Below are 288,358 nucleotides of genomic sequence, written 5' to 3'. Positions count from 1 at the left end.
ACCTTGGAGTTATGAAGAGAATGACATTAGTCTCTATGTGTGTAACAATTTTTCTTTATCGTTCTGTCAAATATCTACCCCATACTTACAGCTCTTTGCTTCCGGTTACTTTTTTCTCAATTTTTCCAGTTATTTTTCCTCACAGTCTATACCCAGGGTTAAATCATTAAGCACAGCGAGACTCAATGGCTAAAGAAAAGTAATATACAGTCACATAGGCAGACACAGAACAATTGAACATGGCATGACATAGGTTAGGGGTGTAGTTTACTGAGGTTGGAGAAACCCAATGACAATGACATGCACAGTTGCAGAACAGTCCGGTTTCTTCAGACCTACAAGAAATCCTCAGCAAAAGTTTGCAAAATAAATTATTTTGGTCCCTTCTGGCCATTCTGCCAGGTTTCGACAACAGATTTAGTGTCTCTCCACCCAAAATGCTAGCAACTTTAACCTGTTAACTAGGCCCTGGTCTATCTGAAGTGAGCAGCCCTCCTGTGCCTGAGAAGTCCTCAATTAAAATGATGACAGGATCATGGTACAACTATCCACTTGCCATTTTCTTCTCCGCAACAGGTCGCAATAAATCACAACTTCAGTGTTTCTAACCTGGGCTCAGCCAAACCGATTTGTAATCATTTGTTAATTAAGCATCCTTTATATAATTCAATCTCCCCTCACTTGCAGCCTGATTTTGTGCACTCCACTGATCTCTTCTCAATAGCTCTAGACACTCCAAATACCCATGAAGATATCAAAGATTATAGAGATAAGGAAGGGAAATTGTATTAAGAGATGGATCAGTTCATTCTTCTCCTCAATCAAACTAGCTGAAAGTCTGGTCATGGAAGTCAGTAAGTTCCTGATGCGCATTAACTACGCCAAAGCGCATTTTCTCTCACCTTGCATTGTTTACAAAGATGTCTCCTTACGTTGCAGACAGTTGAGAATAATAAGCCAAATCCGATTTTAATGGCTGCATCAAACAGGTAACTGCACATTTCCCTGTGTGTTCAATGAGTCTTGCAAAACTTCAGCTTACTTTTAATGGGGGAAAAAAATCACATAATCGTTGCAGTTCATCCTGACCTAAGTGAATACACTCATTGCAGGATGAGAAACCACTCATCAATCAGTGTCTGAAAAGAAAAGACAGCACATTCAGATAATAAAGAACAATCAAGGAGAACACAGCTGCAGATATCTTGCCCCAGAACCTTCAGGATCCACATACAGTAGCTGGAGGTGAGATGTATAATCCGAGGTACAGGTTGGTACTGTCCAAGTCCCAATGCCAACACTGAGGGAATGACACAGGATTTTAAACCTCCAACAGATAATTCCCCTTACCCCAGAGGATGCACAATATTGTATACTCCCAGCATGCTAAATGGAACAGATTTTATTTAGTAACACAAAATTGGACATTCGCGAGGCACTATGGTCCATCAGCTGCAGCAGAAGTGTGTAGCCTCATAACCAAGCATGTCTCCCCCATATCACTATCATCAAGTACTGGGATGTACCCGGCTTCGATTAAGAGTGCAGGATGGCATGCCCGGAGCCATATCGGTCACATTTAAAACTGAGGTATAACCTGGTGAACTGCAAAGCTAATGTGGAAGTAGTGTGTGATAGATAGACCTAAGTGATCCCACAACCATCTTATCAGGTCTCAGCTCTGCAGTCCTGCCACACACTGTTTCACAAGATGGTGGACAATTAAATAACTAACAAGAGTTTGAGACTTCACAAATCTCCACATCCTCCTTAATGGGGAAGACTGGTACATCAGTGCAAAGGAAGCATTTGTCACTAGTTGCTGTTCCATCCTCTTTTTATCCTGCTGTATTCTCTGGCAATCCTCCTCACTATCTACAGTTCCCCCAATCTTTATGTTGTCTTCAAACTTACTGATCAGAACTCCTATGTTCTTCTCTAAATCATTTAGATACATATTACAAACAAGAAGGGTCCTAACACTGATCCCTGCAGAACACCACTAGTCACAGACCTGCAGTCAGGAAAACACCCTTCCACAATCACTCTCTGTCTTCTATGATCAAGCCAGTTTTGTATCTATCTTACCAGCTCACCATGGATCCTATGTCATTTCCCTTTTGTGTATCAGCCTGCCATGAGAGACCTTGTAAATAGGCCTTGCGAAAGTCCACATGGACAACATTTACCACTGCACAATTATCAATCATCTTTGTCATTTCCTCTTAAACAAAGTATAACTTTGGCTATTCTCCAGTACTCTGGGACCTCTCCTGTAACTAAACAGGATATAAAGATTTCATACAAGGCCCCAGCAATTTCCTCCCATGCCTTCCTCAGCATTCTGGGATAGATCCCATCAGGTCCTGGGGACCCCACATCCACCATGTCCTTCTCCTTTGTGAACACTACTGAAAAGTACTCATAAAGGACCTCACCCACTTTCTCTGGCTCCATGCATAAATTCCCTTCATTGTCCTTGAATGAGCCTAGCCTTACCGTAGCTACCCATTTGCTCCTTACACGTGTATAAAAAAAAGTTGGGATTTCCCTTAATCCTGTTGCACCAAAGACACATCATGTTCCCTTTTAGACCTCCTAATTCCTTTTTTAAAATTTCTTCCTGCTGTCTTTACATTCTTTAAAGGTTCTGACTGTCTTCAGTTTCCTAACTCTTATGCATGCCTCATCTTTCATTTTTGACTAAACTTTCTCAATTTCTCTTGTGCCAAGGTTCCTGAATGTTGCCATCCTTATCCTTCATTTTCACAGGGCCGTGCTGATCCTGAACTCTAATCAACTGGCCTGTAAAAGATACGCACATGCCAGATGTGGATTTACCCTCAAACAACTCGCCCACTGTCTGCATTCCCCAGTTCCTGCCCAATATTGTGGTAGTTAGCCTGGTCTCAATTTAGTACTTTTACCTGAGGGCTACTTTTATCCATATCCACAACTTAAAAACCTACAGAATTTTGGTCCTTGTTCTCAAAATGCTCCCCTGCTGAAAGGTCGATCACCTGGCTAGGGTCATTTCCGAATCCCAGGTCTAGAATGTCTCCTTCCCAGTTGGATTACTTACTTCAAAAAATTCCTCCCCCCATCCAAGCTCCTGGTAATAATTGAGTCCCGGTTAATTTAGGGAAAGTTAAAATCATCCACCTCAAAAAAGCTTGGTGTTTTTGCACTTTTCCATAATCTTTCCACATACCCGTTCCTCTATCACCCACTGGCTGTAGTTAAATGCCATCAAAGCGACAGCACCCTTCCTGTTCCTGAGCTGTATCCACATAGCTTCACTAGGTGAACACTCCAAAGTGTCCTCCCTCAGCAGAGCTGTGATATTCTCCTTAATCAGTAATGCAATTCCCACACCTTTTTTATATCCCTCTCTATTCACCTGAAGCATCTAAATCCCAGAACATTAAGCTGCCAGTCTCGTTCCTCACTCTACCAAGTCTTTCTAATAGCTGCAACCGCATAGTTTTATGTATTAATCCAAACTTTAAGTGTATCTACCTCACCTGTCACACTCCTCGCATTAAAACAAAAGCACCTCAGATTGCCAGTCCTGCTGTGCTCAGTACCCTCTCCCTGTCTGTTCTTCCTCTTAGCATTACTGGGCGTAGTCTCTGACTCCTCCTCAGTCATTTCACTTCCTGATCTATTGCTCTCGTTACCATCCGCTTCCACACTAGTTTAAACCTTCCCGAGTGGCACTAGTAAATCTCCTTGCCAGGAATACTGGTGCCCCTCCTATTTGGGTGTAACCCGTCCTTCTTGTACAGGTCCCACCTGCCCCAGAACATAGCCCAATGATCAATGTACCTGAAGCCCTCCCTCCTACACCAGCTCTTTAGCCACATATTTAACTGAACTATATTTCTATTCCTAGTCTCACTGGCATGTGGCAAAGGAAATAATCCTAAGATTACAACTCTAGAGGTCCTACTTTTCAATTTCCTACTTAACTCCCTGAACCCCCTTTACAGGACCTCACCTGTCTTTCTGCCAATGTTGTTGTTACCAATATAGGCCAGAACCTTTGACTGCTCACCCTCTCCCTTCAGAAGATCCTGTGCTCACTCGGAGACATCCTTCAACCTAGCACCAGGGAGGTATAACACCATCCTCGGGTCTCACTTGTGGCCACAGAAACACCTATTCGTGCCCCTGACTATGGACAACTCTATCACTACTGCTCACCTATGCTTTGACCTTCTCTGTTATAAAACAGTGCCAGTTGTGCAACAGACTCCACAGCAGACTCCTGAACGGCCTGCCCACGCTTACTCATCTTCCTGGTTGTCACCCAACTCTTCCCCAACAGTGAAGTTCTTACTAGTGGTGTGACCAGCTCATTAAACATGCTATTCGTGACTTTCTTAGCCTCATTCATGCTCCATAGTGAATTCATCCACATCTCCAACCACTCCATATGGCAAATCAGGAGCTGCAGCTGAACATTCTTCCTGCATTCACGGTCTCCATGGAAAGTGGAAGCGTCCCTGATTTCCCACATACTGCAGGAGGAGCATTCCGCAGGGCCAAGTTGTCCTGCCGTTTTGAACCATGTTGACTAAATCGATCTTACCAAATACAAACAATAATCCAGATATAAGATCCTTAGACAGCACCTTCCAAACCCATGACCACTTCTAGCTAGAAGGACAAGAGCAGCAGATGTATGGGAACAGCACCACATCCAAGTTCCCCTCCAAGTCACTTACCATCCTGACTTGGAAATATATCGCCGATCCTTCACTGCTGCTGCGTCAAAATCCTAGAGTTTCCTCCCTAATAGCATTGTGGGTCAACTCACAGCAGGAGGACTGCAGCGGTTCAAGAAGGCAGCTCACCACCACCTTCTCAAGGGCAACTAGGGATGGACAATAAATGTTGGCCAGCCAATGAAGCCCACATCCCACAAATGAATGAAAAAAAAATTTACACAACCTCACCTGCTCTACACCAAACTCAGGTCTCTCCCGCCCACTCTACAGACTATAGCTACAAACGTAAGTACTGGTACTTTATCCCTCTCCAGGCACTCATTCTGCAAACAAGGGTCCTGGGCAACCCAACTCAGCCTGTTACCAGCACACCAGTCTACTCTCCATCATCAGCAAGGTGATGGAAGGAGTTGCTGCCGGGGGCTACTGTGACACTTCATCAGCAATAACTTGCTCACTGACCACATTACAAAACTCTCAGATGCAACTCCAGTATTCATTCATCAGCACTCATGACATTTGGATAGAAACCTCCAGAATCATGGGCTGCTTTGTGAAAAGATGCAAAAGTCTCATTTGAGATAACAAAGTGTGGAGCTGGATGAACACAGCAGGCCAAGCAGCATCTTGGGAGCACAAAAGCTGACGTTTCTGATGAAAGGTCAAGGCTCGAAATGTCAGCTTTTGTGCTCCTAAGATGCTGCTTGGCCTGCTGTGTTCATCCAGCTCCACACTTTGTTATCAAGAGGTCTCATTTGTGTGATTTTTCAGAAGGGGAGCTGGCAAGCAGAATGGTTGAGCTGGTAATTGCATCCACCCCCATCCCACCATGGAGGATTTTCAGATAGGTGTGCTAATTAAACTGAAGTCTTGTAGTGTCGAAGAGCAACCAAGAAACAGACCTCCATATGACCTGGCTGCTGCAGTTGACAAAGCTAACAGGTCCTAACAAACTCAACAGCTGACACAAGAACACAAACTTTGTGAGACACGTGGGAGGGGTGATCTTTCCCGTGGACCAAGGAAATCCCAAGTTTTCGATAAATTTTGCAAGGTGATGCGGCAAGAAAATATGTCATTAGCAGAGGGAATGCACTACTGCAATAACAGATACGGTTACAAGTGGCTGTTAGTGACTCAAACAGACCGTTCGTAGCCAATCATAACCAAGGTGCTGTACTGCCTTGTCAATACTTCTCACGCTCCCTCCTGGTTCCTCATCCAGGGACAGGGTGGGGATTCATGTGGGAACTGAGGCAACAAGGGCTGGTCCCTCACATAGTCTATTTTCCCTTTCAGGGCTTGTTTCAGCAGCAAGTGCAGATGTATACTTCATAGATGTCATTTTGATGTATCACCGATAAAACTGTACACATTACGAGTTGCTCATGTTTTTTCAGGTATCTCACTCACTGCAGATCCTTAGTGAACCTCTGCTCTTTTGCTTTCCTGCTAAACTCTGGGGTTTTTAATCTTCCTAATGTTTTCAGGAATTAATCTCTGGGACACCATGCAAATAATTTGGCAGTCATCCGACAGGCAGTAAAAATTGTTAGTTTCCCACTTGAAAAATGTCCAATTGTCAGCGTCATTATAAAAATTTCTGTCACTTCTGACTGGCAGCAGCTTCCTCTTAGCATGCTCTTTGTGCCACCTAGAGGTGGTATTTGTACCAGTCCTTAATGAAGTCATGAATGGTGCTGAACATTATGCAATCATCGGTGAATATCCTCAATTCTGACCTTACAACAGAGGGAAGGTGGTCGATGAATCAGCTGAAGCTTGTTGGGCCAAGGGTAAAGGATGATAATAAGCCATTGCTGATAACCCACAGTCTCATCACCTATATGAATGCCTGACCATGTGGCTAGAGAAGCAACTTTGTGTTTGTAACAAGTTGGTGCTTGAAATTTGACCAGTTTAACAGGGCACCATGATATAGCAAAATGGTCAAGTGATGTAGAAAATTATCAGCATAGTTGTGTATTAAAACAAAGACCTTGGAGTGCAAGTTCATGATTCCTTGAAAGTGGGATATACAGGGTAGTGAAGAAGGCATTTGGTAGGCTTGCCTTTATTGGTCAGTGCATTGAGTAAAGGAGTTTTGAGGTCATGTTGCGGCTGTACAAGAGGTTGGAATACTGTGTTCAATTCTGATCTGATAGGAAAAAAGTTTTGCAACTTGAAAGGGATCACAGAAGATTTATAAGGATATTGTCAGGGTTGGAGAGTTTGAGCTATAGGGAGAAGCTGAAATAGACTGGGGCTATTTTCCCTGGATCATCAGAGGCTGAGGGTTGACCTTATTGAGATTTTTATATGAGGGGCATGGATAGGATGAATGGTCAAAAGTCTTTTCCCAGCGTAGGGGAGTCTAAAACTAAAGGGCATAGGTTTAAGGTGAGAGGAGAAAGATTAAAAAGGAACCTGAGGGGCAACATGAGGGTGGTGCATGTAAGGAATGAACTTCCAGAGGAAGAGATGGAGGTTGGCACAATCACAATATTTAAAAGGCATCTGGATGAGTATATGAATAGGAAGAGTTTAGAGGGATATGGGCCAAATGCAGGTGAATGGGACAAGATTAATTTAGGATAGCTGGTTGGCATGAGCAAGTTGGACTGAAGTGTCTGTTTCATGCTGTACGTCTCTACGGCTCTATAACTCTAACTGCAGGTTGCAATGTACCCAGCACTCTTTGTCCCTGGTATTTGTACCTGTTATAGCGACAAGCTGAAAAACTAGCTTGTCACATGTATATTTACTTATCCTGGCATCCAATGTGCTGCCCTCCAACAATATGACACAGCTGGGCGCAGGTTAGGGCTTCTGATATGCCTGTCACCCTCACACATGCTGCCCTGGCTGAACTCTCAAGCTGCGTGACTTCCTCCAAATTGAGCTACATGTTGCCGTACAGGAAATCCAGCAAAATTATGCCACTGTGAATGCCCAGTCATTTTCAGTGGTTCACACGAATAACAGCTTTATGGGCAGCCAGAAGCCTTTTAAGAGCCTGTGATGTGGGAAATCCTGCTGGTGTCTTTGGCAAGTTCTAAATACATCATGTGTTACAAGTTTTGTCAACCTGTGCAGCTGGGTTAGCCTTACACGATGGGGCGAGACTCACAGACGTATGGAATGTCCCAACAATGCCAGCTCTACTGGTAGTGCATAAAGACCTCAGCAGCAGCCAATTTGTACTTCTAGAATCACTTTTCAGGAACCAATTTTTATTAGTTTCTTGCAGTAAATTTGTTTCTGAAGATTTCTTAAGTATAGTGTTTAAATATTGATGTCTGAGAAGTGTTTAAAATGGCATGTCTGGAGATCAGCAGAAATTTAATTAGATTTGTAGATCTCGACAGGAAACAGGGGCTTGGGTCTAGTTTGTTCAGTTACTATCAATAGGAACCACATTGCTACTAGTGAGCCAAGTCAGACTGCTCATAGCTGTCACACGGGTGGCCCAGTCTTGGCTGGTACTGTAAACCAAGCTAATGTGTTATACAGGCATGCATCATGTACTGGCTACAATTGTCCCCTCCCGTCCCTCTCAATGATGAGACAAGTCGGCCACTCTTAATTATTCCAATCTCCAAAAGCCCAGGGATCGCAGGTCACAATCAGCTGACCACTCTGGGCATTAAAAGGTAAGATATTTTGAATTCCAGTGTTATTACACAGGATACACAGAGAAGATGTGAATTTTGCCAGTCTTTCTATTGAAATTTGCAGTAATCCTGGCACACATTGCAGAAACCATAGCTTAGATTTTCCATTGGAATTACACACTGGAATACCTTTCTGTCAGTTTTCCAGTCTCTCCTACTACCTCTGGCATCTTTCACTAGAAATGATGACAGGCATGTAAATCTTCAGATATGTGTCTTACAATGAGATGATGGGATTTTGGCTATTAACGTACTTCTGGCTTTATGTGGTTGCAAGGAACGCCAATGCTGGGAAGATGTGTTGAAAAACGAAGGAGCCAGTAAGATAATCTTAATTTATTCACAATACTTTTTAAATCTGCACTCTGCCATTTCCTGTTCATTAAATCAGATGGAAGGATAACCAGGTGTAGGCCAGTGTTTTGTCAACCCATACTCCCTGTGAGTGCGACTTCAAAATAGGAATTTCCAGAAAATGAAATCAAGCCTCAATTCCCTTCGAATCCAGAGTTTATGTCTTTATGTTCTGCTTGAAATGGGTTAGTACAAGTCAGATCAAACTGTTACACTCATAAATTGCACATTGGACAATAGATGTGAATGTCTTCACTCTCTCTGATTATGTTCGACTATAGACTGTTTCTCCAGATTTCTTATTATTTAGAAAAGAGTATCAAAGCAAAATAACATTTTATTAAACAGATTGTAATCTAATTTGATGGTTTAAATAAGAGAATGCCAGAATTCAGATTTGTTAAAATTCTTATCTACACAGCCTCCAAGGTTAATTTAAATTCAATAGTTGTTTGTGGAAATTCTACACTGAGATTGAGTTATTAAAAGATCAGGCATCATTGTTGAAGTTAGAGATCTGCCTGAGGGCAGGTCCTCTGTTGATTTCTCCACACCTCGTGGTTTTGTGCTTTCCTCTTCGGTTTCCCTTTTAGGATTTTAATGAGCATTATGACTAGGGGAATATGAATCAGGATATCAATGCACTATCAACCCTGAGGTGTGAGACTGGATGCAGTGCTGCAAGAGGATGTGCTGAATGTGCCTTGAGCCCATTCACATCCTGAAATCCACTGATTCCAGCATCTTGGCCACACATTGCCACATTTTATTTTGGACCCTCTCAATCCCTCAAGGTCCGCTGCACTGATGCCTCACAGCACCAGGGACCTGGGTTCAATTCCACCCTTGGGCGACTGTCTGTGTGGAGTGTGCACATTCTCCCCATGTCTGCACGAGTTTCCTCCGGGTGCTCCAGTTTCCTCCCACAGTCCAAAGATGTGCAGGCTAGGAGGATTGGTGATGCTAAATTGTCCTATAGTGTCCAGGAATGTGCAGGCTAGATGGGTTAGCCATGGGTAAGGCAGGGTTACAGGGACAGGGAAGGGGAGTGGGTCTAGGTGGGAATGCTCTTTGGAGGGTCAGTGTGGACCTGATGGGCTGAATGGCCTGGTTTCACACTGTAGAGATTCTATGAAACCCCTTTTTTCTCACACAGAGTGCATACAGACAATCGCAGATCTGAGGGTTCACATCTGTACCTGTGCTGATCAGTGCAGGCAAACATACTGCCTATGCCCTTATTGCAGAAGAATATAGACAACTGGAGAGCGGGTGGCATACCCAAACTCTGGATCGTTATGCCAGCCTGGCAGGAGAGCACAGGGAATAGGACTAGGATTGGGTGTCCACAGTCATCCAGTGAATAAACCTACAAGCAGCTTCTCTCATCTGCATTTCAAGCCAAAACCTTTGGTAAGGGTTGCCTTGGGACATTAACACATCTTTATGCTTCTCTTTCTGCAGCCTCTGGTACACAGTCACAGTGCCATCGAGAATGGGGGTAAGATTCCATCCTCCTACCCTCCATCTCCAAGCCCACTTGGAGGAGTAGTGTCATGGCAATCTACACCCAACACTTCCCAGCACAGACTCCAACCTCAGGGTTGTTCTGTCACTACAGTGGGCTCAGGATCCCGTTCTGGCATGTGCAGCATTGGCACGGGCCCACAGGAGGAAGACAGGCCTGGGGGCTAAGACGCTTGGAGAATTGCTGAAGAACAGGCTCGTGCCGATGTTGAAACTCCTGGCCCAGTCATTCATGAGCTGTTGCACTTGAAGAGACAAGCAGAGGTGCCAGATACCCTGGGTAGACTACAGTGGAGTCAACCAATGCTCTGACATGTAAACATCTGGCTAACTCTCTGGATGGTTGCCATGGAGATCCAGATCCAGCAGAACAGTCATTACCTGCTGGGTGTGTTTGGGATTGGCGGGAGGGAGACCTTCATTCCATTGCTAGAACTTTGAATGATTTCATTTCCAAGCAAGGGATATCTGGAGCTCCTGTTCCTGCCTCATTCCCTCGAAGGTTAAGGAAGGTGCCATTCAACACCAGCAGGGAAGAGGAGCTACAGAACAAGGGAGTCTCCACACAGGACACTCCAGAGGTGCCCTGCCACACCAACTCCCCTCTGCCAGTGGCCCAGATACCTCCAAAAGCTCCATCCAAGGACGTTTGCTCCTGAACTTGTGCAGTAGACCTGGATCAGGCTGGTATTTTCTAAGCCCAGCGTGAAATAACTCCACAGAAGCCAGTATCTCGTCACTAAGTCCCCTTTTATTTATGCACAGAGAGTCTTTGACACTGATCCAGCTCCCTCTGAGCCAGGTCTCAGAGAGAACAGAGCCTCTGACACTCCTGTTTAAATTTGTCAGCCAGGGCTCCCTGATTGAACCAGATTAACAGCCCAAGTCTGCGCACTCATATTCTATCAGGTCCACCTGACTGACATGGTTACAAACACTGCACAGGGTCATCAGCTGTTAGCAACCAAAGTCTTTGTAACAAGCCACCTCTCCACAAAGCACTGAGACACAGTGGTAGGTAACAAAAACTAAAACAATATTGAATGAATTTTGAGTGTGGTTTGTAAAGTATTTACATGTAAATTAATGCATCACAAGTTTGCAAAATCCTTGGGTCTGCTGCAATCTTGATATACCTCCAACAGTTTTGCATTCCTTTTCAGAATACTTCTGGAGTATCATAATATTATTAAAAACAATATAGTGATAGAATATTTATTAATACCTTGATGCTCAGCCTGGACATGTTTCAGGTGCAGGTTTGTAAAGAATGTTGCAGTTTCGGTGCACAGTTCCCAGCTAGGAGGAGCAAATCCTTTGGGAAGTGGGAAGGTCAAGGCTACCTGGATGTGTTGGGTTAGACATTCAGGGCATGCAGCTGCTCTATATGTCAGCCAGTAGAGGGTCTCCTGCAAACAAATGCTGTGTAGCTTACAATCATTTCCTTCAGGGCAGTATGGTTATTAATCCTGTGTGTTTTCTGCCAGACTGTTAATCTTCTTGTCATGCTCGAACATAACCCCTCTTTACGTTGAGCTGCTACTTTGTGCAATAAACTTTTAGGTGGAACCTTGTCAAATGCGCCTGGAAACCTATGTCGGTATGTCCATCATACCTCTCGTGAGGAGACAGGTGAGGAGGTCTCTCCTTCTGTCCTGCAGCTACGTTCTCACCCTGTCATTGACTGAGGGCCAAGAAAACAATTACTAATCTGAAGACCCTGCCTGACATCATCTACCTGGGAGCCATTCCAGAGCAATCCAGGCAGTGGAAGCGTATTTTCAAGGTTGGGAGATGACCCACAAGTTTCAAGTTGACGTTCGAAAGAAACTGGTATGGAGGAGGTCTAATACTAGTTGTATTCTGCAGACCAACAGACTCAGATCTTCCTTCCAGCCCTGGTGGCTTCTCTCAAATTGCAGAGGCATCCTCTGCTCTGGGCTTCAATCATCTGCAGATCACTGCACATGCCTTCCCTGTCAAACGCTCAACAACAATTGCCTGGTACCCCTCTTCATGAGCTTCATGCAGGTCCACAACCACAGCCCTGAGACTCATGTCCCTGACTCTGCTGTAGGTGCTTTTTTTCTTCTTCTCCCTTCCCTCTTCATCATCTTAGTTTTGTTAAAGTTAATATAGCTGCTGGCTTCAATGGTTCCAACGTCTGGCATGGAGTTACTGATCTGTGAATAAGTAACAGGAATGAGGTGTACAGTTTGCGTTTTGTGTGTTACCTTAGTCAACAGCAGCTTCGGGCCCTTATCTAGGGGGTGCTGATGTGGGTGTACACGGTGGGTGATGCAAACCTCATACATCAGTAGATTTAGTATCATCACTAAATTGTTTGCTCTTATATCCTCAGGCCTGTCGGTGATCCAAAGTGAATGATCACACACTCATTCCTCACTACCAGCTTACCTCCACCTTCAGCACAGCTGGTGAACTTATCTGCCAAGCTTGTGTAAGATTCATGAATGAATAGAAATGGGTGGTGAGAATTTGATTGCTGCTCTTAGACCTTAAACGCCTTTAATGCAGTTATTGTTTAGCTTCAATTCAAAGGTCTTCAGAAGTTACTTGAGCAATAGTTTCTGGCAATTTCAGTTTCGCTGTCTTGTTTTCGTTGTGCACTGACTGTTTAAACATATGAACAATTCCCAGCAATGCACGTTCTTCAAACCCTCATCTAGACAATGGGTTGCTGCAAGATGGTGATGTTAAGCTTTAGCTTTGACTCTTTCAGCCACAAACTCCCCCTTTTGTATATAATTTTCCACCCATAACTTCCCATAGCCTTCTCCTTTCATCTCCCATTCCCTCTGTCCTTAAATTCCAAATCCCACCTCCACTCTGACATTGGCCCTTTGTTCATTTCTTTGATACAACTGTGCCACTCCCAATGAGCTCCCCATTCCTATTCTCATAATTACACCCTTATTCATTTCAGCTCCTCCTTCTCCCTCCCGATACCCAACTTACTTGTGCTCCCCATTCTTAATATCCAGCTCCCACCCTTTGTTGTCCCTTTGCCCCTCGAACTGTTACTCTCCCCTGCATTGCAGCTTGCACCCTCTGTTCCCCAGGTTCTCTTTGAGGACCCCGACAATCACACCCATTACTTTTCTTTTCACCCAGTTCAGTTCCCTGTCCTCCTTTTGTGTCCATTTCTTTTTCTATTAGTTTAGTTTAAAGCCCCAGTTAAGTTGGTCTCCCTTGCTTGGTCCAGGCACACGAGCAAAAACCAACCCATGTGGCTACCTCTGCAGAGCAGACTAGCAGCCTTATTGAGCTGGTGAACATTCCAAACACTGTGTGTTTAAGGACAGTCTGGTGGACTGCGTGTGGATGAGACTCCCGGTGAACTGCTGTACACAGGGAGGCTTCGGCCCTAACACTAAAAGCACTTGTGTAAAGAAACAGCTTTGATCCTGAGGGAGCCAGGTATCCTCCAGAGACTGGGTGGGGCAGTGCATCTACTCGACGCATATCCCATTTGTAGCTCACAAAGTGCAAAACTGTGGCTGCCACCAACTCTAGTCGGGAAGACTGACTTGTCTGAAAACTTTTGAAAAACCAATGAACAGAAGTTTAACCTGCCGTGGGGAAATTGACACTTGATCTCCAGCCCAATTACTATTTCCTGTGCAGCTTTCCAAAAGCTGTAGACAGGCTAGCAAGATTCCACCCCAACGTACTGTGTATGCCAACATGGAAATACAGCTCTATTCCACGACACTGACAAGATCAGCTTTCAGCGGTGACTCACAGGCTAACCCTGCTGCAGAACAGAATCAGATATCCCTCAGGACAGCATAGCTGCTTCACTTTGGTCCCTTCCAACCAGGTACACATAAGATAGTAGATGATACCGTACGGACCCTAGACGTCAAGCTTGATTTTCTGGCAGATTTAACCCAGGAGAGAAAACTGAGTAAGGACCGTAGTGTCAGACTGAGTGTAGCACAGCATTCCATGAATATCTATTGTTGATTCATACAATGGGCCTCATTTAAAACCAAGTCTATCAAACACAGCTGCATAAACTCATTAATGTTTCCATACTTGGAAGGTGGAAGGAAATTGTTGTCGATTATTAGAGTGGAAGTGGCTGTTGAGAATGAGTAACACTTGCTGTCCTGTTCTTGGCCTTCAGAACTCTCTTCTTGCCCAGTCTTGTGTAATTTGCTAACTGGATCTCATAAGAGCAGCTGCCATTCTTTTCCCCTAGATTTTCTATTTGCTGCACTCCTGGGCCCAGTAATTATTTTCTTTGAACACTGGCAGTGTGATGGTATACGAACATTATCACACATACACGTGGTAAGTCTGCATGTAAGTGAGAGGAAAATCCAAATGCTGCTTCCTATTTCTGTTTTCATAGACTTTTCTACAACTGCAAGAATGTTTTTCAAAGCTAGCATGGAGATGAAAACGCATACTCACCAAATTCTATATTGTCGATTTCTATTTATTGCATCTGTTTTTCTCTACCTCTAGAGCACACACTCGGGGGTGTTCGATCAAAACTGTACCCTCACTTCAGCCAGGATCAGTGTTTTCGATTTGCTAATTAAGTGTGGACTGAACTGTTCCCCCTCAACACACCATCTGCACCTTCAGGAGTAAGGGGTGAGGGGTGGCACAGCTTGTGGCTACCAAGCTCATGCCCAAGAGCCCACCACACGATGGTGAATCTCTGCAGATAGAAATCAATTACTCCCCTCTACAGTGTGTGTATTTGTGTGTGACTTATTTAAACATTGATATTTTCACAGTACAAACCAGTTGTGCACCATTTAATAAGTTTTGTTTACAAAAAAATCAATTAAACATTTATTATAAAAGGAAGCATATAATTGGCCACACCAGGAACCACATAATCAATTAGTTTACATTTTGACTGTGGTGGAGTGGGACTAGAGAGAGACAGAGAAAGAAGGGATAACGAACTCAGAAGCTGTCACAATACTATCCATTTAGAACAATTTTTATTCACGTTTCTAGCTTTCTTTAAATTATACTGCATCGTACAGGTACTTTATAAAACTTTCTTAGGGTATCTCAAAGCACTTTACAATTAATTAGGTGCTTTTAAAAGTGCAGTCGCAGCTGCAATGTGGGCAAGTGGCAAGAAATTCTTGACCCACTCTCCGTGTTAACTCCAGTAAACATCTCTAATTGGAGTTGGCCAACAGCAGTCTGGATAATATACTAGCCAATACTGCCATCTAGAGGGATGCTGTAGTTTGCTTCACTGATCATTCCATTTAACAAACGGAAACAATGCTCCAATCCACTAGTACAACAGGAGCCCCATCTGCCTGCAACCAATACCATAGCCTCTGCCACAAAGAGGAATTGACAAAATGCCATGATTAGGTACAGGCATGGACTGTACGAGGGAGAAACTACTCCCTGGAACTTACATCAAAGTGTGAGTGGGAATGCCAATGCCAATGCCAATAATTGAAATTCCAACATTGCAACATGGGGCTGATCTCAAATGCCTGCCTTTTCCCATGGGTTTGGCAAACCCAGATGAGATTACCAACTTCAGACATTATCCGCTACAATGACGTTCGGTCCACCCTATTAAATCCACACGCCTAATCTTTTAATAAAAGATGAGCAGAGGCCTGTACTGCTTTGTGCTCCAAGGTATGGCTTGCAGGAGGTGAAGGGGATGTACTTAATTCTCTATGTGTGGAGTCTGAGCACCGCCCCTGCCCCCACCACCCCCCCAGCCTCTCCTGTGGGTCAGTTTAAACACAGTCTCTGTCAAAGTGGGAAACTACCAGGAAAGGTTATCCATCACCTACTCTGCAGCCTGGAGGCACTAGTAAGTGCATGCTTTCGATGAAGGGTCTAGGCCCGAAATGTCAGCTTTTGTGCTCCTAAGATGCTGCTTGGCCTGCTGTGTTCATCCAGCCCCACACCTTGTTATCTCTGCTGAAAGGATTGCAGTGTTTCAAAAAGCAATGTATCCGCTATTATACTGGAAGATATGAATCCACACAATCTATTGAGCATGCTTTCAAAAGACTGGAGGTTTATTTGTGTAAATGTATGATGAATTGGGATAGGTTCCTCATAAAATATGGAGGACCTGATGTAGACCATTCAGTCCAGAGTCTGTTCCACAGTTCAATGAGATCATGGCTGAACTAATAATCCCCCTCTTCAATTTCCTGCCTTTTCCCTACATCCTTACATTTCCTTATTAAGTGCAGTTCTGAACAGAGGGCAGAAATCATTTGAAGGGGTGCAACTTCATTTCTGCTCAGCCACTTACTGGCTACAAAGACAAAGACATTCACAGAGAGACACAGAGACACAGACAAACAGCGAGAGAGAGGGAGGGAGAGACACAGACAGACAGAGAGAAGAGGTTGCGTTTTTAAAGTTGCAAATGTAAAACAAAGGAAGTGATTCAGAGGAAAGAGCAGAATCCAAACAGTAATAATAGCAAGGGAATGTTAGATCACAGAATATCAGCAGCAACTGTCCAACCATGTGATAAGATAAACACAAACCCACAAACCACTGACTTCCATATTAAATGTTTCATATTTATTGAGCTATATAAACAAACATTTTATTACAGGCATTTATGTCCAGTAATTAGAAACAAATTTCTCATTGAAATATTTAATTCAAGTATAGAATCTTCTGATGAAGTCTATTAAGAAAAATATTACCTTTTCCCCAAACCATCATTTGAAAATTTTTTTTATAAAGTTTTGAAAATAACTAAATGTCATGACTAAGAATATTATTAAAAGTTTGGTGTAAGATTGTAAACCTGTCCTGAATATTTGATAATAAAGAGCTTTCCATCATTTGCATGATTACCATGGCAATCAGTCAGATGGTCAGCACAGGCCAATCATACCACAGCACAATAAGGAACCACAATATGGTCTGTTCACTTTCTCAATCCTGCTATCAGGCTCCACATCTTCGTGGACACTGACTGAGCATCCTACTCCAATGGGGCACACCTTTTTCTATCTTTCCACTCAAACCCTCATTCATTCATGCTCAAGATATCATGAAGGAAGTTTTGTAAGGTTGTGTATTTGACTGCAGATAGTACACTGAATTTACAGCACACACAGAGGCCTTTTGGCCCAACTGGTCTATTCTGGCTTTCGTGGAGTGCACGAGCCTTCCCAGAGTGCATGAGCCTTCCCCCTGTTTTTTTCCTCCCTCTTGTGGTTATTAACGTTTCTTTAAATACTTCTACACTACTCACCTCACACACTCTGTAAAATGTTTCACATTCTAACTATAAGATTCTTCGAACAAGCGGTTTTATCATTTCTTTCTGCCTCTGGTTGGTCTGCGCTGGCCACGTGACCAGTACCACATGGTCAGCATGGTCAATTCAAATGAACACAGGCCACTCACCCAGTAAAGACCCAGCCTGAATTTCCTCTCCATTGACTGAAGTGAAAAGTCCAACTGATTGGTGGCCCACCAGTCTCCCACCATCACTGTGATCAAAACTTCAGTTTGTTCATCATTCACTGAGGAGAATGTTCAAATAAAATCAGAAGTTCAATAATTTTATTGAAAAGGAGAGAGTTACCAAATCCTCAAATTAAATTTATATATTTTTTTGGGAACGTGCACTTAAAACAGAAAGCAAGCCAGCAAGGCGAGGAGAGATGTTTAGCAAGGACAGGTTTGTAGCAACATTGTAATAAAGCTATTTACCCCTGGAGGAGAGACTAGAAAGTGCAACAATGTTGTGTAGCAAAAGACAGCTAATTTGTAGGAATGAACTCACGAAAGAGAGAGAAAACTTGAAGGGGGAAGAGAGGAAACAATACATCTTATAACACCATTAAGCAGATTTAGCAGCAGTGGTAGTGACAAAAGCTTAAAATCATAGGTCAAACAACACTACTGTGAGAACAATTCATTTCTAAATACAAAATGCCTTTATAAAAGTCTTTCTTCAACATTGGTAACTGAATCTGAGGAAGGGTCACTCAACCTGAAACATTAACTCTGATTTCTTTCTGCAGATGCTGCCAGATCTGCCGAGCTTTTCTAACAATTTCTATTTTTGTAGGTGACTGAATATTGACTGTGGAAGACATTCTGACTCCCAGAATTCAGCAGTGGATTTACATGCAGACCAAATCACCACAGCTGTTAAAATTCTGATGGAGAGGGGAGTGAATTTTAGTTTGTTTATGTATTCTTTGTTAAAGCTATTGCCCAATAATTATAGTTAATGTATCATAATGGAACTTTGTCCATTTATCCACAGAAACCACCAAATGACATCCACATCCTTGTGTATAGCTTTTACCAGTGCTGTTGCTCAAACTGGAAAGGCTTTCTGTTGTCTCAATTAAAGAAAGTAACAAAATAAGAGGCATGCACCTATCTCTCACATTTAATTAACTTTATGATGGCAATTAATAGGATATGTTGATATACAGCACAGTAAGCATCAGTGCATCATTTTTCCAGGATTACCCCAGCATCCATTGCACTGTGTATTTTACATAAACCCTTACCTTACATACAATGTAATGGCTTTATTGAAAATTAATTAGATGGTTTAAAAAAACAACTTGCACTTAAATAGTATGTATAACAGAGGTCTCAAGGCTCTTTATAGAAGTGTTAGCATACAAAATCTGATACCCAGACATAGGGAGATATTAGGGCAGTGATCCAAAAACCTATCTCCTTCTCAATTTTTAGGTTTGACTTAACACTAATGTCAAGAGGGAAAGATGTTAAAGAGAAGAATTCCACAGTTTAGGGCTAGAAAGTGAACGGCAAGGTGAAGAAGTGGTAAGAATGGATGTGCACAAAAGCTGAGAATTGGGAGACAGCACAACGTTTGAAGCCAGAAACAGCTTTGCAATTGTGGTTTGATAGAGGAGTAGAAAAGGCAGTCAGGAAAGCAGGAAATCGAAGCAACAGAAACAATTTTTTTTTAAAATAAGTCGTCAGTCAACCGCAGTGAGAGAGAGTAGTGGTATAAAAGTGACAGGGAACAGAATGACAAACAATATAGAAAGATCTAAGGATTAAAAAGGGAGTGACAAGGAAGGGTCACCAGACCTGAAACATTAACTTTTTTCTACCCTCACAGATGCTGCCAGACCTGCTCAGCTTTTTCAGCAATTTCTGTTTTTGTTCCAATTTACAGCATTCATAGTCCTTTTGGTTTTTAAAAAGGGGGTGGTTTGGTGAGCTGCAAAACTGACTTGAAGAAAATTCTTGAGAGATTCACAATTTGTGTTTCTAAAAGAAAACGGTGTGGAAAATCAAAGTTTTGATTTGTGACACTTTAAACAATTCAAGTCAAAAGACACAAACAAAATCCACCTGTACACTAATCATTCATATTTAGCCCTTATACTGTGTCAATGCTCTTTTGTACAACTGTACATTTGACAGTACAACTATAAACCTTAATACACAACTCCTAGATCTTTGCTCGTCAAATTTATCCTGCATCTCTCACTCTCAAATGAGCCTGCTTATCTTGTTTTGTCTATAAATTAATAAGCTTACAGGAGACTGGGCCAAAACCTGGAAATTACTGGAAGCAATATTATGCAACAATAAAGCAAACTCACATCAAATTCTTCTTACCACCATTTTAAAATCGAAGAATTAACTGTTTATTTTGAAAGATTAACATGTTCATTGATAAACAGTGAAGAAGGGAATTTGGTATAACATATTAAACATCAGAACAGCAATGTCAGTTCCAAATCTCTCCTGGCTTTGAATTGTGGGAGTGGGTGGAAGAAAGCAAAATAATTGCACAATATTTCTAAGGATTTTTGCTCTTATATTGTTACAATTCACACAAAACAAACCGCTCTGCTTCATGTTCTACGAAATGAGGCTGATTAACATAAGAAATAAATAAATACTAAGTTGTGGGTTAATTATAAATATAATTTAACATTAAAATTTGACCCTCCACATGCATATTGGTATTCGCTACTAAAGAGAGGGAGTGTTGCAGGGACTGGCCAAAAGTAGCAAAATACCTTTTGAAAATTCATCAGTGCTTTTCCATGCATCCCAGTGATCTAACTACCTATTTCTCAAGAGTATAGCAGACAGTGCAATGATATTTGGTGTTCCGCGTAGAGAAAATCAGAACTTAACTGTGTCCAGCAGTTTACTGTTTGGAATGTCTTACAAAAGGCTAGCAACTTTAATAATTGGTTTTATAAATCAACACATTTGTACATGTTGATGGATAACAGTTGCACATGTGCAGAATGGCTGTACTGTGAGAGCCAAGTCAATTTGGTTACTTTACAGCTGTAATGATTTTTCACCCAGCTCTGAAGTTTTATTCATTTTTAAGGATCACTTCTTTCAAACATTTTGCAAGTTAAATAATTCTTTACTCATTACAGAACAGCATACATCTGTTGTTCAAGAGCCACATCAGAATACTAAGAGAAATAACAAATTTATAGAACATCTTTCAGGCACTCAAAGATTGTTACAACCAACGATATACTTTTGAATTGAAGTCTTTGGCATCGGCCAAATTGCAGTCAGTTCTCAGAGGCAACGTTGAAATAAAATAACTGGATAATCTGGCACTTTCACAGCTAAATGTGACACCAGGAGAACTTGCCTGCTATCTTGTCAGTAGTGCTGAGAGATCATTTACAGCCGTATCGGAGGGTAGGCACAGCCTCATTTTATCCCCTCAGGTGATAACCGGGGACCTCCAACATGCAGCACACTGTGCTGTACTGTAAAAAGCTAGCTGAGGGTATATAAGCGCGTCTTTAGACTGGTGTTCCATCTGAGGCTCCGAAGTGGCAGTACAGTCACTACAGAGCCATGAGCAACGGCCACACAAAAGGTCAAAGGCAGCTTAAATGAACTCTGAAAGGGTATGGACAACCATTTTCCAAAGTTACAAAATAGTGTGGGGGAAAAATAATTGCTACCATTGTTGCTGAGACATTCTTGTCAAAATTGCTCATCAATTATAAGTATAAAATATTACAAAAAAATGGATTTTAAAAAAAATATTTTTAAAGACCCAAAATTTGTTTTCATTACATCGTCATCCTGAGAAAATCTTAAGTTAAGGATATGACTATAACAGAGTATTCAGGAAGGAGTTCACCAGGCAGCTTTGTCTTTTTGTTTTGAGTAATTTGTTTAAGCATTCTAGCAGTGACTACATTTATGTTTTCAGTGACGCGCCTGAGCAGATCCTCTACTCCACATCAACACAGATTAGGCCACAGTTAATTTGCACTGTTTGTGATCTTCCTGGTGTGTGCGGTGTTGTACCATTTTTGGAAAGCCACGCCAGAGGTGCCAAGAGTCACACAAAGTGCTCCTCCTAAACTCCACCAGCTCGGGGTGTAATTGAGGAATAAGTACTGAAATATGAAGGCTAGCATCACTTCTGTAGTCTTCATCAGGGCCACCGACGCGGCCTTCTCAATCTGCAAGGCTTTGGTGAGGAAGATCTGCCCTCCTAGTCCGCAGATACCGATCAAGAGCAAGAACACTCGATCTGTCCCACAGAAGGGCAGGCTCCATTCCTGAAGGGCTGACACCATGATCACGGACAGAATTAATCCGACCACAGAGTAGTACCAGATCGAGAGCAGATAGCTGACGGATTTGCCCATTTTGCGGATGACTGTCAAGGTCAGGGCGGCACAGATCGCGCTCCCGAAAGCAGCGGCAGTCCCCTTCATGCGGTTCTTGTAGTCGCTTTCCGATCCCGAAACCCGGGAGCCGAAAAGGAACGGGGGCCGGGCGATAAGGACCACCCCGGTTAAAGTGAAAACAGTGAAGATTGGATCCCAAAAAGTGCAGCGCTCCTTCAAAAAAATGCACGCAAAAACGCTGACAAAGACCGGGTTACTGAACATGATGACGGTGGCATCAGCCAAAGGCATCTGCTGAATTGCATAGAAGAGCAACATCATTGCCACAGCACCTAGAATCCCTCGTGTGCACAGCAAAACCCTCAGGCCCTTTGGTCCCAGCAAGTCTATTCTGCAAAACAAAGCGACAACAGTGAAAATTTCATACAAGCATTTCTCTCGCCTTTTTTTCTTACATAGAACACTGCAACGCAGGACAGGCCCTTCGGCCCTCGATGTTGTGCCGACCTGTGAAGCGAAAATGAAGCCCATTATCATCCATATGCTTATCCAGTGACCATTTAAACGCCCTTAAAGGTGCTAAGTCTACTACTGTTGCAGGCAGGGCATTCCACGCCCTTACTACTCTCTGAGTAAAGAACCTACCTCTGACATCTGTCCTATATTTATCACCCCCCAGTTTCTTGATAAATCACATGCCAGGTATTCCTTGACTTAGTCCTACTTAGAGGTCTGAATTTTTTTTAAAGATTAGATTAGATTAGATTCCGTACAGTGTGAAACAGGCCCTTTGGCCCAACAAGTCCAAATCTTTGGACTGTTCCCATACATTTTCAAATGGCGTCTTAAAGAGTAAATTCTTTCTCCAAGTCTTGAGCGTCCCATCCTGTGTTGAGTCTACTGGATGTGAAATGCTCCCAAGAATTGGCTTAATTCCCAAAGAGGGATCTGCTCCCATGTGGTGCAGCAGAGTACTGTTGGAATAAAAGCAGTCTACACTGCAGAGAGGTCTGAACTGGCAGGGAGGATCTGAATGCTGGAGGGCACCAACCTCCCACCTAATTGGGGCTGGAAAATGAGAGAAATTCATAACCATACTCCTCAGTGCTCATGGCTGGGAAATAGGCTTCTACCATATCTCAGCTCTTTCAGCCAGCTGCAACATGGGCCGAGGGAAGGGTAAATACAGAGGGCGAAAGTACAGTGGCAGGCTGGGGTGTGCCAGCATGGCAATGCTGCACATACTTCCTGTGCAGCCCAGGGCATCACTTGACGTAAAGCTGGAGGGGTGCAGCAGCAGCAAATAATTAATAAAACTGACTGAATGTGACCATTTAATACAAGGGGAATTGAATGCAAAACTAGGGAGGTGGTGGGGGCATTGGTGAGACCATATCTGGAGTACCATTAACAGTATTGGTCTCTTTATTTCAAGAGAGAAGTAAATACATTGGATGCTTCAGAATTCAGAACAGCTTGCAGACTAATAGCTGGAAAGCATGGGCTATTTTATGAAGAAAGACTGGACATGCTCAGCTTGAGTCTACTGGAGTGTAGAAAAGTAATTTGATTGAAACTGGAGGTCCAGAGGGCTCTTGACATGGTGGATGTGGGAGAGAATGGTTCCTTATGTAGGAGAATGTACAACTAGGGGTCACAATCTCAAAATAACAAGTCACCCAATTAAAACAGAGATGGGGCAAAACCCTTTTTCCACAGAAGGTTGCAAAGTCTTCTGGGCCTTTCCTGAAACAGCCGATGGAAGCAGACTTTAAATATTTTTAAAAGGTGGAGATGGATAGCTCCTGATAGGCAAGTGGGTAAAATAACAAGGCAGTCTAAAGTGCCAAATCTCACACTTCTGCTCACTGTTCATATAGTCCAATATTAACGCTGTAGAGTGAGCATGTTTGTTTCCTGATGTATTGCTGTATAAATAGCGATTTTTCACTCAGGTGTCTCTGCATGGTGACTATAGTTTTACATATTTAACTGACCCCAATTTGAATGCAAGATATGTTCAACTGCACAGAGCTAACAACTAGCCCTTCTCAGGAGAAGGTCAGCTGAATGAGGCGTACAGAGCACCAGATTTGCACCTAGGTTTCAAGGAGCCGCTGCTTTAGCAACACTTGTGTAACCAGCAAAAAAAAAAATCCTTTACAATTAAACTGTGACAAACCAAAAAAAAAAAGTGTCAGCAAGTGCAACTATAAATATTCAAGGAGGCAAGTGGCTGCAGTGACTCAGTCATTGGGACTGAGAGCTTAACGGGAAGGAACCGCTAGGGGGCTATGACTACAATACAATAGCAGTCACCCTGCAGTTTGAGGGGGAGATGCTGGAGTCAGATGGAAACTGTATAACAATTACATAAGAGGTGATTACAATGACATGAGAGGTGGGGGAGCTGGTCAGAGTTGATTGGTAGGGGAGCCTACCAGGGAAGATGGTAGAGCAGCAATGGAAAGACTTTCTGGGGATAATTTGGAAGGCACAGCAGAAATTCATCTCAAGGAAGAAGAAACGTATCAAAAGTGAGGATGAAGCAACCATGGCTGACAAGGGGAGTCAGGGGCACTTTAAAAGCAAAAGTAAAAGCATAAAATGTAGTGAAGATTCATTGTCATAGAGATGTACAGCATGGAAACAGGCCCTTCATTCAAACTTGTCCATGCCAACCATATATCCTGAATAAATCTAGTCCTATTTGCCAGCAATTGACCAATATCCCTCTAAATTCTTCCTATTCATATACCCCTCCAGATGCCTTTTAAATGTGGTGATTGTACCAGCCTCTGCTTCCTCTGAAAACTTATTCCAAAAATGGCCAAACAAATGTCCTGTACAGCCGTAACACAACCTCCCAACTCCTATACTCAATGTATTGGCCAATAAAGGCAAGCGTACCAAACACCTTTTCCACTATCCTATCTACCTGCGATTTCACTCTCAAGGAACTATGAACCTGCACTCCAAAGTCTCTTTGTTCAGCAACACTCCCCAGGCCCTTACCATTAAGTGTATAAGTCCTGCCCTGGTTTGCCTTTCCAAAATGCAGCACCTCACATTTATCTAAATTAAACTCCATTTGCTGCCCCTCAGCCTATTGGCTCATCTGATCGAGATCCCATTGTACTCTGAGGTAACCTTTTTCGCTGTCCACTACACCTCCAATTTTGGTGCTATCTGCAAACTTACTAACTGTACCTCGTATGTTCACATCCAAATCATTTAGATAAATGACAAAAAGCAGTGAACCCAGCATTAATCCTTGTGGCACACTGCTGGTCACAGGCCTCCAGTCTGAAAAGCAACCCTCCCTCACCATGCTCAGTCTTCTACCTTTGAGCAAGTTCTGTATCCAAATGGCTATTTCTCCCTCTACTCCCGGTGATCTACCCTTAGTTGGAAGGCAGAGAATCAGGAGGCTTTTAAAAACTGGCTCAGGAAAACTTAAAAGCAATGGGGGTAGAGACGAAATATGAGGCAAGCTAGCTTGTAATCTAAAAGAAGATTGCAAGAAATTTTTTTAAAGATACAAAGACAGAGGCAACTGTGGACCTTGGACCACGGACCACAGTTTAAAAAAAATGAGTAAAATGAAGAGTCGTGGGGAACAAAGGAATGGCAGAGGAACTGAATAGGTACTTGGCATCAGCTTACACAATGGAAGAAACCAGAAGTACACCAGAACTTCAAGAGAGTCACGGGGCAGGGGGCAGTGTAGTGGCTGTCACTATGGAGAAGTTGCTGGGGAAGCTGAAAGATCTGAAGGTGGATAATTCACCCAGGCCAGATGGGCTACACCCCAGAGCTCTGAAGGAGATACTGAGGAGATTGTAGGGACATTGGTGTGTGATCTTTCAGGAATCACTGGAGTCAGGGAGAGTCCCAGAGGGATTGGAAAATGGCGAATGCAACACCACTACTTAAAAAGGCAGGAAGGAAGAAGGCAGGAAACTACAGGCTTGTTAGCCTGACCTCGGTCATTGGTCAGGTTTTACAGTCTCTTATTAAGGATGAGATTGGGGAGTATTTAGAAGTGCGAGGTAAGACAGTGCTGAGTCAGCACAGCTTTCTCAAGAAGAGGTCATGCCTGACAAATTTGTTGAAATTCTTTGGAGGAGGTAATGAGCAATTTAAACAAAGGAGAGCCGACGGACGTGATCTATTTGAATTTCCAGAAGGCTTTTGGCAAGCTGCCACCAAGGAGGCTGCTAAATAAGAGCCCACGCTGCTAGGGACAAGGTGGTCGCATGGATAGAGGATTGGCTAACTGGCAGAAGGCAGAGAGTGGCGACATGGGGGTATTTTTCAGAATGGCAGCTGATGACTAGTGAAACTCTGCAGGGGTCAGTGTTGGGACCATGACTTTCACATGACATATTAACAACCTGGATGAAGGAACTGAGGGTATTGTTGTGAAGTTTGCAAATGATAAAAAAAGGTAGGTAGCGGGTCAGGTAGTGTTGAGGATGCAGGGAGGCAGCAGAAGTACTTGAACATACTAGGAGAGAGTGGGAAAAGAAGTGGCATGTGGAATACACGTTAGAGAAAATGTGAGGTTATATACTCCGGTAGAAAGAATAGAGATGCAGACTATTTTGTAAACAGGGAAAGGCTTCAGAAATCTGAAGCACAAAAGGACGTGGGAGTCCTAGTTCAAGATTCTATTAAGGTTAACATGCAGGTTCAGTTGGCAGTTAGGAAGGCAAATGCAAAGTTAATGAGCATTTCAAGAGACCGAGAATACAACAGCAAAGATGTATTGCTGAAGCTGTATAAGGCTGTGGTCAGACCACGTTTCAAATACTAAGAGTAGTTTTGAGCCCCATATCTACGGAAAATAGAGTCTTAGAGGGGACCCAGAGGAGGTTTACAAGAAAATCCCAGGAAGGAAACGGTCATTAAATGAAAACCATTTGAGGTCTCTGGGTCTGTACTTGATGGAGTTTAAAGGATGAGGTTGCGGGGTGGTGGGGACGATCTCGTTGAAACTTAAAGAATACTGAGAGGCCTGGATAGAGTGAATGTGGAGAAGATGTTTCCACTAATGGGACAGATTAGGATCCAAGGGCACAGCCTCAGAGTGAAGGGATGACCCTTCAGAACTGAGATGAGGATTTTGGCAGCTAAAAGGGGATTAAGCTGTGGAAATCTTTGCCATAGAAGACTGTGGAGGCCAAAATCATTGAATGTATTTATGATAGATAGGTTCTTGATGTATAAGGGGATCAAGGGTTCCAGGAGAATGGAGTGAAGAAACACATCAGCCATGATCGAATGGTGGAGTAGGCTTGATGGCCTGCAATTATGGCAGAGGCAGAAACAGTCAAGATATTTATGCAGTATCTAGGCAGAGCTTTGACATCGTAAGTATACAACGCTATGTGCCAAGTGCTGGAAAATGGGATTGGAACAGTTAAGCACATACTCCATGGCCTTTTGCTTTGCTTTGACTTCTATCTTTCCTACTATCCCATCCTCCAAATACTCCCCAGGGGCTAACTGTGATTTACTTTTAAAATTTAAAATTTAGTATTTGCATTGGCATCTTACAATCCAATCTCCCTCTAAAACAGGGAAATTAAACGTAGGTTGGGGACTATTTCAATGCATCCCACAATTCAACTCACAGTAATGAGCCTAAGCTTCTGTTGCTCGATATTTTTAGTCTCCATTCTATCCTTTCAGCCTCCTACACTGTTTTATTAAACTTAATGGAAGCATGAAGAGCAGCATTTTATCTCTCAATGATGCATTTTACTGCTGTCTAGACTCAACATTGAGTTCAACAACGCAGATCATAACCAATGCTCCAGTTTCTCTAGACAGCTACTGCTGCTTCGGATTCTGCCGTGCATTAAATTGCTCACGCCTTTCAACCTACCCCAAACTTCCACCTTCCCCCTTCCCCCCACCCAGTGTTTAATTTGCTTTAAACCTATTAACCAGTTTCCCATTATGAGGAAAGGTTTAAAGACCAGAAAATGTTACCTCCTGTTCTCTCCCTGAAGAGCTGCCTAATGAATATTTCCAGCATTTGATAAATTTCTACATCTTAACGGCTTTGATTATCACTTGCTGGAAGGACATAAAAAGATGCAATGAGTTATTTGAGCTGGTCTGCAATCTTCATCACAACTTGTTATGACGTTCAAAAGTTAAGATTGAAGTCAGAAATCTACTGAACAAGTGAGAATCTGGCCTTTTCAGATGAAAATCTGTGTTGGGGGTACTATAAATTCTCTAAATATTGAGAGCTGGAAGGGATAAGCTGTTAGGTTTTGTATATCAAAATACTCCAATTTAAATATGTTGAAAATTAAAATAATCTTCTGATGCTCATCTTTAAGCTGATCCATTTATCGTTATTTTTCCCAAGTAAAGAAAAAAGAAGCACCCAAGAATATTACTTTTACTGTTATCTTCCAGTTTGAATGCTATGGTTGAGGAAATATTTCAGGATAGTTTGCTTTAAATATGGACGTTGTTGTTTCATTCCATAACTTCAACAGTAAACATAATATCCTGTTAGTTCAAACAAACATGGACAGAATTATCCCAGACCTTGGATGCCTAGTAACTCAATACGATAATCCTGCAATGTGTCTGTATTTGGTCCAGGAGTTTGATTACATTATTTCAGACAACATATTATCCCCACAAGCAGCAATCTGCCCTGTTCAATGGCTCAGAACCACAGGTTAATGTACAGTTACCTATTAATGAATCAGGAGAGCTGTGGGTTGTATACAAGATGAAATACTTTTCTCATTTGTAACCTTAACCATGTCATTTAAAGAAACATTACACAAACATGCCAACAGTTAACTACAACAATAATTTATGCTAATAGATTCCATCGCAGCACTAAGCTAATCAAATTGTTTGAATTGGATAGCTGAACGTGTGCAATGTGGGTAAAGTATGATTAAAAATAAGGATAACTCTAGCAGCTTGGTAATTTATGGAATCAGGAAGATTGATGCTTGAGCGATCACTGTTTTATATATTGGACTCTACAAATGAAATACAGAATCGCAGAATCTCTACAATGTAAAAAAAGGCCATTCAGCTCATCAAGTCCGCACTGGCCCTCAGTACATCATCCTACCCCAACCTGGACCCCAACTGTATCCCATAACCTTGCATTTCCCATGCCTAATCCACCTAACCCACACATCCCTGGACGTGACGGGACAATTTAGCATGGCCAAGCCATCTAACTTGTACGTCTTTGGACTGTGGGAAGAAACCAGAGCACCTGGGGGAGACCCATGCAGATACAGAGGAGAATGTGCAAACTCCACACAGACAGTTGGTTACCCAAGGCTGGAATCGAACCAGGATCCCTGGTGCTGTGAGGCAGCTGTGCCACCCACTCATACACTCTTAATTTTACTTTTAACACGTTACTTCATTATCATGGTAACTCTGAACACAATACGTTCAAGCCCCAGGATGTTCATTTTGGACTTACTCATTATATATAATGGCAGGCCATGTGAACAGCCACTGAAATAAACATCGAATGCCACTAATTTCCAGAGCATGAATGCCGTCAACCTTCTTCACCAAGAATGAAGTGACCGAAAAGAACAAACACGATAACAGGGTATAGCATAACCCAAGTCCCACACATTTGGGCTTCTTCTCGGTTGCTGAAAAAGAAAAAGATAATTAATTTACCAAAATGTTTTAATAATAAATATAGTATCCACAATATAGAGTGGATCAGTGAACTATTAGCACAAGAACTAAGTTAGCCCATGTCATTGTTCGAGTACCACACGTGTCTTCTCACACTCTAGTTTATCCAGCCGCATTATTTATAGACGCACTGTAAAGAGTAGTTTGACACCTCAGTCATTGAGAGATGGGTTCCAGTCCAGGTATGCACCACCTCATATCTATTTCGTGATTAATTCCAATTCTTTTGCCCAGACCTCACCAAACCAGGAAAGAATAAATCTTTGAGTGTAGGCAGGCACACTCACATTTTGTAAGATTTAAAATACTTTTAAAAATTTAAACTTTTTTTTAAAAAAGAGAAATCCTCATGGGTACACCCATCCATCCCTGAACCTCAGTCTGTGTTCTGGCTTCTCATTGATTTCACAAAAGTCCCTAAGACCAGCCACTGACACTAAAACCACACTCTAAACTCATATTTGACTTCATCTTGACTTAACAAAATTTTTGATTACATTTTTCTCCATGTAAAAAAAAAAGTACATGTAAAATATTTCTTTGGAACAAAAGAGGCCAAGGCTCTAAAGGGTCTTGGTAAAGTACAGGCTTGGAGGGCTGAATGACTTGTTCCTGTACTGTACTGCTCTTTTTTCTTCTTCGACGGGAAGACCCTATACCCCTTGACCAAGAGACTGATAGTCAGAAGATGTGGTTCAGGAAGGAGACTTAAGAGGATAAATCAATAGAAGCTTTACTCCGAGGGTACTGGGAATTTAGAATTCACTGCCTCAAAAGCTGGTAGAGACAAGAACACACATCATATTTAAAGTGGACTTGGTTACAGACTTGAAGTGTCAATACATCCCTAGCTACAAACTGGAAAATGGAATTCAGCTGGTAGCTCTGCACTGGGTAGTGTGGATACAATGGATCAAAATGGCATCCTTTCATGCTATAAATTTCAACAGGACCTCTACAGAGTTAAGTGCAGAGGAATGTACACAAAATGTAAACTGATTATGCTAGATATTTGTACCTCACTAGTTCACCATCAACCGAATTCTATTGTAGACAATTCTGGACTCCACACTCCTGGATAGATACAAAGACCATGGAGAGGGCACAAAGCAGGTTTACCAGACCAGGATGAGGGACTTCAGAAGTTGGAAAAGTGACAAACTTTCTCTGATCCCAGGAAAGCCATTAAGACATTGGCTAATAAAGTTTAAGAAAATGAGGGATTTTAATAGAACACAAAATAAAAATCTATTCCCTCTGGGTCAAAAACAGATTCAAAAGTCATGAGAAAAGAAAATCTAAAAGCGAAGACAAGAATGTTTTTACTCAGTTACGAGCTGTAAAGTTGTATTTGGAAAAGAAGATTAAATTACATAATTACATTGTAGGAACATGCAGCCACTGTTCTGTGCTGCATGTTCCTATAATGCTACCTACCAATGTGCGTTACTACATTATTAATAAAGCCTACTGTGGTAAAACATATAAAAATGATGGAAAAAGATGCCATTCGGGCCATCCAATCCATGACGATTGAATGAACTAGCAGCCCGATCTAATCCCACTGAGCAACGCCTGGCCCACAGTGTCGCTGGTTACTCTGCTTCGGGTACAGATAGACATTCCTTTGAAATGAGTTGAGAGTTTCCACCCCAGTTAGCAAATTGGGCAGCAAATTCCAGATAAGCATTGCCCTCTGGGTGAAAATGTTTCCCCTCATGCCCTGTAATGAAACTGAGAGCTTGTGTTTTTTAATATTATTGATTGTGATTTGGGTTTTTGGAGTTCTAAATTAAATGTATGGGTTTGTCTGTGTTTGGAGTTAATTAGCTTTTAACAATTACGACATCCATAATTCCAGGCAATAGAAAGTTATCCAGAGTTCCTAGGGAATTACCAAGGGGCTTACGGAAAACATCTTCAACTGACTCTTATTTTCAGACCATGCTGGGAAGTTGTCTGAGAAAGCAGCACTCAATACTTCTCAGCACTTCAGAACTTTTGTGGAGTCTACGTGCACAACAGCAGCATACAAAAAGGAGTTTCAAGTCATGAAAGTATCTTGGAATAATAAGTTAGATTTGTCCAAGACCAGGGAGTGTTGAGCTAAGTTGGTTCAAAAGAGAAGTTAAGGTTTTGAAGTTATGTTAAAAAAAGGAATTGAAACTATGTCGAAGATAATCAACATCCACTACACTACCCTCAATCCTCTTTAACACTTCCTCAAAAATTCTATGAAGTCAGTAATGCACAACCTTCCATAACACATACCTGCTGACAGTCCCTTATTAATCCTCACTGCCAAGATCAGGCTAATTAATACACCATTTCCAAATCACAGCGCAATGTTTGTAGACCTACTTGCTTTCTGGGAGGATTGGAAATAATCCTCAAGGCATCACTATTTCCTCCTCGACTTCCTACAATTGCCTAGGATACAATTTTCTTTTATTCATTTGCGAGACGTGGGGTCATTGGTTGTGTCAGCATTTCTTGCCTGCAAGAAGTTGCCTTCTTGAACCGCTGCAATCCATCTGCTGTGTGTTGACCCACAAGGCCCTTAGGGAGGGAACGTCAGAAAGCTGATCAAGTGACAGTGAAGGAACAGGGATATATTTCCAAGTCAGGGTGCAGCAGGGGAACTTGCAGGTTATGCTCCCATATATCTGCTGCCCTTGTCCTTCTAGGAAGCAATGGCCCTGGGTTTGGAAGGTGCTAAGAATCTTTGGTGAATTTCTGCTGTGCACCTTGTAGAAAGTACACACGGCTGTAACTGAATGTGGGTGGTGGAGGGAATGGATGCTTAATGTGGTGTCAATTAAGTGGCTGCTCAGTCCTGGATGGTGTCATTCTTCAGTGTTTTTGGTAATTCGTAACCCCCAGCATATTGATAGTGGGAGATTCAGTGATGGTAACACCATTGAATGCCAATGAGCTGTGACCTGATTGTGTCTTATGATACATGGTCATTGCCTGGCATTGATGTGCTGCAAAATATGTTACTTGCCACTTGTCAGCCAAAACATGGCCATTCTCCAGATCTTGTTGCATTTGAGCATGGACTGCTTCAGAGCTTGGCTAGAGGAGCAGCAAGTTCTGGAGCACAAATCTTCAGTACTATGGCCGGAACGTTGTCAGGGCCGACAGCTTTTGCACTATCCAGTGCGTTGAACTGTTTGAGTGAATCGAATTGGCTGAAGACTGGTTTCTGTAACGCTAGGGGCCACTGGAGGAGATCAAGATGGATCATCCACTTGGCACTTCTGACTGAAGATTGTTGTGAATGCTTCTATCTTTTGTATTGATGTGCTGGGCTCTTCCATCATTGGGGTTTGAGATATTTGTGGAGCCTCCCCCTCCAGTGATTTGTTTAAATTGTCCAACGCTATTTATGACTGGACGTGGCAGGATGGCAGAGCTTAAATCTGATCTATTGGTTGGTGAGATTGCTTAGCCCTGTCTATCACTTGGTATTAATGCCATTTGGCCTACAAGTAATCCCATGTACTAACTTCACCAGGGTGGTACCTCATTTTCAGGTATGCCTGATGCTGCTTCTGCCATGCCCTCCCACGCTCTCCATTGAACCTGGGTTTGATGGTAATAGTTGAGTGTGGGATATGCTGGACCATGAAGTTACAAATTGTGCTGGAGTACGGTTCTGCTGCTGATGATCCACAGCACATGGATGAACAGTCTAGAGTTACTAGATCTACGCAAAGTCTGTCCCATTTAGCACAGTGACAGTGCTACACAACACAAGGAAGGCTGTTCTCAACACGAAGGCAGGACTTTGTGTGGTGGTCACTCTTACTGATATGGTCACGGATGATGCATCTGCAGCTGGCAGATTGGTAAGGATGAGGTACAGTATATTTTTCCCTTTTGATGATTCCCTCACCACATGCCACCTCCCACCAGTCTAGCAGCTATGTTCTTCAGGACTCAACCAACTCAGTTGTGCTGCTGCCAAGCCATTCTTGGGAGTGGATATTGAAATCCCCCACCCAGAGTACATTTTGTGCCCTTGCCACCTCCAAGTGTTGTTCAACATTGAGGAGTACTGATTCATCAGGTGAGGGAGGACAGTATGAGGTAATTAGCAGGAAGTTTCCTTGCCCTTGTTTAACCTGAAGCCATGAGACTTCATGGGGTCTGGGGTCAATGTTGAGGACTCCCAGAGCAACACCTCCCAACTTTATACCAGTGTGCCACCACCTCTGCTGGGTCTGTCCTGTAGGTAGGACAGGACATATCCAGGGATGGAGATGTCAGCGATATTTTCTGTAAAAGGTATGATTCCATGAGAATGACTATGTGAGGCTATTGCTTCACCAGTCTGAGGCACAGCTCTCCCAGTTCTGGCACTGGGCCCCAAATGTTAGTGAGGAGGACTTTGCAGGGGCGATAATGCGTTTTCTCTCATTGTCATTTCCGGTACCTAGTGATCCATCTGTTTTTTTTAAGCTGAGACTTCATAGCAATTGATAAAACTGAGTGGCTTGTAGGCCATTTTAGAGGGTAATTGAGTCAAACACTTTCCTGCTCCTCTGATGCTGCTTGGCCTGCTGCATTCATCCAGCTTCACACCGTGTTATCTCAGATTCTCCAGTATCGGCAGTTCCTACTATCTCTCCTTTATTGATCTGAAATGAAGCCAGTTAATCAAAGACTCAATGCTAACTGACTTCCTGTGATCTGTTTTGCCATGCACAGAGTGCAGAGTTAGAAATGGTTAAGCTCACATGTATTTGGCATTCCAATCTTGGGTGTCCTTGGCAGAAAAAGTCTGGTTGAAGACATCAAAAGGAAATTCTGGGTGCTCTCTGGATCAGTGAAATGGCAAGTGTTGATCCAAAGTGGAGTTAGTGGAAGCTGAAGCCTGACAAAAGGGAAGGATCAGTGTGACCATCAGTGCTGTGATATACAAGAGATGAGGACACTACCCAGGGTAGTACATCTGATGATGAGGAGAGCTAGCTGGTGTCTGTGGCACTATCTTGGCTGTCTCCAAGATACTTTGGTGACAAAGTCTGGTTTGGAAATAGCATCTCAAAGAGCCCACAATAACAATACAGCTTCCATAATCTATTGGTTTCTGGGACACATTAGCCAAATGATGTAATCAAAACCAATTTGTGTACAGGCCTCTCCTAGCAGGTACAAATTGCTTGGTCGAGCAAATTTGCCGATGACAATGTCACCGTGTTAGATGAAAACAAAAACATACTTGGCACCCGTGCACTGAAAAATCAAAGAAAGGCTTGTTTATTGGAGAAACTAATTTCCTTTGACCTGGTGTTCGCTGGTGCAGCAAGCTCCTGATCTGTTGCTGCAGATTAAGACATATTTATCCCCACAATCACATGTTATTTTACCAATGACATGTACCCCAGTAAGGCAAAACTAGCCACTGGCTTCAGAAATTCAGAGGCGCCACTTGCACTCCATTTGGGCATGTAATAGAATTTAAGACGGGCAGTTTACCACAGACTGAATGAAGGCCAACTTTATAGGAATACCTCCCACTTCTCTCAAATGATGCCAAGTTGAAAGCTGAACACTTCCTGAACAACACGGGACAGATTCAAGTCACTAATAACTGACTCAACAGGGGATAGCTCGGAGCTCCCTTACCATCCAGTACCCCTATTCTCCCAGCACGCACGTGTGCACACTCCTATTTCAATAGGTGAGCAGAAACTAACTTTTGAAGTAGGGATACAAAATAAAAGATTGTAATTCCGTCACATTTCTTTCCATTGTTGTTCAAGTGATCAATCTGATCTGTAGTGAAGGTGTCTTCATTAGTTTGAGAGAAAAGGAGTAAAGGTGTACTTTTATTAGCACAGCAAGGTTCAAAGGTTAAAAACCTTCTGGTTTTCAAGCTGTGTTGTTCTACATAAAATGGGTCCAGGTCCGTCAGCCTGATAGCATCATTATTTGACGGTGGGACATGGGTACAAAATCCTTTCCTTCCTCGAGAAACTTCTTCAGCATCAACAATGTTCAAGTAAAGCATAGTACAGATAGTATTAATCAGAATCTCTCCCCAAATGTACTATTTTATACAGTCAGTTAATCAGCTATGTACGTTGGTCAACCCAAATTACATCACAACGGTCAATTTGGCTTGGAATCGAAGTTGAATTCCAGGGTAAACTGTGGCATCCAGTAGCAGAGGTTAGCATTTTGCTTTCCTTCGGAGGGTCCTCAAGCATCTCCTTTTGGGGGTAAGATTCTGAAAATTACCCACAATTTTCTGAATTTAATTCATGTACTCAGTCAATTATAAACTCAGCCAAAACAGACAGCCGAACGAATATATTGTTCAATTAACCAAAAGCCCTAACGTGGACTGGAACATATAACAAACTGTCAATGAGATCAGAATCTTTTGGATACTTTCCACAGAAAGTCAGACTATTGTATAGGTTTGAGCCCTGAACCAGAATGTGCATGCTTCTTCTATTAAAACAAAAAAAAAAATCAGCTAATGATGAGACTAGGTAATTTATCTAGATCCCTTTAAATCCTGTCAAGTTCACTCACCTTAAACTATTCAAATGATTAGTTTCAACAGAAAAATATGATAATGCACAATGTGGAGCTAGGCTAATGGTAGCAAGGTCAGATAGTGGTTAAATGTTGGAGTGCATTGGAGGGTAAGGACAGTGAAGGTGAGGGCGCCACAGAGCACAGAAGTTACAGTGGAATGGCCTGTACTAGAACGTCGGCCAGAGATCATTACATTTGATAAGGTTTTTGAACTTAATGCTTTGGGCAAAGGGTAGATGTGAGAATGTGATCACCTGAATTCTCTCTGGTACAGTTAACAGGGAGTAATACTATTTAAATATTATATAAGTTGCTTACATGTCAAGCCAATCTGTCATGTTTCTCCCACTACTATCTGCAGCACTACTGTCAGTCCAGTCTATTCACTTACTGTTAATTCACGCTGTTGTCTCCAGACACAATCCAAATTTGGGAGGAAAGCATCTCAGACTGCATTTCTGGATGTGCAGTCAGTCATATAGCACAGGAACTCATGTGGGCCAAACAGGTTTCCTAAACCGAACCAGTCCAATTTGCCTGTGTTTGGCCCATATCCCGCTGAATCTTTCCTATCCATGGACTAATGCACATTTCAACATTGTAATTGTACCTGCCTTGACCACTTCCTCTGGCAGCTCATTCCATATGCACCACCCTCTGTATGAAAAAGTTGCCTTTCAAATCTTTCCCCTGTCACCTTAAACCTATGCCCTCTAGCTTTGGACTCCACTACTCTTGAGGGGGAAGAAAAAGACCTTGGCTATTCACCCTATCCATTTCCCTCATGATTTTATAAACCCCTACAAAAGATCACCCATCAGTCTCAAAAGCTCGGGGGTGGGGGTGGATGAAAACCAGTTTCCAATCCATCCTTACAACTCAATCCCTCCAGTCTCAGTAACATCGTTGTAAATCTTTGTTGCGCCCTTTCCTATAGCAGGGCAGCCAGAATGACCACATTTGGAGTACTGTGTACCGTACCGATTTCTAATTAATGGCTAATCCCATTTTCCTGCTTTCTCCCTGCAGCCCTGAAAACTCTCTTCAGGTTATCCAAGTCTCTCTTTCTTTGAAAGCGAAGATTGAACGTGCCTCCATCATGCACTCAGCAGTACCATCCTGACTGTAATTGCTCACAGTGTAAATAAGTGCTTCCTCGTGATGCATTTAGCCCTTTTGCCTAACGCCTATTAGAACTTCGCCCTTTCACATTACACCATTCAGTTTTGCTCCTGTTTGTGGGAAGCAGATTCAAGCTGATGGAGCCAATAATGTCTTGAAAGACAATGCTCCTTAAGTAAATCCACATTTGAGAGGGAGGGAGCGAACAACTGATCGGCTCCTTGAATTTTACTACCATATTTAAGAACTATTAAGACTAAGCCATTTCATGTGAACTTGACATCAGACTGGAGTTTTTTTGTCTAAAAATCAAACCTGTTCAGAGATGTTATTACACACTACTGGAGCAGATGGGACATGAAGCTCAGCATCCTAGGGGTAGGGACATTACCACTGCATTACAAAAAGGCAGACTTGAGTCCTGGGCATACAAGAGAACAGGTTCCTTTCCCCAAAGAGAAACTGCAATGAACCCGCTGCACTTTTGAGCCGCTAGTTACTAGTCATTTCGGTTTTTTCCCTCCCCCACTAAGCTGAACCACCATCTGTGTGGGATTCGATTTACTGTTGTATCTTGCCATGTTGAATGTAAGTTACAGTGAAAATAGGAGCAGAAATAGGCCATGTGGCCCTTCAAGCCTGCCCCACCATTCAGTATGATCATGGCTGATCATCCAACTCTCCCACCTGTTTCCTGTTTTCTCTATACCCTTTCATTGCTTTAGCCCCAAGAACTACAGTATACAGTAATTGCTTCTTCACAAAGTCCACAACTTCTGGATGTTTATTCAGTACTGCAGTCAATTGGCTGCTGAGCCTGTATAATGCTGCTCAAAACACAAGCTTCTTATTACATAACTTTGGCCGAACCCATGAAACTCTGACAGTATGTGACTGTGGCACAATGTGACATGTAACAAGAAAATTACAAAGCGGTAAGGTTGAAAATCATTGGACGCATTTGATTCCTCTTACAGGCTTCGACTTGAACCCACATTTCCTCATCCTTAAAAGGAGTATTAAGTTTGAGCTTAAATTTGCCCACATAGTAGGAATTTTGGAGACTGATTTTCTATTTGATTTACAGTAGGCTTCCACTGAATAGGTAGTGGGTCTGAGTGTTCAACTTTGCAGCAAACTACCAAGCACTGATATTGCTGTTCTCAGTAAGGGCAAAGGGGTGTGTGCCTATGAACAACAGTCACTAAAACAGCAGTCTAAATGATGGATCTATTGGGAGTTGTGGAAATCCATCAAGCTAGGCTGAAGTTAACTCTTCATGAATGCTTTCCAAATTTAGAATAGATACACTATTATAACCATAATCATTTAAATTTCAAAAGTTGTACTGAGAATCATGGGTCTAGGTCATACAGATCCATCTTTGGAGACAGAAATTAAAGAGAGCTCAAACATTGGTCTGCAATTTGCAGGCTGTTTCCACCGCCATTTAGAATAGTACATCATGCTCTACATTTTGCTTCTAAGTATCGGAAAATCCTGTCCTCAGTTTCTCAGTTAGTAAGGAAGGAAAATGAATACCAAGGCACTTTATAAAATTTAATAATTGTACCTGTGACAACGATATCACTGCACCTGTCATTCCCAACTTTGAGAATCAAAAGGCCTAGCAAACTGAAACCAATGTCATTTGGCCGACTATGTATATTCATTCTTCTTTGAAAAACAAAATCCCACAGGACCACCATTTTCACAGCTAGTGAAATCCTGCCCATTATGTTTGTGCTGGTTCTCAACAAGCAAATGCGCCTAGTGCCAGACTTCTATCCCTGCTTCCTTCATGGAGAGGTTAAAAATTGAATGTTGCATCTATCATACTCAGCCTAGATTTTAAAGTTTCTCTTCTCCTGTTACTTCTTTTATCAAGTACCTTCAATCCGTGCCTTCCCCTTCTAAATTCTTCTGCTCAGAGGAACAGTATATCCCCATCTATGGGGATAGTAAAAACTGCTGATGCTAGAGTTAGAGGTAACGGTGTGGAGCAGGAAGAACACAACAGGCCAGGCAGCAGAGGTGCAGGAAAGTTGACGCTTCAGGTGAGGACCCTTCTTCAGAAACGTCCCGACCCAAAACATCAGTTTTCCTGCTCCTCTGGTGCTGCCTGGTTCACTGTGTTTCTCCTGCTCCACACTATGTTATCTCCCTATCTATTCTGTCTAGATGCCTTGTGACTTGGAGCACCTCCGTCAAGTCTCCTGTCAACTTTCTCTTTTTTAGAAAAACACCCTTGCTAAATAAAAAGCAAAATTTCTGAAACAATCCATCAAATCCCACCTGAAAAAGTTGAGAAAATTCCAGATACCTTTAGTGTGAAGTACCGTTTTCTGATATTACCCCTCAATGGCCTGGCTCTACCTTAAAGATAAATCACCTTTCTCCTGGACACCTGCAGAAGGAAGCTCCAGAAGTTTGAACCAGTGAGTGATAGTGAAGCAAGGGTGAGATGTACGTGGCCTGGAGAGGATCACCATAGGTGATGTTCCTGTGCATCGGCTGTGTTTGACCCTCAAAGTGATAGAGATTGAGAGCTGGAGAATGCTGTTGGAGGATCCGTCATTATTTGCTACAAGCATCACGCATTTCCCCAAGTGGGTACCATCCACATCAGGGCTGGAGGGAAAGGAGTGTTGAATGTCATGGATGGGCCACCAATCAAATCCTCTCCTTTGTCCTGGATGTAGTCCAACTCCTCATGTACGTGTAGGAGCTGTACCCCTGCAAACAAGTGGGTCGTATTCCATCACAGCCCTGATCTGTGTCTTGTTGGTGCTGCAGAGACTCTGGGCAGTCAACAGGTAAGAGTTATTCAATGCAGAATTTCCAACTTCTGACTTGTTCTTATGGACGCATTATTTGTGCGACTCACTGCTAATTCCAACATCCTGCTGTGCAAGGTTAAAGAAAAGGACAAGTTATACCGAGAGTGTGACAACATCAGTGACTCAGCAGCACTTTGGCTCAGAGTCAGGAGGATGTGAGGTTTAAGTTCAGATCAGCAGACTGCCTCAGTATCCAAGTTGCTGCAAACTGAACTGCACTCTGAAACATTCAGCAAAAGGTCCCACTCTGACACTGTACTGGAGAAGTGAAGGTCATTGATGCCACTACCGCTGGTGGGGCCTAAGACATAAGCCCAAGGAAGCACTGCAGCAAATGTCTAGCTTTTAAACAGTTCCTTTATTAACTTAGGTTTCTCTCGGTTTTCAGATGGAGGTAATGACAAAACCAACTTGTATTAAAAGCATATATGTTGTAAACTGTTTCAGGGGGGCTTTAGAGAACACAAAACATGCAAGCGAGAGAGGGGAAATTTCTCTACTCAGTTGGAATGCACTGCCTGGGAGAATGGTGGAGGCAAATTCCTGACAAGGGTTCAAAAGAGAGAGCTGCATAAATATTTGAAAGTGAAGTTAAAGGCCATGGAAATGGAGCTGATGAGCAGGACTAGCTGGATATCTCTTTCAGAAGCCAGTACAGACACAATGGGTCAAATGGCCTTCTTCTGTACTGTAAAATTCTATGTTGTATGATTTAATAAAATTTAACACCAATAAGTGGAGATGTTTGGCCAGGTGAAAGAATTCGATTTTGAAGGGCAGTCACACAGCACAGAAACAGACTCTTTGCTCCAACCAGTCCATGCTGAACATAAATCCCAAATCAAACTAGTTTCCCCTGCCTGCTCTTAGCTCATATTTCTCCAAATCTTTCCTCTTCATGTACTTGTTTAAACATCTTTTAAACATTGGAATTGTGCCCACATCCACCAGTCTTAAAGAAGGAAGAAAGTTTAGGGATAGAATTGTGGAACTTAATACCTCAGTAAATGAGGACACAGTAAAATGCAGAAATCTAAGTTTACACTAATATGATGGTTTACGGATTTTCCTTCCCTAAGTGTTGTGGGCCTACCTATGACAGAGTCATAGAATTATACAGCACGGAAACAGACCCTTCAGTCCAATCCCTCCATTCAGATATCCTAAACTGATCCAGTCCCACTTGTCTGCGTATGGGTCCATTTCCCCCTAAAGCCTTCTTATTCATGTATACAGCCGAATGGGTAGGCCATTCCACACAACTACCAGCATGTCCAGGAAATCGCTGTGCCTCAGTCTCTTTTAAATCTTTCCCCTCTTGCCTTAAATCCATGCCCTCTAGTTTTGGGCTCGCTCACCATGGGGAAAAAGAGCTTGGTTATTCATCCTAACCGTGCCTCACATGATTTCATAAACCTCTCTAAGGGTCACCCCTCAGCATCCAACACTTCAGGGGGAAAAAGCTCCAGCCTTTTTTATTCCCATACAGAATCCCCTACAGTGCAGAAACAGGCTAATGGACCTAACAAGTCCACACACACTCACTGAACAGCATCCTACCCAAAGTAACCCCACCAACCCCATTCCTGTAAACCTGCATTTCCCACGGCTAATTCATCTAACCTAAATATTCCTGGACATGACGGGAAATTTAGCATGGCCAATTCCCCTAACCTGCACATCTTTGGACTGTGGGAGGAAATTTAAGAACTTGGAGGAAACCCACGCAGACATGGGGAGAACATACAGATTCCACGCAGACAGTTGCCTGATGCTGGAATCGAAAGCGAGTCTAGCGCTGTGGGGCTGCAGTGCTAACCACTGAGCCACTATGACATCCCAGCCTGTTCAGCCTCTCCCTATAGATCAAAGCCTCCAATCCCAGCAACATGCTTGTAAATACTTCCCCATTCCTTTCAAGTTCCACAACATTTTTCCTTTCACATAGGGACCAGAATTGAATGCAGTGTTTCGAAAGTGGCCTGAGCAACGTCCTGTACAACCACAACATGGCATCCCAATGCCCTGACCCATAAAGGCAAGAATACCAAATGCCTTCTTCAAGAACCTGTCTACCTGCAACTCCACTTTCAAGGAACTGTGCACCTGCACCCTGAGCTCTCTTTGTTCAGCAATACTCCCCAGGGCCCTACCATCAACTGTGCGACTGCTACCCTGGTTTGCCTTTCCAAAATGCAACACCTTACATTAATCTAAATTAAAGTCCATATGCCACCCCTCAGCCCAAGTGGTCAAGGTCCTGTTGTACTCCAAGATAACCTTCTTCTATGTCCGCTACACAACCTATATTGGTGTCATCTGTAAACTTACTAACCATTCCTCCTATATTCACACCCAAATCATTTATATAAATAGATGACAAAAAGCAGTGGACCTAGTTCCGATTCTTGGGGAACCCTACTGGTCACAGGCCTCTGGTCTGAAAACAACCCTTCACATTCACTCCGTCTCCTACTTTCAAGCCTATTTTGTACTGAATTGGCTGGCTCCCCCGATCCCATGTGATCTAAACTCACAAATCAGTCTACGATGCGGAACCTCAAACACCTTGCTGATTTCCCTATAGTCAATATCGACCACTCTGCCTTCAATCTTCTTTGTCACTTATTCCGAAAAAAAATTAATGAGACACAATTTCCTGTGCACAAAGCCATGTTGACTGTCCATAATCAGTCCCTGCCTTTCCAAGTACATGTAAATCCTGTCCTTCAGAATCCCCACCAACAACTTGCTCACCACCAATGTCAGGCTCACCAGTCTACAGTTCTCTAGCTCTTCCTTCCAACTTTATGTAAATAATGGCACCACTTTAAGCAATCTCTAGTCTTCCAGCACCTCACCCATGGCTATCGATGATACAAATATCTCAACAATGGGTCAAGCAATCTCTTCCCTAGCTTCCCATAAAGTTCTGGTGTACACTTGATCAGATCCCAGGGATTAATCTACCTCTTTGCATTTTAAAACATCTAGCACCTCCTCCGTAAATATGGACACATTTCCAGATATCACTACTTCTTTCCCCAAGTTTTCTAGCTTCCACATTCTTCTCTGCAGTAAGTCCTGATACATAGAACATAGAACAATACAGCACAGAACAGGCCCTTCGGCCCTCGATGTTGCGCCGACCTGTGAACTAATCTAAGCCCCTCCCACTACACTATCCCATCATCATCCATATGCTTATCCAAGGACTGTTTAAATGCCCCTAATGTGGCTGAGTTAACTACATAGGCAGGCAGGGCATTCCATGCCCTTACCACTCTGAGTAAAGAACCTGCCTCTGACATCTGTCTTAAATCTATCACCCCTCAATTTGTAGCTATGCTCCCTTGTACAAGCTGAAGTCCTCATCCTTGGAAAAAGACTCTCACTGTCCACCCTGTCTAATCCTCTGATCATCTTGTATGTCTCTATTAAATCCCCTCTTAGCCTGCTTCTCTCCAATGAGAACAGACCCAAATCCCTCAGCCTTTCTTCATAGGGCCTGTGCTCCAGACCAGGCAACATCCTGGTAAATCTCCTCTGCACCTTTTCCAATGTTTCCACATCCTTCCTGCAATGGGGCGACCAGAACTGCACGCAATATTCCAAATGAGGCCACACTAGCGTTTTGTACAGTTGCAGCATGACATCACGGCTCTGGAACTCAATCCCTCTACCAATAAAACCTAAGACACTGTACAAAGTATTTGTTTAGTATCTTCCCCCAGCTCCACACATAGGCAGCCTTGTTCATCTTTAAAGGGGCCGTATTGTCTCCCTAATTATTCTTCTGTCCTTAGCGTACTTGGAGCATCCCTTTATTTCTCCCTAACCCGATTTGTCAAAGCTATTTCATGTTCCCTTATTCTTAGGTATCGAAGATCTCCCTACATATTTGCTTCTCAATTTCCCCACTGGCTACTGAGGGGGTCTATAATACAATCCCAGTTAGGTGACCAAGCTTTTTTTATTTCTCAGTTCCACCCAAATAACTTCACTGGACATCCTCCCAGAAATATCCTCCTTAAGTACAGCTGTAATGTTATCCTTAACAAAAAAAAACACCACTCCCCACCGCCTCCTTTTCTGTTTACCATCTCCTCCACTCCCTATAGTATCTATACCCTGGAACATTAAGCTGCCAGTCCTGTCCCTCCCTGAGCCATGTTTCTACAAAAACAATGATATCTCAGTCCCAGCCTGAGGGTGCTGATACATTGCTCATTTGCATCCTGGGAGTGGGCTTCACAGTCAGCACAGGCATGAAGGATATCATAGAAAAACGTGGTGTTAAGGAATGGGTCAGCCCAAACATTACATTACTGTAACCATAATAAAGAAAAGAGAGGAGACAGAACATTGTGAAAGGAAGGTCGACAGCCAGTGCAAGCCTAAACAACTTCCAGAAAGTTTACAGTTGATATTATAATTGTAAATTACAAAGGAATAAAGGCTTGGCAGGAGAGCTCCAAATTGTAGTCTGTTCCTCTTGCTTGATGTGGGAAGCCAGGCATTTCCAGTGCCCATGAGCTGCATGCGTATACTGTGTCCAGCTGCAGCTCTTGGAAGCCCGAGTTTCGGATTTGGATGGTGTCTGGGGACAATGTGGAACGTTCACAAAGACAGAACGTATCATGTAGAAAGAGGTGGTCACACCACAGACTCAGATTCCCCAGGAAGGAAAGGAATGTGTGACCATCTGGCAGAGCAGGAGGGCTAATCAGATAGTGCAAAAATCTCCTGGTACCAATGACAACAATTTTCTGCTGGTCACACTCCCCTTTGAGAATATTCTGTACCCGCTTGGAGATATCTCTGATCCTTAGTCATTTGTGTGGCTGACAGTGAGACCTATCTGTGCCTCTACCTTGAGAGACCTCTATCACAAAAATCGCCTGGCACCTGATGTACCCCTCATTACATTAGAGCCAGTCTCTGTACCAGAAACTTGGCTGTCAGTGCTACATTCCCCTGAGAGTCCATTCCCCACCTGCCCCTACTACAGTATCCAAAACAGCATAAAAACCGAAAGAACTGCGGATGCTGAAGTCAGGAACGAAAAAAACAGAAGTTGCTGGAAAAGCTCAGCAGGTCTGGCAGCATCTGTGATCAGAGTTAACGTTCTGAGAAGGGACACCAGACCCGAACTGTTAACTCCGAAACCTGCTTGAGATGGGGATAGCGCAGGAGTCTCCTGGGACAGTCTACCCAACCAAACCTGTCTTTCCTAGGAGGTAACCCATCTCACTGACTGTATCTGCAGTTTTTCTACCTCCCTGCAAGTGCCATCCATTACACCCCCAGCTCCTGTACATTCCTAATTGCCTCTAACTGCTGCAATTGGATTTTCATTCACTTATTTCCTGCAGACATAATCATTAGTAACAATGAAATTCTCCCCAATCTCCCAAACTCCATCACTCTACCAAAAGCCACCTCTGCACCTTCAAACAATCTACTGAGCCAGAATATATCAAAAAAACAAATTTGCTCAAAAACTCTGCTTTCGCTCAGTCTTCCAGCTCAAAAACACTGCTCTAGGGTAATCTTTTATATTATAATTTTAATCAAGTGACAGATCTCAGTAAAACATTTTAAAAATGACCACATACTACTCACTATTATTGAATTAAAAATCCTAAATTTTTTTTTGCTATCTTAAAATCAAACACTTAGCTGATCAGGCTCTGAAATCAGTGATCGTTCCCAGCAACTGTGTGTCATTCCCATACTGAGGTCTCCCAGGGTCAGCTGTGAACGTTCATTGCTTAATCCTTTTGATGGATTCTTATTGATCTCTAGATCTCTCCATGTGGTCCCTCTCCCGAAACTTTGTTTCATGCTCTCACTTACTGTATCACTGCTTATGGTCGTTCTTAAAAGTGCTACAAACAAGTGCAAAACTTATAAAAAGTAAATTACTGCTCCAAGGGAGTGAGAAAAATCAGCTCCAACACTAAAAAAAAACCTCAAATAAAAAAAGGGAAATGCAGCACTTAGAGCAAGGATCCTCTCCTGCCCACCATTTTGGTTTTTTTACCCCCGAGTTGCAGCAGTTCAAAAAGGAAGCTCACCGCCACCTTCTCAAGGACAACTAGGAACAGCTAATATAAGCCAGTGACACCCATATCCCACAAGTGAATTAAAGGATAATACAGATTTGAAAACAAGAAAGTGAGAATTTTTAGATGGAGACATTGTTGAATGAGGAGCAGCAACAGCTTTAGTGAATACAGGAATGATGGACGAATAGCATTTTGTACAAGTTAGGTTATAGCAGTAAAATGAACAAAGTCCAGCTAGCTTGTTTCTTTTCAATTAATTCTGAGCACATGCATCATGTAGGAAGCGAGTGAATGCTGACAGATAGCAGCTGCTTGAAATGTGTGCCACATAAGCAAAAAAAAGGTTACAAGAGTCACTGAAATCACTTCACCACTTTGGTGATTAATAAGTCTCCGGGCACTCTCCCAGTATGTTTTACATTAAAGCAAAGACTCAGACTGATCTAAGACTTCTGGCAACCACAGGACATCCCAAAGCTCTGTAGATAAAAGTGGTTTGCTGCCATGTTGCCACCATTGTCAAACAGGAAATGCAGCAGCTAATTAGTGCATAGAAGGATCCCACAAACAGCAATGCAATAATGAACAGATCAAGGAACACTGGACCAGTGTCTGACATTAGGCTTACTTCCAGATCATAGCCTTCTCCCTTGGTTCTAAACCCCACAGCAAAGTGAAATGTTTTTCTTTATTAACTCTGCCTTTTTTTTGTACAATTGTCATACAGCAATACAAAACAGGCCTATCAAACTATATATCCCATTTACCTGCACTTGATCCATAGCATACTATTTCCTAGCATTTTAAGTGCTCATCTAGATGCTTCTTAAATTATTTGATGTACAGGTAACTCTCCTGTAATGCAACTGTTGTGTTCTTTTATGACGTCACACTATAGAAAATCACATTATAGGGAAATCACTATGCCAGTACAGCAGAAAGTTCACATTATCCAAGCAGCATTCACGATTCAATCATGTTACAGTTAATTCACATTACCAAAATATGTGTTATAATGGAACTACTTCTTCCTGACTCTCCCACCCCGTCAGGCAGCATATTCCATATTTCTACCACCTTTTCGCTGACAATGTCTTTTTTACCCCCTCAGATCTCCTCTAAACCACTTACTCTTCACCTTATACTTACACCTTCTAGTCTTAGGCACATTTGCCATGGGGAAAAGATTCTCACAATCTATTCCGGCCTATGCCTCCCAGTGGTTAGCACTGCTGCCTCACAGCACCAGGGACCGGATTTGATTCCACCCTCGGGCGACTGTGTGGCGTTTGCACATTCTCCCTGTGTATTCCTGGGTTATGCCCCCCAACCCCACCAGAGTCCAAAGATGTGAAAATTAGGTGGATTGGCCATGCTAAATTGCCTCAGTGTTCCATAATGTGTAAGTTACGTGGATAAGCCATTGGAAATGCAGGGTAGCTGGAATGGGGTGGGTGTGGCTGGGATGCTCTTCAGAGGGTCAGTGTGGACTCGATGGGCCAAATGGCCTGCTTCTGCACACTGTAGGGATTTCTTAATTCTATAGATTCTATCAGGCTTATAAACATTCCTCTAAACATTTTGTAAGTTTCTATGAGCTCGACTCTCATTCATCTAAACGCCAAAGAATCTGTTTCAGCGGTGATGCCATTTGAGGAGTTAATATTGATCAGGGCACTGGGAATAAATGCCCCGCTTTTCAACTAACCAAAAAAAATCAAGGGTTATTCTGTGCATCCTTGAAGAAGTGTACTTTTGACAATACAGCGCATGCTCGCACTGTAGCGCAACACCAGCCCTTACTATGCATTTAAATCTTTAGAGGGGGAATTGAACTGACAAATTTGAGTCAGACACAAGCACTAAACCACAAGAATCGTAACAATCGCAGCAGAAATTGGCTTTCAGTCCCTTGTATAATCTGACTCTCAGAAAGCAGGAAGTGATGAGTTATGTCACAACATGACTCATGCAAAAGTAAACCGAATGGCTGGCATTGTAACACACACCTCTCACAGCCACAGAATAGCTATCACTGGTACCAGACAAAGTTGAAACGAAAACTCACATGAACAGTCATGACTATCAACACAGATGGATGTGCTCTGTGTTGATGTGTCCACTCCGGTTCAATCTGATTTCCTACCATTCAGAAACATACTCCAGCTTTTGTGAAAATAAAATCTCAAATTCTCTCTTACTGCACAAACCTCACTGACATTAACTGAGGGCTTATCAAACTTTTATGAGCTTTCATTTGAGTTTGGCTTTTCAAAGTATCACTCAAATATTCGAATAAAAAAAAGTTTTATATTTATTGCTGACTGAAGTACAAACTTAATTGGGATCAACAGTCTTGTGGCACTTTGATCTGAATGTTTGAGTGTCACCTTCAGAAAGTAAAGTTGGCAATTTTAAAAGTTGATACACCTGCACATAATCCTAACCTTTTGGCAGTCACAGCTTTATTTACGGCCTATGCCTGAGTGAGACAGAAACAGTTAGTGTTGCAAAGCAAAAAAAAAAGTTCATCAGGAGTGACATCTCCCCAAAGCATGGATTCTCTCTCCACAGGTAATGTCTAATCAGCACAGTAGTTCCTGGAGTTTTGCTCTTAGTTTATAATGCCAGCATCTGCAACATTTTGCTTTTTTATTCAAAGCCTATTCACACTCATTATTCACATCCTATTTTCTTTTCCAGTAGCTTCAATTTATAAGCCTCATCTCACCTAATTCACTGGGAATGCAACAGAATTTATTTGAAGAACCAAGTCCTGTTAAAAACATACTAAAAGTGAATCACAATCTCTGAAAGGAACTAAACATGCCTCAGGCTCTGTAACAACGTATGGGGACCCATTTCTCCAGTACTTAACATTTCCCTGGAGTCATGCATAACCAGATGCGAGAGCACAACACATGGTTGATCCAATGTGTGACAAAAATAAAAATCACTTGTGACCTATTCCTGAACCTTTGCATAGCATTTGTAGCCTCACCAATCTACCCTCGAACACTGTCCCAATGAGCACCTGCATTTCCAATCTCAATAGACATTTCTCTACAGTGAGCAACAATCTTTATCTGCTAATTCAATGTCAAAAAGCTATTTTCTGAAATGTCAGCTTTCCTGCTCCTCTGATGCTGCCTGGCCTACTGTGTTCATTCAGCTCTGCACCTGTTATCTCAGATTCCAGCATCGGCAGTTCCTACTATCTCAAAATCTATTCAAGCTGGGTTTTCAGTCTGATTCTCATTATATTTGATCCAACTGGGTGTAGAACTTATCAAGCTGTGGCACAAGGTCCCTGTTAAAGCCCCACCTCAAAGATGTGATGGCCACAGAACAGTCATAATACCTTCAAGCTGGCTGATAAACTACATTTCAACAATTTTCTTTCTGTTCCCACTTAGATTATATTCCCTACAGTGTGGAAACAGGCCCTTCAGCCCAACAAGTCCGCACTGCCCATTGATGCATCACACCCAAATTCATCCCCCTATAACCCACACACCCCGAACACTATGGGCAATTTAGCATGGCCGATCCACCTAACCAGCACGTCTTTGGACTGTGGGAGGAAACTGGAGCACCCGGAGAAAACCCACACAGACATGGGGATAATGTGCAAACTCCACACAGACAGGTGCCCGAGGCTGGAACTGAACTCTGGTCCCTGGCGCTGATCTCCTGTTCATCTCACTCTCTCCCCCTCTCATGATGCCATCCCCCTAATACTGTTAGTAGAAAAACCTTTTCAAACTAGTGCTCCTGAGGCAATCAATACCCAGAGAGTCCCTGAAAGTCAGGCTTCTGTTCATTTAAGATAATAAAAATGTGAGGCTGGATGAACACAGCAGGCCAAGCAGCATCTCAGGAGCACAAAAGCTGACATTTCGGGCCTAGACCCTTCATCAGAGACGGGGATGGGGGGAGGGAACTGGAATAAATAGGGAGAGAGGGGGAGGCGGACCGAAGATGGAGAGTAAAGAAGATAGGTGGAGAGAGTGTAGGTGGGGAGGTAGGGAGGGGATAGGTCAGTCCAGGGAAGATGGACAGGTCAAGGAGGTGGGATGAGGTTAGTAGGTAGCTGGGGGTGCGGCTTGGGGTGGGAGGAAGGGATGGGTGAGAGGAAGAACCGGTTAGGGAGGCAGAGACAGGTTGGACTGGTTTTGGGATGCAGTGGGTGGGGGGGAAGAGCTGGGCTGGTTGTGTGGGGCAGTGGGGGGAGGGGATGAACTGGGCTGGTTTAGGGATGCAGTAGGGGAAGGGGAGATTGTGAAACTGGTGAAGTCCACATTGATACCATTTGGCTGCAGGGTTCCCAGGCGGAATATGAGTTGCTGTTCCTGCAACCTTCGGGTGGCATCATTGTGGCAGTGCAGGAGGCCCATGATGGACATGTCATCAAGAGAATGGGAGGGGGAGTGGAAATGGTTTGCGACTGGGAGGTGCAGTTGTTTGTTGCGAACTGAGCGGAGGTGTTCTGCAAAGCGGTCCCCAAGCCTCCGCTTGGTTTCCCCAATGTAGAGGAAGCCGCACCGGGTACAGTGGATGCAGTATACCACATTGGCAGATGTGCAGGTGAACCTCTGCTTAATGTGGAATGTCATCTTGGGGCCTGGGATGGGGGTGAGGGAGGAGGTGTGGGGACAAGTGTAGCATTTCCTGCGGTTGCAGGGGAAGGTGCCGGGTGTGGTGGGGTTGGAGGGCAGTGTGGAGCCCACCTCTGCCTCCCTAACCGGTTCTTCCTCTCACCCATCCCTTCCTCCCACCCCAAGCCGCACCCCCAGCTACCTACTAACCTCATCCCACCTCCTTGACCTGTTCGTCTTCCCTGGACTGACCTATCCCCTCCCTACCTCCCCACCTACACTCTCTCCACCTATCTTCTTTACTCTCCATCTTCGGTCCGCCTCCCCCTCTCTCCCTATTTATTCCAGTTCCCTCCCCCCATCCCCGTCTCTGAAGAAGGGTCTAGGCCCGAAATGTCAGCTTTTGTGCTCCTGAGGTGCTGCTTGGCCTGCTGTGTTCATCCAGCCTCACATTTTATTATCTTGGAATCTCCAGCATCTGCAGTTCCCATTATCTCCTCACATTTTATTATCTTGGATTCTCCAGCATCTGCAGTTCCCATTATCTCTTCTGTTCATTTGATTTTTTTTCTAGAGACAGGGAATCATTGACAAAGGGATTGTCCTGAGAAATGAGAAGTGACACCATATTACACCACTGAGTTATTGCACAACATATACTCTGCCAACAGGGAAGAAAGTGTTAGTGAATGTTGAACAAAAGCACATGCAATACGTACATGACTACAGAGCTTTAATTAAAGGCTCAGCAACATAAGTCTTTGAAACTTGCTTCACAGTTAGACAGGGTGGTTAAGAGCCAGTTTAGCAAGGTTGCCTTCATTGGTTGGGCAGGAATCAGGATGTCATGTTGAGGTTGTAAAAGATGCTGGGGAGGCCTCGTCTGCTGGGGAGGCCGAGTACTGCTACCTTTCCATTCCAAACCAGCCCTTTGCTAACCATTATCTTATTACAAATGGCATTGCAGTAATTACCAAGTTTCATCTTCTCTCCCCACCTCCTCCACATCATCACACATTTCAGTTCTGGTTGCCCTGTTGTAGGAAGGATATTATTAAATCAGAGAGGGGTCAGAAAAGATCTACCATAATGTTGCCAGGAATGCAGAGTTTGAGATCTCTGGGAAAAAAAGAGAATGGAAAGACACCAACATTTTTTGCTGCAGCGTACAAGGTTGAGAGGTGACCTTGTGGAGGTTTATAAAATCCTGAGGGGCATAGATCAGGTGAATGACAAGGGTCTTTTTCATAGGGGTGGGGCACAAGAGTTCAAAACAGGGGCGGGGGGTTCTTATTTTCAGGGAGAGAGGAGAAGGACGTGAGCGGCATTTTTTAAAAATTTTAAACAGAGCGATTTATGTGTGGAATGAACTGTGAGAGAAAGTGGTGGATGCAGGTCCCGTTACAACATTTAAAAGACAATTGGATAAGTACATGAACAGAAAGGGTTTGGAAGGAATCAGTGATAATGGGAACTGCAGATGCTGGAGAATCCAAGATAATAAACTGTGAGGCTGGATGAACACAGCAGGCCCAGCAGCATCTCAGGAGCACAAAAGCTGACGTTTTGGGCCTAGACCCTTCAGAGAGGGGGATGGGGTGAGGGTTCTGGAATAAATACCTCATCCCACCTCCTTGACCTGTCCGTCTTCCCTGGACTGACCTATCCCCTCCCTACCTCCCCACCTATACTCTCCTCTCCACCTATCTTCTTTTCTCTCCATCTTCGGTCCGCCTCCCCCTCTCTCCCTATTTATTCCAGAACCCTCACCCCATCCCCCTCTCTGATGAAGGGTCTAGGCCCGAAACGTCAGCTTTTGTGCTCCTGAGATGCTGCTGGGCCTGCTGTGTTCATCCAGCCTCACATTTTATTATCTAGGGTTTGGAAGGAATCTGGGCCAAGGGCAGGCAGGTGGGGCTAGCTTAGTTTGGGAACATGATCAGTGTGGACCAGTTGGACTGAAGGGCGTGTTTCCATGCTGTATGACTATGACTAGGTCTATGGCGGAGGATGGGGAGCAAGGGCAGGAGTGGGTGCCTTCATAAAAAAAGAGCTTTTTCTGATCCTGACTCTTGCCTTTTGTGTTGCCTTAGCATTTAAAGGGGTTACTGATTCTGTAACATTGGCACTAGATAAATGGATACTGTAACATTAAAAGGACTCCGTGTACCAAAGTGCAACAATTGTCAAGCTATTCTAATTGAAGAAATCTGGAACAAGCTGGAGGTGTTTGGCTGGGGAGGGGAAGTGGGGTGTGGATTCCTCCATTTACCACTGACATTTTTCATTTATTTGAAATCCTTATTTTTGTATTGCAAAATTTCCTTTATGCCTGGTTTCGGTGCCGCCCCAGACTCATTGATTCAGTGACACCGCCCCACCCCGCTCCTTGTCAAAACCATTTGTTCCAGGTTATTTTCATTTCTGTTCACGGCTTTCCTTGCTTCTTTCTAGCAGGTATGGGATGCTTCAAAATCACTCCCTCATCTCTCCACCACTCCACCTTCTTACTCTTCTGTGGTTCAAAATCCCTCTGGATTAAACTCACTGTGTCTCTGAAGAATGCCAGGAGTAATCCACCAAGATGCTGACACTCAGCTCCTTTCAATCTGGAGTCCCATGTGGCCCATCCCTTCCACTGTCTTTTGTAGGTGGCTATTGGCTTTTCCCACCCCAACAATGATACAATAATTCCTCTTCTGCTACCGTTCCATGCTGAACCAGCCCTTTGTTAACCATTATTTTATTATAAACGACACTGCAGTGATTATCCAGTTTCATCCTCTGTCCCCACCTCCTCCACATCATCATACATTTCAGTTTGTTCCACCTCAAACTTTGCCAGCAAAGTCATTTTGTCTACCATCTGCAACTCAATCCCAGTTTAACCCTCTCACCTTTACTTCAGAGAAACAACAGCTTAGCCTCAAAACATTCATAGACCTACTCAGGCCTCTGGCCTCCTCCTGACTTTCCTCACAGAGCCTCAACATCTCCCATAGCCTCACTATTCCCAAAATCTTAATACCAGACAAAATCTTTTCCATCTAACGTCATGCACACATCCACTTGTATTGTTCAATCATATTCATCCCCAGGATGAATGTCTTTCTCCAAAAATATTGACAACCATGTGTTTTTGCAAACTCCCACAAGTCAGGAAAGTTCTGCAGCCAACAATTTTCAGAACCATTCGCTTACCCCCAGCTTTGATGCTCTTGTCTCCAAAAGAACTTTTATTCTTTCAAATCCTGGTCATTCCAACCTGCATGATCCTGTTTGCTCCCTCAAGTGCAAGGATTAGAGTTCAGTGTATCCAGCAGAAAACTGGTTCAACCATCCATCATATCTGGTCTGAATGCACACAGCAACAATCTTCAAGGCTGGCCCTTGCCTGCTGAGATCACTCACCACCCCAGGATTATCTTGGAGATACAAGAGAACCCCTGGCTACTTATCATCGCAACCAGTCTGCTTTGATAATCCTTCTCCCTGCCCACTACTCTCACCTCCAGCATTATCTATGTGCAGATCATAGCATACGAGACAGAGAATTTCTACTCTGGTCCCTCTGCTGCTTCCAACTCACTGTCACCACCACCAGCCCATCCCTCTCAACATGTTCCTTCCATCCATTACTAAGACTTCCTACATCTAGCTCATTGCCTGATTTCATTCCTAATTTCACTGAAACACTCATCCAAATTTTCACCAGCCCCAGATTTGACTGTTCCAAATTATTTCTCACCCTGTCTACACTCTCTGTACAAAGTCCAGCTCACCACAACTCTAATGCCTGTAACCTATTCAGCAGCATGTCCTGGTCGCCAGTCAGGAGGGGGGAATTAACGGCCTAGTGATATGACTGGACTAGCAACCCAGAGATTCCCAGCAGACTGCAGAATTGGTAGAGCCATCTCAAAGACTAGTCAAGACCGACATAATCATAATCATACTCATGGAATCAAACATTACGCACAATGTCTTGGACACCATGACTAACCCTCGTTTCATCCTGTCCCGACAACAGAACAGACTCAGAGTTGAGGCACAGTGTGTGGTGTTGGGAGGGAAATGCTTTAGGAGTCCTCAAAATTTGACTCGAAACCCCATGAATTCTCAAACGTAGACAAGGAACCTCCGCACCCCCCCCGAACTGGGCAGCAGATACAAGAGAACACCACTACCTTCAAGATTTCCACCAAGTCACTCACCAGAATACTGGGTGAAAAATCTTAGAACTCACTCCATTCATGCACTGTGGAAGAATCTACACCAAACCGATTGCAGCAATTCAACAGGCAGCTCACCACTGCCTAGTCAAGGGCAACCAAGGATGGGCAATAAATGCTGGCCAGCCAGCGTTTGCCAGTGAACAAGTAAGCGCAATTGGCATTTATACACAGTACTGTCTTCACTACCTTACTAACATTAACCCATGACTCCAGTGCCTCTGCATTTTTTCTACAGAATCACAGAATCTCTACAGTGTGGAAACAGGCCCTTCGGCCCAACAAGTCCACATAGACCCTCAAAGCATCCCACTCAGAACCATTCCCCTGTAACCAACCTAATCTGCACATGGGCAATTTAGCATGGACTATTTACCTAACCTGCACATCTCTGGACTGCGGGAGGAAACCCACACAGACAGTCGCTCGAGGATGGAATCAAATCCAGGTCCCTGGCGCTGTGAGGCAGCAGTGCTAACCACTCAGCCAACGTGCCTCTCCTTTTGCCTTCAACAAATCCCGCTCTGTCAACTGCTTCAGTCCAACATCGTCAAAGCCCCTAACTAACCAGCTCCTTGGCCTTCTGGTGCATCTCCCCCCTTTCCTTTTTGCCCGATTAGTGGCAGTTATGCTATCTGCCACCTCGGTTTCATGCTTTGGAATTCTAACCAGAATATCAGCCATGACTTGACATTCATGTCTCTGGGTTCCAGGTCTGAGCTTCTCTCAGGTGAATGGAGAAATCTCCCATGCCACTATTTCACAGAACATAGGCCAGTTATCCCAGGTCAATATTCATCCCTTCATTAAACTCACAATAACAGATCATCTGGTCAGAACCACATTGCTGTGCACAGCAACCTCTACCAATAGCTGTCTTTCCTACATCACTACAACGATCACACTTAAATTGTTTGTATTATGCCTTGGGTGCCCTGGGTTCCAAAAAGCTGTATGTATATATTTTAGTCCTTAAGCCTCTCCTACTCCTTTTTAAATCCATCTTGACAGTCAGGTTGCTGGCCATCCCTAAGGTACAGTGGTATTGGCTCTACTTCTGAGCTAGGAGGCTTGGGTTCAAGTCCCACCTGCTCTAGAGTTGTGTCATTACATCTTTAAAAAAGTGTGAATTAGAAAAAGATACAAAAAGGTGAAGTTACTGCTAAGTTCAGTTTTCAGACTCTCTTGTGCTGCAATGGTAGCACTCCTACCTCTGGACCAGGGCGCTTGGTTCAAGCACCAACTGTTGCAGAGGTACATAATAACATCACTGAACAGATTGATGATATCTTAAACGTTTTTAAAAAGTACCCTTTAGCTTGATGCACATTTGCTAAGGATATAAAGTCATAATACATAAACACAAGTTGTTATTGAGGTATACTAGCAAAATGAGTTTCATTTTGTAACAAAATTAGCATTCCTCATTTGATAACCAACAGACTTTCAAACAAACGTGTGGGCAGGTGTCCCCAGGAAGATTTTTTAGAATTTGGAGGGGGAGGGGTGTTTCTCTTTTTCTCAGCATCCTGATAAAGTGCAAAGACAAGCAGGTTGTAGACTGTGGGCAACCGTGTCTTCCCAGTGGACAGTCTCTCGCCCCCCCCCCCAAAAAAAGGGAGTGAAAGCAGGACAGCGGGGCAAAATGTGATTTGTAACTGTCTTCCATGCAGCAATGGACGAGGATATTTTGATGTTGATCTGGACACCGAACCTTCCGGGGCAGTAACCCAATCCCCAGAACGAATGTACATCTGGCCACTGCCAAAACTTACATGACTGGGCAAAAATTTAGGGCTAACCTTGAGAGCGAAAAAAAAGTGTTTATCGCTTAAAAGATAAGACAAGACAAGACTAAAACCTATACAGCATATGGGGGGGGGCAGGGAAAGTGGATTGAAACGTTAGTTTGAAAGTAATAATACCTGGAGTGCCTCCCTCATCAGCTGAATCTCTGACTGTCCCAGAGTGACAGCAAGAAGTAAGAGGGGAGTGCTTTCTGATGGCAGCTCGGCGCCCTGTGCCTGAGGTCCCGTTGCACTCGACATTAGCAGCTTCTCGCCCAGGCTTTTCCACTTCAAGTACATGCGGCTCAGACTCGGCAACGACAGCAGCAACATCCTCCTCCTCGTCTGATTTATAATAAACACTCATTTTAAACAGCACACACCTTCATTGCCAGTCTCTCACTCTCCCTCCTCCACTTCCTAAACTAACCTGAAACAGACCACTCTCTGATAGAGAGTTCCTGTCGACTCACCGCCAAAGTCATGTTCAAGGGGCGGTACTTTTCTTAACTACAGGGTTGGAGGAAGCCAGGCCCCATAAATGGAAATACACAACGCGCCGGAAACCCAAATTAACAAATAGTTTTTATTAAAAGAAAGAACAGACTTTCCGATCCATTCAAGTCACAGCCTGCTCGTATAATTGTTACAGTGCCGGCTGCACCAGGATGTGGGCTATCTCAGTCATATGTTTTATATTATAACTTTATTCACTATTTAGTAGGTCAATTACAGTAATCATACACCACCATAATGTACACCCATATTGTATGACATCTTCACTAATCTAGATAAAGGGCGACTTTTTTTTAAAACCACAAGTTTCAGTGTGTCACCTTTTAGACCCATTTGTTCTTTGGAGGATGTAGTCAGTTGGGTTTTTTTGGAACACCACACTTAAAGTCGAGTGGAAAATATTTTCAGTAGGTGGGGACTTTTTTTCTCTTCCTTCACAAGAAGAGAAGAATAATTGGTTTTCAATTGACTTTTGAGTATGACACAGACATCTGCGGTCAGATGTTTCCTTTAGGGGTAGGAGATCAGAACTGTTTCTACGTCCAAATGTATTTCCAAAGAAATAGTTCAGTTCTATGTTCTATGACTTCCAACAGGAGGAACATCCCTCCCCCTATAAATGACATATGACAGGATCAGATCAAACAGGCCCTCAAAGCCACACAGCCTCCAAATTCATAAAATGGTTCCTGTAGTTATGCAAACACTGGGGTGGGGCAGACCTCACTCCAATATGTTTTTTGACATCAGTGGAATTAAAAGCTGCAAGGAGCCCTGATCCTGTCATAGACATCCTAACCAGGACCTCGCTAGTGGAAGAAACTGGAAGCCAATAGGGTTCCTTTAATTGGCTTTGAAAAGGCTTCTAGTGAGCTTAATCACTTAGCTAGCACCTGTTAAGTTAAATACACTGTAAGGTTTAGTATTCAGATTATTTTTAAAGCCCAGGTTACAGAGGAAAATGGCAAAAAAGGTATTCCGACTGGCTGCTTATTAGGAGGTTGGTTGTGAAAGAATTATCTAAGGGACTCTTGTGGTGCATGGGTAATGTCCCTACCCCTGGACTGAGAGATGTACATTCAAGTCCCAGCTACTCCAGAATAAAAATGGAAAGAACTGCAGTTGCTGGAAATCAGACACCAAAACAGATACTGCGGTAAAATCTCAGCAGGTCTGGCCCAATCTGTGAAGAGAAATCAGAGTTAACACTTCAGGTCCAATGGCCCTTTCTCAGAATTGATGGTGGCCGGGAAAAGTTTTTTTATGCAGATTGGTGGGCCGGGGGGGTGAGTGTGCGCTAAGGAGTTAAACAATAGGTGGTGATAGAGCCCAAAGAGAGAGAGGAACAATTAGACAACAAAGAAGTGGATAACAGGGTAGCCCAGGAGAATAACTAGCTACTATTGGGGCTTTTATTTAATATTTAACTCAGTGCCGCATCTCTTCCAGGTATATCCACCTTGAAGAAATTCTCCTCCTCTCCTTGATGGGATTTCTCTCCCAGTCTTTTTTTCTTGACCAATGTCATTAATCTCATTGTCACTCAAGTTGTCCTGCCATTTCGCTGCCTATTAGATAAGCAATATTAATACTTAACAAAAAGACTCACCAGCACCTAATCACGTCACTTCTCCTGTTGTCACTAAAATACGGGGAAATGAAAAATCTTTTCCTTAATCTTTATTGTCAGAAAGTTTAGAATTCAATTTCACAGCTCCTTAAGCTAACTCCCTTACTTAGAAGGGAGTGAAACATGCTTCAGCAATACGACAATACTCATAGCATCAGAGAGTCATAAGGAATTAAACAATAGGTGGTATTTTCTAGAACCAGTTTCCACAACCACGCCACATTCCTCAATGACTGCCTCCAGTTGAGACTCATCCCACACAAAAACTTTAATAATCACTAACCACAACCAAACTACAGGCTGAAACTGGGAAGAGAGTGTGACAGGATCAGTGTGAAGCAGACTGGGAGGTATGTGAACCAGATCAGGATCACTGAGGAGAAGGCCCAGATGACAATGAATCAGACTGGCATCACTGTAAGGCAGTGAACCCACTCAGGATCACAATGAAGCAGGTTGAGATCAACAAGTAACAGACTGAGATCACAGTGAAGTAGTCCAGAATCACTGTAAAGCAGGTGCGGATCACTGTAGAGTAGATCAGCAAGAATGTGCAGCACATCAGGATCACTGAAAGAGATCAGGATTGCAATGAATCAGGTTGGGGGGGGTCACTGTGCAGCAAGTCAGGAGAATGTTGTAGCAGAATGGAATCACAGTGAAGTACATTGGGATCACTGTGAAGCAGACCAGGACCATTGTGAAGCAGACCAGAAGGAGGGTGAAGCAGGTCAGGATGAGTGTAAAATAAGCTAGACTGATTGCGATAAAGTCCTAAAGGAATGTGAAACAGAGGGATGAATGTGAAGCAGAGCGGGATCAGAGTACAGCAGATACAGCTCATCATGAAGAAGCTCTCTGATGAAGGGTCTAAGCCCGAAACATCAGCTTTTGTGCTCCTGAGATGCTGCTTGGCCTGCTATGTTCATCCAGCTTCACACTTTGTCATCGTGAAGCATACTGGGACCACTGTACACCAGACTGGGAGCACAGCGAAGCAGACTGGGATTACTAAAATAAAAGAGAATAAAGAAAATGAATCTGACATCACAGGGAAGCTGTGAATTAATTGATTCTGAGTTAATTGATTGATATTTTGAGGAATATGGGCCAAACGTAGGCAGATGTGATAGTTTAGTTTGGGAAGCTTGATGGGCATGGACGAGTTAGACCAAAGGGTTCTGTTTCTGTTCTGTATGACTCTCTGATGCTATGAGTATTGTCGTATTGCTGAAGCATGTTTCACTCCCTTCTAAGTAAGGGAGTTAGCTTAAGGAGCTGTGAAATTGAATTCTAAACTTTCTGACAATAAAGATTAAGGAAAAGATTTTTCATTTCCCCATATTTTAGTGACAACAGGAGAAGTGACGTGATTAGGTGCTGGTGAGTCTTTTTGTTAAGTATTAATATTGCTTATCTAATAGGCAGCGAAATGGCAGGACAACTCCAATATCTGGAGTGAATGTCCTGAGCTACGTGGGAACTCCAGAATGCTTCCTGTGTCCTCAGTAACCAACAGTTCAGAAAGTGTCATCGCCTGCAGCAGTTTCACACCCTCGGTTTGAGCTTAAGAAGCAGTTGACATCACAGCAGTGCATGCGTGAGAGTGTAAAGTTTTTGAATAGCACGTTTATTGATGGATCATTCCACACCTTAAGAATCTGCAGGGAGAAAGAGAATGGGTCACCACTAGGTGGTCAGAAAGAAACAGGGAGGTAGTGCAAGAGACCCTTAAGTGCATCTATGCCTCCAACTAACATTCAGTTGTAAATGCCAATGGAAATGACAGATCACCTAGAGAAAGTTGCCAAAAGTAGGTCCATGGCATCACTGGGGGTTATAAGAAGGCTGAAAGTGCAGTAATGATAGAGATTCCATAGTTAGAGAACAGACATGCGTTTCTGCATCTCATGACATGAATCCAGGATGATATGTTCTCTCACTGGAGGCCAGGGTCATCTCTGACTCAAGCATTGGCAGTTCTTACTATGTCCAATGGAGTCAAAGACAACATAAGGCGTAAAACAGTAGTTGCTGGAAAAGCTCAGCCATTCCGGCAGCATCTGTGAAGAAAAAAAATCACAGTTAACATTTCGAGTCGAGTGACCCTTCCTCAGATCCTTCCTTGGGTCACTGGGCCCAAAACATTAACTCTGATATTTTTCTTTGTAGATGCTGCTGAGGTTTTCCAGCAACTTCTGTTTTTGTTCTTGATTTACAGCACCCGCAGTTCTTTTGGTTTTTATTCAGCTTCAGGGCTGTGAGGAGGGGGGTGGGACAGTCAGCAGCAATAATCCACCTTGCTACCAATGACATGAATGGCAAGAGAGATGCAGTCCTGCAACAGAATCTGGCTACATAGGAAATTAGCCAGAAGGACCTAAAATGCTCTAATCTACGGATTAGTCCTGGTATTGTGTGCAAATGCACATAGAAACAAGAAGATAAAGCAGATGAATGAAAATGTGGCTGGAGTGGAGACTAGGACATTAGCATGGAATCTGGGGTAGTTGGAACCTCCACATTTTGGAGCTGAGAGCTGGGCCCAGTGTATAGTTAATGTAGTCATATGCAAAATCGAATCTCAGAGTCTATGAATAATACAGGAAAGGTGTGACTGCACTGGACAATGAAGGACATATTTATAAAGTACCTTTCATGACCACTGGTCACCCAAAGCACTTATGGTGAAGGTACAGAGTAGGTATGAAACTAGTTTTTGAAGATAAATCAATGTTGTGATGTCAGAAATGTAGCAGCCAATTTGTACACAATATGTTTCCACAAATAACAACATGATGATGACTAGATAATCTATTCTTAGGTATTGATTGTGGGTTAAATGTTGACCAGGATACCAGGAATAATTCCTCTTCTCTAGCTAAAAATAGTAATGTGGGATCTTTTACATCCATTTCAGAGAGCAGACAGGGTCTGAATTAGCACCTCACACAAACCGCAACACCTCCAACAGTGCAGCACCCTTCAGTACTGAGTTGTCCAGACATTGTGGCATAAGTCCGGAAGAGAGGCATGAACCATAACCTTCCACTTCAGAATCAAGATTGTTGTTAACTGAAGCATGGCTGGCACAAATGATACTGGAATCTGGAACTCACTGTGTGTTAGCGTGGGAGAAGCAGAAATGGCCATATCATTATGTAGTACTCTGCACATTTTTGGTTGCCCTGCTATAGGAAGAATATTAAAATTGGAGCGGGATCAGTAAAGATTTACCAGGGTGTTGCCGGGAATGAAACGTTTGACTTATAAGGAGAGGCTAGAAAGACTGGAGCATAGATAGTCAAGGGATAGCCTTATAAAATAATAAGGGGCATAGATAAGGTGAAAAACAAGGGACTTTCCCCAAGGGTGGGAGAGTTCAAAAACTGGGGGGCATATTTTTAAGATGAGAGAAGAAAGTTTTAAAAGGGACATGAGGGACAACTTTTTTACACAGAGTGGCTCATGTGTGGGATGAACTGTCAGAGGAAATGGTAGAGATGCAGGTACCACTACAACATCTGAAAGACATTTGGATAGGTACATGAATGAGAAAGATCTGAAGGGATTTGGGCCAAATGCAAACAGGTGGGATTAGTTCAGCTTGGGAACATGGCCAGCTTGGATGTGTTGGATCCATGCTGTATGACTCTATGGTTCCATGACTCTATAAATATTAGAAGTGCGCTAATGATATCAAGTCATACAAAGGTAATAGCCTGGTGGCATTACGGCTAAAGTGTTAATCCAGAGACCCAGGTAATATTCTGGGGACCCAGTTCAAACTGTGCCATGGCTGACGGTGAAATTTCAATTAGGGGCGGCACGGTGGCTCAGTGGTTAGCACTGCTACATCACAGCACCAGGAACCCAGGTTCAATTCCAGCATCTGGTGACTGTCTGTGTGAAGTTTGCACATTCTCCCCGTGTCTGCGTGGGTTTCCTCCGGGTGCTCCAGTTTCCTCCCACAGTCCAAAGATGTGCAGGTTAGGTGGATTGGCCATGCTAAATTGCCTGTAGTGTTCATGGATGAGTAGATTAGGTGGGTTGTAGGGGATGGGTCTGGGTGGGATGTTCTGAGGGTCGGTGTGACTTGTTGGGCCCAAAGGGCCTGTTTCCACACTGCAGGGATTCTATGATCTTCTACGAAAACTTTGCATTAAGTGCTGGAAAATGGGATTATAATATCCAGGTGGATGTTTTTGACCAGTGCAGACTTGATGCACCAAAGGGCCTTTTTCTGGCTTCAGATGTCTATGACTCTATGAAAATGATTGGCAGGGATGTAATGGGGGAGCTTTGGTAAGAAGAGGTTCGATAAGTGCAGTAACAATGGGAAAAAAAACTCTGATTGGGCGGAATAAGAGGTGCATTGCGGGGTGTCCTTATCAAGAGTACAAGAATAGGGGTTTCGTCAGGAAGGGTCAATCAGTGGGAGCAGGGCTAGGGACTTAAGTGCTGGGAAGTGAAGCATGAATATTGTTGTATACCAATGAAAGTTGTAAGATGTGAAAGCAGACGGAGAAAAAAATATTGATGAAAGTGTGGCACAGAAGAGAATGACGAAGAGTTATTTGTTTCCTAGCATTCATCTGAGGAATCTCTGTTATTTAAAGGAAGCAATGCTTAATATTTATCTTAAACATCTCAGTGAACTTCTTTTCAATTTGCTTGACTGGCTGGTTTAGTAAACTTAATTTACATTAACAGCTGTATAAATATGTGCCAATACCAGAAATTTGAACAGGAATTTTTCTGTGAAGATCTTTAGTGAAGATAGGTTGTATGCTGATTTTGCAGGAACCAGTATGCCAATATTTCTTAAATTTTCATTTCATTCATTTATGAGATGTGGGCATGATAGTCTAGGTAAGCATTTATATGATTTGGAAGAGAAGATAGAAGGCATGGTTAGTGAGTTTGCAGACGACACCAAAATTGGTGACATGGTAGACAGCGAAGGAGATATTCTAAGATTACAAAAAGATCTTGATCAAATGGGCCAATGGGCTGAAAAATGACTCATGGAGTTCAAGCTGGATGAATGTGAAGTATTGCATTTTAGTAGAACAAACGGGACTTATACAATTAATGGTAGGGCCTTGGGTGGTGTTGTAGAACAGAGGGACCTAGGGGCTCAGGTACTTAATTCTTTGCAGTTTGCACAACATGTAAGCGGGACGGTTAAAAAGGCATTTAGCACACTTGCCTTCATTGCTCAGATCTTTAAGTATAGGAGTTGAAATGCCACGTTGAGGTTGTACAGGACATCGGTGAGACCTCTTCTGGAGTACTGTGTCCAGTTCTGGTCACCAGTTGTAGGAAGGATATAATTATGCTGGAGAGGGTTCAAGAGAGATTTACCTGTATGTTGCCGGATATGGAAGGTTTGAGTTCTAAAGATAGGCTGGATGGACTGGGAGCTTTTCACTGGATCATAGGAGGTTGAGAGGTGGCCTTATAGAGGCTTATGAAATAATTAAGGAGTATAGATAGGGTTAGTGGTAGGTATCTCTTCCCTAGGATTGGGGATTTCAAGACTAGGGGGCACATTTTTAAAGTGAGAGGAGAGAGATTTAAAAAGATGTGCGGGGCAGCTTTTTAACACAGAGGGTGGTTCACGTATGGAATGAACTTCTTGAGGAAATGGTGGATGCAGGGAAAATTACAATGCATAAAATACATTTGGATAAGTATATGAATAAAAAAGGTTTGGAGGGATACATGCCAGGAGCGGGCAGATGGGAATATTTTGGTTTGGGATTATGTTTGGCAAGGACTGGTTGCACAAAAGATCTGTTTCTGTACTGCATGACTCTATAACTCGATAACGCATCCCTAATTGTCCTTGCTGTTATAAATCTTGTGATAACATATTAATAATTGTGAAAAACCACGTTATACTTCATGTTTTAAACTGGAGAGAGTGAAACTAATGAGCAATAGAAATTGAAGAGAGCAGAGAGATGTTTTATAATCCCAGTGGGACAACTATAATCAAAATAACCAAAGTTGCTAATGAACCCCAAGTGATGAAATTACCAGTTTACTTCACTTTTTATAACTTACTCTAACACATTCAGAACTAATTCAAATCAAAGAAGAATTAACAGACACATGATACCTTGATGGGCAAATTTCACTTTAGCCAATACAACAAAGATACATTGAAATAAAAGCAAAGTGCTGCAGATCTGAAGTAAAAACAGAGTGCTGGAGAAACTCAGCAAATCCGATAGCATCCGCTGAGAGAGAAACAGAGCAACACTTCAAGTCTAGTGTGGCTCTTCTTCAGAACTGGAAAATGATGATGTTGACAAAGAGGGAAGAGGAACGAGTGGAACAGAGAGTGAAGATACCTAAGCAAAAGATAACGGGAGTGCTCATGTCCATAGAGGAAGGGTATAGATAATGGTAAGAGTGAATGGCCTAAAATGGGTAGGTTTTGCTGGAAACAAATGCAAACAAAAAAATGTGGAGGTGTAATGATATAACCAGCTGGCACTTGCCAATTTCCCTCCTCCCTTCTCAATGTGCAAGACCCCAGAAACATCTTCCAAGTGAAGCAGAGATTTACTTGTACTTCTTTCAATCTCGTTTGCTATATTCACTGCTGCTCACAATGCTGCCTCCTCTATTTTAGTGAAACCTAACAAAGACTGGGTGCTTGCTTTGTGGTCCACCTCCCCTCTGTCTCAGAAAGACCCTGACCTTCCAGTTGCTTGCTACTTCAATAAACCAGCTTGCTCTCACGCTAACATTTTCTGCCCAAAGCTGAGGCATCAGCTTTTGTGGTCCTGGGGTGCTGCTTGGCCTGCTGTGTTCATCCAGCCCTACACTTTGTTATCTTGGATTCTCCAGCATCTACAGTTCCCATTATCTCTGCAGCACTTCAGTACTTCAGCAAAGCTCAGCATAAGCTGGAGGAATACCATTTCATTTTCCATTTCCACACTTTACAGCCTTCAGGACTGAATATTGAGCTCAACAGTTTTGGAGCTTTTCCTCCATTTTAATAAACAACAAACCCATTGTTTTGTTTGTATGAGTTTTCTCTCAATAAAACCAACCGATTTTAACCATTTGTGCCTACTGTTAGCGCCTATTTTACATCTAAATTGCTCTTTTACCACTCCCTTTGACTTTAGCTCTGGGAACCCTCCCTAGATGTTCCACTCACTTGTCCTCCTGCTTTGTCAACAGTTTATTTTAAAAAATTATTTTCTGGCCCCATTCAGTTCTAAAGAGAAGTTGTATCAGACTAGAAACAGTAACTGTTTCTCTCTCCATAGAATCTGTCAAGCTTGCTGAGTTTCTCCAATATTTCATGTTTTTACACCAAAAATACAGTTTGCAAATCCAAAACACCCACACCATTTCCCAAAGACATGGGGTATTATGTACTTGGAGAGTTCTACAATATGCTGTTCTCTATTCAAACAGGACAGGTTAAAAATTCTATACGATGAAGCTTTCACTTCCATATTTCACTGCTATAATTTTCATTAGCAAGACACTGTTGTACAAACCTTTCTCCCTGGGGTCACAATATTCATAGAGTTTTAGAGATGTACAGGATGGAAACAGACCCATCAGTCCAACTCATCCATGCCAAGCAGACATTCTAAATTAACCTAGTCCCATTTGCCCACATTTGGCCCACATCCCTCTAAACCTTTCCTGTTTACGTACCTATCCAGATATCTTTTAAATGTTATTATTGTATTAGCCTCCACCACTTCCTCTGGTAGCTCATTCCATACATGCACAACACTCTGCATGAAAAAGTTGCCCCATTTTTTAAATCTTTCTCCTCTTGCCTTAAACCTGTGCTCTCTAGTTTTGGACACCCCTACACAATTCACCCTGTCCATGCACTTCATAATTTTATAAATCTCTGTATGGTCACTCCTCAGCCTCTGACAATCCAGGGAAAATAGCCCTAACCTACTCAGCCTCTCCCTCTCCCTCAAACTCTCCAATTCTGGCAACATCCTTGTAAATATTTTCTGAACCTTTTCATGTTTGACAGCATCTTTCCTATGGACCGGAATTGAACATAGTATTTCTAAGAGAGGCCTAACTAATATCCTGTACAGCTGCATCATTGAAATCCCAACTCCTACACTCAATGCACTGACCAGTAAAGACAGATGTTCCAAACGCCTTCTTCACCACCCTGTCTATCTGCGATTCCACCTTCAAGGAAGTATGAATCTGCTCCTCTAGGTCACTTTGTTTGGCAACACTGCCCAGGGCCCTGCCAATAAGTGTCTAAGTCCGACCGTAGTTTGACTCACCAAAATGCAACACCTCACACTTATCTAAGTTAAACTCCATCTGCCACTCCTCAGCCCATTTGATCAAGGTCCTGTTGTGCTCTGAGATAACCTTCTTCTCTGTCCACTACGCCACCAAATGCAGTGTCTTCTGCAAACCTACTAGCTATTCCTCCTATATTCACATCAAAATCATTTATATAAACGACAAAAAGCAGTGGGCCCTACAGTAATCCTTGTGGCATACCACTGGTCACAGGCTTCCGGTCTGAAAAACAATCATCACCGCCACCCTCTATGTGCTACCTTCAAGCCAATAGTCTGATGGTAGCTTTCCAAAATTCTTTTCAACTGACTATGTAACAACTCAGGGCACAATTTGGTTGGCTTTTGGGTAAATACGAAGGATTTTACCATCTATCCGTTCAGCTTTTCAGATTTTAAACCATATTTACACATTCTGCACTCAGGAATTGTCCATTCTCTTCTGTCGGTCTCTGCTTACTTTACATGTATGTTTCTATGTCTTCACCCTCAAGCTGCTCTGTGACATACAATTCTAGTCTTATCTACCTTCCTCTTGGTACTACTTCCAGGGTAAGGGCCACTAGTGACCACTCAGATCCAAGCCAATAGAATAAAAAAGAAGACACCTTTTATTAACTGTTCAGTCTTACACTTCGTTCCACACATGTTACTCCCCTCCAGCATACTCCTGCAATAAGGTTAAATTAATTAATTAACCCTGAATCTTCTGCTTAACAACTTGCCAAATGAACAGATCCCCCAATTTTCTTTTTGAATACATTTAAGCAATCCCTAAACAAACCTAGTGAAAAGTGAACAATTTTCTTTTCATATTCTGTCTTACTTTTTAGTACAACTTATCAGTAATATAACTTATATATTTTATACATTCTACGCAGTGGGAGGGTCACTCTAGTCACATAAGAATTTCTAAAATCAAAGATAAAGCAGCAAGTAGGATTGCAGGTCAGTGATGGGGCTCATTGTTACCAGAAATTAAAAGCAAAGGACAGAATACTTAAGAATATTATAAAGAATTATAACGTATAGAGAAACTCGATAATAGAACAAGCTTAGAGGCTTCATATCCTAATGCACAAAGCATTCAGAATAAGGTAGATGAACTGATGAAGCAAATTGATTTAAATGAATATGACCTCATAACCATTACAAAACATGGTTACAAGAAGATCAGAACTGGGAACTTAACATTCATGAATATTTGATGTTCCATAGAGCGATATTTCTAGGAGTAGTGTACAGACCCACAAGCAGTGCTATTCCAGGGGAAAGGCTATAAATCAACAAATATTAGGAGCATGTAAAAAGAACAGAGAAATAATTAAGGGTGGCACTAATCTTCATTTTAATTAGGTTAATCAAATTGGAAAGGGTAGCTACAACAACAAATTCATAGGATGCATGAAGGATCGTTTCCCTGAGCAATATGTCATGGCCCCAACCATGGGGCAGGCTATCTTGGACCTGGTAATGAATAATGAGGCAGATTTAATTAATGACCTCAAAATAAAAGCCCACCTAGGAAGCAGTGATCATAGCGTAATAGAATTTAATATTCAGTTCAAGTGTGAGCAACTTGGAGCAAAAACAATGAAATGAGGATAGTTAGCTAAAGTGCACTGGGCGGATAGGTTAGTAGGAATGACGGTAAGCAAGCAGTGACATACATTAAAATGAGGTAAGTCATGACTCTCAGCAAAAAGACATATCCCAGTTAGGAGGAAAGATTCTAAGCAAGGGATAAACTAACCATGGCTAACAAAAGAAATCACAGACAGTATTAAGTTGAAAGAAAAAGCATATAATGTGGCTAAAGGTTGGTGTTAGCTCTGAAAGTTAGGATAAATTCAGAATCCAACAAAGGAGGAGTAAAAAGATAATAAAGAGAGAAAAGAAAACTATGAGGATAAACTGTTGAGGAATAGAAAAGCTGACAAATTGACCTTCTTTAAAGGTATAAAAAGCAAGAGTGAGGTCAAGTGAATGTAGGCCCCTTAGAAAATGAGTCTGGGGAGATGGTTTTGGGGAACCAAGAAATGGCAGAGGAGTTAAACTGATAATCCCATCAATCTTTACATTGGAAGATACTTTGAACATCCCATTAATACTAAAATGGTAGAGGAATTAAATATCTTCACCATCATAGTGTAGTATTATTACACCAACTAATGGGCCTAAAGGTAAATAAGTCCCTGGCCCTGATGGCTTGCATCATCAGATCCCAAAAGAGGTAGCTACAGAGATAGTAGATGCATTGGTTGTAATTTACCAAAAATCAACGGATTCCGGAGAAGTATTAATGGATTGGAAAACTGCTAAAGTTACACCCCTACTTAAAAAGGGAAGGAGGAAAAAGGTGGGTAGTTATAGGTTGATTAGTCTAACATCTATTTTGGAAAAGTATTGGAATTATTTGTTAAGGAAGGAATAGCAGAACATTTAGAAAATTATAATCTAATCAAGCAGAGAGGGCATGGGTTTGTGGAACAGAAATTGAGTCCGATTAATCTATTTCAGTTTTTTGAGGAAGTCTAGACCAGAGTGGATAGTGGGGAACCAGTAGATGTGTTGTATTTGGACTTCCAGAAAATATTTGGCAATGTACCACACAAATCGTTAAGCTGTAAGATGAGTTGGGGATGGTATATTGAGGTGGGCAGAGAAATGGTTAATGGGGAGAAAACAGTGGGGAGGCATAAGGGTTCCTTCTGAGGTTGGCAACCCATGACTAATGGGGTTCCACACTGATCAGTGCTGGGGTCACAACAGTTTACAGAACACGTTAATGACTTTTTTATTACTGATAGGTTAGGAAAGTGAGTAAAACGTTTGCAAATAATGTAGGAAAATGTGAAGATGATCATTTTGGAAGGAGAACAAAATTTGGGAGCAGGTTTCACTTCTGGAACTAGGAGGAACACTAGGAGAGTCTAATAGTCGGTGAAGAGGGAGAAGGCATGGGCAGGACAGGAAGGCTAAATCGTATCTATTTTAATACACAGAGCCTGACTGGTGAGGCAGAAGAACTCAGGGCATTGATCAGTATGTGTGAGCATGATATTGTTGTAAGCGCAAACACGGTTGAAGCAAGGGCAGGACTGGCAGCTCAACATTCCAAGGTGTAGAAGTTTCAGGTGGGGTGGTGGGGGGTGTAAGAGAGTTGGGTGCATTGCATTATTGATAAAGAAAACCATCACTGCAGCAATAAGGGAGGATGTCCTGGAAGGGTTTTCAAATGAGGTCATCTGGATAGAGTTTAGAAATAAAAAATGTGTGATGGCTTAGTTGGGATTATATTACAGGCCTCCCAACAGTCAAAGGGAGCTGGAGGAACAGATGTGTGCACAAATCACAGAGAGTTGTGAGAAGAATATAGTTATAGTTGGAGGGGATTTCACCTTTAGTGACATTAACTGGGATCGCCTTAATGAGAGAGAACTAGATGGGGTGGAATTTTTAAAGTGCATCCGGGCGAGCTTTTTGTGCCAGTACATTGACAGTCCCTTTAGAGATGGGGCAGTGCTGGACCTCATCCCAGGGGAATAAAGGCAGTCAAGTGGCTGACGTGTCTGTGTGTGAACATTCTGGGGATAGTGACCATGATTCTGTAAGTTTCAAAGTCACAATGGAAAAGGACAAAGATAGTGCAAATGTTGTGTCTAAACTGGGGGAAGGCCAATTTCAATATCATTCGACAGGATCTGGTAAACTTAGACTGGGGTCCACTCTCCCTGGTAATCCTCTTACTCCTAATATATGCAAAAAAAAGCCTTGCAGTTTTCCTTAATCCTATCTGTTAGATATTTTTGGCTCCTCTTTGTCCTCCTAGATTTTTTTTTAAGCACCAACCCCAACATTCTCTATAAGCCTGAAGAGCCTCCCCTGCTTTTAATGCTCTGTACCTAGCATATGCCTCCTTCTTTTTCTTTATCAAACTCAATATATCGCTTGACATTCAGGGTTCCCTGGACTTGTTGTCTTCCCATTCACTCTTAAAGGACGACAATGTCTCTGAACTCTCACTATAAAATGTAAAGAGTTCATGGTGGCTCAGTAGTTAGCACTGTTACCTCACAGTGCTAGGGACTAGGGTTCAATTCCACCCTCAGGTAACTGTGTGGAGTTTGCACATTCTCCCTGTGTCTATGTGGGTTTCCTCCCACAGTCTAAAGATGTGCAGGTTAGGTGGATTGTCCAAGCTAAATTTCCCATAGTGTTCAGGGATGTGTAGATCAGGTGAGATATACAGAGATGGGTTTAGGAGGGTGCTCTGAGGGTCACTGCAGACTTGTTTGCCTGAAGGGCCTGTTTCTACACTGCAGGGATTCTATGATCATAATGCTTTTAAAATATTTCCACCTTCCAAATGTTTAATCAGAAAGTGACACAAACAAAGCATTTTATTTCATCTTCTTGTTAATTCACAGCCAGCATGCTTCCCTCTTTGAGAATCTTCAATCATTTCTTAGAGCAAGCATCTTTTTTATGAATCAGTCTGACAACTGGGGGCCTTGTATCCAACCCCCAACTTCCCCATTTCATTTTGGAAATCTCTTTCCTTCCTCACATTCGTTTTAAGTCTGCAAAGTCAATCTTCAACCTATCTTTAAATACACATTGGCAATATACATTGTCCCAAATAGAGCTCTTAACCGTATAATATCCTCTGGGCAAACACTGTTCATAATGCCCTTATTGGAGACTTGCTTTAGACTATGGATAAATATACCCCTGTTTCTAAAGCTTCTACTTGCACAAACATTTCTAAAGCTAAGGTACTTTTAACTACCCTTTTCATTTCCTTGGCTTCCCAGGTCAACTGACATCATTTATTATCCTTTCCAACCATGAATATAATAAGAGATTGTAGGAACTCCCAATGCTGGAGAATCTGAGATAACAAAGTGTAGAGCTGGATGAACACAGCAGGTCAAGCAGCATCAGAGGAGCTGGAAGGCTGACTTTCAGGTCTGGACCCTTCTTCAGAAATGGGCGAGGGGAATGGGGTTCTGAAATAAATAGGGAGAGAGGGGGAGGCGGATGGAAGATGGATAAAAGAGAAAGTAGGTGGAGAGGAGACAGACAGGTCAAAGAGGTGGGGATGGAGCTAGTAAATGTGAGTGTAGGTGGGGAGTTAGGGTGGGGTTAGGTCAGTTCAGGGAGGACGGACAGGTCAAGGAGGCAGGATGAGGCTCATAGGTAGGAGATGGGCTTGGGGCTTGAGGTGGGAGGAGTGGATATGTAGGAGGAAGGATGGACAGACTTGGGAGGCGGCGAAGCTGGGCTGGTTTTGGGATGTGATTGGGGAGGGGAGATTTTGAAGTTTGTGAAGTCCACACTGATACCATTGGCTGCAGGGTTCCCAACTGAAATATGAGGTGCTATTCCTGCAACCTTTGGGTGGCATCGTTATGGCACTGTAGGAGGCCAAGGATGGACATGTCGTCCAAGGAGTGGGAGGGGGAGTTGAAGTGGTTCGTGACTGGGAGGTACAGTTGTTTCTCGCGAACCGAGTGTAGGTGTTCCACAAAGCGGTCCTCATGCCTCTGCTTGGTTTCCCCGATGTAGAGGAGGCCACATCGGCAACAGCGGATACAGTATACCACATTAGTAGTTATGCAGGTGAACATCTGTTTGATGTGGAAGGTCTTCTTGGGATCTGGGATGGGGGTGAGGGGGGAGGTGTAGCGACAGGTGTAGCACTTCCTGCGGTTGCAGGGAAAAGTGCTGGGGGTAGTGGGGCTAGTGAGGAGTATGGAGCAGATGAGGGAGTCACGGAGAGAGTGGTCCCTCTGGAAGGCAGATAAGGGTGGGGAGGGAAAAATATCTTTGGTAGTGGGGTCAGATTGCAGATGGTGGACTTCACAAGACAAAAAATCTCCCCTCCCCCGAATGTATCCCAAAACCATCCCCGCCTCCCTAACCTGTCCTTCCTTCCTCCCACCTATCCACCCCTCCCACCTCAAGCCCTAGCCCCGTCTCCGACCTACCAGCCTCATCCCACCTCCTTGACCTGTCCATCCTCCCTGGACTGGCCTCATGATACCCAAAAAGCACAACCTGCCATTACCTCCACAACAGACCACAACAAGAAGACACAACATGGCCAGGCACACTGGTCACCCAACTGTACATCAGAGACATATCAGAAATGACCACAAGACTACCCCGATCCCTCGGTATCCGGGTAGTCCACAAACTGACAACAACCCTGTGACAGCTACTGACGAATGTAAACGATTCCATACCTACAACCAATAAAACTAACATAATATACAATATACCGTGCAAGGACTTGAAAAACATTACATAGACCAAACTGGAAGAAAACTGGCTATAAGGATTCACGAGCACCAACTAGCCACCAAGAGACATAGCCAATTCTTACTGGTCTCAATACTCACAGACAAAGAAGAACACGGGATGACACATCCATAGTAGCGCGAGCCAAACAAAGATGCCAGGAAATTCCTCAGGGCTTTGTATTCCAACTGGAATTGAATTAGACCCTGTGTACAAACCACTGAGAAACAGAACCGGAAGTGATACAGACCACCCCAGCAAACTGAGGCTTATAAGTAACAAGCGAGGCAGAACACTAATGCTTCACCTGAGATGCACTGATGATGTTACCTAGCGGGGTGACGAAATGTTTGCAACCAAACCCACCGGCTCAGCGAGCCCCTTCTATTTGTACAATATATGCGTTTGCAAAATGCATTGGGCCTATCACTTATTCTGACTTATTCAAACTCTATAAATGTGTAACTAATGTCCATTAAACGTCAAAGAATGCACCTGAACAGTTTGGTTGAAGACTGTAAAAGTGTTTTTCCATCACTATCTGTAGCCTAAACTAGATCTTTCCATTCTGCCTGTCTCTTTTGTCACATACCATGTCGTCTGGATTACAATTTATTTCAGATGACTTTGTACAATGCCATAAGGTTTGTTAAACTTTGTCTGAAACATTAGCCTTTGTGAATGCCTATCTCTCTGCGCGTAAGGCATTCAAGGGCTCAGTACAAAACCGTGGAGCTAATTGTAGTCCCTTTTCAAGAAGGGTTATGATCACGTTACTGAAGAAATTTTTGGATTTCTCCCAAAAAACAGTTGATACTGACTGAGCCTGAAATCATCCACAGTGGGTTTTTCACATGGACTGCCCTGCCAGGGCCAATATTAATGTACAACTTGATTGCTCTGCCAGGATTTTATGAAGCATCTCATCTATTACTACATGATTTCATTTACACACTCCCTTTCTAAAGGGATTTTCTGTTGTGCTCATTGTCATTTCATACTAATCTCTAAATTCATCATTGGCAAGTTCCCTCATCCCTACTACCATCAACATTGGAAGTCAGTCAGTGTCCCGAATCTGGCCTGTATCCTGTTTTCCATTTCTTCCTCCAGTGTTCCGCTTTTCTCTCTAGTAAACATTGAGAAGGGACTATCTCACCTGGATTGTTACTCCCCTCTTTCCTTTCCATGCAAGAAAGATCTCCACATTTCCGACAGCAGATTCCAATAGGGGATCCTTGAGAAATATGGAACCATATTTCCATTCTGACAGATCCCTCATGATGTAGACAGTTGGGGGAAGATGAGTCACACCCTCTTCCTCACAACATAAAAGTTATGGAGTCATAGAGATGCACAGCACAGAAACAGACCATTCTGTCCAACTTGTCCATGCCAACCAGGTATTCTAGATAAATCTTGGCCCATTTGCCAGCATTTGGCCCATTTCCCTCTAAACCCTTCCCATTCATATACCCATCCAGATGCCTGCATTATACCAGCTTCCACCACTTCCTCTGGCAGCTCCTTCCAAGCACCCACCACCCTCAACATGAACATGTTGCCCCTTAGGCCCCTTTTAAACCTTTCCCATCTCAACTTAAACCTATGCCCTCTATGTTTGGACTCCCCCAGCCTAGGAAAAAGACCTTGTGTATTTGCCCTATCTATGCCCCTCATGAGTTTATAAATCTCCACAAGGTCACGTCTCATCCTCCGACGCTACAGTCCCAGCCTATTCAGCCTCTCTCACAAACTCAAGCCCTGCAGTCTTAGCAACATCTTTTAAAATCTTTTCTGAACCTTTTCAAGTTTTACAACATCCTTTCAACAGCCGGGAGACCAGAATTGCACATATTATTCCAAAAGTGGCCTGACCAATGTCCTGTACAGCCACAACATGACCTCCGAACTCCCATACTCAATGCACTGTCCAATAAAAGCAAGCTTACCAAACACCTTCTTCATTATCCTATCTACTTGGGACTCCACTTTCAAGAAACTATGAACTTACACTGCAAGTTCCTTTGTTCAGCAACATTCCCCAGGACCCTATCATTAAATGTGTAAGTCCTGCCTACTTGCTTTTTCAAAATGCAGCACCTCACACTTATCTGAATTTGCTGTCAGGAATTGTCTGTTAGTTGTACGAATCGACCATTGAGATATTTCCACATGCATTCTCGGTATTAAGCATCATTCATAATGAATTGGAACCGAAAACATTTGATAGGCAATCTGAGCAGAGTCACAGCTGTCCCTATGTTCTCCAGCCAACACTTTGAGGAACTAAGGCTTTTTGCAAAGGGTGCAGAAACTGAACATTAACCCTATCGTGCTGTTTGTGGCTTCTCCTTGAGTACAGACATATATTATTCTCTTTGTCACTCAAGTGGTTATCAATTATGGTGGTAGGAAGTGCAACAGCTGACTATATAGACACACAAGAAACAAATTTCTCATCAATGAGGGTGTTATATTTTCAATAATCTTCTGCAAAAATAAACTTTTCTTTTAAGTTGGGAGACTAGCTACTCATACATCTGTATATACTCTCCCTGAGCTGTATTTGACCGGGTTGCGGTATTCGGACAGAACTAAATTCTTTTAAGAAGTTTCAACAAATTTAAGCAGATGGACTTTGTGTGCCAAACAATTTTAATATAGATGAATGTATGGGGAAAGCATTTCAAAACAGACATTTATTCCACATAATGAAAAAATATTCGCTCAGCTTGGAGGAAGAAGATTTGGATGTGATTAACATTCATTGAATGTTTGCATTCCACATAAAGTCCATTCTAATATTGCAATGCCAACTTCACAGTACACAGAGTTAATACTAAAGTTGCCTTAATCTATATTTTAAAGGTCCAGCATCACCGACTGGTGCTTTAACAGCTGCTGTGAACTGGTAAGTACATAAAGTAAGTGGTTAAAGTGCCAGGTAGGTAGAGTTAGGGTGACGGATAAGTGAGGTGCCAAGGTACATGGGGGCAGATAAGTGATAGTGTGTTTCAGGTAGGACATTTTGGCTGGGAGGTATCAGGTTTATGGGGGAGCAGGGAGTCCCAGATGTTGGTGTGGGGTGGGGTCCAGTTGCAGGTCAAGGGTGTGTGTAATAGGTACTGGGGATGGGATAGTTTGCAGGAAAATTGGGTTCAGGGCAGGTGTGGGCTGGGTCTAGCAACAGATTGAGGTTGTTACTGTGTCCAGAGTGGGTGAAGGAGTGGTCAGGAATACAGTGAGGGCAGAAGTGTCGAATGGGCCAGAGGGTTGGTAGGGGAGAGGAGGGATGTCAGGTCTGGAGAAGAAGGGAGTGGGTCTGGTGGCAGAGGATGGGTGTGTCAGTCCCAGACATCGGAGGGAAGCAGTTTTTTTGGTATTGGGTCAAGGTTTGGGGAGTGTTGGGTGTGTGGACAAGATGTAGTTGCGGGTGTGTAAGGTAAGCTGGGGGTCAGTTGAATACTCTGAAGTCATACTAGGCAATTAATAGTCTGACTATTTTTTCTGAATAACTATTCACTTAAACCCAGTGCAACTTTCTGAATTAATGGGATACTTTTCAGGGTTGCAGGGTTGGGGGAATTGTCCAGCAGAATCTTCAATGTTACCATTAAACATGTAAATCATTCATGATTTACTGTGAACCTTGCAAGTGAGCGAAGGTACAAAGGTCACAAACAGCGGAAGGTGCATCTTCACTTTCACATCAAACACCGGCAGCAATTCTCCGCTTTATATACTCCTGTTCTGACATCTGTTTCTCCCGTCTGTGGAGGGCCATCTTAAGTAAGCTGTAGCCAGACAGTTTTGTGCTTCTCTTGTTTTGTATGGCCACAATTTGCCCAGAATGTGTTGCCATCTGTCTCAGGATTGCAGTTGTAGTGATATGTCGAGCTGGCAGAGGCTCAGAGGCTGGCCCGCTTTGGCTGCTTCCTGTAGTTGCTCCCCAGAGCCACAGTGCTCCGAATCCAAGTGGAATCACGGAACTAAGTAGCGGGTAATGTGATGTCCTTTGACACCGAAACAGTACAGGAAAATGTGATATTTCTTTGAAATGTCTGTGGAATCTGTTAGTTTATAAGATGGGGCACTTGTCACGGATCAGAAGGAATAGGCGGGCGAGTAGACATCCTGTACAGCCCATGGTTCTGCTGTGTCATTAAGTACAATCACTGCCGATCTTCATCCTCAACTCCACCCTAATGCCTGACCACACCCATATGCCTTGTTTCCTGAGAGACCAAAATTCTGACCGTCTCAGCCTTACATGCACTCAATGATGGGTCATTCACTTGTCCCTGGGGGTACAGAATTCTAAAGATTCACAACCTTACGAGTGAAAACGCTTTTTCTTTGCTTAGCCTTGAATGTGTGTTATGGACCAGACCACATCAGTAATAGCGCTCACCCCATATGTATTAAGAAGATAGCAAAGCTATCCCACCCTTATTCTCAAAGCAAGTGCCTAGTGTTGTAGTCCAGATGCAATTTGACTAGTCAAACGACCAGTCTTGAAGTAAAACACACTTTATTCATATGCGAGAGTTAAAATAAAATTAAAGAACGAAGAAATTGAAATAACGTAACTCTACTAGAAAACTTAACAGAATAATACTTTTTTAAAAACTACTAAACAGTTAATGTTTCAATATAGTAACATCCCATAAACACATCACTGGCAAAGTCAAATTCAGTAAAATAGATTGTCTTACAAACAATTATCCTGTCCAGGAGGAAAAATATTAAGAGAAAACTCTGAGAGAGAGAGAGAGTAGACGGGAGAGATATACTGCAGCTTCCAAATCCAGCTTCATAACCCCTGCAACTGCTACGACAGATAAACTAAAAGTAAAAATCTTGGTTCTGGGGGAGCTTGACTCCAATCATTCAGGCTGCTTCTATTGTTACAACTTTAAAAAAAACCCAAAGCCTCACATTCTGCCTTAAAATCTCACTTTAAAGAAAAAGGACAAAATGTCAAAGCCATAGTTTGGTCACATGTTTCCCTGTTGCTAATCAGGCAAAGCAATCTTTCCGTGTCTATCCTGCCAAGCTCCGCCAGTAACTTTCATGTTTCAATAAGGTTCTTCTTCATTCCCCCATCTACTCAGCCTTTCATCATAGCGCATTTATTCAGAAACCCCAGCCTAATGTATATTGTACTGTCTTCAATATCATCTTTAAATATGGAGTCCAAACTGTGCAGAGCATTCCAGGTCCCATCAAAGCCTGATACAATTGTTGAAAGGTATCTTCAGTCTTGTACTTTAATTCTCTTGCGATAAAGGCCAATATGCTATTTGCTTTTCTAATTGGTCGCCATAAGTGCATGCCAACATTTTTATACCCCTAATACAAATACACTCAAGTGATCATCCTACAGTTGGTCGGATGGCTGGCTTGTTATGCAGAGTGAAACCAAGAGTGTGGGTTTAATTCCTACACAGGCTGAAGTTACCACAAAGGATTCTCATTTTCAGCCTCTCCCCTCACCTAAGGTATGGTGACCCCAGGTTAAACCACTACCAATCATCTCTCTCTAATGAGGGTGCAGCTCTATTGTCCAGTAGGTCTATGGCAACTTTACCTTTATCTTTACAAGTCTCACATCTTTCTTTAAAAACAAATCTGCTTTTCTAGTCACATCCACCAAAGTAAATAAACTAGTATTTCCCCTCATTATTTTTGATTTGCTTTCTTGTTGCCAACATTCCCTCTAAGTTGCGTGACACTGCAGACAGCCATAGCAGAGTTCTGCACACAGAGACCAGCATCGGGCACACTGATCACTTTCAGTTCTGGAAGATGCTGCAGCACACAGGCTTCAAAGACCCTTGCAACCAATGAGAAAATTAGAGGGAGCACTGTCTGTGCCCATTCATGTAATCTATCCATATCTTTTTGCAGTTTGTCTGTATCCCCCCGACAGCTTACACTCTGTAGTGATTGGAACCAGCTGGATCTTGTTGACTACGAGATCCTTGAGTGGGCTTGTTAACCTGGACCAGTCAGGAAAGTTTTGGTTGACCAATACGAGCAGGAGATTTAGCAACTCCTTAGCTCAAGGGACCCGACTCCAAGCTCGCTAGCCACAGCTTACGTACTATGCACAAGTAAATAAGGGTGACTTGGTGATGGGATACCAGGCTCTTTGCAGTTATTTCACATTCCCACCCAAAGCTGAATCATCAGCACAGTTATTCTCTGAGTCTTCACCGCATTATTAACTCTGAAGGCAAATAACTGGGCCCCACTACTGGTCCTCACACCAAAGGTTTGGAAATTGCTGGACTAGGCAGCAGAGCATTCCAAGAATGAGAGTCTGATTGAAAAATGAAGGGATTAAGCGCCATGTAAGTCTAAGCCTCAGGGATCTGTACAATGGGTTAAACATTCATTGGTGATTAGAAATTGTACTTTTCAATCCAGCAAATGGCAATGGATGTCATTTCCAGCTGTAGTACTTCACTAATTATTTGCAAATATAAAGATACTTCTTTCAACAATGGATTTGCAATTGAAAATTAAACAGTAACGAAAATGTAAATCAAGATGCCCTATAATAATTTCATGCACTTTTTGACTGAGAGCAGTTCTTTACATAAAACAGAAACTGTATCTGTCACAAAATAGCAGCTGGTCAGTGGACAGATTTCATGGCCAAAGCACATTCTTTGATGTTGAATAAAACATTGTGGTACATTAGAACAGAAAGTGATTGTATGTATTGTGACCTGCTGAAGGCAGATAATGGAGATTATTGTATACCACTGATTCCCACCAACCTGTAATTCGATAAACAAAGCTCTCAGCAGCCTGTGTGCGCATAGAACATACTGTCCACTTCAGTAGAAACTAACTTGGAGCGAGTACCTACAACTATTTTTGTACAACATAAACAGAATCTCTCAGACATTCCCAAATATTTTTTCATTATTTAACCTGTATTCCCGAGTGGATTACGAAACCAGATAAGAAAGCTCTTTACACATTCTCCCCGTGTCTGCGTAGGTTTCCTCCAGGTGCTCCAGTTTTCTCCCACAGTCCAGGGATGTGCAGGGTAGGTGGATTAGCCATGAAGAATGCAGGGCTGGAGTAGAGGGGTGGGTAAGGTTGGGATGCTCTTCAGAAGGTCAATGTGGACTCATTGGGCCGAATAGCCTGCTTCCACACTGTAGGGATAGTATAATTCTATGAACTGACTCACTTACACGTGTTCAATATTTCACAGATGGCAATTGTATGTTTGAAAAGGTAAGGTCCCTTTAACTGGTTTAGATTATTTTAAAAACTATTACAACTTCTTTTGGATGGTGCTTTTTGCACAATGAAATATCCCAAGGCACTGAGCAGAAAAATGTTACGTCATGTCAGAAAAGGAGGTATTAAGACCGCATGACCCAACTAAGAAAATTGATTCATTTTAAGAAGTGTTTTAAAGGAGGAAAATGAGGTAAAGAGGCTGAGAGGTTGTAGAACAGAAGCATGGCCAGCAAAGCTGGAGTGATTAAAAGTGGGGATGCCTGAAGTTGGAATAAGAGAAATACAGATATCTCTGAGAATTGTAACGTTGGAGCAGACTACAGAGATAGAGAATGAGAATGTTAAAATGAGCATGTTACTTAATCAGGATCTAATCTAGTTCTTGCAAGCAGGGAGGTGATATATATTTGGAACTTGCTATAAGTTAGGGCATGGACAGCAGAGTTTAGAATGGCCTCAATTTTACAAAAAGTAGAATGTGGGAAACCAGCCAACAGTGCTTCAAAACATTCAAATCTAGAGATAAGAAAAGTAGACATAGAAGGTTCAGAAAGGGTTTATCATGTTAATTCCAAAGATGGAAGGCTTGTTTTACGAGGAGAGATTGAGCAGTTTAGGTGTGTACTCCCTCGGGTTTAGAAGAATTAGAGGAAATCTAATAGAGATATATATGATGCTTAGGGATGTTGACCAAGCAGACAATTAAGTGCATATTTCCTCTTGTGGGGCAATCTAGACCAAGTTATAGTTTGAGGCTGAGGACTGGCAGATTTAAAAAAGAGATTAATGGAGTTACTTCTCTCAAATGTTTGCAAAACAGTAGAATTCACTTCTTCAAGTGTGCTGAACAACAGAATTCCGAACAAATTTAACGAGGAGCTAAACAGATTTTTAATTAGAAATGGGTTGAAGAATGTTGGAGAGTGGGCAGGAAAGTGGAGCTGAAGCTGAGGTGAGATCAATCACAATCGTATTCAGAGCAGAGCAAGCTCAAGGGGCTGAATTGCCCACTCATACTCCTGGTTCTTTTGATCTGATGTGTGAATAAGGGTTTCAGCAGCAAGGTGACCTGAGACAGGGCTGATGTTAGATGATGATACACTGGTAGAAATAAGCAGTCTCAGTAGTGTTGCAAATCAATGGTCAACCACTCATCTCAAGATTGGACATAACACAAACATTGCAAACTGTCTGGTTTTGTCTCATTTTGGACAGAAACAGATAGAAAAAGGAGTTTCCCAACATTTAATTAATGGAAACCTCTGTTCGTCAGCATTATTTGGTGGAAATACAGCCTGATAATTTAGCAACAATGGAGGAATCTAGAGAGATGGTAAAGCAGAACTGGATACCATTGGCGTTCAGGTGAAAATTGACATGGTGTTTTCAGGTGGTATCACGAAGAAGCAGCATGTAGTTGAGAAATAGGAAGGGGTTAAGGATAGATCCTTGGGGGTCATCGAAGGTAGCAATGTGGGAAAAGGAAGAGAAGTCATTGCAAGTGATCCTTTGACTATAATAAGAAGGAATCAGACAAGTACACCAATAGAGGAGCATGGTCTGATCACCCATTTTCAAAGGCTGTAGATAAGCCAAGAAAGACAGGAGGGCAAGTTTATATTTGCCATCGTCACATGGAGAGCAATTTGCAACTTTGATTGGAGCGGGTTCAGTATTTTCGCAGGGGTGGAAGCCTGCTTTCAGGGATTCGAACAAGAGGTTTTGGGAAAGATGGGAATGGATTTGGGAGGCAACAACACATTTGGAAAGGAAAGGGAGATTGAAGAGGAGGCAATAATTTGCAAGTATGGCAGAATCAAGGGTTATTTTTATTTGAGGTGTGGTGTTATGACAACAGATTTGAAGGAAAAAGGAACAAAACCTAAAGAGAGAGAATTGGTAACAATATTGGCCAATATGGGGTCGATTGAGGAAGTTAAGTGATAAGTAGATTAGAAAGAATAGGGTTGTGGAAATAGAGCATGCTTCTCAAGGACAAACTGAACGAGGAGACAAGATGAAAGGACGTACAAGAGAAATTGGAGAATGATATGAGTGTGAGGTTAGGAGGTTAGAGGATATTTTGCCAGATGGGATAGTGGTGGGGAGGGTACAGCAGAGGCTGCTGACTGAATGGTCTGGATCTTGGTGATAAAAACGTCCATGAGCTTCTTACATGTATATTTAGAGATGAGGGTAGACAAGGAGAGAGTAATTTAAGAAAAGAGTTCCCATTAAAAGCAACAACATAAGGGTTTACATTCATGGATGATTTGGAATAATGAGCAATTTTAGGAGTGTTTTTATTAGTCTAACTATATCTGGTAGTAGAAGGTCAAACCAGTTGTGCTCCACATTCTTTTAAGGCCAAATCAGTTGGGCTAAAGGGAGTAGGGTGAGAGCAATACAGGTGCGATCACCAAGGTAAAAGACGGTAATAGTTTTACTAAAGTCTAGGAAATCGAAGATGGATGTAAGGATCTGTTTGGGCACACCAAAAGCTATGGAAAAGTAGTGGCAAATTAGGGACTAAGGGCTAGGTAGTTAGGACTTTGGAAGTGTAAGTGAATTCAGGAGAAGTTTCATCCATAGACAGATCCAAGAGGAGGTAAAGTAAGGAAGGGGGGTTACATGTGAAGAATGATGCATGGCAGTGGATAGAGATGGTCTTACCTGTGATTGATACAATGGGGTTAGCACAAACCATGTATGCTGGTAAGTTTGCACAATGTTCAACACCATTCCTGACTCCTCAGATACTGAAGCAGCCCATGTTCACATGCAACAATATCCAGACTTGGCCTGACAAATGGCAAGTGACATTCATGCCACACAAAAGCCGGGCTATGACCATCACCACTGGGAGAGAATCTAATCACCATCCCTTGACATTCAATGGTGTTACCATCACTGAATACCCTACTATCAACATCCTGGGGATTACCATTGACCAAAAACTCATCCGGACCCACAACATTAACAGAGTGGCTACAAGACCAGGCCAGGAGATAGGAATAATACAGCGAGTAACTCACCTCCTGACTCCTCATAGCCTGTCTGCCATCTACAAGGCACAAGTCAGGAGCGTGATGGAATACACCCGACTTGCCTGGATGAGTGCAGCCCCAACAACACTCAAGAGGCTTAACACCATCCAGGACAAAGCAGCCTGCTTGATTGGCACCACATCCACGAGCACTCAATCCCTCCGCCACCAACGCTCAGTAGTAGCAGCATGTGCTATCTACAAGATGTGTGGTAGAAATTCACCAAAGATCCTCAGACAGCTCCTTCCAAACCCATGACCACTTCTTTCTAGAAAGACAAGGACATCGGACATATGGGAATACCACCACTTCCAAGTTTCCATCCAAGTCACTTACCATCCTGACTTGGAAATATATTGCCGTTCCTTCACTGATGCTGGGTCAAAATCCTGGAATTCGCTCCCTAATAGCATTGTGGGTCAACACGCAGCAGGTGGAGTGCACCTGTTCAAGAAGGCAGCTCACCACCACCTTCTCAAGGGCAAATAGGGATGGGCAAGAAATGCTGTCCAGATACCCACATCTTACAAATGAGTACAGAAATAAAAAGGTCAAGGGGTGGCCATACATATAGTTTGGGAAGTTTGCATAGCGAGAGTAATTCAGGGAGGTTAACAGGACAGTGAACTCAGAGGACAGACAAGAGAATGAGTTGAGATGGAAGATGAAATCACCGAGGACGAGAAACCATTTGGGTGCACTGGTCAGGGGAAGAAAGCAGTGAAAATATATTGATGAGAAACATTTTATCATTTAAATTTATGTTTGCCCCTGAAGGGTGGGTCAGGAATTAAGTACCTAGCTGCCAGAATCATGAGCAATGCTTCTCTAGTGGATACTTCTGGCAGCACAAGATGATCTCAGAATGCAAAAGTAAACTACACTTTTCTGTACTTCAATTTTTAGAGATTTGTTCCCATTTTGATTCATCTACTCATCCCTAATTAAGTCTGGCAGAAAAAGTAAAATATAGTCAGTCAGTGCTAGGGGAAGTAATGTTCTAAATCCTCTCTGTTAACAGTTACACAGTTCACGTAAGAAATTTTAAAGCCTCAGAAATAGAAGAGAAAAGATTTAAGTGAGATCAATTCAATGAATCATGATTTAGAGCCTGCTACCCAATAGCAATAATGGGATAAATTCTCTGGGTCCTGGAAGTGCAGGCATTGGGGCAGTAATGCGGGAAAGGTCTCTGTAATTTTGCAAAGGAAAATTAGAATTGATGCCCACTGTTGTGAAGTCAGGACAAGATTTTCCAAGGGGCATGCTCGGAGGAATGGATGGATCAACTTAACAAATAGGGCGACTGAGTCTTTTAAACTGCCAACAGGGTGTTATTTTGCTGACTATTTTGAACTTAACAGGCCATACACAGAGGCTAGGATCCTTTAGAGCTCTGGAGGAGGCAACAATATAGTACTTCAGTTCTAGCTTCATTCTGTGAGACTGCTTGCCTTACTAGGGGACATTGTATCTCATTGCGAGAACTGGGGCTAAAGTGCAAGGGGGCCCTGACAACCGGCAATTGTGTGGATTTAATGGGGGAGGTGAGTTGAGGTGGGTGAAGGATATATCCTGGTGAGAGGAGCTAGAGACTGCATGCCCACCTGCCATGGGTACTGTGCACACAGGAGCTGGATCTTCTGGTGAGGAGCAGCAGTTCAGAAGCAGAAAGCTGCAGGGGGCCAGACAGTGGTGAGGTGGGTTCATTCAGTGGCATCATTCTACAGTGCACTGGGTTCACAAACAGGTTAATGGCTCTACACAGTACCATATCTCGACACAACTGCTTCCCAAACTTTTTCCAAATGTGACTCAATTTAAAGACTTGAAAAATGAAAGGATCCTGGCCCTCCTCCAATGAGAACTCTGAGTGACAGTGATAGGACTGGGGGATAGTGGTAAAATCTGGGGGAGGGAGCAGATTTAGTAGAGTAGGGGATTGGGTAATAAAAGGCCAGTGAGGTTGTGGGGTTGTGGGGGGTGCAAGTCTGCTACAGGGCAGGGTTTTACAACTGGCATTTATGCCTCAGAGCTTGCAACTCTCAATTTTAGCTCGCAATGCCAGCTGGGGTCCCAACGCCCCACTCTGGGATACTGTGAGATGGATGTAGTTCAGTTGCCACTCAGAGTTCAATGGTACCAAATAGAAACAGTTATCTTCATTGTGCTGTCACCTCTTTAAATATGGTGCCAGCACCTCTGGGATTATCAGCTGATGCTGCGGCCTTCCACCTTACTGCCCACCTCAAATCAAGGACAGATTGCCCCTCCACCCCTGTGCCCCTTCACCTGTCAGTGATTGAGCAGCCAGCTGGCATGAAACTGCTTTTGCTGTCAACCAACTCGGGAGCAGTAGAGAACCTTCTGGACCCGGAAATCGGACTTGGAGCTGAATTTCAATCAATGAGTAAAATGGGAAATGCTGGAAATACACAGCAAATCAAGCAGCTTGTATGGAAAGAATCAAAGCCAATTGCTGGATTTTCGCTGTCAAGTTGGGAAATGTCACAACTCGGCAAGCCATCTTGAAAAACATGCTCTCCCCACGCATGCAAAAGCAGGCTCTGGTCAAACCCATAAGCAGGTGGAAAGTGTATTCGGTGCTGAGGTGAGAAGGTTAAAAGGCCCACATCAGCTCTGTAGGACTTTTTCCCAGACCAGTATTAAAGGCTGTTGGTTCCACTAGCCTGCAGCACTTAATACTCTTCCCCTCACCCCCATCCAAGCATTTAGCTGGTGAACCTACGTTGCATTCCCTCCTTGGCAAGTATCGTTAGATAAGGGGGTCAAAACTGTGTATAATACTCCAGGTGAGGTCTTACCAAGACTCTATACAACTGCAGCAAGACGTCTTTATTCCTGTACTCAAATCCTCATGCAGTGATGGCCAACATATCATTTCTGTTCCTAATTGTTTGCTCTATTGGCTTGCTTGTTTTTAGTGACTCATGATCAAGGACACCCCCGCCCATTTCTCAACGTCTCACCTTTTAAGAAGTATTCTGCCTTTCTGACTCTATCTACCAAAATAAATAGCCTTACACTTATTCACGTTATATACACATTATATTGTATGGGCCATGTTCTAGCCTATTCACTTAGTTCAAGTTTTATAGCATAGCACAAGGTCGTTGGGGTAACATCCATAGGGATAACAGAAGAGTGAGGTTGGTGCTAAAGGATTGGTGCCTGCTATGCACACTCCCTGATTATACTTTGCATTGACTACAATGGTGAGCAAGATCAAATGGAAACATATTAAGGCAGCTGATCCAATATCCCCACCTTGGTCCTGAAAGTTACCGTCATCCAAACCTAGTGAGTTATGGACACTGCTGGTGGGGTTAACTTTAGCCCCTTTAAGAGCTGTCACTGTAAAATGAGAAACATCTGCATTATTTATTTTGGGACAATGTCTTACTCTGGGAATTGCAGTTAATTTTTGAGAGAAATAAGTATTTCACAGTGATCGGGAATTTTGCCTACAGTCCGGGGCATCACATTTCAGGGACGATATGGAATTATTGGAGAGACTGCAGAAGAGGTTTACGAAAATGTTTTGTGGGATGAGAGACATCAGTTATGAATATAGGTTGGAGAAGTTGGGGGCTGTTTTCTCTGGGGATGAGATTCACAAAATCATGCAAGGGATGGACAGAATAGGTAGCAGGAAACAGGACCAAGAGCAATATAAAGCAAATTCCAAATGCAGTGAATGCAATGTGAGAAAAAGCACTTTTACTGAGCAAATAGTTTGAATCTGGAATGCACTGCCTGAAAGTGGACAGAGGCAGGTTCAATCAATATGTTCAAGAGGGCATGAGATAACTATTCAAAAGAAATAATATTCATGGTTATGGGCATCAGCAGAAAAATGGCATTAAATCATAATGCTCTTTGAGGGAAACTCGTACAGACATGATGGGCTGGACAGCCTGCTTCTGTACCATAACAATCCTGTGATGCTGTAATCTGAAATGTTCTCAGATTTTCAGGGGAGACAAGCAAATGGCTAGCTCTTTTGCCAAAAATATGTCCTATATTTGTTCTTTCTTTTATATAAACATGTTATTTTAGAATTTGTATTGCTATTTATATTGAAAATAGTAATGTGAAAGTCAAAAATACAAGACACATCATGTTTTAACAGCTCTCTAAGTCACTATTTTCATATCCATTAAACATAAACCATGCATTTTGTGGATCCTAACTTAATCCTGGAGCTTCCAAATTACTGTGTATGAAATTTGCACAGTCATCACGCTGGATTGTTGCTATCAGAATTTGATATGCTTTATTGATTTTTAATCAGTGTTTCTCCATATCCCTAAGTGTAAAGTCTGTTTTAGGCCAATTCCAATGTTAATTTGGAGAAATATAACATTATCTTTGGATGTCAGGGTCATTCATTATGTCTTTTTGTAGAAGCAGGTACAATGGGAAATGTAGTTATTATTCTAGGCTGAGCAGCATTGAAAATGTATGCCCACCAGAGAAAACTCATTCAACATGCTGATGTTACCTGACATTTTATTCAGATTTGATCTTGATGCTGTTGAACCTTGCAAGAGACTGCATAATTTTCCATTCAAACTATAAGCTGGAATGGAAGTCAGACACTGATACATAACTGAAGTACCAGTTAAGTGTTGCAACGTGAAAAATGAAGTGATCCACATCTTTAGCTGTACAAGGCAATGTTGCTTTTGGTGAAATGAGATTGGGAGTTTATTGATCAGGATGGCACCAGAAGTTTTTAAGTAAAGGAAAAACTGCCTGACAACAATCTTTGGATTGATTAAGCTGCAGATCGTGTAGGGATTGCTCCCTGGTTCTGACGCTGGGCTTATGTGTACCATGTGGTATGGTGGAAAAACTCCAGAGGCAGATGTTTCTCGGAGGCCAAGAAAACTCTGATTTTATTAAACAAACAAGCAAAATTGATATATTTGCAAGGAAAGAATGTGAATATCAAATTGAAACCCGAGAAATACAATGGGTAATAAATACAATGGGTAACTGTTACTGTACTAATAGGGAAAGAGAGAGAGAGTGAGACAGAGAGAGCTACCTGTTCTAATCCACTTCCCTTCCTCAGAGGTGCCCTACACCATTAAACCCCAAACCCTACTTCCATGTCTATGACTAGCCCAGCTGGGTAGAGGTCTCAATGACCTTAGGCCCACCCCTGTTGTGACAACCACAATTACAACCTGCTTTGAAATAGTTGCTTGCCGTAGCTAGGACTCTGCGAAGGGCCACAGGTACAGCTAATAGTCAGTCGGGCGGTGTTGTTGATGCGGTTGATGCGTGGGACCGGCCTGGTGAGGGACCCTGGTTTTTCTCCTCCTCTTGGTGGTTTTGCGAGTGGGTTGTTGCGGATGGCGGAGAATGTTGCTGATGTTGCCCCGGTTGGTGTGTCGCATCTCAAGATGCCTTTAGCCGCCTCCACACGTCGAGTGGAGGCTTGTACTTAGTTTGCAGTAGTTGGTCTCACTGTACTGGTTTAGCGGTGCCCCGTTCACAGTGCAGGATTCTCACTCTCTTTTCTCGCTTCTGTCTCTTCCTTCACTTTTCGTTGCACCTTCCACTTCACTCTCCCTCTTGTGCTGGGCTCGGGGTCTCCAGTTATACCCCACTGCAGGACACCCCTTACCTCCCACCAAATCTGTGAGTTATTGTTCCCCTTTTCAGGATTGAAAAGGTTTCCTGAGCACTGGAGTGAGTGATAATCATTTTTCAATTGGAAAGAATGGTTTTGATGGGTTTGGAATGTCCGGCATTTCCTTTGGATGAGTATCTGTGTAGTTCGCATAGCGGTGTGAAGGTTCCAAGATGAAACAGGTTTTCACGTAACACAATGGCGTGGAATGTTCAGTACCTTTGTGCCTGAGCATTGATTTGGAAATGAATGATTTGATACTTGTGTAGGCTCCAAAGGGTCTGAAATTGTTGAGGTTGTTTATTTCCTGTAGACTGGCTTACATTGTTTTAGCTGAGGCTTTTGGTTTTGCTTAGCGAGCCCCGGTCGCAGACATTTGCCCCTAGGCTTGTATATTCCCCAGTCTGTTCCAGCCAGCCTTTTCCGGGTTCATTTGCAGCCCATGGTTTCTGGAGTCCCACTGACATTAATCCAATATACTATAATTCCCATAACTTCTCCCTTTGGAGGGTTTTAAGTTCAGGGTATGTCCAACAACTGATGGGGATTTTTGGCCCATCTGACATTGCTGCATGAAAACAGAGCAGCCTGAATCATCCAGACCCAGTAAATAGAAAACATCTCTTTCCCTTTTCTCTGTGTGATTGAGGGAAAAAGAACAAGACACTTAAAAGAATTCTAATGCTAAAAAAGACATTGGCCCAGTCAACCAATTATTGAATCAGAAAACCACCATCAGTCTGCTGACAACACAGCATCATTGTTGATGAAATCAAAATAACTAAATTAACCCAGCTTTGTGGTCTGGACATTTGGTCTACAAAATCATTTTCCTGTCTATATTTTCCAACCGTAATATTTGCATCCTTTGACTTATTTGTGAATGAGTGTGTGTATTTGGGCTTGAAAGGGATAGAGTTTAAGTCACATGCTGGTAGATCAGTAACCTTTCCTTTTCCTCTGCCATCTGTTAAAGAATAAGTGTGTTTACAATAAATAATGTTTCTTTCCTGGTAATGGTAAAACTCAATTTAAAGCTCTGTTCCCCTGAATAGCAGTCAGTTGACTGCAATTGATAATTTTTTGTGGTGTTACTATCCCAATTGATGTTACCAATGTTACTACAGGACAAGTCTGATCCCAAGATAAAACCTCACTTGATATCAGTGATAATGGGAACTGCAGATGCTGGAGAATCCAAGATAATGAAATGTGAGGCTGGATGAACGCAGCAGGCCCAGCAGCATCTCAGGAGCACAAAAGCTGACGTTTCGGGCCTAGACCCTTCATCAGAGAGGGGGATGGGGTGAGGGTTCTGGAATAAATAGGGAGAGAGGGGGAGGCAGACCAAAGAGGGAGAGAAAAGAAGATAGGTGGAGAGGAGAGTATAGGTGGGGAGGTAGGGAGGGGATTTGTCAGTCCAGGGAAGACGGACAGGTCAAGGAGGTGGGATGAGGTTAGTAGGTAGGAGATGGAGGTGCGGCTTGGGGTGGGAGGAAGGGATGGGTGAGAGGAAGAACAGGTTAGGGAGGCAGAGACAGGTTGGACTTATAGATCACAATATACAAGGAACCCCCAGTTTCTGTTGGGAAACTACAGATTTCTTACAGAAACTCAGCACATGCAGACCAATTAAACCAGGAATATTCCTCATCACAATGGACACATCAGCACTCTACGCCAGCATTCCCCATGATGACAGCATTGCTGTAAAAGCACAGTACTCAATACCAACAACTGCCAATTTCCAGATACATTCTATAACTCATCTGCTTCATCGTCGACTACAACATCTTCACCTTTGACAACCAGTCCTTCATGCAGACATACGGAACTGCCGAGGAGACCAGACTGGCTCCTCAATATGACAACATTTTCATGCACAAGTTCAAGCAAGACTTATTTGCTGCGTAGGGCCTCCGACTGATGTTATACACCAGATACTTTGACAACATTTTCTTCCTTTGGACACATGGCAAGGAATCAGTGAAATGACTAAATAGCAATATCAATTAACAAGTTTCACCCCACCATCTGATTTACCATGGACTACTCATCAAAATCAGTCTTATTCTTAGACACATGCATCTCCACCAAGGATGGACACCTCAGTAGCTCAGGGATAACCTCATGGTGCTGTACTTCTCTAGCTTCCACTCTAAATATATTAAGAAGCTATCCCAGACTGACAAGCCCTGTGCCCTCATAAGAACAGGATACAGAACTCAAATCATCGATCACAAATTCGACGTGCCAGAGCGAAAAGCCGCAACAACCTCCTCAGAAGACAGACACAGGATAAGAGCGATAGAGTATTTTTTGACGTCCAGTACTTCCACAGAGCAGAGAGACTACGCCATGTTCTTTGCAGCCTTCAACATGTCATTGATGACAATGAGCATCTCACCAAGATCATCCCTACATCCCCACTTCTCAAATAACTGCCAAACCATAGCCATACCATCATTTGCAGCAAACTGCCTAGCCTTCAGGACAACATTGACCACAACACCACACAAGGCTGCCATGGTAACCTCTGCAAGATATGTCCAAACATTGATATGAACACTACCGTCATAAAAGGGAACACCACCCACCGTGTACATAGCAGATACTGATGTGACTCGGCCAATGTTGACCATCTCATACACTGTTGGTAAGGGTGCCCCAAGGTATATTGGTGAGACTATACAGACTACAACAGATGAATGGACACCGTTTGCCAGACAGGAATGTTCCCTCCCAGTCAGGGGACATTTCAGCGGTCAAGGACATTTAGCTTCCGATCTTTGGGTAAGCATAGTCTAAGGCAGTCTTTGAGATTCACAACAACACAGAATGACTGGGCAGAAACTGATAGCCAAGTTCTGTACCCATGAAGGTGTCCTCAACCATGATCCTGGGCTCATGTCATATGCTACATGTGATCCCATTACACTCGTCTGTATATGTAAAATCTTCCCTACTGGCCTGTTTTGACACCATCACCTTGATAAATTGTTATGATCTCTCTACCTTAATTAGTTCGTACACTTTTGGATTACTTAACACTTCAGTTAGAACTTTGGAATGTGACTCTTTTACCCATTATGCTATTCCAGTCATTCGCTTTGGCTCCAGCATCATCTTATTTTTATTTGTTTGTAATTATCTCGCTACCTCATTTAATTGGATTATAGGTCATCCCTTCACTTGTTATCCCGCTGTTGATACTTTACTCACACCAACGAACACTTTTGATAACCTGCAAGAACTTATTATTAGGCACTTGACTCACACCATTTGTAAGATCTTTTGATCTCTGTCCATAAATTCTGTGTCCTGTGTGCTTCTCTTTCACTTCACCAGATGAAGGGGGCTATGCTCCAAAAGCTTGTAATTTCAAATAAACCTGTTAGACTATCACCGGGTGTTATGTGACTTCTGCAATGCAGCTACCACATGGCTCTGGCTGACCAGGTAACTCTCCCACTCTTAGCACCGACATTTCAGAAAGATTTATAGACTGATATTCAAGCTTTTTCATCTCATTATGACTCATTTTCCATGGCCACCAAATCTTGATACGGGACATGAACCTCAAGCTTCTGCCTTGTAGGTAGGCAAAACACCACTGCAAGATCTCCGCTGTTTTCATAATACAATGTACATTTTTAAGATAAGGGGCCAAATGTGAGACAAGAATCTCCTTTTAAGTAGAGGCTTCACATGAATATAGAATGCCTTCCTGAAAAGGTGGTAGAAGCATACTTTGTACAATCCCCACCATTTAAAGCAGATGCATACAAAAAAGCAATATACATTAACTGTTCATGTTGAAGTTAATTTCAAAGTTGTTTCAGACACAACGAGGTATGCACATTTAGCATTCGTGTTAAACTTAAAGAAATCAATTCTTTCCTGTGCCTGGAGGAACCAGGTTCTATTACAAATTAATTGTGTGGTAACATTTTCACATGTCAAGGCTGCTCTTTGTCAAAAGCATTTATCGACTGGCCTCCATCATGTTGTGTACAGTCATGGTTGCAGACGTAATGAATATATTTGGGTGATAAGACCAAGTGATGACTCATTGTTCCTCATTCTCCTGAATGTATATACTGTCTGTATTTTTGCAGGTTGCCTGCTTCTTTATTGTTCATTTATACCAAAAGGAGGCCTATTTGCATGCTCTGTTTTTCAATCCCTTGTCAAACACATCCAAATGGCACAGATATAATGATATTCATGGCCTATTGTGACACAGGAAAGTTTTCAAAAAGTTGTATTACGTTACAACCGAAAGAACTTTAATGTAATTTTGATTAATGTTACTATTATTTATATAAGAATTTACTTTCAGGATCAGAACATCAAAAAACAACACTGATGGACAACAAATCATGGACACTTCCAGAGATAGACCCTATTGGTTGGAATTGTGGCTAAATTCCACCATTAATCAGATAATAACCAATTTGGGTCATGAGGCTTAAACTTGCTTACTTGAGGAGTTTTTATTGCATGTAGCAACCAGAATAAGTTTGAATAATTGTTTCAGTAATTGATTTTCTGTGAAAAGTAGTCAAATTAAAGGGGGCATGTGGTAATTCTAAACACAATATAAAATAATAAAAATATTGTTTGGAAATAAAATAGTTACTTAAAATGAATGGTGGGCAGAGCATATAAAGGAAAATGTTTCATGAGTAGGTGCTGTTTCTCCACAGAATTTATGGCGCCCCAGATAAACAATAAAGAATTCATTTGGTTCTTTGTTTACAGACAAGAATGAGAATAGGAGGGGCTCATTTGCACTAAGAATGCTATTTAAAGTTTTACTTCAAGACAGTTATTCAGGAAGCCACAAAAAGTATTATGTACTGTTCAACTTCAATAGCAATTTGCTATCAAGCTAGAAAACATTCAATAATTTGTGTGAGCCTTGTCAATAGTATCAAAAGGTTTCCTTTGCCACAGAATGAATTTAGCTGAGCCCAACCCTATCCCTAGTGATAATGGACCAGTCAGGATGGTGTATTACAAGGAGGGGGACTCACAGGAGACATTGTTCCCATGCAGCTACATTAGCTACTGGAGGTCATTGATTTTGGAAAGTGCTGTTAAAGGAACTTTCATGATATGGTGCAATGCATATTGTGAATGATGCACACTCCTACCATTCTGGGTAGATGGTGGAGGGGAAGAATAATCATAATATTTTGTGGTGATATGGACACACTGGTACAATCTAAGTGAACCTTACATTCTTATGGGCTTCTGAGGCAACAATGCCAGCAGCTGGGGATACACACCCTACTTCTCCTGTCTTTCCTTTTCCTTGGAATTGTACAAGAAAGAATCAAAAGCTGCACTGTTTGGATAGAGTGGAGTTCATTAAGGGCGGAGAAAGGAGGTAATATAATGGGGGAGGCAGTAGTGCAGTCACGTCCTGGACATATTAATGCTCATAGGTCACAGGTTTAATCTCACCACTGCAGATGGCGGAATTTTACTCAAATTAATAAATCTGGAATTAAATGCTAGGTTAATGGTGACCATGAAACCACTGTTGATTGTCTATAAAAATGAATGAGACCAGAGATGGCATCACAGTAATGTACAGTATAAGGATTGTCTTGGGAATCATCAATATTAGATCTGGACCAACATTCACAGTAACTTTCTTTTCTACTGTGTGGGCCTCTGAGGTGATTGCATGTCAGTGATGTCCTGAACTGGAAGTCAATGCTGTGAGTGGCAACTGACAAGCCAATCACCTTGTCCGAACCCTCGGAGCAGCTGCACAGCTTAAGAGGTAACATGGCTCTGGACCTGAAAAAGTCTCACAGAATTCGGTCAAACATGGGCAAGGAAATCTCCTGCTGATTGCCACATAGTGCCCATATCCATTTAGAACAAGTGGCAAAAGCACACAATGTACTTTGGGTGAGGGAACTTCAATGCCCATTACCAAGGGGGAGGCAGTAGTACAGTAAGTTCCTGTGCATATTCATGTCGATAGGTCAGAGGTTTAACCCCATCAGTAACCATTTACAATACTAGTTCAATTAAAACTACAACCGGCCGAGCAGCTATAGCACCAGGGATGGTGAAGCAACAAAATAGAACTAAGATAATAAAATGTGAGGCTGGATGAACACAGCAGGCCAAGCAGCATCTCAGGAGCACAAAAGCTGACGTTTCGGGCCTAGACCCTTCATCAGAGAGGGGGATGGGGGGAGGGAACTGGAATAAATAGGGAGAGAGGGGGAGGCGGACCGAAGATGGAGAGTAAAGAAGATAGGTGGAGAGAGTGTAGGTGGGGAGGTAGGGAGGGAATAGGTCAGTCCAGGGAAGACGGACAGGTCAAGGAGGTGGGATGAGGTTAGTAGGTAGCGGGGGGTGCGGCTTGGGGTGGGAGGAAGGGATGGGTGAGAGGAAGAACCGGTTAGGGAGGCAGAGACAGGTTGGACTGGTTTTGGGATGCAGTGGGTGGGGGGGAAGAGCTGGGCTGGTTGTGTGGTGCAGTGGGGGGAGGGGACGAACTGGGCTGGTTGAGGGATGCAGTAGGGGAAGGGGAGATTTTGAAACTGGTGAAGTCCACATTGATACCATATGGCTGCAGGGTTCCCAGGCGGAATATGAGTTGCTGTTCCTGCAACCTTCGGGTGGCATCATTGTGGCAGTGCAGGAGGCCCATGATGGACATGTCATCAAGAGAATGGGAGGGGGAGTGGAAATGGTTTGCGACTGGGAGGTGCAGTTGTTTTTTGCGAACTGAGCGGAGGTGTTCTGCAAAGCGGTCCCCAAGCCTCCGCTTGGTTTCCCCAATGTAGAGGAAGCCGCACCGGGTACAGTGGATGCAGTATACCACATTGGTAGATGTGCAGGTGAACCTCTGCTTGATGTGGAATGTCATCTTGGGGCCTGGGATGGGGGTGAGGGAGGAGGTGTGGGGACAAGTGTAGCATTTCCTGCGGTTGCAGGGGAAGGTGCCGGGTGTGGTGGGGTTGGAGGGCAGTGTGGAGCGAACAAGGGAGTCACGGCTTCCTCTACATTGGGGAAACCAAGCGGAGGCTTGGGGACCGCTTTGCAGAACACCTCCGCTCAGTTCGCAAAAAACAACTGCACCTCCCAGTCGCAAACCATTTCCACTCCCCCTCCCATTCTCTTGATGACATGTCCATCGTGGGCCTCCTGCACTGCCACAATGATGCCACCCGAAGGTTGCAGGAACAGCAACTCATATTCCGCCTGGGAACCCTGCAGCCATATGGTATCAATGTGGACTTCACCAGTTTCAAAATCTCCCCTTCCCCTACTGCATCCCTCAACCAGCCCAGTTCGTCCCCTCCCCCCACTGCACCACACAACCAGCCCAGCTCTTCCCCCCCACCCACTGCATCCCAAAACCAGTCCAACCTGTCTCTGCCTCCCTAACCGGTTCTACCCAATCTCTAGCGTGGAGGCTGTTTGGATAAGCAGCAAGTCCAATTTGCTATTTGCTTGCTGTGATTTTGATGCCAAGTTTTCCCATCGACTAACGCAGCTGGCAAGTTTGGTAATATGGGAGTCTGAATATTAGTGGGGCAAGTTGTGGTATTAGCAAGCAGAAATTTTCAACTGGTATCTCACCATTGTCTAGCAAGAATCTTGCCATGCCTCTTGTGAGAAGCCAGAAAGATGGAACGAGATGATCTCAGTGTTGCCATGGGCCTCTTTTTACTCATCACCTAATTCTGTCACACATCTCACCATAGCCCAAACCACTCAGACCCCTATAAACTTGCAGTAAGACTATGTTCCATTCTGAATTTCAGTAAGTACAGAGTTAAACTGCTCAATCTTTCCTCATGTGCAATTCTTTTATCCCATGAATTAGCCTAGTGAATTTTCATTGAACTGCTTAGGGGCGGCACGGTGGCTCAGTGGTTAGCACTGCAGCCTCACAGCACCAGGGACCCGGGTTCGATTCCAGCCTCGGGCGACTGTCTGTGTGGAGTTTGCACGTTCTCCCTGTGTCTGCGTGGGTTTCCTCCCACAATCCAAAGATGTCTGGGCTAGGTGGATCGGCCATGCTAAATTGCCCATTGTGTCCAGGGGTGTGTGGGTTACAGGGGAATGGGTCTGGGTGGGATGCTTCAAGGGGCGGTGTGGCTTTGTTGGGCTGTTGAGCCTGTTTCCACACTGTAGGGAATCTAATCTTGCTTCCTCTCACCCATCCCTTCCTCCCACCCCAAGCCGCACCCCCCGCTACCTACTAACCTCATCCCACCTCCTTGACCTGTCCGTCTTCCCTGGACTGACCTATCCCCTCCCTACCTCCCCACCTACACTCTCTCCACCTATCTTCTTTACTCTCCATCTTCGGTCCGCCTCCCCCTCTCTCCCTATTTATTCCAGTTCCCTCCCCCCATCCCCCTCTCTGATGAAGGGTCTAGGCCCGAAACGTCAGCTTTTGTGCTCCTGAGATGCTGCTTGGCCTGCTGTGTTCATCCAGCCTCACATTTTATTATCTTGGAATCTCCAGCATCTGCAGTTCCCATTATCTCCAAAATAGAACTACTTTATTTGTAGAAGTAGCAAGCAATGGACAGAGCTAAGTAATAGAACAATCAAGGTCTGAATTCTGCTGCAATCAGATGTGAATGGCGGTGATCAATTAAACAATTGACTGCGCAAATACCCCATCCTCAATGATGGTGGAGCCCAGCACATCAGTACAAAAACAAAGCTGAAAAGTGTGTTATCATCCCGAAACACCTAGAGGATGTTCCACATAGGCCTCCTCCCGAGGCCTCAGCATTACAGAAGGCAGTTAGTAACCAATTCAATATGATATCAAGAAACTGCTGGAAGCATAGAATACTGCAAAGGCTACGGATTCTGACCATATTCCAGCACGCTTGAAGACTTGTGTTCCAGGACTAGCTATACTCTCACCAAACTGTTCCTGTACTGCTAGAACACTGATATCCACCCTGCAATGTAGAAAAGTGTCCAAATATGGTGTGCCCACAAAAAATGATACTCCAACATCCAACCTAAACAAGTACTGCCCTGTCAGTTTACTCTCAATGATCAGCAAAGTGTTGGAAGGTGTCATCAACAATGCTATCACACAGCACTTGATCAGTAATAAAATTACCACTGATATTCAGGTTGGATTCTGTCAGATCCACTCAACTCCTGACTTTGGTATGTCATGGTTCAAATATGGACAAAAGAACTGAACTATAGTTGAATTTTAGAGTGACTGCCTTTGACATGGTGACAACATTTGACTGCGCAGCATGAAGGAACTCCAGCAAAATTTAAGGTAATGGGAATCAAGGGAAAACTGCCATTGGTTGGAACAATACCAAGCACATTCAATAAGATGCTTATGGTGATTGTAGGTCAATCATCTCTGTCTCAGGACAACGCAATGGAATTCCTCAGATCCAACTGTACTCAACTGTTTCATCAATGATCTTCTCTCCATCCTAAGGTCAGAGGTGGGAACGTTTGCTGTTGATTTCACAAATTTCAGCATAATTCCCAAGTCTTCAGATGCTGAAGTGTCCCATATTGAAATGCAGCAACGTGTTGACAACAAGCAGACTTCAGTTGATAAATGGTAAGTATCATTTACTACACAGAAATACCTGGCAATGACCATTTCTAACTGGACAGAAGCTAACCATCTCCTCTTGACATTAAATAGCATTACCATCCTTGAATCCCTTATTATTGACATCCTGCAATTTGACCAAAAACTGAACTGATCTAGCCATATATATATTATGGCTACAAGAACAGGTCAGAAGATAGGATTTGCCAGGCCAGTAAGTCAACTCCTTTCTCCACAAAACTTGTCCACCATCTACAATATTCTGGTCAACAATGTGACAAAATACTCTCCAGTTGCCTGGATGAGTGTAGCTTCATCAACACTCTCAAAGTCCTGCACAACTCAGGACAATGCAACCCACTTGAACAAAACTTATCCACCACCTTGAACATTTACTTAACTAATGGCCAATTGTAGCAGCAGTATGTACCAGCTGAAATGCTTTACAGCATCTCATTGAGGCTCCTTCGACAGCACCATCCAAACATGTGACCGCTATCACACAGCTGGACAAGGGCAGCCAATTCATGGGACTCCACCACCTTCAAGATCCCCTCTGAGCCACTCACCATCCTGACGTGGAACTATATTGTCATTCCTTTATTATCATTGGGTCAAAATCCTGCAATTCCTTCCCTAACAGCACTGTCAGTGTACCTGCACTCAATGGACTACAGCAGTTCAAGAAGGCTGCTCATCACTAACTTCGAAAGGGAAATTAAAGATGGGAATAAGTGCTTGTCTAGGAACTAGAAAAGGGAGAGGAGAAGTCACCCTTCAAATTGATGATTTTCACGAGGATTTCACTATCAGGAAGGACCATGATTAAAATAGGTGCTGTTTTAGAGCCGAAAGTCATTTTGGTACCGAATCAATCAAGGGGGAAGAAGTTCAGTTTGTGCAACACAAGATTTAGCTTTAGATGACAACTACAATTCAAAACCATCCCACTGGTTGTTTCTTGATGGAGCACAAGAATCCACTTGTATTTGCAAAGTTTTGCTGAATATGAACTGAAACTTGACCTTCTGCACAAAATAACCTGGAACAGCATATTCCAAGCTAACAATGAACCCATTACTTTGTACTAGATAACATGTAGGAGTTCCACTACGTCTCATGTTGTTCAAAAGTTGGACAATTCAAGTACAAATAATTTTCATAACAGATTTTTAAAAATTGTTCTTTGGATTTGGGTGCCAGGGACAAGATAACATTTACTGCACAATCCAATAATTACCCAGAAAAAAAATACAAAATGTAAAATTTAATGAGCGAATTGGGGGCCTTGCTAGCTGGAGAACTAGTGAGAGCATTTACCTGCACAGCAGCAAACCTTACCCAGAACCAAGGACCATGAAGGTGCAGGTCCTGCCCTCAAAGAACTATGGGTGGCATGGTGGCTCAGTGGTTAGCACTGCAGCCTCACAGCACCAGGGAGCCGGTTCAATTCCAGCCTTGGGTGACTGTCTGTGCGGAGTTTGCACATTCTCCCCATGTCTGCGTGGGTTTCCTCCGGATGCTCCGGTTTCCTCCCACAGTCCAAAGGTGTGCAGGCTAGGTGGATCGGCCATGCTAAATTGCCCAGAGGGTTCAGGGGGATAGGTCTGGGTGGGATGCTCCAAGGGACGGTGTGGACTTGTTGGGCCAAAGGGCCTATTTCCACACTGTAGGGCATCTAACCTAAACTGCAAAACAATTCAATGATGGAAACTCTTCATTACATGACTGAGCCGTGGAGGAGGCTGGTACTGTCCCCACTTGAGGCCCAGGATTGTTAAGGGACTCAAGGCCACAACTGGGTTTTGGAGGGGGTGCCATTGAGCTGGGAGGTGTAAAAGCATCAGCAGCAAGGATAGTTGGCAAGCTCTCTGTGAGGCTGGACTTTGTGATAGCTGAATTCCTTGATTAGGCGCTGAATGCATTTGAGCCAGAAACGCCACTCCACCCCCAAAAGCCTGAAAACAACTTTGATGAAGTTCACTTTTTGGTTTCCGGCAATACCCACCTGCCTACTTCTAGGTGAATACTAAGAACAGCGTAGGAATATAGGAATTGGGAGCCAGAGCAGGGAATTCGGCCCTTCAAGCCCACCTTGCTATTTAACATGACCATGGCTGATCTTTTCCTAGTCTCAATTCCACTGTCTTGACTGCTCCCTATTGCTCTTTATCCTGTTTTTCATCAGAAACTTATCTATTTCTTGAATCTGTTGATTGATTCTGCCTCCACTTCACACTGGGGCACTGAGTACCGCAGATTCACAACCCTCTGAGAAGTAGTTTCTCCTCATTAGTTTTGAAACTATTCCTCTCACTGTATATTTATGACAGCTTGTTCGATAGTGCCTCAAAAGGGGAATCATCCATTCAACGTCCACCTTAACAATTTCCTTTAGCATTTTATAAACCTCAATCAGATCCCCTTCATTCTTCTAAATTCCAGCAAATATAAGCGCAAGCTATTCAATTGCTCCTCATACGACAGCCTTTCATCCCTGGACTCATCCTCTGAACTGCCTACAGTGACACCACATCCTTCCTCAAGTAAGGCAGCCAAAACTGGACACAATATCCCCAAATATGGTCTCAGCAATGCCTATCATAACAATAAGAAGATATGGCCCTTAAGTGTGCATTAAAGGCACATGGATGGGACTGTGCTGAGGAAAGCAGGAATTGTGTGTTTGTACCATCTGTAGGTCATATATATATAAAATCAGGAGAGATCATGCATCAGGGTGAGATGAATGTAAACCTTTCCACCACTGACTTCATTGGGGGAGAAGCAGGAAGGCAGTAAGGTCCTCACATTCTACCCTTACTTACACCTGATTAAACGGTCCCACGACTAGGCCCAGCGCAGAAGGCATTAAGTTCTACCCAAAGAAACCAAACCAACTACAATTGTTTTACAAGAACAGGACGATAATGAATCTGGAAACAGGAAACAGATCTAACAGATAAACTAGTGGGCCCTATAAAGGGAAACATGTGGCATTGACAGGAAAGAGATATGGATGCTGGTATAAACTGAATAGTGTGCCTAAAATCATCCAGCACTGAGCTAGATGAAATTATCGGGCAGTCAGGACTTGAGGTTAAATGTGCTGCTGAAAAATATTACAACAGCCTCAAAATCAGAAGTATAGAAGTTCAATTAAGATTGTTAATATTATAGACTTGAATTTCAAAATTTGATTGCAGCCATCAACATATCTTGGAACCATGTTGCATGATTAACGTAAACACATTCATTCCAATGAAGACAGCACACAAGCTTTGTGCTGTCTGCTCATTGTAAATATTTGGAGCGTGCTGCTAGTGCTAAGCACACCAAGAGCAGGATGTATAAAAACAGAAGTGGCACATGTTCAATCTAGCCCTTTAAAAGAGAGAATGCATTCTGACAACATTAGTTGCTGTAAGTCATTCTAAAAGTCATTCTTGATTTAGATATGACACATTTTGACAGACAGCAGGGTCCAAAATTATCTCACACAGTAATAGTGATTTTGGTGTAGGAGGTAAAGAAGGGAGAGATGCTCCCTATCCACAGGAACTGGGCAGCAGCCCCCAGCAAACTCAGAAAAGGCAGTGACAGTAGATTGCTGTCCAAGTCAATGCCTGCATTGTAGTCCGTTGGAACAGGATATAGTATCAGAAGTTGTTCAATGATCTAACATGAATGATTAAAGCCACTGAATGCATGTTCTACTCCCATCAGCTGCACTTTACCATCAACTCCCCACACTACCCAGTATATTTTCTGACAAAAATCACTAATCAATCAATTAAGTTCCATGAGGATACATATTTCATTATTAGCTTTACCCCACTTTTATGCACTCTATGCTGTTACACACTTTAAATCCAGACCTCACAACCAGGACACATTGCAAGCTAGTCAAGTGTGACCCTCACATCACCCAAATATATTGTATCATACTCTCTATCGAGCAGCACAAGGTGACCCACAAATGTAGGCAGTAGCAAGCACTGGGGCTGGATACATTGAAGATGATGATATACTCCTACCCAATCTTCCTCATCTCTTCTGAAACACAAGTGGCACACGCCACTTGTTTTCCTCCCCTCTCCTCACCACTACCCCACTCATGCTTATAATATTAACAATCTTCCTTGAAGTTCTACATCTCAGCTCCATATCTAACTTTGAGGCTGTTGTACATTTAACTTCAAGTCCTGACTGCCCCATAAGTTTCTTTATCTTAGAGTCACATTATTCAATTGAGACTAGCACCCACTCATTTTCCTGCCAATACCACGTCTCTCTTTATACGGCCCAATAGTTTGTTTGTTGAAATGTCACCTGTCTCTAGCTTCATTATCTTCCTGTCTTTGTGAGCTAACATATTGTTAGTTTGGATTCTTTGTACCTTCCTCGTGCCTTTCTCCTTTCAGATACACATGAACTACCAACTGGCTAGACTGTGATGCTGGAATGAGAATGCGAGAAGACATTCATGATGGTGTACCACCTTCACTTGATCTCATGTTCATATCCAGCCGGTCTGATATTCACACAGTGTCTACTTTAGAGGGTAACTGGGATCTGCAACTGGTGAGTGGGCAATAGCCAGTGCAAGGGGAGAGGTACAGTGGAGGTGCCAGCTTGCCAACCTTGTAAGGTTGCACACAGTGTTGGTTGCCTTCTTTTTTCTCTTCCTCCTCCTCAGTTGTGTATTGTATATTTGGTGACAAGAACAGAACAAGAACAGAGATTGTACACAATGCAGCAGATCACAATGAATCGTGGCACATTCTCTGGAGAGTACAACAGGATTCTTGCAAAATGCTGCAGACAACAGAATCACAGGTTAATTGTTGAGATGTTCTGCTCAATGACATTCCACTTGGCAGTGTGGCATTTACACATGTGCTGCACGATGGATGTCAGTAAATAGCCGTTTTTGCTCACTAGTCAGCCAGGATCCTCATGGTTACTTAATTGTCATTGGTACTGCAGGCTGGTTCCAAATAAAGACATAATGTTTGCTGCCTGTACAGCATGAGTTGACCCATGTACTGTATGTGGTCGCACACCAGCTGCACATTAAAGAAGCAGAGCACTTGCAGTGGTGTAGTTAATGGCATCCTGTAGCATGGAAAAGGTTTTTACCCTGCCTAAGTACAAATCTTGTTTCAACAAGTGGAAGGACAATGTGCTAAAGCATGCCACCAATGTTAATTCTTCCATCCTGCCTTCATTCATTAAGAATTGTAATTTAAGCACAGCCTGATTTTCAGAAACAACCCAGAGAGGCCTGTGCTCCAATCAGGAATTAATGCACACTCCCATTTAATATCCAGAATGTTAAAGTGCTCAAACAGTTAAACCAACTTTGAGTAAAGATAAAAAGTCCCAAGGGCTGCAAAATAATGTCTGCCATGAACATATTTTAATTCTAGCTTGACAGTAATTTGGAAGTATACCATCCTGATAAATCCTCTTCTTTTGTTCATAATAATGCCAAGGTACCTCGCACATGCAACTGAGCAGGCTGATGGCATCTTAGTTTAATGTTTCATCCAAAGAACAATACATCCTCCATTGTAGTATTCCCTCAGTACTGGAGTACAAGTCCTGACTTTGTGCTCAAGCCCTGGGACTTGAACATAGCAGCTATTGTTCAGGGGTAAACGCATTACGAAACAAGCCACAGCAAGTAGATGAAGGATAAATGAATGAAGAATATAGGGTTGAAGCAAAAGAACATAAGAATCAGGAGCAGCAGCAGGCCATCTGGCCCTTCGAGCCCGCTCCGTCATTCAATAAGATCATGACTGGTCTCTTTGTGGCCTCAGTTCCACTTACCCACCCTCTCACCATAATCCTTAATTCCTTTACTGCTCAAAAAATTACCTAGCTTAGCTTTAAAAACAGTCAATGAGGAAGCCTCAACTACTTCACTGGGCAGGGAATTCCACAGATTCACAACCCTTTAGGTAAACAAATTCCTAAATTCAGTCTGAAATCTGCTCCTCCTAACTTTGAGGCTGTGCCCTCTTGTTCTAGTTCCACCCACCAATGGAAACATCCTCCCTGCTTCTGTCTTGTCTACTCATCTTCACAATTTTATATGTTTCTTTAAGATCCCCCTCTTTCTTTTAAATTCCAATGAATATAGTCTCAATCTAGTCAGTCTCTAAAGTACAAGACTGTTTCTAAGAAGATTCATAGAATGGTCGCAATACAAAGCCAGATTTATTTACTTTGAAACTTTTTTATATCTCCTTTATATGCAATAATATATAAAACTTGGGATACCGTCGCCACATGGCTGTCATGCCAGTCTGAAATAAGCTTCCAACAACCCTTCTGATTCTAGGTGGAGCTTGACCCGAGCTGCGGTGAGCAGTGATGGGGGGACATTAATTCTATTTTGTATAATTATTAACTATTCTCTACATTATTGATAATTACTAGTAATTAGTTAATTTATTAATTTAGCATTCAAATAAATTCAAAATCAATCTCCAATTCAACATCTTGCTGTTTGCTGTTGCTGGTTTGGTTTGTTTGGATTTATTTGTATTTAACTAACATTTAGAAGATAGACAACTAAATATATAAATTCCATTTTAACTCTGCAAAAGCAATTCAGCTAGTCCACTCCTTGGTTGTGTCCCTGTAACCCTAAAATTTTTGCCTCTTCAGGTATTTATCCAATTCCCTCTGGGAAGTCATGATTTAATCTGCCTTCACCAGACTATCAAGTGATAAAGGTAATAAAGTATGAAGCTGGATGAAAACAGCAGGCCAAGCAGCATCTCAGGAGCACAAAAGCTGACGTTTCAGGCCTAGACCCTTCATCAGAGAGCCTGATGAAGGGTCTAGGCCCGAAACGTCAGCTTTTGTGCTCCTGAGATGCTGCTTGGCCTGCTGTTTTCATCCAGCTTCACACTTTATTATCTTAGATTCTCCAGCATCTGCAGTTCCCATTATCTCTGATATCAAGTGATAAATTCCTGATCTTGACCACTTGCTACAAGAAAATTATTTTCTTCATATTGCCACAGGTTCCTTCACAGAAACATCATACATTGTGTTTTCAATTCTTTGAGCTTTCTCTAATTAAGGACAGTTAGTAGTCTCATATTATTTCTCTAATCAATCAGGCCAGGCTTATGTCATACATTTTACAGATATCTCAGTGCTACTGAGAAATGGCAATCAGTCTGTAATGACACTGAAGCCTAGTTATAAACATACCCTGAAAGTTTATGAAATGCTTATTCTGGCATGTTGATAGTGAAGATAGACAACTGCACCTCCTCCAAGATAACACTCCATACTGGAGACCCCCAAGGATGCGTTCTCAGCCCCCTACTGTACATCCTGTAGACCCACTACTGTAATGCCAAATTCCAAACGAATGCCATCTACAAGTTTGCTGACAACGCCACCATGGTAGGACAGATATCAAACAACGATGAGTCAGAATACAGAAAGGAGATAGAGGGCTTGGTGTCATGGTGCAATAATAACAATCTCTCTCTCTCAATGATGGCAACACAAAAGAACTGATCATTGATTTCAGAAAGATGACAGAACATATCCCCATCTACATCAATAGTGCAGAGGCTGAGAGCATCAAGTTCCTCTCAGTAACTTCCCATGTAGAAGCAACAGTCAAGAAGGCATACAAGGTGTCTTTTTCCTCAGCCATCTCAGGAAATTTCACATGTCCACAAGGTCCATCACCAACTTCTACAGGTGCACCATTGAAAGCATATTGTCCGGGTGCATAACATACAGGTATGGCAACTGATCTGCCCAGGACCATAAGAAACTACAGAAGGTTGTGCACACAGTCCAGAGCATTATGGAAGCTAACCACCCATCCATGGACTCCATTTACATGGCTCGTTGCCACAGAAAGGCTGCAAACATCAAAAACCCATTGCACCCTGGCAATACTCTCTTATAACCTTCCTTCAGGCAGAGGATACAGAAGCTTGAACTTACACACCAGTAGGTTCAAGGACAGATTCTTCCTTGCCGTTATTAGACTGATGAATGGAGACTCTAATTTCAAATAATGCTGATCTTGCTAATGTTGATCTTAGCTGGCACACGCCTTGTGTGACGTGATTTGTATGCCTTTGTCTAGTCTTTTTTTCATCTTATGATCTGCATGTCCTTGCTTACTATGATCTGCCTGTACTGCTCAAAAATAAAGCTTTTTACTGTACTTGGGTACATGTGACAAAAAATCAAATCAAATCTTATTTGTAATTCAAGCATTTCTGTATAGCTATAAATACAGCAGATGCTGGGAATACTATCTCAGTACAGATAGCTAAGGAATTAGCTCTGAAGGGCAGCAAAGTGGCTCAGTGGTGAGCACTGCTGCCTCACAGTATCAGAGACCTGTGCTTGATTCCAGTCTCAGGTGACTGTCTGTGTGGAGTTTTTCCATATCTGCGTGGGTATCCTCCAGGTGCTTCAGTTTTTGCCCACAGTGCAAAGGTGAATTGGCCTTGCTAAATCGCCAGGGATGTGCAGGCTAGGTGGATTAGCTATGGTCGATGTGGGGTTATGGGGATAGGTTAGGGGGTTGGGTCTGGATGGAATGTGAGATTTAGTGTGGACCCATCAGGCCTGCTTCCACACTGTAGGGATTGCATGATTCTCTGACCTCTTCAAGGAAGGCATATATTCCAACAGAAGCTGGAGACCTGCTTCAAATTTCAAAGGAGAAAAGGCAATGGATTGTAGCAATGCTGAGTTTTTTGTTAGAAAATATCCACCAAACTTAAAATAAAGTCTCATCTTGTGCACTTCCACTGAACATTTCCCATTTGTCCAACATAACTTAAGCAGAAACATTGAAATTCCGTAAAAAACAGTAGAAATTAGACAGGCTTCCAGAACAACTTTAATGAATACTTACTGCTATCAAACAGCACTGTTCTAGTCTTTATTTCAATTTAGAATTAACTTGATATTTTAAGTTTACTTTAAAATAGTCCCTTTTAAAATAGTAAACAACAGAATGTCACATGAAAGTTTTAAACAATAATGTACTGATAATATCAACATTAATTTCTAAATTTGGGTCAAATAACAAATGGGAACAAAGAGAAATGATGAAATGGTCAATTACTCTGGTCTAGGAAATCAAAAATTTATTCAAAGATCGTACCTGTGTGACTTCACTAAATACTATGGCACGAGCAATTAATCCATGTTTCATTTAGTCTTACTAGTGTCAGTAAAACAAAATTATCATGTATTAAGTACCTGATCTGTAGACAATCATAAAATGTGATTCTGCTGCATGGGTCATTTTGTAGACTAATAATAAATTCCTAACATTTGAGATAAGTTGTAGTTGAATGAACTAAGACATCCTCAGGTGATGAGAGCTCAACTAATCGTATATTAGCATAATGACACCAGAAGTTTCTTTATATTTGACATCAGAAGTTTATTAGCTATCCTCAACAAGTTTGCCCTGCCTACGGTTAGATTTTGCATAACAATGCCAACTGAGTAAGTGGAAATTAATTCAATAAGAATCAGTTTTTATCATTGTACATGTTACCTGAATAAGACGATTAGTGGAAAATAACATGAAATATTGGTCTTCTTGTGATATTAATTAAAAACAGCCTTCATTTCAAAATACAGCAATAAAAAAAACATGCATGGACTTCATTAACATATCCAGTAAATGAGAGTGTTCACTGTGGTTTGAAGAAGTATTTTTGTAATATGTAAATACATCAGAGTCAGCATTCTTATGTTGCACTTGTGTCAATTATAATATGCTCATATATTTGTGTATTTCCTTTAAAACTTGAGGCAAACAAAAACTCACGGTTATCAGCCAATACAGCAGTGAATGCCCTCGGAGCCTGGATGATGACTTCATTAAATTTCATAAATTTTCCTTTGGCTGTGTCCCATTGAAAAATCTCAGTAAATGAATAGTCATTTCCCAGAATGGCATATTGCCATTTATTTAATTTAAGAGGCTGCAATACCATGGATCCCCGTGATGGAAATGTCTGCACTTCCACAAACATGGAGACATTCCATTTCATTATTGTGGAGTCACCAAGGAATCTTGTTAAGCAAATATATAAATTGTCTCTGATTTTAAAATGTTTAACTGCATATACATTATCTGTCTCAGGGATATCAATACGCCAAACAAATTCTTTCCTCCCTTTGTTCCATTGATAGATAACAGGTCGTTGGAAAAGACTTAGTAAGATTAAATGTGGCTTGTTAGCTATTTCAAGGTACTCCACATCTATATCTCTGTACCAACGATGCAATGATTGATGAGAGTAAAATCCATTTCCATTCCATTTATATATCGTAGTAGTCCCACCCTTGGAGCTGTCAGCAATAACGAAAAACCATTCTCCTTCTATGTGAAATGATTCAATATCATTTGGCTTTCTGATTTTTGAAGTATCTATATCCTGGATCTTAATAAACTTGTTGGCAGAAATATCCCTTTTGTAAATGTGAGAGCCACCAAAAAGCCGAGCAACAACTACAAACAGCTGATTGTCAATGATCAGTGGTTTACAGAATACTGTAGAAGTGCCTGTGTAAAGAACAAAAAATAAAATCAGAAACAATGCAGGCACAAACAGTAATGATGTTTTCTACTTTAATTCAGAGACATTCATACCAGTAATGTTGTCGAAATTCCTGAAGACCATTTCAACATGATCCCATTCAAGGATGCCACAATTTCCAGCCACAGGTTGGGCAATTGCTACATAAATATCATTCATGTAAGTGAAGCTTTCAATTGACAAGGACTGAAATTTCAAGGTCTGGTAAATGACAAAATCTGTGAAAAAGGAAAAAAAACACATTTATTAAATCTAACTATTCATCAGAATTTAATTACTGACACGTTATTGAAGCTAGGACAGGAAAATTGAACGTTTCTAGATCTCTACTCTTAAATCTGTTCACTGCCTTAAAGTATTACAGATGACTGAAGTTTAACTCTTAAAGGAACAAGTCTTTACATTGCTGCAACCAAGTGGCCCTAAGGGAAGGGACCATGAGGCATTAGGAAAGCACCAGTAGGCAGTAGGGAATGAACTACAAGGGGAAAGAATGAATAGGCACCATCTATAATTTACATCATTACTGTTACAAACTCTAGACTCTAGCTACCAACTCCAGGTCTATTCCTGGCAAACAGCTGAGGCTGAACCCGAACGTTGCAAACTTGCAACCTGAGATAAGCATCCAACCACAATTTCACCATCACTAGGACATCCCATTTGAACACTTGCTTCTTTGTCCGATTCCAACCCTGCTTCAGGTCATGTAGCATTGAAACACTCACACATGCCTTTGTTACTTCCATGTTTGATTGTTCTGGACTGCTGTCTGACATTCTATCATCTGCAATGTTTCAGTCATCTAAAACAGAAGGCCGTGACCCAACTTGTGGCAAGTCCCACCCCTACTGGACATCATTCTTGCTCAACAGTGTTTGATCACACTTAGTTGCAACTATCAGAGTGCCAAAGCATTTGGCCTCTATTTTATCTCATAATGATTTATCAAAATCAATGAATATGAATGGAAATAACATAGCACTTGAACTACATTAACTGAAAACCCTTATTTGCCTTTTAAGTGGCAAGCAGAATTCAACCAAAATCACTGAAAATCAACTGATAAGCAACTAAGCTGAGAGAAAAGCACCAAAGCAAGCTCTCAGGTCAGGAGCGAACAGCTTGTCAAGTACTTTCAGTAAATCTGAGATTTTTTTTAAGTTCAAGCTGTAGTGTCGTGAAACATGTGATTGTTTAACTTATTTTACCTGTTGAACTCCTTAACATTGCACATGGTGAAATACAAGTGGTGGAGGTAATACAGGCCTCCATTTTGTCCTGAGTTGTGTTGCCCTCCTGCTCCAGAATCTCAACTGTCAGGGACTTGTGAAGAGCAGCCAACTAGGTAGCGGCTGTTAGGGAGGGAATTTCAATTTTTTGATTGAGGGACAGTGAATGAATGGTGACATATTTCCATGTCAGGATGGTGAGGGGCTTGAAGGGGAACTTGCAAGTGGTGGCATAACCATATATCTGATGCCCTTGTCCTTCCAGATGGTACAGGTCATTGTTTGGAAGGTGTTGTTGAGCTTTGCAGCCCTGGCAAGTTAGTGAGTTGCTTGCTTTCGTTTTTCATTATGTATTTTAATGAATGCTTATTTCTCCCAATGTTGCCATACTCTACCTACTACTTACATTGTTGATGATTTCTTATATCATCTCCCCATTTCCACTCATTTGGCAAAGTGTCCCTCTATATTTTCCCAGAGGTGGTCATCTGGGAAGGGATGGGACCTATTGCTTAGTCTGTGATCAACTCTTTTTCCAAATTACACGACTTGCTTGCAAATGCACTGATGCACTTAGGAGATCATCAAATACAGAATAAACATTAAAAATTTTCTGGTAAGTTTCACTGATAAACCCGCTGTTGTTAACAATTTAAGAAATGTTCAATTTAAAAATCTCATTCGTTGTTTTAAATTCCTCAGTGGACGCCTCCCTACCTCAGCAACCATCTCTAGTCTTACAACCTTCTGAATATTTGCACTTCTTCCAAATCTGGCCTCTTCAGAATCCCTATTTTGTTTGCTCCAATATGAGTGGCATTACCTTCAGTTGCCAAGATCTGGAATTTCCTCACTAAATCTCTCTGCTTCACTAGTTTTCTTAACTCTTTTAAGATGTTTCTAAAGAAAATGATCTTTTTAACCAAACCTTTCCCCTAACATTTCCTGTGACTCAGCATACAAATTCAGTTGGTGATTCGCATTGTAACTTTTCACTATATTGAAGGCACAACATGAATGAACATTGTTATTCTGAGTACTGTCTACTGAAGAGAACCCAATTGCAGTCCTAAAGGTGAGAATTTTTTTAAAGAAAAGCAATACGTATACAATTGGAACCAAAATAAATCCTGATTTAAAACATAAAATATTTGTTTTAACAATGTTAGACACTGGAGGGAACAGGTGCACACATGTTTGACTGCGGCCAAGCAGCTCTGAATAACAGGCTGACATCCAAATGGGTTATTTACAACTGATGGGCGTGGTTCACCTAACCACCACCACCACCATCATCATAAACAGTCGGTGAGTTTTTAGTCTTAGGTACAGCCCACCTTGAAGGTACTGTGGCAATAAAAGTTATTAGAATACAAGAACACATTCCTTTAGTTACTCTTCCAGAGTAAATGGCTCGAGAATGTCATACCTAGGGTAGAACACAATAGACAAATTTGTAAAATAATGGAAATTAGAATAAGAAGTGAAAACGTCCACCATGAAGCAGCTGTTTTTTCCGAAGCAGGCCAGTCTAAATGGAGGAATAGGTATGCCTGAACCGCAGGGATAACCCCAAAAAAGATAAGGCTACTAGAATATACTACCTCACTCAAACAGATTTTTAATATGAAATTAATTTAAATTAACAAGGTGAATCAAAATGGGAAAATAAAAATAATAAATTGCTTAATAATATATATAAAGTTCCTGCCTTATCTAGGATTGCAGGAGAGAGAAAAACATGAAAATCAGATCGTCAACAAGTACTTTTGTTGATTAATCAAGTCATCATTAATAATTGACATGAAGGCATCAATAACTCAACAGGCTTGCCTCCTGACAGGAGAAAGATCAATGGAAGTCAACAGAAGATATCTGTAGATAGACAGCAGAGGGGAAGCATAATAAAAGTTCACAATCAATTTGTGATCACACAACTTTGTCTGAAATTTGTTAACTTTTGGAGCAGATGGTAAAATCAAAGTTGGAAATTGCAAAACCAGCACATCGATGACGTAACAGTATAATTTTCACTTATTGATTTACCCGCAGTAAGACAGTCAAATTCTTTCAGCGGAAGGTGGCTTATTTTTGTTTCATTATACTTCCTTGGACTTGCACAATAGATCGGATCAACTGTTGCATTGGTATAAATCAACCATCCTACCAACCATTTCAGTTTGCAATCACAGTGGAAAGAGTTGCCTCTAAGATCTCTGTAAAAAAAAATTACATGGTTACAAATCACACAGCTCCAAAAGCGCACAAATTGCAAACACTTATTTTCCTTTAAAACAGTCAAAATGTTCAACTGAAATCCTTACTCAACTAAAGCAAAAGATTCATCAGTCCAGAAGCAACTAAATACTGCCATATAATTTATTTTTATTGGGATGCTGGCATCGCTGGCCAGGGCCAGTATTTATTGCCCATTCATAATTGCCATTTGATCTGAGTGACCTGCTAGGGCTATTTCAGAAAGCAGTTAAGAGCCATGTACTTGCTGTGGGTCTGGAGTCATATATAGGCAGCCGTTGTAAGAATGTTAGTTTTCCATCATGAAAGGACATCAGTAAACTAGATGGATTTTTACAACAATTGACATGGTTGATGTTAGGCGAGGTTTAATTGCTGATTTTTACTGAAATCAAATTTTATCACCTGCCACAGCAGGATGCAAACTAGTTTCTTCAGAACATTAGCCTAGAGTTCTGGATTACTAGCCCAGTGACATTACTACCGGTCTGCCACTGCCTTCGCTAATAATACTTGATCTTTTTTTCTTAAAAAGCTGCTTTATTTTATCAATTAATCAAAGTGTCCCAAAATACACAGTTCAATGCAATCTATTCAGCCCATTGTCTGCTTATTGGGCTCTGTTATGAAAATGGATCCTTACTATCCATTCATCCAGGCCACTTAACTTGATACAGCTCAATTAAATCTCAACTCAGCTTACACTACTTCAAAGAAAACAGACCCAATCTAGCAAATCTTTTATTAATCGCTTTTTAAAAATTGCCAAAACTTTTCACCTTGCATTTATCAACATATTTTGCAGGAAATACCAATACAACAGGAAAACAACATAAATATTGTACAACAGGACAGTGTTGTTCTTTGGCAAGTGGATTCTGATTGACTGAGGCATTACCATGGAAAATACACCAATTAATGATGACTGACAGTTAGCTGCCAGCTTTGATTAAATTTTAAACTAAGCAGGTTGACGCTAATTGGTCATGGTATCACCCGGAGAAATGAACCAGCAAATGTTTTATTTATTTTGTTGTGCTGAAATAGATGCAGTGCATGTATGCATTTTGTCCGTGAAGAAGAGGGTCCTGTGAAGTAATAAATGTGTAACTTCCTGTACATGCATGTGTGCCACAATGCAACCCTGACTGACTCTTGTCAGTGTATCCATCGTTTGTTGGGACTATTTAGCTGTAGAGATTGACATAAAAGCATCAGGTTTCTGGTAATAAATAGAGAGAGTTCGGTCTCATGGCTTACTGTGTTCCCAAACATGTGGGCTGCCCATTCTACCTGAAATATTTGACACCGTTCTATTTTCAACAGCATTTGATCACACTGCTTTGCAAAGATCTGTGTTCCAAAGAAATAATTCAATTATTGGTTGATATTTGTCCTAAACCCCACCTCTTCCTCCGTTACATTGATGACTGTATTGGTGCCGCCGCATGCTCCCACGAGGAGCTTGAACAGTTCATCCACTTCACCAACAACTTCCACCCCAATCTTAATTTCACCTGGACTATCTGTAACACATCCCTCACCTTCCTGGACCTCTCTGTCTCGATCTTGGGCAACCACCTAGAAACCGATATCCATTTCAAGCCCACTGACTCCCACAGCTACCTAGAATACACCTCCTCCCACCCACCTGCAAAAATGCCATCCCCTACTCCCAATTCCTTCGACCGTGTCTCCCGCATTTCCCGCAACTCATCCCTCATACCCCGTCTCCGCAATAATCATCAAAAGAGAAGCCCCTCGTACTCACATACCACCCCACCAACCTCTGGATCCAACGCATCATCCTCTGAAACTTGCGCCATCTGCAATCCGGCCCCACCACCAAAGACATTTTTCCCTCCCCACCTTTGTCCGCTTTCCAGAGGGACCACTCTCTCCGTGATTCCCCTGTCTGCTCCACACTCCCCTCTAGCCCCACCACACTCGGCACTTTTCCCTGCAACCGCAGCAAGTGCTACATTTGCTCCCACACCTCCTCCCTCACCCCAATCCCAGGCCCCAAGAAGACTGTGCACATCAAGCGGATGTTTACCTGCACATCTGCTAATGTGGTATACTGCATCCACTGTACCCATTGTGGCTTCCTCTACATCGGGGAAACCAATCGGAGGCTTGGGGATCGCTTTGCAGAACACCTACGCTCAGTTCGCAATAAACAACTACACCTCCCAGTCGCGAAACATTTCAATTCCCCCTCCCATTCCTTAGACAACATGTCCATCTTGGGCCACCTGCAGTACCACAATGACGCCACCCGAAGGTTCAGGAACAGCAACTCATATTCTGCTTGGGAACCCTGCAGCCCAATGGTATCAATGTGGATTTTACAAGCTTCAAAATCTCCCCTCTCCCTACTGCATCCCAAAACCAGCCCAGCTCATCCCCACCTTCCTAACCTGTTCTTCCTCTCACCTATCCCCTCCTCCCACCTCAAGCTGCACCCCCATTTCCTGCCTACTAACCTCATCCCGCCCCCTTGACCTTTCCGTCCTCCCCGGACTGACCTATCTCCTCCCTACCTCCCCACCTACACTCACCTCTACTGGCTCCATCCCCGCCTCTTTTTAACTTGTCTGTCTCCTCTCCACCTATCTTCTCCTCAATCCATCTTCGATCCACCTCCCCCTCTCTCCCTATTTATTTCAGAACCCTCTTCCCCTCCCCCATTACTGATGAAGGGTCTAGGCCCGAAACGTCAGCTTCTGCTCCTAAGATGTTGCTTTGCCCGCTGTGTTCATCCAGCTCTCCACCTTGTTATCCTGGATTCTCCAGCACCTGCAGTTCCTATTATCTCTGATACAAGCAACATTCATCCCTATCAGGGTGTTGCCATCAAGTTAAAAGACATTCTGTATTTCACACAAATGAATAATGTGGTTTATGACATTCAGTGCCGGTGTGATGCTAAGTATGTAGGATGTAAGTCTCAGAAACTGGTGGATCATATCAAAGAGTATATCTCTTCAATGTTCACAACAAGCTAGGTCCTAACCATTCCCAATGAGTCCATGTTTATAAATCAGTGTCCAATGCTCAATGTAACTCTGTATTTGGACAAAAATTGCTCAGGAATCCTGAGTGTGTAACAACTTATGCAGATATCTGATTTTCCATGATAGTCTGGCTTGCAGTTGGAGCACTTGCATGTACTAGACTATATAAGCCAGAGGGTCTTTTTTTTGCAGACATAAAGAACATACACACAGACTGCATCTATCCTTTGGCTCTTTCCTCAGGCTAATGCCTTGACTAATCAGAATCAATGTTCCTGGGTAAAAAAACATAAACAAAGCTTATCAGTTAATAGTCAATCATCTATAACTGGTACATTCTTCATGACAAAACTTGCCTTCTCTTAACATTCATATTTCTTGTGAATTGTTCTGATGAATGCAAGACAAATGGCTTTGACAAAATGCCTCTTTCTTTAGCATTAATCAAGTTCTGCCCTACCAAATGAGTAATTCTTTATTTATTGCTAAATAAGCTATCTTATTTAGGAAGCTATCTTATTTAGGAAAGAAGTGGAAGCTTTAGAGAGGGTGCAGAGAAGATTTACAAGGGTGCTGCCTGGACTGGAGGGCAGGTCTTATGAGGAAAGGTTGAGGCAGCTAGGGCTTTTCTCAAATTCCCATAAGCAAATTTTGGATCCAACCCGATACCCTTAGATCCCACAAGCATTTAAATTTTTGACCGATCTGCTGGTGGTGGAATGGGGGGGCATTCCTTGTCTATTGTCCTGCTGAAATCCATTCAGATGACATCAAATGTATTGCCTTCATCACCCTGCTTGTTGCCTCTTCAAAAATTCAACCAAGTTAATTGTAGTTAGCAGTGCAAGTCAGGTTAATAGTTAGCAAATAGCCATCAATTAGCCGTAAATTACTAAATCAAAATTTATCATGAATTTGGAAGCTTACTACGTAACTGTAATTTAAGTATGGCCAAAAAGTTGGATAATATGTGGTTTCTGCTAAATCATAGAGTGTAACCACAAGTTTGGAGTAATTGGGTGCTCCGTAAACCAGGTGGAAAGATTAGAACTTGATGATAGTTTAAATTCTGTTGAGGCGGTCAGGGAAAGGAAATGTTACATTTTGTCTTTATTAACTAAAGTCTGTCCAAATTCAAGCATAGGTTGGCAAATTTAGACACTGCTTTGGAGGTGACAACAGCAAACCCTATTGAGAGATGATGTGGAAGTGCCGGTGTTAGAAATCACACAACACCACCTATTGATAGACGAAGAGCAATCGACACTAAGCAGAGGGAAAAATTCAAAAGTCGAGCATGCAGTTACGTAGAGGTAAGTATTTAAATTATTGCTTGATACTTTTAGTAGTTAATTTTTTTTTAAATTTAGCAGTTAGTATTTGCTTTGGTATTTATCAAAACCAAGCACTTCAGTTAATATTTTGAGCCCAAGTTCAAAAGTCTTTGAAGAAAATTTACAAAAGTTATAATATCTTCTCAAATATGAAAGTTGGTAGAGTTGTGGGCAGCGTTGGAGGGCTGTTGTAGGTTGCAACAGGCCGTTGACAGAATGCACAGCTAGGCAAAGAAGTGGTAGATGGAATTCAACCTGGAAAAGTGTGAAGCGATTCATTTTGGAAGGCTGAATTTGAATGCAGAATACAGGGTTAATAGCAGGATTCTTGGCAGTGTTGAAGAACAGAGGGATCCTGGGGTCCATGATCATAGATCCCGCAAAGTTGCTACCCAAGCGGATAGGTTTGTAAAAAAGTGTTAGCTTTCATTGGCAGGGGAATTGGGTTTAAGAGCCGCGAGATTATGCTGCAGCTCTATAAAGCTCTGGTTAGACCACACTTGGAATATTGTGCTCAGTTCTGCACACCTCTGTATAGGAAAGAAGTGGAAGCTTTAGAGAGGGTGCAGAGAAGATTTACAAGGATGCTACCTGGACAGGAGGGCAGGTCTTATGAGGAAAGGTTGAGGCAGCTAGGGCTTTTCTCATTGGAGTGAAGAAGGATGATAGAGGTGTACAAGATGCTGAGAGGCATAAATATAGTGGATAGTCACAAGACTTCTCCCAGGGCAGAAATGACTATTACGGGGGGGCCTAATTTTAAGGTGACTGGAGGAAGGTATAGGGGAGATGTCAGAGGTAGTTTCTTCACACAGAGATTGGTGGGCGTGTGGAATGTGCTGCCAGTAGTGGCTGAGAAGTCAGATTTTTAAGCGACTCTTCGATAGGCACATGGAGTACAGTAAAATTTAGGGTATGCAGGATAGTTTGATCTTAGTAAGATAATAGGTCGGCACAACATCACACGCTGAAGGGCCTGTACTGTGCTGTACTGTTCTATGCTCGAGGATTGCAATCACATGAATATTCTAGATGACTGGACACCAGATAATGGGGAATTTACTATAGTAGGGTCTTGGCAGTTAAATGGTAAATCCCCTATCTCTGAGACAGGAGACTGAGTTTAAAAACCCACCTACTCCAGAGGTGTGTAATAACAATTCCCAGGTTCATTATAAAATATCTACGGTAAGCTCTTCATGCACATGACTTTTCTCTCTCAAGAATAGGGCTGCACTTAATATGGTGATAACATTTAAAGATCAACTTTAGCATATAAATCAATTATTGAGTAAACTCACTTCAGCAACACTTATAACACCGATCTGCTGGAAGCTTTTTGTTACACAATGTTTATATATCAAACCTTAGAGCACAACAAAACAAAAGCTCAAAGTATTGTGAGGGGTAAACAACTCTCTTACATATTAGTTAATGAATCCAGGCCTTTGAATAAGTCTTTAGGAAGGGTTTGAATGTTGTTATTTGCCAAACTTCTGTTGAAAGCAAATAAAAATAAATGACAATATATTAGTAATGAATAACTCTTCAGCTGTTACTCCAACCAATTTCTCTTTGGTACTTTTAACATGACTTAAGACTGGAAGGGGCAATTACGAATGATACCCATGTTTCTCATTTCGATTTTGTTTGGAAACACCAGTTGACACTTTGTTTTTGTTGTACACAGTTATTTTAGAAAATGAAATTTATTACAACTCAGCAACTAACATTTCTAACTCCACCTCTCATAAACTCAGTATTAGGTAAATCAGGAGCCTAGGCCTTCAAATTAGCTGGATCCTGAAATTTGAAATGCAAATAATTATTTTAGCTAAACTAAATTTTGTTACATCTGTTAAATGGTTCGACTTAGTTTTACCAACTTTGGAACCTAGTTGTGGTATAGGATATTATCAGCTGTCTTCTCTGTTATTTGTTTAACATTTTCCTTAATAGTTATGAGATCAATAATACCACATTGGGTCAATCAGAATGCAAATAAAAGGCCCATTTTGTATGTTAAAATCATTTTTGAATGGATTTATTTTTAATGTTCAATCTTGAAAAGCAGTTTTAAAGTTCTTTAAGTGCATTTATGAACTTTGTTTTGAAAAAGACCTAAAAAATAAGCAATTAAAACATTTTTACAAAAATATACATGATTCAGAACATGCATAAAGTTACACTACATAACAGTTCAAACGTGATATGACATAAAAGGATGAGGTGTGTCAGTACATTTGCCATTAAAGACTATACTTATGTATATGTTTCATGTCAACATTCTGTGGTGCTGAAGTTTTACTGTGTTTCCAGTTCCTTGAGGTGCTATGGCAAAAGGACCTTAGATTTCAACTGAGACTTTAATGAGCTGACATCGATTTTCCCAGAGACTGTAAATAACAAGCAACACTGCTGTGTATCGAAATATCAAAAATGAGTTAAAAAAACTCTGACATCTATGATACCTTTCCTGGCTGTGAACAGTTAGATAAACTGTTCTGGTGGAGTTAATCAGGAGAGTTTGTAAAATTACATTAAGATAAATTATACAAATGCTGTACTGTAGTTTTTTTAGAGTTCAGCAACTTATCAGTCCAAAACAGGCCCTAAGTTTAAGAAATGCACGTATAAAAGACATGACTATCCAGTTCAAGTCACAAGGGGGTACTATCATTACACTGTATGCCAAGTACATTGGGCAATTTGAGTCATGTTCTATAAATGGGCAGCACAGTGGCTCAGTGGTTAGCACTGCAGCCTCGCAGCGCCAGGGACCCGGGTTCAATTCCAGCCTCAGGTAACCGTCTGTGCGGAGTTTGCACATTCTCCCCGTGTCTGCGTGGCTTTTCTCCGGGTGCTCCGGTTTCCTCGCACTGTCCAAAGATGTGCAGGCTAGGTGGATCGGCCATGCTAAATTGCCCGCAGTGTTCAGGGGTGTGTGGGTTATAGGAGGATGGGTCTGGGTGGAATGCTCCAAGAGGTGGTGTGGTCTTGTTGGGCCGAAGAGCCTGTTTCTACACTGTAGGGAATCTAATCTAATCAAAAGTGAGACTGTTAATTTAAGTTATTGGAGATTTCAATGTTCAGCTCATGACCATTAATCATTATGCAAACACTGCTCATTGGATTTTGTTTGGATGTTAATGCAGTAAATGCAGAAGAAACTGTTCTCATCAGTCGAACCTGTACTTAAGCTAAAGTCTCAGCTCAAAGAGCTGAGTTAGAGGGTACACATAGCTCACAAATCCTACTCTAAATAATAGATAACTTGCCTATTTGTTTTCATGGTCTAAAGCTTAGGACTTTTGCTTTGTTATAATGCAATGAATACAGCATTTATCTGACTCCAGAAACCTGCTGATATTGGATAAAACATGAGCACAGAATGTATACGGTTAGTTGCGAAATAATGCAACAGAATAATAACAATTCATCAGATAACAGTGAATTAGGCAACAGAGACATTTCATTGGCGAACCGTGCTAACATGATAAATGCTGTGTCAGTTGAGTATGGATATGTGAATACTGTATTTGTGATTAACAGCAGCTGGTACTAAAGTAAAATGGCAATAAGCTGCATTATAAGTGCCCATAAATCTGTGTTAAGCAGAGCTTCAAGATACATGAAGAACCCCTACATAACCTAGTATACCTACCACATGCACAGTGTCAATTGAGAACAAATTCAAACATACTGATGAAGTAAATATGAGAAAAATGTATTTATTTCTGAATTTGTTCAAATGTCACAATGGCCTGATCTTGTAAAGTAAAAGGCACTGAAAAAATGCTGGGATTTAGGCCTGGAAAAACTCAGTAATCTTGATGTGTTTAGCATACTGTCTTCAGAAAAGAATAACATGTCAGCAATGCAGGCAAACCTGGTTTCTATTTATCTGTGCTGCAGTGTGAAATCCCAGAACAACGTAACAGCCTCTACAGCTACAGAAACAAACAGGTAAGAAGGCAAGCTTTAATCAGCTCTTCAGGATCACTGGAGTAATATGTAGGTTGACACATTTTGTGCTTTTTGCTGATTCACATGTCAAAAATTGAGAGGTTATACAGGCCATTTTGTTAGCCTCATACTGCATGGGTAGCCTGTCACACACAATACAACGGGTCTTATTGGACTTTCTATTGATAGGAAATGACAGTGTCATACACTGTGGTGTAGACTATAGCAGGAATACATTCCTTGTATTGATTTCCACAACTACACATTTTACCTTTAAATGTTAAAGAGCATTCTGGTTAAAAAAAAGAGGAAGACAGTCCATGGCATCTATATTAAAACTGTCTCTTGGCACATATATGTCCAGGACATGGACAAGACCATTTTTCAGCCATTGCTTCAGACTTGCCTGTAATTTCATACTCCAGCATGGCCTAACACTGATTCAGTTGGCTGGTACAGTCTTATCATAAATGTATAAGCATCTGGCTAATTCGGAGTTACTAGTCTGGAAATTCAATATAATCACAAGTAACCTTATTATTGGATTTCCTATTCCTCCAGCAGAACAGCTGGCAATTTCACCACCACCAGTGTTTTGGGTTAACTCAATTTAATTCATCACACTTTCACTGTAATTGGGAAAAAAAATTAGGCATATATATTGGGACCAGCATCAACCTGGGAGACACTGGTACATGAAAGGGAAATGTAGTCTACACTGAAGCTGAGATATTGTGAACAAACCTGTGTGGAAAACCCTGTAGCCCAATGGTATCAATGTGGACTTCACCAGCTTCAAAATCTCCCCTTCCCCCACCACATCCCAAAACCAGCCCAGTTCGTCCCCTCCCCTCACTGCACCACACAACCAGCCCAGCTCTTCCCCTCCACCCACTGCATCCCAAAACCAGTCCAACCTGTCTCTGCTTCCCTAACCTGTTCTTCCTCTCACCCATCCCTTCCTCCCACCCCAAGCCACACCTCCATCTCCTATCTACTAACCTCATCCCACCTTCTTGACCTGTCCGTCTTCCCTGGACTGACCTATCCCCTCCTCACCTCCCCACCCATACTCTCCTCTCCACCTATCGTCTCCTCTATCCATCTTCGGTCCGCCTCCCCCTCTCCCTATTTATTCCAGAACCCTCACCCCATCCCCCTCTCTGATGAAGGGTCTAGGCCCGAAACGTCAGCTTTTGTGCTCCTGAGATGCTGCTGGGCCTGCTGTGTTCATCCAGCCTCACATTTTATTATCTTGGAAAACAGACTGGCTCCATCTACCTTTGCCAAATGTTCACTTATCAGGTTAACAGACTAATACCTAAATGATAGATATATGTCAGCAATTCTCTGTTATTTACGCAGTATTATGGGAACTATTTTGTTACAGTGCCTGGCTTAATGTCTTAACCAAAAGCCATTACCTGAACAATGCAGTGCTCCCTCACTACTGTACTGAAGACCCTGCCTAAATTATCCGCTGAAAATCTGATTTGGGACTTAAATCCATGATCTGCTGATTAAGAGATGAGAGTTGCACCAAGCTGTTGTGTAAATTTTACACTTCATGATTTCGAGACAGCCTTCACAACATATTGCATAGAGAACTCATGGAAAAGATTATGTAGTATGTATTGTTGGTCAAGAAGTTTGATGCACTAGTGAGGGATTGCAATCTAGCAGGGAAATAGAGTTGCCGTCAAGTTGGGGAGATCAGGAGTGGAGTTCCACGGGGCTCCAGTGACATGCTGTTCTTGGCATTTTTCTAGATTAGAATGTGAAGTGAAACTTTCACTAATTTACAGGTAATAAAAATTTAATTTCTACAAGTATTACAAATTTAGGTCAGGTCATTAGGCAGCAGAAGGATTTGGAGAGGAAAATGGGCTTATGCCCTTGATTGTGAAAAACAAGTGTGACTTACTTTGTTTCAGGAAGCTCTTTGTAACTGAATAGCATGAAGGGACATCTTTTAAAAAGTCATGTGTCACAAGAGAATGAAGGGTTATAGCTGCTTAGGCTTTAAAGATTCATTGTGGGAAGGTAAGTATAATTTTAATTTAAAAATAAGCAAAATACTGCAGATGCTGGAAATGAAAAATTCAGCAGCCCTGGCAGCATCTGTGGAGTGAAACAGGATTAGTGTTTCGAGTCCAGCATGACTCTTCTTCAGAACAGACTCCCTTGCACTCTTCTACATATTTCACTGGAAACATTAATTCTACTTCTCCCTCCACAAATATAATTTTAGGTTGTACTGCTAATAGACTATTGATTTGAGATCACACAATTTTGAGTATAGTATTCAGTTCTTGTTTCTACACAATATGAAGGATGCAAAGATCCTGGATTCATACGCAAGAGGTCTTGTGCTGCTGTGGTAATGACCCTAATTCTGGGCCATAACTTGGGGATTCAAATACTATCTGTCCTGGACACGGGTCCTAACATCTCTTAAACAGGTTAATTATTTTAAAAATTAGGCCTGGATCTAATGACCTTCACATCTTCCTAGACATTGGAACGAGTGCTTGCTGCTTTGACATTAAGTAATTTTAAACGATGGTTGGGTCAAGTCATTTTCCAAGGATTCAAGCAACTTTGGGTGGCTGTGTCCACGGGGCAAGCAACAGCAAAGGTAGCTAAAGAGAGTGTATCAGTGGAACAAGGCTGACGAACTGTCTGTCTGGGGTGTAACAAGGTTGGCCCAGGGGTGGAAGGGTGGACCTTTTCTGTCCTGTCCTGGCAAGTTTGGGACAATAGCTCACAAGGGCAAGTCAGAGAAGATGGGTGTCCAGGGCGTGGTCCTTAAATGGGAATCTCATATCTGGTTATCTTTTCAGTGGTATTGGTGTGCAAAGGGTAGGTTGGCAGTCTTGGAGCAGTTGGAAGGTCGTAATTGGGTCGCATTTGGTCATGTGGGGTGGGCTATGGAGGTGGTGGTTAAGGTGGCCTTGATGATTAGAGCAGAAGTTTGGAGGTGGCAGTATTGCGGGTTGGGCATTGGGAAATGGACAGTTATGGGCTCAGGGATCAAAAAGGAGAAATAAATGAAAACACAAATATGGTCTGCACAAATTTGAGGAGGTTCCATGGTGTAAGAGGTTGCAAAGTATTCTGGTAGGTAAAAAGTGGGTCTTAGTGAGTGACAGGGCTTCATACCCTGGCTGATAACACCTATCAGGGATCCTGAGACTAACACTGCGGGCCATAATTGAGCAAATGACTGGATTACTGAAAATGAGATTCTGATACCTAGACTGTTCCGGCAGAATATTCAAATATACACCAGAGAAAGTTTCTTGCATCATTTTGATACACTACAACTACATAACAAAGTACAGGATTGTGAGTGTGGGCTGGGGTAGAATCTTTGGAATGTAAAGGATACTGGAGCAAAAAGCCTCCCCTATGTGGAGCTGGTAGTGGGGTAATAATGTCACTGGATTAATAACACAGAAGAGTTGGTGAAACTTGAATTCAAGAAAATATGTAAATAGAAGATTTTAAAAAGATAATCTAATATATCAAGTAATAAATGATAATTGTCACAAAATATATTGTTAATTAATATTCTTCAGGGAAGGAAATCTGCCATTCTTACTTGGTCTGGCCCGCACGTGATTCCAGCCTGTCAGAAATGTGGTTAACTCTTAATTACCCTATGAAATGGCTGAGCAGGCTACTCAGGTTATGGCAAAAACTATTTAAAAATCTAAAGCAAAAGACAAACACAGACAGCATCAACTCAAGAACTGCAAATAAAACACATACCTTGTTGACCCTGCAAAATCTTCCTGTCTAACACCTGGGGTCTATGCCACTGGTGGGTCAAGCAACAGCGGGACACAGTTATAATCACAGAATCACTTGAAAGGGAGCATGATGCGGACCTTGCATCAAGCAAGCATGAGACAGATTAGGACATACAGACCCGAGAGCATGGTCTTGAGACTTCCTACATCTTGGCTGATGAGACCAGTTGCCTTGTTCCTTCAATATCCCTACAATCCTGGACACATGGAGGCAGCCGAACACTCACATACTGAAGCCATGATAGCGGATAGAATTTGAACAGCCTCTGTTCTGTTTGCTCTATTCTAGTGAGCAGCTCTAGCATCACTGCCTGATGTTGTTTGTCAGTCTCTGCATGTGCAACATGTCCACTATGATTGTGCACAGGGCTCATGAAGTGTCTGCTCTCCAGCAGTCCTCCAAGTAAGAAGTCAGATGTTGCTTTCACTGCTGGCAGTTAGTGAAATTAGTACTGGATTGTGCCCTAGATTGTCAACCCACTAAGGTGAATGTCTTTGTGCTGATCATCGGTGCAGATGAATGACATGCTGGTGCATTAGTTTCTGTCTGTTTCGAGACATCTCTGGCAGGTTGCAGGCAAGCAGTGCAAGCTTCAGAGATTCTACCTTCTGTCGTGGTTATCAGGTTAAGCTTAATGAATTGACTATGTTCACACTAAGTAAAATGCAGACTTTAGGCAGCATGTGATTGTATCTTTAAAACAATGAAAACAGTAGATTTTGACAATTGTATTGGCACTGAACACTGATGTACAACCAAGAGATCATCAACACATTAAGTTCCAAGCAAAATATTTGATGCTTGGAAGCTTTTCACTCTAGGGAAAATTCATTTTTGTCCATAGCATTATATATTTCAGGGGTAAATATTGCACTTGGCTAAACAAGTTCTACCAGTCTAGATGGTTCATTATCCCTAATCTGTATGAAAATTAGTAGATTTAGCATTCATTTTTATGGGGGGAGGTGGTTCCCAGTCTGGAACATAATTTAACAGTGTCCCCACTTGGCAGCTGTTAACAGGAGTTATGTAAAAACATTTCAAGGACATCCTGACAACCAGCCTCCTCTCTCCTTGTCAGATTTACACCTGCCACTTCCCACATTTTGAGCCATTTCTCCTATGGTTGTTATTGAAAATGAATCCACTGTAGCACAATGCAAACTTTGTCAGAACTCAAATGCACAGATCTTAGTATTTATTCTAAGAATCAAAGATCCACCACCATTAAACTGGCCTCCTGAAAGCTATTTTGGAAATTGATATGTTCCTTCTACAGCTCTCCTGCCTATTAGGACCGTGTTTCCAAATTATCCCTTTCACTATTCATCAAAATCTCATTCAGCCATCAACCAATTGTCTCACATTCAAAGTAACATTCATTGATCTCTCAACTGAAACATTTTGCGTGTCTTTCAAGAATGTGGTCATATTTGGTACATACAGACCAATGAAAATAATAAATGCAACATTGTAAGGTTTTTGCTTCATAAAATTTTAAGATAAGTGAATTTGTTAAGTCACCTGGGAAAGAATTAAGATACCCTAAACTATCCACGTCATGCTGGTGACATTATGGTAAGTACACAATGTTGAAACTGTCAAAAGTATAACTCTCAGATCATTGAAAGCTGTACTTTGCCATTTAATGTAGAAACAATGTGGCTGTACTACATATATAATCCTTTTCCAAGGCTGGCAAAGAAATCATAAAATCATGTAGCCAGCTATATCACACTGGGTTAATTTTCAACTGCACCAGCTCGGAGATGCGGATCACTCTCTGGCCAAACCTTTAAACCACTGACTATTGAATGACCACCCAAAGAAAACAATTTTTTAAAAAAATCCCGTGATACCTGTTCTCCTCTCATTATGTTATGCCCAATGATTTACTCTGCTTTTTCCCTACTCATCCTGGTTGGTTGGTCCTTACACAGCAGTGCGAATAGCACTGTGGCAATGTTTTTCTTGGTATACTTTCATGGAATGTGGCTGTTGTTGCTGCTCAACATTAAGTGCTGTTTCAGAGGGCAGTTAAAGGTCACTGTGTTGAATTTTACAGCCCCTTTATGGATCTGTGCCTGATGGACTACCATCTCACTACGCATCCCTGCCCCAGTCTCTATTATCTGGTAGCTTGGTGGATGTTGTAATCTCAGTCTATTTTGAAAAAAAAGTCATAATTGGGAAATTGAGTTTAGGAAGGAAGGGGGACACATCATTTGAGGGGTACTGTGCATGTAGCAGCAAAACCCCACTCTTCCACAGCCTAAAATGTTAGCTCTACTGTGTGACTCCTTGCCTGGACCCCACAATCTATGCGCTATCCCGAATCTATCCCTCTGTCCTTCAATTCACCAATTTCTCTCCTTAAAAACCTAACTCACGCCAATGACCATGTATTTTACATTGCAAGGATTCCTCTCAGTTCCACTTAAACTTACCCACTAAGAATAAAAGTTCCACTCACTAATTTATTTAATATGTAAGGTGGCATTTCTGTAAGGAGGAGGGTGAGAGGCAACCATTACACTCATCCCACCCATAAAATGGACCTGGAGCCTCATGTAGGCCAGACCCATTGAGGATGACAGATTTCCTTCCCTAATGGGCATTAATAAACTATTTAGATTTAATTACCATTTAATCACCATATTAAGAATAGATACACATTCCAGAGTTTTTACCTGAACTGCCGTTGTGGGATTTGAATTAATGTATGCAGGGCTTTAGCCTGTGAGTGGGCAATACCACCATACAACCATCTCCCTATCATTTGCCATTTTCCATTCACATTCTACTTCAAGTTGTCTCACTGGAACACTGCTTGTATTGAACTGCTTATTTAGAGTAAAAACAAATCTACTGCCCAATATTACACCCTGCTACCTGATACCCAGAGATGGGCATGACTACAAAGTTACCTTTGTAATTCTACTTTCTTTTTGCAATGTTGTGTAATCCTGTATGTCAGGTATTATATTTCACGGCTCTTGCTTTGCTGTTCACCGTATGCCAACACAGCCATGTTATAGATAACAAAGCGTGAAGCTGGATGAACACAGCAGGCCAAGCAGCATCTCAGGAGCACAAAAGCTGACGTTTTGGGCCGAGACCCTTCATCAGAGAGGAGGATGGGGGGAGGGTTCTGGAATAAATAGGGAGAGAGGGGGAGGCGGACCGAAGATGGAGAGAAAAGAAGATAGGTGGAGAAGAGAGTATAGGTCGGGAGGGGATAGGTCAGTCCGGGAAAGACGGACAGGTCAAGGAGGTGGGATGAGGTAGTAGGTAGGAAATGGAGGTGCGGCTTGAGGGGGGAGGAAGGGATGGGTGAGAGGAAGAACAGGTTAGGGAAGCGGAGACAGGCTGGGCTGGTTTTGGGATGCAGTGGGGGGAGGGGACAAGCTGGGCTAGTTTTGTGATGCAGTGGGGGGGAGGGGAAGAACTGGTCTGGTTTGGGGATGCAGTGGGGCAAGGGGAGATTTTGAAGCTTGTGAAGTCCACATTGATACCATTGGGCTGCAGGGTTCCCAAGCGGAATATGAGTTGCTGTTCTTGCAACCTTCGGGTGGCATCATTGTGGCACTGCAGGAGGCCCATGATGGACATGTTGTCTGAGGAATGGGAGCGGGAGTTAAAATGGTTTGCGACTGGGAGGTGCAGTTGTTTATTGCGAACCGAGCAGAGGTGTTCTGCAAAGCGGTCCCCAAGCCTCCGCTTAGTTTCCCCAATGTAGAGGTAGCCACACCGGGGACAATGGATACAGTATACCACATTGGCAGATGTGCAGGTGAACATCTGCTTAATGTGGAAGGTCATCTTGGGGCCTGGGATGGCGGTTGAGGGAGGAGGTGTGGGGGCAAGTGTAGCACTTCCTGTGGTTGCAGGGTAAGGTGCCGGGTGTGGTGGAGTTGGAGGGGAATGTGGAGCGGACAAGGGAGTCACAGAGAGAGTGGTCTCTCTGGAAGGCAGACAAGGGTGGGGATGGAAAAATGTCTTGGGTGGTGGGGTCGGATTGTAGATGGCGGAAGTGTCGGAGGATGATGCGTTGTATCCGGAGGTTGGTGGAGTGGTATATGAGAACGAGGGGATCCTCTTGGGGCGGTTGTGGCGGGGCCGGGGTGTGAAGGATGTGTTGTGGGAAATGCAGGAGACGCAGTCGAGGGCGTTCTCGACCCCTTGGGGATGGGGTACGTGCGGTCCTTGAAGAATGTGGACATCTGGGATGTGCAGGAGTGGAATGCCTCATCCTGGGAGCAGATGCGGCGGAGGCGGAGGAATTGGGAATAGGGGATGGAATTTTTGCAGGAGGGTGGGTGGGATGAGGTGTATTCTAGGTAGCTGTGGGTGTCAGTGGGCTTGAAATGGACATCAGTTTCTAGCTGGTTACCTGAGATGGAGACTGAGACGTCCAGGAAGGTGAGGGATGTGTTGGAGATGGCCCAGGTGAACTTGAGGTTGGGGTGGAAGGTGTTGGTGAAGTGGATGAATTTTTCAAGCTCCTGTGGGGAGCAAGAGGCGGCGCCAATACAGTCATCAATGTAACGGAGTAAGAGGTGGGGTTTGGGGCCTGTGTAGGTGCAGACGAGGGACTGTTCCACGTAACCTACAAAGAGGCAGGCATAGCTTGGACCAATGCAGGTACCCATGGCCACCCCCTTTGTAGGAAGTGGGAGGAATCCCTTGTCCGCTCCACACTCCCCTCATCACCTCATGGACCTCCCACCCACAGCATCCAACCTCATTGTTCCCCAACCCCGCACGGCCCGTTTCTATCTCCTTCCCAAAATCCACAAACCTGCCATGCCCTGGTCGAACCATTGTCTCAGCCTGTTCCTGCCACACCGAACTCATCTCCACCTATCTGAAATCCATTTTTTTCCCTTTGGTCTAGGAACTCCCCACCTACGTCCGTGACACCACCCACACCCTCTACCTCCTCCAGGACTTCCAATTCCCTGGCCCCCAACACCTCATTTTCACCATGGACGTCCAATCCCTATACACCTGTATTCCTCATGCAGATGGACTCAAGGCCCTCCGCTTCTTCCTGTCCCACAGGCCCGACCAATCCCCCTCCACCAACACCCTCATCTGCCTAGCCGAACTCGTCCACACCCTCAACAACTTCTCTTTCGATTCCTCCCACTTCCTACAGACTAAGGGGGGTGGCCATGGGTACCCGCATTGGCCCAAGCTATGCCTGCCTCTTTGTAGGTTACGTGGAACAGTCCCTCTTCCACACCTACACAGGCCCCAAACCCCTCCTCTTCCTCCGTTATATTGATGACTGTATCGGCGCCGCCTCTTGCTCCCCAGAGGAGCTCGAACAGTTCATCCACTTCACCAACACCTTCCACCCCAACCTCAAGTTCACCTGGGCCACCTCTAACACATCCCTCACCTTCCTGGACCTCTCAGTCTCCATCTCAGGTAACCAGCTAGAAACTGATGTCCATTTCAAGCCCACTGACTCCCACAGCTACCTAGAATACACCTCCTCCCACCCACCCTCCTGCAAAAATTCCATCCCCTATTCCCAATTCCTCCGCCTCCGTGGCATCTGCTCCCAGGATCAGGCATTCCACTCCCGCACATCCCAGATGTCCAAGTTCTTCAAGGACCGCAACTTTCCCCCAGCAGTGGTCGAGAACGCCCTTGACCGCGACTCCCGCGTTTCTCGCAACACATCCCTCACACCCCGCCCCCACCACAACCGCCCCAAGCGGATCCCCCTCGTTCTCATATGCCACCCCACCAACCTCCGGATACAATGCATCATCCTCTGACACTTCCGCCATCTACAATCCGACCCCACCACCCAAGACATTTTTCCATCCCCACCCTTGTCTGCCTTCCAGAGAGACCACTCTCTCCGTGACTCCCTTGTCCCCTCCACACTCCCCTCCAACCCCACCACACCCGGCACCTTCCCCTGCAACCACAGGAAGTGCTACACTTGCCCCCACACCTCCTCCCTCACCCCCATCCCAGGCCCCAAGATGACCTTCCACATTAAGCAGATGTTCACCTGCACATCTGCCAATGTGGTATACTGTATCCATTGTCCCCGGTGTGGCTACCTCTACATTGGGGAAACGAAGCGGAGGCTTGGGGACCGCTTCGCAGAACACCTCCGCTAGGTTTGCAATAAACAACTGCACCTCCCAGTTGTGAACCATTTTAACTCCCGCTCCCATTCCTCAGACAACATGTCCATCATGGGCCTCCTGCAGTGCCACAATGATGCCACCCAAAGGTTGCAAGAACAGCAACTCATATTCCGCTTGGGAACCCCGCAGCCCAATGGTATCAATGTGGACTTCACAAGCTTCAAAATCTCCCCTCCCCCCACTGCATCACAAAACCAGCCCAGCTCGTCCCCTCCCCCCACTGCATCCCAAAACCAGCCCAGCCTGTCTCTGCCTCCCTAACCTGTTCTTCCTCTCACCCATCCCTTCCTCCCACCTCAAGCCGCACCTCCATTTCCTACCTACTACCTCATCCCGCCTCCTTGACCTGTCTGTCTTCCCTGGACTGACCTATCCCCTCCCTACCTCCCCACCTATCCTCTCCTCTCTACGTATCTTCTTTTCTCTCCATCTTCGGTCCTCTCTCCCTATTTATTCCAAAACCCTCCCCCCATTCTCCTCTCTGATGAAAGGTCTCAGCCTGAAACGTCAGCTTTTGTGCTCCCGAGATGCTGCTTGGCCTGCTGTGTTCATCCACCTTCACACTTTGTTAACTTGGATTCTCCAGCATCTGCAGTTCCCATTGTCACAGCTATGTTATACATGAGTTGCACCAAATAAATAAGGGCATCATGTTTGAGAGAATATAGACTTGGATTAAAACTCCTTAATTCAATAACTAATTCCCTTTTGCTGAACTTAGCAGCATTAGAAGTAGCAAGTTGATCAATTTGGCCAAAGCAGTTCACTGCTACCTGCTGTCGTCAATTATATGCTGACAGCTTAGATTTAAGGACTCAGTCAATGTAATTATATATCTGCATATCATTTGGTGAAAGGAAGGAACTATTCGGAACATTCTCACAACGTCGTAAATAATTTAATGTAAATTGTTCAGTAAAGGTGAAACATTCTCCTAATGATTGCAATTTGAGGTTGTATTTATTTTAAATATTAAAATCAATGTTACAGGGCAATGATTTATGAATTAATTAATAATAACATACTTACAAATGAGAAACTGTCTTGAGGCCTCGGAAAGCATGTCTTGAAATGGACTGGATTTTATTATTCTCTATAAAACTAGAAAAACACTGTGTTATACTATTTTGCTTGTTACAAATGATCATAGTAATGCAAGATGTTCAATTTTCATTCCATGAGGAATATTTAACATCTACTTACAGATATTTCAGATGATCGAGACCCTTGAATGCATCATCAGCAACTGAATAAAATGTGTTCGACGTGAACAAACTGTCAAAAAGTTAACAACTGATTAAAATTCGTAAAACCGTACACAATTTTAAGCTTAATGTCATTCACATTTTTGCAAACACATGCCATCTACCAGCTAAAAGGACAGCAGGTGCATGAGAAGACCACCACCACCTGGACTCTCTAAAACATATATGACTTTGACACAGACCTGCATCAGTGTTCCTTCATTGTCACAGAATCAAAATCTTAAGAATCCCTTCCCAACAGCACTGTGGGTGTTCTTATTCCCAGGTGAACTGCAGAAGTTCAAGAATCATCTTCACAATCATCTTCTCAAGTATAATTAGGGATGAGCAATAAATACTGATCTAGCCAATGATTCCACATCTTGTGAAATACTGAATAAAAATCTATTCTTAGTTCAGAGCTACACCAAGGCCAAGTTAAAATGGACAAAAATGTTAATCTTATGCAATATGACACTGCATCTGTTTTTGCTGACCAAAAGTCTGAAACAAAATAAAAGTACCGCTTGCGAATTTAAACTTTTCAATGGTATTAGTTTGACTAAATTCTGTGATTGCTCTCCCTGCAACAATGCACTTTTTAAATTCGCTGAGCCAAACTCTCTGCAGCAAACAGGTGTGAAGTACATTTCCAGGTCAGTTAAACCAAGTTGGGAACAGCCACGTAGAATTATCTTCTCTCACCTTTGAGACTTCTCACGCTTATTTATTCAGCTCACGTTAAGAACAGGTTTGAATGGGGTCTAAATTAGCAGCTGTTGCTATTTTTTGGCTTTCCATCTGAAGATTCAGTATCACTAGGTCCATTGTACACTTATAGTATACAATGCCTTCTTTGAAAATGACTAGAATCCAGAAATTGTGGCATTATACATTTTTATGCAACACGATTCTCATCAAAACATTAAAATCAAATTCGCACATCCAAGCTATTTGATGTTAAATTGTTTGATCCCAATAAAATTGATATTAAATGATTTCTACTGTTGATCGAATCTACAAGTCTTAAGGAATCTCACAATAGCTGGATAAACCGCATGTGAAATGAATGAGTGATGTGATACAAATTGATATGAATAGCTTGATTACACAGATTCAGTATTGTTACCTAAATATCAATTATTCAGTTATTAAAACATTAGGTAGAATCTTCCCAGCCCCTTAACAACAACAGCATTGGTAAGGCAGTTGGGAAAATAAGGTGGCATTGGCAGAAATCAGATTCTTGATGTCGAGAGCAAAACATCTGATTTGCCAACTGAGTTGTTGAACGGCTGAGCAGGAATCTATCAGTAAGCAGCAACAGGCCTATTTGCATGCATTAGCATTTCATTCTTATGAAATCTTGTCTTATTCATACGTAGTTTCACATTTTCCCACCTGTCAGATGAAAACTAGATGGTAACAATCCAATCCACTTACAATATGGTTCTGCACCTCAATTCTTCACTTTCGAGGGCAATGGCAATTTTCATTGCAATGTTGCTCCAGGTCAACCTGCATACAGGGACAGGCACCCACCTATAGGTAGAGGACCTTGCTTTCTTAATGCTCACTCACTTTGCACATACTTGATAGTCTTGGCATATTTAACTTGCCCTGAATATTTGTGCTTGACTCCCTCAGTCTCCCTCAGTCCTCTGTCATGGTTTATAGTCTATATCAAACAAAAAAAACCAGGTACCTTGTCATGGTTCTGATAACAGTCATATTGAACTCCAAGCATGAACTCTGTTTCTTTCTCCACAGTTGCTGCCAGACTCATTAATTTTCTCCAGTATTTTAAGTTTTATTTCAGATCTCCAGCATTCACAGCAGTTTGTTTTTACTGATTTGTCATGGTTGTCAGCACTGAGCAGCCAACAGGATAGACATGTTGTTGTATGTCCTTGTACTATGTGAATTTTACATCTACACCTTTTGCCAGAGTGTACAGAGGGGAAAACACATTGCATCAGCACCAACCAAATACCCATGTCAATGGGGACTAGTTCTTAGTCAATTCAAGGAAGATAGCCTTTGGTCAGGGAGCCCAGGCACAGTAAATCAAGGGCAGTGTTGGATCCAGCCCAGGGGCTTGGACACAGTCAATCACTGCTTTGTGTGATCATTGTCAGGGGTACATATCGCTACAGTCTAGGGAGTGGGCCACAGTCAATAATATGGGTCCAGTGCAATTAGTCCAGGCATTTACAGCTAGTCAGTCAGGGAGCTGAACACAGTTCAGTAAGAGGGCTGGCTAGTCATCAGTCAAGGCTGTACATCAAGTAAGTCAACTGGGTGGACCATGCTCAATCCTTTTTACAACATTGCTGAGTATTCCTCTGGACAATGGGAATAGCATAAATCCAACTGGAAGCTCTGACCAAGCCAGCAGGGTCTGATGGTATGATCACCTCTGCTGGTCCTGCAGTAACAGGACAGCCTTTCTCTGCACTACTCCATGCACTAGAACCTTCAAGTTCCTGTCAGCAAATCTGGGTGACCACTTGCCTCTGGCAGGTATCTTCAGAATAAACCTTCAGATAAAGAATCCGAGCACCAGGAAGCACCAGGCTGACAGTACTTGACCTGGTATAGAACAGCATTTTAAATACTGCACTGGTACCAGATATCCCAAATGTTCCTGGCGAGAAGAAAGATAGGACAAGCTGGGTACCACAGAGGTGTGATGCATATTAATAAAGAAAGTTTCACAGAATAGTGTGAGAAATCTCACTCAGGTTTACAAAGAAAAACCCTCCAAGAAAATCACCAAACCCGACACTCAGTGGATTTCCAGTGAAATTCAGCCCAATGTTCTTCATATCAAGAGGGCTAAATGTAATAAATTCTTCACCATTTATTTCATATAATTGGTGTTAATACAACACTTTTAACTTGGGGAAATCCCTGAAGGTGCTTTATAGAATAATAATAATAATAGAAGAAAGATATATCCTGATACTAAGATGGACGTATTAGAAGGATGAACAAAAGGAAACCTGAAAGAGAAAAGCCTACAAAAATCCATATAATTTATTGATATTTCCAATCAATGTTTTCAGGAAACAACTATTTTGTGCTATATTTTCCTTTTTCCATATAAACACACAGGGGTTGAAACATAATGACAGACAGCTGGCATATATTGGTGCTCACTAGCTAATAAATATCAAACAGATGTGCGATCTTAATAGCTCCAAAATGGCTGGACAGTGGAAAAAAAGACAGGAGCCAGGACACAAGATATGCACTGTGTTCCTCAGACCCTGGCTTCTCTAAACTTGTGCACCTATTGCTAATTGTATATGAATTATACTCAATTGTAAGCATGCAGTGGACAATTCATTTGTACTTTTATAAACAGAGTTGTGAATTGATGACAGTGGGGCTAGGAGGTATATATGTTTAATTCTGTATTTAAATATTTATACATGTGTGTATTAGTTGGCCCTAATTCGATCCCTCACCAACTTGTTTTCTGGAATTATGAACATGGTAACAGAGTGGAAACTAAGGAAATCATTTTCAAACTGAAATCTGTGGTGGAAAACAGCAGAAAACATGTGTAAACTGTGAAGCTATGATTCCACTCTGATGCTGTCAGAGACTAAACCATATGATTAGTGGAAAAATGAGGAGATTGTGTAAGCATAGGTTACTTTTGACCAAAGACGAAACAAGGTACAGCCTCAGTATTGTTGCCAAAAGTAAATAAATGTAAAGTATTTTGAAAAATAGATGCCCATCAGTCAGATAATAATAAAGGCTTGGACTTTCGACTAGACTTGTTGGGTGAAACCTACAAGGAATATAGTCTGTCAAATGCTTGTGTGTTTTATGATGTAGATCTTGAGTCAAAGAATTTGTAGATCATGGCCTTAATAGTGATAATGTGGGTTATCAAAGCACTTAACAGAGCTATCACACACAAAGGTCAACTGTCCACAGTGAGTACTCAGGTGACACATATTCAAGAGAGATGCGACAATTGGGGGATTTTTAGGAAATATTACTAGGAAGTCTAAAACAAAAACAGAAATTGCTGGAAAATCTCTGCAGCTCTGGCAGCATCTGAGGAGAGAAAGTAGATTTACTTATGCTGCCACAGATGCTGCCAGACCTGGTGAGATTTACCAGTATAATAGATAATAAAGTGTGAAGCTGGATGAACACAGCAGGCCAAGCAGCATCTCAGGAGCACAAAAGCTGACGTTTCGGGCCCAGACCCTTCATCCTAGATCATCATAGATTTACCAGCAATTTCTTTTTTATTTCTGAATTCAAGTAACCTCAGTTCTTTTGCTTAAAGGAAGCTTAAAGATTGATTAAATGTTTAGAATGATAGAAAAATGTGAGAAATCATGTTAGAAATAATCATATGGTGGAAATAGAACCACGGTAGTTTGAGGGACAAATGCTGTAGGAGTAATCCTGACAAATATAAAATTGCAGGTAGGCGCAACAGATTGAAAAGATCAATAAATTAAAGAGGACCGAACAGGACTGAACAGAACAGAACTAGAAGTCTTCCTTGCAAACATGAAGTGTTGGACATAACCTAATAAAACAGACAAAATTAATTTGAATTAAATAGTTGGAGAGAGTTGGGAGTTTATTCAGAGGTCCATTTAAGTGTCAACTAGCTTTGTCATGTAAATGGATTTGTACTGATAAAACTCTTGTAGATGGGATTTCTGAAGATGAAGCATTACAACAGTGATTACACTTCATAAAGGAATTCATCAGTGTAAAGTGCATAAAGATAACTGGTGTCATGCAAAACAGTATATAGTTGTAATGTAAGGTACTTGGAATTTTGAAGAGCAACTAAATGACACAGATGTTTTAATGGACTCTCCTACAGCTGGTAACGTAAGCTCAAAAATCCTTTTTGGCCATTGTATCAAAAATATAAAACTGACATTTCTGGAGGGCCATACTTTTCAAGAAGTGTTTCTGTTTCTGCAGAAAAAAGCAGCAGGTCCAGAAGGAAATCTGGGGAACTGAACAAATGCTGTTGTTTAAGGGGGTTGATTAGCTTAGTTTGCTGGACAGTTTGTTTGCAATGCAGAATAATGCAGATCGTGTGGGTTCAATTCCCCCATCAGCTGACATTACGACGAAGGATGTGCTTCCCAACCTCTCCCCTTACTAGAGGCCTGGTAAACCTCAGCTTCAACCCACACCCGTTGCCTGTCTCTAATGAGAGAGCAGCCCTATGATCCGGTAGGACTATGGCAAGTTTACCTTTTGTCACAATGATGATTCCAAGGTATGATATTATTTAGTGAGAGCTGTTTAGCTGAAAATAGACAGTATTCAATTAACAGCAAACCCTGCAATACTTTGTTGGTACCAGTAAAGTGAAATCATTGAGGCACTTCCATAATGCATGCTGATGATTTCTTATGGGATGGCCCTGCAAAAGTTGGGAAATTAATTTAGAATTGGAAAGCAGCTTTGTGAGGCTTTTGAATGTATCAGTTTTGCGTTTCAGTAGCAATCCTTTGGAATAACTTTAAATAACAATCACCATCCTTTTGGAGTGCTAAAATATTCACTCTTGCAGAGGAATGAATATGAAATTCTGAAACAGTAATTTGAATGTTACAGGAACTTAGCAGGTCTGGCAGCATCTATGGAGACAGAATTAATGTTTCCAATGCCGTGATGCTTCTTCAGAAATGTTATTTATCTGAAAGTGAGATTCAGCACAGTGGGAGTACCCAAAAGAGAAAATGTAATGAATGTGATACCATTTGTTGTGCAATAATCGATCTGTCTGAAAAGTGAGATTGAAAAAAGGTTCAGATCAATTTTGATGGCTTGAAACAAATGCTGGGAAGAGAAAGTGAATTTAGCAAATAATCAGCTGCCTATTTTGCAAAATTAAATTTATGCACCAATAAATTGTTAAAGTTCCGAGAAAAGGGTGTGTGCAACACACTGCCGTTTGTAGAACATGAAGGCTTTTGATTTAATTTGTTTTGAAACATTGGTTTTTCATACAAAACTTCATTTTTATTTAAAGAGAAACAGGAATCTGTTAATTGCACATTGATTACTTGTAGGTTGTCAGGCATGAGGTAGAGATTCCTTTCTGCACTTTGAAATAGACAGACCAACAATTTGTTTTGAGTCAAAATAAATGTTGTAAAGATTAGCTCCAGTTCTATCCCCCAGCAACTGGAATTCTGGAACATTAACATTTACTCCATAATTAGATTATTGATTCCTGTACCTAAGTTGTGATTTCCATACTTGTTCATTTTTTCCCTGAAACTCTTCCATCACCTCCAACCGCACCCCCCCCCCAACACACACACACACACACACACACACACACACACACACACACACACACACACACACACTCCTCCAGCCACTCCCAAAACACAACGATGTTGGGTGCTCTTTTCCTTCACACAGAGAAAGTGCCTCACAGATAATGGGCAGTAAGTAACCATTCACTGGACTCTGCTGCCTGACATCACTTCTCTGACATTTCCAGAAAATCACAAGAACTTCACTGTGTGACAGCAAACTTCACATTATCTATCTAGGCGGTTATGTCAAAACTGTACAATAATGGCAGCAATGAGCTTAGTAACATCAGCAGACTGTAAATAACTTGATTAACAATAGTAAGATAATCTAGCCCCAGGCTTCAACACTATTACCTCAATTTGCAGCAATGCTAATGAGTTACAAGTTAATTAATTCTTATTCCCAAAATACACAATAATTCATTGCTGAACAACAGCAGAAATTGCAAAATAAGAATAATCTCACAGAAGCTGGAGGGACCTTTTATTCACAAAGCTTCTTTCTGGAATTTCACTGAAACCAGACTTCATGAATGATCTGAAAACAAAATGTACGTGCATGAATCAAAACAAGCTAGGATAGTCAGCAACTAGTAAATCTCACTCTATTGGTCCATATTAGCCTAAAACAAAATTTGACATTGTATCAAACAAAGCAGAATGTGAAAATTATAATAATGATTTTATTTCATTCATTTAAAATAACTCTTGACTGTAATGGCATCTATTGTTTTATAAAGAAAACAGCTACCAGTGTACTTGATGTTTCTTCCAAACAAATAAAACTGCACACCAAAACACTCTATTTACTGCATGATAATTACATGTACAGATACATAAGCACATGTGATAAGCTTTTTACATTCAGTTATAACAAAACTACATTGTTCTGGGTATGGTACTTACAAATGAACTACTTCTGGGGGAAAACTCTGAGGAATCGATTTTCTGTTCTCACACTGAGCAGTTTCTTCAGTACATATACAACTTTCAGGACATTTTACTGGTCTTCGTGCGCCTATTTTTAAAAAAAACAGACTCAATATCCAAAAGAGAGTGAATCTTACTGCAGATTTACTAGCATTTCCCATTATGAATCCACACAGCACAGTGACGCTGCCAAATTTTCCTGAATATAAACAATTCTTGATTTTTTTTAATTTCTTGCTTTCTGGCAAAGCAACTCTTCTTTTGAATGTTTTGATCAAACTGTAGTGGTTACACAATTCGCTAATCACACACTAAATTCATGTTCGCTCTCTCTCCATTGTTATGATACACAAATTATGCAATTGAAATGTTCACTCTTTGAAGTCTAGAGAACTTTCCATTCACATTTCCTTACATATAAACCCAATTATGTGAACATGGGAAAAAAAAGCCCTCTTTCAGCCAATGTAAGTATCCAAACCACCCCCAGCTTTTACGCCAGTCCAAAACTCTGGAATGGATCACAGCAACTGCAACTGAAAACTTCAAGCTCATTTGAAAACTTGGAAGATACAATGGAAAATAAAATATACAAAGTCTGAATGTGATTCATTCTTTTGGATCTCCTCAGGCACAATAAGAGCACATTTTTCTTATCCCTAAATGGTCAGGCATAATAAGACAGTAGTTATTTCTTATAAGTTTGTTTTAGTGCGGTGTATTGAATAGACACAAGTCAAATGGGAATTGTGACAAGCCATCACAAGAAATATTGACAGTACCCTGTTTAATAACTTACAAAATTTTATGCCACTTTTTTAAACTCAACTAGCAGCTAATTGATAATTGAAGTAGTCATCTACTGGAGAAATTATTCCATCATGACTGATCATATACAAGTCAAGGTTACTGGTCTCAAATTGCAAAAAACATGCAGTTAATCAGCAATAATAAATAACATTTATTTTTATCTGAAAATCTGCCTATAGTTTTGTGATGAAACAAAATCTCTAACATTTTCACAAAAAGCAAATAATACAAATTACCAGATTAGTGTTCTGTTTCCAAGACTGTGAAAACTGCTGAAACGTGGGGCTAAGATGATTAGAATATTTTTAACTGTTGATATCTAAGTTTCAAATATGAATTGCATGACTGGACGACATCACAAAGAGGGAAAATTCCACCTAACAGATGTTATAAGATTATATAAAACAATGTTTTTTAAAAGTAATTGCATTTCATTTGTTGACAAAATTTTGAAATTAACAGCATTGTCTGACAGTAGGTTTCAGAGTAAAAATACATTTGGCATTTTTTTTGTATTTTTTATACACATAGATGATTTTGGCAGCAGTTATTCTCAATGCATACAAAAAGGGTTGATTTGTAAAACTATACACAAATACATCTAAATTACTTGAAATTTAATGTGCAATTAAAGGAGCAATAATGGAAAAATGACTGCTGAAATGGAGGGGTTAGCCTATGGTTATTTTTGATCTTTGATATTTGCACAATGATTTCACTCATAACTTTATAGATTTCAGTCCATGACCAAAAGGCAGATTTCCACCTTGAAGAAAAGATAAGGCAAGCAAACTGAAAAATCAACTGTTCTTATGAACAGTACTGTTAGGCAATGCGTGGAAAAGGCAACTCAGACACTATGCAATTATTTGGACAAAATAGTGATATATGAATTATAAAGTATTGTACATAGGAAAGGAAAATCGATGAAACACACATTTCACGAATGATGCTGAAACAGATGAGAAGACTAAAGTCAACACATCCAAGTCATCTGGAGCAACGGTCAAAATGTAGATTGATTTCCACGATGCCAAACAGTAAGGAGCATAATACAACAATTGTTTGTTGTAATATACATTCCCCATCCACTCCACTTGAAATATATCGCACTGTTGCAAGATCCCAATGGTACGTTTAACAGTTAACCTGGTTGTAGAATTATCTTTATTGCACTTGTCCCTTGCTTCTGTGTATGGTCATTTTATAGGTACTAGAGCTATAGAGCTCTGCTGTTGTGGCACAGTGACAGTTCAAGTCCCACTTGCCCCAGAGGTATGTAATAACATTTCCCAATAGCCTGATTGTAAAGTATCTGTAGGTACCATGAGTCATGGTTGTTGAAGAATTGCTGTGATCTTTCCTTAAGTTTGACATAAACTTGACATAGAGGGCTGCACTGTGAAGTGGGTACTCACCAATACAATTTGAGGCCAGATTGATACCAGTTGTACAAGCAGGCAATAAGCATTTCTCTTAATAAGTAGTAACTCAAATGACAACATGGTTACAACTGATGAGCCATTCAATTCTTGCAGGACAACAGATTTGTACTTTTGTCTCACATTGCTGCCACTGGTCTATGCTCCGTATGCACAAGCCTGGGAGGACAGAATGACATTTGGGGCTGCTCCAATCACAAGCTGGTTCTCTCCCACACCTGCTGATGGCAGCAAAAATATGAAAGAAACAGCCCATGTTCCAAGCAGCATGATAGCTAGCAAAGTGAGTACTGGCAGTAAAAGAGTTGTCAACAGATCTGGAGCTACCTTTTGCCAGGGAGATGGACAAAAGCTGGGGGGTGGGGTGGTGGGGGGGTTGGGGTAGTGGTTTTCTCTCTGGTGTGAAGAGGCACCTCCAACAGGGGTGGGAAAAGGAGAAGGCTATTAAAGGTTTGTAGGGAGGGGTAGAAGGCTGCAAGAGGAAGGGGCAAGAAGGGATGTAAATGCAAGCATAGTGGGGAAGGAGAAAGATGTAAGAGGAGTTGGGGAGACAATGAAGATGAAAGAGGCATAAGCAAGGTAGAGGCTACAAGAGGGCTGTAGGGAAGGTGTGGGTATGGAAGGTTACATGAAGGGTTTGGAGGAAGGTGAGGACTGCAAGAAAGTGGGGAGAAGGGAGGAGACTGAACAAATGGTGGGGGAGAAGGAAGATACAAGGGTAGTGAGGGGAGGAGGAAAATATGAGAGGCACGGGGGAATAGGCTGCAAAAGGGTATAGGAGGTGACTGCAAGGACCATGATATTAGAGGCTGCAACAGGGAGGAGGGAGGGAGTAGAAGACCGCAAACAAATTGGGGGGAGGACACTGCAAGAGGTATGGGGAGGGAAAGAGGAGGAAGAGGTAAATTGTGAGGGAGCCTGCAATGGAAGACAGTAAGCAGGGAAAGGGGACTATGAAGGAAAGAAAGCAATTTTAAAGCTATCAATCAAGAAAGAAAAAGTCAACGGAGAACCAGGGGAGCTTGTAATCTCTGAGGTAATCAATTCTTTGCAAATGAATGTGGAATTTCTAGTTCTAAGGCTGCATTGGTTCAGGAGCTACTAAATGAATGTAAAATGTAGGAGATACTACCGTAATGAACATTTTGTAACAATTGTTATTTACCATATTTAAGTTCAAGACTTAAGATACAATAAAAAAATGTTGTAAATGCTGGTTAATATGTTTCGCCTTTTTGTATGTTCTATGAAAAATCATAGCTGCAACCTCACCAGTCTGCCACAGATATATTTAGGGGATGATGTGTTTTTGTCTGTTCAAGTGTGTCAATAAATTTGGAAAAATTTGTTAACTTGTGTGTGCTATTTACCAATTGAAGTATTGTGGCACCTACGGCATTGATGCATTCCTTGTGTGTTGTGGATTAAAGTTCAATAAGGATTGTCCATTTTTGAGGATATTGATGAATTTTTCGAATGCTGTTTCTGAGTCAGCCCAAATCCCATTCATCAATACCATCACAGAAGATATTGCATCTATGTGAATACATCACCTAATAAATGAGACAGTAATAATGAAAAAGCAGCTCTGAAAACCAAAATGCACCCCTTGAGAAATCTCAGCAACAGCCTTTGGATTAATAATATGTTGTACCTTGGTTTGAACTGAGAAAAACCCAAGGACAATAAACAATCTGCTGAAGCAACCACATAGTAAGATCTACCAAAAGCCCATCATGCAAAATAGTGCTGAAGATTCCACTGTATGTTTCAATAGCATCTTGATAGCTTTGACAATGGGAGACCAAACATTCATTAAAATTGAGTATTCCTAAGGTTTGCCAAGTCAGTTATCACATGATCATAACTCCCGCTTATGATCATAATGCTTGTCCATAGGTTTCAAAAGGAAGTAAAATCGCGAAGACCTGCAGAATATAATAATAGTCACTCCCTCCTGATATTTGTTGTTAAGCTCAGTCTCTATCTTTGCTATAAATTGAAATTCATCACAGAGGTAGAGATTTGGGGAAAACAAGAAAAATTTCAAATGTATTAGCACCCATTTTGGAGAAGGACTGACTGCACTTTAAAACACAATGTCTCCAGGCGAACAACCAGCTTACATTTGCCATACCTGTATCATAATTTCATGAACATCAAAAAAGTCTTTGAAACATAAAATTCTTTTTAATTATGGAGTTCAACTTTTTTTCAACTTCACCTCCCTAATCTATAACTTGTTCTGTTTTACAAGCCTGTGTGTGTGTACGTTACTAGATTCAGCAATGATTTTTACCTCTCTACCTTTCACTTTGCTTGAGTGCGTTTACAGTAAAGCTAATTGCTCAAGACACACATCAAGTACATTATGACTTGAGAAATCATTTTATTTTAGAAAGTTCAAGCTATGTTGTACCCAACCTCAGGCAGGAGAAGACAGAAATTTTTTCTCCCTTGAGGACTTGCATCAGAAATTCAGAAGAAACAAAGGGGCTGGATGTCCTGAGGAAGGTTCAACAGACTTGAAATGTTAACTGATTTCTCATCACAAATGTTGTCAGACCTGCAGAGCTTTTCTCCCAACTTTTTGTTTGATTTTGTTTTTGCTTCCGATTTATATCATGTGCAGTTCTTTCGGTTTTATTTAGATTGAAAGTTTGATGAGTTAAGGGAATCGCTTTTTAAAAGTTTAAATTTGTTTGATTTTAAGACAACAGTTTAGATTTAATGAAAAATTACTGTTCATTAACAAACATTCATTACTGCACAAAGCTCATCCACTCTATGGCAAAGCTATAAAACCTGTCCTATTAAGAAATCACCACAATAGCAAAAATCTGACAAGTTAGTTGTTAACTTCAAATACACAGAAAAAACAAACAGTTTCTTGCTTAATGACAAAAATATCATATAAATCCCACAATTTACATTACGTAGGTCCTCAAGTAGTAATCACAGTAGTGCTACATCGCAGAACGAGGCATTTTGGCCCACCATGTCTGCTCCAGCTTGTTAAATGTTACCTTGTGCCCATCTCTTGCATTTTCTCCATGCACGTTATTGACTTGGGGACTACTGCCAAACAAAGGGCCCTCGGGTTGAAGGTGCATACTTCCTTGAAAGTGGAGTCACAGGTAAACAGGGTGGTGAAGATGGTGTTTGGCATGCTTGGTTAATGCAATGAGTATAAGAGTTGGGATGTCATGTTGTAGGACATTGTTTAGGCTACTTTTACTGTACTGTGTTCAATTCTGGTCTCCCTGCCATAGGAAAGGTGTTGTTCAACCTGAAATTGTTCAGAGAAGATTTACAAGGATGTTGCTGGGATTGGAGGGCTTGAGCTACAGGGAGAGACTGAATAGATTGGTACCATTTTTTCTGGAATGTCATAGGCTGAGGGATGACCTTACAGAGGCTCCTGAAATCATTAGGGGTTGGATAAGGTCAATAGCCAAGATATGTTTCCTACAGTATGGGATTCCAAAACTAATGGGAATAGAATTAAGCAGGGGAGGCAGTGGCCTAATCATATTATTACTGGACTGTTAAGCGAGAGATGCAGATAACATTCTGAGCACCTGGGTTTGAATCCCTCCATGGCAGACGGTGGAATTTGAATTGAATAAAATACCTCTAGTTAAGAATTTAATGATGACCATAAATCCATTGTCAATTATCTGAAAAACGTACCTCGTTCACCAAATGTCCTTTGGGATGGAAACTGCCATCCTTACCTTGTCGGGCCTACATCTGAGTCCAAGCCCACAGCAATGTGATTGACTCTGAACTGCGCTCTGAGCAATTAGGGATTGGCAATGACTGCTGCCTAGCCGATGATGCCGTCATTGCATGAATGGAGTTTTAAAAAAAGATAAGAGGGAAAAATTTAAAAGGGACTTGAGGGACAGCCTTTTCACATACAAGGTGGTGCGCGTGTACGGTATGAGCTGCCAGAGGAAGTGGTGGAGATAGGTATGATTATAACATTTAAAAGGCATCTGAATGGGTACATGAGTAGAAAGAGTTTAGAGGAATAGGGGCCAAATGCTGGCAAATGGGACTAGATCGGTTTGGGATATCTGGTGAGCATGGATGGGTTGGACCGAAGGATCTATTTCCGTGCTGAATAACTCTAAACGTCCTGCTGAATGCCTCAATTGTATCTGCCTCTAGCACATTCCAGGAAGTGCATTCCACATTCTAACTGCTCATTAAGTGAAAAAGCTTTTCTTCACTTCACCCTTGCTTCACTTATCGAACACTTTAAATTTCTCTCATGTTGTGTTCCTTTTATGAGCTGGAATAGTTTCTGTTAGAACATAGAACTTAAAACATAGAAGATAGAACAGTACAGCACAGTACAGGCCCTTCAGCCCACGATGTTGTGCTGAACTTTTACCCTAAACCTAAGGTCTATCTAACCTCCACCCCTACTGTATACTATCATCCATATGCCTATCTAATAGCTGCTTAGTTGCCCCTAATGTGGCCAATTCCACTACCCCGTCCAGTATTGCATTCCACACCCCTACCACTCTCTGAGTAAAGCACCTACCTCTGACGTCTCCCCTATATCTACCTCCACTCATTTTAAAACTATGCCCCCTCGTAATGGCTACCTCCACCCTAGGAAAACATCTCTTGCTGTCCACTATATCTATACCGCTGATCATTTTGTACAACTTTTGTATGTCCTCAATCCAGACTGCTCGTGATTTTGAAAACCTCTGTATCAGATCTATTCTCAGTCTTCTTGTCTCCAAGGAGAACAGTCCGCTTTCTGCAATCAATCCTCATAAATTATGTTTTTCATTCCTGGAACTGTTCTTGTAAACTGCTTCTGACTCTCCACAGTGCATTCACCACTTTCATGTAAGGTGGCATCCACAACCGTACACAATACTCCAGCCAAGATCCAGCAAGTGTCTTTTCCAGTTCAATATTATCTCCTTGCACTTGTTCTGTACTCTAGCACTCTATCAATAAAGCTGAGAACACTGTATGCTTTACTTACATCACTATCTATCAGTCCTGCCACTTTTTAAGCACAAATATACTCAGGTCCCTCTGCTCCTGCACACTCTAAAGGATAGTGTCCTTTTTTACAAACTGATTATCGATATATGCTTTCCATCTCACACTTCTCTGTGTTAAACTTCATCTACCACCTCTCTGTGCGTGTCAATGTCCTTTTGGAGTTGTACACTGCCCTATTCACTGGTTACAACACTTCCAAAAGTTTTGGATCGTCCGCAAAGATTGAAACTGGTCCTTGCACGCTAATGTCCAGATAATTAATATATAACAGAAAAAGTATGGGTCTCAATTCCAACTCCTCAGAAGGGCAAACATTCCTCTAGCCATTACAATGCTCTTCTGTTTCCTTCCTTATCTAAACACCTTGTATCCAGGAATATTTAACACCCAGTCTTACCTTTTCTTCAGTCAGGTTACTTACTGCCAGAACACCACAATCCCACGTAGCAATCTATGTCTATAGCTCACCAAAATTATTTACTCTTTTCCATGCATTCACAGAAATGCACAGCAAGTCTGATTTTAAAAACTTAAATTTCTACAACACCACAACCTAATTTGAACAAGTAAACTAAGATCTATTAACTAAGACACTTGGTACACTTGCTTTCATTGGTCAGTGCAATGAGTATAGGGGTATAGCAGTTGGGACATCATGTTGCAGCTGTACAGAACACTGCTGGGGCTGCTTCTGGAATGCTGTGTTTAATTCTGTTCTCCCTAATTATAAGCAAGATATTAAACTAGAAAGGGTTCAGAGAAGATGTGCAGGAATGTTGCTTGGATTGGTGGGTTTGGGCTATGGGGACAGGCTGAGGGAGCTGGGGTTGTTTTCCCTGGAGCATTGGAGGCTGGGGGTTTATGGAATCGTGGGGGAGCATGGATAGAGTGAATGGGTCGGTGTCTTTTTCCATGGCATAGGTTTGAGGTGAGAGGAGCTGGATTTGAAAGTGACGTGAGGAGAAACTTTTTCGACAGCGGGTGGTGCATATATGGTATGGGCATGTACAGGGTTGCTAGTGGAGGCGACTGCAACTGCAAGAGTAAAAGCCACCTGGAGATCAGAGATGTGGGTCAAATGCTGAAAAACAGGATTAGATCAGTTCAGAATATCCGGTTGGCATGGATAAGCTGGACTGAAGGATCTGTTTCCATGCTGTATAACTCTGTAACTCTATTCTAATGCTAGCTGTCTTACTCCTCTCTAATATTAACTCCTAAATCCCAAACCCTTGCTGTTTTACTTTAAACCTCTCCAAAAGCTTTAACAAAATGCTGCAAGGAACTTAGTACCAGCTTTGTTGAGGTACAAACAGTCCAACGTGAATGTCTGCCATCTACTCCAGAGCGGGTAACAGTGACCATGGAGTCTGTTCGGAAGCAGCTGGGTGGTTTATCTGGCCAGGGCGGAGGTGCAACTTCACACCAGTTGGGGGAAATCTGGGGGAGGGTCAGACCAATAGTGCAGGAGTGGGTGTATTGGAAATTTCATTTCAGTTCAGGGGCTTGTTGTGTCTGGTGATAGGAGGAGATCAACAGGTCATGGCAGGAATGAGAGATGGAGTAGAGGGGGTGTAATCGAGTCAGGTGGGTAGGCTGGAAGGAGGTGGGGAAGTGAAGTTTGGATGGAGAATGGTTGACAGGGGTGTAAGTGGTACGGAGACGTAGTTAGGAAGGGGAAGTTTAGGATTGAAGTCTTTGTCTGTTTAATTCTTACCCAGGAGTTAAAGTGAATTTTTATGCTCCAACTTTCCTAGGTGACCACTGAGCTTAAGTGAGTCTAACTTGTTAACCCAAACTCTCAGAAGTTTTCGATGTTATAAGGGGCTTTTACAGAAGCTTCCAGATGTCCATTGGAAATTCCCATGGAGTCTACTACATTAGGTTTCTGCACACTCACAATGCACAACTTCAATCTATTCTGCTCCAACAGCTTTCTGGCCAGTGGACTATCTGGGTCTCTTTACAGAGGAGCAATGCAGAGAATATTTCCTTGACCCATTCATTAGAATTTAAAAGAATGAGAGTTGATCGGCTTGAAATTGATATAACTGGTGCAAACGACTGAATCAGCTCCCGTTCTTCCAAGCTTCTCTGATGGTCAAAAAGTCATTGTGGTGCAGAAAGGGGCTATTCGGTCTAATTGTACCTGCTAAACCAGTTGGTTGTCCAAATGGGCATCATGGCTTCACGCCATTTCTGCCCTTTTCCCTCTACCTTGGAGAGTATTTCTACACAAATCTTCATCCAATACCCTCTTGAATATCTCAACTGAATCTGCCTCCATCACATTTCCAGACAGAGGATTCCACACCCTATTACTAGCTGTGTGAAAATGTTTTTTTTGTCATCCACGTCGACTGATGCTCAGTACCCAGTAACTGGGAGGTAATGGCCTAGTGGTATTGCTGCTGGACTGTTGGTCCAGACACCTGGATGGCATCCTGGGTCCGGATTCCACTGTGGCCAGCGGTTGAACTTGAATTTGAAAAAAGCTGGATTTAAGAATTTCATGATGACTGTGAATCCATTGTTGGGAAGAACCCATCTGCTTCACTGATGTCTTTTGGGGAAGGAGATTGCCATCCCTGGCTAGTCTGGCCAGTGTGTGGGTCCAGACCCATGGTGGTGTGGTTGACTCTTGGCTGCCTCTAGGCAATTAGGGATGGGCAATGGATGCTGCCCAGCCAGTGATGCTGTTATCCCATGAATTAATAAAGGAAAATAAAAGTTCTGATTTTGAGTGTAGATTGATAGGGTTTATCACTGGTGCCAGAGAACTTCATTGCCCTGTTTAAAGTGTAGATTGATAGGGTTTTAACTGATGTAACAGAGCTGTATTACACCATATTAGTGTGTTGATTGATTGGCTTAATTAGTGGTGCAACAGTCCTTTATCATACTGTTATAGTGTAGATTGATCTGGTGTACCAGAACTTTATTATCCGGTGGTAGAGAGTTGATCGAAAGCGTTTAATTACTGGTGTAATGGAGCTGTATTGCACTGTGTTGGGCTGTGGATTGAGAGGCTTATTATTGGTGCAGGACAGCCTAATTACACAGTCTTAAGGTGCAGACTGATCGGATTAGTGCTTGTGTAACAGAAATTTATTCCAGTGTTAGATAGCAGATTGATAGCGATTGTTACTGGTGTAACAGAGCTTTATTACACTGAGTATGGTGTGATAAGTTATATTATCTTAATGGTGTAACAAACCTTTATTACACTGTGCTCGAGCACAGATTGGTAGGGCTTTGTTCCTCGTGCAACAGAGGTTTACTGCACACTGGTAGAGTTTAGATTGGGCATCACGAAGATGAAAGGTCTGAAGGTGGAAAAATAGCCTCCAACAGATGGACTACGCCCCATAGTTTTGAAGGACATCGTACAGGCATTGTTGATTATCTTTCAGGCATCATTGGAGTCAGAAAGGGTCCTGAAGGACTGGAAAATGGCTAATCTAACACTCCTGTTTAAGATGAGATGGGGGGATCAGAATCTACAGGCCAGTTAGCCAGCCTGAGCTCAGTGGTTGGTAAGAATGCAGAGTCCATTTTTAAGAATGAGATTGCAAGGTAAAACAGGGCTGAGTCAGCACAATTTCATCAAGGGCAAGTAATGCCTGACAAATCAAGAATAGATTGTTTGAACAGCAACAATCATGTTGGACAAAGGAGAGCCAGTGGATGTGTTTGACATGGATTTCCAGAAATCCTTCAGCAATGTGCCCCACAGGAGACTGGTAAATAACATAAGGTGGCACAGTGGCTCAGTAGTTAACATGTGGCCTCATAGCATGAGGGCCCCAAGTTCAAATGCAGTCTCGGGCAACTGTGTGGAGTTTGCACATTGTCCCCATGTTTGCGTGGTTTTCCGCAGGTTCTCCAGTTTCCTCCCACAGTTCAAAGATGTGCACATTAGGTGACTGGGCCACGCTAAGTAGCCCACAGTGTCCAGGGATATGTAGGCTATGGGGATTAGCCATGGGGAATGCAGGGTTACAGGGATATGGTAGGGGTGTGAATCCGGGTGGAATGCTCTTCAGACAATCGGTGCGGACTTGTAGGGCCGAATGACCTTTTTCTACACTTTGAGGAGGCTGTGGAGATTACAGAATGCCTGAAAGCACATTTCAGTCATTATGGCACTCCAGACATTGTGATGAATGACAATGGGCCTCAATTTACCTGTGAAGAATTCAACTGCTTCATTGTGGATCGGAAAGGTTAACGCCATGCAACATCTCCACATTATCCTCAAACTTAAAACAGTGGTGGCTGTGAATATCACCAACAGGAATGGTACAGAAATCAATCAAACCCAACACAGGCTTATACAAGGCAATCTTTGAATGGAAAAATAGCTACTGAAGATATCAAAAGTAGTTTCATTCCAAAGATTAATGTCACAGTGCATCCAAATTACTCTATGAATAGTGAAAAATTACTGAAGCCAAAACTAGCAATAGATAAGAATGATAAAATCAAGACGAAATGACAGAAAGCCAAATTTCACATAGATAAAACAGCCAAGTGATTGTTGCCAACACTGAGCCATGGTCTGCCAGTCATTGTGCAAACGTTCAACACTCTCAACAAGGTCAACCTACTTGGCAATATGGGACCTATATCGAGCAACTGTCACCTCATTGTACATGCTCAACACGAACAACTAAAGATAGATATCGACACCACGGCAAGCATAAGATACAGAAGCTGTTCCTTCACAGCAGCGATGCATCAGAAAAATGTAATCTCATCACCTCAACAGCATATAGAACTTGCCAGAGATCCATCACTCCCCAGCACTGGAAATGGATCAGCAATAGTTGCCATGATAACAATGTTCACCCCAAGAGCAACAACCCCAGATAAGGACCATCATCCTACAAATGGGCACATAGTAGTCTTCAGCCAATTCAAGTTACTCCAAGTGAAATCAAGAAACAGCTAGAGGCACTTGATACTGCAAAAGCTATGGACAACATGCCAACAACAGTAATGGAGACTTATGCTCCAGAACTTGACGCGCTGCTGGCCAATCTGTTCCAATTCAGCTACTCCACTGGTATCTTTCTGACAATGTGGAAATGGCCTATGTATGTCCTGTGTGCAAAAAGCAAGACAAATCTAACCCCATATCAGTATATTCTCGATCATCCATAAACTGATGGAAGAGGTCATCAACAGTGCTATCAAGCTTAGCAATAACCTACTCAATGACACCCAGTTTGAGTTCCACCAAGGCCACTCAGCTCCTGATCTTGTTACAGCTTTGGTTCAATCACAGACAAAAGAACAGAATTTAGAAGTGAGGTGAGACTGACTAGCCTGGACATCAAGGCTGCTTTTGATAGAGCACACCATCAAACAGCCCCAGGAAAACTAGAATTAATTGGAAACAAAAGTGGGGAATCTCTCCACTGGTTAGAGGTAAACTTAGCGCAAAGGAAGATGGTTGTGATTCTTGGATTTCAGTCATCTCAGCTCCAGGGTGTCACTGAAGGGGTTCCTCAGAGTGATACTGTAAACCCTACCAGCCACAGTTACTTCATCAATGATGAATCCCCTCCCTCATTAGGTCAGGAGTGGGAACGTTTGCAGATGATTACACAATGTCAGCTCCATTCAAGACTCTTTAGATTTAAGTAGTCCATGTTCAGCAAGTATTATAACAATATTCACCAAAGGAACAACAGCCCCAAAGGTGGAACATCATCTTACGAACAGGCAGATACTATCTGACCCTTCTGAGGAAGGGTCACCTGACCTGAAATGTTTCTCTTCACAGGCCTGCCGAGCTTCTCCAGCAATTTCTGTTTTTGTTTCTGATTTACAGGATCCACAGTTTGTTGAATTTTTATTTGGTACTATCTACATTTGGTCAGACAAGTAGCAAGTAACATTCATGCCACACAAGTGCCAGGCAATGAGACTCTCCAATAAGAGAAAATCTAACCAATGCTCCTTCACAATCAATCCCATTGCGATCGCTGAATTTTCCACCATGAACATCCTGAAACTGATCACTGGCAAGAAACTGAATTTAATCAAGTCATTTAATAAAACGTCTCCAAGAACAGCTCTGGAGACTCAGAATCTTGCAGTTTGTAACCCACCTCCTGACCTTTCAAAGTCTGTCCACCATCTGCAAGGTACAAGTCAGGAGTGTGACAGAATACAATTCACTTGCTTGAATGCATGTAACTCCCACATCATCCAGGACACCACATTCACCAACGTTCACTCCCTCCATCACCAATGCACAGTAACAATGTGTACCAGCTACAAGAGGCACTGTAGTAATTCACCAAGGCTCCTCCAGCAGCCCCTTCAAAATGCACAACCATGTCCATTTAGAAGGACAAGGGTAGCACATGGTTGGGAATTCCACCACATGCATGTTTCCTTCCAAGCCACTCACCACAATGTTCTGGAAATATATCACCATTCCTTCAGCATCAGTGTGTCAAAATCTTGGATCACCCTAACAAACATTGCAGGTGTATCACACCAAATGGGCTGCTGCGCTCAAGAATGTAGCTCACTGTCGATCTCTAAGGGAAACTAAGGATGGGAACGAAATGATGAGCCAGTGAGTGAAGACCACATCCCCTGAATGAATATAAGACACTGGGTAACCTCCACAACTGGTAATTGCGCAAATGACAGCATATACAACTCGTACTTTTTTTGTAGAATGGGACATGTTTTAAAATGTATTTGGATACCGGCCGTCTTGCTGCAATAATACGAGCTCTCTCTGTGCTGCTAGTGTGGGTGGGTGTATGCAGTTTGTGGCGGCCACACTATACATCGTTTGAAACAGTACGTTGAACGGAGCACGAGGAAAGTCAGGAGCAGGCTGGTGTGAAGGAGAAACGCTAGCACGGGCGTGTAGGACCGAACGGCCTATTTCTGCGATGGATGTCCTCGACAATTACTAGCCGGTTTGTAACCTCTCCAGCTCCCAAACAGCCTGGAAGGGAGAACAGGATAGCACCTCCTAATACTAAAATACAGACCAGACGCCCTTTTGTCTCAGGAAAAACGTGTTTACGTCCCCAACCGATGGCACTCACGCATGCGCCCTCCCACGTGAACCACGTCCTCGCGCCCCCTCCCGGTAACGGCATAACTGCCGCGCCCTGTCGCGGGCTGGTGACGCCATCGACCGCGTCATTATCTGTCGCAGGGAAGGGGGGCGATGAGCGGGCGAGGAGAGAAGTTGGATCTTGTCCAGGTTGGGAACATTAACACACACACACACACACACACATACATACATATAGTGGAGTGGTGCTTGTGAGAAGGCGAGGCGATTTGACAGCTAGCCAGCAGCCCGGGGGGATTTCAGCTCTATTATTAGATATTAATTAATAATTATTTATTTTCCGTCGTTCGGCTGATGGACTCCTAAATTCATGGCGAGGGTTAGAGTTTGGGAAGTCGGTGTTTTCGTTCAGTATGGGGTCTTCCTATAAATATCTTGGAAGAGAAAATATCTCAGCATTGTGTTAGCTGAAGTAGAGAAAAGATCGTTATGTGGTTGTTTTCGAAAGCATACGTACATTTAAAGCTCTGAAGATTTGTAAGTTCTGGAGAAGTCGTACCACACTGGAAGCTGCCTCTGTGTCAGTCTCCACAGATCTGCTGAGTTTCTCCAACCGTTTCTATGTTTGTTTCATCCTTTAAAAGTTGCCTGTTCCCAATTAGTGAAAATTTCTCTTCGTTACTCTCAAGAGTAGACTGACTGCATAACTCAACTAACTTCAGTGATTGCTGGTCAATTTTCATTCAGTATGCTTGTTTTTACAGCTCTCCTGCCCTTTGAAAACCAGAATAAGTGTTGGAGATATCATGAGCTCATCAAATGAAAAACATTTAGGAAGAGGGTGAAACCTGTGATTGCTATGAAACCTAGATATTAGGGAGCAGTAATCAAAGATGTAGACAGTTGACAAATCTTCCTGAAGAGAAGACTATGTAATGCAGAGCCAAACATGTTATGAAAGCAAATATTGCAGGTGCTGGAAATCTAACACACACAATATGCTGAAATACAAAGCAGGCCTGGCAGCACCTCTGGAGATGTTTGATGTTTAAAGTCAATGTGCTTTTATTAGATGTTCAGGTGAAAGGTCATTGATCTAAAATTTATCTCCTTATTCTTTCTACAAATACTGCCAGACCTATCCAAACTGGGGGAAAACACCTTTTGTATTAATATTAACTCTCATAAGATCTCTGGAGGACTATGCCATGTCAGAATGAAACATTTTAGGGACTTTTAGGAGTCTGAAGATTGAAATAGAATCTCTTGTCAGTTTAGGAGTGTGTTGGTCAGACCGAGATACTATGAAAAGTATTGTTTTGCATACTAACCAGAAAAATCAATACCTGACATAAGTATGTCACGGTAATAGAACAGAGTGCAAAATATAATGATACACAGAGAAGGTACAAAGAAAGGTCAGTTCTAATATATATGAGCGGTCAATTCAGAAGTCTGGTAACGGGGGGGAAGAAGCTCTTAAATATGTTGGCACGAATTTTTGAACTTCTGTGTCTTCTACCCAGTGCAAAAAGGTGGAAGAGTGTATAACCAGGGTGGGAGGGATCTTTGATTATGTTGGCTGCTTTCCTGAGGCAGCAAGAAGTGTAGATGGAGTCAGTGGGTGGAAGGCTGATTTTCCTGATGGACTGGGCTGCATTCACAACTGTTGGTAATTTCTTACAGCCTTTGTCAGACTAGTTGCCATACCAAGTTATGATGCATGTGGATAGGATATTTTCTATGGTACATCAATAAAAATTGGTAAGAATCATTGTGGACATGCTGAATTTCCTTAGCCTTCTGCGGTAGTATTGGCATTGGTATGCTTTCTTGACTGCAGCATTGACGTGGATAGACCAGGATATTGGTGGTATTTACTCCTAGGATCTTGAAGCTCTCCACCACGTACACCTCAGCACCATTGATGCAGACTGTGAAGTTGCTGACATGTTTCACTAGTGATTCAGTGTGTGAATATGCAGATTTTAAATTGGTTTTGTAATGGCTTGGAGGACTTGGAAGATACTCATATGCCATGATGGAGAGAGAGATAATAGGAACTGCAGATTCTGGAGAATCCGAGATAACGTAGTGTGGAGCTGGATGAACACAGCAGGCCAAGCAGCATCTTAGGAGCACAAAAGCTGATGTTCCGGGCCTAGACCCTTCATCAGAAAAGCTGAAGTCTGCTCCCTATGGAATTACAAGATTCTAATACGTTTCCATAACTAGAACAGGACCTGCATGCATTTATGTCCTGATGTGCTTTTAATGAAGTAAGATGTTCTAAGACTGTTCAGAAGAATGTTATCAAACAATGTGTAACACTGTGCTACAGAACTTCTTAGCATGAAAGGCCAAAAGCTTGGTTTTTAAGGACTGTCTTAAAAGAGGAAAGTGAGCTAGGGAGAATTTGTTTTGGGCCCAAAACAAGTTTTGTGAAATTATTGAAATGTCTACAATTGGAAATCTCAGATGTGGAGAGGTAAGCTTGGAGGAATTTAATAATAAGGATGTGCATTTTGAAACTACTATGTTTCTGGAATATAGAAGACATTTTCTTGACCACAGAATGATGGCTTGAACATAGCTGAATTGAAATGGTGCAAAAGAAAGAAGCAGTGCTTGCTACCTGGATATTAGTTTATAACATCTTTTTTATCAAATAATACAAAAGTTAATGCCCCCAATTTTCATATCCTCCGGCAGTGAAAAAAAGATGAGAAGCAACGAGAACGGAAGGAGTAATAGAGCAGTGAAGGAGGAAATAGTGAATTTATGAAATTAATGTGTGCAACAAACCCATTATAGGTGAGATCAGCCATGATCATATTGAATTGTGGAGCAGGCACAAGGTGGTAAATTGCCTAATCCAGTTCCTAGTTCTTTATTCTTATGAGATTTTGTGAGAGTTAAGTTCTGGGCAATAGAATTTTGGATGAACATTATATTTGGATCTCACTCACTGTGAAGCTTTTGTTTTACCGCAACTGAGATTTTGGGCAAAGTATCACCAACCTTTACTGAAACATCCATAGAATGAAAAATAGTGCTGAAAATGTGTTTCTTAATTAAATGTTGCAGCCTTTGAATTCCACTAAAGACATGTTTCTATCATGATTCATAGTTCGAACAAGTTTAGGTGTGAAGATGTAGTGAAGTTTTAAAACTTCAATGCACATCATAAACATAAAGTTAAAGTCATAAAGAAGGATGGGTGATATAAAACAGTGGCATAGTGGTAGTGTCCCTGGACCATGAACCAGAGGCCCAAGCTCATCATTTTATTTTGGGGGTGAGGTGATGAATTGGGAAAGAAGGAGGCTACAAGAGGTGTAGAGAGACTGAAGCAGGTGCAATAGATGGTGATTGCAGAAGGGATTAGGATTGTTGCAATCAACAACAAAAAAAAATCAGCAAACTGGAAACCAAAGGAACTTGAACTTAACAATTACCATTCAAATGAATATGGAATTCTTAGTTTAAAACTATTAAGTTCAGAGTGTACTTAATGGACAAATATTGGAATGGATGCAACTATAATGAACGCTTGTGTCAGTTGTTAAATTTAAATTTGATAATGCAATTTGTGATGCAGTGAAATGGGAAAGAACAGCCTGGTTAATATGATTCAACAAAGGAAATACATTAGCTGTGACCTTACCAGTAGTCTGTAGGTGTGTTCAGGGTGATAGCTTTTTGCCTGTAGAGGTGCACATCAATTATTTTAGAAAAAATCTAACTTATGCCTGTTTTGTGCTGATTTAGTACTGTGTAGTCTAATAAATTAGTGCTTCTAAATTCTAAATAGAAGAATTGAAGAGTTGTATTGTGCCTTTGTTCAATGGAGGATTGATAATTATTGAAGATTTGACAGCGATGCCCACATTTCATGAACTAATATGAAAAACAAACTACACAATACTGTTGCAGTTTTTTTAATGTTAACAGGAGCATGGTCTTGGAGGCTATGATTCAGAATTCAGTGAGGATGAAAATGACGGTGAGACAACCAACTGTAAAAGTCAAAGGTATGATGTGATTCTTGTTAAAAATAGAACATATAGAAGAAATGTATTTTATAAGCTTTCTTGTAGCTGTTTTAAGCCTCATTTTGGTTTTATTTGAAATTGTAGTTTTTGGCCACAAGAATACACTTTGAAAAGTTATCTTTACTCTTTTATATAGAAGACATTTTCTTGACTACAGAATGATGGCTTGAACATAGCTGAATTGAAATGGTGCAAAAGAAAGAAGCAGTGCTTGCTACCTGGATAATAGTTTATAACATCTTTTTTGTCAAATAATACAAAAGATAATGCCCCGAATTTTCATGTCCTCCAGTAGTAAAAACAAAGGCAATGAAAAAAAGATGAGAAGCAACGAGAAGGGAAGGAGTAATAGAGCAGTGAAGGAGGAAATAGTGAAGAAAAGCAATATGTATAAATAAACAGCCATTAACTGACTGGGGGATAGGGAGGTAAAGAATGATGAACAGATATAATGGGAACTGCAGATGCTGGAGAATCCAAGATAATAGTGTGAAGCTGGATGAACACAGCAGGCCAAGCAGCATTTCAGGAGCACAAAAGCTGATGTTTCAGGCCTAGATGAAGGGTCTAGGCCCGAAACGTCAGCTTTTGTGCTCCTGAGATGCTGCTTGGCCTGCTGTGTTCATCCAGCTTCATGCTTTATTATCAATGATGAACAGATGTTGTTTAAGTCAAGAAAGAGAGGGTAAGTCCTTTTTCGCACATAGCTGAGTTTAAAGTAAAAAGTATATACTTCACATCTTCCGATACCCAGCAGGAAAGAATACATGACCATTTGACACCTATTTGGTCTTCTGCCACATGCGTAGTTTCCTTCATTGCTAATGACATTGTAGTGTTCTCATTGTCCACTTTTCTTGAGCTGTTGCTATCCTGCTGACCAGATAAATCTTGGCAAATAGAGTCAGCAGGGGACACCTAGATAAGGTCATTGAGCAACATGACATGGGATGATGTGCAGGAGGCAACAATGGCTCTAGAGGGGCTGGTGAACTCAAGGCAGCGAGAACCGTATTCCTTTCTGGCTCACTTTGGTCTGTGCCATCTTTGACAATTGCTTGAATGCTGCTCAAAGTGATGTCACAACTCCATATTTGTGGTGTGCACCTTCTGGAGTTACAAATTTAGCAAGCACTCATTTATGAGGATGTAAAGATTTACTCCACGGAATCCAAAACTACACCTGAAAATGGAGTGTTTTTAAAATAATGGTAAAAGGGGTAATTTTCAAAGAACTCATTTGGAAGATTATTTTGTTCCATATTGAATTTAGTCATAAAGTCATGGAGATGTACAGAATGAAAACAGACCCTAAGGCCCAACTTGTCCATGCCAACTAGATATCCTAAATTAATCTAGTCACATTTGCCAGCATTTGGCCCATAACCCCATAAACCCTTCCTAATAATATATCCATTCAGGTGCCTTTTAAATGTAATTTTACCAGCCTCCACACCACTTCCTCTGGCCATTCAATCCATACACGCACCACTCTTTGCATGATGAAGTTGCTCCCTAGGTTCCTTTTAAATCTCTTACCCTGTCACCTTAAACCTGTGCCCTCTAGTTTTGAACACTGCCCACCTCGATAAGGTCACCCCTCAGCCTCTGACACTCCAGGGAAAATAGCTTCAGCCTATTTCAGCCACCAGCTATAGCTCAAATACTCCAACCCCGGCAACATCTTTACAAATTTTTTCTGAGCTCTTTCAAGTTTCACAAAATCCTTCCTATAGGAGGGAGACCAGAATTGCGCTCAGCTTTCAAAACGTGGCCTAACTAATGTCCTGTACAGCCGCAACGTGACCTCCCAACTCCTATACTCAGTGCACTGTCAAGTAGCCATGCTTATAAATTCCAACACCTTCCCAAGATTTTCAATGCTGCAAGCTCTAAATGACTTTTTTAGAAGGTTAATGTACTTTACAGTACAATCAATATCTGGTAATATTTATTTATGTAACAACATACATATATAGTGCCTTTAATGTAGTCTTAGAAAAAATACAAGGCACTTATCCAGAACTTTTTCAGACAAACTTTGGCACCTTGTCCTAGATAAAATAAGTGATTTCTCAGCTGAAGGATTATTTTTGATCCTAGAATTTATTGTGCCTTAAAAACTCATGAGTAATTTTAACACTCGTGCGTTAAGCTTTCATTTTATAAGGCAGCAGTTATGAAAAAAGTAGTGCTTATGATTATCTTGATCTTGATTATCTTCAAATTTTGCTGCAAGTGTAGGTAATCACGTTTATTACTGAGATTTCAGATTGTATTTTCTTTCATTTCTTCTGTGTTTTATCGTTATTCAGTGTGATGTATTAAATAGATGGATATGTTTGCTGTTTGAATTCTAGAACAAATAAAGATGCTGCGCTACTTACAAAGCCATTCCAAAAGGAAAAGCATGCCCGATTGGCTCACAAGCAAGTTGCAGTTCAAGAACGAGACAGGTAAATATATTTCTGGAATTTTAAAATGTGGATATTTTTTTCTTTAGTGTTTGATTTTATTTCTAAACGTTAGAATCTACAGATTTTTAAGATTTGAAGAATGAATCTAACTGACAGTTCAGTACTATATTGTTGGAGGTAATCTCTCTTGAATCTTTATGTGAACTGAAAGATATGATTGTATGATATTTTACCAAAGTGATGGAGATTATTCCTGTATCTTGGCCAATATTAATTACTTATCAATATTCATTAAAAGAGTTGAATTCTGTTTATGAATTTGTATGGAATGTTGGCCCTTATTTCAAGAAGGGCTGGAGTAGGGAAGTCTTACTGCAGCTGTACAAGGTGCTGGTGAGACCACATCTGGAGTAGTGAGAGCAGTTTTGGGCCCCTTATTTCGGAAAGATATCATTTCATTGGGATCAGGTCAGAGAATGTTCACTAGGATAATCCCTGAAATGGAAGGATTATTTTATGGACAAAATCTAAACAGTTTGGGACTTTACTCACTGGAGTTTTAGAAGATTGACAGGTGATCTCATGGAATCATTTAGGATTCCAAGTAGTTTGAGAGGGTAAATGTTGAGAGCATGTTTCCCCTCATGCAAGAGCCTAGAACCAGAGGGCAGGCTCTCAGAATAAAGGGATGCCAATATGAGACTGAGCAGAAAAGGAGTTGTTTCTCCGAGTCTTTGAAATTCCTTGCCTTAGACAGATGTGGGAGAGAGCTCTTACATATTTTTAAAGCTGAAATAGATTGATCTGTGGGGAAATCAAGAGTTATGGGGAAAATGCACCAAAATAGTTATAAGGACTTGGATCAGCTGTGATCCTGTTGAGTGACAGAGCAGGCTCAAAGGGCTGAGCTGGCTACTCCTATCCCTACTTCTTAAAATCTTACATAAATTGGGTGCACATTTGCCCACAAAACCACACATTTCAAAAATAATTTATTCACTACGAATATGGGATGCCCTGAAAAGTTGATATATGTACTTGAGTTTATAAATATATATATATGTATCTGAGTTTTTTTACGTAATTTCAATATACACAGGTTTCCTTTATGTAATTTGTAATTTTTTTTGTCAGAGAGGAAGCAAGAAACCGACGTTTCCATCTTATTGCCATGGATGCTGTATCCTTAAACAGAGACAACATTTCAGAATACAAGTAAGGGTATGAGGAACAGCTTATGACGAAGCAGCCTTATTCAATGGAAACCTAGAAAAATTACAATTTTTCAATGACTACATATTCAAACAGCAAACATAACGCTTTCCCTGAGTGTCAGGCTACTTGCTTTTATCCTTTAAAATGCTGGGTTTAAAGGACTGCATTTTCATTCTAGTCCACAGCTTTAAAAAGCACAAAAATAAAAAGATGATCTTTACAGTACAAAAAGAAGTCAGTTATGATCCTCTATAAAACACGAGTTCAGGCTCAGCTGAGTATTGTGTCCTGTTCTTGTCACTGCACTTCAGGGAAGATGTGAATGCTTTAGAGAATATATAAAAGGTTTACAAGAATCCTTCCAGGGATTCACTTGCATGGATAGATCAGAGCATCTAACATTATTTTTGTTAGAGAAGAGAAAGTTGAGAAGAGATTTAATAGAAACATAGAAATAAAGATGTTCTTCATCCCTCAGACAAAGGTAATTTTGACAAATTGTCTCCATTGGTAGAAGAGTCAAGAACCAAAGCGCACAGATTTAAAATGATTTGGATAAGAATCAAAGGTGAAGTGAGGAAAGGAATTTTTGTGGAACAAGCATTTACAGTCTAGATTTTACTCTTCTAAAACAGACGTGGAGGCAGGTTTCTTCAAAAATTACAGAGCCAAAGGAAAAAGTAGGGGAGTGGGACTAACTTTATTGGTGCTACACTGACTCAGTAAGTACCTGATTGACCAATTGGCCACTTTCTGCCTTATCACTATTCTCTGATTCAGCATGATGATTAAAGTTGTAGACTTCCAAAAACTGAACAACTCATGCAACTGGTAGCATTAGTCATACAGTATAACAGCCACAAGCCCGATAGGCTAGTCTCCCCACCCCACCCCCTGGATACTTTCATTCCAACTCGTGCCACTTCCAGGTACATAGTAGTATTCAAGTTTAAAGGATGAAACGTTTTCTTGTCAGGAAAGTGACATGCTTCAGAAATGCAGTTTACTACAAACAGGACATAACCAATAAATGCATAGTAGTTAAATAACTATTGATCTGAAATGCCATTTCAACGTAGTCATAATTTCTAAAGCATTTAATCAGATAGAAACTGCAATTTCAGAAATGAAACTGGTTGTAATAGGTTGATAAAATTAAATATCAGTGCTTTTAAAACAGATGCTGCCATAGATTTATGTGTAGTTTCTAGAATGCTCTGAGTATGTTTATTATCTTTACCTTGATTATAAGATAAAAGATAATGGAGCACTGGTTTTATAATTTGAAGTGTAATACAGAAGGATGCAGAAGGTGTTTTTCCAGCACTGATGAAGATGTTACCTTAATGCCTGTGATTGCTGTCATTGTAAAACTAATGTACTTGTGACTTTAAATCTTCGTCTGGGGCAAAAACGCTTCTGAAAACTTCAGCTGCAATAAGTGGGATGAAACACTCAATGCTAGAGATGAAGCTGGCAATGCAAATGTCTCTTTCGCAATCATTTCCCTCTTCATACATTAACTAACAAATGGTAGGGTGAGAAATTTAACCTTTTGCATCAAAGCTTGACAGACATGGGGATCTCAGCAACAGTTATCATGTAATTATTTTCTCTTCACAAGTCTAATTTTATAGTTCAAATGTGCCTTCTCAGGCTAGAATAATTTCTACAGACATAATACTGTTTGGCATTTGCTGCTTCCTACAGAAATAGAACATTTTTCTTAATTCTTCAAGTATGCACGACACAAGAAATACATCAATGATTACTTACTGTACTATGGTGGCTCGAAAGAAGACTTGAAACGCTCAACGTAAGTAACTAAATATGTAACAACTCAGTAACTCTTTCAGTACAGATAATGCTTAATACTAAATCTACCTACTGATCTCCAGCATGAATAATCACGTTACCAGAAAATTAAAGTAAGAACAATTCATTTGTGTATAATGCTGTAGTTTATTTGATTATTGCTAATACAGTGTTATATCATGACCTGCATTGATTCCAGTGGAAAAATTTGTGTAGTATGTAGTGTTGCTTCCAGTTAACATCTGAGGAATAGTTTACCTTTGCCATAGTCATTTTAGTCATTAGTTTTGACTTTGTTAAATCTAAAGGATAATGTTTTATTTGAATCTTGTTTGAATTTTTAAGCTAAAAATAATTGCTAGAAGAGGATAAATTTCGAATTTGAATACTTGATGGCTCATTGATTTTACTGATGAGGTAAAATAAACAAAACCTTAGCTGCCAGTATTTCGTAATGATGTGCGTACCAGAAATCTTGCAGATCTTAGTTTCAGTAATTTTGCAAAGCAGATGCATCGTTTTCTCTACTATGCTGCTGATCTAAATTTAAATATCCATGATTAAATATACTAATTGTGTTTTTGATCTTGGCAGTGTTTTTAGATTTTAGAACTCTGTGGTTTCTGAGTCCACTGATCATTTCTTTTCCAGAGTGAATGATAAAACAGACCTGGATGTGATAAAAGAAAACCATAGGTTTTTGTGGAGAGAGGATGATGAAGCCGATATGACTTGGTAATTAGTGTTTTACCCAAGTGCTTCTGGATATTTTTTGTCTTCTTATCATGTGCATTTGTTATTTTAGTTCCTGCTTATAATTTACAACCTTCTGGACAAAACGTATGTTTGGGATAACAAAACATAAAGGGACCAGTAAGTATTTTGTTCCACTGTTATTTCAATTGTATATAAGCGCTTTTGATCATTTAACAAAATTTTATACGCCAATCCATCAGTCCTGTACTAAAAGCTGTTAGATAGTTGTATTTGTAATTGAAATTATAGCTTACTTGTCTCCTCAAAAAAAACTGCTTGCGTATAATGCAAACTTGACAATGGTAGTTATCTGGAAAATCACTCTGACCACGTTTCATGCTGAAATATAAAATGGTTTATTTGTCAGGATTTGAGAGAGATAATGTGGTAGCTACCTTTCTATTGGTACTTTCCTGAATCTTACTTAAATTGCTTCAAGATTCTCAATTTAAGCTGAGCATTTCAGTAGATTTTGCATGTATAAACCTTGAACTGTACCCCACAATAACCTAGAAACCTAGCAGATCAGAATTAACTATGGGCAGAGCCAGTATTTATGTACATTTACCATTTGAGCTTTCAGGAAAAGAAAGTTTGGGACTTGATGTAACTTGGCTTGCTGCCAATTGAGATCTGACTTCTTTGGAGACCAAAGCCAACACTTGAGTTAAATACATAACAACGTTCTGCTTGCAAAAAAGACCATGAGCTTCCAGTTGCCTGCCACTTTAAGACACCACCCACCACCTTTTCCCCTGGCCAATATCTCTGTCTCTGGCTTGCTGCAGTGTTCCAGTGAAACTCAGCACAAGCTGGAAGAACAACGCCTCATTTTCTGCTTGGGGTCCTGCAGTCCTACGGACTCAATATTGAATTCAATAATTTTAAAGCCTAAACTCTCCCATGTCCTAGCCTCCTACACCACACACCAGGCCTTGTTATCACATAGCCTGCCAATACACACTACCTATTATTACTCACTAACAGTCCCCATTAACAACTATTCACCCTCCCAGCCAGATCATTATTGCTGTTCTCTCTCTTCAGGCTCTATCCTTTATCCCATCATTTAGTCGCTACCCCAACCTCTCCTCTGTTTTCTGCATAGAAACTGATGTTTTTCTAGCTCCACCAGTTCTATGAAAGGGTCACCAGACCCGAAATTCTAACTGATTTTTTTTTTGTTCACTTGCTGCCAGACCTGCTGATCTTTCCCAGCAACTTCTGTTTTGTACCTGATTTACAGCATCAACAGCTCTTTCAGTTTTTGCCCACGTTGTATAGCTGGATATCTACCAGCTGTTAACCAGAAAATCAATGGAATGTCAGTTTGGAGGCATATGAGTTAAAATCATTTCCTTTCACTTTTAGGGTATGCTGCAAAATAATTTTTTTATCTTCTAGGGAGAAGATGCTGGCAAAGAAATACTACGATAAATTATTCAAAGAATATTGTATAGCTGATTTAAGCAGATACAAGTGCAGTAAGGTAAGGATATGAAAAGGGGATGTTTCAGATTACACTTTGAATAGATACAATTTGACAAGAAAGAAAAGTCCAGAGGAAGGACCCACTATACATGGTGTTGATTTGGTGGGGTCCTGATCTGTTACCTAAAATAGCAGTCAACAATTTTAGCAATTTTGAGAGTTTATTGAGAAGCAGTGGTTCATATGGTACATTAGTTAATTGGGTAAATAAAAAATAAATATATGACTCAAGTCAAATAAAAATGCTTCACCCATTCAGGAAATTGAGTAGAAACAGAACACTCTCACGTCCCAGATATCTTGCAATCTTTCACGGTGTTATGCGTAAATTACCACAAGCTGTCTTTAATTTAGCTACTAAAGAAGAAATCTCACAGACAATCTAACACAAATAGTTTCTTAAACTTTTTTTTTGCATGTAGCAGCCAAAATAAGACCCCTCAAGTAAACCAATTAAGCCTCACAACACAACTTGGCTATTATCAGATTAATCGTGGAATTTAACTGCAATCCCAGCTGACAGTGTCTGTCTCTGGAAGTGTCCAGGTTTTGATCCTTATGCGGTGTTGTTCTCTGGAGATTTGCTTCTGATGAATCCTGGAGTTCAATCCTTTGCAACTTTCTCTCTTTCATGTTTATTGTATGACATTATTGATGATTCTTTAGATTCATTCATTCACAATATTAACGACTGCTATGGAACCATCAAGTTGCAGCTTGCCTTCTTATCAAAAGTTGCTTCTCTGTTCCTTGTTATGTTTGAGATCGACAGTCTATTTGAAGACACCGTTTTCCTGCAACAAACTCCTTAACTTCTGCAGGGTAATTATTTGTCCTTGTGGCATAGGATAGCCATTTATCAAGCAGTTACTTAACAGTTCAGTTTATGTAGCTTCAACTCCTTCTTACAGATATGGCTAATTGCTTTGAATTCCTGTGTAACTGTTTGCCCTTTTCACTTAACAATTTCTTCCAGACAGAGTTATTACTGCTTCTTTCAATCTATGAGCGATTATTAAAATACTGAAGTTTACAGTATCACAATGATAGTCTTTCGTAACATCTGTCTTTGTTTTCCCTTGGGCTGATGAAGGGCGACTCCTGATCTCCCTTCAAGATCTCTCTCCCCACTTAAACCTGTTGATGTACTTTATGTTTGGCCTAGCCATCTCTGCTGTGCCAATAACCTGTCCAAACTCTCTTGGCTAATGACTAGTGATACCAGGATGACCATTGTCCCATTGTCCAACTCCATTTGGAGGCTATTTTTCATTTCTTCTAAGATCAAACCTTTTTTTTGAAACATGGCTGCTCATAATAGGGTAGTATGGCCCCCAATAAATCTTGTTTATGCTTACGTAAGGCTAATTGCTAACGTAATACAATTAAAAGTTTCATGCTACAAAGGTGACACAAATATGGAATACTAAGTGAACATAGGTTTAAACATTTTGCCAGGAAGAGCAAAAAAGGAGTGGATTGTCGAAATGGTGAGAGTTTTGAGAGCATGAAGATGCAGAGGTATCTGGGTGCCCTACTGCATGAGTCATAGAGTGTTTATTACGCAGGTACAGCAAGTAATTCAGCTAAATTGTTTATTGCAAAGGGAATTGAATACAGTAGTATGGAGGCTATACTTCACTTTTACTGTGCATTGGTGAGATCATATCTGGAGTACAATGTTTCCTTGTTTAAGCAAGGATGTAGTTATTTGGCTCCCGTTCAGAAAAGTTTTACTGGACTAATACCTGGAATAGGCACATTTTCTTAACGATGAAGGATGGTTCAGGCTGTGCTTGTATTTGCTGGAGTTTAGACGAATGAGGTAGCTTGGTTGAAACATATAAGATTGTACAGGGCCTTGAAAGAGTAGCACTGTTTGTGGGACAATCTAGAACCAGGTGTTATTGTTTCTAAAAATAAGGAGTTGCCCATCTAAGGTAGATGAAAATCTTTTTGTTCCAGAATGTGACATAAGTATTAGGGAACTCATGTTCAAAAGGCAGTGGGCAAAGAGTCAATATTTTGCAGGCAGTTTGTTCTTTTTGTGTAGGTCTAGATTACATTATGCTACAATTTACTAATTTCAATTTCTTCTCTGACAGTTTGGATTTCGGTGGCGAGTGGATAAAGAAGTGATTTCAGGGAAAGGTAATGTTTCTGTAATGCTAAAACAAACATTGCAGCTGGCTAATACAGTTAGAGACTGACCCAAATTATGATTCAGATATGGAATTTAGAAAGCTCGTTGACCAAATCATGAACTGGGTAACCATTTGCAAAACCACTCCATTTAAACTGCAAACACAATCTTGAGCTGCCCGTTACTTGTCTTTTTAATTCATCACTTTATGCACACCTCGCCTTTCAGTTTATGGCCTGTCAGTGATCAGTTGCAGCAGCTCATCACAAGCTTGAAAAGCAGCACCTTTTTTGTCTCAGTATTTCAGTAGCTTTCTGGATGTAATATTGATTTATTTTCTTTCTTTATTCATTCACAGGATGAGGGCATTGCTGCCTAGGGCGCATTCGTTGCCCATCCCTAACTCGATCATAACCTCTGCCTCTATCTTATTCTGGGTTTTTTTAAAGGTGTGTTTTCTCCTTCATGTTGCTGTATTCGTGTCCCAGCTGGATATAATTTTTGTTTCTCTTTTGAATCCGTTATCACACTCTTTTAATTTTTGCAGCAGGAATTCGTCTAGTATTTTAATGTCCCTTGCCCTTTACCGTATCTCACACCACCATTTTTTCTCCTTCTGTCCACTCCAGCTTCAACTACTCAAACTGTCACATTTGTATTTTCTCTCTGTCCTGATGAAAGGCCATCAACCATCAATGTTAACTCTGTCTCCCTCCACAGATGCTGCCTGACGCATTGAATGTTTCAGATTTCCAAAAGTGCATGAGTTTATTTTTATTTGACCCTGCAGACCATTCACACATTCTGCGTATGGAACAAGAAACAATCTTCTTATGTACCGCAAACAGTGTAAAGGGGCCACTTATTGGCATAGCTATACTTCTCCACTGTAGAAGTTCTTGAGAAGCTAAACAGAGAGTATTTCTGGTCTATCAGACAGTGGATATGTTGCACAAATGCTTAGTTCAGTGCACCTCATATTTATTTACTTTACTGTTAAAACCAGTGCTGCATTTAATGTGTTCAACACAACTAACTTGTTTTTGATTTATGGAAGTGTTCCTTTTTATATTTCGGGTAACTTTATTGTGTGGTGTTTCCAAAAATTAAGAGCCATAATAGTGAAATGAGTTTATATCACTGCATTTATTTTACACGTTTTGCAATTTTGCAAGTCTAAAATTCTTAAATTTGCATAGTTTTTTTTAACAAAGACACCAGCCTGATATATTGTTTGATTAATCCTCCATTTGCATTTTCTTAAAATGGCTACACGATTTGAACTTATTATTTCAGTAAACTTGGGAAATTTAATGGTGATCCTGCTTATTCAGTAATTTGGGGACAACTCTGCGATGTTAAAAGTCAATGATAAACCTAACAGGAAATTGAAATTGCATTGGCTGTAGTCCTTACACTAGAATTCAAGCTTTACAGTAGAGGCTTGAGATGTTTGAGGACAAGCGCAAGCAATTAATTGGCAACTTGCACTTTTATATAAATATGGTAAAGTCAAACTGGTGCAAATTGAATTCAGAGGGTGACAGGAGCATGATCCCATGATCTGCCAAATACTATTAAATAAATCCTTAAGCTTAGACTAGAAAATAGTAATATTTATTTAATCAGTACAGGTTTTCTTCTGGGCTATAAAAATGGAGTTTCATAATGATTCATTCATGTACTTCTACAAATTTACACAAAACTGAATGACCATAATTTCTAGGGCATCTAAACGGTGGGGATTTACATAATGAAATTAATGCCACATGTTTTAAAATGGATGTTCTGGCAATTGTTTCAGATATACTATCAAAAAATAGCTGATAGTTTTCAGTTATGGAAACAACATACAATTTTTTTCCAAATTTTTCACTGTCATTGTAATTTTCTAAACTAAAACCCCAATGATGATACTGTCTCATGCCTAAAACAAGAAATAACAAAGAATCAGAAGTTACAGTATTTCTGTGGTTGAGTTAATCTTCTTTCCCCCCCATACCAGGTCAGTTTTGCTGTGGTAACAAGCACTGTGACGAGAAGGAAGGATTGAAAAGTTGGGAGGTTAATTTTGGTTATATAGAACATGGAGAGAAAAGAAATGCCCTTGTGAAACTGAGTAAGTCACATCTTTATCACTTTGTTCCTACATTTGAGTGTGTCAAAGTTTATTTGTCTAGTTTGAGATCCAGGAAAATATCTGTTTCTGATTGGCTAACCGTCTGCTCTTTACAATTATATTTTGGTGATTTACTTTTTTAAAAATTTGTTTTAAATTGCAAAAATCTGTGACTTTGACTGCTGGTACAAGGAAAAGATTATCAATGTGGCCTTGCTTGTCTTCTAATTTCATATAAATTGTAAGACAATAAGTCACGTTACATGTTAAGAACATAAGGGCCATTTAGTCAACCCACCTAGGTTGAATTTTGTTATTTTCTGTTTGAAAATAATGTCACATCTTTCTTAAATTATATTTTAACTAAATATTACATTTCCTTCATAGGATTGTGTCCAGAATGCTCCTATAAATTAAACTATCACCACAGGTAATATAATTTATTTTATGGTATTACTTAAAATAAAACAAATTGAGATACAAAATAATTGCATTATAATCATTATAGCTCTCTGATGAAGTGTCTAGGCCCGAAACGTCAGCTTTTGTGCTCCTGAGATACTGCTTGGCCTGCTGTTTTCATCCGGCTTCACACTTTATTATCTTGGATTCTTCAGCATCTGCAGTTCCCATTATCTCTGCATTATAATCGTACTGTTTACAGATTGCCAAAGTTGATAACCTTTACATAACCACATCAACTGAAGTGACTGTAAGCACTTACTTATACATCCTGTCTCAAATCAGTTTGTGTATTAAATAAAAACATAAAATGCTATCTATGTAATAAATTAAAATTGTTGTATAGGCTAGCATGATTAATCGAACCTCCTGCCAGTGCATTTGGAACCAATGACTTTAATATAGTTATTGCATGTACTCACATGGCACTGGAGCTGGAATCAGCAGTAGCGCACTGTTATTGTTGCCTTTACCTCTCAGCTGAATACCAGTGCGATGCCAAGCATGAAGGTCAAATGTCTAAAAACTGCTAGATTGCCGCTTCACAGTTCACAGTAAGCAACGTGCTGACCCTGCCTGTGATTGCAAACCTCCAAACGCAATGTCTGACATTAGATGGGATTTGATAATTCAGCAACATTTACTAATGAAGCCCTAACAGTATGTTAATCTAACTTTGTTATTTGGGCCTGCAGTTTTCTGGATTTATGTAGACCAGAAGCTGCATGTATAAGTATGGAAAGAAAATGGACACACATTGTGCTTGTTTCAGCTCAATAAAACATGCATCAGCCATTCTCTGGTTCATTTCTCAGGCCAGTGCTTTGACAATGTGAGTCAACTAGCCTGGATTTAATTTAAATAAAGTTTGGCAGTTAATTGTCAGTCTTCATCTAATTGGTGCATTCTCTATGGCAGCATCTCTACCAATCAGAGTCCACTTGCAGAACAAACAGGCCACCAATATGATAAAGTATTAAAAACGTTTTCCCTTTCCATAAGCGTTTCTTGTAAATTGTGCAGGTGAATGCAAAACAAAAACCTTCAAATTCTTTCTTTTTCTGCAATACTCAAGTTTTCTACTGCTGCGGACCTATAACTAAAATTTCTAATGTACAAAATGTTCTTTTTAATCAACTGGATGTTTCACAATGTAATTGTATTTTCTCATTGAATGTCTTTTACTATATAATTAAAGTTTTGCTTTGTGCTTAAGTCTTCCCCCAAACTTTAAGTGTGACCTGATTTTTTTTCCACAACTTGCGACTTCCTACTGAATGCAAGTTATGAACTTGGATTATTTGTAATGATTCAAATTTCCCACAAGTAGTTTTTGGATTGTTAAGCTGCTGCGATTTTTGTTTTTAACTTTGTAGCAGCAACTGTTCAGTTGCTTTTAAAATAATATAGTAAAAGCTGCCTGTCAGGCCTTTTGTCTTTTGCCTTGCTCCTAATTATCCTACAAATCCCTGATAGAATGCAAAAGCAGATGCAGACTTTCTATTGAGCATCGGAATGTTCTCTTGAGTTGTCAGTTGCAATGTTGATACCCATTTATATTTCCATCTCATGCTTTTTCCTGCCACAGTCCCATTAAAATTGATTGTTTGATAGGACTGACATAAACATTGCAGAAAAGTGAAATTAAGTTGAAATGCTTCACCTTGCACTCATCAGGATTGAAATGCAAGTAAACCATCTTTTGCAAAGAATCAAAAATTTATACATTTAAGAAAAAGGCCCTGATTGGTTGGACTGTAGTTGGCGTAGAGTTACATTGGGAGTTGTTAACTGATTCTTAGTTAATTGACTAAATTCAGACCAGGCAAGTCAACTGTGATTGGCCAGGGTATTGCCGGGGGTTGCAACAAGGATTGACTGTTTCCATTGCTCTTTCCTCAGTGGAAAAAGTTACAATGTGTGGATATATTCTTTCTGCCTACAAAGAACGGAACTGTGTGTGAGAATAAATTTAGCTTTCCCTTCATATATGTAAAATATGAGGTGTTTTTACAATTTAATATTACTGTATTACTAACTGAAGGAGGAAAGAAGTGAAAGCAGTAAAACGGAGACATCGAGAAGAGGAACACCACCATGACAACCCAGCAGAAAAAAGAATCAAGACCACAGAGAAGCCTAGTTCTAAAAGCAAGGGTAGGTGACACGAAAATAATCCTTTGTTTAATAAACTATTGTACAAAAACACAATATAATTCAAATTTTAAATGGGGAGTGCCATCTGCAGGCAGTTTCCATACTGGGGACAGATCTGCCACAAGCAATTGCAAGCAATTTGCTGTCCGCAAATGTATCAAACTGCTGACAGAAGTATTGTCCAGCCGAGTTAGTACCTTTGTTCACATTTTCGTACAGCGGTAATTTGATACATTGCCAAGAGTCCCGGAGAATTAATACCCATGGAGCTACCTGATTTAAAGGCACTGTGCTGTGGTTTACATGAATAAAATGAACGTTGATTTCAATAGAAACATGTTGTCAATCAGTAACACTATTACCCTAGGTTCCCAGGCAGCAGTCTTGCAAGTTCGTTTTGGGATGTGCTCGGCTTATATGAAGGCACATGGAAACTGCAAAGAAATCAAGATTACTCACTTAAAATGACAACCTTGTAGCAGTCACTGATGGATGCAGCATCTAGATGTAGCAAAGTCCATGCAATTACAAGGATTAATACAAAACCTGGGACTATTAAAGCATCTCCTTCAGGGAAAGTCAGATCATGAATAACAGTTCAGAGTGGGATTATAAAGATCTCATTTCTACGTTGAGAAACTGCAATACTTCTTTAATGTAGTTAGACACTTTGCCCTCCATTTCTTTAAATTTACTGGTTATCAATTGTTGCTTTGTTTATATTCACAGGAAAATCCACCCTAACAGAAAACTTTGATTCTGACCAAGGTAATTTTTCATAAACAATGCCTGCTTTGGCGCAATGATACCTGTGGCTGTTTATGGTTATAGTATGTAACTTAAAGCATTTAATCTTTACAGATATCATTTTTTGGCTGCTATTTGCATATATAGAAGTAAATTGATTTCAACAGAGTAGAAGTAAAATACTGAGAATTCTGTAATGGCAAAAACTAACTCCTTGCTTGTCTAGCTGATTTGTTTCCAGCATTTTATTTTTAGTTCAGTTGAGCCTTGTAAAGGTTCAATCTATTAAAGTATTTTGAGTATGGAACACCAACTTTGTTTCATTGGTAACAGACTCTGATCTGATGTGGAAGGTTATGAATTGAAGTGAAGTCCTACTGCATGATTTAAGCACTTAATTTACCATTACCAGGATTTCTCCTGATGTTCTGACAAGCACTTACCCTGTAATTAACATTTACAAAAATAATTAACTGGCCCTTTGTATTGCTGTTTGTGGGGCCTTACTATGTACAGCCTGCCTGCCATGCCAGCTTACGTAACAGTGACAACATTTCAGAAGTATTCCACTGATTGAGTTGATTTGGGAATATCTGAAAAATAATGGGAGCCATTTCAGTGCAAACTGTTTCTTTCAGGCCAATCCTAACCATTGATATTTTACTTCTACAAATGTGTGGAAAAATGTGAAATATTTTGGCTTATGTCTGTTGGTTCGTCCTGTCTAACCGGTCATGCTTCATAAGCAGCTTTCAAAGGCCTTCAGTTAAAATTCTTGTATGATGTGTAAATCCGTCCAATATTTCCTTTGGCCTGTGCGTTTTCTCCCCTTTTTCTCAAGCCATCTGACATTTTCTTTATTGGCCTTTCCCCTGACTTTATGAATATTTTTAATCTTTTGGCTATCTTACCAGTAACTGACTGAGATGATATCAATGTTACAACACAGGCAGACAGCTGAACCAAATTAGCCTTTCTACCTTTGTAAAATTAAAACATTCGAAGACCCTCAGTCGTTTCTGCAGTGATTCCTGAACAGACTTTTGAAAATCCAATCTCGGTCTTGGTGAACAATTAATTCTAGACACCAGTTTTATATCTTGAAAGGCTTAAAATTTATTTTTAAAAAAAAGCAATAACTTTAGCAGAGAAAAAATTAAAGAACAAGGTATTTTGATTAATATCTGTTTTTAAACTGAAATGTTTGTTTTCAGCCCCATTCATATGACAGATGGACAGACAAATAAACATAGTTAAGAGATAAACAAAATTGGCCAAATTACATAAATGTTTTTCAGACTGCATTGTTTACATGTATAGATGTCACCTCCTTGGCCACTTTTCTGAAAAGTTTCAGAAAGCTTTCAAACCTACATGATGTGTCGCCAGCACTCATGCCTCCAAAAACAGAGTTCAAGCAGTCAACTTCAATCCGGGTCATGCCCATGCAAGACTGACTGTCGCTTCTTGAGGCCTCAGTTATTATTCAACATTTGCTATCTTCTTGAACATAGAGCCTCTTCCTGACTTGCTTGAACCAATTCCCAAATACTGACGTCGCTAAAAGCCGACTTCTGTCTGTTTAATCATAATGATCTTTGCAAGATCACCGCTTGTAGGAACCCTTTTAGTCAAGAATTAGCCTGAAATTAACCTCCATGCCCGGCCTTAGATGATTAGTCAGTTCTTTTCCTTTTGCCACAAGCTGTTTCTCCATGTCCACAAGTCCTCGTCTGTTCCAAACCAAAATTGATAAGGAACAAAAATAATGAAAAGTCTGCGAGAGTTCTAAGATGTACATAACATAAAATAAATCCTTGCTGTTCTGTTAGATCATAATGATCTTTCCAAGATCACTGTTTGTAGGAACCCTTTTAAACAAGAATTAGCATGACTTTTGTCTGTGTTCAGCCTATTTTTGTTTATTCTACTGTTCTTCTTCACTCCTGCTTCTCTTCCCTTTCCTGCTTAGCAGCAATATGGATAGAAAATTGGCTGAGGGATAGAATAGAGAGAGAAATGGTTAATGGTTAACTCAACTTATTGGAATTTAGAAGAATGACAGGTGATCTCATTGATACATATGGGGCTCTTAAAGGGTTTGACAGGGTAAATGTGTAGAGGATACTACCCCTCATGGGAGAATCGAGGACAACAGGACATAGTCTCAGAATTTAGGAGTGACAATTTTAAAACTGAGATAAATTGGAATTTATTCTCTTAAGGCTGAGAGTCTTTGGAAATCTTTTCCACAGAGATCAGTGGGGATAGAGTTCATGTTTGAGGCTGTTATAGATAATTGATCAGTACAGGAAGGCAATGACCTAATGGTATTATCCCTGGACTGATAATCCAGAGACCCAGATAATGTTCTGGGGACCTGGGTTCATGTCCTGCCACAGCAAATGGTGGAATTTGAATTCAATAAAATATCTGGAATTAAGAGTCTAAATGATGACCATGATCCAATTGTCGATTGTTGAAAAAACCCATCTGGTTCACTAATATCCTTTTTAGGGAAACAAATCTGTCATCCTCACCTGTCTGGCCTACATGTGACCATCTAAAGTTATGTGGTTGACTCTCAGCTGCCATCTGGGCAATTAGGGATGGGCAATAAATGATGCCTGGTCAGCGACGCCCCCACCCGATGAATGAATGAATGAATAAAGAAAAAAAAGTGAACCAAGGTTTATAAGGAAAGTACGTGAAAGTGGACAGACAGAGTGTCAGATCACTACATTACTATTGAGGAGCTGAATGGCCTACTCCTGTTCATATTTCTCATGGTGTTATGAATATTTTTTGGGACGAGAAAAAGGTTTGTAGTGGAGTTTCCCATTGGTCAGTATTGGAATACTTGCTTTTCCATATGTGTATAACTGAACTAGATATTAGTATTCAGGGGACAGTTTCAATGGCAGCTAGCACAAGGGCATTGACAAGTTGGTGGAGATAGTGAGCAGATAGAGCTGAACGTTGAGAAATGTGAGCAGACATGGTGAAATAGTATAAAGTGTACTATTTTAAATGGTTTGTGGAAGTAGAGAGATCTTGGTGTGTGTAAATCATCGAAGGACGCAGGAAAGGTTGAGGATGTTGATAATAAAACATACAGTATTCTGGTTTAGTATATAGAACTTTTCCTTATTCATCACTTTACCACTTCCTTCAGGAAAAACACCTTTCCACTGTTACTTCCTCTCTATGATCCAGCCACTTCTATTTCAATCTTACCACCTCACCGAGGATCCCATGTGACTTCATTTTCTCTATCGGCCTGCCATGAAGTACCTTGTCAAAGGTACCTCGCTAAAGTCCATGTAGACGGTATCCACTGTCCTGTCCTCATCAATCATCTTTGTCTCCTGACCAAAAAACTCAACTACATAATGCACTATTTACCTCTCCTCTGTTCTGGATCACTCCTTTTCCTATTCTTTGTCTCCCTGTCTCCCCACTCCGTACCTCTCCTTTACCCCTTCCGCATCTACACCTTCCCCCATTCTCCCTCTCTCCTGCCCCTTTCACTGGTCTCTTATTCAGCTTTCCTAAGATAAGGATGGCATTGCTTACACCACCATCACATGGCTACGCTGAAACATCATGGTATTTCATAAACTTGGTTTGCAGTAGTGTTGAAGCCAGTAGTTTTAATTAACAATCCTGCGGGAAGTTTGAAAATACATCTGTTTATGATGCTACCTGCAAGCTGGTCTGGACTGAACATAGCAGTTGTAAGTTTTACAGTATTTTCCATACAACCTGCCACATTAACTTTCAGTGCATTGTCAGGTAAAATGTTTTGGTTGAGTGCAGTTTCTAGTACAGTAAACATTCTGCTATAATTGTTCCATTTATATTCAAACCAGTTGCTACTGAATAAAGTTATCTTATTAATAAAGAGCTTTAGCAGTTCTTCAGAATGGAAAATATATAATTTTGTAACAAGTATCTTAGCAAACCCACTTAATTTGATCAGGGTGTTCAATTGAGGTGTGGTTTTCTTTAAGCAAACTTGCATTTGATGTATTTCCTGTGCTTTCACACTGAATTGGGTTTACAGTTTTGTTCCCCTATTATATCAGACTGATTGTAGTTGTGATCTTGATACAATACTTTAACATTTGCCTCTTCTGAGCAAGTGGATGCCACTAAAAAAAACGTTTCATAACATTCTGCTACATTAGGAAGTAGTCATTTACAATACAAGGTCATTCACACCTTAAGACTATACCAGGTCTTCGCAGAGCAATCCAGTCAGACTGTGTAGTTCTGAAAAGTTTAATTCCTTCAAATGTGCATCCAATTTCGCGTCTGATTGTTTCTGCTTCCACCACCCTCGTGCACAGGGAATTCTTGATCATTACTATTTGCTGAGTAAAAATGTTCTTCCTCTCATAACTCCCTATCCCCTGCACTCCTCTCCTAAAGCCTTAACATTACATCACCTAGTCCTTGTATCTTTCCTTTCCTACTTCATTCAAACCTGTCATCATCTTGCTCGCTTTTACCAAACCTCCTTTAACTTCCTTGCTCCAAGTAGAGCAACTGTCTTCTCTGACCTAACTTTGTTGCTAAAGTCAATCCTTCATCCCTGCAATAATTCTGATGAATCTCCTCCACCCTTCTGTCCTTCATGAGTCAAATTTACTCAAGTACATATTGATTTTATTATGCTCTGATTAGTATTTCTAAACTCTTACCCATGATTTATGACTTGCATTTGGCATGTAGCTATCATGACTATCCTAAAATTTTTTATTAAATATGAGTGTCACATTTTGCCGTTCTTAATCCTCTGGCACTTCTTCCATGCTGAGGGAAGATTAGAATGTTATGTCAGGTTGAAGGGCCTGTTCTGTGCTGTACTGTTCTATGTTCTATGTTCTATTTCAGTCCTTCCCGCGCCCCCCCCCCCCCCCACCCCTTTTGTCATCATGGGATTTATCCATTCTAAGCATAGTCAGCCCTTTTCTAGTAGATCCTACCTGTCAATTTCACCTAATCTTTTACCTGTGGCATAACTGCTTCTACTGATATTGTATCAACTTCCTCTTCCTTAGCAAACACAGATGCAAAGTACTTATTTCCAATACTTTTTCATTTAATTGGAATGTTTTTCTTGATATGTTATTGAACTGTGATCACTGTTTGTTATGGCACTTATTTATGAAATATAATTGTTAATTCAGAATCAGAAGATAAGCCAGATGCAGATGATCCCTCAGAGGCTGAGTATTGGAAGGGACCAGCTCAGGATTTTGAAACTAAGACCAGGTATCTTAATGTATCTAAATTATCATATTTATTAAAAGCCAGGAACTGTCATTAACATTGCATTCCAAATTCTGCTGTCGTCTATCTACAAAGTAGTGAGTTTTGAGAAGATTTGTAGCTCAGGTTGAGGTTCTGGATGTGAGTTTGCTCGCTGAGCTGGAAGGTTTGTTTTCAGACGTTTCGTCACCATACTAGGTAACATCAACAGTGAGCCTCCGACGAAGCGCTGGTGTTGTCCCGCTTTCTATTTATCTGGTTAGGTTTCCTTGGGTTGGTGATGTCATTTCCTGCGTTGGTGATGTAATTAATGCCATCCCCTGAGAAAAATAATAGGAAATGACATCACCAACGCAGGAAATGACATCACCAACCCAAGGAAACCTAACCAGATAAATAGAAAGCAGGACATAACACCAGCGCTTCGTCGGAGGCTCACTGATGATGTTACCTAGTATGGTGACGAAACGTCTGAAAACAAACCTTCCAGCTCAGCGAGCAAACTCACATCCAGATCTACAAAGTAATACTGTCATAAAAAACACAGTGGCTGTAATAATTAAAAAGGATGTGAGCTATGTTACAGGGCAGATTCATTACATCACAAATTGCCCTGTAAAGCAGATGAAAGGATGCTCATGCAAAAACATGCTATTAACTCCTGAGACTTATTGTCCAACCTTTTAGGATTGTGGCCTCAGATTGTGTTTGTTTTTCTTCATTCATTGTGTAGTGCCCTTAATTTTAGTGAATCTGTGCTTCCAAGTAAAGTAGATAATTCTAATGCAATGCTTAACATTGTGCCAAACACAGGTGTCTGAATATTCTTCTAATGCAAAATTTCACCTGTCAGACCATTAGACATAGAAACAGAAGTAGGCCATTCAAGCCAATAGAGTATTCTGTGCCATTCAAGGAGATCATGATAGATCTGATCAGTCCTCAATTCTACCTTGTCTCTTCCCTACCATAATCTTGATTCCCTTAATTTTTAGCGTATAGATTATTTCTAATCAAAAACCGTTTTCCTGAGTGCATTGGTAGATTTTCTTTCAATAATTGCCAACTACTTGAGTGCTGTCCTGCTTTTTATTTGAAGAAAAATGTCAAGGGAATAACTTGCATCCAAGACATCAAAGCTGCTATTTTAGTTGAAAAAGGCTCATGTCACAGCAGAAAGAGCACCCAAAAACCGGTTCGACAAAAATGAGATTCAAGAACAGAGAATAGCAATTTGGAGATGAGCCTTCTGCCAAAAGGAAAAAAAATCAAGGAATTCTGCCTCTGAGGTCTCATCAAAAGGGAGGCTTCATAATAATTTCTTTTTGTAGTCAATGGAGGGAAAAAATAGTCAACATTTTTCTAGACTCCCTTCATGTCAACTGCAGAAATCCATCCATCACTCCCTAAACATATTAATAAAATAAACTGAATGAAAGCCAATGCATTGTATATCCATACTACTAAAGGCTATATTTAATATCCAAACATCACTGGATCTTGAACCTACTATGTTCTCAATTTGCTAAAATGTTATTATGTGCTAATTGGGGCAAATTTGCTGTTTGCATTCAAAATCTCTGCAATTGGGTGTCTCCCCATCCAAATGGTCTGACTGAAGACCAATGAACACTGCTGCCTCTTGATCAAATAGAGCCTCATCTCAATCCCAAACAGCTGTTGGAACCAAGCTGTCTGTTAATAAAATGACAGTCTTGGTGTGAAACAACATGCTTCTCAAGTGGATTAAAATGGCCAAGCCTCCTTTTGATTGCACAGCAATCTTCAATGTCAATCCCTCCTCGCTGGCCCTGTCAGTGTGGAAATGCAAGTTTTGCCTCTTCCTTCCCATATCCACTGGTAGCCCCAAGTCCTGGGCTCTGTTTTGCTTTACAACTTGCTAGTTTCTTCCTCATCTGTGTGCACATGCCGGCTTTATTTTGAACAGTTTAGTACAATTATGGCCCAGGACTTTGGATCCCACTTGAAATCTACGGAAAGACTGTCCAATCTGTGATGTTTTTCTGCCTGAGCAATGGCTACATCTAAGCCACATACCCTGGCTCTCTTCCTCTTGTTCCTCATACCTTTGGACTGATCAATCATGGTCTGCACCCGTTAGAGTCAATATAAATCTGATTCCACTTTTCACTGGGAGTAGCGAGAAATTTTTCTTCATTTAAAGGAACAAGCATTGGGTAGGACTGCAACCAGAAGGAAAGTAGCGGCGAAAGCTGGAAAGGACAGACATGTAGGTGTAGCAAACAAGAGAAATAATTGGAGATGGGGAGGTGACCAAGAGAACAGATGTCAAAAGAGCATGCAAGAGAGTTGGAGATAGTCATTGTAATGGTAGAAAAACAGACTGAAAAAGCAGTTGGAAAGAAATAGTGTGGAGGTGATTGAAGACAGTTACAGAAAGAGGCGGACTTGTTCATGAGCAATGCCACAAAAAGGTTCAGTTGTAAAATGAAAATCTAAAGTAAACTCTGTTGTTCATCTGCAGGGAGGACGAATTTGATGAGTATTTTGAAGACATGTTTCTCTGACCTGTGCTTTGAGGAGGCTATCAAAGGTCGATCACTTAATCCCGGAGAAGAAATAATTGGACAAATTCCAATGTTTCACTTTTAATGTAAATATTTAATGTAAAACAAGTTTGAAAATTATGAATCCAAACACCTTTGAACATAACTACTATGAATGCTTGTTGACTTCAGAAGAATTTTCACAGACTAGTTCCTACCTGCTATATTTAGCAAAATATTGTTGTCATCTTGGGAAATCGCGGACATTTTGAAGTTGTCAATAATACACTTTGGAGCTTTTAAGTTTCAGTCATAAGAATAATCCAATGAACAGAAAGCTTATTTTAATAATTTGGGATCTCATGAAATTTTAAAAGTTAAAATTTGCTTACTGTTGTTTGTCTGGTGTATGTGGGTAAGGGAGTTATTTATCAGTGAAACCTAACACCAAAAACCAAAATTTGTCAGTTAATTGCATAAAGGTGACATTATCATAGATTCCTTAGTCTTTTTACGTGAAGAACCAGTTATATGCCCACAAGAATTTTGTATCTTGGTAATATTTTGAAATTTTAACACTGTCATTTATTCTGTTGTATGTTTCTTGTAACTCAAAAATGTGTTGTAATTTATTCTAATTAGTTGAATATTTCATAGTGTACAGCTAATCTAGTTCTCATCTGTTGCCCATGCAATGAGATTGTGAAACGGTTTTCTGTCTGCACACAAATCTTTTGGCATCTTAGAGGAAATGGCTGATTATCCGATTAGAGAATGACATATTGTGAAAGGCTTTAACAGAATGCAAGCTGGTTGATTAACTTGGCAAATATATGCTAATATAGTTCAAACCTGCAAAAAATGTGAAAAGTACTTGTCAGGGGAAGAAGATCATAGAATATAAAATAGGTCCTGAGCTCTGCTGTTCTTATTATGGAGGAACAGAACAATCAAGGGGCTGGAATTAGATCTTTAAAAGGAAGTTTGAAATTCTGAAACTTACGTAAAGCAATAAAAAAGGTGAAATTATTTGAGATATTGGTTAAACTGCTGTTAGAAAATACACTTGCTCCTCATTATCTGCTGATGCACTCACCATGGATTTGCACACCTGTGATGTCAACCCTACACCCCAGTTTTCCCCTCCCACTGACTTGTCCAGTCTGATTGCACAGTCCTTTGCAGTATGTAGGAGAGTTACACTGGAGTGGTATCCAAGTTTTGTGACATCTGTGTGAAACCTGTGTTCCTGTCCCCTGAGATTAACAAGAATCTGTTGTCTTGCACACAGCATAGATACCTGACTAGCAACGGAGTGTTGGTGCTATAATAAAACTACAAGAAATGATGATATCAAACAGGACTTTATTTTTACGAGACACTTTGTTTCCAATGAAAAGCTCTGCATTCATTAAAACAAAAGGGAATGAATAAAACTCGTTCAGTTTATGTAAGGTGACGGAACGTTTGGTAAATCAGCAGCAAGGAGGCAAAAATTTGATGTAGAACAAGCTTCTCCACTGGACAGTCAGAGTCAAAATGTGGTGCAATGCAGCGTCCTGTGTGATCTCCCAATCCATTTTTTAAAAATATGGTTAACTGTGAGTAGAGGATTTTGTAAGGATCAGCACCTCCACTGGGAGGATATCTCTGTTTCTCCATTTGCTGTTGATGGCCTCAATAGTGACTGATAATGGCGACTGAGAATAAGGAGCTGCTTTCTAGCAAGTGCATGAGAAGTGGACTTCCAGCAGTAGCAATAAGAGTGAGAGGTGTACCACCAAGGGAGAACAGGCTGCTTCCTGAGTATGGGGACTTTATGACAGAGTCGTCCATGAGAAGCATTTGTTGCATAAGCAGCACTTTCTGGGGTGGCTAGAGTGCTAGAACAGGGTGGGTATACCGTCTTAGAGCCATAGAAGTTATGAGCAGAAGTAGACCAATCCAGTCCATAAAGCCTGCTTCACCATTCAACATATGATCATGGCTGATGCTTGATCTCAACACCATACTGCTGCTTTCTCCCTATATCTTTGATGCTTTTAGCCTCTGAAAATCCATTTCCAAATATATTCAGTGACTTGGTCCCACAGGACTAATGATAGAGAACTCCAAAGCTACACTACCCTCTGAGTGAAGAACTCTTTCCTCATCTCAGTTTGAAATGGCTTCCTGTGTATCCTGAGACAATTATACCTTTTCCTGGATCCAAGACCAGTATGGAATGCATCCAGCCTATTAGAATTTTATATGGTTCAATAGGATTCCCTTTCTTCTAATCTCCCAGAATACTTGCTAGGTGACCCAGTCTCTACCCTTCATGTGACAATCTTCTGATCTCCGGAATCTCCCTATTTTCCTGATTTCATCTTTGAATAATAACACCACTCCACCTCCTTTCCCATTTTGTTTGTCCTTCATATAAATTTAATGTCTCTGGATGTTCGTAGTCACCCTGCTTCCATAGTCTCTGCCATCACAATCATATTGTACCTGTTTACAATTATTTGTGCTGATAATTTTTCATCCTTTTGAATGTTTTTTTACACTTGTGTGGAAAGCACTTCTGCACTTGTGTTTTTAACATTTTTATACGTGTTTTGTGCTGATGCCCCAATTACTGCTAGCTCCTGTTTCCTGTGCCTTCCACTTTTGTTTTCTACTCTTCCATCTTTCATTTCCATCTTTATTTCCCTTATACTTATCTCCCCGCTCAGGTTCCCACTCACCAGCCACTATAATGTAAAGCCACCCACACAGTACTAGCAAACGCCCCTGCGAAGGACAAATTTGCTGGGGTGCAACCCGTCCAGCATATACAGATCCCATCTTCTTTAGGAGTGATCCTAATGCTTCAGGAATTTAAATCTGTCCCTTCTTCATAATCACAGCCATACTGAACTGTTCTTAAATAGTTTTAGTCAGAAAAACTCCCAGAACTGTGAGAGTGAGTGTGCGATTGTAATGGTGAATGGATGTTTGGTAACAGCATTGGGGTTTGTGACCCATGGATTGAGAAGCCCTAGTATATCTACTATGAAGGGGCCTTCGGTTTTTAGCTTGTATCAGAGATAATGGGAACTGCAGATGCTGGAGGATCTAAGATAACAAAGTGTGGAGCTGAATGAACACAGCAGGCCAAGCAGCATCTCAGGAGCACAAAAGCTGACCAATGAAGGTCTAGGCCTGAAACGTCAGCTTTTGTGCTCCCAAGATGCTGCTTGGCCTGCTGTGTTCATCCAGCTCTACACTTTGTTACCTCTCTTCTATCTTTAGCTGTCCCTTTCTCCACTTAATGCAATTTTATCCTCGGAACCAAGATCCTTTCTCATGGCTGATCTCATCCCTGATAGCTACTCCACTTCCGTTCTGTTTTCCTTCCTCTCTTTCCAAAGGGGCAGCACAGTGGTTCAGTGATTGTGACTTTTGCCTCACAGTGCCAGGGACCCAGGTTCAATTCTGCCCTCAGGCGACTGTCTTTGTGGAGTTTGCACATTCCCCCAGTGTCTGCGTGGGTTTCCTTTGGGTGCTCCGGTTTCCTCCCACAGTCCAAAGATGTGCAGGCTAGGTAGATTGGCCATGCTAAATTGCCCGTAGTGTTCAGGGATGTGTAGATTAGGTGGGTTATAGCAGGTTGGGTCTGGGTGGGATGCTCTGAGGTGCGGTGTGGACTGGTTGGACCAAACGGCCTGTTTCCACACTGTAGGAATTCTATGATTCTCTGCATATTCGTGTCCCAGGCATGATCACTTTGCAGCCATATGTTAACAATGGCAATCATGCCATATCAGACTCATTTATTTCCATTTGTGCTATCAATTCCTCCACCTTGTTTCAAGTTTTACAAGGATTCAAATAAAGAGTATTTAATGTGGACCTTTTACCATTTTCCCTTCCGACCTTATGTGCTAATGCAGTCTTATATTTGTATGCTTTGTCCCTTTGCAACATGTTTTGGTTATCATAACCTACAATATAGGTAAGCTTCTTCCTGCTCTTTGACTTGCCAAATCTGCCTCTGCACACTTGAACCCCCTCCCTGCTATTTAACTTACACCCTGTCTACAGCCCTAATTATACAATTCGCTAGTACATTTGTAGATCCGTAGGCCCTTCAGCCCATTGTGTCAGAAATACACACTTAAATATTCTAATCGCATTTTTCCAGCACTTGTTTTTTCTTTATTCATTCATTCGCAGGATTCACTTGTATTCTTTGGCATTGTACGTCTAAATACTTCTTAAATGCTATGAGGGTTTCTGCCTGTACCAAGCTGAATAGAAGAGAGTTCCCGATTCCTTCCATCACCCTCTGGGTGGACAAAAAGGCTTTCCTTGCATCCTCTCTAAATATTCTGCCCCCTTACCTTAAATCTATGCCCTGATCCCTCCAAGTAGAGAAGTTGCTTCATGTACCTCCTGTGCGTGTAATCTTTATGTCTAACTCTGTCTAAGCACCCTAAGCTGTGTATGTCCTTGCTTACTATGATATGCCTGTACCGCTCACAAACAAGCTTTTCATTGTACTTACATAGCCACAATAAACCAAATCAAAGTTTATTCTCGTTTACCCTGTCAATGCCCCGATAACTTTATATGTCTCCGTCATGACCCTTCTCGATCCCTGCTGTAAGAAAAACAACCTCAGTCTATCCATTCTCTCTCTAGCCCATGCAACATCCTGGTAATTCTCCTCTGCATCCCTCCTGTAATGTGGATTCCAGAACTACCCACAATACTTTCTATCTAAGCAATGTTTTGTACATTTTCTGAATAACCCTCCTGCTCATAAACTCGACTTCTTGACCAAGAGAGGCAAGTACACCTTATGCCTTCTTAACCACATTATCCACCTTACTTGCTACCATAAGGCACCAGTGTATGTGCACACCAAGGTCCTTGTTATTCTCAGTGCTCATGTATTTCCCTTGTCTTGTTCGTTCTGTCCAAGTGCATCACCTCACATTTATCTGGATTCAATTTCATCATCATCTCACATCTATCTGGATTCAATTCCGTGGTGAAAACCATCTGAACAGCACAAATCCTTTCTTCAGCACTGATGCCAGTGTTCCATGAATCAAAACCGAGTCCCACACCAATCTTTGAATCACACATTGATCTCGTCTGCTTCTTTAAAATTTCTTATTTAAATATTAGTCTATGTTTGACATTTTCACACAGTGTACGGAATGAGCTGCCAGTGAAAGTGGTGGGTGTTGGTACAATTACATTCAAAAGACCTATAGATGGGTACGTGAATAGGAAGGGTTTAGAGGGATATTGGCCAAAGGCTGGGAAATGGAGTGAGATTTAGGATGTCTGGTTGGCATATATGAGTTGGTCCAATGGGTCTGTTTCCATGCTGTACATCTCTATGACTGTCAGTATGTTGTCCTCTGTAATTTTTTACTGCCAAGTGAATAGTTAATTACAGTATGTAATTTTGGTCGTTACCTATGTGTACACTAAATATTTAATCATCTTTTTGTACCACAACTTCTGTTAAAATGCATGTGGATTAACATTTTGCTGTAAGAGTTCTGATCTACTTAGCACAGAAAGGTAAAGCTAATTCATTTGGTCCTTCTTAATATGTAATCCTGTTATAGAAGATTCAGCATAAAAGCACATCATGCTATGATACAATACAGACATGCTTCTATAGTTATAACAATTCTCTGGAATTCCTTAGCGTGTGGATTAGTGTTCACCAATGTAGGTCGAGCAGACTTGTCACCAGACATATTTTCAAAACAATTACTTGAAGTTTATTCCTCTGTCAATGTCAAGACTGACCAATTGTGTAATTAAAGGACAATAATTTGATGAACTAGTTTCCATAATAGGATTTGCCCCATAAATCTATCTAGAAAATTGATGTCAGGAGGAACACATTTATTACTAAAATGTAAATGGTAGCAGTCTTAAATTACTCAGTAAATAAGACATATTCCTGAAGGATAAGTTATATTGGAGTAATAAAACCTCACCCCATTTTTCATGAAAATACATTGACTCATTAACCAGGCTTTATACATGTATGTCTAATGTATTATAATCCTTAAACTGTGAACACTTACCTTCTACAAAGACTTATTCTTGGCATATTTCCTTTTGCACTTCTGAGCAGCTGTTTTTTGATGAGCATGTTCTCAAACATAGTTGATTTTTTAAAAAATTATTGCATGTTTTAGACCGTGACCATGAGCTTAATAAAGAAAATTAGTCCTAATTTTTAACCAAACTCAAATACTGCTTCAGTGGGTGTCAAACACCACTAAAATGTAATGGTTATGAGTAACGGCATTGCAAAGAATGTCAGAATCAATGGTCACAGATTAGATGCTTGAATGCTTTTTTTTGCTGTTCAAATGCTAATTGCGATCTCTGAAAAATGTGCTGTGTCCCATATAATAATTATGCCTGGGTTATTTCTGTCCTTCCTAACAATAACTCTGGTCAGGTTGAGTAATTATCTCTGATAGCAGTATTGTGTACTTCAGTTTGTTCAGACTTAATTGGAAAGAGTGTGCCAGTAAAACTTCCCACAAAATTTATAAAATCCTAAGTGGCCTGAAAGATGACCAATTTGCCTGTCTGACTGCTGTTCAAGACAAAAGCAATTCACATTAGCAATTTTCATCACTAACAGAACATAATTGTATTTATTGTTCCATATAACTTTAACAAAAATCAGAGAAAAGAAATGATTTTTAAACTACTATTCAACTTAAACTCTACCTCTCAAAAATTCCACTCTCACTAAGCCATGATCAAGACCAAAAAAATGACAAATGGCTTCACACAAACACAATGAATGAGAAAAGAAAATAGATAGGTAAACAAAATTCCAATGATTACAAGTCCACTGTTACAAGCGTAGGTTAAATTGTCTGCAAGTGTTTTTTGATTTTTTTTTAGCATTGGTGACATGCTGTTGTCAGTAGATTGATGGTCTTGTCCTGCATCTTTGTTTTTTTTTAGCTAAGTTGGTTTTTCTGTCTTTTTCTCCACACAGAGGGACAGAGAGTGCACTCTTTCTGTTTGGTGGTTCTGAGTGTTATTTACTCTCTGCTGCTCCAGCACTTACAACTTCTAATACTTTGCAGCTTAAACTATCTGAGAGCCATTGCAGGCAGAATTTCCTTAATTCAAAAGACTGTGCTACCGAGTCTCAAACTCTCCAAATCTGCTTCAAAATGCAAAGTTGTATTGCAGAGCTCAAAAATATAGAGCACTTGATTTTTAAATTGCAAAGCTCCTGGTGTTGCATTTATATAGCAGGCTAATATCTATTTCAGTTTATATTCCCAAAAAGTAAAATGTGATCTTTTGCACACCTCCATCCTTATAAAGATAAAATATATTTAAGTGCATTTTATCAGGAGCTAAATATAAGATGTACAAACAACACAGGAAAGTTATATTCAATTGCCATTACTCATTCCTGACACACAATTTAAACAATCTGTTGTAATATACTTCCCAATTTCTTAACTGGTTCAGCACAACCACATCCTTGATAATGGGTCTGCTGTTAGATTTTCTTTTCCAGCAATGTGAACAATTTTAGCTTTGAATGGTTGAATCAATAAGAGCTGAACAATTGTATTCAATTCTTAAATTTCTCCACAAAATCCAGTAGATTATGGTCAGTATATGTTAGCATTTCTTCATAACCATGACAAATATAGACTTCAAAATGTTGAAGAGTCAGTAGTAAATCTAAAGTTACATTTTCAACTGTAAACTATTACTTCTATTGTTGATTTAATTTCTTAGACAAGTACTTCAACAAAATAACCTGTTGTTGAGATGGAACATACAATATACAAGTCTGCTATTGTCACTTTTGTACCAGCAAATGTATTTTTTTCAAACAGAAGACATCTTTGAGGGGAAGAAAGCAATTTTTTTTTCCGATCTTGCATTAAATAGGCATGGATTTCATGCATAATTTATCAATGCGAATATGCCCTTGAAGCTAACTAATTTCAGCCCTTTACATGAGGTTAGGTGGATACTTTGGGTAAGCAGGAGATTTAAAGACTAAATCTAAGTCATTTTTAAAGCTTAGTTAATTTCCCAATCCATTTCAAAGCAATCTGCTTATGCCAACCCAAGGATGTGTCTCAATGAGTTTGCTATATCCTACTCCACTGAGCAGCGGTCCCAAAGTGTCATAAAATTAGAGAAATAGAGTCAGCACTATGTTAGTCTGACAGATCTGTACTTCATTATCATTACTTCGGAATGAAATTGGCCATCGCTCATTGTTAGATTTTCCCGATTTTGCTTTGTCAATGTGAGCCGTGATTTGATACTCCTATTAAAATTAGGCTTGTACTTAATCTCCGTGTGGATGTAACAAGCCTTCAGAAGGCTGCAACCAGTTCTATAATCTAAAGTTAATGCCCTGATATGCAACTAAATTCCCACACGGAATCAGATTTGTGAGTTAAATTGCTGCTAATCACAACATATGGTTAGAAGTATCTCAAAATTAGTTGCCCACTCTTAATTGCCTCCAAACAGCAACATATACGGTTCTGGATGACTTCGAAATATTAATGTGAACATTAATCCCTCCAGCTTTGCATCAATAAAGCACCTTTGAAAGAGAAAAATGTCTAAGATTTAAGGGAAAACGTACCCATTTTGGGAAGGGTCATAGGTGAATAAGGAGGCTCTTTCAGTAAAAAAATTGGACAGATTGAAGAACAGAATGCCGGGGAATAACTAAGAAATGCTATCATTAGTGTTGCAGTAAGGATGAGGGGTGAGATTGAGGGTGCATAAAAGAACAGATTCGGAGAATCAGGAAATTTGGGGTGTTGGATAGTAACAGAAATGGACTGCGATGAACTCAGCATTTAAATACACAGAAATTTTAATTTTATGGCCTCTAAGTTGATAAGTTAGCGAGCACAGTGGTGAAGGGAGTTTGCTATGGGAGAGGATACAGGCAGAAGAATTTGGACAAATTGGAAATTATGGAAGGTGGAAGGACATCCAGTTAACCATTGCATTTGTTCAGTCCAGAGCTGATGGATTCAGTGATAACAAAGTGTGGGGCTGGATGAACACAGCAGGCCAAGCAGTATCTTAGGAGCACAAAAGCTGACTTTTCGGGCCTAGACCCTTCATCAGAAAAGGGGGAAGGGGAGAGGATTCTGAAATAAATAGGGAGAGAGGGGGAAGCGGACCGAAGATGGATAGAGGAGGAGTAAGGGTCGGGAGATGGGGAGGGGATAGGTCAGTCCGGGGAGGACGAACAGGTCAAGGGGGTGGGATGAGGTTAGGAGGTAGGAAATGGAGAGGCGGCTTGAGGTGGGAGGAGGGGATAGGAAGGGCATAGAGAGAGGAAGAACAGATTAAGGAGGCGGGGATGAGCTGGGCTGGTTTTGGGATGCGGTGGGGGGAGGGGAGATTTTGAAGCTGGTGAAATCCACGTTGATACTGTTGGGCTGCAGGGTTCCCAAGCGGAATATGAGTTGCTGTTCCTGCAACCTACATGAGGCATCATTATGGCACACTGCAGGAGGCCCCGATTGGACATGTCATCTAAGGAATGGGAGGGGGAGTTGAAATGGTTTGCGACTGGGAGGTGCAGTTGTTTATTGCGAACCGAGCATAGGCATCCTGCAAAGCGATCCCCAAGCCTCCGCTTGGTTTCCCCAATGTAGAGGAAGCCACACCGGTACAGCGGATGCAGTATACCACATTGGCGGATGTGCAGGTGAACATCTGCTTGATGTGGAAAGTCATCTTGTGGCCTGGGATGGCGATTGAGGGAGGTGGTGTGGAGGCAAGTGTAGCACTTCCTGTGGTTGCAGAGGAAAGTGCCGGGTGTGGTGGAGTTGGAGGGGAGAGTGGAGCGGACAAGGGAGTTGCGGACAGAGTGGTCTCTCTGGAAGGCAGACAAGGGTGGGGTTGGAAAAATGTCTTTAGTGGTAGGGTTGGATTGTAGATGGAGGAAGTGTCGGAGGATGATGCATTGTATCCGGAGTTTGGTGGGGTGGTATGTGTGGACTGGGAGGATTCTCTTTTGGCGGTTATTGCGGGGGCAGGGTATGAGGGATGAGGTGCGGGTAGTGCAGGAGACATGGTCGAGGGCGTTCTCGATCACTGCGGGGGGTAAGTTGCGGTCCTTGAAGAATGAGGACATCTGGGATGTACGGGAGTGGAGTGCCTCATCCTGGGCGCAGAAGCAGCGGAGGCGAAAAAATTGGGAATAGGGGATGGAATTTTTGCAGGAAGGTGGGTGGGAGGAGCTGTATTCTGGGAATCTGTGGGAGTTGGTGGGCTTGAAATGGACATCGGTTTCTAGGTGGTTGCCTGAGATGGAGACAGAGGTGTTCAGGAAGGTGAGGGATGTGTTGGAGATGGCCCAGGTGAACTGGAGGTTGGGGTGGAATGTGTTGGTGAAGTGGATGAACTGTTCAAGCTCCTCTTGGGACCACGAGGCGGCTCCGATACAGCTCATCCCTGCCTCCCTAACCTGTTCTTCCTCTCACCCATCCCTTCCTCCCACCTCAAGCCGCACCTCCATTTCCTACCTACTAACCTCATCCCGCCTCCTTGACTTGTCCGTTCTCCCTGGACTGACCTATCCCCTCCCCACCTCCCCACCCATACTCTCCTCTCCACCTATCTTCTCCTCTATCCATCTTTGGTCCGCCTCCCCCTCTCTCCCTATTTATTCCAGAACCCTCTCCCCATCCTCCTCTCTAGGCCCGAAATGTCAGCTTTTGTGCTCCTGAGATGCTGCTTGGCCTGCTGTGTTCATCCAGCTTCACACTTTATTATCTTGGATTCTCCAGCATCTGCAGTTTCCATTATCTGTGATGTATTCAGTGACAAATTGGTCAAGCTTTGGATAGGAATGATCAGTATTATAGTTCAAAAAACAGAGATTGTGACTGAAAGAATGTGTGACTGGAAACTCAGCTGAGTCAAAGAAAAACATAGAAGTTTAAATAGTCTGGACACTAGTGGGGAGGGGAATGCAAGGTTTATAATGGGCCAAGCACATGGGTTTAGTATTGGCTGAACGAAATTGTTGTTTGTCCAAGACTATATTAGAGGAGTAGTCTGACAGCCTAAAGCCAGTGGGGGAGTTGAAAGGCCATGCATAAGTAGATCTAAACAACATCAATATGTATGGGTGATCGCCTCATCTTGACAAATATTATAATCAAGATGCAGATATGGAGGAAGGGAGCTAAGAATGGATCCTTAGGAATTTCCCTCGATGATGGTGCAGGGTTGGAAAGAAAGAAAAAGATAATGTTCTAATGTGTTTGGATATTTGAGAGTGACTCCACACAATTACATTTCAACCAAGATAGACAACTGGCAGTGAGCAAGGTCTAGATTCCTAGAAAGGAGGGTGGTGCTAAGTTAAAGCTGACATCTTCCGTGCATATTATATACATAAATGTCTCTGGCACCAATTTGGCTGTTTTTGTAAGAGTGTACAGATACACCTATTTTATATTGTCTCAATATAATGGACACCATTTCTGCATAACCATGATGACCAGGATTTTCATCAACCAAGGGAGGTAGTAGAGGCATAGCATAGCATGTGGATGATTTTTTTGATGTCACCTCCTAAAAGGTTCCCTCAATCAGCCTGGGGTTCACAACACTCATGAGGTACTTGAACTACAACCCATTAAAAAGCTCACCTGGCCTCAATCCATGAAAATTGCAGAGCAGTAGAATATGTCAATCGCCACAATGGCAGCAGCCGAGTCACAAGTTTGTGACCCAAATGGGCTTACACCCTTAAAATGCCCTAGTGGAAATCAGGAAGCCCTAGGAGTGGGATGAGAAATCCTGGATTGAGAACACACCCACCATTTTCAACGCCTCATGTGCCATTCCTACAAAAACCCAGACCAATTGAAGCCATGTGTGAAGAGGTGATCTGCAGTGTGCTTTGGAGAAATTCAGCCTGCCAATATCAGGATGTGACCCTCTTAGTACAAGGGTACCAAGGGATGGGCAATAAACGCTGGTCAGCCGCTGACAACTACGTGCCATGAGAGAATAAAAAAAACAATTTGCACAACATGCAAGTCAGGTTCCAAAGATGATCATTTAATAAATATCTTCAATATGAGCAATGTGTGCACAATACAACTTTGTAAGTAGAATGCAAATGCTGTGTAATAATTAATATTGGTAACATCTTAGGGCTACACTTTACAGATATATCCTTATCTCAGATAATGCAAATATGCCTATATAGTCACAAAATTGGCAATGCATCTTCTCCTGAATATAAGATCTCCTTTTACATCATTTACTCTACGTAAAAGTACGTTATTTGTTCAACAGGTCAGCTTTTGAACATATGCACAATAAATGTCAATTTTCAATGATATATGTTTCCTTAAAGAGAAGAGAAATGCATCTAATTGTGTAGTAAAATATGCAGAGTCACTTTGATCAAGATATTTGGAAGCCATAACTGCTGATGATACATGGCCCTCAACGTAGAAAACTGGCATAATTAGAGAAAAGTGCTGGCCAGTTTAGATTTGGGAGACAATACCCAATACATTTATTGTGATTTATTTGAAACACAAAGGATTATGATATAAATGTTCAGAAAATGTTGACAGGTGACAGAGTTCAAAATATTTGCTTTGCGATTTTTAAACTTTGTTGTGGATTGTTCTACTATTTCCAGCACCAATTTTATTTAGGAGCACAACTAAATCTCCTTCCCTAAAGCTTGTGCCACCATTCAGTCAGACTTCCCCATATAATCACACTTTGATCTATTTTCCTTAACATTATTAGCTAACACAAATCTCAGTTGTGAAAAGTTTAATTCTACCAGCCTCAGCAGGCTTTTCATAGAGAATATCCAGGTTTTCACTTTGCTTTGTTTGAAGTGTTTCCTGATTTCATTTATAACTGGCTTAGCACTGATCTGGTCCTGTGTTCTGGATTCCACCACTAAGTTTGTGCAACATGTCCTTATAATTTAACCCTTTAAGCTCAGATGGTATTCTGCTGTTCTTGCACTGTACTCACTCCAGGCCTAAGATGTGGTGCCCAAAATTGAACAGTACTCTAGACCAGGTCTGACTAAAGTTCTGCTGAACTAAACCAAAGTTTAATTCCCTTTGTTTTCCAACTTTCCAAAGAAGACAAACATTTCATTGGTAGTATGTAGGTACAACATATCCAATGATTTTTACAGATTGAGTCATGTTTACTCCTCAACAGTCTTTCACCATGGAGATGATGTTCCAATTTGCTTTTGCTGAAGAGTATTTTCAGGCTTCCCCACTCTGACATTGTTTTACCACTACTCAAGTTTGATATTACCCCTTCGTTCTGTTCAGCTCTCATCTACTTACTGTCTCTCTTAAAGTAGTTCATCAGCAAACATGAATATGCAAGATCACCGGGGAACACTACTTACCTGCCAAACAAGATGCATTCTTTTCATCTCCGATCCCTGCCCTCTTTCTCCAGTTCACCAACTCAGGGCAAAATTACCTCCAATTGCTGAGTTTTATTTTTGCAAAAAGCCTTTATATAGAACTTTATCAAATAACTTATGCCAATCTGCATAAACAATATCAAAGTCCATTTCCTTTCTGTCATATTACAGATGTCTTAAAAATTGATCCAATTAAATGTGACTTACTCCTCACCTACTCACTCATTCCAATGCAGATTAGCTCATTCTCACCTTTTTTCTACTGATTATAGTTTCCAGTAACTTTACCAAATTAACACTGACTCAGCAGGTCTGTAGTTTCATGGTTCCTCCCTCATCTTTTTAAAAATAAAATGACATTTGTAATTCTCCAATCCAAAAGCAAAATTGTCAAATCTAGAGAGTTTTAGAAATTATGTCTAATGCATTTGTAATATCTACAACCATTTATTTTAGTACCCTGAATAAGGCTATCAGATCTCAGAGGTTTGTCTCTTTTAAATTGCTCAATTACCATTTCTAAAAATTTATATTGAATGCAATAAGTTCCCCTTTATTTATTCTTAGGTCTTTTTGTGCATTTTGTCATGAACATTGAGCATTCTGTGTTCAAGCATAGAAATACCAAGCCAATGTGCAACACAAAACTTTTCAATTCAACTATAATTTTATTCTGCTTCAAGGTGACACTTCCTATTTAACTATCCATAACAGCCAATTTTTCATAAAATTTAATGTGTGCCTTTTCTTAAATAAAGAGGAGTATAAAATCATGAGGGGCATGGATAGGGTGAAAAGTCAAGGTCTTTTCCCCAGGGTAGAGGAGTCCAAAATTACAGGGTATAGGTTTAAGGTGAGCGGGGAAAGATTTAAAAGGATCCTAAAAGGCAACATTTTCATGCAGAAAGTGGTATGTGTATGGAATAAACTGCCAGGGGAAGTGGTGGAAGCTGGTACTATTGCAGCATTTAAAAGGCATCTGCGTGGCTATATGAATAGGCAGGATTTAGAGCATATGGGCCAAATGCTGGCAAATGGGACTAGATTTATGTAGGATATCTGGTCGGCATGGACGAATTGGACCACAGGGTCTGTTTCTGTGCTGTACATCTCCCTGACTATAAAGGATAAACTTGGAAACTCATTGCATTGATTTTATAATGCAACTGGTGGAGTATTGGTTTATCTGCAGACTGTTCATGAGCTTGTTAAGGGACGGCAGCATTTTCATAATTTTACTAGTAGTCTGAAGGTCTTGACTAATGCAATAGAGCTTGAGTTCAATCCCAGCATTGTGGCTGGGCTTGGGGTGGGGATTTAAATGTACTTAATTAATAATTCAACCAAAGTACAGTGGTGGTTCCATTCATAATGATCATGAAGATACTGGACTTTTATTTTAAAAAGCCATCATTCATTCATGAGACAAAATCTGCTCGCCACTCCTAGCCTGGACCACACAATTCCAGTTGTGTAGAGATGTGGTTAACTCTTAACTGCCCTCTGAAATGGCAATAATAAACCATAGATGTGTACAAACTTGTATGGGAAACAAACACTCTGGGTGTTATCTATAGTGCACTGACTGCAGGTGCTCATGAGGTGGTTCACCACCAGCTTCTAAAGGGCATTTAGGGATGGGCAATAAATACTAGCCTTGCCAGTGGTGTACACCCAAGAACAAAATTATTTTAAAATGATTGTTTAGACATTTGGTGAACATTAATCCAATGAATCTTTTGGTGAATCATTGTTAACAGTTTATAATATGCCCGAATCCATTCACAAAGTTTTAAAACATTTCACATGTTCTGGATTTTCCAGCACGTTTGCCTTCCTTCCCTTCATCTCCAGCTTCAACATCTCCATTTGCTGCTGCAGAAAGAGAAAATGAGAGAGAAAGATCTCAGTTCCATTTGTAATCATTTGATAAATAAACTCATTCTAAAATCATTTTAAGTGCCAACTTCTCCTTCTGCAATATGACTGAAATATAAAGTATGTTATTTCTTGCCCATTCCTGTTTACCCTCGAGAAGAAATGATGAGCTGTCTTCATGAACCTTTGCAGTTCAGGATTTTAAACATAATGACAGTGTGTAATGACAATATAAATATATGTCAGACTGGTGTGTGACTTTTGGAGAAACTTACATGTAGCAGTATCCCATACACCTGGGCAGGAGAGATCATGGATTAAGAATGTGCTGTCCAAGGAACCTTGGGAGATTTCTAAAATACAATGCACCAGTTGTAGGCAGGGTGAGTGTTTAAAATGGTGGATGAGATACCAATCAAACTGGCTGATTTGCCTTTGCTCGTACTGAGCTTCTTAAATGTTATTGGATCTGTATCAATGCAGATAATTTGAGACTTTTCCTTCACACTCCTGACTACTGCCTTTTGTATGGAAGACAAGCTTTGAAGAGTCAGGATGTAAGTAACTCATAATCAAAATCGCCATCTCCGGCCTATTTTTGTCATTGCAGTATTTATGTGGTTGCGTAAGTGAAATTTCAGGTTAGTGGTTGATGGTGATGGATTCATCAATGGTAATGCTATCAAAGGGAGATGTTTACGTTGTCCCTTGTTACCTGATACTTGTGTAGCGATAAATTTTATTACCCTTTATCAGCCCAAGCATGAAGCTTGTTCAGTCTTGCTGCACATGGGCACAGACACTTCAATATCTGAGAATTGCAGTGGCACTGAACACTCTGCAATCATCAAACACCCCACTTCTGTCTGACTTTGGAGGCAAGACCATTGGTTAGTAAAATGAAGATAGTTGGGCCCAGCACATTCCCTGAGGACTTCGTGTAGCAATGTCCTGGGACTAAGATTCTTGGCCTGTAACAACTACAGTAAGCATCAGGGATGATGTCAACAAGCAAACAATTCCCACCCATCGCCTGTCCACTCCCCAATTGCTATTGACTTCAATTTTACTATTTTCCTTGATGCAACAGGCAGTTAAATGCTGCCGTGATATCAAGAGCAGAGACTCTTAATCACTCATTGACAGTCAGTTTGGATTTTGCCAGGACCTGACTTCAGGCGTGGACAGGAGTTTGAACTCCAGAAGCATGCTGAAAGTCACTACCCCTAACATCAAGGCAGCTTTCAACCTTTGATGATATCAAGAAACTGGACTCAATGTGAATGGGGATGGGACTGCACACTTCACTGACTGGAATCAAGGTAATAATGTGGGCAAAGTAGCCCTGCTAGAAGATAAATGCAGTAGTATTAGACAGCATACAGTCAATGACATTTTCATCACTTTGTTGATGATTGACTATAGACTGATGGGACAGATTGGATTTGATTTGATCCGCTTGTAGTTGACTAGATAGTGGATGTATCTGGCAGTAATTGACATCCTGTGGTAGATTCCAGTCTTACAGATGCACTGAGGGAATGGCTTGTTCTGGAGCACAATACTAGTTGGGATGTTGTCTGGATCCAGTGCATTTAGCCATTTCTTGATACCATGTTGAGTGAATCAAATTAACACTGGTGAGACTGCAGAACGTCAAAATGGTTAACGCCTCAGCAGTTGAGGTTTAAAAAAGTAACAAACCCATCCACTTTGCCTGTTACACTGGCAAACCTTCATCAATGATGGAGAGATACTTCATGTAATTTCTGCTTAGTTACTTGTTTAATTAGTTAATTGTACACCACCCTTCACAATGGATGGGGCAGGACTTAATCTCATCTGTTCATCGTGGACTTCTTTAGCTCAGTTCAGATCATGCAAAGGAACAGTATGCAAGAGAGTTCATTGTTTTCCTAATCATAACAATAAGTTCCAAGAAATGCTCTGTGAAAAACTAAGAAGCAAAGTGGAAATAGAAAGCAGAGTTGTTTAGTTTCCACCTACATTTCAGCTCAGAAAACACAGAAAATTTGAACAAGAGAAAACAAGCAAGCTTCCTGCCGATGGACCAGTTTGTTGCTTGGCAGTTTTTTTTTGAACAAGTTCTTGTGTTTAAACAGGTCCCTGTGAATAGCACAGTGACAGTTGCTGAGTGTTGTACATTTTTAAGGCTCCAGAACTGAAGACCAGAAGAACATACTGTATTGGATTGAACAAAACCCATTGCTGGTGGTTCAGTGTGGCCACTTAAAAGGGATTGCAGAAAGGAATCTTTGGGAATCCTGTGCCATCAGAATGGATGTGACCAGCGTGAGGGATGGTCCACTGACGTGTGCATTGTTGGTGTCAGGGAATTTGGATGGAATATAGCTTTTAATGAATGCAGTTTAAGGGCCATAACTGTTGGGTTAGAAGTGAGAGATCCAACAAAATAGATACCAATTTGAAAGACTGTGAAGTTGTCTGGGTGACGCATTTGTGCAGGAAATATTGCAAGTGCTTGTAATGACAGTGGCATATTACTTTGTCGCATTGTAGTTCAAGTATAATTAACTTTATTTTAAATATGAATCACTTGTTAATGGATGTGTGAATCATGATGATTTTAGATAGGTTTGGTTGGACTATAACAAGTATTATAATGTTCTAAGCCATTAGTTAGGCCACAGATGGAATACTGTGTGCAGTTCTGGTTGCCACACTATCGGAAGGATGCGATTGCACTGGAGACGGTGTAGAGGAGATTCACCAGGATGTTGCCTGGAATGGCAAATCTCAGTTACAAGAAGAGGCTGGATAGACTGGGTTTGTTTCTCCTGGAGCAGAGGAAGCTGAGGAGTGGGGGTGGGATCTGATTGAGTTCTACAAAATTATGAGAGGCATAGACAGAGTAAATGGTGAGAATCTTTTCTCCATTGCAGATGTGTCTAAGACCAGAGCGTACAGGCTTTAGGTGAGAAGCAAGTAGTTTGGAGGAGATCGGAGAAAAAACATTTTTCATCCACAGCATGGTGGAAATATGGAACGTGCTTCCTGCGTGGGTGATGGAGGCCCATACTCTTGCAACATTTAAGCAACATCTGAATGAGTATCAAAATACTAGGGCATAGCAGGCTACGGGCCAAGTGCAGGTAAATGGGATTAGTGTAGTTTGGGGTTCAGAGTGGGCCTTGCTGCACATCTCTATGACTTTTAAGTCTTAGAATGTGAAATTGACCACTGGGTTTCTTTCCGTAGATATCAGGGAATTCAGTGTCTACAGACCTAATAAGACTTATCAAAACAATAATAATGTGCAGGATGAACACAGCAGGCCAAGCAGCATCTTAGGAGCAGGGAAGCTGATGTTTCAGGCCTAGACCCTTCAACATCAGCTTTTGTGGTCCTAAGATGCTGCTTGGCCTGCAGTGTTTATCCAGCTCCACTCCATGTTATCTCGGACCCAGCATCTGCAGTTCCTATTATCTCTCCAATAATAATGTGCATACAACTCTTCTGATTTATGGCCACATCGGCCAGTTACCCACCCCACCCCCAATCAATTCTAAGCACTCCATCACTTTCCTGGCACACTAACCAAGTGAGACCCTACTCACCTGTCAACCTACTTCTCTTTCATCCCCACTTAAGCTGCTGCCCTAACTCCACACTTAACCTCTCACATCCATTGTCAAAGTGTCTAGCTGTGCTGATGGACTTTTAAATATCAGAATGCAGCAGACTGACTGCTGTAAGGGAGGTGCAGTTAGACTTCCCCTGACAACCCCACACAGCAGGAGAACAGTTAACTTCAGGGACCCAGAGCAATTCTGAAGGTGCAAGGATTGGAATTCCTGGCAAGAAAGATGAAGCTGAGTACTAAAAAAAACTGAGTAGAGGTCCAGTCAACAGTGACTGCTACTCCACCGAATATCTGGGCCATTAGCTCAGTAACTTGACCTTCTTAGTTCATTTGCTGTTTGCATTTCCAGGTTACAACTTGATATCAGACTACAGTAAATTTAAAACGTGGCTACAAATCCCAAAGTACGTCCTCATTTTCATCATTGCTAGACTGATGGTTTCCTTTACACTTTTTGAACAAAACAGCAATATGCTAGTTCCGTAAAAATAATCATGAGTGCACTCATGAACACAAGTCTTATTGGGACTCAGTGGGCTTAAAAGAATGGTAAATTAAAGATTTACCTAAGATTTAAAGCCTAACCTTTCTTCACTGCCATTTCTTCTTCTTCCTTCCTTTGTTCTTCAATCAGCTTCATCTTTGCATCATATTCATCAGCTCGTAATTTCCACTCAACTCTATTGTTCTGGAGCCCCTCATACATCGGCATTATTTCTTTATGGAATCTTGAAAATTCCTGTTAAAGGCAATGAGCCACTAAATTATCAATTCAATGATCATGTAATGTATTAAAGTTTTAATTAAAAAATATTTTATAGTGGTAGGGCTCTTGTGGCACAATGGTAATGTCCCTACCCCTTAGTCAAGAGACTTAGTTGAAGTCCCAGCTGCTCCAGAGGTGTGTCAGAACATGCTTGATCAAACACGTTAATTCAAACAATTATGTTGTAATATAAATAAAATGTGGTGTAAACAAGACCTGGTACTAAATAGTCCAATATAAAAAGTAATAGGAATGAAAGGCAGGGCAAGAAAGAATGAAAGGTGACAGTTGTGATTAAGGAGAATATTTTAGTGCTGGAGGAAGTGGATGTCCTAGACCAATCAAAAATAGGATCCATTTGGGTGGTTTTATGCAGCAGAAGACGTAACGTTGCATATGATGTGCAGCCTATCATCACTTGGGGAAGCTGTTGAGCACATTTTTAGGGAAATTACAAAGACTGTGTGAAAATTACAAAGAGGTGATGATGTTAGATTTTAATTATCTTAATATGGACTGTAATAGTAATTGTATAAATGGAAGAATTTTTGAACTGTTCAGGATAATTTTCTTGATCAGTGCGATTCTAGTCCAGTGACAAAGAAGGCCCAGTTGGATCCAATTCTGAGGAATGGGTTGATTCAAATGGATCAAGTATCAGTGGAAGAATATTTAGGAGACAGTGAATATTTTATAATAAGGCTCTAGTTGGTTTTGGAAAAGGTCAAGGAGTAACCTAGAGTGAGAGAATTTATTTTGAGGAGGGTAATTTCAGTGAGGGGCAAATAAATCTAGCCCAGGCACACTGGAAAAAAGACTGACAGACAGAACTGCAAGGAAACAATGGGCTGCCTTTGGAGGGGTTGTGGTTTGGGTACTGTGGAAGCATATGCCCACAAGAGAGAATTTTCAGTGGACCATATAGGGTGGCACTAGGAACACTGTTTAGCTTGATATATTTTAATAACTTAGACATCAGTGAATAGGACATAATTTCAAACTTTACAGATGAGATAAAACTTGGAAATACTGTGAACTATGAGGAGAATAGTGATACAATTCAAAAGTAAAGGTGAAATGGGTGGACATTTCTGATTAACTTGCACGCAGAGAAGTATGGAGTGGTACATTTTGAAAGGCAGAATAAAAGTGGGATAATAAAAAAAACTGTAAATATACAATTCTAAAGAGGGTGCATATGAGGTATTTTTGCTTTATAAGTAGAAGCAAAGAGTAGATTACATAATTATATTATGATGTATTTCTGAATGCTCTTATGTGTTTATTTCTAATGGACTCTTAACAGTTACATATTTGATTGTCTTCCTCCCCTTTTGAATAAGCATGTTAACATTGACAGTTCTCTAGTCCTCTGGGAATTTTCCAGAAACTAAGGATTCTGAGATGATTACTACCAGTGCATCTGCTATCTCTGCAGCTACTTCTTTCAATATCCTGAGATACAACCATCAGATCCAGGGCACCTACTTCCCTTTGACCTAATTTGCTGCGGTTTTGATGTTGTACACCCTGTCCCACTTTGGGTATCGTTACCTAAATACCTGCCCTGCCATGCTGCCTTATCATTTAGCTTTCCTTAGTAAGCCTGTTCAACCCTTCTCCAGAACCCTGCATATGGGCCAGATATCAAAGACTGTATCAAACAGCAGTTTGTCCCATTGTCCATTCACTGAAGGCATCATGTGTATCATACTCCATCAGCCCGTGTTTTCAAGCCCCAGAACTGTCCACTATTACTCTAATATTCTCCAATTGGAAGTCATAAAAAAATTGGCAGTGTGTCAAGAATAATACTGGAAATCAATTTACGATCATCAGTCAGACTCACTGTGTGATGCATTTGTGCATGCTAGAAGTTATGTATATTAACACTCAAGGCCCTATTTTCTACCAGCAAAAGAAATTGGTACATACATTGGACCTTTCTCATGGAAAAATAAAGAGATCATGGAGACTGCCAATGTCTGCTGCAATCCCACAGCTCAGAATAGGTGGTAAAAATGATTGGTCAGAGAATTAGGATTAACTGTTTTTGTTGCATTTCCATGTCAACCATTGCCCAACCACTCAGCACCCTGCTCCTATCCTGCACAAGTTGGTGTGCCTTTATTTAAGTCAGTTTCTAATGTCCTAGTTCTGATGAATGCAAGGTGAAATGCTTTGACTTTTCATCTCCTTTCAGCAATTTCTAGTTGGTCTCAAGAGCTGGCACAAGAACAATGGGTCAAGCTGCCTCTTTCTTTCTGTCACCATTTTATGATTCTAATTCAGACCTGACAGAGAATGAAGCAGCCTTTGTACTTACTTTGTACACAAAGGTACACACAAAGTCGATGAAACCAACTTGTAGCTTGGGGAGTTCATCTGCTTTATTTCTGTCCATCATTGGCTGTTTTTTAAAAAAAAAGCCAATTCTGTTAATAAGCATATTTCCTTAGATTAAGCTTTATTGATTGATACAACACACTTTACCAAATTTTGCACCCTCAAAATTGCTCAGCTATAGCAGTGAAGTTTTCTTCATATTGTGTTCTTTGCCCCAAGGCAGGTCCAACCCATTGTAACACATGACACAATTTTACTCACATTCCCCCTTACAGAAGGCAAGTCTGTGACCAGCTGGCAGGCACATAGGAAGGGTGTCCTGCAGGCATTACATCCACTGGATGTTGGGGAATGGGAATGGGAGTGGGAATGGGAAGAAGTCCCACTTCCTGCAGTTGCCAATCAGTGTGGGGATTTCCAGCAGTTCCTGTTGGCTGTGCCAGCAGCGTCAGAGCTTGGCAGTGGGCACTGCCAGTACTGCAACCAGCCCTGGGGGAAACTATCTTAGGAGTAGGGGTGAGAGTGTTTACCCTCTATGTACTAATGGCACTACCCAAAGATAGTTATAGAACATAGAACATAGAACAGTACAGCACAGCACAGGCCCTTCGTACCGCAATATTGTGCCGAACATTTACCCGAATCCTAAGGTCTATCTAACCTCCACCCCTACCTTACACTATCATCCATATGCTGATCTATTAGCAGCCTAAGTGCCCCTAATGAGGCCGAATCCACTACCCTGTCTGGCAGTGCATTCCATGCCCCTACCACTCTCTGAGTAAAGAACCTACCTCTGATGTCTCCCCTATATCTGCCTCCACTCACTTTAAAACTATGCCCCCTCATAATAGCTACCTCCACCCTAGGAAAAAGTCTCTGGCAGTCTACTCTATCTATACCTCTGATCATTTTGTACACTTCTATCAAATCACCTCTCATCCTACGTCGTTCAAAGGAGAACAGCCCTGGCTCTCTTAACCTTCCCTCCATTCCAGGCAAGAACCTGGTAAATCTCCTCTGCACCTTTTCCAACACTTCCACATCTTTCCTGTAATGAGGCGACCAGAACTGGACACAAAACTCCAGATGTGACCGAACCAGGCTTTTGTATAGCTGGAGCATAACTTCATGGCTCTTGAACTCAATCCCTCTATTAATGAGAGCTAACACACCATACGCCTTCTTAACAACTCTAACCACCTGGGTGGCACCTTTCAGGGAACTGTAGACATGAACCCCAAAGATCCCTCTGCTCTTCCTAACTGCCAAGAATCTTTCCGTTAACCCTGTATTCTCCTTTCAAGTTTGACCTTCCAAAATGAATCACCTCACACTTTTCAGGGTTAAACTCCACCTGCCACTTCTCCGCCCAGCTCTGCATCCTATCAATGTCCCTTTGTAACCTAGAACAGCCCTCCACACTGTCCACAATGCAACCCACCTATGTATTGTCCATGAACTTGCTAACCCACCCTTCCACTTCTTCATCCAAATCATTTACAAAGTCACAAATAGGAGAGGACCCAGGACAAATCCTTGTGGTACACCACTCGTAACTGAGCACCATGTTGAATATTTTCCATCCACTACCACCCTTTGTCTTCTTAGGGTCAGCCAATTCTGAATACAATCTTCCACATTTCCCCCTATCCCGTTGCTCCTTACTTTCTGCATGAGCCTACCATGGGGAACCTTATCAAACATCTTACTTAAATCTATGTACACCACATCCACTGCTGTACCTTCATCCACGTGCTTGGTCGCCTCGTCAAAGAATTCAATAAGGTTTGTGAGACATGATCTACCCCTCAAATCAATGCTGACTATCACAAATCAAACTGTGCCTTTCCAAGTGATCATAAATCCTATCTCTCAGAGCCCTTTCCAATAATTTGCCCAGCACTGAAGTAAGACTGTAATTTCCAGGATTATCCCTATTCCATTTTTTGATCAAGAGAATGATGTTTGCCTCTCTCCAATCTTCCGGCACTATACCTGTGAACAGTGAGGATGAAAAGATCATCGCCAAAGGCCGTATGATCTCTTCCCTTGTTTCCCACAGAATCCTTATTCCCTTTTCATTCTATCCTTCTGGTAGACACCCACTACCATGCCAACTTTAACAAGGCATCTAATACATCTTTTATAAAACTCAATTGTCCGTTAATTATTTCGATACATTGGGTGAATTGTATTATGGGGGTCAGTACAGGGTGAATAGGAAGGCAATGAACAGGGCATCCATCGTACTTAATGTGTTTCCACCACCTGAAAACACACCAAGCTTGTAAAATTCAAGCTTACAGTAGCCCCTCATGTAGGCACAGGGAACCCATCCTAAATCCAGCCCATCCAGATCAACCCTCATGCTGCTGGTACCAATCTGATCCACAGACCATCCAGCCAAATGAGCCAACCACTCCCCCAACCAAGGAGGTACTTTTGCCATGGCAACATAAAGCAAGTTGTAGCCTGGAGCTATGGATAGTGACGGTAGTGGCCCCACTTTCTTTCCATTATATGCTGATCCTCCTACACTTACCAGTGGTCTATCTTGGCAGGATTTACAAGCTGATATTCAACCTGTTTGACGGCACCTATGAACGCACCTTTAATGACCATCAGGTCCTGGAGTGGGACGTGAGTCCAGGGCCTCTGGTGCTATGTCAGTGATGCTATCTACTGCTCCACCAAGACATCTTTCAGTATAGAGTTTTAAAAGTTTAAATATCCCCACTCAATTCATTCTGTATAATTTCAGACGAATTATCAAAATATTAGTTGACTTAATTTAGACACTCAAATCTTACTATAGGTTGTTGCTGTAAAACTGTTCGTTCCAGATCACCCTGCTCCCAGAATTCATTAGCAACCATAAGTGCAACCTGAAATGAAAACATTTTATAAAAGATAAGTGGAGAAAAATATTGAATTGCTAACTTGAAGATATAGTACATGGAGTAAACTTACCTGGCATTAATAGAGTATCACATAGCAAGCAAAGGGCAGGTTGTGTCAAAATACTGTACAGACGTGCCGAATATGCAAATTCAAGACCTTTGAAAATTTACATTGAAGTATATGACTACTTTTCTAAGAAGAACTGCAAGCATGTTATTTTTTATAAACCTAAAGATGCTCAATTTCAGTAAAAGTAGACTTTGACAAAACATGGGTTCATTTCTTTCTAAACATTTAGAACTAACGAAACACATCATCTCAGTACTTGTAAACCATGCCACAATAAAATTAGACAGCTCTTCATACACATAACTTTGTCTAAATTATAAACACATTTGTGAAATCTCTAACATTCTATGAAATTCTGGTTTATGAAGATTAAGTTTTCATTGAATAAGTTCAAGATAATTATTGTTTTGACTTTTGGTCTATCATGTATTTCCCCTAAAGGCACTGACATCCATCTAATCAAAGACAGACACTGAACCCTGTTAAAATACTTGAGAGACGAGTAAATCTTTACAATAACTGGGAAACCTCAAAACAAAATAAATGTAAATACCTTTCCAAAAACTTTTCTTAAATGCTGAAATTCCCAATGCAAATCATTTGATCATTTAAGCAACTTTAGTAATAGATTAAAATGTAATACTTTGTTTCCATTGTCTTTTCAAACTTATGCAATTGTTTTGGAGAAATGTGTAATGTCACCTGAATAGAAGTTAAAATCGGCATTTTTGCTTACCTTGCTTTGTACTTCCCATGGCTTAGTAATGGCTGACAAGTCACATCCTGTCATCATCATTGCCCTGCAACAGTTTGAAAAGGTATTAGAATGATAAAAAAAATTATATTTTTAAAATATTCTGAACAATAATAAAAATATATTAAGAGCAAAATACATACATAACAATTTCTTTCTTAGTTGGGTCAGAAGAAATATACTTTATGGCTTCTTCTTCACTCTCTGCTTTTTCAACATGGTCTACAATTTTTTGAAACATTGTCCTTTTCCTATAAATATTTCGAAAAGTATGTTGTTAAAGTAATCTGTTTTCAATTCAACTCCATTTAACGTGTCTTTGCTGAGGGTGACATTGTGTGCAGTATAGACATCTTTAAATCATAGAGTCATTAGGTTAGAGAAGAAAACCATAGTTCCCACCAGGTACCAGCCAGCTCTCTGTACAGCAATCTATTCAATCCCACTCGCCTACTCGATTATTTTAGTTCTGCAAACTTGCTTCCCTCAAATGCCCCATTCAGTTCTCTCTTGAAATCAGTGATCATTTCCGATTTCACCACACTCATTGCCAGTGAGTTGCAGGTCATTGCCATTTGCTCAATAAAAAAGTCCATCTGCAAAACTTTCCCTCTGTCCCCACCTTATCCTCCTTTGACAAAACTTGAAATCTGTATCTGTTGTTTCTTGTACCATCAACTAAAAGGAACAGCTTCCCTTTGTCTGCCTTATCTAAATCTGTCATAAGCTTGTACATTCTACCAAATCTCCCCTCAACATCCTGTGCTGTGTACTACACAATAGCTAATGATTGTGTTAAATTACTGTCACTCCTGTTATTGAGCAGAGCTGCTGGCCACTGACTGTGGTGTAAGATGAACTTCATCCCCTGTACTATCTGGCTTTCTGCTTTTTTCAATGACACAGTAGCCCAGCATTCCTATGAGCTGTAGGGACAGGAGTATGCCATTTAGTGCATTAAGCTTGTCCTGGGATTCAGTGAAATCATTGGTAAGTGATAATGGGAACTGCAGATGCTGGAGAATCCAAGATATACAAAGTGTGAAGCTGGATGAACACAGCAGGCCAAGCAGCATCTCAGGAGCACAAAATCATGGCTGGTCTACAATCTAATGACATACACCAACCTTTCTCCCTTATTCCTTAATACCTTTGTTTAACAAAAATCTACCAATTTCACATTTGAATTCCACAACTGATATAATGTGAACGGCTGTTTGAGGACGACTTCTAACATCCTTTGTATGTTTAAGTGTTTCCTAATTTCACTTTGGAACAGACTAGCTCTAAATGTTTTCAAAGAGTTTGTGCCACCCCAACCCCCCTCATTCGTTCTAGTCCAAGTTTTCCCAACCAAAGGAAATAGTTTCTCTCTGTACATCCTATTTGTTCCCCTTAATAGCTCAAACATTGATGAACACCTTTATATTCCAAATTATAAACTCTAGGTTGTGAAATCTTTTATAATTATTCAGTCTTTAGAATGCAGGTATTATTCCAGTAGCCCCGCTGTCCACTCCATCCAAGGCTAATCCATCCCTCCCAAGGCGTAGTGCAGAACTGCTTACAATACTTAAAATGTGGTCCAAATCACGTTTTATAATCTTGTCTTCAACCTGCTTCTGTTCTAGTCCCCTAAACCTAAGAGTCAGTATTCAATATTGTTTATACTTCTGTGAAATCCATCTCCATAAAACTTTCTAAATTTGTGCTTCTCATAGTTCATCTGTTGTACACAGCTCCGTCTTGTTCCTCCTTTGTGACTCCATTCTCATGTTGCACCAGAGTTTGTGGACTATGCTTTAAATTCATTATCTTATCAATCCTGAAAAAGACTCAGTTCGACTTCAATTAATTTGCCCACTTTTGTGCTACCTCAGCCTCTCCATTACTAACCTGAGTATAGACCATAAGCATTTCCAAACTGTTCCAGATCTTGGGAAGGGTTCGTTATTTAGCTGTCAAGCCGATGCTCAGAATGTTTTCTTGTCCTCAGGATCATTCATGAGAATTTTTTAAAAATGTTGTAAAAATGCAATATTCTACAATGTCCCATCACCTGAAAATGTAGCATTTGCACCACCTAATCAAATTATTAGTGTATAGCAAGAAAAGGTAGCAGAAATGAACACTTACTTGAAATACAAGGCCAAGTCAGTTGCAATAATTGCAACTTCCATTAAATGGATGACTGTTTCATATTGACGTTGATTCAAGTTCTGAAAAATGTTTATGCTCTTCCATTGTAAATAGAATGGGAAACAGCAATATTCAGATGTGAATTCACTAAATATTTAATATATATATACAAAACTGCACTTGTCTTAAAATGTCTTCTAAATTATTCAGTAATGTTTGGCATACTGACCTCATCCTGAAGTAACGTTTTACTGTATTCAAGGTGATGTCTTTCCAAAATAGAAGACCCATGTAATCTTGCTAGAGGTGCTTGTGATCTGTGGAGGAGCTTTATTTTAATGTGTGGTTTGGAATTTAAAATATGCTTTCCAGCTGTTAAACTTGTTCATCAGTAAGTGAATAGAGTATCCATGGCAAATATCACAATCAAGTGTTTTGGGGTGTAGACTTGGAAGCTTTGATCTGGAATTTGTGCTTAGAATAAAAGTGAGGGTGTCACCACTCACTGTTACAAAGGAATAAATCGGAAAAAAATCTCTAGCATCCACATGCAGTGAATTAAACACAAATCTGGAGGTTGTCCTGATTCTTCAGGCTTTGCTACATGGATACCTCACCCATAAACTTGTAGGGTTCAGTTCCATTTGCAACTCTCCAGACAATGAGGCAGTCCACACTTGTATGCAGCATGATCTGCACAACGTCAGAGAGGTACACATAAATCCTTGTGCCACGCAATTGTCAGGTAATGGCTAATTATAACAATACAGTGTGTAACTATATTCCATTACAATATTGGAAAATCACCCACCATCAACACCCTGGAGATTATTATTAAACAAAAATTGAACTGCACCAGTCACAAGCAGTGGCAACTCCAGCAGGTCAGAGGCTATGGTTTGGTAGTTCATCTCCTGACCTCCTCACACTCTGAGCTTCTCTGGTAGGTGGTTAAGCACTCTCTAATGCCAAGATGGGTTCAATACCAAGAACACTCAAGAAGCCAATCAAGTTGGCAATGCTATCCTCTTACTTAAACATCAACTCCCTCCACTATTTGTGCAATGCGGACTCAGGTATAATACCTCTGTCATACACAGTATCAGGTTTATTTCAGTTTCTGTTGCCACAGACTTATTCTGCCAACCTTTTTTTATACGTGATAATGGCTAGAGACTAGATTTCTGTTGTGTCATTTGAGAGAGAGGTATTGGTCAGGAAACGAGGAATAACTTCCCTGCTCCTCTTCAAATGGGATTGTGTGATTTTTTACATCCACCTGAATAGTCTAACATCCTTTCTGAAAGACAGTACTTTTGCCAATGCAGCATTTCCTCGCTACCCCACTGGAGTGTCAGTCTTAGTTTTTATGTGTTCAAGCACTGGAAGTGGGCATTGAACCCAGGATCAAGTAGTTCAGAGGCAACGGTGCTCCTAACAAAGACAGACACTCCAGTGGCATTTTGCAAACCTGTAAAAGTTCCACCATCACAAGGAGCAAAGGCTGCAGCTGCATGGTAACACCAGAAATGTCAAGATTACCTCCAAGTCACATACTGTGCTGGCATGGAAATACATCGCTGTTCCTTCACTGTTGTTGGCTTATGTTTCAGGAACTGCTCACCTAATAGCACGCTGCAACTGCAGCTGTTCAAGGAATACACCCACCATCACATTTATAAGGGAAAATAGAATTTATCCAATAAATAGTTTTCCCAAGAATGAGTTCTTAAAATCCATGAGAAATGATCAGTTCTACTCACTTTAACTGGTATAAATTATTGGTGCCTCGGTGGTCAATGTCATGACAAAATGCTGCCGTAATCATGGCGAAAGCTTCGAGATCTGTGTAGTACTTCTTTATTTTACCTGTCTGCAGAATGGATTGAAAAGTTTAAAAAAATACAATGAACTCGAAAGAAAACTGATATCATTTTTAATAGTCGTTTGGTGAAATGACCACCCTGATCCATTTGAACCACTGTATCATACCATGAGAAGTGTAAACATAGTTTGCCCCACATTGAATCCATGGCGCCAATTATGGTAGGTAATATCACGGTAACCTTTTCTGACAGTGTACATCCATCGGGTCAATGCCTGTTGCAAAACATAGAGCATTTCTAATTAAGATGTTCAGTGATATAAAAAGGCAAGTGGTCTAGAATTTCAGGCACGCCATTTCTGACTGCGCAGTGAGGGAATCTGAATTGTGAGGTTCAAAGCACCTCCAGTACTAGTCTTTGTTCCCCTTGCCATTGAGCTGGTGAGCTGCAGTGAGGAACAGGCTGTAGTTATTGTCCTTTAGCTTCCATTAAGAGATCTGCAGAAACAAACACAGAAGCAAAGTGCCAGTGGCAGCCTAGTCATCCCTTTGTCAATAACATCTAAAATGTGCAAGTGAGAAAACCACAATCATGATGGACATTTAATTCAGGATCTTGGCATCTATTGTATTTGAACAAACCTCTGATTTTGAGCCAGTATCTTGTAACAAACTCAAAACCCAGTTTTATCTGCATCTTAGAGTCCGCCAGTGGACTGCAGACAACCTAAAATATGATGATTCCAGACACTGGGGCCTCAAAATCCAAATTAAGAGGCAAAAGTAAAAAGCAAATTTGCACTTGTCTTCCAAGTAATGAGTCACATGGACAGATACAACAAAAACTGGATCATGAAGACTCACATCTGCTGGTATCTTGAACTTTACGACTGCATTTATTTCGAAGAAGCACCGAATTCCGCACTTGATTAGGTCAAATTCTGAAACATCCAAGTCACTGAAGTGGAATTCATAGAGCTCAACATCACTTGGCTCAGGTAGTTCTTCTTTCTGTCAGTAAAATTCAAGCTCTGATGAGATATTCAAGATGGTTAGCAATCTGGCAGCTAGGTTTTATACACGTAATTACAAATGCAACTTACCAAGATCTTTAACATATCTTTTTGTTCACAATCTGAAACATCTTTGTCCAACTTCTCCTTTGTTTTCTGTTGAAAGACACAATATTGTTGCAAAGATTTCCATTTGTATTGTTGCTTTGTATTAATTCATACAAATATTCCATTGATGATCTCACCAAAATGGTCTGAAGTTCTTTGTCGGTGCACTTAGAATGATACATTAGCATCTCTGCCGCAATATCTTTCCTGCTTTCTAGTTTACTCATTTTGTCATAAGTGTCTGTGTTCAGGAGTGACCATCCCAGGAACTGTGTCAGGGTCTGAAGTAAACAAACAGCTACGTTTAGTCAAGCAGATTTAAAAATTTAAAACCGCATTCTCAACAGTTAATACCTTGGAATGTCCGATAGTGTGGCAAACAACAAGCTCTGTCAAAATTTTACATAGTTTTGCTGTCAGCAATCTCCAGCAGAATTTCCTTGCATTGTGTGTAGCTTATAGTGGGTCCCAAAGATCTGGCAGATGTCAGTGTTAACAATCAGGCAGGGTGCCCAACTCAGAGCGAACAAAGCTAAAAGGATCATTTTACTATTGTCAATTAATGACAAAAATTTGGGAGTGGGGGTGCTGGCAGAATGGTGGGAACTGAGGGAACAAAATAGAAAGAATTAGTCCTCAACACATGCAAAAGCCTAATGCCCAGCTATGTGACCCACATGAGTGTGGAAACATCAGCTCAGACCCCACATATGAGACATTCCCAAACGTAAACCACCAGCTTCCCGAGTGTGAGGCATGTATAAACACTCAACCACTAGTGAGAGAGGAAAGACATCACTGTGGCAGGGTCGATATCCGGGAACTCCCTAACAGTGCTGTGGATCAGCCTACGTCACACAGACTGCTCAGGTTCAAGAAAGCAGCTCATTTCCACCTTCTCAAGGGCAACTAGGGTTGGGCAATAAATGCTGGCCAGCTAGTGTTGCCCCAAGAGTGAACAGCAAAAGGTTTTTCGAAGGCAGTCCTTCTTATTCAACATCTGACAGTATTTGTTCAGCCAATTTGTTTTATTTTATACATACTACTCTAGTCATGAACCTGCATGGTAACTGTTAATCAGAGGCCAATGTTATAGCACATGACACGAAACATACCACCCCAACTATTCAGTGACCCTATCCTGAACAAGCAGCTTGAACTCTCCTTACCAAAGCTCAAAAACCTCCATATCTAACTGGCACCACCCCACCCCCAACACCTACCTAACAAACTTGCCCTCCCTTAGTGCTTCATCAAAGAGGCTTCAAACCTTTAAACTGTGTCTACTTATTGGAAATAGCAATTATCATCACGAACAAAAGATGTATTCTGCAAAAATTCCAGCATGTTTTGCTGGACCTTCTTTGGAGATGGATCTTACATCAGTAATTAGCCCCACAAGATCACAGAAAGACAAGAAGGTAACATTTTGTCTGATCTGAGTCAAAAATTGGGATTCCACTCTGGATCTGAAGACTTGAGACTGTTTTTGAAGTTTTTGGTTTTACACATCCTAATGTTACTAGCAGCCTCATTGCTTCCATGCAGTGTGCTATGGATGAATCGTCACACAAATGCCAAAGCCTGGGATTGAGAGGGGCAGGGGGATTAGCAGAAGCCATATCTTGATGTGTGGGTGTGGCATGAGGCCCTAAAGGAGGTCTTTTGGGACATGAGGTAGCACCGCTGCATGGAGGGTGAGACAGAGAAAATTCGAGGACCATTCTGTTTTTACTCCCTATAGGATGAAGCCAAGCCAAGCATTTCAAAATGCAGTCAACATTTACACACCAGAAGCTATTCCACTAACTCCACACTTTTTTTGGGTTGATGGACTTGATCTCTATTGTCACCCACACATGTATTTAAATGCACATGTGTGCGCATGTATGTCCTACCTCAACCACAAACAATTGAGATCTTCTGACTGCTAATTTCTAAAAGAAGGTCCCATTTTCAAAAAAACTGTCATGTTGCCGCAGGCTCATGTTTTGGCTGCTTTCCTCACCCACCAACATTTTATCAGGAGATTGGGATATGTGGAGTCTGGGCAAAATGTGGGTCAAACTCAGATGAGAAGTTCAACGAGACTGTCTCATCATCAAAAATATCACACTCCATCTTTTACACTTTCCACAGGCAGCACACTGCCAACTGACAGTGATTTATGACTTTACCAAACTCACTCGATAAATTAGCCATCAGGGGAACATGGCACAGAAATCAAAACACGAACACAGCAGATTCAGCTCGCCACTTGTTCTAAACAACACCATTCCACCATAACCAAACAGCAACCCAAGGCATAATGCACAGACACCAGCCAGACTTACTCTTCTTCTTAGGACATTGGCATCTCCTTTCTGGCACCTCTCTGGTGCACTAGCAGTGTACTCTGGAAACCCAGAACTGCTTAGCAGGGCTACCAGCAAAATCATTCGAGTATGGCTGCAATGGATATAGTTACCCAAAAGGGACAGACTCCCAGTCCAGCTTGGACCAGACTGCCTACCGGAGTTGCTCATTTGTTGTCTTAGAGTACATTCCCCTGGTGCCTACAAGCACATATGCCTCGCTTTGGCATGCCTTACAGTCTTCATTGGCACAGTTGCACAACTGGACAGATAGCTGGCCGTGCTGCTCAATAATCCTCAGTCCTCTGCACGCCCCCTTTCCATCAGGACCTCAAGGTCCCTGTCAGAGGAAACATAGTGTCAACTATCCCTTTCTCAGCCACCTCTCTTTTCAATCTTCAGAAGTGAGCAGTTTAGCTGCCAGTGCTCCTCCAGGTGCATAGTAGACTTTCACAGGTAGCATGGATGCAAAGGATGCTGGTCTTTGGGCAGAAAGTCACTGAGTGGCCAGTTGTTCTGTCAATGTGCATGGTAAGATGGGGTGGAATTTGGATATGATATACTTCATAGAGCAGAGATGGCAAATTTGGTAAGGTACGGCTAGAAAACATACTTAGGCTCATGGCAAGAACCCATTTACCAATTCAACGTAACTCACAATAAGTCAAAAGAATCCAAGATTCAGCCCTTAGGTTTGTCAATGGATGAGGTGCTCAATAATCCCCCTGGGCTATGTTACTAGATCAGGATTAACATCTGACTATTGCCAACTGGGACATGGGGTGAACGTGTTGTGATGAGAAACTATGCTCCTGGCTTCAACCAATAAAATGATCATCATGACATTTGGAACAAGCTCAAGTGTTACCTACTTCAGCGATCTGTTCATCATACTCATCAAATGGCTTCCCATCTTTCCTGTTGTAAAATGTAGCTATTCCCACTATCTCTTCTTTCTTATTCACAATCGGCAATGACAAAACATTTTTTATAGTCCAGCCAGTTTCATCCACAGGTTCTTTCTATCAAAGAAAACCAGGTGAGAATTAACAAATGGTTGTGAAGATAGGAGTCCAAAACATAAATATGGAGAAATAAGCATAGTGAAGATCTAATTAATAAACTCAATATGTACCATAAGTGTTTAAGGGATCTAGTGTAACAAACCATGAAAAAATAATCATGAGCACTAACATGCCAATCAGATATTGTGTGCTAACTGGTTGCCAGTGGAAGTTAGTTACTTGTGTGACAGAAATATTAGCTTAATTTATATTTATTTTAAAGTGAAAAAAATTCTGTAATAAAGAAAACAGTAAATGTTGAAACGTTTGCTACAATTTCAATTCCATTATTCCGATGAAGCTAATGATAAGTTCAGTACCAGCACAAAATCATAATATAGTATAAACTATATACCTGTTAATTGTTCGAAACCAAATATTACTTCAGAATTAGCATCTCAGGAGCACAAAAGTTGATGTTTCGGGCCTAGACCCTTCATCAGAGAGGGGGATGGGGAGACGGAACTGGAATAAATAGGGAGAGAGGGGGAGGCGAACCGAAGATGGAGAGAAAACAAGATAGGTAGAGAAGAGAGTATAGGTGAGGAGGTAGGGAGGGAATAGGTCAGTCCAGGGAAGACAGACAGGTCAAGGAGGCGGGATGAGGTGGCAGGTAGGAAATGGAGGTGCGGCTTGAGGTGGGAGGAAGGGATGGGTGAGAGGAAGAACAGATTAGGGAAGCAGAGACGGCTGGGCTGGTTTTGGGATGCAGTGGGGGGAGGGGAAGAACTGGGCTGGTTTTGGGATGCAGTGGGGGAAGGGGAGATTTTGAAGCTTGTGAAGTCCACATTGATACCATTGGGCTGCAGGGTTCCCAGGCGGAATATGAGTTGCTGTTCCTGCAACCTTCGGGTGGCATCATTGTGGCACTGCAGGAGGCCCATGATGGACATGTCGTCTGAGAAATGGGAGGGGGAGTTGAAATGGCGCACTGACCTTGACATCGCCGAGGCCAAACGCCAACTCTCCAACACCTCCTCCTACCGCTCCCTTGATCATGACCCCACCCCCGAGAACCAAACCATCATCTCCAACACCATCCATGACCTCATCATCTCAGGGGACCTCCCACCCACAGCATCCAACCTCATTATTCCCCAACTCCGCATGGCCCGTTTCTATCTTCTTCCCAAAATCCACTAACCTGCCTGCCCTGTCGATCCATTGTCTCAGCCTGTTCCTGCCCCACCGAACTCAACTCCACCTATCTGGACTCCATTTTCTCCCCTTTGGTCCAGGAACTCCCCACCTACATCCGTGACACCACCCACGCCCTCCATCTACTCCAGGACTTCCAATTCCCTGGCCCCCAACACCTCATTTTCACCATGGACATCCAGTCCCTCGACACCTATATTCCCCATGCAGTGGCCTCAAGGCCCTCCGCTTCTTCCTGTCCCGCAGGCCCGACCAATCCCTCTCCACCAACACCCTCATCCGCCTAGCCGAACTCGTCCTCACCCTCAACAACTTCTCTTTTGATTCCTCCCACTTCCTACAGACAAAGGGGGTGGCCATGGGTAACCGCATGGGCCCAAGCTATGCCTGCCTCTTTGTAGGTAACGTGGAACAGTCCCTCTTCCACACCTACTCAGGCCCCAAACCCCACATCTTCCTCCGTTACATTGATGAATGTATCGGCGCCGCCTCTTGTTCCCCAGAGGAGCTCGAACAGTTCATCCACTTTACCAACACCTTCCACCCCAACCTCCAGTTCACCTGGGCCATCTCCAACACATCCCTCACCTTCCTGGACCACTCAGTCTCCATCTCAGGTAACCAGTTAGAAACTGATGTCCATTTCAAGCCCACTGACTCCCACAGCTACCTAGAATACACCTCCTCCCACCCACCCTCCTGCAAAAATTCCATCCCCTATTCCCAATTCCTTCGCCTCCGCCGCCTCTGCTCCCAGAATGAGGCATTCCACTCCCGCACATCCAAGATGTCCACGTTCTTCTAGGACCGCAACTTTCTCACCACAGTGGCCGAGAACGCCCTTGACCGCGTCTCCCGTATTTCCCGCAACACATCCCTCACACCCCGCCCCTGCCACAACCACCCTAAGAGGATCCCCCTCGTTCTCACACACCACCCCACCAACCTCCAGATGCAACACATCATCCTCCAACATTCCGCCATCTACAATCCGACCCCACCACCCAAGACATTTTTCCATCCCCACCCCTGTCTGCTTTTCAGAGAGACCACTCTCTCCGTGACTCCCTTGTCCACTCCACACTCCCCTCCAACCCCACCACACCCGGCACCTTCCCCTGCAACCACAGGAAGTGCTACACTCGCCCCCACACCTCTTCCCTCACCCCTATCCCAGGCCCCAAGATGACCTTCCATATCAAGCAGATGTTCACCTGCACATCTGCCAATGTGGTATATTGTATCCATTGTCCCCGGTGTGGCTTCCTCTACATTGGGGAAACCAAGCAGAGGCTTGGGGACCGCTTCGCAGAACACCTCCGCTAAGTTTGCGACAAACAACTGCACCTCCCAGTCGCGAACCATTTCAACTCCCCCTCCCATTCCTCAGACGACATGTCCATCATGGGCCTCCTGCAGTGCCACAATGATGCTACCTGAAGGTTGCAGGAACAGCAACTCATATTCCGCTTGGGAACCCTGCAGCAAATGGTATCAATGTGGACTTCACAAGCTTCAAAATCTCCCCTTCCCCCACTGCATCCCAAAACCCAGCTCAGTTTATCCCCTCCCCCCACTGTAACCCAAAACCAGCCCAGCCGTCTCTGCTTCCCTAACCTGTTCTTCCTCTCACCCATCCCTTCCTACTACCTCATCCCGCCTCCTTGACCTGTCAATCTTCCCTGGACCAACTTATCCCCTCCCTACCTCCTCACTTATACTCTCCTCTCTACCTACCTTGTTTTCTCTCCATCTTCGGTCCGCTTCCCCCCTCTCCCTTTTTATGCCAGTTCCCTCTCCCCATCTCCCTCTCTGATGAAGGGTCTAGGCCCGAAACGTCAACTTTTGTGCTCCTGAGATGCTGCTTGGCCTGCTGTGTTCAACCAGCTTCACACTTTGTTATCTTGGATTCTCAAGCATCTGCAGTTCCCATTATCACCATTACTTCAGAATAAGAATGTTTTACATTCAAACATGACACAGCAAAAATAATTAGAACACTAAATATGGGAGGCACAGTTTTATTGTGTCCATTTCTTCCAATATCTCATGATTGAGTCTGCACAAAATAGAACATGATCTCCTCAGGAATTAAGACCCAGAGAAAGTTTCTTCTTGATTCCCAAAAATACACCCAGTTGCTACACACAACCATGTGCAATCGTATTGAAAATATGATATTCCCATTAGGATTACATTCAAAATCTATCACATCATAAATCAACCATGCATTCAAATCCAATGTTTAGTGAGTAATTGACAGCACTAAATATTAATGATAGAAAATTAAAGGGCATTGAAAGGCGTATTCAATGTTTCTAATCAAAATGGGATTGCTTAATTTTGCACTCAGGACATTGATTTAACTTAGGCTTTGTAAAACTAATTTATCTGTGTCCATGTTATCCATTACTCTCATCAATTTGAAGATTTATACCACCTTTCCTCTCAATGTACTTCTTCCTTTAATTAAATAAATTCAGTACCTCCACAGAATTTGATTTGTGTAATGCATGAAAGGAATTGTATTTCAATAGTCTATGCTTTCCTGCTAAGAGCCTGAAACATGTCTGTGAGCTGAAAATAATTTGGTAAGCAAAAGAATGTAAATTCTGAATTGAATTCAAGCATTCACTTATTTGTGTGAAAATTGTAAACTATTTTTGTGGGCTTTGCTGAATTGATAACACACTTTTCTCTGTGTTCAAAGATTATGAGTTGAAGCTCCACTTCCAGCTTGAACATATAACCTAAACTAGCATACCAATGATGAACTACTACACTGTCAAAGTGCCATCCTTCCATGAGCAGTTAAAATTTAGGTCTGCCTGACAATTAGAATAAATGTAAAAAATTCCAAGGCATTATAAATTCAACATCAGGGAATTATCCCACTATTCTGGCTGATACACCTATTTCAACCTACATCAGAACATTACTACTCAAACACCGACCTCCTGATTGATTGTTTGTGTGTTTCCCAGGATTTGATGTTTTAAATATCAGATAGAGCATGTACTGTAGTGTTCCTTTGTTTTGGTTAGTCTGGCACAATGCCTATTTGCATGAGTATACATAAATTCCATTACAGCTCAAAGTAATTCACTGTATGTGGAACTCTTGGATCCATTACTGTGAGACAAACAAGTTCTCAAAATGAGATCTTTTTGATCATTTGATTCGATTTCTTTAAACAATTGACATTGCTTTTAATAACATCTGTGTAAAACACATCGAACAAATATATTCCTGCACTTGCCTGAAAAGTGAAGTATTCATCAGCTGGTGCATTCATCATGTTGCAGATCTGCCAAAATTCAGATTAATCACAATTAGACAATGGTTCATATGATACTGAATAAAAGATACCACATGCATTTTTGTTCCAAATTGATATCTTGAAGTCACATTTTCTATAGCCACAAACGTTTTGGATAAATTTACCAATCTCTTTCTGAACCTCTGTGGAAAATATAATTGTATCAAAAAGCAGAGAAATTGTGACAATTCTTCCCTCCTACCCTCAAACAAAAAAGGGGACAGGGATAAGTCAGAAGATGAAGGGCTGATTGGTCTCTCTTCGGTTGCAAGTAAGTGAATTTTCATTAACACAGGATGAAATTAATTCTTCCTTTCCAAATGTTTGCTCATCTATCAATTCAAATTTCTAAAAGGCAGGCCATACAACCAAATGGAGTCATTGAATCATTCAGCACTGAAACAAACTCATTGGTCCAAGTAGTCCATGCTGGACATAATCCCAAACTAAACAAGACCCAGCTGCCTGCCCCTGGCCCATATCCATAACCTTTCCCATTCATGTACTTATCCAAATGTCTTTTAAGCATTTTAATTATACCCACATCCACCACTTTCTCAGGAAGTTCATTCCACATGCGAACCACTCTCTCTGTAAAGCTAACTGAAGAAATAACACAGGATAATGGGATACAGTAATGTGTTCTAATTGGATTTTGACCAAATATCCATGATTAACCACCTGAGAGACTTAGGATAAAAATGAATCCATCCAGCAAAAGCTATATGGCTAAAGGAAGCATTGATGGAAATTAAATAATGAGTACAGATAAAAGTGTTTTTATATAGGAAATATGTAGGGCGTGCTATATTGTGATATAAGGAGACCAATCTTATGCACAAACGAGATCCGGATGTAGAAATTGAAGGGATATCTTTGCTGTCAGTGGATCTAATCTTCTCCTGTGTATGAAGGTGAAGAAATAAATATTGATTGCTTTGAACCCCAAAACAGCATATTGCTCTAGTACAAAAAGTAAATGAATCGGTCACTGGACCTGCAATGTTCATTTTGTTTTCTCTCCACAGATGCTGCCAGACCTGCTGAGTTTTTCCAACATATTCTGGTTTTGTTTCTAGTACTCTTATGTTAGAGTGTAGCTCTGGGCAGAAGCTGAATGAAATCCATTGTGCAAAACCGCACAAACTGTAACATCCATTTATAATTTTTGTTCTGTATCAGCTGCACCTAGGGGGTTTTTGAAAGACATTGGAACTTAGTGCAAAGATCATAGAGACGCAATGCCTTTGCTACTGTTGCGACCTTTAGACAAAGAAAGCTTGCAGCCTGAGCCGTTTTCAGGTCAAATAATGGCTGGAAAGAAAAACTTCTGATTCACTGCAACCTACACAGTCCCTCCTTTATACTTTTAATCTGGGTTAGTGCAAATAAAGTGGACTTTTTCTCCCAGTTGGCTGAGGACCGCTATCAGTGGGTTTACACACAACAAATTATCATGTAAGCTTCATCTTACCAATGGAAAAGATAACACAGAGTAGGCTTGTTGAATATTTTTACATTTGATTGTGGTGATATCCAATCAAGACTCAAACTAACTACACTTAAACTGAGTAGCCAACCTTTGTTTTGACATCAAAGGAGCACCGTTTTATGTACAGTACTTTATGGATGGTTGTTCCTGTGATAGGGTGATACATTGTAAATCCAAGCGTGCTGTGCCTGAAAGTGGTGCACGTGGATTCATTCTGGAATTATCCAGAAGTTAGAAACTCATTCTCAACTTTGCAATCCCTACAACATATCAAATTCAAGTGAACATTTCTTCACACAGAAATAAGGAAAAAATAAAATCGGATAATTAATTTCCTGAAATCTTGAAGCTAGCAAGAGGAAGTTAGAAACCAGAACAAGGGAAATAGTTTAGCTCGGACAAAAAATAATGGAAGAAAATACTGAAATATCTTACAATGAAAATAATACAAATTGTAAAGTGATATTTACCAAATCTGCGATGACACCAGGAATAAGACCTATTCCCAATTATCTTTTCAGGCTGGCCAATATGGATTTTAGTTTTGCTTTCAGGAGCTGTTGTGACTTGAAAGGTGCAATACATCTCTCCCATCTACAGCAAAATACTTGAGTTCTCTCCCTCTCACAGAGTTTTCTCTTGATGCTTTTTACTTCTATCTGGAGAATTGCATGTGAGAGAATCTATTTTACCGAATTTGCCTTTGCCAAGGGTGTGTTTATGAGTTGTTACCCTATTGGAACAGCTGCTGTTTAGGAATTAAATAATGTATTACTCTGTTAAGTTTTCCAATAGAGTTAATTTATTCCAATTCTTCTTTCCTTTATTGTATTTTAACTATGATGTATAATTAAAGCATGTTTGGTTTTAAGCCTGGTCGTGTGACCAATCGAATTGCATCTGGAATGCAATGCTAACTCTTACATTTAAAATAAGAAAATGTTAAGGTCCAGGTTTGACATGTTTTGAGGGGATTTGGTCTGTCCATAACAACACCCACCCACACAGTAACGCTCTATGATTCTAACCAGGGAGGATAAACATGGGTTAAAAAGGGGAGGAAACCCCACATTCGTCAAGGGAAGAAAATTGGAAGTTTTGAAAGATGAAAAAAGAGTAACACTAGAAGACAGAAGGAGTGAGAGAGTGGAAGGAATTTGTGGTGCCAAAAACAAAACTGATAGCAATTAAGAGACATGCAGGCAGATAGAAAAATTAGCTCAACTGAGAGTATTGGCCAATGATTTGAGTGACCTCTGGGGAGGGAGTTTAAGGTTTTGGATACAGCAAGAGTCACCACTGAATTAGGGGATACCAGCCCATTCTTGGGCAGAAGACTGGAGGTAAAGGAGGAGGGAGACTGAAGAAAGCCAAGTATCAGCTGTAGCTAGTACTGGAATGATGGGCCAGGAAGGAGCACGGGGTCTGTGCAGCACATAGGGAGGGGGGCAGCACAGAGAAAGCCCATTTTAAATCAAGGTTGGGGGCTTCAATTGCAGGGAGATCCAAAAAGAAAATAGTTCAAACTTACAATAGCAGTATGGCAAGCTAAGAGAAGGGAGGGTGGGCAGGTTGGAGTAGCAAGAATCTACATCATAGAAAAGATGTCAGGATGATGGCTTTGGGGGATGATCTCCACAGTATAAATGAATATGAATGGGCTGAAAAAATGTCAGCATAGTCCAACATGGCAAGAAAGTTAACTCACAGAAAACATTCTGGGACTTGGATCTCAACAACCTCCTGTGATTGAGGCAATACCACATACGAATATATGGTTTGAATCAAATGTAAAAAAAAAACCTTACAGGGGTAGCAATAGGTAGTGATTGTGGTGGGACACATGGTAAAGGGACAAATGGTCTTAAACAGCTACATTTCAGTGAGTGAGGTGAAGGAGAATGTTTACAGGAAAGCTTTACCAATGGTCTGCTGGGAGCAGGGAATACCACTAGCATCTAGGAAACCTGGGCTTCCGGATTTTCATTCCACAATGTGAAATTTTCGGCTCTAGCAGGCCCAAACCCAATGGTCAGCCTGATTGACAAGCAGGTCTTCCAGTCAGACTGGGAGCTATCCCAGAGGAGCCTACAGTCTGCGGCCCCTGGGTGGGAGGGGAAAGTAATCCTAAATGTAGGCTGCTCCTTAACCCAGGAGTCAAGTGTCCAGTTCCCAGTTCTAGGCATGGAGATGGGGTTTGTATGAGAGAGGGATCAGACAGAATTCCTAAGCAAGGCAACACCTGCTGCCCCACTAGCAGCGCTGTGAAAGCTCCTGCCTCCTTTGTGGGTACCAACACTTCACGACAGTTACCATGCTTCCCGACACCCAGGAAAACCCATCAGCCACAGATAAACTTATAAGGCAGGTTAAAGACAGTGCTTGCAGTTTTATTAACACGTGTCAAACAACATCCAGTTTGACGGGAGCAGATTGGCTGTCCGGATTGTGCCATCTCAGTAAAGCTGGAAATCAGTGAGCTAGATCTTGGTTCCCAAAATTTTTGGAATTTTTGTCTATGTAACCTATAGATCCACTGCCAACATTGCCTGCACACCCATGTTAAAGCATATGTCTACCAACACCACGTTCAATCCTACAATGTATTTTTCTCTGGAAAAATGTTACCACAAATGATGCATATAAAGCCAATTTATTTCTTTATTTAGTATGCTGAATATGCTATATTACTTTATGCATATGATTCTGGTTGTAAAACAGACTAAAATCTAAAGCACTCTTATGTTTTTGTTATTTTAATGCTACTACATTATGAACTTTTTGCTTTCTTCCAGTTTTTAAAATCATATTACAATGATAAATGTTCTTTTTGCAGAATAACACAAGACACCTCTACACATTGGGCTGAATATTGATTGTGGATGCCAATGGCTGCTGTAGTGAACATTAACCCATGGAGTGGTGATAGTAAAGGAAAGCAAATAATACCAACAAAGCAAATCATTGTCATTAAAATTAACTTACAAAGCCATTCACAGCAACATAGGTTGGCAGTCCACTCACAAGGGACCAGTGATCCGCTGGAGGTGACCTACAAGTACAAAATGAATTGAAATGACGATTTCTTGGTATGATTTTGTCCCTTCTATTAAAATACACTTACTGATTTGCAAAGTCCTGGTTATACTTACGGGATGACTTTGATTTCCTCTTTCCCAACCAACAAGTAGTCAATTATCTTATAAAAGTTGATTTCCTACATAGTTTGAGAGACAATTGTTGTTAGTGGTACATTAACACATGATCCATTTTGGGAACTGAGCTTGAACTGGTGTGTGCATGAACTTACTCTGCCATCTGGGGTCTTCGGGCCTTTGTAAGGAGGTACCTCACCCATCTGGATTGGCCATTCATCAAAGAACTCCTAGGATTGCATTTCATAGGATTGTATTTGTTTAGTTAAACAATGTGTTATCGTCCATTTAATCGTAGCTGACATTTTTAAATAGCAAACTAAAAGAGAAAAGATGCATCATTGTAATTGTTACCTTTTGCTTAGTCATGTCCAGAAGAGCAACTGAATATCTTTCGACATTTAAATAAATGCGAACTGTATATAGAGCTTTGTGAAACTGGCGCTCAATGTCTGTAAGCTCTTCAAATACCTTGTTGGCAGACCACAGAAGGATCTATTGATGGGATACAAACAGGCATTTACAGAATCTGTGCGTACAAAGTATTTTGCCTCTCTGAGTCTGATAATTATATTTTTCTTCTCTATACGCTTGTAAGGGATCTGGGCAACGCCAGCATTTGTTGTCCATCCCCATGTGAGAAGGCGGTAGTGAGTTACTCTATTGAATTGCTACAGTCCATGTGGTGTTGGTACAACCACAGTGCTCATAGGAAGCATTCACACAGTAACTTTAGATCCAGGTATCCTCAGTGTTATACAGGCATGGAAAACTCTTTTTAGTGAGGACATTAATCTTATCTGTTGGTCATAAAGCATAGTCTAATGGACACTGGGGAAGCAAGATTATTTAGGAACATATTAACAGGAGTGTACCTATTCTCAAACTGTTCTGCCATTGTATTAAATGATAACAGATTTGCACCTCATTTCCATTTTTCTGCCTTCAATCCATATCCTCCGATAATCTTACCTAACAAAAGATTATGAATCTTAGTCATGTTTTTTTCAATTGGTCCAATTAGAAGTAATAAGTTTATCTTCTATTGAAATGATGATGCTAGTCTCATTGCTATGCTCTCCATGATATATAATCTTTTAAGATGTCTTTCCATCTCAGATACTTGGTTTGACAGCTTTTGGATCATTTATAGGTGACAGCTTGGAGGTATCTAACTGCATGGGTCCAGCAAAGCAACTCATTCAACTGATATATTTCTCCAACTCTGGGTGTAAACTATTCATGATGATAGGATTCAAAAATTTAATCAACTTGTTTATTGGGGAGCAGTCCTGTATTCTGTCATGTCTGCATCTCTATCTTAATGAATGAGCTAGCCAGTGGGGTGCGGTGCAGGCTACAGTAACTGCAGATTTTATATGGAGCAAAAGACAACCTTGAATCTATTTGGTGGAAGATATGAGGAGCTTCCATAATAAATGTTAATTCATAGTGGTATCTGGATGCTCTGTTGGATGCCAACTTTAGCCTGAACAGTCCTTTGAGACTACCCTGAGAAGCTGCAGAGAAACTTTCTTTTCTTTCTTCACTGAAAAAGTCCAAACATGATAAATTTGTAGTGTAATAAGCTGTTAGTGGATGGACAGCTGGTTTATGATGCAGAGTGACTCCAACACAAATGAAATTCCTGCACCAGCTGAGGTTACCATTAAAGTCCCACATTCTCAACCTTTCCCCTTACCTGAGGAATGGTGATCCTCAGGTTAAAACACCATCACTCGTCTCTCTAATAAAAGAGCAGGTCTGTGGCCCAGTGCAACTGCAGTGCCTCTACCTTACTTTCATAAGATGTGCATCTAAATAGCTTTCCTTGGTGGTTCAGAACTCTAAAGACATTCGAGAGCAGAACTTCTTCCAGGCTGGGTAAAGATCCAAAATAATTTGAATTTGCGGCAGGGAAACAAAGTATTGTGTAAAGGAAGGGATTCATTCAATATTGACATTGCACTGAGCACCCTCAGGTGGATCAGCTTCATAATGAACATATAGGAACAGGTCGATGCCATTCAGCCCAGCTAGCCTGCTCTGCCAGTTTATACGCTCACAGCTCTCAAACACTCCAAAGCATTTATCTCACCCTATCCCCAATTTCGCTCTATGCCACTGGTGATCAGAAACCAATGAATCTCCACGTTAAAGGTAACCAAAGACTGAATCCTGAGGTATACACAATTCCAAAGATTCACAATCCTTGAAGTAATAAAAACAACCTCCTCAACTTGTTTCTAAGTGGCATTCCCACTTATTTTTAAATTATTCCCCCTGTTCTAGCCTCCCCAACCAGAGAAAACAGCCTACCTTGGTCTATTCCTGTAAGTATTTTCTAAGTTTCAATGAGATCACCTCCTAAACTCTAGATAATACAGGCCCAGTTTGCCCAAACCCTCTTCATCAGACAGTCTGACCATCCCAGGAACAAGTCTGGTGAAGCTTCATTATACTCCCTCTATAACAATAATATCTTACCTCAGGTAAGGAGACCAGAGCTGCACACAGTACTCCAAGTGCAGTCTAACCAAGCTTCCGTACAAATGAAGGAAGGTTTCACTATTCCTGCAATCTAATCCTTTTGCAATTAAGGTCAACTTTCCAACAGCTTTCTGAAGAGCTTGCTGCACCTGTACGTTAGCCTTCAGTGACTGATTGACAGGAACACCAAAGTCCCTTCATACATTTATGCTCTCCAACCACTCAACATTTAAGGAATATCTCTTTGCCAAAGCCTCTGAGTGATTAGAATTTAGCAGATGAGTAAACCTAACACGCCACATGGATTTAGACAGTCAGCACATCAAAGTGAACGGTATCTCACAGCTTTTCAATGTAATTCTTTTCATTATACTGAAGGTGGATTTGTCAAACAGCTGAAGAGATAACTCAGATTTGCTGTAAAGGTACTACCTGGAGATGGGGTTTGAGAATGTGCTAAGGTGCCCACTTTCCATACTAAGACAAGTTGTGGCTGACATTGTGACACCAATTGGTGAAATCACCATAACATGATATGGTGAGTATTTCTGCAGTTGTTACAATCATTACAAAAATGGACTCTCAATATTGAACTTCCATTTTAGTACCTGAGATCTTTATTAACATATAATGCTTTTAAAGAGGGCAAATTCTGCTCTAAAGTGGCCTCTATGATCACCTGACAACAGAGTGAGGCAAGTCTAGGGAGCACTTTGGAATACATAAAACTAAGTACATTAACATTACGTCAGCTAAAGATAGGTTGAATAAATTTGCATATCCTATTTAATGCACACTTGCGTGATAGATTCACGTATTAGGAGATACTAGGTTACTTACATATGAACTTACAAATTGGCAGCAGAAGCAAACCATTCAGCCCATCAATCCTGCCACACCAGCCAATAAGTTCTGAGGAAGGATCGCTCAACTAAAAGCATTAACTTCACAGATACTACTAGGCCTGCTGAGCTTATCAGCAATTTCAGTTTTTGTTTCCGATTTGCAGTGTCTGTAGTTATTTTGGCTTTTAATAAGATGTTTGTGTTCTGCCTCTCACAATCTCATCTCCTCCCACCTTCACCCAGCACCACCCCCCCCCCCAATAATGTTTGATTTTTCCTGACGTTACCTGCAAAGTTTGGAAGGATAGTGAAACAGACACAGGAATATACAAATTGGCCTATAACTGCAGCTACTTTGATCAGCAAAGCAGAGAATGAAAAATAAGAACTGATAGTAGCAAAGAGGTTGTGCAAGGCTTTCTTCTCTCCCTGTCTCTCTCCAGCTCAAAATCAATACCCCACGAGAAAGCTATTTGAGAATAACAACTATTCGCAAAGAACACAGACCTACAGCCTTCACCGCTGCTGCAGAATATAGGTCAACAATTAAGTAATTATTTTATTTAAAATCTCACACCCCAAAGACTCAAAGGACCCTTTTTAAAAAAAATCTACATAGTCTACTCTTCCTGCCTGTATCAGACACTTCCCGTTTTGTAAAGTTATAACCTGTGTTTGTGTGTGTGTGATCTTGCATTATTATTATTTTTGAGGGACTTAAAATTTCTTTGTCTTTCATTCAAGAAAAGCTTATAATTTGGCTTCTTCATTTTCAGCTAGTTTTAAAAGATGATTGTTGCATACTATGGAAGACATCATCCTTCTTAGACAGTAGTAAAATGTGTTTAAAGAGAAGGAAGTCAATTCCTCCTCACCTGTTCATAACACAGTGAAAAGATGAAAAGTCGCAATACATGATATATTTTAACAATGAGCGTCATGGTTCAGCATGTCACTTATGAAGAGCTTTACTGAGTACTTAATAACCCCTCAGGCTTATCAATTGTACAATGACCAACTGGTGACTTCTTTCCTTGGGATGGAAGAATGGATAACATGTCTACTGAAGAGGATCATTAGCAAATCCACCCACTTTGACAGATTTCATAATCTGACACCCAAACTGCAAATTCTGTGGTAGAACAAAATGTGCTGCATATTGGACTGGTCAGTTTGGCTCACTAATAGGAACAAGGTAGATCCCTCACAGGGAGCTCATAGGCTTACCATTCAACACAAAACAATTGTGAAAAACAGTACCTTGGGTGCCATGGTCCGAGCTGGCTTTCTTGACTATGATCAAATAACTAGAGTTGTGGAGAGGGTTTTAAATTAATTTAGGACAGGAAAATGTTAAGCTTACAAAGCAAGAGGATAGCATTAAAGGGAAACTAATTAGGCCACGGCTGAAATACTGTGAACAGTTTTGGGCTCTTCATGTAATGAAAAATGTACTGGCTGTCCAGAGAGGTTTCACTAGATTGATCCCATTTGGAGGGATTGTCTTCTGACGAGAGGTTGAGTTTGTTGCTCCTGTGCTCATTGGAGTTTGGAAAAAAAGACAATTTTGTTGAAGCACACAACATGCTTAGGGAACTTGGCAGATTAGGTGTGGAAAGGCTCTCTATCGTTCTGGGAGAGTCTACAATTAAAAGGCACAATCTCAGGAAAAGGAGTCATCCTTTTAAAACAGAGACAAGGAGTTTCTTCTCTCAGACCCTGGGGAACCTAGGGAATTCTTTACTGCAGAGGGCTGCCAAGTTTGGGTCATTAAGTATATTTGAGGCTAACTAGGTTTGTTTTTTAAACTTAGTAAAGAAATCAAAAGTTATGGGAAAAGGGCAGGAAAGTGGAGCTGAGGATTATCAGTTCAGCTGGAACAGACTCAGTGGGCTGAACGGCCTGCATCTGCCCCTTAACCTTAAGGTTTCTACATTGTACTAGTTAAGTTTTCGGAGTCCCTTTACACATTTTGGATTTACACCCTATTTATAGCGAAGTAAAACCTGGTTGGCATCAACGCAACTAAATGTTGCCTTTGTCTGATCTCCATAAAATTAGATCTAAGAGCTGAATCAGTAAAATGTGTAACACTGTTCATGCCAGACCAGAACACTCCAGCACTTGTGTGTTCCTGAAAGGTGTAGTTAACACAGCTGAACTGGGATATAAGATGCTTAACACAACAGTCTGAGTCAGCAGTCTTACATTCTGTTCCCCAACAGTAATAAAAGGAAGATTCACACTACTGCGCAGCAGAAGGCTCACATTTTTGTCCTTCCAGTTTCCGTAAAAGGTACGTATGGTGTAAAGAACCAAATGTTTTGAGGAATTTTACTTTCAACAAAAAAACAATAAAATGGATCCCGTTCTACAACACATAGACTTTCAAATGTTTAGTTTAAGCCTGCTCATCCTGACACCAAAAAGTAAATGATAAAAAGATTTGGGGTCTTTTTGCAGAGTGGTCACCAGCGGTGCCTTTAGGGAGGACAGGTTTGGCTACTTACCAATTGCAGCAAATGGACAATAAAGTGACTGAACAAAGAAAGTGTTCATACTTGGCAATATGTTTTATGATTTTATGTAGATCTCGCATTGAAAGTCAGATAAAGAACTTTCATTGATTCGTGAGTAATATAATTGGAAAACACTTGATATCTGAGAATGATTAAAGTGTCATAGTTGTCAGCAAAAGAGTGATATTTCAAGTGTGACAGCTCTAGCTAGAATTCGCATCCCAGCCTCAGTGAAAGATTCAAGTTTAGATTAGATTAGATTAGATTCCCTACAGTGCGGAAACAGGCCCTTCAGCCCAACAAGTCCACACCGCCCCTTGGAGGATCCCACCCAGACCCATCCCCCTATAAACCACTCACCCCTGAACACTATGGGCAATTTAGCATGGCTTATCCACCTAGCCTGCACATCTTTGGATTGTGGGAGGAAACCGAAGCACCCGGAGGAAACCCACACAGACACAGAGAGAATGTGCAAACTCCGCACAGACAGTTACCCAAGGGTGGAATCGAGCCTGGGTCCCTGGCGCTGTGAGGCTGCAGTGCCAAACACTGCGCCACCGTGCCGCCCCAAAAAAGGATCTATTATAATGTAACACATATTACCTGGGATCGTCGAGTTTCCACGTTGTAGAGGTAACTCAAGTGTGAGTATTTCAATGCTAGAGATGCAAAACTAAGGTATTTGGTAAAAACCTAGAAATAAAAAATTAACTAGTCAATAGATTTGTTTTTCTTTCAACTTACACAAAAATCTTAGATGATTCTTTTCATTTACCTCTTGGTCTTCTTTTGAGAATTGTAGTTCACCAATTTTGTTGATCACCATCATGACTGCTAATATCTCCTTCCCCTGCATCAAAGGGGCAGCTAACATGTTAACAGTTGTGTAGCCAGTCTGTTTATCAACAAATTCGGAAAAGTGGGCATCCTAGGACAAAACCATAGTGACATTTCTGTTAGTCTCCAACATTTAATATAGGTCATTCTTGAAATGATACTGCTTTTGTAATTAAGTGAGTTTCATGTACTTCATTCATTTAGAATTCCATATGTTAGGAAAAAACAAGACTTTTTTACTCCATTCATGGAGTTTGAACATGGCCTTTATTTTTCTAATTTTAGAAAGAAATGCTAAATCTGATAAATCTGTATTTTTACTCGATACTCTAATAGTTGAACTGCATTCTATGAAATTTCGCTGAAAGTTTGTATGCATCAGCCTGCCAGTTAAAAGAGGGGAAAGTCAGTGAAAATCTGGAAGAGATCTATTTTGCTGTCAGGAAGGCATTAGGCATTTACAGTTAAGCTGGTAAAGTTTATGTATCGTGGGTAAGATATTGAGAATCTTCATTAACTCAGTTGCTGATAATTGGAAAGCATTTCAAATATAAATTAAATTTCAGATTTTCTTGGACTCTGATTTCACACACAAATAAATATTTGGCACTCCTCTAGCTATGGCAGAAAATCCAAGGCTACAGAAGCCAATTTTGGATTTACTGGTCAGTTATTGGTGAGATAATTTTCAACAACATTACAAAGGAACTTATACTAAGTGCATAAAGTAAGAAAGCTCAACCTCCACGTAAAAAATCTTTGCAGATAATTGAAAGCTTTCTATCGTGATTTTAACGTTTACCAAAAATCTAATATATTCCATTCAATGGACCATAAATTATATACTCAGTTTAATTTTGCTCTCTATTGAAGTCAATCAAAAACAAAATCAGGCCATTGTATATAAATTATTACTACTGTTTGTTTTGCATCACTTCCAAGAATTAAAACAAAATGGTTTTGATTCCCTTTGAAAGACATAGTTCTAACACCATTCTGATGAATGACCAGGAAGTTAGATCATTTGGATACAGGCAATTTGATTGCATTGGTAAACTCCAGGAACAGAGAACAAATGCTTCAAGTACCAGTGTGTTCCCATCAAAGATGCTACTTTATAATGTACTGACCACACGAGAAACACAAATTGCAAGAGAAATGCATGACTTTTTCATCCTTCTTGATCTTTCCCTCAATCAACCTCATGGCTTTATAAGGATTATGCTTTGTCTTAATTTAACATAAGCGGTTGCAGGTTAATAAGTTGTAGTATCATAGAGTCAAAATTCATAGCACCCTACGGTGCAGAAAAAGGTTCTTCAACCCATTGAGTCCGCACCAGTCAAAGACAACCATCTAACTATTCTCATCCCATTTATCAGTGCTTCGCACGTTGTATTCCTCAGCATCTCATATATACATCTAAATACTTCTTAAATGTTGTGAAGCCCTTATAAGCAGTGAGTTTCACATTTCCACCCCTCTCTGTGAAAAAAGTTTTTTCTCATAACCTTATAAATCTTCCTACTCCTTACCTTAAATCTATGGTCCCTGATCATTCATCCCTCCACCAAGTGGAAAATTTTCCTTCGATCTATACCCCTCATAGTTCTGCACATCTCAATCACATTTCCCCTCCATGTCCTGTGCTCCAAGGAAAACAACCAGATCTACCCGATCTCTCTTCATAAGTAAAACTCGCCAGCCCAGGCAACATCCTGGTAAATCTCTTTTGGACCCTTCCAGTGCAATCATATCCTTCCTATAATGTGGATTCCAATACTGACACAATATTCTAGCTGTGGCCTAAGTAACATATTATACAGTTCCAGAATCACCTCCCTGTTCTTAAATGGTATACATCAATAACAAATGTTTAATATCACATATGATTTCTTTACCAATTACCTACTTGTTCTGCTTCCTTAACAGACTGACGAACATGCTCACTGAGGTTCCTCTGATCCTCAGTACTTCCCAGGCTCTTGTCATTCATTACATATTTCCTTGCCTTGTTTTCCCTTCTGAAGTGTATCGCTTCACACTTATCTGGTTTAAATTCTATTTACCACTTATCAAACCATGTGACCAGCTCATCTCTATCCTCCTATATTCCAAGGCAATCCTGGTCACTATTTACTAGCCCACCAATTTTTGTATGATCCATGAATTTACTCATTAACCCTCCTACATCTACATTATGTACACATACGCCACATAAAGCAAGAGCCCCAACACTGATCCCTGCAGAATCCTACTGGACACAGGCTTGCAGTCACCAAACAGTCCTAAACCATCACCATCTGGAGCAGATTTACCGATCTTGGATCCCATTGACTCTTACCTTCACTCTCAGCCTGCTATGCAGGATCTTATCAAATGCCTTGCTGAAGTCCAAGTGGATTACTTCAAATACTTTGCCTTCATCAACACACATGGTTACTTCAAATTCAAATCGAGTTGATTAAATATGACCTCCCTCGGCTACTCTGGATTAATCTCTGCCTTTCCAGCAGCAGACTAATTAGGTCCTTGAAAATTGCTTCCAATAGTTTCCCCACCACTAAGATTAGACAGGCTGGCCTGTAGTTTCCTGGTTTATCCCTTCTTGAATAATGGTTTTCTCCAGTACTCTGGCATTTCTCCAACAAAAATCCTTTCTCAGTTGTTTTGGAAGACATTAATCTACTGGAATTATTCTTTTTACCACTGTACAGTATTTTCAGTGCAAGCCATAGAGAATAGCTCCAAACCTTTGCAACTTCTTTTTTCCTTTATTCACTCATGGGATAAGGGCATCGCTAGCCAGGCAGCATTTATTGCCCATCCTTAATTGCCCAGAGGGCATTTCTATGGATCTGGAGTCACATGTAGACCAGACCGGATAATGATGGCAGTTTCCTTCCTTAAAGGACATTAGATGGGCTTTCCCTGACAATTGACAGTAGATTCATGGTCGTCATTAGATTCCTAATTCCAGATATTTATTGGTGCAGTGGGATTCAAACCGAGGTCCCCAGAATATTATCTGGGTCTCTGGATAACAGTCTAGCGATAATAGCACTAGGTCATTGCCTCCCGTAAATTGGCCTTAGAATATACATAGTTCATTGGAAGAATAATAATAAAAGTTAATAATAAAAATAATAATAACTTAGTAAAAGTTGTATGCATGTGTGTGTGGGGGGGTGCGAGGAGGTGAGCGTGTGTTTGTAGGGAAATATACATGGGTAGCTCTGAATACGGGTGTTATATTTATATGGGTAGCATGTGTGCATTCATATTTGCAGACATAGCAAGTGTGTAACTAGGCTGCGTAACTGCAAGTATTGCATATGTGTACGAATAGCATATATTCAGGGTGTACATAAATTTGTGTATCATTGTATATGTATGTTTACTATAGGTTCATTTTCAATGTGAAATACGTGTCCAGATAAATAATCAAACATGATATAATTGCAGTATAGAACTGAAAAGGATTTTTCATGATATTTTGGTTTTAACATGAGCAAAATATCAGCTGAAGCATGCTGTGTTCTTCCAACCCCATACTGTGTTCCCTGTGACTCCAACATCTGCAGTTCTTGCTAACTCTCAGAAGAAAGTATTAGGGTTTAGGGTTAAAAACAGCAGTAAAACTTTACACTGCTACTTATTACAACCACATAAAGTGCAACTGTAAGTATCGAGAATTAATGAATACCGTTTCTATGAATGGCATCCCATCTTTCATCCTTTTTAAATTTCGGCTGACCAGGTCCTACCTACCCATCAACCGTACTTTGGCTTCTAATCCCACAGTGCTTCAAATTTGAAATTCTCATTGTTGTGTTGAATTCCCTCAGTAGCCTCCTGATGTCTGTTATCCCCCTCACTTCTAAAACCCACAAGATCTCTGTGTTGATTGACTTCTAGCCTCCCGTTGCCAATTTTCAGAGAACTTTGACACCCACGCCCTCAGTTATCATGGCAGCAAGCTTTGGAATTCTATTCCTAAACCTTTTGAACTGTCCATCCTCCTTTAAACCTTTGATCAAGCTTTTGCTTATCTGACCCATTATCTCCTAATAAGGCTCAGTGTCAAATTGTGTTTGATAATGCTCCTGTGAAGTGACTTGTCACTTTAATACGTGAACAGTTCTATATCAATGCAAGATGTTGTTGTATTTCCAGCTACAGAGGAAACCAAAGAAAATAGACACCAGACATGTCACTTTACAAAATCTTCCAATATGCTATGAGCTTTAGTGCCTGAAGGCAGTTTGCACAGGCAGAACCCATATATGTGACCTATTCTAAAACTTTATGTATCAATGGCAGACTTCAAGCGGCTTGAAGATTATTTGAGTCAAATTAGAGCTCTTGCTTTTCTCCAGACAAAGCACAACAAACAGAGCCTCTTGTATTGTGAGAAAACCTCTCACTTCTAACATATAATATTATCTTTCAGCTACGTGGTAGCATTGTGGTAATTGTCTGCACTAGTAACCGAGAGCCCCAGGCTAATGTTCTAGGGACATGGATCTGACTTTCCACTGTGACCTGTGATGAATTTTCAATTCAATAAAAATCTGGGACAAGAAGAAAACTAGCTTAATTGCCACCACAAGGCCATTTTTGTACGAACATCGACGAACAGATGGGTATAAAAACCCATCTGGTTCACTAATGTCCTTTAGAAAAGGAAACTGCCATCCTTACCTGGGCTGGCCTACAGGTGACTCCAGGCCCAGAGCAGAACAATGTGTTAACTCTTAACTGCTCTCTGACTTTAGGTAAGGGCCATAAATGCTGGTTTAGCCAGCGCTGCCCACAATCACTCAACAAATGAAGAAAAAAAAAATCAGATGCATTCCTATAACAACATTCATACCAATTCTAAACATTTTCAACATTTTATAGCTCCAGTGGAGTGTCAAACTGGTTTTAGAGTTTTTGGAGCTCCTACACTTTTCAAACTTCTAACTGTTTAATGACATCAGAAAAACAGACCTATCCAACTTTTACTGTCACAACTTTAAAAGTTCCAGCTAGCAATTAACAATTTAACAATTAAAGCAACCTTCCGCATATGCAACATTCATTGCAGCCAAGTCATAATTCATTTATTGACAGAATCAAGGGCAACGTGGTATTGCGTGGTTAGCATGGCTGGCTTTTCTTCTATTCCTTTATTTCTGGGATGTGGGAGTCGCTGGCTGGCCAGCATTTCTTGCCTATCCCTAGTTGTTCTTGAGAAGGTGGTGGTGAGCTTCTTTCTTGAACCGCTGCGGTCCACATGCTGTGGGTTGGCCCACAGTGCTATTAGGGAGGTAAGCCCAGGATTTTGACCTAACGACAGTGAAGGAACGGCGATATATTTTCAAGTCAGGGTGGTGAATGGCTTGAAGGGGAACTTGAAGGTGACAGTGTTTCCATGTATCTGCTGCCCTCGTCCTCCTAGATGGAAGTGGTTGTGGGCATGACAGGTGCTATCTGAGGATCTTTGGTGAATTTGTGCAGTGCATCTTGTAGATAGTACATATCATTGCTACTGAGGACTGAAGTGGAAGGAGTGGATGCTTGTGGATGAAGTGCCGATCAAGCGGGCTGCTTTGTCCTGGATGGTATCAAGCTTCTTGATTGTTGTTTAGGCTGCACTCATCCAGGCAAGTGGGGAATATTCCATCACATTCCTGACTTGTGATAATGGGAACTGCAGATGCTGTAGAATCCAAGATAACAAAGTATGGAGCTGGATGAACACAGCAGGCCAAGCAGCATCTCAGGAGCACAAAAGCTGACGTTTCGGGCCTAGACCTGATGAAGGGTCTAGGCCCGAAACGTCAGCTTTTGTGCTCCTGAGATGTTGCTTGCCCTGCTGTGTTCATCCAGCTCCACACTTTGTTATCTTATATTCCTGACTTGTGCCTTCTCGATGGTGGACAAGCTTTGAGGAGTCAGGGGATGAGTTACTTGCTACAGTATTCCTAGCTTCTGACCTGCTCGTGTAGCTACTGTGTTTATATGGTGGGTCCAGTTGAGTTTCTGGTCAATGATAACCCCGAGGATGTTGGTGGTGGGGTATTTAATGACAGTAACACCATTGAATGTCAAGGGGCGAGGGTTAGATTGTCTTTTATTGGTGATAGTCATAGCCTGGCATTTGTGAGGCGTGAATATTACTTGTCACTTGGCAGACCAAGCCTGGATATCGTCTAGATCTTGTTGCATTTGAACACGGGCTGTTTCAGTATCTGAGGAGTCACAAATGGTGCTAAACATTGTGCAATCATCGATGAACATCTCTGACCTTATGATGGAGGGAAGATCATGAATGAAGCAGCTGAAGATGGCTGGACCTAGGACAATACCCTGAAGACCTCTTGCAGAAATGTGTTGGAGCTGAGATGACTGACCTGCAACAACCACGACCATCTTTCTATGAGCCAGGTATGACTCCAAGCAGTGGAGAGTTTGCCCCCAATACCCATCGATTCCTGTTATGCTAATTACAAAAAAGAGACTGGGAGCCACACAACTCCCACTGCAAAGATGACACAGATGGAGGAGTAAAGCAGGAGATTAATTAGTATTTTGCTTTTATATCTTGCAATCTACACCATTACATTTCTCGTAACATTCACATATTGTAAACAATGAGAGTTAGTTAACTCTTTCAAGGAAGTTTCTGGTACAAATTACTGGTTTGAATTAAGCATAGCTACTACCAATTATAGAATGCATGTCAAACGTTTGACAGCAACAGACCTTTGTAACGTCAGGAACATTCTGAATCTTCTTGGTTTTTGCTGTCCATCCCACTACCCCGATATCCAAAGGGAAAACAATCTCGCCTTGGGGAGGCACAAGATTATTCTCAAAACTGGAGTCTCTGGTCACATTAAAGAGTCTTGTGGCCAGTTCTGCAATACCATTCCTTGATCTGAATATGAACAAGCTGCCTCTGTCTGCACTGACCAGAGTGACAATCCTTTGCAGTACCTTGTGCATCTGCTTCTCGACATTGGAGTCATCCTGTAGCTCCTTGACCAGCTCAAAAACAATGTCAGACTCTTCCAACTTGCACAGGTCTTTGAAGGAAGCCCCACCCTCCAATCCCACCTTTGTCCCATTGAAGATTGCGCCAATCGTTTCTGGCCTGAGCTTCCTGTCAAAGTATTCCTTGGCAAATTGTGGGTTGTTCTCCAAGTATTGTTCAACTGTTTCCTTGTTAACACTCCCCATGTTGGCCGTTTGGCTTCTGTTTTAGATTTGCATCACTGTTGGTTGGGAGAGAAGGGGTGAAATTGGCAGGGCTCCTTTTGTCAAGTCAGATCCAGGCACAAGGCATCCCATTTGACTCGGTAATTCTGCAGCTTGCGATGCTCCAAGGTTGACAGCAGGCAATGGGTTTAATGGACTGTGAAAATTTCCAGCCAGGTCCCATCCCTGACGTCAGCACTTTAAATCCTGACGAATGCATTAGACTGGTGAATCCCCATCTTCGTTCAAGAATGACCGGTTAATTAATGTCTCCAAGGATCAAAAGTTCCACGTGAGACACCCTCAATAGATTCGTAGGCAGCTTTATGCACAATGAAGTGGTCTTTAATGTGTGTTGGGTCTGGGGGTCTGGGAAGCCCATTGTGCTGCAAATGCCTGCAGTGTTCCTCTTTAAGATGTGCTCATTTCAAATACAATAATGTAAGGTCAAATGGCTACTTTCTGTGAGGAATCCCTTTGCCTCTGTAGTCCAGAAGATGTGTGGATACTCTCTGCAAGCAACGCAGCAGTGTTTAGATTTAATTTCACTCCACAATCCATACAGCCTTAATATCAGTAAGTATTTTGCTTTATCCTTGCCAAGTCTGCTAGCCGAATTTTCAAAGTGTGGTTTTTATTCAGATACACAACACGTGTTATTGGCTGGACACACATTTCCTTGTATTTAATCCAACAGACACGTGCCCACTAGAAAGGCTGCGGGTGATTTCTGCTCCGTCAGAAAAAAAATCATTTTGCAATTTGAATTCATTGGGGTCAGCCCGTGTAATTGCAAAGGAGTAAAAATATTGCGAATAATTAGCAAGTCAGACAGCATCAGTGGAGAGAGCACATCACTATTTTAGTTGACTGACTTTCGGTCGGAAGTGGAAAAAGTGAGAGGTATCAGGTTTGAAACAAGGATAGAGGCAGATGGGGACAGTATCTGGGATGTAAGATTAAATGAAAAAAGAAAGGATGATGGTGCATGGCAAACAGAGATGCCAAAAAGGCTGGTAAAGAAACAAACAAAACTTGAGAGGAGGTACAAATAGCAACAGCAGAAACATCACCACCAGCTACCCCAAATGTATGGGAGTAATTGTTAAAATCTGAAATTGTTAAATTCGGTTTTGATTCCAAGAGCCTGTAAAATGCCGAATGAAATGGTGACAACGCTGTTACTTGAGTTTATGTTCGGCTTCATTGGAACAGTGTAGAAGTCAAAGTCAGAGTAGGAGTGGGGCAGAGAATTAGAAAGACAGGCGACCAGAAATTCAGGGTCACAATGGCAGTCTGAATGCAGATATTCCTCGAAGCACTTAATCTGGGTTTAGTCTCCACTACTGGGCGCCTTCCATTTTATTAAAGACGTTGCCTTTGATCTTACTGCCTTATCTACCTTTGTGCTTACTGAAAACTTATTACATCCGTTCATGTTTCTTCAGTTCTGATGCAAGGCCAGCAACCTAAAATGTGAACTTTGTTTTTTCTCTCTGAAGAGGTTGCTTGACCAGCTGACTGTTTCTGTTTTTGATTTCAGTTATCTGCAGATTTTTGCTTTTGCTCTGAGAATAAAAATTGTTCAATGTTGTACAATTGGGACAGTAGAGAAGCCACACTATAAAACAGAGCAAAGCTCTTGCTTCCTGTAATTCCCCATAATACGATTAGCAGTGTTGCTGTTGACAACCTGTAACCAATGATGTTCCACAGGGATCAGTGCTGGAACTGCAACAGTTTACATTATGTGATCAATGACTTGGAGGAAGGAAGTGAATGTATCACAGTCAAATTTGCCGAAGACACAGAAGTAAAGACAGGTTGCGAGAGGGGTAACAATAGTTGATAGGTTAGGTAAGTGGGCAAAAAGTTGGAAAATGGAGTTTAATGTGGGAAAATACAATGTTCATTTTGGAGGAGAGAACAAAGCAACAGTACTATTTAAATGGAAAAAGAAAGCTGCAGCACAAAGTGGTGGTACTTGCGCAGCTAGCATAGGAAGTTAGCGCAGGTACAGCAGGTAATGCGGAGGGCTAATGGAATGTTGACCCTTATGCTCCAACGCCCTTCTAATAAGAGCAGGGAAGCCTTACTGCATCTGTACTAGGTGCTGGTGAGACCACATCTGTAGTAGTGTGAGCAACTTTGATTCCTTTATTTTAAGTTTTTTTTTAAACTGGCATCTGGGCCTGGAAGGCTAGTTCCTATACTTTGTTAGTCTTTTCAGTTGTCACGATCTCCAGTAAACAAAAACAAACTATGATTACAGTGCACTTTTAAAATAATGATGTCACAAGCAAAATGAGCCAAACATTGACTCTGAATGAGGAAGGAAATATTAAGGTGCCTAAAAAGATGACTAAGCAGTTTTCAGAGTGGTGTTTTAAGGGAGGTGAGAGTATTGGAGAGATGGAACTATTGAGCAAGAGAATTATGGATGCAGCCACCAAGATGGGGAGAGGGCATGAGGACTGGGGCGGTGGGAGATAGACAAGTAACCAGATCTGCTTAATCCAAAGTGCCTGGAGCACTATAGAGTTGTAGAGTTATAGCAAATGGAAACATACACTTTAGTCCAACCTGTCCACGCTGGCCAGTCATCCCAAACTGACCTAGTCCCATTTGTCAGCATTTGGCCCATATCCCTCTAAACCGTGCTGATTCATGTACCGATCCAGATGCTTTTTAAGTGTTGAAATTGTACCCACCTCCATCACTTCCTCAGGCAGCTTGCTCCAAACACATACTACCCTCTGTGTGAAAAAATTAGCCCCAGGTCCTTTTTAAATCTTGCCCCTCTCACTTTGAACCTGTGCCCTGTAGTATTGGACTCCCCCACCCTGGACAAAACCTCTCTAAGGTCACCCCTCGGCCTCCCACACTCCAGGGTAAAAAGCCCCCGCCTATCCAACCTCTTCCTATAACTCAAACCCTCCAGTTCCAGCAGCATCCTTGTAAATCGTTTCTGCGCCCTCTCAAATTTAACAACATCCTTCCTGTAGAAGGGCAACCAGAATTATACAGAATATTCTAACCAATGTCCTGTACATCCACAACATAACATCCCAACTCCTTTACTCAATGCACTGACCAATGAAAGCAAGTGTGTCAAATAGCTTCTTCACCACCCTATCTATCTGTGACTAGACTCTCAAGGAACTATGCACCTGTACCTCAAGGTCTCTTTGCTCAGTAAAACTCCCCAGGGCCCGACCTCCTGCTGTATAAGTCCTGCCCTGGTTTGTCTTACCAAAATGTAACACCTCATATTTATCAAAATTCAACTCCATTTGCCACCCATTGACCCATCTAATCAAGGTCCTGTTGTACTCCGCGATACTCATCTTCACTGCCCATGACATCACCTATTTTAGTTACCTTTTGCAAATTTACTAACCACGCCTTCTGCATTTACATCCAAATCATTTATATAAATGACAAAATGCAGTGGACCCAGCACCGAACCTTGTGGCACAGGCCAAGGATCCGAAAAACAACCCTCCACTCTTGTAAATGAAAAGGTGTAAACAGCAAAAACCAGGAGCCCTTGGCCAGCCCCCATTAGACCCTCCCAGGACAGAGACAGCACTGGGAGAAACACAGAGCAAAGCCACTTTCTGTTCTTTCAAAACAGAAAATAAAGCTGCCTCGACTTTGTCGAACAAAAATAAAAGCCCTATTACTCTGGGGAGAAACAAAAACAAATTAAAAAATGGCTCTCCCTCAACACTGTCCCTACCAAACCCTTATGGGCAGCGATCACAAGTGGCCAGAACAAAAATAACCTCAAGCAAATTCAAGAGAAATCAAATAAATAAACAAACAAATAAACAACAATTAAATAAATCGCTCTGCTCTGTCCTCATTGAACTCTCTGAGGACAAGGGCAACCAATGGTTCAAAATCCAGTGGAAGTTCCGCAGCACATTTCAACTACAGATAAAAATGCCCCTCATGCCAATCCTCATCAAGTGCATTAGAGACATTCTGGTTTTGGCTCTCACAAGGGGCCCAACATCAGAACAAAGGGAAAATAAAACAGCATTCTTTGCGGGACACCAAACCGAAAACAAACACAAACTTAAAAGGCAAAATGGAAACTTATTCTACACAAACAATGAACTAAGTGAGAATATCATTATCCGGGTTGATAATGCACTCCAGCCCCATGGCACCCAGCAGTCTCAAAAGGCCTCAACTACGCAAGTGAGCACCATGTGCTCCCTCTCCAGGGATACCTGAAGGTGGACATAACTGTGAAAGGGGGGGCAATCAGTAAGAACCAACAAGCCTCTATTCTGCCTGTTGCCTGGACCTGTTGGTGGCCACCTTGGCTAGATCCAGGAGCAAAGCCACGCGAAGGTTTGCAGTTTTGTCCGCCCCTGGTGTGGTTTTTATTCAGAAACACAACACATGTTATTGGCTGGACACACATTTCCTTGTATTTAATCCAACAGACACGTGCCCACTAGAAAGGCTGCGGGTGATTTCTGCTCCGTCAGAAAGAAAATCATTTTGCAATTTGAATTCATTGGGGTCAGCCCGAGTAATTGCAAAAGAGTAAAAATGTTGCAAATAATCAGCAAGTCAGACAGCATCAGTGGAGAGAGCACATCACTATTTTAGTTGACTGACTTTCGGTCAGAAGTGGATAAAGTGAGAGGTGTCAGGTTTGAAACAAGGATAGAGGCAGACGTGCATTGTGCCCTCATCCCACCTTAGCCTCAAGGAGGGGTAGCACACACTGCACCCCCCTCAACACCCTCCATCCTCCGGCTTGCTTCTCCAGCCAGTTGAGACGTCATGAGTCCCCGCACCGCTTGTCCTCCAGTAGTGGGTTATTACAGTGCCAGTACGCTGCCCTGCCCCGGCGCTGAACAGAACGAGCTTCACCCACACCGGAGAATGGCACCTGCCACGCGGAGGCCTTCAGAACACAAGTGGCCCGTACCCTGGAAACGTAGAAGCAGTCAATTCTGGAAGCTCCAACCCCAGGCTTCACAAAGGCAACGGAAGCAGAATCGAGCTACAGATTTTGCAGGATATCTACCAAGTCAAAAGTCTTAACCAAGTCTGTCAAGATCCCCACCAATGCTGAGTTCTTCTGGGTAATGCCATGGTCCCATGAAATCTCCCCCAAAGAAGGACAAGGTTGTCCTCATCACTGAGTAGAGTAGACACTTCCCAGAAGAAGCATATCTGCGCAGGTCCCCATCCAAGGCACAAATATGTTCACAAAGTGAAATGCCATGCCTCTGAAACAAACCATGAGCAGGAGCAGACAGCCTGGCACATGCTCCTTGACCCTCAAGGCCTCCGGCTGAATAAAAGGGGCCAACAGGATAGCCGCTCTGCCTGAGCTGGGGGTGAGGTAACTCATGAAGACCCCTACCACCACTCCAGGAGCCACATCGTCCCCTGAAACGCTATGGGTTCCTTGCAGGAGGCTCACTGTGTATTTTTCTTCCTTCAGGAGCGAAGGGATACAAAATCTGTGCTTGGGCCTTCCCACTGCCATTGGCGTTGACATTGAGGTTAGCTATGGATGTCTTCATGGCAGCAATATGTGCAACCATCACCAGCTAAGGCATTCACACCCAACTCACTGAGCAAGTGGGGGTCTCTTTTTCCCTTCCACTCACAGAGGACGCTGAAAAAGGAATCCATGGTACCCCTGCTTCCTGTTCTTGTCCGTTCCCAGGGGCACCAATAGCCACTGGGCAGACTTGACCAGAAGCAGTAGAGAATTCCATCAGCCTGTAGCCAACCAGACTCTGTCTCTGTGACCAAGCACCACTTGGCAGAAGTCCTGGAGTTGTCCAATAGGAATGAGAAGGACTTTGTCCGCAAGAACCAAATTGCCTTCTGCCTTGTCTAACTCAGCACTGCTCGCGACTGAAGCCTAGTCACCCCTGACCCCGACCATGGCCCTTCCCCCGCATCGATTGCAGGGTGTAGTCCGGGTCACTGATTGGGCACACCCCTGCCTCAATCCTACCCCCAGCAGGAGGATCCTTTACAGATAACTCCAAGCCTCAGGTTATGCCAGAGTCTCCTAAAACATTGACTAAAATGCCTGGGATAAGATCCCGAGTAACGGTGGAGGTGTCCGACATAAAGGCTTGGAGGCAGCAAGAAGGCCTACTCCTCCATCCAGGGTGCCTTATTCCCACCACAGTCCCCAGTCAGCACAGGCAGCATCTCGAGGCCCTCCAGTTCCTGTGCCATGGGCAAGACCTCAGCAGTTACGCCCCCTTGAGGTGCCTGGTCCCGTTGCGGTGGACTGCAGGGGCAGGTTCATGACCCTCCCCTAGTGAGGATTTGCAAATACAATCTATTTTGTTCAAAAAATGCAGCATCTTATAAAGTCCTACTTTCGAAATAAAACCAGTCTGACTCAAAACCAAAACACAAACGGATTCTAAACAAGGCCTCACATCCAACATGCATTGTCTGACCTAAAATGTCACCTCTTCTTTACACTGATAAAACCTTTTAGTTCTCTCAGGACTGTGACTTGAAAGGAATTCAGGCATTTATATATACATATTAATCAATTACATCCTTCTAACTGAATGAAGGTTTAGCAGCATCTTAGGTTTGTTTAATACATCCTCTTCAGTGGTGTGACCATTTGATCTTTTACTTATAAATTCTGTATCTGATACTTCCTCTCTCGCTAACACCTGAAGAAAGAGTAAGGCTCTAAAAGTTTGTGTTTTCAAATAAACCTGTTGGACCATAACCTGGTGTCATGTGATTTCTGACCTAGTGAGGAAGGAGAGGGGTTTCCAGGGGACAATACTTTGTCATCCCGGGGGAATGTGTTGTTAGTACCAGACTTCCCCCATCCCTCCGACCCTGAGGAATGGCTCCTTTTTTGGGGAGGATGGGGGAGCAAGAGACACCTCCATCTCTCCACTCAGAGATAGTAAGAACTGCCGATGCTGGAGTCAGAGATAACACAGTGTCCTGACCCATAACGTCTACTTTCCTGTTCCTCTGTTGCTGCCTAGCCTGCTGTGTTATCTCCATCTCCCCACCATCAAATGTCTTCCCTTTTTCCTTGTCTCTCACAGGTTTCGGGGCACGCAGAGGGCCAGGGGAAACTTTGTGGTACCACCTGCTCATGCACAATTTAATCATCGACAGGCTGGGCTCCAAAACCCGCAGTTTCCTGATGGGCCTGGGACTGCTATCCTTTCTGAGGGAGCCCTCCATGGGCTGGGCGCTGATGGCGTCAGGGTCACCCAGGGAATCCTCTTGGGAGGCCACCCACAAATGCTTAGTCTTCCTCTGGGCTTTCCTCCCCTGCAGGCGCTGTCCACCCTTCTCTTCCCCCCCACCTCCCCCCCGCCCCCCCGCCACTGGTATCTGTAAGCAAAGTAGCTCCCTCCTGCAGGGACCGAGGTTTGCTGGAGGACGTTGCGAGGGGGCAGGGTGACAATGCCAGCTGTAGCCGCTCAGATGTTGGCAGTGGCCTTCGATGCAGGGCAGTTCCTTCGGAAGTGCCCCACCTCCTTGCGGGTATGACACCGCACAGCCTCCGCCGACCACGGCACCCACCCAGTAGGCAGCACTTTCCGTGTGCAACTGTGAAGGTGCCCTCCGTGACCACCTTCCAGGGCCAGGCAGGCAAAAACCTCCCATTGCCAGGAGTTGTAGACGCGTCTCACATGGACCTCCTTCAGACCCAACAGTAGCGGCACCACACCCAACCACACCTCCCCGAGCTGGCAGAGGTTGGGAAGAAGGAGCTGAGATGGAGAAACGGGCAGGAAGTTTGATAAAATGACTTTCTGACAAACTACTTCCAGAGGGTCGGCAGGCAAAATAAACCTCCTCACCGACAGTCGGCTCCTTCTCCAGGGTGGGGCGCACCACTTGCTCAGTCTTCAGGAATACGACTGCCTGTCCTTATACCTTCACAGCGACATTAGTGGGGCACCGACTACCGCTCAATGGTCATATCAGGGCGATTGTAACATTTCAGACCGAGCTGTTTTGCTAAATAAGTGAAGAGCAACTAGGCCCCCAGGGTGGTGAGAGACACAGAGGATGCAACCACTCCTGCGTAGGAACAACAGGACCCCACCCTGACTGTTATTTTAGAGCACCCCATGGTCACTGCTGCCCCTCCCCCCTCAAACACAAACTAGGACCATCACCTCCCCTCACACAAATCACCGAAAGAGAACCTGACAAAGTCTCGTTCACCCCCACCAGCCAGCACAATCCCTTAGGCTGCCATGTCCCAACCCACACATCCCAAACAACGCTTCCCCAAACCCAAGTCACTGGCAGATGGTATAGGCCACAGTCCAGAAGTAGTAATTGGGAAGAGGGCCCAGGCCCCTCACAGTCCCAGGCCCCAATCTCCAGAATTAGGTCACTTACAAGTAACTGTTCAGGCCCCAAACTGTTAATGTTCAGGCCCAAGTCCCCGTAAGTAAAGAAAACAAGTGCAGGCTCCAAGAACATGCCTCCCCAGCAGTAGACAACAATAGAAAAGCCCAGGTTTTAGGAATTAACACTTCAAACCACTGGCTAGGTAGAAATACAGGCCACCAGACTGCCCAGAGGAGCAGCAGGCAGTCAGGCTGCACTACCCAAGACCCAAGGCCCAAGGGCCCAAGCTGCAGTAGCTTCTCCCAGCGTAGCAGTCTTCAACACGCTGAGAGGGAATGCAGGCCACCGCGCTCCCAAAGGCAGCAGCAGAAACAAAGAATCCCAGGTACAAGTGCCTCCAGGCAGGCAGGCTGCAGCACTGAGGCCCCAGCTCTAGGCCTCAAACAGCTCCAGCTACTCTCAGTTGCAATAGGTGGTGGCAATTCACCCTCCAAATCCCACTTACAGCAGCAGCAGAGTGCAGACACCCAATACACTGCCTTCTAAGGGGAAAACAACTCTCCACCACGCCCTCTGTCTCCTACTTTCAAGCCAATTTTTCATCCAAATGGCCACCTCCCCTTGATCCTATGTGATCTAACCTCATTAGCCAGTCTACCACATGGAACCTTGTCGAACACTTCGAAAACATCTATCACTCTGCTTTCATCAATCTTCTTTGTCACCACTTCAAAAAAGAACTGAATGAAGTTAATGTGATACCATTTCCCATGTACAAAGCCATGTTGACTATCCCTAATCAGTCCGAGCTTCTCAAATTTGCGCACTGATGGATATGCCAAAGTTAGGATCAATCAGACCCATGCGAGGGTAGTGTTGTTTAGTGGCAGCATAATATTAACTCGCATAATTTTGAGCGATTTGTAAGCCAGTCCTACACCCAGTCCTAATATAGCTCCCCTTTTCGTGGCATCTGATAGCATTAGACAATGTCACATGATGTGATATACCTGCTGAGAGAAGTCAATGCTTCACTTGGATCTGATGAGCAGTTATCAGCCAAAGTTCTCAAAGACTGCTGGGTGCTGCAGTTCAAGACAAGCTCCACCCATTTGGCTGAATGGACAGAGGGAGAAGATACAAACAAATATAACCACAATTTACCCAGGGACTTGTGATACTGCTAAGACATGAAGCAAAATTATTTCTTCAAGCTGCCCTTGTTTGTTGTGGATTTCTACGCCAGCAATGGTAAAAAAAATCACTTTCCTATTACATAAAAGTGACTTCTGGCCTAGGAAAAATAACAAACAAAGTTCAGTTATATAAAAGCGAAATGTTGTACATCTTTGAAATCTGGAGTTATATAATTTTATGATGGGTATTCCATTTAATTTATTCTTTCATGAGATGTGGGCAACACTGGTAAGTCAGGCATTTGTTGTCCATCATAAATTTTCTTTTCAACTGCAAAGTTTCCTTGGCTGTTTCAGAGTAAACCACGCTGCTGTGGGTCTGGAATCAAATCTAAACCAGATGAAATAAGGATGGCAGATTTCCTTCCCTGAAATGTGTCTGCAAACTTAGTGAATGTTTACAGTTGTTTCATGGTTATTACAACATTTGTTTAAAGGAACCTTAAATTTCTCCAGTTTGCTACCGTGGGATTTGAACCCTCGTATTTGGAACATTGTCTGGGCAGCTGGTCTAGTGATATTGCCACTACTCCAATGTTTCCCCTTATTTAATAAATCAACTAAAGAAGATTTAGAAACAAATTCAGAGACACATTGAACTTGATAAACCTTTTGTTCCAGAGTACGTTTACTTGCACAAACTGAAATCAGAGTGCAGATAACATCGCTTTAACAAATATATTCCACTGGTACAAAGTGCAATAAACATCGCAGTATATGGCACTGACCCTGTTTCCAACTAGTCTCACAAACATCTGTGATTCCTGCACAGCCAAAAACTGTCAACATTGGAGCCAGTTATTTGTGGGATAGCGAGTGGGGCACAGGAACAGAGACGACACAAGGAAAAAATGTAATGCAAGCAATTATCAGAACCATCCAAACATTTGGGCAGGATCTGTGTTCTGTGCAGAAACAGGCACGTCGCCATTCTTCCTGTTGATGGCTGTTTCAGCACTGTCTGGGCAACAGGACTTAGCTCAGCATCACTGCTGCTCATGGAATTAAACGAATGCAAAACACAAAATCAGCAGAATGTTGTCTGTGGTGGATGAGCTGGTTCTGGACAGGCTATCCATCATGCAGTTTATGTAACTACATGAGACGAGGGTCTCTGTCAATGATTTACATTCCAAAGCTTTTCTCGGTGGGGGAGGGGGAAGTGGGTGGTAGATTACGAAAGACAGATCGGTGGCTGGGGGAGTGGTGGTACATATATAGGTGTGTTGAGCGAACTAACTGCTCAGAGGAGTTGCCTAAAGATTTTTAGTAATTGTATTGAAAGTAAATTCCTATTTTGAATGCGAGCGATTTGAGGTCTGTACCACACGCTGTGAAAGGTAAGCACATTTGTTGTTTAGGGCTGTCAGTGTCCACAGTTGAACCCAGTTGCATTCAGTGTCCAGGAGGGCTTCCCTTTAGCAGGTCAATCTGTGTCTGCTTTGTGGTAGAGAATCTGAAGGACGATGGGACACTGCAGGGTCTTGGCGCTGTTGCCGCTCCTGGTTTCCATCTCCAGCTGCTTTGCAAAGTCCGACTGCGTGGTGAGCAACTTCCATGTGAAAGAAGACTTCAACAAGACGCGGGTAAGCTGATGCCTCTGGTGTCTTGGGGTGCAGGGGGTAGGAGAAGGAGATGTTTACCTCCCCTGACTGTCCGCCGTTCTCTCTTCCAGTATGTGGGCAAATGGCACGCTTTCGCAAAGAAGGACCCCGTGGGCATTTTCCTAGAGAGTAACATTCATGCTGAGTTCAAGATTGAAAACGATACGATGACAGCCAAAGCGACTGGCCTGGTCACTTTACTACCGTAAGCACAGCAGCAGCCAGCAGCGCCCGTCTGCAGCATTGCCCCAGACGCCCTCTCCCGACTCTAACTGTTGTCTGTTTTGTATTGCTGCAGGGAATGGATCGTGTGCGCTGAAATGATGGGAACTTTCAACAATACCGAGAACCCCGCCAAGTTCAAGCTGAAATACTGGGGGGCAGCCGAGCATCTGCAGAAAGGCAGTGAGTACCCAGTCAGTACAGGAGGGCCATGCTCTGGTACAGTGTAAAAGCCAACCTGCCTTCCAGCAACCCACTCGGAATCCCTGACCTGACCTCACCAACCGGCGACTTGGCAATCCATGCTCTCAGTATTTTGTAAATACATTTCTAGTCGTTCATTTTAAAGGATCTCGGTGTGCATTCGGCCCATCCTGCCGCTGTTGGCCCTCTGAAACAGCAAGTCACCCAGTGCCTTTTCACTTTATATAATTCTCTTAATCATAGAACCCCAATAGTGTGGGAGCAGGTCATTCAGCCTATTGGGTCCCAACCAACCCTCCAGAGAGCATCCCACCCAGACCAGCCTATTACTCTGCATTTGTCATGGCTAATCCACCCCACCCTGCACACCCCAGGACAACTTAGAATGACCAAGATAACACAGTGTGGAGCTGGAGGAACACATCAGGTCAGGCAGCATCAGAGGAACAGGAAAGCTGATGTTTCAGGTCAAGATCCTTCTTCAGAAATGTATAGATGGAGCGTATAGATGGGAGGGAAGATGGACAGGTCAAGGAGGCGGGGATGAAGCTAGTAAAAATGAGTGTAAGTAGGTGGTGATGGGGATTGGCCAGTGAGGTGGGAGGAGCAGATAGGTGGAAGGGAAGATAGACATGAAGTGGGGTTGAGAGTGGGGGGATTGGTCTTGGGATGAGGTGGGGGTGTGTCGGTGGGGAGATTTTTAAGCTAGTAAAGTCCACATTGAGAACATTAGTTTGTAGGCTTCCAAGGTAGAATATGCAATGCTGCTCCTCCAGTTTCCGGGTGGCATCGTTGTGACACTGAAGGAGGCCAAGGATGGACATGTTGTCCAGGGAGTGGAAGGTGGAGTTGAAGTGGTTTGCAACTGGGAGGTGTTGTTTGTCACGAACCAAGCGCCAGTGCTCTACAAAGCGGTCTCCGAGCCTCCGTTTGGTCTCAACGATGTAGAGGAGGCCACATTGAGAACAGTGGATACAGTAGACCACCACCACCTAGCTACACTCCCCTTTACTAGCTTCATCCCTGCCTCCTTGACCTGTCCATCTTCTCTCCCATCTGCTGTCACCGCTCCCCTCTTTCTATTTATTTCAGAGCCCCCTTGCCCTCCCCTTTCCCTTCCCCCATTTCTGAAGAAGGGTCCCGACCCGAAACATCAGTGTTCCTGCTCCTCTGATGCTGCCCGGCCTGCTGTGTTCCTCCAGCTCCACAATGTGTTATCTCAGACTCCAGCATTGGCAGTTCTTACTCCCTCTTAGCATGGCCAATCCACCGTAGCGTGTACAGTCCAGGACAACTTAGCATGGCCAATCCACCCTAAGCTGCACATCACTGGACTGTGAGAGGAAACTAGAACATCCAGAGAAACCCACAGAGGCATGCGGAGAATATGCAAGCTCCACAAAGACAGACACCCAAGGGTGGAATCGAACCCAGGTCCCTGGTGCAGTGAGGCTGCAGTGCTAGACACCGAGATACCATACTGCTGTCTTGTAGCAATTCAATTCTGTTTGAAAGCCTGAATTCACCCTGCTGCTGCCAAGCAGTCAGACTGTGCATTCAGTCTAACCCCTCACTGTGTGAGAAGGTTTATCTTCCTTTGCTTTTCCTTGGCTAGTTAACATGTGCAACAGGTCTCAAACCTTCTACTGGTAGGAACAGGACAGATGACGGGTGTAAATGTCAACTTTCCTACTCCTCCGATGCTGCCTAACCTGTTCCTCCAGCTCCACACAGTACTGACGCTGTCCAGATCCTTCATAGTTTTGAATATCTCTATCAATCTCCTCTCTTACCAACTTCTCCAGTCTTTCCACATACGGAAATTCCTCATCCGTGGGACGATCCTCAAGATTTTGTATTTTCCACACTCACGTGTGCCTCATGTATGGTACCCAGAAGTTGATTGAATACTCCAGTTGTTATACAGGTTTTGCATAACCTCCTTGTTTTTCTGTATTGTTAAACAAAGAGTGCTAAGATACTTTCTAATCAGCCTGTTGGACATGTTATGAAACACCTGTGGGGCAATTGGGACTTGAACCCAGACCTTCCAGTCTGGACGTAGGGACCTTATCAATGCCACACAAGACCTCCCTGCCTTTGCTTTGCTACTGCAGCTGGTATTCCCAGGCCATCTCCACTCCAAGTACAAATGAGGCCTGAGTCTGCTTAACTTATGAGATCGGGTAAGATTAGGCAGTTTTGACTAGTATGCCTGTAGCACAAAGGTATGTACACTCTCAACCTGTCTTGCCAGCACAGATGCAATGGGCCAAATGGCTTTATTCATTCTATGATTCTATTCTCCGACGATTCATTGTCTGTGTGAAGCAGCACGGTGGCTCAGTGGCTGGCCCTGCAGCCTTACAGCGCCAGGGACCCAGGTTTGTTCCCAGCCTCGGGCAACTGTCTGTGTGGAATTTGCATGTTCTTCCTGTGTCTGTGTGAGTTTTCTCTGAGTGCTCCAGTTTCCTGCCACAGTCCAAAGATGGAGAGGCTAGGTGGATCGGCCATGCTAAATTGCCTGTAGTGTTCTGGGGTGTGTGGGTTATAGGGGTGTGGGTCTGGGTGGGATACTCCAAGCATCATTGTGGACTTGTTGGGCTGAAGGGCCTGTTTCCACACTGTAGGGATTCTATAATTAAGTGTTTTTTCTCTGTGTTACCCCTGAGTAAGGTAATGACTTGAGTAGTCATCAGGTTACGATGCTTGAATTCCACCAAACTTGGTCACTTTTATACAATCCCTTCTAAATGTTGCATAAAGAATGCATGTTATTAAAGAGACCACACACCACCTTCATACTTAACAAGCATTGAACTTAAAAGTAAGGGAATGAATTGACAAATGATACTCATGTAGAACAGAGAATTCTTTTCTTCGAGTGATTGCTTTCCATTTATTCTTATTGTCTTGCAGTTTATTTGTCTGAGTGTATAAACCACTCTGGTTGGCTTATGTTTATAAATGAACAATCTTCCTTGCACCTATTATTTGGTGTTTTTAGGGACAGCACCACACTTCTCCTTTACCAATTCTAGTTATAAGTCTACATTGATTGCAGTGACCAAGGACACAATGCCCAAGCTGTAAGCTTCCCTTCATAACAAGATCTACTGTACTCCTGGTATATTATCTTCACTAATGCCAAGGTAAACCCCTTAAACCACGCTGAATAATTTTGACGGTCAGATTCATTTAGAATGCAGAATGGTAATTTATATGTTCAGTAAGACAACTTCCTATATCCAGTTAGTTATTTAGCTGTCACAGAGTTAACTAAAATTATGTACAATTTCCTTGTTTCACATTCATGGTTCGATTATCATTTTGGTTCTTCCTTCTGATCTTGCTATCAAAAGAAACTTGGGTAGAGTAATGATGCAGCAGGGATTAACAGACAGATGCTCAATAATAATAAAATGTGAGGCTGGATGAACACAGCAGGCCAAGCAGCATCTCAGGAGCACAAAAGCTGACGTTTCGGGCCTAGACCCTTCATCAGATGAAGGGTCTAGGCCCGAAACGTCAGCTTTTGTGCTCCTGAGATGCTGCTTGGCCTGCTGTGTTCATCCAGCCTCACATTTTATTATCTTGGAATTCTCCAGCATCTGCAGTTCCCATTATCTCAGATGCTCAATAATGTTGGTTTTTGTTTTGTTGACAAAGTAAAGTGTCCAGGTTCTCCTCTGTCGCAAGTGGGTCTTAGTAAATGTGTCACAGGAACAAGCACACATCAGTGGACTTTTGAAAATCCTGCTTTTCTACCACTAGCGGCACTGGTCTGATTTACAGCTCAACATTTATGTAACAGAATTGGACAAGCAGTGTGAAACTAGCAGCATTTGTATGACACTTTTTTTTAAACATGTTAAAATGCCCTGTGGTGCTTTGTGAAAATTTAAATTTGAAACACATCAGGAAGTATTAGTAAGAAGGCCAAAAGTTTAGTGAAACAGATTTTAAAGGAAGTTAATGCCACACATGGACCTCAAAGGTCTGTGCACTGAAAAAGTAATTAAGAGTTTTGGTTAGTGGGCACAGAAGTGTGGGATGAATGGGTCTTAATGGTAAAAGTGCTGAAATAACGAGCCTGTGTTTTAAGTATAATAGCCTTGTTACGTTGTTCACCATTCAGGTAAAAAATACCTTGCGACATGTTTTATTCTTTCAGATGATGATCACTGGATTATTGACACGGATTACGATAACTATGCCATCACATATACATGTCGAAAACTGAATGATAATGGAACTTGCGCAGACAGTTACTCATTTGTTTTCTCACGGGATCCTAAAGGACTAACCGCTGAATCACAGCGAATCGTCCGAAAGTGGCAGGATCATCTCTGCCTGGCATACACATACAAGCGAGTTGCTCAAACAGGTAAATATAATGGATTTCTAGAATCATCTTCATCGGTGATTTTGAATCAATAGTTCCTAGTTATTCATCCACTCTCCAGAGTGATTAGTTTTGTTTCTCTTCATTTACTGTACCAAAACCTCTGATTAAAATTGATGGATGTTTGATTGCAGTATGTTTGATTACACAGTGGGCCGAAGGGTTTCTTTGCATGCCATACTTAAAAACTCAATGACTCTTATGATCATCTTGAAAACTTCAATTGGACACCTCATCTAAATTAAGGGGAATAATTCTAACTTTTCCAACCTCTCCTCATAGCTAAGTTCGTTATTCCTTGTTATGTTGTGGTAAAACTCCCTATATCTATTCTATTACATTTTACATCTTTCTTGAAGTATGGTGACCAGAATTATCCACAATTCTCCATCTGAGGTCTAACCTACCATTTGTAAGGTTCTAGTGTTATCACCTTGTCTTTATATTTACTTCTTCCATTTATAAACCTGAGCAACTCACTTGCTACTTAACCACATTATCAGCTTGCCCTGCCATTTTTAAGGATTTGTATATATGGACATGAGGTTTCTCTGCTCATCTACATATCCCAAATAGTTCTGCTGTATTACAGTGTCTTTCCAGGTTAATTCTTCTAATGTGCATCACTTCACACATCTCCACGGTGATTGTCATCAGCTATGTATCTACCTACTTCACCAGGCTGACTATCATCCTGTAGAATGCAGCACTTCCTCATCATTAACTACCACTTTGAAATATTTCATACCAGCTGTTAACTTTATAAAGCTGCTCCCAACACCCGAGCCAAGGTTGTTTATTTAAAGTTAAATACAATGGACCCAAAATAAACCTTGGGGAACATTACAAACCACCCGCTAGTCTATAAAGTATCAATCCGCCACCTCTCTCTGCATCCTTTCAGTAAGCCAATTTTGTATCCATGATGTCGTTTCCCCCTAATTCCGTGAACTTCCACCTTCTCAGTAAGGCTTATGAGTAGCACCTATTTTGAACACCTTTTGAATGTCCAAATACAATATCCCTACAACACCTTGACCACTCTTTGTATCTCATGAAAGAATTCAACCAATGGAGTCTGACACTGTTTAGTTCTATCAAATCCATGTTGTCGCTCTTTGATTAACACATTCATTTCCAAATGTAATTTTGTAAAGATCTTGATATACTTTCCAGCAATTGCACACCACTGACATTGAGCTGACTCTTTTTTATTCATTCATGGGATGTGAATGACACTGGATAGGTTAACATTTATTGCCCACCCCTAGTTGCCCTTGAGAAGTTGCTGGTGGGCTATTTTCTTGAACGACTGCAATCTCTGTGGTGTAGGAGCACCCACAGTGCCCTTGGTGAGAAGTTGAGTTGCAGGATGTAGACCCAGTAACAGGGAGAGAACAGTGATATAGTTCCAAGTCAGGATGGTGAGTAGAACTATAGCTGTTTGACTACCCTGTAAATTCCTGGCTTATCCCTCACTTTTTTTCATAGTGGTGTAACATTAGCAACTTCCAGTTAAGATTGCAGGATTGGCTTCTGCTATTTCTTGAAGCAAGTAAGCATGAATCCCACCCAAGCCAAATGGCTACATCACAACTTATAATATTGTTAATCCTTTTAGCATATTTTCTCTAAGTATTATTCCCCAGTCCATAACTTTCCTTTTCTCTTTCAGTGTAACTTTCACATCATCCATTTTTCTTTTAACTCATTTGACACCATCCATTTCCTCTGTCTCCATATGAACATTTTCCTTTGGGTCCTTAATAGGTCCAGTTTTATCCTTAGCAAACTGCTTACACTTCATGTGCTTGTGAAAAGTTTCAGAGTTCAATTTAATATTACCTACGAATCATTTACCTGTATTTCTGTTTTTCTGATGAAGGGTCTAGGCCTTTTGTGCTCCTGAGATGCTGCTTGGCCTGCTGTGTTCATCCAGCTTCACACTTTGTTATCTCGGATTCTCCAGCATCTGCAGTTCCCATTATCTCTGAATCATTTACCTGTAGTCTGTTTGCCTCCTGCATTAGCTTTTTAAATTCACTCCTGTGCTTTCTATCTTCTTGATTATTAGCAGCGTCTCACTCCTAACATTTGTTATAAATCTCCTTTTTTTCTGTTTTAGTTTAACTTTTATATTCTTTGTCATCCAGGGCTGAATGTATTTGAGTGGTCCAACTTTTATCTTTAAAATATTATTCCTATCTTGTACCTTCATTATCACTTCGCTGACTACTCTCCATTTTTCAATTGCTCCTTTACTCTGGAACCATCTTTTCTCCAGTCCATTCTTTAAATAACTGAAATGAACTCTTCCCAATTGAGCAATATTACTTTGGCTATTTTCTGTAATTACTCTAAACCAAACTATGCAGTTGTCACAATGTGCTGCATGATCTCCTCCTAACACACTCTACTTTCCCAGGAGCAGATTCAAGATCCACTTTCACTACCTGTTGGCTGGAGATGTATTAATTAAGAAGATTCTCTTGTGCACATCTTAAAAGTTTCTTCTGTTTCCTAGTCCTGTAATACATTTAGAGTTACCATGAGATCAGTGCATTGCTTTCGTATTTCAAGGGAAGAAAGACAAAGCTAGTTCATTCCTTCCTGACTTACATACCTGCGCATATTTTGTATCATCCCTGTACAAAATCACTGCACAAATGCTAGTGCCTCAATATCCTTTACATAAAATGTCACACAGTAGTCTAAGTGTATTCTAACTGAGGTTTGATACAGCTTTAGCGTAACTGTCTAGTATTTGGTTTGCTCTTTATGTGCCGTTCATAACTTGTGTCACAATTTTAGTGATGACGATTTTGTGCTCCTGCTAACACTCACACCTGGAGTATGTAAGAACCCACCATTTTGTCATCTGTCTCCACTTAAATAATATTCTGACTTTCTATTCTTCCTCCCAAAATGGATTGCCTTGTATTTTCTCAATTAAACCCAGTCTGCTAGATTTTTACCCATTCATTTCACTTAGAGTCATAGAGGTGTACAAGGCAGGAACAGACCCTTCAATCCAATTCATTTATGCTACGTAAATCTAGTCCCATTTGCCAGCATTAAGCCCATATCCCTCTAAAGCCCACCTATTCATGTACCCATCTAGATGCCTTTTAAATGTTGTAATTGTACCAGCCTCCGCCACTTCCTCTGGTAGCTCTTTCGATACACACACCACTCTCTATGTGAAGAAGTTGCCCCTTAGGTCCCTTTTATATCTTACCCCTCTCACCTTAAACCTATGCCCTCTAGCTTTAGACTCCCCTACCCTGGGGAAAAGACCTTGTCTATTTACCCTATCCATGCACCTCATGATTTTATAAACCTCTACAAGGTCACCCATCAGCCTCTGACAATCTGGAGAAAATTGCCCCAGCCTATTCAGCCTCTTCCTATAACTCAAACCCTCCAAATCTGGTAATGTCCTCATCAATCTTTTCTGAACCCTTTCTAGTTTCACTACATTCTTCCTATAACAGGGAGACCATAATTGCACACAATACTCCAAAAGGTGGCAAAACCAATATCCTGTACAGCCGCAACATGACCTCCCAACTCCTATACTCAATGTACTGACCAATAAAGGCAAGCATACCAAACACCTTTTCCACCATCCTATCTATGTGCAACATCACTTTCAAGGAACTATGAACCTGCACTCCAAAGTCTCTTTGTTCAGCAACACTCCCCAGGCCCTTATCATTAACTGTATATGTTTTGCCCTGGTTTGCCTTTCCAAAATGCAGCACCTCACATTTACCTAAATTAACCTCCATCTGGCACTTCTCAGCCCATTGGCTCATCTGATCAAGATCCCATTGTACTGTGAGGTAACCTTCTTCGCTGTCCACTACACCTCCAATTTTGGTGCTATCTGCAAACTTGCTAACCGTACCTTCTATGTTCACATCCACGTCATTTATATAAATGACAAAAAGCACCAATCCTTTGGGTCACCGCTGGTCACAGGCCTCCAGTCTAAAAAGCAACCCTCCGCCACCATGCTCTGTCTTCGATCTTTGAGCCAGTTCTGTATGCAAATAGCTGGTTCTCCCTGTATTCTGTGTGATCTAACCTTGCTAACCAGTCTACTGTGAGGAACCTTGTCGAACACCTTACTGAAGTCCATAGACCATGTCCAATGCTCTGCCCTCATCAATCTACTTCATTACTTCTTCAAAAAGCTAACTCAAGTTAGTGAGACACAGTTATCTGGATCTCTTTGCAGGCTCTTTATATCTTGCTTACAACTTCCTTTCCTATCTGTCTTTCTATTACCAGCAACTTTGCCTGCAATATGTCAGTTTTCTCTCCCTTCCACCTCGTAATATACTCTGTCTTTCAGCTAAAATTCAAGTAAAGCCCATTTCATTGATACAGCAGCTTCCTGTCCCTGAACTGCTGTCACTGTTCCATGAAAATGAATCCCTCTATCCATACACCAACCTTTCTTGTTGTTGCCTGATCTGTCAGCCCTATGGCAATTTGCACATCATTATTGCATGCAATAATCCAATGGTTATTATGGTCAAACATCCTGCTTTTTATTTGAAGGTTTAATTCCTCAGCAGAACATCCTCCCTATGTCGCCTTTTCAACCATGAACTGTGACAACTCAACATAACCCTTCCCTGTCCAGGCTCCTCCCCTAGCTGCAAACCCCCCTGGCACTGTGATGGCAGAACATCTTTTGGAATTCTCATTCCTGGCTGCAGAGGATGCTGTTTAGCCCTGAATTAAAGAGTGCTCACATAATATTGCATTTCCATTCTACTCCCTCCCTATCCTCCCCACACAATCACCCTTCAGAGACATGGGGCAGGGCTTCCTTACGACCATCCCTCCCTGTATTCCCTCTGCTGATCCTCACATCAGTTTGAATTTCTTAAACAAATTTCCAGTTTCAGCGCTCACACACTGCCCCCCTGCCCGGGCCCCCAGTTCAGGCCCGCTGTCCCCTCACTTGGGAGCCCCAGCCCCCCTGTCCCACCAGTTCGGGCCCACTGACCCCCAGTCTGGAACCCCAGTCCCTCTGTACCTCAGCTCAGGCCCACTATCACCACACTCTGGAACCCCAATTCCCCTGTACCCCATTTTGGAGCCCCAGTCCCCTGTCCCCCAATTTAGGCCTGCTGTCCCTCTAGTCTAGAACCCAATTCCCCTGTACCCCAGTTTGGGCCCCCAGTCCAGAACTTCAGATTCCCCGTCGCCCCAATCCAGGCCTGCTGTCCAGAACCCCAGTCCCCCTGTCCCCCCAGTTTGGACCCCCAATCCAGAACCCCAGTCCCCTGTACCCCAGTTTGGATCCCCAGTCTGGAACCCCATTCCCCCTGTTTCCCCGTTTGGGCCCACCGTCCCCCCAGTCCGGAACCCCAGTCCCCTGTACCTGAGTTCAGGCCCCCAATCTGGAACCCCATTCCCCCTGCTCCCCAGTTCAGGCCCACCGTCCCCCCAGTTCAGGCCTGCTGTCTTCACAGTTCAGAACCCTGGTCGCCCGTCCCCCTGTCTAGACCCACTGGCGCCTGTCCAGGCCTGCTGTTCCCGTGTCTGGACGCACCATTCCCCTGCACAGGCCCACTGTCACCGTTTCTGAATGCACCTTCCCCCTGTCTGGACATGCTGTCCCCCTGTGTGGACGTTCTGTCCCCTGTCCGGACGCACTGTCTCCCTGTCTGAACCGGCTGCCCCCCTGTCTGGGCCTGCTGTCCTCCTGACTAGGTGCGCTATCCCTGCTGTCTGGATGTGCTGACCCCTGTCTGGGCCTGCTATCCCTCTGCCTGAACACACTGTCCCCCTGTTGGGGCCCACCATCTCCCTGTCTGGATGCGCCGTCCCTCTGTCTGGGCCCACTGTCCCCCTGTCTGGACCTGCTGTCCCCCATCAGGGCCCACCATCCCCCTGTCTGGACATGCTGTCTCCCTCTCTGGACGTGCTGCCCCCCTGTCTGGGCCTACCATCCCCCTGTCTGGACGTGCCATTCCCCTGTCTGGGCTCACCATCCCCCTGTCTGGGCCTGCTGTCCCCCTTTCTGGGCCGCTGTCACCCTATCTGGAAGCACTGTCCCCTGTCGGGGCCCACCATCCGCCTGTCTGGATGCACTGTCCCCCTGTCTAGGCCCACTATCCCTCTGTCTGGACACGCTGTCCCTCTGTCTGGACGTGCTGACCCCTGTCTGGGCCCACCATCCCCCTGCCTGGATGGGTTGTCCCCCTATCTGTGCCCACCATCCCCCTGTCTGGACACACTGTCTCCCTGTCTGGGCCCACCATCATCCTGTCTGGATGCACTGTCCCCCTGTCTAGGCCCACTATCCCTCTGTCTGGACACGCTGTCCCTCTGTCTGGACGTGCTGACCCCTGTCTGGGCCCACTATCCCCCTGCCTGGATGGGTTGTCCCCCTATCTGTGCCCACCATCCCCCTGTCTGGACACACTGTATCCCTGTCTGGGCCCACCATCACCCTGTCTGAATGCTGTCCCCCTGTCTGGATGTGCTGACTCCTGTCTGGGCCCAATGCCCCCCTGACTGGACATGCTGTTCCCCCGTCTGGACGCACTGTACCCCTGTCTGAACACACTGTCCCCGTCTGGGCCCACCATACCCCTGTCTGGACGTGCCATCCCTCTGTCTGGGCCCACCAACCCCCTGTCTGAATGCGCCAGCCCCCTGTCTGGACCCACCGTTCCCCTGTCTGGGCCCACTATCTCCCTGTCTGGACTCACGGTCCCCCTATCTGGGCCTGCTGTCCCCCTTTCTGAACCCGCTATCTCTCTGTCTGGACCTATTGACCCCTGTCTGGGCCTGCTGTTCCCCTTTCTGGGCTCACTATCTCCCTGTCTGGACCCATTGTTCCCTGTCTGGGCCTGCTGGCTCTCTCCACACTGAGTGAGACTTCAGCTCGGATGTTTGCAGCACACACGGTGGGTATTTAATGCACACAACAAACAGCGAGGGCCCCAGTACACAGCCCTGTGGAGCCCCATTACAAATAGACATTGAATCATAGTAACAATCTTCTACTGTCACGCTCTGCTTCCTGTCTCTCAGATAATTTGGATCCAAAGTGCCATTTTGCTTGGGATCCCATTGAATCCTTACTTGTTTAACCGGTCTTCCATGAGGGCCTTTGTCAAAAGCCTTGCTGAAGCCCATGTAGATTGGATTAAGTGCATTACTGTCATTCTTCCTCAGAAAAATTTGATCAAATTTGTCAAACATGACTTTCCCTTCACAAATTCTTGCTGGCTATCCCTGATTAATCTGTGGTTCTTCAAGTGCAGATACCCACAGATTCTTCACACAGAGAGTAGTGGATGCATGGAATGCGCTGCCGGCAGTGGTAGTGGAGTCAGATACATTAGGAACATTTAAGCGACTCTTGGATAGGCACATGGATGATAGTAAAATGTAGGGTATGCAGCGTAGTTTGATCTTAGAGTAGGATAATAGATCGGCTCAACATCGTGGGCTGAAGGGCCTGTACAGTGCTGTACTGTTCTATATTCTATATATGCTGTCCCTCAGAATTCTTTCTAATAACTTTTCCACCAATGAGGCTAAACTGACTGGTTTATAATTTCCTGGCTTATAATCCTGTCTAGATCTATAGCTTTACCGACTTTTAAAGTTGCTAAGCCCTTTCTCTCTTTGTTAATTTTTTCTAATATTTCACAGTCCTCCACCTGAAGTTTATACCTGTGTCGTCATTTTACATTGTGAATACGAACACAAAGTATTCATTGAGGACTGTGCCCAGTTTTTCAGTTCCACACACAGATGACATCTATGGTCTCCAATAGACGTCTCCAATAGGCCTTAATCTTTTCCTCGTTATTCTCTTGTGCTTTATCTTGAAAAAGAAACTTTCAAGCTTTTCTTTATCATCCTTGCCAATGCTTTCTCATAACTCTCTTTACTTTCTTGATTTCCTTTTAAATATCTCCTCCCCACTTTTTATACTTGTCTCAGGACTCACCATATTAATCCCTCGCTAACTGCTGTAAGCTCTTTCCTCAATCATACCCTTCATGTCCTTTGACATAAATCATGTCCCTTGTCAATTTCGTTTTTCCTAAGGTAACAGCTCTATCCAATCTCCCTTATAACTGAAACTGTTCAGCCCAGGCAACATCCTGGTAAATATCCTCTGCACCCTCTCTAGTGTAATCACATTCCTCCCACAATGTGCATTCCAGAACTGTACACAATACTCTTGCTGTGGCTGAACCAGTATTTTATACAGGGCCAGCATATCCTCCCTATTCTCACACTATGCCTCGATTGATAAAGGCAGGTACATTGTATGCCTCCTTAACCACTTTATCCACCTGCCCTGATATCTTTTAATGGACTGATGGAATGGACATGCACCCCAAGGTCCTTCTGAAGCTTGGTGCTTCCCAGGGCCCTGCTGTTCATCATGTGTTCCCTTACTTCATCTTGCCCAAGTACATTGCCTGACATTGTCCAGATGGAATTCCATTTGCCACACGATCAGCTTATCTGACCAGCCATCTGTATCCTCTTCTAGTCCATGGCTATCATCCTCACTATTTACCACCCCACAATTTTTTGTATTGTATGCCAACTTACCGTTCAATTCTCCTACATTCAAGTCTAAATTGTTTATATAAACCACAAACAGCAAGGGCTCCAGCATTGACCTCTATGCGACCCCACTGGACACAGACTTCCAGTTGGAAAAACACCTCCCAACTGTCACCTTCTCCTTCCAACACTCAGTCAGTTGTGGATTCAATCTGCCAAATTTCCTTGGATCCCATGGGCTCCTATCATTTACAATCAGTCAGTCATGTGGGATCTTATCAAAACCTTACCAAATTGATTACTCCCCCTCCTCATTTTTCTCCTTCTCGACCTCATCGGAATATTCTAAAACCAGGAATGTTGAGCTGTTAATTACACTCCTCTTTAGGCTGAGTTTCGATCATAGCAATGCTATCATATTTCATTCTGTGCCCTCAGCTTGTCTGTCTCATTCTTACCCTTCTTGCACCTAAACATATTCCAGTTATCTTTCTGCTATTCAATTCTTTTTTATCTAGCCTATGTTTCCTCTGCTGTCCCTAGCTGGCACTGAAACTCAGAAACCGGGAGCTGGAGTTATTCCATCTGGAGGCACTTCCTCCTCACAGGGTCATCCAAACTGTGAAGAGAGCCTGAGATTTCCCACATATAGCAGGATTTGCAAATTACAGAACTCCCTGAGATGCCTTAACCAAGTAGAAGACAGATCCTTTCTTTTATTTTATCCTAACTTCTAACAAAGTATAAATTGGGAAATGTTAATCATGTTTATCAAGCTAAAATGTCTTTTAGCTGTTCTTACAAACTAAAATCAAAGTCTAGTCATAAATGATGAGGGAAATACTCACCGTATCCTATCTGTTCTCCAGCAATGGTTCACTCGGCTTTGGCTGAAGCAGTTCCACTGCTGGTCTGTCTGCTTCTGGGATCTCTGCCCTCTGCCTGCTGTTACTCTCGAGTCCCAGAGAGGTGCACCACCCAACTCTCCGTCCTCTCCTCCTTTCTGGTTCTGACTGTACTCTCACAGACTCTTTCTCCACATTTATTGACTTGCACTCTGCTCTCGCTGACTCTCTCCACTCACACTGACACTTCCTCCGCACTCCCTTTCCTCTTTCACAGACAGTCTCTGTGTCTCGTTGACCCTCTCTGCTCTTGCTGTTTCAGAGTCCACCTAACTCTCTTCATCCTCACTGTCTCTTTCGCCACTCTCACTGACTGTTCCTACTCTCGCTGGCTCTAAGCTACTCATCCTGCAAAGTCTGCCCATTGGCCTTTCAATTTCTCTGACTTCAATGACAAATCTTGATGTGAATCATATTCCATTGTGAAATGTTTGAATATTCCTCTGGGGATTCTGCAGTAAAATGTCGCCACAGTTGTGATATTTCCTTCGACTGCAAGCAGGCACTACAATAGGATTACAAATGTTAAACTGGTCACTGAGCTGCAATGGCTTCCACAAACACCACACTTAAACGCGATCATTCCAGTTTTCAGCTTAGCATACACCTTTGATCTTACTGCACAGCTTCTGTCCAGTCACCACCCATTGGATTCTATTGAGCTCCACTTATCCACTCCTTGTACAGAGGCAATTAGACTTCTAAAATTGCATTTATTCAATATTCTTTAGGCACTTCTGAGAGAGAGAGCCAACCCCGGTACCTGAGAGAAGCTGCCACCAATTGCCCACAAGCTCACAAATACCACCCGTCATCAATACTTTCCTCCTACTACATTCCCATTAGCCGTCCCCACCCCCACCTCAGCTAATTCTAATGACTCCTGAAGTAACCCCTGACCCGCTTCCTCTGGATCAACTGCTCCTTTTTTTCTCACTCTACCATTCATCCTTCTCCTCTCGAAACCCCTAAGCATCCCCTCTACTCACCTTAACATCCATCAGTACTCTTCTTCTGTAAAGCCTCCCCTGTTCAATGCAACATTGATCTCCTGTACCCCCTGTCCTCCAGTCGAGAACTGTGTTTCACTTCCTTGCAACCCATAACCTGCCAATCCGTAACCATGGTCTATACTCCAGTTCACTCAAACCCTGGGCCTTCTTTTTGCTAGAACATAATTGTTGGAACCTCTCCCTCCCCTGCACATCCAGGGCCTGGAATTCTCTCCACCAGGCCCTTCCAGACCCATGACTCTTTGATTGCTGCCTGCTTCTAGGAATTTGAGTGCTGGGTTTCTTCATTACTATTTCCAGTCTACTTGATCCTCCCCACAACCCTTCTAGATTCAGGAAATCTCCCTCCTACTTTTTCCAGACAAAAAACCTCTTCCAACTCATCCCTTCTCTCCTTCCCCTGCTGTAAGATCTCATCATATACTTCAGACACTACGTCTATTGGTGTAGCCAATCTGGAAGGTAATCTACTGAAGGAATTCAAAGCTGAATGAATCAGACAATTCAATAACTTTTCAAAAAAATACCTTCCATTTGCTGTATTTCACTACCTCAAATATCCAGAGCCCAAAGCAATAGGGTAAGGACTAAAAATAGAAGGATGCAATTAAACTTATCCACCAAGTTGATTTTGTGTTTGTCTATGTTTTTATTAGTGTATTTACTCAGGAGCCTGAATCCCCCTCAAAGTCCTACATTTGCGTTGATATTTTTCACTCATCTGTAGCTAAGAGTTACGAACTGTCCATAAGCCAGCAATGCCCAGGATACCCACAGTTCACATGTAATGCTGTGTGATATATTTTTCAGCATGCATCACTGTTAGTCTGTCAGTGCGTTTGGATCAGAATTTGTTGCTGTTCACATGTTGTTCACATGTTGCCATTCAATAAGATCATGGCTGATCTGTGGATAAATTCCATTTCAATATCAGAAAGAAGATAGACCTGGCAAGGGAAGGAGAAGGAGGCAAAGTCTATGTAATTGTATGGCATGAAAGATACATCAGCGTGTTTAGTGGTTTTCTTCTGAATTATATATTTTTATGCATTCGTTGTATTACAGATAGCAGTCAGTAAACAAAGTGGTAACCAAAACTTTTCAAAAAATGCTTAAGATTAACCTAATTACTTCTATCACTTATCAAAAACTATTCCCTAAGTACTAATTTTAAAATGTTGGTTTGCACTTCAAAGAATTAGTGGATTTCTGATTTGATCCTTTGTAAATGTGATTTTTTTTTTGATAATTGATGAAAGCCGTACTTAAATCAAGCAATTACAAATATGGCACACACTTTTATATAGAAGACTTTGAATTATGGCATGACGTACATCAAATCTGACACGTGAAAGCTAAACATGTATATTTCTGTGACATCCTTAATGGCTAGTCTAGTGAGGTTTAGCTGCTAATCTTGTTTGTGCCTTTAAGAGTTTGTTTTAACCATTCCCTCTGTCAAAAAGGCCTACATTGGCAAATGTAGCAACTTGTGATAATTTGAAAATTTTAGGTCATTCAGAGTACAGTTGTCATAATTTGTAAATTTCAGATTCCAAGTTATTCCTTCTCTTTATTTTTGACTATTTTGCACTAAGCATTATAAATTGTCCTATCTGACATGTAGCGTCTGGATACTGATGTACCATTTTCAAATAGAATGGCTATTGATAAAAAAAATCAAAAACAGAAGTTGCTGAAAAAGCTCAACAGGTCTGGCAGCATTTGTGGAGAAAAAACCAGAGTTAACATTTCATGTCCGGTGACTCTTCCTCAGAACTGCACCTGAAACATTAACTCTGACTGATTCTTCACAAATGCTGCCAAACCCACTGGACTTTTCCAGTAACTTTTGCTTTTGTTCCTGATTTACAGCATCATTTGGTTTTTATTGATAAAAGGATTCCTGACTTTGATTCAGTCAGTGTTTTGTTATGACATCACTAATACAGTACAGATTATCCAACTGTGCAAAGTTGCAACATTCACTAGTATATTGCTCACCACTGGGCCACAATGTATTGATTGTGTCAGTCAAGCACTTGCTGAAATTTAGCAATCACAGTCATTAAGTAATGAATTACCATCAGTAATTAACTGATTCCATTATGTCTTTTTATTCTGTCTGTAAGTAAGGAGAAAGAACTTTCTCAAAAACGCACTGAAAACCCGACAGGGATTAACACACAAGCAGCAAGTACAAAAACAAAATTCACCCAAATTAAAATCATGCCAGCAACCTAATAACAGCTTCGATTCAAGCCATTTCTCTCACTCATTCTTCTGGACACCTCAGGAGTTTATTACTGTAAAGTATTCAGGCCAGTCTTTCGCTTTCTCTCTCTCTCTCTCTCTCTCTCTCTCTCTGTGTCACCCTCCCTGGTCCTTTCGTCTTTGTCTCAGTGTTCTCTCTCTGTTTAGAATTCTCGTGCTGTGCAATCTCTTTATCTTTGACCTGTTTCCCATCTGATTTTATCCTAAATCATGTGCCTGTATTCTGCTCATTGGCCCAGTATTTAGTGATTCCAATCTCACTGTCAGTTTGTTTCATGGTAACCTCTGCCAGTAGTTTAAATGTTTGTCTTCTGTATTTAGACTTTTCATTTAGGAACGTACTGCACATGTTCAATATATCAACTTAGAATGCTCACTTCCGTAAGGAGAAAGCCCAATAGACCCAAACACCAGTTTATATGCTTATTCAATGGGAAAAACTGATTAACAACATTGTTTCCCTTAGAGTCGCTCTTTTCTTAAGAAAGCTTGTGATTTAATTGAAGAAATGTAGGAATAAATGAATGCATCTATAAATGTCTATATCTTGTCAGTTTCTTCTATTCTAAATTCCCATGACACATTTGTAGTGGAAATTCATGCAGAAATTGTAAAGCTGTAATATTACACCCATTGATGTTGTGAATCTGCCTGTGTTGCAGACAAAAGCAAAACACTCCAGATGGTGGAAATTGGAAATAAAACCAGCGAATGCTGGAAGTAAAGCATCTATATAGAGAAAAACATTGAACATTTCAGATTGATGAATTGACGTGAAGCCTTAACATTATTTTCATTTCCAACAAACCTGTTGTGTTTTTCCATCATTTCCTGATATTGTTTGTGTTGTACAGAAACCTCTCTGGTGCAACTGTTATATTGATTTCACATCTGCCACCATGAAATGGGAATGTTCGCAAGTTGCACTGTGAAACGTACCTTGATTTACCGTTTTTTGTTCTTTGCATTTTCTTTACTATCAATTATTGCATCTTTAATTGAAAAGGATATTTGCTCTTAGCTAGAAGAATCCATTGAAGTCCATGATCATTATTACTGTCTACATGGTTATAGTTCTGACTGTGCATTTTGCTTCTTGTGCAGGGCAATGTCCTTAGAATCACTGGATTATTGCCACTTTGGCCAAAGGTTGTGGATGTAAACATCTGTCTGCAGTACCCTACGAGGACCAGCTTCCATTGCCTTGTGAATATATTTTTCCAAAACTCTCATTTTAAGTACAAATGGATTCCCAGTCATGTATTGCTCTTCCAATAAAGTTATGACAAACATTTGTGTATAAATGTTCCAACAGTTTTCATTGTTATGAGTCAATTTTGTGCATCAGGCCAACTGTACAAGAGAAGCAAATGTGAGTAAAGAGCTGGATTTTTTTTTGTGGTTGTATAATGTGCTGCACTGGGAGAGAACAAATCACGTAATCTTCTGTCATCATATCATTCAGTGCTTCCATATGTGCAGGAAATTGTCGGCTCCACCATTAATTAATTTGTATTCATTGTGCAGCAAAGGTGTTACAAGGTACGGCGATAGCACAATACTGCTGATGCTAGAGATCCAACATAAAAGCTAAATGCTAGAGAAACTCAGCAGGTCTGGCAGCATTTGTGGAGCGAGGAACAGAGCTAACATTTCAAGACTTGAAATACTTTATTCTAAAGAAGTCTTTAGACTTGAAGCATTAACTTTGTTTCTCTTTCCACAGATGAGTTTCCCCAACATTTTCTGCTTCTTTCTTTAATGTCAGATTTAATAAGAGTAAAGGGAAATGTAAGACAGCAAATCATAAAGATTTGTGTCATTGGACTTTCATAATACCAGCTCTCCCACCTGAGTACCCATTAGAGTCTCCTTGATCCATTCATGTAATTTATTCCATAAAGTTCATTTTATATATTTTCTTTGGTCATTTAGTTGCAAATAACAGAAGGTGCTGTCTGTGACACTTGAGTTCTGACTTTTGGAAGTGAATGTTCTTGTGCTGTTGTGCCACTGCTTTTCATATGGTAGAAACAGAGCATTTGTCGCCATTCGCCCTTGAACTGAGTGGCACCGTATAAAATAGGATTCACAGCTGAGTTAGTGAGTGTAAATGTACAGATCCAGAAAAACAAGGTGGAGGTTAGGAACAAGTCTTTTCCACAGTTGTGTGCTAGAATCAAGAAGATGCTAAGAGAAATAGGTGTCCACATGATAAAGAAGGAAATCATGAGGAGCAGGAGTGTCCGGAAGAGCCAGTAATCCTGTCTGGAAACTCGGATTTGTTGTTGGTGAGCTGAGCACAGCCTGCTGGCTTGCAATCTTTCCCTGGTGGCTTTGGTAATCTGAGTGTAGAAGAGATCATATAATTACAGTCACAGGTTTAATATAAAATCTTACACCCAACGGGTAGTTACAAACACCATCTGTGTCTTCTCATTCATATGGTGTTAGTGTCACTTCTACTATTATTACAGTTACACTAAGATCACAGTGCAAGGTCTTGCAAATGAGATAATATCGAACAGTTCCACCTCATTTTCATTATGCAAATTACATCCAGTTTCCTCTGAAGCACAGTGAGTGCTCTTAGTATCAGAGAAAACCACACTCTAGAATGCAATGTCTCCACTTTCACAAGACATATTTATATTCCAATTACAATTTACGAGCGTGGAGCAAGCTGACAAATTCATTTTGCTTGGGCTGATTTAAATTGTTCTAAAGGATCTGGTACCTGAGATGGTCACGATCAAGCCTTCAAGTAGTGTAACATCTAGCAATTTCCTCCTCATTTACCTCTCCTCACTCGATTGAAGAGCATCAAAGGTGCCATGCCTCTCTGCGTTGTAGTCCATTCGGTCCATCAAGCCTGCTCGACCATTCAATGAGATCATGACTGATGAGATAATCCTCAATTTCACTTTCCTGCTTTATCCCAATAACACTTGATTCCCTTCTTGATGAAAAATCTGTCAAATTCAGCCTTTAGTCTGCTGAACAACCAAGCCTGTACAGGCCCCTGTGGTAAAGATTTACACAGATTGACTGGCCTCTGAGATAAAAAAAAGCCTCCTTATCTCTGGGCAATCCATAGATAACACCTTACTCCAAGGCTATGCCTTCTAGTCCTCAATTCTCACAAGGGAAACAACTTCTCCACATCTATCTCTCTACGAACCATACATGATTCAATAAGATTGTCTCCCATTCTCGTAGGCCCCAGTGAATACAAACCCAGAATATGCAACCCCTCTTCATTTGAAAATCCCTCCATATCCGTGTAAAAGTCAAATATTTAACAGTGTTTTTAAGGTTAAGTTTAGGGGTTGACTATTACATGGATACTACTTTTGAGGGGCTGAAACTCATGCCCATCAAAATTCATACTGTTTCATTAGCAGAAGCCCAATTGATCTCTAAATGAATAAAGATAAAAACGCAACAAATTACGGTAATTACTGGATAAAGACAATACAAGCAAAAATGAATTAGTAATTATTCCGTCTGCTTGTTCTTTTTTCTTCTCGTTATTCTCTCCTTTTGTAAAAAAAACTTATCTTGGAGCAGCAATTACATCATCGGTGCAGCAGAGGGCCAGAATGGAGCAGGTTGGAGACCCGGAGTGGGACAGCCAGCAGGATGGAGACCCGGAGTGGGTCAGCCAGCAGGATGGAGCCCCGGAGTGGGACGGCCAGCAGGATGGAGACCCGGAGTAGGATGGCCAGCAGGATGGAGACCCTGAGTGAGACAGTCAGCAGGATGGAGAACCGGAGTGGGACAGTCAGCAGGATGGAGACCAGGAATGGGACGGCCAGCAGGATGGAGACCCGGAGTGGGGTGGACAGCAGGTTGGAGACCTGGAGTGGAATGGACAGAGGATGGAGACCTGTAGTGGGATGGTCAGCAGGATGGAGTCCCGTAGTGGGATGGTCAGCAGGATGGAGACCCAGACTGAGATGGCCAGCAGGATGGAGACCCAGTGTGGGATGGTCAGCAGGATGGAGACCAGGAATGGGACGGCCAGCAGGATGGAGACCCGGAGTGGGGTGGACAGCAGGTTGGAGACCTGGAGTGGAATGGACAGAGGATGGAGACCTGTAGTGGGATGGTCAGCAGGATGGAGACCCAGACTGAGATGGCCAGCAGGATGGAGACCCAGTGTGGGATGGTCAGCAGGATGGAGTCCTGGAGTGGGACAGCCAGCAGGATGGCGACTCGGAGTAAGACGGTCAGCAGGATGGAGACCCGGAGTGGAGTGGGATGGCCATACAAAAAGTGAATACTATTTATACTACTAGTAATTATAGAGCTCATTCAATACTGAACTTAAGAAATTCATAGCCTAATGTTAATGTGAATTGTACATCAAAACTCATAATAGCATGTAAAAACATCATTTCCTCCTCGTAACATTTATGTGCAGGACAATACCTTGATTCACAAATGTAGGTCTGTTATTTTTGAAGAACTCGTGTCAACTTTTACATGAGATGTCTGTAAAATTCCAGGTCTTCTGGCCATAAATTGGGTAAGTGACTTTAACTGAGATCAAATTTTACTCAAGTAGGTATGGTTGTGAACCTTCTCTACTGCCACCAATGCCAGTATTTCTTTCCTTTCCTAGCAGAACCAAAGCTCTTTACAGTATTCCAGCTGTAGTCTGACTAAAAACTTGTGTTGTTTTAGAACACCCCATTTTTGTACTCCATTTCTATTGAAATAAAGGCCAACAGTCTGTTTGTTTCCCCTACTGAACCCCAAACTTAGAAGTTAGCTTTTTGCTATTAATGCATGGGGGCACCCCAAATCAGTTTGAGCTGACATTGTCTGCAGTTTCTCCATTGAAATACAATTCAACAGTTCTATTCTTCCTACCAAATTGCATAACCTCACCTTCTCTCATGTTATATCTCAAGCACCAAGCTCTTATTCTCTCACTTAACCTGCCGAGATCCCTCTGTAGGCTATTGGTATCATCCATAGTAATTTCTTCCCATTTATTTTTGTGTCATCCATAAGCTTAGCAATAGTACATTCATTTTCCTCATCCAAGTCATGCATGTATTTTGTAAATTATGACCCCAGCACTGATCCTTGTTTACCTGACAGGTTGTCATCCTGAAAATGCTCCCTTTATCCCAAATTTCTGTTTTCTATTAATTGTGGAGGTGCCAGTATTGGACTGGGTTGGACAAGGTCAGAAAACACATAACACCAGGTTATAGTCCAACAGACTTATTTGAAATCACAAGCTTTCAAACCCCTGCTCTTCTATCAGGTGAAGTCACTTCAAAAGTTTGTGATTTCAAATAAACCTGTTGGACTATAACCTGGTGTCATGTGACTTTAAGCCTTCTATCAGTTAGCTCATCCTCTATCCATGCTAATGCAAATGTACTATCCACAACACCATAGGCTATTATTAAGTAGCCTTCTTTTTGGTACTCGAAAATTCAAATGTATTACATTTACCGGTTCCACTTGATCTGTCCTGCTTAGTATGTCCTCAAAGAACTGTAATAAATTTGTCAAGCCCTTTGCCCCTTACTGTTAAGTATTTTTGATATGCTGTTTATCCACTACCATGAAGATCAATGCAAAGTATTTTTTAAATGCCTTTGTCAGTTCCTGGCTTCCTATTATTCTTTCCCCAGTTTAATTATCACAGGGCACTATGTCCCCTTCAGCCCCTCCCTTTTCGTATGAAAAAAAAATCACTGTGTCCAATTTTATATTAATTGCTAGTTTGCTGTTCTATTTTCTCCTTCTTTGATAATTTTTTGATTACCTTTTATTGAATTTTAAAACATGCCCAGTCCTCTGTTTTATCAACAACATTGTATGTTTTCTTTCAGTTTCATGTTATCCTTAACTTCCTTGGTTAAACGTGGTTGATTTATGCCCTTCCTTCTTCCTCACTGGAATATGTTTTCGTTGTGACTCATGAACAATTTTCTTAAATGTCTGCCATTGTTCCACACCTGTCTTTTCTGCAAAACCTCTTTCCCTTTCCACTCCACCCAACTCTGCCCTGTTCTTTTATAAATACCTTCGGAATGCTGAATTCTGAATCACTACGGTTGTTATTCCCCAGGGGATATTTATCCTAAGATCATTTATTAATCCAGCCTTGTTACACATTGCTAGATGCAAAGTAGTCTGTTTCCTGGTCGGATTTACAGCACATTGTTCCAGGAAACTTGTCTTAAACATACTCAACAAATTCTTCTTCATTGGCTATCTTTGCTAATTTGAATTTCCCAATCTATATGAAGCTTAAAGTCACAAATGTTTAATGCTTTTCTCTTTTCCCGTGCTCTCTTATCACTTGATTTAATATCTGTCCTGCAGAACAGCTCCAGTTAGAGGGCCTAAATACTCTTCCCACCAGCAACTTCTTGCCCTTGTTATTTCTTTCCTCCACCCATATTGATTCTCCATCATCAATCCTAGGTCATTCCTTGATATTGATACTTATTCCATTTTGTACAATCAAAGCTACTCCACCACCACTTCCTTCCTACCTGCCCTTTCAAAAAGCCACATACCCTGGAATATTTAGTTGCTGTATTGGATTTCTTTATGACCAATTTTTCTGTAATATCAGTCAGATCATACCTATTAAGATGTATTTGTGTCATTAATTAATTCATTCATTCATTTGTTCTGAATAATTCTGATTTAAAGTGAATAGGCCATTAACTTTGACACTCCATCATTTTTCTTCTTTGACTGATTTGTTGCATTTGCAATGTAAATACAAACACATCATTGTGGGGGTTGGGGGTTGGGGAATGTGCGGAAGGTGGGTGTGCAGAAAGCTCAGCAATTTCTTGGGTCTGTTGGCAATTACTGCAGGGACAGTGTGGAGGGGCTGCAGCGACTTTATAACCTCATATAACTTTCCTGGTGCACCACTGAATTCTAAGAAGTGGTGTCATTATATTTCTTCTGTGCTCATGAAAACGCGCTAGAACTGACAGTCATTAAAACAAACCAGTGTTTTGACAGAAATCTTAGATATCTAAACACATGAAAAGATAAAATTAGGTCAGTTAAGTGAATAGCAGTTACCTTTAATATCTTTGTGTAGCTGATGACAATGATTAAACCTGGAATGATGAAGATCAACAGGCCATATGTCACATCCCAGCTGATCTCGTGCACTGTATTGGGCCACACCAGGGTGCAAATCTGATAATCCTGTTTAACACCAAAAACAATACACTACTTGAAACTTGGGTTGATTTCACTAATGGAATGATGAACCTTAAACTGGAGAATGATTCAAAACAAACTCTTGCTCTAACGAAGTCAATCTAATGAGGCATTATGCAACTTATAAAATATAAAATGTGACCAATATAAGAGTATTATATGTAACATTCCATCTTTGGATCTCCACTTGAAGGCAAGTCTGACCCAACATTGGTAAGCCAAGTCCCAAAAGAATAGGGCTTGGTCCCTGTGATGTTGGCACCAATTTTATCCCCACTAGATGTCCAGCCTAATGAACCACTCAAGCAACTTAAAACATTGTGGCAACATACACTTGTGCACACATGTTATAGCCAATGGTTGAGTCTCTAAAATCCTTTCCATCACATTGTTAACCAGGAAACCCTCCTGCTCTTACCAACTGTCATTGATATATATTGGAAGGATTTAGCAGCTGCCCAGAGAATCCCTACAGTGTGGAAGCAGGCCATTCAGCTCATCAAGTCCACACTGACCCCCTTCTCTATCTCTGCATTTCCCACCCTAGACACTATGGCCAATTTAGCATAGCCAATCCACCTAACCTGCACATTTTTTGGACTGTGGGAGAAAACCCCACGCAGACACAGGGAGAATATGCAAACTCCACACAGACAGTTGACCAAGGCCAGAATCAAACCCTGGTCCCTGGTGCTGTGAGACAACAGTGCTAACCACCAAGACATTATGCCATCCTTTTAAATGCTCAACCCTTTTGGTGCCTTATTAATGCATAATTGCTGACCATCAAATGGGATTTCAACTTACAATTTCCAGTTCAGAAGTGGGGATACTGATTACCTGAAGTACTATTTACCTAATATTTCATAAAATATACTTAAAAGTAAACCACGTTTTGGTCTTCCTTCACAAATTATATTGTAAAAAATTGCTTAAAAATGAATACCTTTTTCAATTCCTTATTAATTCCTCCTCACTCAACATAAACTTTTTTCTCAATTATTTGCATGACTATTTTTCCTCCTTTTTGCTTGGATTTGCAGTTCTTGTCTGAAACTCGAGCAATGAAAGATTTTTTCAATAACCAGTATCTTAATTAGATTTACTAACTGAGTACAGAGTGAATTTATTAGCAAGCTGCAATGAGTAACTCCCTGTGTCACCACCACAAAGTTTCAGCCCTTATCAACAAAATGAGAAACCTCAAACAATGGGACACAACACAGCCATTTCAGGATTGCCAAGAAAAGTGTTTGAGCAATCTAATCACTTGCTCTTATGATACTTAACACTTGTAACATTTGAAAATGAAACAATGTTTTGCTTTGTTTTGTATTGCTGGCTGTTGGTTTTTCTTATTTATCCAATAAATGGAACTGATCTTTTCATCCCTTCGCACTCAACCGATAAAAGATTTGTGGTGGTAAACATAGCTACTGATTATTTGGCCAATTTTTATTCTTCAAACATTTTGGAAGTTAAGACTTTTAAGTGTAAAACTTTAAGCAAATGTGCGATATGAAAACATTAGATGCAAAATTTTCAATTGCTTAGCTATTCTGCTTAAAGCGCAATGAAACAGAAATTCAAGAATTCTTTTGTGTTAAAGGGCCCACTGTAGTTTGCCATTTATATAATGATTTGCATAAGAACTTAGGAGGCATGGTTAGTAAATTGCAGATGACACAAAAATTGGAGGTATAGTCGACATTGAAGAAGGTTATCTTACAAAGGGATTTTGATCAGTTGGATCAATGCGCTGAGGAGTGGCAGATGGAATTTATTTTGGATAAATGTGTGGTATTGCATTTTGATAAAGTGAACAAGGGCAGAACTTATGCAGTTAATGTAGGGCCCTGGGCAGTGTTGTCAAATGTAGAGACCCAGGAGTTTGGATACATAGCTCGTTGCAGTTTGGGATAGGTAGACAGAGTGGTTAAGAAAGCATTTAGCATACTTGAATTCAGTGCTCAGGCCATTGAATATAGGAGTTGGGGTGTCATGTTGCGAATGTATGGAACGTTGGTGAGGCCACTTTTGGAGTATTATACAGTTCTGGTCACCCTACTCTAAAAAGAATGTTATTAAATTGGGGAGGGTTCAGAAAAGATTTACAAGAATGTTGCCAGTTCTGGAGGGTTTGAGTTATAAGGAGACGCTAGACAGGCTGGGATTTTGGTCGCTGGAGTGTAGAACATTGGAGGGGTGACCTTATCGAGGTTTATTAAATCATGAAGGGCATAGGTAAAGCAAATAGCAAAAGTCTTTTCCCTAGGGTTGAGAATTTTAAAACTAGGGGACGTATTTTTAAGGTGAGAGGAGACAGGGACCTGAGGGGTGACTTTTTCACGCTGAGAGTGGTGTGTATATAGTATGAGTTGCGAGAGGAAGTGGTAGATGTAGGTACAATTACAACATTTAAAAGATATTTGGATAGGTATATGAATAGGAATGGTTTAGAGGGATATGGGCCAAACACGTGGGACTAGTTTGCTTTGGGAAACTTGTTCGACATGGACAAGTTGGACCAAAGGGTCTGTTTCTGTGCTGTATGACTCTATGGCTCTATAAATACAGAACAATTACTTGATAGTTATTGAGATAGGCTGATGTGTATCAGACCCCCATTATCAATAACCCCTTTTGGGTTGTGTGTACTGTTTTGTAACTCGGTAATAGCAGTGCTAGCAATAAGTTATATACAGTCAAGCTAAACGACTATCTGTATTTTGGCAGAGTAGAGGTCAGTGTGTTTTTAAACACAGGCTTAAAGCTCAACCCATCAACCTCCAAATGCCTGTGACTTTTTTTAACATTCCTGGAGGGCTAACAGTCCTGTCAAAGTTTTAACATTTAACATATGATTACAGTCAAGCCAGCCACCTGGCATCTTGCTATACTCTATTTTAAAGTTTGAAAACAAAGCTTTACGTTCGCTGCAATTCTCCTGCCAAGATTGAAAACACTATCAACTCAACAATACGGTATAGCAACTGTTCTGCCCAGGACTGTAAGAAACTACAGAAGGTGGCATGCACAGCTCAACCATCACGGAAGCCAACCTTTGATCCATAGATAGTATTTACATGGCTCGCTGCCACAGAAAGGTGGCCAATATCATGAGAGACCCATTAAACCCCCTACAACCTCTTCCTTCAGGCAGAAGATACAGAAGCCCGAACACACGCAAGAGCAGGTTCAGGAACAGCTTCTTTCTGGTTGTTATTAGACTGTTGAATGGACTGTAGCCTCAAATAATGTAACTTGTAATGTAGCCTGTATGCCCCTAAGTCTTTTTGATCTGCACATCCTTTGTTTGCTGTGATCTACCTGTACCGCTCATAAACAAAGCTTTTCACTACACGTGACAATAAAATCAATCAATCAATCAATCAATCAATCAATCAATCAATCAATAAGCAGCAGTGAATAACTCCCTGTGTTGCCACTCCAAGTTCCACCGCTTTTCAATGACTTGTGAACGAAGTTATGTTGGAGGGTCTGAAGCAATGCAATTTTTAAGCATCAAACCAGTGCTCAACTCTTACTATTCTGTGAAGCATCAGAGATAATGAGAACTGTAGATGCTGGCGAATCCAAGATAACAAAGTGTGGAGCTAGATGAACACAGCAGTCCAAGCAGCATCTTAGAAGCACAAAAACTGTTTTCTGATGAAGGGGCTAGACCCGAAACGTCAGCTTTTGTGCTCCTAAGATGTTGCTTGGCCTGCTGTGTTCATCTAGCTCCACACTTTGTTATTCTGTGCAGCATGTTCTGTTCAGCAAATGTAGTCAAGGATATGGGCCAAAGGCAGGTACGTGGAATTAGGCCATTGATCAGCCATGATCTCATTAAATGCTGGAACAGGCTGGAGGGGCTGAATGGCCTATTACCATTCTGATGTGATGAAGGGGTCGACATGATTGCTCATTGTTGTATTACTGTCTCATTACAAAGCAGATGTGTTGCTGTCGAGTCCTGGGGGCACAGGGGTGGTGTCGGAATTGGTGGCAAGGGGGTTGTTGGTTCTGGCAGAGGGAATGTGGTGAGGGTGTGAGTTTCTGGGGCAGGAAGTTGAGGGTGTGAGTTCTGGCACGGGGAGAGTGAACACGTGAGTTCTGGGGCATGGGGAGCGAGGACAAGTTCTGGAGGAGCGGGACTGAGGGTGTGAGTTCTGGTGTAAGGGGTGGGGTGTGAAAGCTGGATCCCCGGCAAAGGGGTTGTGAGGTCCTGGGGCAAGGTGATGGGAGGCTTCAAGTCTCAACCAGATAGGGTGGGTTAGATTCTTGGGGTTCGGGCTGTTTTGTGTCCCAGTAAGGGTTTTGTGCCTTGGGTGGAAAGGGGGGATTGTCAGGTCCCTGGGGAGAGGGGGTTGTTGGGGCTAGATGCAAGGTGTTTGGATGTTGGCCTGGGATGTAAAAGGTCTGGGAGAAGTATAGTTGAGGGTGTGTGGGGTAAGTTGTCATCAGTTGAACAGTTATCAAGGAGTTAGATTAAATTTTCAATTGTCTAACTTATCTTGAATTACTATTTACCTAACTGCAGCAGGACCGCCCAAATTCTTCAATTTAAATGGATACTTTTGGTGGAGAAGTGCCTATCGCAATCTTCAATTTCCAGATCAGTTCCCTCAGAGATGGTTATGTCAGAATCCCAATGCACACCCACACTATAGAAATAACTGCCTGGTAAATGGGGACTACAAGCATGCAAAATACCTTAGTCATGCCCATTGATCAAATGCAACAAAAATGTGAATTTGTTTAAATTACAGTCATCCAGGTAACAGTCACAGGTTAGATCAGTGCTACTGACACAGTTTTGTACAAAGTTAGTCAAGCATTTCTGCTCCAATTGTTAACAGGTACTGATAACAGTGAGCAAAAAATGGCAAAATTAATTCTTTCAACTGTTTAGATTTGGGAGTTAAACCATTTATACATTAGGATCATTTAATGTAGAAAATCAACCCTAATCATTGCACAGAGGCTGCATCAACATTAGGTTTTTGCTTTAGGAAATAAAAGCTTTCAAAGTGGCCTGTCAGATTAAAGGTTAATCCATTTGCTACCCCGGTATGTTGCACTGTTGAGACAAAAATGTACTGAAAACTAAACGGAACTCAATACAACATAAACCCACTGTTAAATTCTGCTTTATGATGGTGAGATCCATTAGATTGGTCTTACCTGGTTTTTAACCTGGATGGTCTTCACTTGAAAATATATACAGAGAGGTAGAGATGTGATGGCAGAAAACAGCCAGACTAGCAGCACAACTGCTGTCACCAATTTACAATGCAGGGGAGCTTTCAAGCGTAGGTTGAGGATGGAGGTGGATCGCTCGATGCTAATGGCAGCTACAGTGATGATGGTCACCTCACCACTTGTGGCCATGACATACAAAAGGGTGCGACATGTGTAAGCTCCAAGTGTCCATGATTCAGTCCAGCGAACGACAATGATGATTGGGATAACAGCCACAAACACAATGTCAGCCAGAAAGAGATTCAGCACCAGACACTGGAAATTGATGAGTTTCTTGCCCTTTATGATAAGTGCCATCATGCAGACATTGGTCAGCAAGGAGATCAGAAAAACCAACACCAGCACAATTGTCTCAATGGTAACTATAAGAATTTGCTCGGAGGACCTGAATTCAGAAAAATAGGTGAAAAAGGTTCTGTTTGTCTCATAGCCTTGGAGTGCAGTATAGAAATTGGGTTCCATCTTTGGCCTGCTCACCAGTACAGTGCACAGGGTTATGTCTGAAATAAAACTGTCAAAGTTCCTCAGGTTGGGCTTGAGTTAAATTCAGAAGTGCTGCTCGTTCAACATATCCTTCATTGGACTCTAAATATTTTCAACTGATAGCTACCGACACAGAATATTTATCAAAGGCCATCCCTACAGGGACTCATAAAATGTTATCAGCTCCTCCTCAATGTGTTTTTTATTGGATAACATTTAATGTGTCAGCTGTTAGGATATTACTTTAGTATTAATGTCCAATGAGGAAGTAAAGCCTGAAATAATCATAAATTACATCAACAACTAGGGAGTAACCTACTGATCATATTGATTAGAGATTATTATCTCTGACTAATGAAAAGTCTTTTTCATACTCTTTCACATTTACTTAGCGATTCCCAGTAAAACATAGGTAATTATATGACCCCTACTGAACTTCTCTCTATTTATAGGTAAAACTTCTTTCAAAGTTAATAAAATCACAAATAAAATGTCATCACTTTACTATTTCAAATACATTATGTGATACAATGACATGGCCAACAGTTTCCAGCATTTTTCATACTACATTTTCTAGCTTCATGTACAGAAATTTAGTCAATCGATAGAAGACCTAGACTTGTCCTTTTGCTCTTGCTATTGTTCCTATGTAGGGGGATTCAAGGAGGTAATAGTTACTCTTGGGCTGTTGTATGAATGGTATAAAGTCATAAAAATCTTTAGCAGGTGTAAGCATCCATCACCTCTAGTGGGGTGCCACAACTCCAGATACAGATTCCCCTCCCCTCCTTTGTCAGCATTCCCCAGTGACGTTCCCTCCAGGACACCCTGGTTCACTCCTCCTTCAATCCACCCCTCCCCACAGCCCTACAGAACCTTTCCATGCAATCGCAGAAGGTGTTACAGCTGCCTGTTTACCTCCTCACTCCTCGCTATCCAAGACCCAGACTCACTGTCACAGTGAAGCAACAATTTACCTGCACTTCACTCAACGAAGTGTACTGTTTCGCTGCTCACTACATGGCCTCCTCTACACTGGGCAGATCAAACACCAATTAGGTGACCGCTTTGCAGAACACCTACGCTCTGTCTGTAAAAATAACCCTGAGTGTCCAGTTGTCTGTCACTCCAACACACCACTGTATTCCCATGGCAACATTTCAGTCGCAGGCCTGATGCAGTGTTCCAGTGAGCTTCAGTGCAAGTTGATGAAGAGTTATCTAGACTCAAAACATTAGCTTGCTTTCTCTCCATGGCTGCTTCCTGATCTGATGTGATCTCCGGCATGTTTTGTTTTCAGCCAAAGATCAACATCTCATTTTCCACTGGTGACCCTGCAACTTGAAGGACTCAATATTGAGTTCAATAAATTTAGCGCCTGATTCCATCCTTCTATCTTTTGTACCCACTTCACACCTGTTATAACATGGGTTCTTTGAGCACAGTTACCAATCCTCACCCACTTTCTGGCCTATTATCGCATTGCATGGTCTGCTTTCAGGACAGATTGCTGATTCTCTCCTAATCCTAGCTCTCTATCATTTTTTCAGCTTCTGCTTTGTCCTGATCCACTATCAAAAACCCCCTTGTTTGCCTAGCTTTCAATATCGCTCTCTCCCTCTGGGCTATATCTCCATTTATCCACTCTACTTCTTCTCCCCTTCTGTCTCAACTTCTTCTTTAACATAAACACCACTTTTCCTCACAGCTATCAGTTCGAATGAAAAGTCACCATACTCAAAACCTTAAGTTTTCTTTCTTCCCACAGACTTGCTAGGACCAAATAGGATCTGGGCTGCTGCCTCAAGATTTATGTCCTTCTGTTAATTGTGATCATTTATGGACCCCCGCATAAAATCATGGCTCATGTACATGTTTACAGAGAAGATAGTGCTTAAATTATTTCAAACCATAAAATGCTGTTAGTAAGTTGGGTTTATAAATATTGTACTTTTCTCATCATTGTCCTGTTGCACTATTTCAACTAACCTCCTTGTTATGATGCAAAATCCAGCATGTCAATGATAGAATTTTTCTTAACCAGCCATAGGAGTGATTTGATTCACTCCATTTCTACTTTATTGCCAGATATTGCACACTCTTCACATTGATTTGTTGCTTTTATAGATCCTTGGTGGCTATTCAGTTTTCATTTTAATATCATTTCCTATCTCCAAACATTCTATGAAATTATTCCAAAATCTTACATTGGGCTGTATGATCTACAGTGATATAATCCAAGAAAACAATTGCTTTATTTTTCATCTAACTAGTGGATTTCAGAAGGCTAAACAAACAAATAGCTCTCAGTGAAATGAAGGTCAGTGCTTTGTCTTCATCATATTAGATAGAACCATGAGCAATATTCCAAAATGTTGCCAATCTCCAAATTCCCTCTTTCCATCTGCCAACAGGAAAATGTAAAGTATTCAACTTTCTCACTATATAGACCCTCAGTGACCCTCCTTTGCAACAGGCTGTAAACTGAGAGATGCTGCAAATGTTGTTGACTCTAGATGGAGCCCTTCAACATGATTTCCTCTACAGCCACTAAAATGCTGTCCATACCCTGCTCTGAACTTGGAGTTGCTCCTTGCAGCAGGTAGCAGATTTCGTTGAGGAGCTCCCTGCTGAAGCATTAATATCCGACATACTGTTCCTTGCTAAAGTTCCAATGGGAGAATAATCCCTAAACATCCTGGTCAGATATAGACTCCTTCTGAAAGCCGTCCATTCTGTTTTTCACCTCCCTCTTCAAGTAGCTCGCCTTTATTTTCTCTCCCAATCCTATAATAATTCAAGGGAGATACATACTGCTGTACTCTGTTTGTGAGGAAGTGGGTTTGTACAGAATCTATGAAGTCAGGACAATGCCCTTCAGCAGGTTCTCACTGCCTTCTTGTTAGGGATACCCATAAGTGAGCAACACAAAATATCCGATGGCAAATGCAGCAGAACGGGGTTGATAGTAACTCATTAAACGTTGATGAGTTTGCCTAATGTGGACATGCCGATGTTGGACTGGGGTGGAAAGGGTCAGAAGTCACATGACAGCAGGTTATAGTACAACAGTTTTATCTGAAATCACAAGCTTTCAAAGCGCTGCCCCTTCATCAGGCAGAGAGGTAGACAAGCACAGTATTTATAGCAGAGAAATCAAAAGATTATATGAATTGTGTGAGTGGAGTGTCAACAAGTTGAATAATAAGTCTCTGCAGGTGATCAAAAGTGTCAGATGATGTGAGTAAAATGTCAACAGCTGAATAACAAGTGAAGAATATGACTTATAATCAATTAATTGAGGCAGAGAGATATTTGCAAAAAGAAATAGAAATAAGGAGACAACCAAATGGCTGGAGTAAATGATAGATATAAGAATCGCAGGCCAAGGGTCTAACCAAAGTACAACTAATCCAAAGCTGTATAAACTAATTAAAGTAGAGAGGTCATAACAACTTATCAAGGTGATGGTGTCAAAACAGGACAATAAGGAAGATTTTACAGATACTGAACAGTGTGGTGGGTTCACATGTAGCACGACTTGAACCCAAGATCACAGTTGAGGCCGTCCTTTTGGGTGCGGAACTTTGCTATCAGCCTGTGCTCAGCGACTCTGCGCTGGTGTGTATCTTAAAGGCCTCCTTGAAGAATGATTACCCAAAGATCGGCAGCTGAATGTCCTTGATCACTGAAGCATTCCCCAACTGGGAGGGAACATTCCTGCCTGGTGATTGTGCCTGCATCTCACCAATATACCATCCATTGGGCATTCTTGACTGCAGCATATGAGGTAGACAACATTGGCCAAGTCACATATGTGTACTTGGTTGGTGGTGTTCCCACATGTGACGGTAGTATTCAAGTAAGCATCCTCCAATTTCAAATGAAGCTGTTGGTTTATAACCTGGTGTTGTGTGACTTCTGAGAATGTGCATAAGCCATGGATAATGACATTTAATATTTGAATCATGTAGTATCAACAATAGCAGGTCTGCAAGACAAAGATAATAACATTTAACATTTGATTAATGCATTTTTCAAACAGTAGCAGCTCTGTAACTGTTGATGCTTAAGCCATGGATAATAACATTTAACATTTGAATAGTGTTGTTTCAGCAAAGCAGCTTTGTAAGACATAGATAATAACATTTGACATTTGACTTTGAAAGAACATCTCACACTAATTAGTTGTTTAATCAATACTTATAGACTTGAATTAGTTATACATCCACATATAAACAAAAAATCACTAAAAGCATTAAAAGAAAAGATTCAAACCAGTTTCAGACAGTAAAAGCATCCCCCCACCCCGAGATCATTACGGGGGGAATGAAAACAGTTAGCAGACATTGGAATGTGGATTGGATAAACTCATTAAGACACAACTTGTTGGCTAAGGAATTCTAACATTAAGTGTAACCACATAACTTTGTTGAAACTGATCAAAAATTCAATGTTCTTTTGTATTCCCTGTAATGAGGAATTTAAAAGTTCCTGAAGTCAAAAGCAAGTAGCTAATTAATTGGCAGTTAACACGGTACAACTGGCAAATTTTACTTGAATACAGTACCCATTGTGAAAAGCATTAACAAGAGAGATATCAGTCTGGAAAACATCATGAAGGACTGGGGGTGGACCACGAGCCTGTCCATCTCTTTGCCATTTTGCGGAGGGAAGCTTGAATTGTATAACATGCTGCATCAGAGAGTGAATTACGAAGGGATAACTGAGCTCCACTGAGCCATAATAATCAAAAGTGAGGCACATCCACTCTAAGTTTAAACTGTGTAAGTTAAGACATTCGGAAGCTTTGTGCGTACCTTATTGCCTTTTTTTTGTGCTGCAACTGGAGTGTAAGTTGCAATAAAGGTCACCTGTATCCAACCCATGACTCGCACTCTGATTGAAAATATGAGATCTAACACCTCTGATTTTGTTACAGTAGTTTAAAATCCACCAAATACCTCACAGCTGCAGCCAGTAGGAACCTTGACTGGTCTGAATATATTTGACGATCTTTTTAAATAAAACACTGTGCATGTTAAATAAGAGACTGAAAGAGTTAATATTGAAGTGTTTTAAGTGGGACACAGGACAGAGGGCACATTAACCAGGGCACAGGGCTCCAAGGTACCTCCTGTGCTTGTGTTTGGGTGGGGTGGAGTCCCAGATGAGGAACAATGCCGAGGCCCATTAATTCTGACCCAGCTGGTGGATGGATGAAGATTATGAGGATGGCCTTAAGCACCATTTTCTATGATGGTGTCATGGAAACTTGTTGGGGAAACAGCTTAGAACCTCCTGGACCTTCTCATTATCTCTGTTACAATGTCCGGGGAAGGTTTCTTGAAAGGTTATTTGGTAATTTAGGATGAGTTAGGGTTACTAGTTTGACCACTAGAGGGCTTCCAGGATGGATTTGTTTTGATATATGAGCTGACAGAGGATGTTCTGTCCGATTTTAGATGCATCCATTAAGTTGTGAAAAATGTTACTAAACACAGGAGAAGTAAACAGTAAACCATAACCAACAAGCCAGGAGTATTATTCATTTTAAAAGCATAGCAACTATAAGTAGCCCATTACTGGGGCTGTAGTTTTAGTGGATTTTGATCAGATTTCATATGTTTATTCTCATCACAATAAAACACAATTGATCAGAAATAGTTACCAGGTAATGTTTATTATGTGTTCATTTTATAGTGTGTTTCTAATAGCTAGAACTGTGTGTTTTGTGCAGCGATGGTTAGAGATCTAACTTAAATTTTTGTTTTTTGGTTTTGAAAGTTTTTTGGCTCAATAATTGATCACTTTCACTCTTTAATATCTCGGTAAGAATGAGGCATATACTCAGATTGGTAACATACTAGGAAAATAAGTTTATAAAACACTTGTTCCTGCAAATCAGTTACAAGAATATAGAATTCATTCAAACAGTTGCTACCATAATCGCGTCAACCATGATGCATACAAAAAGAGCAAATTAGATTAACACAAGAAAAACTAAAAAAAATGTTGTTTAGGTCAACATCAGTGCAGCTTTAATTTACTGTTCCAGCTTTCTACCAGAGTGGGCTCTGATTTTGTTTTACTTATTCACTGGCAGCAGATATCAGTCACTGTGGGAATTCCAGCAAGTTGTGAACTTTCTTGCTATCACATCATTTATAACTGATGTTACTACTCACTGGTCAGGGCAGATAACATGCCAAACATGTATCCAAGTTTCTCTGGGGTTTTGCTCATTCTGTCAAGGTCTTTGATGCTGTTCAAATGTTAATCTATCAGGCAGCCATCTCCCTAATGATAGATGGAAAGGTCTAGAATTCCTGAAAGCACCACACCACAAGTGCATAATCTTCTTCGTCTGTCTAGATTCATGTAATCTATGCAGTCCAGGCAAATATAAATTAATTTTTCATCAACTGAATATCAGACTATCAGGAGACAAAAAAATGAATATATTTAGGAAAACACCAAAGCATGACCCACCTAGAGTTTCAAATTCTAAATGTGCAATGTGTCCTCCTTAACACGTTCTACTTACCCAAGATCAAGCCAATAGATGGAAGAACCTTAGCATTGTGGTGCCAAATATAGAGAAGGTCACGCTTGCAGTTTATCCAGGTACAATTTTGACATTTAGCATGACAGATCGTTAATAAGCTTTCTACAGCTTCTCAAGCCAGTACTGCCTAAGTCTTTGTTTCTTTCAAGGTCACCTAGGGCTGATCAGGCACAATGATGCATCAACATGTCAAGTTAACCAGAGGTACCTGTCTATATTCAGGTACCTCTGGTTAACTTGACATGTTGATGTATCGCTGTCAGCTAGTCCCTAGCCTGGGTGTCACATTAATAACCTGTCCTGTGAAATTAACTCTTACTGCCAGGCATATTTAGAGTCAGCCTGGCACCATTACTCCCCTCCTATTTTTTCTCTCAGGTTTGTCAAAAGCTGCTCAGCATTTGATGAATTTCTATAATGGGAGCAGACAGTTGTGTAAAGATAGTTTAAACCTGTTGACATTGTGTGGCTAATGGATAACCAGGACAGTGATCTGCCATCCTCCAAAAGGTGTTTCTCCCTTGCGTGTGAATTTGATCAGTTCTTGCCTGCAATGTATAGTCTAACCGAGCAACGGCATCTTCTTGTCACTTCCCATATGTGTTGAATAAAAAATTAACAGGGCAGCCCAGCTCACAGAAAACATTGCCACACTTTTTTATTACATGCCAGCAGGATAAATATCACAAGTGCAGACTGCAGATGATGGTGCCCAGGCTAATCTGCCTGCAAGTTTATAGATAAATGTTTATGGATATCATAATGTCAATATCAACATTATAGTCGGAATGGGAGAGGGTGGAGAAACACACCTATGTCCCAGAAATAACCAGACAGACAGAACCTTGAGGGGCTCTGACCCAAATTTTGCAGGGGTTTAGAATTTTTCCATAAGTATTTGCCATGTTTTTGCCTGCTCTATTTTTACACAGAACTTTACGAAGCTGATACATTTCCAAGGTCCCACAGATCCCTGTCTTCTGCAGGATTGTACTTCCAGCCATCCTTTAGTTATCCCTTAACCTAATTCATTT

At 41.7% G+C, this 288,358-nt stretch overlaps 6 protein-coding genes across 9 annotated transcripts; 2 read left to right on the top strand and 4 right to left on the bottom strand.

Moving 5' to 3' along the window:
* Positions 1–16,906: 16,906 nt before the first annotated feature.
* On the bottom strand, positions 16,907–57,334 carry slc35g1 (solute carrier family 35 member G1). Its single transcript, XM_048551479.2, has 3 exons — positions 56,993–57,334; positions 29,417–29,597; positions 16,907–22,321 (listed from the first exon to the last, which is right to left on the bottom strand). The coding sequence occupies exons 1-3, from the start codon at positions 57,219–57,221 to the stop codon at positions 21,556–21,558; spliced, it is 1,176 nt and encodes a 391-aa protein (XP_048407436.1). The 5' UTR covers positions 57,222–57,334; the 3' UTR covers positions 16,907–21,555.
* A 50,876-nt stretch (positions 57,335–108,210) lies between these two features.
* On the bottom strand, positions 108,211–187,948 carry lgi1b (leucine-rich, glioma inactivated 1b). 4 transcript variants are annotated; one of them, XM_059653136.1, is made up of 9 exons: positions 187,749–187,948; positions 140,114–140,225; positions 139,674–139,745; positions 132,835–132,906; positions 132,661–132,732; positions 119,098–119,169; positions 113,113–113,282; positions 109,888–110,052; positions 108,211–109,800 (listed from the first exon to the last, which is right to left on the bottom strand). In XM_059653136.1, exons 3-9 carry the CDS (start codon positions 139,736–139,738, stop codon positions 108,980–108,982), a joined length of 1,437 nt encoding a protein of 478 aa, XP_059509119.1. In that variant the 5' UTR covers positions 139,739–139,745; positions 140,114–140,225; positions 187,749–187,948; the 3' UTR covers positions 108,211–108,979. The 4 variants fall into 4 exon arrangements, with proteins under 4 accessions (XP_059509119.1, XP_048406596.1, XP_048406593.1 ...); XM_048550639.1 differs by lacking the exon at positions 187,749–187,948 and adding an exon at positions 154,455–154,502; XM_048550636.2 differs by lacking the exon at positions 187,749–187,948 and having other exon boundaries at positions 140,114–140,563.
* Positions 154,585–184,794, top strand: fra10ac1 (FRA10A associated CGG repeat 1). The gene is made up of 14 exons (XM_048551287.2): positions 154,585–154,672; positions 158,438–158,517; positions 160,899–160,994; positions 162,090–162,135; positions 163,910–163,986; positions 164,637–164,720; positions 166,146–166,230; positions 168,338–168,383; positions 170,381–170,494; positions 170,882–170,924; positions 173,001–173,113; positions 173,843–173,881; positions 179,056–179,140; positions 181,644–184,794. The coding sequence occupies exons 1-14, from the start codon at positions 154,637–154,639 to the stop codon at positions 181,684–181,686; spliced, it is 987 nt and encodes a 328-aa protein (XP_048407244.2). The 5' UTR covers positions 154,585–154,636; the 3' UTR covers positions 181,687–184,794.
* Positions 187,949–193,755: 5,807 nt separating the features above from the next.
* Positions 193,756–239,219, bottom strand: pde6c (phosphodiesterase 6C, cGMP-specific, cone, alpha prime). Its single transcript, XM_048550731.2, has 22 exons — positions 238,553–239,219; positions 231,738–231,890; positions 231,566–231,655; positions 225,460–225,600; positions 225,261–225,335; positions 225,103–225,167; positions 224,936–225,002; positions 220,399–220,446; positions 215,790–215,939; positions 212,701–212,844; positions 212,546–212,611; positions 212,307–212,453; positions 211,610–211,717; positions 211,381–211,490; positions 209,847–209,934; positions 209,615–209,715; positions 207,622–207,729; positions 207,461–207,524; positions 206,565–206,639; positions 203,732–203,815; positions 201,225–201,378; positions 193,756–197,011 (listed from the first exon to the last, which is right to left on the bottom strand). Exons 1-22 carry the CDS (start codon positions 239,027–239,029, stop codon positions 196,929–196,931), a joined length of 2,598 nt encoding a protein of 865 aa, XP_048406688.1. The 5' UTR covers positions 239,030–239,219; the 3' UTR covers positions 193,756–196,928.
* A 10,552-nt stretch (positions 239,220–249,771) lies between these two features.
* Positions 249,772–269,098, top strand: rbp4 (retinol binding protein 4, plasma). The gene is made up of 6 exons (XM_059653135.1): positions 249,772–249,935; positions 250,047–250,181; positions 250,271–250,404; positions 250,498–250,604; positions 254,800–255,012; positions 268,889–269,098. Exons 2-6 carry the CDS (start codon positions 250,062–250,064, stop codon positions 268,900–268,902), a joined length of 588 nt encoding a protein of 195 aa, XP_059509118.1. The 5' UTR covers positions 249,772–249,935; positions 250,047–250,061; the 3' UTR covers positions 268,903–269,098.
* Positions 269,099–269,510: 412 nt separating this feature from the next.
* Positions 269,511–280,847, bottom strand: LOC125462052 (free fatty acid receptor 4-like). Its single transcript, XM_059653134.1, has 3 exons — positions 280,196–280,847; positions 274,862–274,990; positions 269,511–270,129 (listed from the first exon to the last, which is right to left on the bottom strand). The coding sequence occupies exons 1-3, from the start codon at positions 280,733–280,735 to the stop codon at positions 269,716–269,718; spliced, it is 1,083 nt and encodes a 360-aa protein (XP_059509117.1). The 5' UTR covers positions 280,736–280,847; the 3' UTR covers positions 269,511–269,715.
* Positions 280,848–288,358: the final 7,511 nt, after the last annotated feature.

This window comes from Stegostoma tigrinum, chromosome 20, assembly GCF_030684315.1.
Source record: "Stegostoma tigrinum isolate sSteTig4 chromosome 20, sSteTig4.hap1, whole genome shotgun sequence".
Lineage (NCBI taxonomy): Eukaryota > Metazoa > Chordata > Chondrichthyes > Orectolobiformes > Stegostomatidae > Stegostoma > Stegostoma tigrinum.
This window is presented reverse-complemented; position numbering and strand designations above follow the sequence as displayed.

Coding starts and splice junctions, on each gene's coding strand:
- rbp4 (XM_059653135.1), top strand. CDS start 250,062: ATGGGACACTGCAGGGTCTTGGCGCTGTTGCCGCTCCTGGTTTCCATC. Junction 250,405..250,497: donor GGCCTGGTCACTTTACTACC/GTAAGCACAGCA, acceptor GTATTGCTGCAG/GGAATGGATCGTGTGCGCTG. Junction 250,605..254,799: donor CGAGCATCTGCAGAAAGGCA/GTGAGTACCCAG, acceptor TTATTCTTTCAG/ATGATGATCACTGGATTATT.
- fra10ac1 (XM_048551287.2), top strand. CDS start 154,637: ATGAGCGGGCGAGGAGAGAAGTTGGATCTTGTCCAG. Junction 173,882..179,055: donor AAACTTTGATTCTGACCAAG/GTAATTTTTCAT, acceptor TTGTTAATTCAG/AATCAGAAGATAAGCCAGAT. Junction 179,141..181,643: donor GATTTTGAAACTAAGACCAG/GTATCTTAATGT, acceptor GTTCATCTGCAG/GGAGGACGAATTTGATGAGT.
- slc35g1 (XM_048551479.2), bottom strand. CDS start 57,221: ATGAGTGTTTATTATAAATCAGACGAGGAGGAGGATGTTGCTGCTGTC. Junction 29,598..56,992: donor TGATGAGGGAGGCACTCCAG/GTATTATTACTT, acceptor TTTCTTTTTCAG/CAACCGAGAAGAAGCCCAAA. Junction 22,322..29,416: donor CCTGCCATTATATATAATGA/GTAAGTCCAAAA, acceptor TTTGTTTTGCAG/AATAGACTTGCTGGGACCAA.
- pde6c (XM_048550731.2), bottom strand. CDS start 239,029: ATGGGGAGTGTTAACAAGGAAACAGTTGAACAATACTTGGAGAACAAC. Junction 212,845..215,789: donor ATGATGAACAGATCGCTGAA/GTAGGTAACACT, acceptor TGTTTACTTCAG/ACCCTGACACAGTTCCTGGG. Junction 203,816..206,564: donor TTTTACAGCAACAACCTATA/GTAAGATTTGAG, acceptor TTTAAAAAACAG/CCAATGATGGACAGAAATAA.
- lgi1b (XM_048550636.2), bottom strand. CDS start 140,298: ATGGGAAATGCTAGTAAATCTGCAGTAAGATTCACTCTCTTTTGGATA. Junction 132,907..139,673: donor AAAAGGTCCCTCCAGCTTCT/GTGAGATTATTC, acceptor ACTTTTTGACAG/TTTGTTCACGTCGAACACAT. Junction 119,170..132,660: donor CTCAAGACAGTTTCTCATTT/GTAAGTATGTTA, acceptor TGCTTTCAACAG/AAGTTTGGCAAATAACAACA.
- LOC125462052 (XM_059653134.1), bottom strand. CDS start 280,735: ATGGAACCCAATTTCTATACTGCACTCCAAGGCTATGAGACAAACAGA. Junction 274,991..280,195: donor CCATCCAGGTTAAAAACCAG/GTAAGACCAATC, acceptor GGTGTTAAACAG/GATTATCAGATTTGCACCCT. Junction 270,130..274,861: donor GCTACACAAAGATATTAAAG/GTAACTGCTATT, acceptor TTCTACACTCAG/ATTACCAAAGCCACCAGGGA.